We start from the raw sequence: 239,955 nt of genomic DNA, 5'->3' as shown, positions 1-239,955 counted from the left end.
GGGGTGTCAGGCTTTGGACTGCAGCTGGAGCATCTTCTCATCTTGCATTTGGGCGTGGTGGGGTCCTCCAGTGTGGGATCCATGTCCGTGGGGTTCCCTCTGCCCCGACCCCGAAAGCCCAGTCAGTTTCTCTTCAGGCTCTGCCCCCCGGGTGGCTCAGCCCAGCTCCTGCCTAGGAAAGCCTTAGTGTTGGGAGGGACCCTGATGACTGAGGAGCCTGGTAGCTCCAGGTCGCCCACACTTGCAGGTCTCTTGCACCAGAAGGTGGCAGGATCCATTGGGAGGAAACAGGTCACCTTGGAAGGCGTCCCTGGGCCCCCATCCCTAGGGGTAGGGGCCGTAGGGGGCCCGCTCTGCTGCCTTGACCAGACTCCTGGGCTTTGAAGGCTCCTGGGCCCAGTAAGAAGGAGATGGGTGCCAAGGTTGAGGAGGAAGCATCCGAGTATGTGTAGGAGGAGGACAGGGTGGGACCATAGACTTTGCCAAAAGCTGCAGGTGGATCGGGGGACCCTGGGGGCTCAGGATCCAGCAAGGGGCGGCAGGAGTAAAGGAGGAAGGAATGACAGGTGCAAATACCTTCCCACCAAAGCCCTTGTTGCCCTCTGGCTCCTCCCCAGAGTTGTCCCCACTCTCAGTCGGTCACCCACTCCTTGAACTTGAGATCGGTGTCAGTGGTGCTAAAGCCATCATCAGCAATGACATCATCACCCCCTCCTCCTCATGGATGACCGTGTGCTCCTCGTCACTCGCTATGTCCTCACTGGCCATGTGCTGGGAATGAGCAGCTCAGGTGGGCAGCAGCAGGGCTGCCCACTGGTCACCTCCCTCACCAGGGGCTGCGAAGTGGCCTGGAGCTCCATACTGAGTAGAAGGCTTTGGGCCAGAGTATGATGCAGTGCCAGACACCACCTGTGTCAGTTCCCATAGTGCCTGACGGTCTATTTCCATGCCGTCCAGGCTGTGTACCCCGCTGTGGGAGAAGGCTTGGGCCAGGCTGAGCCAGGTTCCCTGACTGTGTGCAGCCGTTCTGCCCCACAGAAGCTGCTCCTTGGTATCCGAGCTCTGGAGTGTTTGGGTTGCAACTGACAGGAGTTCAGAGGACACCCCAGGGGCAGTGGCAGTGCCCGTCTCTGATATGCTCTGCTCCCACGAGCCCTTGTTACACTCCTGCTAGCCCCTGGCTTGTGGGCTTGGCCTCTGAGCTGGACTTCTTTCGGTCCTTGTTGCAAGTGGGCCACCTTCACCTGGAAGGCCAGGTCGTGGTATTTCTGCGTCTCATTGGGCCCCAGGGTGTACCACCGCTCGCTCAGCATCTGGCTGATGGTCCGGTTATCCTGGTTGGGGTGACCCTGGTGTGTATACATATATTTTCAAGATGGAATCTCACTCTGTTGCCCAGGCTGGAGTGGAACAGCGTGATCTTGGCTCACTGCAACCTCCACCTCCTGGTTCAAGAGATTTTCCTGCTTCAGCCTCCCGAGTAGCTGGCATTACAGGTGTGCACCACCACGCCCGGCTGATTTTTGTAGTTTTAGTAGAGATGGGGTTTCACCATGTTGGCCAGGCTGGTCTCGAACTCCTGACCTCAGGTGATCCACCCACCTTGGCCTCCCAAAGTGCTGGGATTACAGGCATGAACCACCATGCCCGGCCACTTTGTTTATCTTGAACTTCAGAGTAATTGTGAAGTCAAGTAAGTAACTAAAATAAGAAAGGATGAAAAACAGAGTGGTGATTACAAAAAGAAAATGACTATGTAGCAACGGAAAATCCTATTAAGGAAAACAGACTTCTACTGTAATCTTGTAGAAGTTGAAATTAAATAAAGGTGGTAAGCAGATACATTCCATAGCTCAGCTGAGGGCCCGTGTGTGGACACATGCTGGACACAGCCAAAAACATTTTGCGAGGATTTGGATGCTAACCTAAGTACCTAATGCAAGGTCTGACATGCTGAGGTCAGACAATGTCAACTTCCCATCTGCACAAGGGTCGTTTAACAGAAGCATGCACTGTGCAGCCTGGCTACCGCTGAGAGGATGGACTTGGAGAGATGACGCTAAACCTTTCTGTCACCAGCAAACTTGTTTATGTACTTATTTTTCAAATGAAGACAATTGAAATGATTTACAAGATTCTTAGAGTTAACTTGAGAAACCCGAAGTTTGGGATCCGTTATTTAGAATCCTGGGATTTAACCGCTGTGATGAGCAAGTGGTAAGATACCAACTCCTTTGCCTCCAACTGTGAATGCCTGGCTTGGTGTGGGTGGGCTGGGGAGGGCCAGGGCTGAGGGAGCACCCTTGGACTGGAGGAGCTGCCACGTTCCATCAGGGAGAACCAGCTGCTCACCAGCTGTCCTTGCATCATTTCCTTGGCCTCCACCTTCCTGGCAACTCTGGACTGGGCCTATGAGTATGTTCTCTATGTATACCTATGTATGCCTCTTTCTTCTGTGCTCAGGCTCACCCCACCCTGGAGCCACCCCAAGGGAAGCAGGAGGCCCCCACAGCTGCTCAGTCTCCCAAACACAAGGGCTTCTTATTGAGACCACCCCCTTCCCTGCTCTGGGGCCTAGCCCTGGAGCAGCTGCCTAGGCCTCTGTAGGGCTTCCCAAGACCCCTCACCACGTACTAGTAAGGTACCTCTGAGCCGCCAGGCCCCAGCTCAGGGAGGGCTTAGTTCCCGCTCACCTGGCTGACTCCTCACCCACTCCCTGCCGCCCACCCCCCGAGGTTGGGCACACTGTTCCTGAACACTCCCTGGTGCCCAGAGCCTGCTTTACCTGCACTGAACTCAGCTGATGTGCACCTGCCACACCCTCCACCCATTGAGTGTCACCTGCTCCCTCGTCTCAGGCCTCATGGTGTTTGCTGGCTGATGACCGAGGTGGCCCCGACACTAGGCCTTCACAGCCCTGATAAACCTGGGGCTGATCTCGTGCCAGGTCTCAACTCCCTCCTCCTTCCGCCAGCTTGGTGTCACCTGAATCATGACCCTTAGGTGACCTGCTCACACTGCGGCTGCTCTCGGTCCCAGCCTCCACTTCTAGGAAGTTCTGTTAGCGAGGTTTGTGGAAGTCTCCTGTTACGCTGCCTCTACATGTCCACCCGCGTCCTGCCCTTCCTGGTGCGCCCTAAACAATAACCCAGGGCCAGCTTCTGTGCACAGACCTGCTTTCAGAAGTTCATCAAGTTGGCCGGGCACAATGGCTCATGCTTGTAATCCCAGCACTTTGGGAGGCTGAGGCAGGTGGGTCACTTAAGGTCAGGAGTTCGAGACCAGCCTGGCCAATGTGGTGAAACCCTGTCTCTACTAAAAATACAAAAATTAGCTGGGTGTGGTGGTGTGCTCCTATAGTCTCAGCTACTCAGGAGGCTGAGGCAGGAGAATAGCTTGAACCCGGGAGGCGGAGGTCACAATGAGCTGAGATGGCCCCACTGCACTCCAGCCTGGGTGACATAGCAAGAATCCGTCTCAAAAAAAGAAAAAAAAATTCATCAAGTCACAAGGTAAATTATAATCCTTAGCATCATGGAATACTGAAACTGGAAGTGACCCCCCAATATCTACTTTAATTCCTGGTTCCAGGACATCCATGTGACTCACTCAAGGTCACACAGCTAGTTGGTAGATACAGAGCTGGCACTAGCATCCAAGTGCCTCGTTCCTGTCCCTAAAGAACTAATGACTCCCTGTGGGTATGCATTAATAATCTTACTGAAGTTGTTCAAAATCTGGAATTCAAAATGAACTGTGTCCCATAGAATGAGTTTGGAAAACTTTGAGGTTTGACTTCTGCTCGTGCCTAATTCACTGAGAGGCTTTGGAAGGGTCCTTTATTCTCCCTTTCCCCACACATCAAACACGGACACAATGATGGCACACAAACGTCGGGACACCACGTGGGAATGCGGGTGAAGACTGCGAGCTGCTGGCAGGATGGCATCCTGTCATTTTCTAAAGTCTTCTGGTAAACAGACGGGACAGCTTGAATGGCTAAAATCCACAGTCAGCCTCCAGAGATCACTCCTGCAATTATGTGTCAAAGGTGTCTCCAAATACATGCCAGACCCAGGGCCAGACCTGGCGGTTGTCCCTGGGGAAGGAGGTGGAAACACTTGGGTCTTCTGACCTTTGTAACGAGAGAAAACTAACTGGGAAGAGGAGGAGTACGAAAGAGAAGAGGGGGACTAGACCTGGAGCTGGAAGATGAGGCTCAGGCCCCGTGACCACTGCCTACCCACTGAGCAACTTGGGGCCAGGCATGGGATCTCCGCCTCAGCGTGCTCATCCACAAATTAGAAATGACAACAACATTCATCTCACAGAGTTATTATGAGAATAGAAGAGGTCATGCATTTGAATGCACTCTGCTCACTAGAAAGAGGAGCAAATGTAACTTCTTATCAACTAATGGCCAAAGACCAACAGCTGGAGGTACAGTAATGAGAGAGAGGGCTCCCGGCTGGTTACTCCTTACCAAATAATTAATAAACTCTATTTAAATAGTAATATAATGAATTTGGGTTCCAAGTGTTTAATTTACATTGACCCCTGGGGGCTTTTGAACATTCGTATCTTGTTCAAGTCATCCTTTGCCTTGTGTAAATTTGCAGAAGCCCTAAGGCATCTAATGGGGATGACTGGGGGAAATCAAATGGATCAAAATGACAAAATGACAATTTTTCTCTAGGCTAATAACTCAATGAGCAGAAAGGAAAGTCCTTCCTTTTAAATGTATATGAATGTATATGTAGTTCACATTTACACTCTGACACAGATCTCATTGTGTCCAATGATGTGTGTGTGTGTGTGTGTGTGTCTCCAAGACTGAGACACATGTACTAAAGAGTGATACTGGCCACATCTACTCTGGGCTTGGAGGGTAACTTCAGCAAGTGCTGGATGCTGGAAGCGACCAGTGCTGGAATGAAAAGCTTCATGGAATGTGAGGATCAGGCAGTAGTTTGGGGAAGGCGGGCTGGGAAGGCATGGTGACACACTGTGCCACGCTCATCTGCAAACTTAACGCTACCTGCTGGAGACCTGCGGCTGGAAGCCCAGCTCTGGAAACCTGCATAGAGTATTTAAAGCCAGGGTATCAGCACGTTTATAAAGTGGGTTTATGATAATATAAAAAATTCAGTTAATAAGCCTGAGTCCCAAAAGATGAACCCATGGGGTAACAAGAGTGTGAGACTGTGAGAGGCAGAGAAGGGCAGCTGACGTGTTCCCACTTGAGCAAGGGTTTGTTATTCTGTTCAGATCAAAACTGGCACCAATGGCACGTGTAATTCCATGCAGCCTTAAAGGGGACCGGAGGGGGCTGCACACTTGTCTGAGGTCACCCTTCAAAGAGACAGGCTTCCATTTATGGGCTCAAGCACTGACACACACACATCCACAGCAGCTCAGGGCTGCTGACTGAGTTATTTTTAGAGCCCTGCCGAGGACTAGGCAATACCAGGATCTTCATGATCCATTATATCATGATTCTCACACGCTTTAGCCTGAATCCATTTGGTGCACAAAAAATGCCTCATTTCTTTATAGGAGAATTTTTTTTTTTTTTTTTGAGATGGAGTCTTGCTTTGTCGCCCAGGCTGGAGTGCAGCGGCACGATCCTGGTTGACTGCAACCTCCGACTCTTGGGTTCAAGTGATTCTCCTGCCTCAGCCTCCTGAGTAGCCAGGATTACAGGCGCCCACCTCCATGCCCAGCTAATTTTTGTATTTTTTGTAATTTTTTTGTAATTTCTTTTGTAATTTTTGTATCCAGCACTCGCTGAAGTTACCCTCCCAGCCCAGAGTAGATGTGGCCAGTATCACTCTTTAGTACATGTGTCTCAGTCTTGGAGACACACACACACACACACACATCATTGGACACAATAAGATCTGTGTCAGAGTGTAAGTGTGAACTACATACACATTCATATACATTTAAAAGGGAGGATTTTCTTTTCTGCTCATTGAGTTATTAGCCTAGAGAAAAACTGTCATTTTGTCATTTTGATGACATTTAGTAGAGACAGGGTTTCACCATGTTAGCCAGGCTGGTCTCGAACTCTTGACCTCAAGTGATCTGCCCGCCTCGGTTTCCTGAAGTGTTGGGATTACAGGCATGAGCCACCGTGCCCAGCCTATAGACAAGAAAGCCAGGCTCTGCACATCACATGTGACTGAGAAGAGTCTACATTTGAAATAAGCTAAATTCCACAGAACTATAGTGAACCTTGAAAATCACTGACCTCTCCTCTTCTTTCTCAGTTTTACTTGTTTCTTCCTCAAATGTTGCCTCATTTTTGTTGAGCAAAGATCTCCAAATGGGTGACAGCCTTTCCTATTCTTGGGCAATACGCTTCTAAAGGGTGGGGTCTGATAGTGAACTTGCATTGTTTGGGATTTGTATGAGTCTAATTTCTTTAATTTGGCTATTTTAATTATAGCTGAATAAAAGTAAATGACATTTTCCAAACCCTTTTTTGGGCTTTCCCAAAATAGCTTCCTTTAAAGAATCATGAAATGAACCCTGACTGGCATCTCAGAGTGTGAGCCGTCTTCCAAGAAGGATGTCTACTGAGATTGTAAGAAGTGATCTTTGAGGCTAACCAAAAACCCACTCTAAAGTTTCCCTGTTCCTTAAATACAGAGATGTGAAAAAAATATATAAACAGAAAAAGAAGGGAAATAAACTTCAAGAGCTCTTTGGGAACAGTATCTATCTACTTTTCATATTCTTAAAATGTCACCTTTATGACACTTCGAGTTTGATTAAAACGGCGCACTTGCTTTATCTGGATGGGCCATGAATCCTGGTTAATTATGGTGTTCTATAAATAAACATACCCCACAACCCAACTCAGACTTGACATCTCTTAGCTGACATCTGAAAACTTACCCTTTGCGTGTTTTCAAAGTGTCAGCTTGATAAACCTAAACTTTGTAGGGTTTCTGTGGATGGAGACTTTTATGGAATAAATAGATTAACAGATCAGTGCAGAAAACAAGGACACAAGGGAGGAGGTACTGTAGCTGCTGTTCACTCCCGATTTCAGGTGACTGCTTTCTGGACTGAGGTGTCACACTGACCGAGGTTTGAACGTATACTTTGCAGCTTACAGGCTGTGAAGCCTCGGGGACATAACTTCACCTTTCTGAGCTTCCGTTCCCTCAGGTGGGAAATGAGGACAAAAATGCCCAACTCTGTAGTTGTCAACAGGATCAAACAAAAAAACACACATAATGCAGACTACAGAGCTTTGGAACAGTTGGTGTGAAAAAGGAAAACTGGATCAAGAGAATGGTTAATAAACCAAAATAAAAGCACTTTTGGAAAATATAAACACTCCAAAAAGAAAAACTCAGGTAAGCATCTGTCCATTTAAGCAGAAACAAGTTCAGCGGTGGAACATGAAACTGCAGGTGGCGTGAGGTCAATGTCATGAGTTAGTGGCCAAGGCCGCCGTGCTGAGTCCGGCTTCTCCTCCGGGTGAGCCGGCTTCTCCTCCGGGTGAGCCCGCTTCCTGTCCCCGCTCCTCAGCATGGCACTGCCCACGAGCAACTGGCACTGAGAAGCTCCGGCTGCAAATACCCAAACTTCAAACATTTTCCTTTGTGAAAAGGAACAAGCCAGATACTATTCTTAGGAAGAAAAAAACCACAAGCCTTTTTCCTGCAAGTAAGCTCAGCAAGTTTGACCGTCCCCCACTCCCCGCATCCACACAAGGGTTTTCATTATTCACAGTGTCAGAATACAGAGCAGCGTTCTGTGCCTCCAAACCCAGGCCGCGCTGGCCCGTTCAGAGGGCCCGAGGCTCAAGGATGGCAGGGAAGCTCTATGGGTTAAGGCGCTTGGCATTTCCAGTGAGCTTTCTGCTCCTTATTTATTTATTTATTTATTTGAGACAGAGTCTCACTCTGTCACCTAGGCTGGAGTGCAGTGGCACGATCTTGGCTCACTGCAACCTCCGCCTCCTGGGTTCAAGCGATTCTCCTGCCTCAGCCTCCTGAGTAGCTGGGATTACAGGTGCCTGCCACCATGCCTGGCTAATTTTTGTATTTTTAGTACAGACAGGGTTTCAATATGTTGGCCAGACTGGCCTTGAACTCCTGACTTTGTGATCCACCCGCCTCAGCCTCCCAAAGTGCTGGGATTACAGGCATTAGCCACCATGCCCGGCCTCCTTATTTAGTTATATGACTGAATACAGCAGCATCTCCAGTCACTGGGTTTTCATTTACCAATAACTGGTAAATGAGGAACGTCCATGAGCATTTAAAAATAGTTTTAAAAAATCTCAAAATCTGCAAAGGCTATGACATGAGCCACCAACTTTGGTTATAAAATAATGTGGGGTGTCACACACCTTGAATATTGTTCAGTTATACCTGCTGGAGAAAGGAAACACCACAAACCAAGGGATCACCGAGTGGAAAAACAGCCTTCCTGCTACCAAGCATTAGGCCCAGGACAAGGGCGAGGGCAAAATCATTTCAGGAGAGCTGCACGTAAGTGGATTTACAAACTAGTTAGCACATCTGCCTTGCAGAACTGGAGCAAAAATGGCTTGTAGTTCTGGAAAGGAAGCCACTTGGACCAGGAAGAACGGATAAAGAAGGATGACTCACACAAGCACCACACCACTCAGGCTCAGGTTAGCTGAGCCATATGGGAGGAATGCGTGCACACGCACTGGGACACACGTGACAGAGAGGGACACAGGACATCGAGGTCCTGTGTGAGGGGCAGCAGCAGCCAGGAAGGTGTTTGTTTTCACCCAGGCAAGAGGCTGCCCAGTGAGCACACTGGCACGAGGACAGGCTGCTAATGAGCAGCAAGAAGGAGGAAGAATTGTCCCCATCTTGGCTGTCCCCATCAGGGAAGCCCTCCCTGCCTCCTGGCCAGGCACGTAGTCACCCTTCCCAGGGCACTCATGGCAGCATCCACACCATGACTGGCACATAGCCAATCACCTAGGGAGCTTTACACACACACACACACACACACACGCACGCATGTTTACACACATGCATATGCACACATGGCCATGAGTGCACGCACACCCCTATATCCGAGGCTCTGGGGCAGGGCCTGGGAATGTATGTTGCTTCTGATGATCAGCCAGGTTTGAACTTCACTAGGACTAGATAAAACTCTAAAGGCACTTCCAGCATTAGAGGACAATGATTTTATGAGACATGCACATATTTTTTGAAGAGCCATTTTTTTCTCTGTATTTTCTCTTGGAGGAGGGATATGCTTTTCTCTCTTTGGAGACATGAATTGACTCTGTCACTTGAGGGATGTCAGCAGGTCACCTCTCACTGCCCCACTGGGCACACGCTCCTGGGGCTGCTGAAAGGCTCAGCTATGAGGCAGGCGAGCCAGGAGCCCAGGCATGCAGGCTAACAGCCCGCAGCCCAGAATGAGGATGCGGGGGTGACCCAGAACCAGCACACTCCAAGACTAAGACTGAGCCATACTTCTTCCCAGGGCTCCCCTGGATCCAGGTGGTAACACTGGCCTTTGGTGCATGGGGACTAGCAGTGGCCTCTCAGCATCCTGTCGGTCTCACCAATGCCACCTCTCTCAGGTTTGGCTGGTTATATTCCTATCGTCCTGACATCCTAACAGCTACCATGTAGTGAGTGCACTGATCGATCCCCCTCCCTGTGCACCAGACACTATGCCAAGTGCTCTGTCACACTGACCAACTGTCACCCCAAGTTCTTGTGAAGTGCTCTTATTAGCTCCATGGTACAGATTGGAGAACAGGGTTAGTCATCTGCCCAGGAGTGCAGAGCCAGGAGCTAGGGTGTCAGCAGGGCCACCTGACCTCGAGGCTGTATTCTTAACCTAGCACATGTTCATTCCTTAAGCCTTCTGGAACGAAGCCTCCTCCCACCCATCTTGCCTCTGGAGAGGAGACAGCACGGACATGGATCCCACACTGGAGGACCCCACCACACCCAAATGCAAGATGAGAAGATGCTCCAGCTGCAGTCCAAAGCCCGACACCCCCAACTGTGCCATGTGTGATGGGGACAGCTTCCCCTTTGCCTGTGCAAGGCATCTCCAGCCTATTCTGACCACCACCACAAATCATGCAGCTGCGTAAACACTCTTCAGCCCAAGGTCAAGGCTCTCAGGCCTTTCCCCAGGGGGGGCAGATTCCCACGAAAAGCAAACAAGAGGAGGCCAAGCCCACAAAGTTGACTTTTAATCTCAGTCTGACTAGTTGTAGAAGCAGAGTCTCAATCCAGCCCAGCTAGTGCTGAGATGTCACCTGCCTGACCCCCATGCTAGGGGTCGTCTCCCCTCTTCTTTTAGATTTTGAAAACTTTCAAACATACATAAACATCTGTAAGTCATATAATGAATGCTGATGTACCTACCACATAATTTTAACAAATGTTGACACTTTGCTTTGTTTGCTATTTCAGATATGTTTTAAAACCAAGTATCGTTTCTTTAGATAACAAAATACCATACAGTGGTGAGAAGGAACTAGATCTTCACTTGTCAACACAGGTAAATCTCCAGAAAAGAACAAGAGTAAAAACTTAGTTTCAAAAGGACATGTACAGCATGATAACATTCACGTAAAATGTTAAAATACAAAATACTCAACCATCTGTGGATACAGACTATAGCACAAATACAAAAATGTCAGCATCGATTGTGAGACCCTGGTTGGCTGTGGGGGTGGAGAAGGTGTGGATCTAAGGCAGAGGAAAAAGCATCTGAGGTGAATAATCTATTAGGTGAAAATAAAGAGGGTCTGCGGACTAAGGTTTCCATGCATTTGAAGAACAGGTGTTAGAGGAATAGCTGAACAAGCAAACTGGATTCAGGTCCATTTTTCATAAAGAAAACAAGACGCTTGGTAACGTTGAAGCCCCCTGTGCACCCCTCCCTGAGCCCTTCCCCCCACTAGGAGGCCGCTGTCCTGAGTGTGGTGTTTATGCCGCCACACGCGTGGATACTTCCAGTTCATGCTTTTCATTTCTCTGTTCTGTCTCACTGCGGCACTCCCTGACTCCTTGGGGATAAGGAAGACAAAGGCAGTTCTCGGAATGTGGGCCAGTGTTTATTTTCATTGCTGTCAGCAGCCAGTTTAGGTCAGAGGAATATCAAAGACCTACTGACAGGGTCACACATAGTCAAGGTTTCACTCTGAGTTCTGTCCCTGAAAGGCCAGAACAAACTGCCTCCTAGGGTAACACTAAGTGCTACTGTCATTTGAGACAGACGTGTGCACAGACAGCCCTAGCCCACAGGATTGTAGGTCCTCAGTGGATGAATGAACTGGCTGTTTGCTGGGTGCCGGGAAGATGCTTTGGAGCCACTCATAGATGGACCTGCATGGGGACTTGCTTTTCCAGGAGAGATGATTGATTCACCATGCTGACATGACCACTCTCCCACGTGGTCTTCCTAGTGATCAGATGGGGTATCTGAAGGTTCAGAAACAGATCAAAGAAAATGCTGTGCACATGGAGTGAATGTGAGTTGCTTTTGCTGAATACCCTTCCTGTTGGGTCGGGAGGTATCCTTTATGGGTTGTGGAGGCTGAAGGTGTGGCAGAGAGTCCCTCGCCCCATTCCTTAGCAAGCTGGGGCATAAGCATGTGATCTAGAGTTAGACATTCACTTCCTTCCACCAGAGAGGAGTGCTGAACCTTGGGGAAATGACACGAAGACACAGTGAAAATAAGAATTTACTCATGGTGGTGGCGGCTTCCTAACTCTTTTCTAAGCCTAGTTCTCCAACTTTCCCATTAATCCTGTGAAAAATTCTCCAAAACATTTTCTTTTCTGCTTAAATTAGTTAGAATCAGCTTCTTTGGTTTGCTATTGAAAGTGATGATAAGGCTGGGCACGGTGGCTAATGCCTGTAATTCCAGCACTCTGGGAGGCAGAGGCGGGAGGATTGTTTAAGGCTAGGAGTTTGAAACCACCTGGCAATATGGTGAGACCCTGTTTCTACAAAAAATAAAAACAAATTAACTGGGTGGTGTATGCATGTGGGCTCAGCTACTGGGGAGGCTGAGGCAGGAAGATCACTTGAGGCCAGGAGTTTGAGGCAGTGAGCCATGGACACACCACTATACTCCAGCCTGGGTGAGAGAGTGAGACCCTGTCACAAAAACAAAACAAAACAAAACAAACAAAACCACAATTGGTAAACAATCCTCCCCTCACCCCCATTTAAGATTTCGGAGTACCTCTTACTGTCAGTTCCGAAAGAAACCTGCCACCCAAACTGAAACACAGCTGCTGCCACTAGCTGCGCTCGCGCCAACCCTGCCGTGCTTGTGCCAACCCAGCCGTGCAGATGCAGGCTGTCTTCCTCCCAGGGCCGCCTGGGTTGAATGGTTACCTTTGATTGCAACACTTGTGTTTAAACTTTAACTTAAATTTGAGTTCCTAACAGTTAATTTAAGTATCTTTAAAAAAGATGCCATTTCAATGCTATAGTGAAATCAAAAGTTATTAGGAACAGAGCTGCCAGATTTAAGTTTATTATAAGTGACGCCAATACTCATGTCTGGAGGAACAGGTACATATCCATATTTTCTTGTGTTAAAGTAACAATGAGAGCTTCATACAGTTCGAGAAGTACAGGTAGGCAGAGCTGTGTTTGTTCTGTCCCTGAGCAGGTGTAAGAGGACGGTCTGTCACACATCAGGCAACACAATCAAAGGAGTAGAAATCACCGTGTCCAAAAGAGAGCAAGGAATGATCAAAGCTGGGAGAGGTTGGTCTGCTTACCACCTCCCCCTACAAAGTTAGGATTATTTTGCTACTTTAAGCATTTTAAGTGTACTGCACAGTGGCATTAAATAAGTCACATTGTTGTACAACCACCACCACCATCCAACTGAAACTCTGAACCCATTAAGCACTAATTCTCCCCTCCTCTCTCTAGCCCCTGGCGACCACCATTCTACTTTTTGTCTCTATGAATTTGACTACTCTAGGTACTTCAGAGAAGTGTCCTTTTGTGCCCGGCTTCTTTCACTCAGCACAACGTCCTCAAGGTCCATCTGTGGTGTAGCATGTGTCAGAGTCTCTCCCTCCTCCTAAGGCTGAATAGGTCGGCTTGATTCTTGTGTCATGAAGGACTCAGGTGGCAAATACCTAGCTACCCAAAAATCCCAGCGGATCTAACTCCCAACATGTCATTTAGTCTGCCTGCTAAAGGAAAACGGTGATTCAGAAGGACCTAGAGACCACTGATCCTCAAAGCCTGTTCCTGTGTTGGAATGAAATAAGGGGCTTGCTAAAGTTTAGACTCCTAGGCCCCTCCCCAGAGTCACTGAATCAGAATCCCTGGGGGTGAGCCTGGTGATCTGCACTTGGAAGCTCCCCAGGTGATTGCAATGCATGGTGCAGTTTGAGGATCACTGTCTAGACTGAATACCAGAGTGGGGAAATTGTACAGACAGGTTTATGTTCCTGTTGGTTAGCAAGCAACAAAGCAAATCAAATACATTTAAAGTAGTATTAGTTCCTTTTATTCCAAAAAGTTACCAATAGATGTTTAGGTGGTGCATCACAGGTCGAGGAAACAGAACTGAAACATGCTTATCTGAAGACAGATTTTAAAACTCACCCAAGCTCCCTGCTTTTGCCCATGCTGGGCTATGGCCCTGGTGAACCCTTCCTCTATGGTCTAGACTGAGCCTAGAAAGCCAGCCCAAACCCTAGTCATTCTTCAAAATATCTGGGCCAACTTTGATTAAGTTAGACATTACTTAACTTTAAGCTCCAGTTTTTTTCACCTGTAAGATCGGGTTGTTGAGTGATTACCTGAGAAAATGCTTTTATCCATAAGGCATTGAGACTTTGTTAACTTTCAGCAAATTTGAGCTGTGGTTACTCTGGTTTCCTCAACTGCTCCCCATCCTGAGTTCCCTTGCCTGTGCTGCCTATGGCACCACTTCACACAGGGTATTAAAATCAGAGGGATGGGCTGGTCTCTTTCATTAGATTATATATTCTCTAACCACAGGAACCGTGTCTTCATCATGGTCACACAAGATAGTGGCGTACAATGTGGGCCTTGGACCCAGACTGCCTGGGACCTTCCTGGCTCCATCACTTACTAGTTCTGCGACCTTCGGTAAATTACTTCACCTCTCTGTGCCTCGTTTCCTCATCTGTAATAACGGTGTCTTGGGGCTACCCTAGGGCTGATAATAGTATCCACAGGCCTCAGGAGCTGCAGAGTTAATATACGTGAAGCATTTAGAATCACCTTGGCACCTAGAAAGCTGTCCAAAATGCTATCTACTGGTTATTTAAAAAATCTTTGTATCCAGTGCCTGGCATACAGGGGGGATGCAAGAAATATTTGTGGGAGAAGCACGGTCTGCAGTTATAGAAGGAAATAAAATTATTTAGGGTGAAGGCAACAGTGCACTGATGCTTGAGCCAAGTGAGAGAATCAGTGCTCAGAAGTAGATAACAGAAGACACCAAGGGAACAAAAACGCTGCTCATATGCGATCAACAGAGCAGCAGACTCACAGAAGCCCGGTGGCCTTCCTTTTCTACCAGCAGGTCTTAAAGATTCCAGCTTGCTCCTAAATTGAATCTATGATTTTAATCACAGACACTCCCCAGCTCAGGAAAGTCCTATACATACCCATGCTGGCTGGGATAACGCAGGGCACACATTTGTACCCAGAAGGATGAGAATAATGCATTTTTCCAAAGGTTCTATTAGAGGGTGGTTAGGTTCCCAGGAACACTAGAGGTTAGCTACACTGTGCTAAGTAGGCCTGTGAAAGAAGCGATCACTTAGAACAAGGTTGAAAACCAGTGGGCCTCAGACTGAATGTGGTGCTCAGCTGCTGTTTTGTTTGGTCTGCATAGCAGTTTGTTTGTTTGTTTTAAGACAGGGTCTCACTCTGTCATGTGGGCTGGAGTGCAGTGGGGTGATTATGGCTCACTGCAGCCTTGACCCCCCTGGCTTAAGCAATTCTCCTGCCTCAGCCTCCCCAGTAGCTGGGACTACAGGTGCCCGCCACCACGCCTGGCTAATTTTTGTATTTTTAGTAGAGATGGGGTTTCACCATGTTGGCCAGGATGGTCTCGATCTCCTGACCTTGTGATCTGCCAGCCTCAGCCTCCCAAAGTGCTGGGATTACAGGCGTGAGCCACCACTCCTGGCTCTGTTATAATTTTCATTTGCCTGCTCAAGAGCGATGGGGTGCAGAGTTTCCAGAGCCATCTTGCTTTTGTCATACTGTTTTTTTTTTTGAGACAGAGTCTAGTTCTTGTCGCCCAGGCTGGAGTGCAATGGCATGATCTCAACTCATTGCAACCTTCACCTCCTGGGTTCAAGCAATTCTCCTGCCTCAGCCTCCCAAGTAGCTGGGATTACAGGTACCCACCACCACACCTGGCTTATTTTTGTATTTTTAGTAGAGATGGGGTTTTACCATGTTGGCCAGCCTGATCTCGAACTCCTGACCTCAGGTGATCTGCCTGTCTCAGCCTCCCAAAGTGCTGGGATCATAGGCATGAGCCACTGTGCCCGGCCTGTCATACTTTTTAAAACCCTCCTGACTGTGACATTCTAGAAGGGGAAGCAGGAGACTAGAAGGTGGTATAAAAAGAGAAAGGAGTTCAAGACCAGCCTGGGCGACATGGCAAAACCCCATCTCTACAAAAAATACAAAAATTAACTGGGTATGGTGGCAAGTGCCTGTAATCCCAGCTACTTGGGAGGCTGAGGTGGGAGGATTGCTTGAGCCCAGGAGGTCAAGGCTGCAGGGAGCTGTGATGGTGCCATGGTGCCACTGCAGTCCAGCCTGGGTGACAGAGCGAGACCCTGCCTCAAAAAAAAAAAAAAAAAAAATGAAGGAAGGGCTGAGCCAGGGTGGCATGAGCCTGTAATCCCAGCTACTTGGGAGGATGAGGCAGGAGGATTACTTGAGCCCAGGAGTTCAAGACCAGCTTGGGCAACATAGTGAGACCTTGTCTCAAAAAAACAGAGAAAGGAAACAGGAACAAGGAAAGAGTAGGAAATGGAGAAAGAAGGAGGAAATAAAAAACAGGAAGAGTTGAGGGGTTAGAGGAGAAAATGATGTGACTCAGGAATTCCACAGCTGTTGGTCAGCCTGGCAGTTCTGGGCATATCTAGTCACATCGGAGGTCCCAGTGTCCCCAAATTTGCATATCGAAGTGGTTTATTGAGCCCAAGATGCTTAGCCCTCACTAGCAACTTGCACCTACCTCCCTTCAAGTTTCCAGCCAGTAGTGGCGTTCAGATATGGGGGCTGCAGTGGGGTCCCACTAGGGAAAATTAGGTCTGGGGGAAGTAGCTGTCTCCTCTTTCTCTCCTCCCTGCCTTTCCTATTCGCAGTCTCCAGGCTTGCTCTTGTCTGCAATTTCCAGTGCTAATGAAGAGTTGAGGCAGAAGGGGCAACGGGCCAGGGCCTGCTGACAGGCAGGAAGCCTAAAGAGAAGCTGCCTGGCTATTGGCCTTTGGCTTCTTGCCCCCGATTCCTACTACCCAGCTTCTGTCTCCGGAGCTGCCTCTGGAAAGGCAGGACCTGATTCCATCCAGCAGCCTTGCTGCCTGGCGGGAGAGGTTGCCCCCACCTTCTCTGTGAGGCAGGCAGAATCCCTGATTCTGCTTCTGGCAGTTGGGGGGCTCTTCTCAGGTTTCTTGGGGCCAGAGATTCTCAGGGTGGGGCTTGGGACCTCTGTGGCACTGTAAGGCTTTCCCAGGCCTTCTCAGGCTATCTCTATCCCCCACCCCATCTTACTGAGCCTCTCTGCTGTGTGGCCCCTGCCTCGCCTCCCACTTCCTTCCTTATTCAACACATGGAGGGTGTGGGGGGCCAGCTCTTGCCAAGTACACACGTGGGTGCACACGTGAGAGGCCTTACATCTTAAGGCACACATGCCTGATACACGTGTGGCCCCAAGCCTGTGAACGGGCTGTGCACCCGAGGCCTGCTTTGCCCAAATCACATTTCTTCTTCCCTCCTGCACCCCTTCCTGGTGTATGCACAAGGGCTGCGGGATGGCCTGTGTCCCTGCTGCCCTTTGTGGGTATGGCCAGAGATAGAGCTGGTATTTAGGGGCCTGGCTGGGGGGACAGGCTTCCAGGGAACCCTTTCACCCTCATGGGGCTACAGAGATAGTTCCTCTTGGGTGGGGAAAAGGAGCAAGAACAGGTTGCCAGGAGAAAGCAGTGGAGGCTGGGCACGGTGGCTTATGCCTGTAATCCCAGCACTTTGGGAGGCCGAGGCAGGTGGATCACGAGGTCAGGTGATCGAGATCAGCCTGGCCAACATGGTGAAACCCTGTCTCTACTAAAAATAAAAAAAATTAGCTGGGCGTGGTGGTGGGCGCCTGTAATCCCAGCTACTCGGGAGGTTTAGGCAGGAGAATCGCTTGAACCCTGGAGGTGGAGGTGGAGGTTGCAGTGAGCCGAGATCGCGCCATTGCACTCCAACCTAGGTGACAAAGCTACACGCCATCTCAAAAAAAAAAAAAAAAAAGAAAGAAAAAGGGTTACAAAAGGTTCCCAGCTCCGGGGCATCAGCCTGAGTGCGCTTGAGCTGCTCCAAACCTGGCCCTTCCCCACTGCTCTAGCATCGCCACCCGCATGGCCCTGGAACTTCTGCGGCGGCGGGGGCGGGCCCGTGCCTGCTGTGCCCCGACTTCCCACACCAGCCGCGCCCACCGCCGGTGGGACTCAGGTTCGCCCTCTGGGCCAGGTCCTTCACGAGGAGGGAGCTACCCTTCGCCAGAAGTTTGTGAGAATGTGGCCGCCCTTTTCCTGCCCTCTGCCCCATGTGGGTGGGGGGCCTCGTGGCCCGGCCGGCGCCCCGTCCCCTTCTGCATGTCTGAGGCCACCGGCAACCGCCGCCCCACTCCAGATTTGCCCCCGCCCTGTTTTGAAAGCCCCTTATTTATAACTTTTATACTTTGTGCAGGTCGCGGCCCTTCCCGCCTCATCCTCGGCTGCATGGGGCGGGGGGGCTGTTTTTAACGTGCCCGTTTGTACTGATGTATGAACTTGTCAATAAACACAATTGTTTGTTAACCCTGGGATGCCGGCCAGTGGGGCAGGCCGAAGCGGGCGCTGCCAGTCGCTCCACCGCTTCGGTGGCAGAACCCGGTGTGTGTCCAGGGGCAGGACGGGGCGGGGTGCTGGGGGTGTGGCCTGCGCGGGTGCCTCTGGAAGGGCGGGGCGAGGGTCTGGGGGTGTGGCCTGCGGCGGGGACTCCGGGGAGGGCGGGGCGAATGCCGGGGGTGTGGCCTGCGGCGGGTGCCTCTGGAAGGGCGGGGCGAGGGTCTGGGGGTGTGGCCTGCGGCGGGGACTCCGGGGAGGGCGGGGCGAGTGCTGGGGGTGTGGCCTGCGGCGGGTGCCTCTGGAAGGGCGGGGCGAGGGTCTGGGGGTGTGGCCTGCGGCGGGGACTCCGGGGAGGGCGGGGCGAGTGCTGGGGGTGTGGCCTGCGGCGGGTGCCTCTGGAAGGGCGGGGCGAGGGTCTGGGGGGTGTGGCCTGCGGCGGGGACTCCGGGGAGGGCGGGGCGAGTGCTGGGGGTGTGGCCTGCGGCGGGTGCCTCTGGAAGGGCGGGGCGAGGGTCTGGGGGTGTGGCCTGCGGCGGGGACTCCGGGGAGGGCGGGGCGAATGCTGGGGGTGTGGCCTGCGGCGGGTGCCTCTGGAAGGGCGGGGCGAGGGTCTGGGGGTGTGGCCTGCGGCGGGGACTCCGGGGAGGGCGGGGCGAGTGCTGGGGGTGTGGCCTGCGGCGGGTGCCTCTGGAAGGGCGGGGCGAGGGTCTGGGGGTGTGGCCTGCGGCGGGGAGGGCGGGGCGAGTGCTGGGGGTGTGGCCTGCGGCGGGGCGTCGGGGAAAGGCGGGGTCTCGGCCGGCGCTGACGCAGCCATGGCGGAGGCGGCTTTGGAAGCCGCGCGGAGCGAGTTACGAGAATTCCCGGCCGCTTCAAGGGGTGAGTGGCTCTCCCACAGGCTGCGGCGATTTCCGAACACGGGAGGGGCCCTGGGATGCCGCTGACACCGGGGGCTCGGAACCTCGTGTGTGCGACTGCCCCGAGGCCCCGCTCGGGTTGCTCTTCTGTGGCAACCTGCTTCCCTTCTCCCGTGTTCGCGCGCTCCCGCGGCTTCCTGGGTGATTCTGTTCACGTTATTCCCAAGGCCCGGTGCCGTCTTGACCGTGGTCGCGGCGAAGCCCTGTGTTTCCTACAGTCTTGAGCAGCTTGCTGTTGCCCTTGTTGAAAGCTCATCGAAGGCACACAGGTGGTGGTCGGATTCCTCCCCCACGTGCCCCGCCTCCGACCTCAACTCCCGTGTCGCACTTTGGGAGGATTGCAGGCTGACCAAATGGTCCCTGGCTCTTCCCCTGCTTGGTTTTTATTCCTTTTCTTTCTTTCTTTCTTTCTTCCCTCCTTCCTTCTTTTTTCTATTTTTAAATGATTTCTTACCACTGAACAGCAACACAGACTCATGTGTATGTGATGTAATATACAATGGTGCGCAATGTAAATGAAGCAAGGTTCCCTCCCAGCCCCAGTTTGCATTCTTACAGAAAGATTGTTTATATCCGTGCACACACGACTTTTTACCCTTTTTTTGTACAAATAGTAGCCTGCTAAACACACTCTTCTGCACCGTGTATCTTGGAGATCATTTCACATTCCTCTACCTCAGTCTTTTTCACGTCTGTGTGCTAGTGCTGTATTCACTTAGTCACTTAGGTCATGTCCAATCCGTTGTTTTCAATAATGCTCCAACGAATACTTTGAGGATTGATTTAACAAATACTTATTCAGCATCTCTGTGTGCCAGGCTCTGTTCAGTGTGTTTGAGATACATCACTGAACAAAACAAATCTGTCTTTTACAGTCTATGTCCTGTTACATTCTAAGTGAGAAGGTGGACAATTAACCACAGGTGTACTGAATGAGTACATTGTAGAGTAGAAGAAGTAGGTTAGAAGGTAAGTGCAGGCAAAGCCCTCTGTGGGAGTGTGCCTGATGTGTTTAGGAAGCAGTGAAGAAGCCAGTCTGCAGGAGCAGCGTCTTCTGCACATGTGTATGTTTGTTGGTTAAATTCTTTATATTTTTTGAGACAGGGTCTTACTGTGTCACACAGGCTGGAGTGCAGTGGCACGATCATAGCTCGCTGCACCTCGACCTCCCAGGTTCAAGAGATCCTCCTGCTTCAGCACCTGGGAGTAGCTGAGACTACAGGCATGCGCCACCACGCCTGGCTAATTTTTTTGAAATTTAGTAGAGACAAGGCTGGTCTCAGATTCCTCAAACAATCCTTCCACCTCAGCATTCCAAAGTTTTGGAACGCCGTGGAACACATAAGCCACTGCTCCCGGCCTTGTTAAATTCTTAGCAGAGTTATGGGGTCAAAGCAATTGTTTGGATCCCTTTTGAAATTTTCTCACTTGGAAGCCCCAGGAGAGGAAAGCAGCCATTCTCTGAAGGAAATGGTGAGCAAGTAAAACAAATCCCTAATTGCAGAAGTCCAAAGGGTGAAAAAATGGCAGTTTCCATGTATTTTCAGAATCCCAGGCTGTGTGCAGTACTCACGCCTGTAATCCTAGCACTTCAGGAGACCAAGGTGGGAGGCATCTCTTGAGGCCAGGAGTTCAAGACCAGCGTGGGCAACATAGTGAGACACCATCGTGTGGTGGCATGTGCCTGTAGTCCCACCTCCTGAGGCAAGAGGATTGTTTGAGTCCAGTAGTTTTGATGACAGTGGTGGGCAGTTTGAAGCAGATGCTGTCATCATGCTGGCTGCAGTGGGGAGGCACAAGTCGGGCAGCAGAAGCGGCTCTGGGAGCAGCAGTGGTGGTAGTCAGTCCCCTGTTCCCTGCATCCCCGAGGCAGCCGACTGCACCACCCCCACCCTCACATGGCTGGGCAGGACCTGCTCCTAAGCCCAGACCCTCTGCTGCAGCCTGAACCTCGCTCCCTGCCACATCCCAGAAGCCTGCGAGCACCCTGCCAAAGGTGCAACTGGGACTTATAGGGACTTGTACTTGTGAGTACAAAAATACTCACACATGTGCACAAAGACCCTGCTCCTGCAAACTGGCTTCTTCACTGTTTCTGGAACACAGGACTACTAGGCTCATTTGTTTGGGGTGGTCAGAGCTGCCATGCCATATGCACCTTGCCCGCCGCCGCTGTGGGGAAAATGCGAAGAGGAGAGGCAGCTGGGGCCACATGTTCCACAGAGCTGGCGGGAACTGGGGACAAGTGGGAGCCCCACCCCTTCCAAGTTGGTGGAGTGGGAGCTCCCTAGGCGCAATTACAGCCACCCAAGCCAGGACTGCAACTCAGGCACCCCTGTGCTCTTGGGAGCCAGGAGCAGGCAGGAGCCCCACCCTCCTAGATGCAGCTGCAGCCTCCCAAGCTGCAGCTGTGGACCCAGGCATGTCTGCAGTTTTGGGGACTCAGGAAGGCCCCTTCCTGCTGCCGCAGGCTTGGAAGTGCCTGATCCTGCTGTCTGGCTTCTCCCCACTGTCAGCACTTGATCAGATCATGGAGCAAAGTTGAGGCCAAGCCTGGGTGCTATTGCAGTGCTGACACACCAGCCCCCTGCCTCCTTGGCCCCCTCTGGCCTTTTGGTGCCAACGAGCATGGGAGGGAGGCCAAGAGGGGCTGAGGGCAGCTCAGTGCTGGCCTGCAGGCACCCCTTGGCACAAACAGCTTGGGTGCCGTGAATGGTGGCAAGAGGCAGACAGGTTCCTGGGTGGAAGGTGGCGGGTCCCGGTGAAGCCCGACCTTCAAGCCAGCGAAGGCCTGAAGCCTGGGGGCTGGGCTGCCGGTTCCATGGACCGGAATGGGAACTTTTGGTGCTTTTTCCGGCCCACCCGTGGCTGCCCATGGACCAATAGGCATGTACGTCCTCCCCTGTGAGACCCATAAAAAGCCCCTGACTCAGCCAGACCAGAAGAGACGATGGGACGACCAGCTGCGGGGAGGAGCTGCCCTCTCTGCTGAGAGCTGGAGAGATGACAGGACAACCTGCCCACAGAGAGGAGCTACTCTAGCCAGGGAAGCAAGCAGGCATGCCAGCTCTTTCTTTTCCAGTATTCCTGGGCCCAGTGGGGTCTTCTCACTCAGTTACAATATTTGATCTAAGAACATTCACTTTCCAACTGATCAGAAAGTAAAGGTGACTGGCATGGTGTGGCCGTGAGAGATGCAGCGTAACCTCAGAGGTGAACATCAGTGCCGGGACCATTTGGAGCAGCATGTGGTAACCACCAAACGGAAACCACGGCCTTTTGGCTCGACCTAGAGCGTGAATGTAGCAAAGCGAAGCCCTGTACACTTTATAACAACCAGCAGAAAGACACTCCAGTCTGAGTGAGCAGCTGGAACAAAGGTACCACCTGAATAGAGGGTGTGTGGCAAGGGCAGGCACGAGACAGGAAATCAGGCTGGAAGAGTAGGTTGGGCCTGGACGTGCGTGCCAAGGCAGGTGGCATTCTCTAAGGAGCAGTGGTAAGCCATCGAGGCATTTGTTACTAGGGGTATGACAATATGAGATTGTATTTTCAGAAGATGACTGGGGCTATGATGATGAATGCTTTGGGAGGGAGTGGAATTAAGCCAGAGAAACCAGCTAGTTCACTACTGCAGCCATCCAGCCAGGATACTGGAGACTTTTATTCAACATTAGGCAAATACTTGCTGAGCACATGCTGTGTGCTAGGTACTGTTCTAGGTCCCATGGGTGCATCAGTGAACAGACAAGTGTCTCTGCCCTTGTGGAGTTCACATTCTAGCAAGGGTGAAAGAATGATAAACAGTTTATGTAGGTGAAATATATATATATATATTTTTTTTTTTTTTTTTTTTTGAGATAAAGTCTTGCTCTGTCACCCAGGCTGGAGTGCAGTGGCACGATGATAGCTCATTGCAGCCTCTACCTCTTGGACTCAAGTGATCCTCTGGCTTCAGCCTCTAGCGTAGCTAGGAGTATAGGTGCATGCCACCATGTCCAGTTAATTTTTAATTTTTTTGTAGAGATGGGGTCTCCCTACGTTGCCAAGGCTGGTCTTGACCTCCCGGCCTCAGCAATCCTCCTGCCTCTGCCTCCCAAAGTGCTGGGATTACAGACTTCAGCCACCACGTCTAGCCCTAAAATATATAGCATGTCAGATGGTGATGAATGCTAACGAGAAAAAATACGGAAAGGGATATAAAGATTCGCGGCAGGGGGACAGATTATAAATTTAGAAAGTATAGTCGGAGAAGGAAGTCTTATCAATGTGATATTTGAGTGAGGACCCAAAGGAGGTAGCTGGAATGTGGATGCCAGCGGAGGAGAGGAGACGGTGGGTTTGAGAGACATAGGAGACAGAATCAACAGGACTCAGAGCCAACCAGTAGGATGACGGGAGTGAAGGAGAAAGCTGAGTCAAAAAGATTTTGATTAGAGGTGACACAGGGCCACTGTAGACCCCTGCGCAGGCGGCACACCACGCAGCCTGCCCAAGTGTACGTGGTGGCCCTCGGTGTCTGGAGATGGTGATGCTGTTCAGCAGGACCCAAACCATAGCCGAGCCCTTCCTTTTCCTCCATTGGTGTCATCTGGTAGTTTGTCTTCCCGGGTAAGAAGGTTGTAAATTTCTTAAGATGATGATTGTGTCATCCCTGATAGCCCCAGATTAGCCAAGCCAAGTGCTGAGCACATTCCTGGTGCTCAGTAAATGTCACTGTTAAAGGGGGCTTCCCAGAGCCACACAACACCCAGAATAGCCCGTGGCCATGGGGCCTCAGCCTTACTCATTCTGGAGCTCCCAATGCCACTTCCATGGTGGCCTTTCCTGGTAGATGCTAGGAGGCTGGCCTCTCCAGGGTGGGAAGACATAGGGTCCACTGTGCAGACACAGCCCCACAGGGGATTTGGCTTATGGGCTGGGTAGCAGCCTCTGGCCCCGTGGACGGTCAGGGCCCATGGTGGTGTGTGTGCGTGATGCTTTCTGCTTTCATTTTTCCATCCTCATCTTTCTATTACTGGTTGTCCAGGGTCCTTTGGTCACCAACGAGCATTTCCCAGTGACACAGCGTGGCCTTTCCAGGGAGGGCATCTCTTGGGCAGGGACTGGGTGCTGCAGACATCAGCCCTTCCATCCCCTGTCTTCTTCTTTCTCTCAGAGCTCTGCGTGCCTCTTGCTGTGCCCTACCTGGACAAACCCCCAACTCCGCTCCACTTCTACCGGGACTGGGTCTGCCCCAACAGGCCGTGCATCATCCGCAACGCTCTGCAGCACTGGCTGGCCCTCCAGAAGTGGTCCCTCCCCTATTTCAGGTGGGAGCTGCCCTGGGGTCAGGTGTGAGCAGTGATTACTGGCATCTGGGCATGGGCTGAGTGTCCATTCCTCTAGAGCCACAGTGGGCTCCACAGAGGTGAGTGTGGCCGTGACCCCAGATGGTTACGCGGATGCCGTGAGAGGGGATCGCTTCATGATGCCAGCTGAGCGCCGCCTGCCCCTGAGCTTCGTGCTGGATGTGCTGGAGGGCCGGGCCCAGCACCCTGGAGTCCTCTATGTGCAGAAGCAGTGCTCCAACCTGCCCACCGAGCTGCCCCAGCTGCTGCCTGATCTGGAATCCCATGTGCCCTGGGCCTCCGAAGCCCTGGGTGAGTGGAGGTGGGGTGGTCCTGGCCCTGGACAGGGAAGATATGGGAAGGAGGGGGGTCAGCCTGTTTGCCCTTAGGTGATGACCTGGCCTATGGGCTTGGTCCTGTCAGCATCTGGTGCAGCTCACTAAATACATTCCCAGGCCTTGACTTAATCATAGATGAACTGCCAAAGATTGTTGTCCTTCCTTCTGCCCCAGGGAGGGAGGACCCCTTCCCCAAGATTTCCCAACCTCTGCCTCTTCTCCCTGACCCCTTTCTTGGGATTCTTCTGTGCTCACCCAGGTTTTGGCTCTGGCATCACTGGATGGCAGCTTTCCCCAGCCTGGCCTTCCTAACTTGCTCTCTGCCTTCTGCCCTGCAGGAAAGATGCCCGATGCTGTGAACTTCTGGCTGGGGGAGGCGGCTGTGGTGACTTCTCGTAGGTGTAAGGGGAATACAAAGGTGGGGAAGGAGCAGGTTGGGGCAGAGGGAGGGAAGACGAGGCCAGGAGTGGAGGGATGGCCCTGGGTGGAGGTTGGGCTGTTCTCTAAGATTTCTTTTGGCTTCTAGGACTCGGGCACCACAGAGGGTTTCCCCTGACAGCTGAGGTCGGGGAATGGACCCATGGTATTGGGGGCGGGTGCATTGTTTCTTCTAGACCCAAAGAAACCTCCCTGAAGGCCCGCTGGGCCAGGGGGTAAGTGTAGGAGAACTTCCCCTCTTGTTGAAGAGGAGTCCAGGGCCTGGTGAGCATCAGGTCCCTGGTAGGCAGAGTTCCAGAATGCCCATCAGAGCCCCTGGCATCTCCAGCCCACTGGCTCTGTGCGTGCTTCTCTTTTGTCGTAGGCTGTCTTGGGGTGCAGGGCTCTCAGCATGATGGTTTGCCTCCTCCCGTGCCCCTGCCCTCCATACCCTGCCCCCAGGCCTTCTTTCTGTTGGCAGTGCACAAGGACCACTATGAGAACCTCTACTGCGTGGTCTCAGGAGAGAAGCATTTCCTGTTCCATCCTCCCAGCGACCGGCCCTTCATCCCCTATGGTAGGGGATGTGGCCTGCAGGGAGGGGCTGGGGAACAGCTGGCCCAAGGGGGAGGGAGGCAGCAAGAGCCTGGGAGGCCAGTTCCCAGGCCTGAGGTGTGGCTGTGGCATCCCCAGTGCACCAGGGCCCCTGATCCCCTTGCCCCTGCCCAGGGCTGGCTGGGGTGGAGGAGGGTCTGGCAAGTTCCAGGCTGTTTGCAATTCCCCCACACCCTTCTCCCTTGGGCTCCAGAGCTGTACACGCCGGCAACCTACCAGCTAACTGAAGAGGGCGCCTTTAAGGTGGTGGATGAAGAGGCCATGGAGAAGGTGTCTGTCCTGTTCTTGGGCTCTAGGGAGGGAGAAGGGCAGAAGCCTGGCTCTGAAGAGCAGGCACAAAAGATCTGGGGAGGTGGCACCTTGCTCTGAAAAGTCCCTAAGTCTGAGGCCTTTCAGTGCTGAGCCAAGCAGGGCCTGTGGTGTTGACCTTTGGAAGGGACAGAGCCTGAAGTCCTGGGGGGTCTGGGGGGCTGCTCCCTGGCATCTGATGTGTTCCCAGGTGCCCTGGATCCCACTGGACCCCTTGGCGCCAGACCTAGCACGGTACCCTAGTTACAGTCAGGCCCAGGCCCTTCGCTGCACGGTGCGGGCCGGTGAGATGCTCTGTCTGCCGGCTCTGTGGTTCCACCACGTCCAGCAGTCCCAGGGCTGCATCGCAGGTGAGGAGTTGCCCAGGCCGCCTGGGGACAGGCCCTGCCAAGGTCCAGCAGGGCCTCTGGGGGGAGGCTTGGGAGGCTCTAGGTCAGAAGAGGGATCTTCATGCTCAGATCCCCGTTCTTCCCACAGTGAATTTCTGGTATGACATGGAATACGACCTCAAGTATAGTTACTTCCAGCTGCTCGACTCCCTCACCAAGGCTTCAGGCCTTGACTGATGGAGCACTGGTGAACACGACCAAGCACGCCTCGGGGGACGGGGCCAGCCCCTCCCTGGCCGGGTCAATTCTCGAGAGAGCCTGGAGTGTGCATGCTGGCTGCTGGCCCCGGGTCCAGCATGGCTTGAGATCAGCTTTGGAGGATCTTGGAATGTGGTCATAAGGACTCAAGGTGCCAGGCAGGTCTGGGTGAGGGTTCTCAGGAAGTTGCCACACAGGTGAGCAGAGTGGGAATCAGGTGCAGCGGCACCTCTCCCCAGCGCTGTGATGTTGGGCGAGTCACTGCGTCTCGGGCATTGGTGTCCTGTCAGTAAAGAGAAAATAATGGCTGTACCTCGCGGGGCTGTTGTGGGCTTGGAGATGATGTCTATGAGGACCAGCATGGAGCTGGCACACAGGACATGTTGAATAAAAGGTAGCTGTGAGTCGTATGTCCTTTTTTTTTTTTTTTTTTTTTAAGATGGGGTCTCGCTCTGTCACCCAGGCTGGAGTGCAGTGGTGTGATGTCAGCTCACTGCAAGCTCCGCCTCCCAGGTTCACACTATTCTGCCTCAGCCTCCCAAGTAGCTGGGACTACAGGTGCGTGCCACCATGCCCGGCTAATTTTTTTGTATTTTTAGTAGAGACGGGGTTTCACCGTGTTAGCCAGTATGGTCTTGATCTCCTGACCTCGTGATCCACCTGCCTCGGCCTCCCAAAAGTGCTGGGATTACAGGTGTGAGCCGCTGCGCCTGGCTTATGAGTCGTATGTTCTGATCCTCCCTCTTGAAGTTGCCTTCTGTGGTCTAAGGAGGGCCTGAAGGTTCAGGTAAAAACTTCAGGGTGACCTTCACTGGGGGTGAGGGCTGGATCTCAGCCTGGGCCCAAAGAGCCGTCAGCTGCCCAAGTCCCACTGTCCATGAGAGCCACCGCAGCCCCTCCCTGGGACAAGCAAGCAGACCTGAGTCTTGTAGCTCTCTGGTCCGGACCTCTTTGGCCCAGGACCCTGAGAGCTATTCCTAGCTCTCCTATGGTTACTGTCCTCCCCCAGTTCAGGGGCAGCAGGTGGGACCTGGTGCCCTGGGGATAACCCCTGTTTCTCCCATAACAGGCACAGGCAGGAAGGGACGGAAGCCCCCGCCTCTCCTGGGGCTGTCCCTCTGAGGAAAGAGTTGGTCTCCACACGCTGACCCCCCCACAAACCATGCCCTGGAGGCAGAAGAACCCCCTGCCCCTGAGTGCCAACCCACAGACCTCATCCCTGGCCACTCAGCCCCTAGCTTTGAAGGGCTGTTTTATGTGACAGCCACTCCCCTGCCTGTCGTGAGGGGGCCCGGGTGTTCATCTCAGATTGATGGAGCCCTGCCATCAAGACTGGGCATTCCTGTCCAACAGGTGCCAGAGTTGCGAAAGGCCTGTGACAGGGAACTCCACTCTTCCCTTGGCTGCTGTTCTGGGACTCACCCCTGCTTTCCTTCTGCTCAGCCCCTGGCAGCAAGCTCTCCAGGCTGGGATTGCAGGGCTGGGTGGGGCAGGCCCAGCTGGTAAAGGCTGGTGAGTGCCACAGAGGTATCAGGAGCTCTAGTATAGGCTTAGGGTGCCTCATTTCCTGGACAGGTGGCTGGTTCAGGAGTGGGTGTGGAGCTTAGGTGGAGCAGAGGCGGCGGGTAGGAGGGACTTGGGACCAATTGGGACATCACATCCCTGGCTCTGGGTTAGAAAGCTGACAGTCCTTGATCCTGTGGCCACTGCCCCATCATTCCTGCTCCTGAGGACTCAGTCTCATGGATGTGGTAAGGCCTGGCAGGGCCCTGGGTCCCTACTGGGACCCCTGGTCTCTACCTGGGGCCTAGTTAATATGTTTCTTATGGGAGCTGTGGTCTTCTCCAGGGGTAGGGAGGGGAGTTTATTGACCACAAGACCAGGGTAGTGGGCAGAAGCCAGGGGAGAAGGAGGCTTGGGGATGAGGGATCCGTCCTGAGTGTTTTCTGTCCTGGGAACGGGCTCCTGGCAGAGCTACCTGGCACCATAGATTTGGGCCCTGGAGACTCAGAGGCTCCCAGCTGCTGCCCTGAGGCCCTGGAAGCAAGTGGCTCCTCCATGCTCCTCTGACTCAGTGCCTGGAGTGTGAGGGCCCTGGGCTGACCCTGGTGGATGTGGCCCTCCAGCACTGCCCTGGACCTGGTTGCTCCCTGGACTTGACCTGTTAGGGTCCTTGCGGAGGCAGGTGGAAGGCCGAAAGGAAGCAGTTGGCACAGGCTTCCCTGGTCCCGGTGCGCCTGCCAGGCTGCATTCCCAGAACCAGGGGCATGGGTTTGGAGGGAGCTACCGGGGGACCATCTTCAGCCTGACCTGGCAGGACCTGGAGGACATGACAGCCTGTGAGGGGTCTGAGCTAGGAGCCGCCTCCCCTGCCCAGGAGAGAGCCCATTTCCAGGATGCTCTTCTGACCGGGGTGGAGGGAGGGTACGAGAGCAGCTCAGCCTGGGGCCCAAGGCCCTGATGTGCTACTTCCCCTCCCTCGATAGCTTATGTCCCCTGCCACCCAAGACCAGCCGGAAAGCTGCTTAGCTGGGGTGTGGGCTGGGGATGTGGGGTGGAGAGCCTAAAGGATACTAGCCCGAGAAGGTGGAAGCAGGTCTGTGTGAGGCATAAATCTGGAGCCAGCCTGCCCGGGCTCCAACCCCATTTGTGGACCTCAGGCAAGTGACTGCTTCTCTGTGCCTCAGTTTCCTTGTGGAGTGGGCCATCGTAAATAGTATCTGTGCATAAGGTGGTTGTGCGATAAATGAGTTAATGTATGCAAAGCCCTTGGCCCAGAGCCGGCGCAGAGCATTGTGTAAGTGCTGGCAGGCGTCGTGATGGAGATATCATGTCTCCTCTTGTGGATTCAGGATTCTGATGAGATGGAGGATGGGCCTGGGGTTCAGGATTAGGCCTTGAGGCACTGCTCCAGCCTCCTTTGTGGCCCCTGTCACCCTTGGCTTCATCAGCCCGTAGCAGGTCTCCCCTCTCCCACCTCTGCAGGCAGAGGTGTCCAGGACCTGCCTGCTCACGGTTCATGTCCTGCAGGCCCATCGCCTACCCGCTAAGGACCTAGGTGAGTGCGCACCGCCCTGGCCCCTGTGCTGGGCTGAGGGAGGAGGAGGGTGCTGAGGAGGAGGGTGCTGTGGCTGGATTTGGTGGAGGCGGGTGGGCCGGTGGGCAGGGCCTACAGGAGGGAGCTGAGAGGAGCTTCTGGGTGGAAGGTGGCAGCTGGGGCTCTGCCTCTGGCCCCCACTTCCCCCCACTTCCCCTCCCCCTCAGTCTTAACCCACATGGGGCTCTAGGTGATGGAAGTGGGTCTGGGCGGCTGGGAAGGGCTCTTGTCCACCGCTGGGCACTTGTTCCTTCCCGCAGTGACCCCCTCTGACTGCTACGTGACTCTCTGGCTGCCCACGGCCTGCAGCCACAGGCTCCAGACACGCACGGTCAAGAACAGCAGTAGCCCTGTCTGGAACCAGAGCTTTCACTTCAGGATCCACAGGCAGCTCAAGGTGGGCCAGGCATCAGCGCTGACTCTACCCACATCCTCGCCAGCCACTGCTGCTGCCCTGCTCACCTTTCTGTCCCCTCCCTCCTGCAGCCCTGTCACTCTTTTCCCCTCCAGAATGTCATGGAACTGAAAGTCTTTGACCGGGACCTGGTGACCGGAGATGACCCTGTGTTGTCAGTACTGTTTGATGAGGGGACTCTGCGGGCTGGGGAGTTCCGGCGCGAGAGCTTCTCACTGAGCCCTCAGGCAAGGCGGTGTTTCCACGGCAGCCCTAGCTGGTGTCTGGGTTGAAATCTCCACGCGCACACATGCACACACACGCATGTCTCTCATACTCACTGACATATGTGCACTCCTTCTGACCCTTTCTAACTTACTTCTGGCTCTCTTCCCAGGGTGAGGGGTGCCTGGAAGTTGAATTTTGCCTGCAGAGTCTGTGAGTCAGGGGCCTGGGGCAGTTTGGGTGGGAGTGCCTTGTGGGAAGGACAGCACTAGTGCCTGGGGGATGCCCAGGTCTCTGTGGGGTGGGAACCTGGACTCCTGCTAAGGGGGCTCTGGGGGCTCTTTCCAGGGCTGACCGTGGAGAGTGGCTCGTCAGCAATGGCGTTCTGGTGGTGAGTGTGCCAGTGCTCTGGGAGGCGGTCTGGGGTCCCCGGGACTCCCTCATGCCAGCGACTTGAGGTACAGGCCCACCGCTGCCTCAGCCTGGGGACCCTGGGATTTCAGTTTGTTAAGGGAATACAATCTCAAGGGCCCAGGTAATGAAGTGCAGACCAGCAGCAGCCAGGGTGCTGCCAGGGTGGGGTCCCTGAATGGGGGGTGGGGTTAGTGTCTGAGGGGCTGTCTTCATGACTCAGGCCCGGGAGCTCTCCTGCTTGCACGTTCAACTGGAGGAGACAGGAGACCAGAAGTGTGAGTCCCCAACCCACTGGGACAGCCCCTGGCTCTCAGCTCTTGTCTTCCCCCTTTAAGCATTGGACAATTCTCCCTGGGGCCTGAGCTTTCCCCTTAGGCCTTCTCGGGGGACCGTGGTGGGGGATCCATCTCCACCAGACCATTTCAGCGGGGAGAGGGAGGTGCCCTCCAGGCCACGCAGCAAGATGGGTTCTGTGGGCAGAGATACCGTCCCCAGCCTCTCTGCTCTGGTTCCTGTTTCCAGCCTCAGAGCACAGAGTTCAGCTTGTGGTTCCTGGGTCCTGTGAGGGTCCACAGGAGGCCTCTGTGGGCACTGGCACCTTCCGCTTCCACTGCCCAGCCTGCTGGGAGCAGGAGCTGAGTATTCACCTGCAGGTAGTGTGCCTCGCTCCCTCGAGGTGGGGCCCCCAGAACTTCCTCCCTCCCTCTGCACCTCCTCCCAGTCTGACCTCTGCTCCACCTGGCAGAGTGGGCACCCTGGCAGCATGTGTGGGCCCATGCTGGCCTCCCCTTCCCGTCCCTCCCATACCTCTATGGCGGCCGGCGGGAGTTTGGTGAGGTCTTTGCTAGGAGTGGAAGCGTAAAGATTCTTAGGTCTCCATTCTTTGTCCCCTGCAGGATGCCCCCGAGGAGCAACTAAAGGTGCCCCTGAGTGCCCTGCCCTCTGGTCAAGTGGTGAGGCTTGTCTTCCCCACGTCCCAGGTACTGGCCTCCCAGGGAAGGAAGCAAGGCGCCTGGATGGGGCTGGGACCCAGGCCACAAAGGGAGGGGCCTGCTTCCTGCTTCTCCGTGGGTCACACCCTGAGCAGGTGCTGGGGCCAGGCTCTTTGGGGAGTGTCCTCTGAGCATCCCTGCTTCAGGCCTGGCGCCTGTGGAGACAGTGGCGGGGCGGGGGTGGTGCGCCAGGGATCAGGGTAAGAGGACCAGAGCTGGGTGGAGGTGGCCGACCTTTTGTGACTGGGGCCTTCACGGTTTTCAGGAGCCCCTGATGAGAGTGGAGCTGAAAAAAGAAGCAGGGTGAGAGGCCTGGCTGGGGACTGGGCAAGGCCCTGGAAAACAACCAGGGCGCGGGGCTGGAGGAGGCCTGGAGGAGTGAGGGGGAGAAACAGCCGCCCCTCATCCTCATGCTCTCTGAAGGGGCTCAGGCTTGCGCTCGGCGGGGCACGAAGTACCGGGAGGAGTACTGCGAGGAGTCTTAGCACCTATGGTCAGAGGGGTGAGTGACCGGCCCAGTGCCAGGCACCCGGGGAGCACTTGATAAATGTTTGGCTGGAAAACGCAGGGAGGCGAGGATGGAAAATGGTAACATGGTTTGGGGCGCAGAGAGGGCAGGAAAACCAAGGGAGAGAAGAGGGGAAATTGCGCCCTTTTGGGTGGAAGCTGTTACGGCTGGACCTTAAATGATCTTCGTAGAGTTGTCGCCCACCCTGGCCCTCTGTCTTGAGAGAGTGGCTTCTCACCTCACAGATACAGGATTATTGGTCCTTTTCTGCCCTGCCCCCTGCCCTTTTTTTTTTTTTTTTTTTTTCTTGAGATGGAGTCTCTCTCTGTCGCCCAGGCTGGAGTGCAATGGCGCGATCTTGGCTCACTGCAACCTCCGCTTCTGGGGTTCAAGCGATTCTCCTGCCTCAGCCTCCCGAGTAGCTGGGATTACGGGTGCCCACCACCACACCCAACTAATTTTTTGTATTTTTAGTGGAGACGGGGTTTCCCCACATTGGCCAGGCTGGTCCTGGCCTCAAGTTATATGCCTGCCTCAGCCTCCCAAAGTGCTTTGAACTCCGTGGGTAAGGGACAGAACACGAGACTTGGAGGGGGGGATCTATGGTATGGGGCCTGCCTGGGGGCCTGTCTGCACCTGGGACCCCAAGCAGCCTCTTTCGGCCACGGCATTCTGGGTCCTGCCAGTCTGCTTTGCTGCATTCCCAAGCATGTCCACATGGACACACTCTCCCCAGGTGTCAAACTTCAGTCTTGTGACACAGGAGTGGCATTGAGGGTTGGGGAGAAGAGGGAGGGCAGTAGGTATTACAGGTGAGGCAGACCCAGCTTTCCATTCTCTGGGGAGGGTTGAGAGCTGTCTCACAGTCTCTTCCTTCCCCGGCCAGACTGAGGGAGCTGGCCGTGCGACTGGGCTTCGGGCCCTGTGCAGAGGAGCAGGCCTTCCTGAGCAGGAGGAAGCAGGTGGTGGCCGCGGCCTTGAGGCAGGCCCTGCAGCTGGACGGAGACCTGCAGGAGGATGAGGTTTGGGGGCTGGGCTGGACGGGGTGTCCCCGGGCTTGCTTGGGCCTAGCTCCTGGTGCTGAACACTGGAGCTGCTTGTCCCTGATCTAGACCAGAGCTCGTAGCTGCCTGTCCCCACCCTGCTTCCTCTCACCTGGTGTTAGCAGGGACTTGGTACAGGCAGAGTGTTGCTTGAGGCACCTGGAGCCCACATGGGAGCTACCTCATAGGGCTGGCTTTCCTACTCTGTTTCTTGGTTCTCAGCCTAGCCTGTCTGAGGAGGGAGACAGATATCTGGTATGAGGCCTGTTGGCCCAGGGTGCTTCAGGAGGTTCATATTAGCCTGGGCCATCTCCTGGGGGAGTGATGGCAATTTGGGAAAATTTTGAGGCGGGCCCTGGGGCTTCCAGAAAGTGAGCATCAGGCTCGGGGGCTGAGGGCAAGGAGATGAGGCTCAGAACTTGCCTGGGCCATTTTTTCCTGGAGCCCTTAGGACTGGAGGAGCTGGGCACTCAAAAGGCTGTTTCTGGCCCCCAGGGCTGACTCAGAACTGGTCCCAAGACCTGTGATCAGGCCTTAGCTGTGGGCTGGGTGGCCACTTGACCTGCTATCTCTTCTTCCTGTGACTTGGCCTTCCCCATCCCTAGGGCCTCTACAGGCCTGGCTCTCTTCTTTTCCAGATCCCAGTGGTAGCTATTATGGCCACTGGTGGTGGGATCCGGGCAATGACTTCCCTGTGTATGGGCAGCTGGCTGGCCTGAAGGAGCTGGGCCTCTTGGATTGTGTCTCCTACATCACCGGGGCCTCGGGCTCCACCTGGTGAGCTGGGGGCAGGCTGATGCTGGACCCTGTGTGGCAGGGGGTGCTGGTGCCAGGGTTCTCCTAGGCCTCTGAGAAAACTAGAAGGGCTGGGAGAATGAATGTGCCAGGGAGAAACGTGCTCAAGGGGACCCTGGGAAGGTCCCTGCCAGGCCATTGTCCTAGAAAGCCCGGGGCACGTGGGGTCTAGACGGGGTCCTTCAATGACAGCCCTCTGGCTTTGGCTTTTCCCAGGGCCTTGGCCAACCTTTCTGAGGACCCAGAGTGGTCTCAGAAGGACCTGGCAGGGCCCACTGAGTTGCTGAAGACCCAGGTGACCAAGAACAAGCTGGGTGTGCTGGCCCCCAGCCAGCTGCAGTGGTACCAGCAGGAGCTGGCCGAGCGTGCCTGCTTGGGCTACCCAAGCTGCTTCACCAACCTGTGGGCCTTCATCAATGAGGCGCTGCTGCATGATGAGGTGCGGGGGCTGCGGCCTGGGGGCAGAGCTGGGGCTCGGTGCTGGATAGCAGGGTGGGAAAGGCCCTGGGCACCCAGGCCACTGTGGGTTTAGGTTCTACGCATCTTTCCCCAGCCCCATGATCACAAGCTCTCAGATCAACGGGAGGCCCTGAGTCATGGCCAGAACCCTCTGCCCATCTACTGTGCCCTCAACACCAAAGGGCAGAGCCTGACCACTTTTGAATTTGGGGGTGAGTGGCCCAAGAGCTGAGACCTGTGCCCTTGCAGTTGGTGGAATAAGGGGAGACGGGGCCTGTGTGCAGATTGCAGATGTCACACCCACCTCTCCTGAGCCAGGTCCTGTGCTTTCTGGAGACCGGCACCCTACCGGGGTCCCTCAGCCCTTTGGGAAGGAGGCAGGGGCCTTAGGTCCTATGCACAAAGCCCAGGCCACAAGGCCTCCTGGTCCTCAGCTGCCCTAAAGCAAAACCCTGGGTCGGGGTGGGGTGTGGGTGCCTAAGGGCTCTGCACCACGAGGCTGAGGGGTGGGCTCCTCACAGAGTGGTGCGAGTTCTCTCCCTACGAGGTCGGCTTCCCCAAGTACGGGGCCTTCATCCCCTCTGAGCTCTTTGGCTCCGAGTTCTTTATGGGGCAGCTGATGAAGAGGCTTCCTGAGTCCCGCATCTGCTTCTTAGAAGGTGAGGGGCACTGGCAGGCCGGGGAAGCTGGGCCGAGCAGGGAAAATGGGTCCTGGGTGAGAGGGCAGCCTCGGTCAGAAGAGTTTCCTGGGCCAGGACTGGCCATGGGGAAGGGTAGGGTTGGGACAAGAGTCGGGGGCCCTCCTCCCTCACGGCCGCTCTTTCAGGTATCTGGAGCAACCTGTATGCAGCCAACCTCCAGGACAGCTTATACTGGGCCTCGGAGCCCAGCCAGTTCTGGGACCGCTGGGTCAGGAACCAGGCCAACCTGGGTAAGTGCTCCGGCCCCTTCATAAGGGTGCCAAGGGGCAGCCAGCTGGGGCTGCACCAGGGGGTGGGGGGTTCACACCTCTTCCCCCTCCAGGGTCACCACCAAGGTGGGGATAAAGGTGCAGGAGTCCCCATTTCCCCACCTTGCCTGTGTAGACAAGGAGCAGGTCCCCCTTCTGAAGATAGAAGTACCACCCTCAACAGCCGGCAGGATAGCTGAGTTTTTCACCGATCTTCTGACGTGGCGTCCACTGGCCCAGGCCACACATAATTTCCTGCGTGGCCTCCATTTCCACAAAGACTACTTTCAGCATCCTCACTTCTCTACATGGAAAGGTACCTGCTTCTCTCCAAAGTCCTCCTGTGGCCACCTGAGCCTTGAGTCCCCAGTCCAGATACCCCTCATGGTCCACTCCCATTCTCCTGCTTTGAGCTTGATTGCCTGGACTACTTGGAACAGGGGTCTTTTTCTCCTTGTCTTGGGGACCCAGGACCCACCTGCAGGGCTGTGGGGGTGTTGGTTCAGCAGGGACCAGAGGCCAGAGTCTCTCCTTCCAGCAGGAATCTGGTACCCTTGGTGTCTGTGACAATTGCTGCTCTCCCCAACCTTCCAGCTACCACTCTGGATGGGCTCCCCAACCAGCTGACACCCTCGGAGCCCCACCTGTGCCTGCTGGATGTTGGCTACCTCCTCAATACCAGCTGCCTGCCCCTCCTGCAGCCCACTCGGGACGTGGACCTCATCCTGTCGTTGGACTACAACCTCCACGGAGCCTTCCAGGTTGGGAAGGGTGGGCAGCCCCCCAGGGAGGCGGTGGGTGGTCCCTGTCCCCTGAAGAGAGGGGCTTTGGAGTCCAGTGTCTGGTTCAGCTTCCTTTAGGAGCTGTGACTGGGACACTGGAATCTTAATTTGCCACCAGAGGAGCTCATTCTTTTCCAGAAGTTGGGAAGCTGGCGAGGTTCTCCTGGTATCTGGTATCTGGGTCCCCTTTACTGACCTGCGAGGTGTGGTCCTGGGCCTCTGGGCCCACCTGCTGAGTCTGCTTTGGCTCCCAGTGTCAGAACTGGAATGCTGGGAGTAACCCGGCTCCGTCTAGCCCCAGAGGAGCTGCCACCGAGGCCTGTCAGGTGTGGAGAGTTTTTTCCAACGACTGGCTTCATAGGCCCCACTGGAGACCGTTTTGGCATTTGAGCCCCAGGTCCTGTGCATCTTACGTCAGCCCCAGTGTTGAGGATGCCAGGGGCCCTGTCCCTCTGAAGCCCCTTCTGCCTGCCCTGCAGCAGTTGCAGCTCCTGGGCCGGTTCTGCCAGGAGCAGGGGATCCCGTTCCCACCCATCTCGCCCAGCCCCGAAGAGCAGCTCCAGCCTCGGGAGTGCCACACCTTCTCCAACCCCACCTGCCCCGGAGCCCCCGCGGTGCTGCACTTTCCTCTGGTCAGCGACTCCTTCCGGGAGTACTTGGCCCCTGGTGAGCTGCTGTTCACCTCCCCATCCTGCTGCCCCGGTCCCCCACACCTCCTCCGTCCCCTGTGCCTCTCCAAACCCGTCTTCCCCACAACGTGTTCCCCATGCCAGGCTGCACTCTCTCCCCAGGGGTCCGGCGGCCACCCGAGGAGGCGGCAGCTGGGGAGGTGAACCTGTCTTCATCGGACTCTCCCTACCACTACACGAAGGTGACCTACAGCCAGGAGGACGTGGACAAGCTGCTGCACCTGACACATTACAATGTCTGCAACAACCAGGAGCAGCTGCTGGAGGCTCTGCGCCAGGCAGTGCAGCGGAGGCGGCAGCGCAGGCCCCACTGATGGCCGGGGCCCCTGCCACCCCTAACTAACTCTCATTCATTCCCTGGCTGCTGAGTTGCAGGTGGGAACTGTCATCACGCAGTGCTTCAGAGCCTCGGGCTCAGGTGGCACTGTCCCAGGGTCCAGGCTGAGGGCTGGGAGCTCCCTTGCGCCTCAGCAGTTTGCAGTGGGGTAAGGAGGCCAAGCCCATTTGTGTAATCACCCAAAACCCCCCCGGCCTGTGCCTGTTTTCCCTTCTGCGCTACCTTGAGTAGTTGGAGCACTTGATACATTACAGACTCATACAAATGTGAGGCACTGAGAAGGGCCATGTCATTCTAGGCTCTTGGCTGTACATGGCAAGGGCTGGTACAGAGCTCGCTCATCAGTGTTCTTCCTCCGAAGAGCACATTCTCTGCACACATCTGCGTCTACCTGTGCTGAGTCACCCCTTCCAGGCAAGGAGGAGGCCACATGGGCCTGGGGTAGCCCTGGCCTTGCCCACCTGCTCTGCCATAACACGTCTCCTCTTCATCCAGACAGCAATGCAGGGGGAGGCCAGGCAATGGCTGTTTCCTGCCACATGGTAGGACCCATCTAACCAGAAGGAACTGTCTATTCCAGAAGCTGGGCCTGGGGAACTGGGTTGAAGCAGCCACGGGAAGGAGCCCTTTTGCCTGTAGCTGAGTCTCATTCTGGTCCCTTAGATGTGTCCTCGCTTGTGCCCCTGAAGTTTGGTGTTGCACTGGGGTTCACCTCAGGGATCAGACCTGTTGGGAAAACGGAATGAATTTAGTAGGGTATGGCCACCCCAGAATCTTCTCCAAACAAACAAACACTGGTGCCCCTGCCCTCCCCTGGACCAGCCAGCCTCCTAGAATAAGCGTGGGAGTGGATTCCAGAGCTGACAGGTGCTGCGGCAGCGACCACAGTGACGGGTGAGTGGGTGGGAATTGCCTCGACTTTCATAACCCAACTCGACGTCTGTCAGCTGGCCCAGCGGCCCCAGCCCTGGGTTAGAGACAGCAGAAAAAATGGCTGTCCTGGTAGCCTCAGGAGCCACTGTGTCCAGGACAAGGCCTGTCCCGTCAGCAACACATCATCTAAATCATATATTGGGCTCTGCAGGACTGGGAGCAGATGGTTACACTGGAGACCACAGCCGTGGCTGCCACCCCTCATGGTATGAGCCCTCCAGGCACACGGCTGTATATGCGTGTGCACGTCTAGGCACATCCTGGCATGGGGCCCATGCACGGAGGATTTGCCTGTCTCCAGTCCCTCCTCCACTTTCACCTAACCTCAGGTGTCCCCTCCCCCTGGAGAGCCTGAAGCCCTCTGGTTTGGAAGGGAAGGACATGTGGGTGAGGGGGGTTGAGCATCGAAATGATGCTGGGATCTACAAGGAGGGACTGAGGAGCCAGGTAAGAGCCTCCTGCCCCCGCACATCCACCTTCACATCTCCTCCCTGGCCTGCAGGCCGGGACGTGCTGGCCCTCTCCATTGCCATGGAGTGGGGATTGGGGAAAGCAGGGGAGGACCAGGTAGAGAACGGGTTGGAACAAGGGTGGGGCAGGGTCTGGCCGTCCTGCCACTGTGCTGTGCCTTGGAGAGGGGAGAGGAGGGAGGAAAGTGAGGAGTGCACGGGAAACAAACCCAGGCAGCTCTCAGCACTGGGCAGAGGGAAACCTGGCTGCTCCTCCCACAAGCAGCCGAGCAGGAAGGGCACAGGGAGCCTGGGCAGCTTCGTCTACAGGGTCCCCACACCAGAGCATGGAGTGAGCCCTGGGAGGGGACCACTGTCGAGTCTGTGGAAATCTGGGCTTTGTGGCCTGGATTCCTCTCAGCTGAGAGTGGGCAGGGGCAGCTGAGGGTTCCAATAGCATTTCCCTACAGCTCGACAGAGTAAGTCTGAGGCCCAGAACCTCAGGCTTCAGAGGACAGCGCCTGCCAGCCACTGAAGCCCAGGGCTCCCCGCCCTGCTTCCCCCACCCAGGTGTCCCACCTGAGTAGACATCCAGGCCGGGCATCCTTGGTCGTGCACTCATTCAGAGAGCTGACAGGTTTGGCTTTGAGTTCTGGGCTCAGACTCCGGGCTGCAGAGCAAGGGAATAACCACTGTTAGCCCGGCCCAGACCATCTGCAGGCGCCAGGTCTGGCTGCTCCTTCCTCCAGCTTCTGGAGGCTCAGCACAGCCTTAGGCAGCCTGGCCATGCCAGGCCCTTCCCACGTGGGGGTGTGGGGCGGGCTGAGCACTTGTGGGCAGGTTTTTCCCCCATGCGTCCTGCCTCTTAGGAAACTCCTCACAGGTGAGTTAAGAAAGGCTGAGCCTTTCTTAGGAGGTGGGGGATTCTGGAATGTCGAACAACTCAAGATCCCTTTGGGCTTCTGGGAAGACAGACTCCTGGGAGGAGAGTCCAGGGGAACCAGCGACAGAGCTAGGATCCTAGACACATTCCCTGAACACACTGTCCACACGGAGCCTCAGCAGAGCACGCTGACCACGGAAGAAAGTCCAAAGGGTTGTCTCTATATATTCCTCCAAGTAGAACCTGGCTTGCTTACTGTCTGCAAAACAACTCGAGGGTGGTGACATTCAAAGTTGTCTGAGGACTAGAAGGTTAGAGAAGCACCCAGATCAGACAGAACAGAGCCTGGAAAGCCCTTGGAGGAACACAGTCCATGAGGATTGTGGCAGGAAGGGCTTGGGGCAGTCTGAGTGGCAGACTCCAAAAGGGGCAGAACAGGACCAGGACACAGCTGGGGGTTCAAAACTGGCCCCATCTCTGCTAATTAGCTGTGTGATCTTGGGCAAGTTGGGTAACCTCTCCAGGACCTAAATTCTTTGAGAAAAAACAGTAAGTCCTACTTCTTGGAGGTTAGAGATGCTAACTGTGAAACCTCCCTAGGATGCGTAAAACACTAGGGGCCCAGGAGCTTGGGGCCCAGGGAGTCGGCCGCCCTCCCCGCATCCTTCCCCTGAAGCCCACCTGCAGTGCTGCCCAGGGCTCGCCACCAGCTCTCAGCCTGCTCTTCGGACGATGCTGCAAACAGGATCTCTGCCCCACTGGTCAGCCTGGCACCCACACAGTCACAGGTCAAACTCCACTGTCCCTTTGGGGACCCCCACGCCTCCAGCCCCCGCTGAGCCAGGTGGCTGCTGGGGGCGATGCCGGAGTCCATGTCTCTCCGCTCACCTTAAGGAGAATGTGTGTTTCCTGCCATGGCGGCCCCGCAGCCTCTCACACCGGGCTCCCGTGAGGTCAAGGAGGGCTATGGAAGCTACTTTCTGAGGAGAGATGAGAGGCAGGGGTCACTGCGGCCATCTCAGCTTTTCCCTGTGGGGTCCCTCTGTCCTGGGGCCCCTCTGCCTTGTTTCCCAGCACCCTGATGTCTGCATCTCCCCTACCCCGCCTGCTACCTCCGCTGCCATCCTCTCATCCAGGAACAGGCTCAGAGAGCTGCCCTGCAAGGTCCCGCGGCAGCTGTCCCAGGAGCTCGAGCTAGGCTGTGGAGAGGAGGCGGGAAGGTCGCATGAGCCACACGCAGGAAGCCAGAGCTAGGGCCTGTCCACGCCTCACCATGTGTGTGGAGCTTCCCAGGAAAAGCGGTGGATTGGACCAAAGTCCCAATGGGGAAAGGGAAGCCACAGAGGGGCTCTGACGGGAAACCAAGCAGAAGGGGAAGAGCAGGTGGGGAGGAGGAATCCCAGCACCTCCTGGGGGGGTGGGTAGGTGGGGGCGGTGGCAGAAGCTGGGAAGGGTCCCAAGGAGCCAAACTGCCTGGACAGCATGGTGGGGGGTGGCATCTGCCCAAGTTCACAGTGCAAGGGTGCCAGGCCCAGGTGGCTCTTCGAGCCACTCAAGTGCTGCTGCAAGTGGGGAGCTGCCTGGAGAAGGAATCTCCAGGCACTCACCTGCCTCCCGCCAGGCAGCAGGTGCTGCTTGAACTCCAAAGACCCCTCCATGGTGGGGGTACCCTTTGCATCCTGAAAATGCAAGATGGGGCCCAGAAATGTCAGGACCAGCACCCTCAGGAAGGTGGGCAAGGCACCCACTGCCCCCGGCTCTCTCTATTCCTCCCATCCAAGTACTAACCAGGCCTGACCCTGCTTAGCTTCTAAGATCAGATGAGATCGGGCATGTTCAGGGTGGTATGGCTGTAGACAGCCATCTTTATTCCTAATGACCTTCAGCTCCTGTGCCCGGGCTCCCAGCACTGGCTCCAGGGTGTGGGCCCTCACCCCCACAGCCCCAGCCCCACTGCATGCTCCAGGGAGACCACGGCGGGGGTGCCTGCAGCCCCATGGGGACACCTGCCTGGGGGTCCCTCATCTCAGCCAGCTGTGCTCCTAGCCCCTGGTGTCCAGAGGGCCTCCACTGAAAGGATGTCAGCGAGCTGCCAGCTCTCCCGGGCTTCAGCTCCTGTGGCTGCAGCAGGAGCTCCTGTTCCATCTTGGGGAGTGGGCAAGGTGAGCCAGGTCAGGGAGACCAGCCACACCTCGGGTTCCCGTCTACCTCCCCTCCCCCAGCCCTCCCGGTCAGAGGGGGCCTGCCTCCCCATCACTAGCTCTTTCAGCTTTGGCTCTGGAGGCTCACACCCAGTCCACAATGGTGCCTCTCCCACCACCGCAGCTGGCCAGGGAAAGGAGCAGGTAAGGCAGGGCCGGGTGAGGGCTCAGTGCCCTGGGAGACACTGATTTGCAGGCTGAGAGGGACTGTTCCCCCACCAGCCCTCAGCCCCTAGCCGAGGCAGTCATCACCTCTGTCTTCTGCATTTGGGCAAACTTCTCTTCCTGGGCTGCCAGCAGCTTTTCTAAGTCCTGGTGTCTGTGCAGCAGCAACTCCACATCTGACACTGAGTGCTGGGGAGAAGCATGTTCAGGTGAGGCCCAGCTTAGGGGGGGCCCAGAGCCTGGTAGCCAGCTAAGGGGCAGGACCCCCACTCACCCCATAGTCGGGTTTCAGCAGGAGGCCCTCCCGGCAGGCCAGCCAGGCCTCAGCCTGCTCCAGCCTCTGCCGAAGCTTCTGCAGGCCCCAGCTCTCGGCACAGCGTTGCCAGCGCAGGGCCCAAGCCTCCTCCAGCTCCTGCAGCTGCCCTTCCAGCTCCTGCAGGCACTCTGTCACCTGGTGGGGAGGGGCTGCTATGGGTGACAGCTTGGGTAGGGCTCCCACCATGGGCAGGGCAGGGCTGGAGAGCCAAGTGTTAATGGAAGTGCAGAGGGAAGGCTGTGAGACCCGCACCTGCCCCTTCCCAGCCTCTCTCCCTGCCTGCGCCCAGCCTTCCTTTCCCGCTGGTTTCCATGCCTGTGAGGGGCCCTGAGGCCCTGGGCAATCAGGCTGTATCCCCAGCCCAACCCCAGGCACACCCTCTGAGTTCACACCTCCGCAGACATGAAGTGGCTGTTGTCCACCAGCTGCTGTCCTTCCTGCCGCAGGTCCTGGGCTTGAAGGCGGCACTCCCTGATTTCTTGCCCCAGCTCTTCATGCTGCCCAAGGAGCTGCTCAGCCCCCGCCAAGTCCTCAGCCAGCTCCTCGGAGGACGCCAGCTCCTGCCTCTCCTGTGCTCATGCTCTGTGGGGCAGGGAAGGGAGCTGTTGTCAGGGCTGGCTGGGGAGCAGGGGAGGGAGGGTCCAGCTCCCCCAAGAGCCAGGATACCCCCACCCCACAGGGTAGAGCTGAGCCGGCAGCTGAGGTAGGACACCTACAGCAGTTCCTGGCAGCGCCTGAGGAAGGCATGGCCCTGTGCAGCCTGCGCCAGCCACTGGCCTCGCTCCTGGGCCTTCGCCTGCAGGGTGGCCCAGGCCTCCTGCACCTTGGCCAGGCCCCCCGGAGCTGCAGGATGTAGCTGGCCCAGTCGGCAGGCCTCCGTCTGTACCCGTGCCACCTCCTTCTCCATAGCTTCCAGCTCTCTCTGCAACCAGAGCATGAGATCAGGCCTCAGTCCGCCAACTGAGCCGATGCGTGCTCTGCATTCAGGAGCACCAGGCCTCTCTGAGGAACCACCTCCACTCTGCTGCACAAGCTGGGCCAAGTCCTAGGGCCCCTCGGGGAAGGATCTGGGTTTCTGGAGAAGAGGCTGAAGCAGGCTGGGGTGGGAGGGCTGAGACAGATCCCCTCAGCCACCGCCTTCGGGCAGGGGCTCAGACAGGCAGGCTGCAGGGCGTGGGCCTCACCTCCAGGCGCCTGTGCTGTTGCTGCAGGGTCCGCACAGATGACAGGCTGTGGCCTCCGTCCTCTCCCTTCATCAGGGCCGTCTTCTCCTGCATCCTTCCCTGGAGCTCAGCCGCTGCCTGCTGAAAGCTGTGGACCTCATGGGCTGCAGCCAAGTTCTGGGAGAGGAGAAAGGACCTGCTCAGGGCTGTTCTCTGCTCCCAGGATTCCTTTCTCCCTGGAGACACGGCCTTCTGGGCCACCTCCTTTTGAACAAGGAGGACCATGGGGCTTGATGTGTCCCCAGGTACAGAAACCATCCTCCATGCTGCAGCCCTCAGTGAACGTGATGATATGAGTCTGCGGCAGGCCAGGGGGTGGGGAGGGCGGGGAGAGGAGAGGGCCTCGTGCATCTCAGGGAAAGGCAGACGCGAGGTGTTGGGTCCACGTGAGGGAGCAGGCCGGTTCTCGGGGATCTGGCTGGCCCTGGCAGTACCACCTGCAGTGCCTCTCATGGGGCTGGGGGACCAGGTCAGCTCAGGAGGCAGCCCCAGCCCAGGACCTACAGAGATGGAATGTCCTGGGCTGCAGCCAATTCCTGGAAGAAAGCTGAGCAGGTGAGGGAGAAGGCACATTCACTTGAGGCCAGCAGGGTGTGTGTCTTGTTGGAACCAAAGCCTGTGGTAAGGAGGGCTTAGAGGGATTTTTTGAAGACTCTGACACCCCTTAGCTTGGCCCGGCCTGTGATCACCTACCTCTGTGGGGGCTTTTATTGCTTGGTCCAACCTCTCCCAAGCGGCCTCAATGCGGCTCCTCTGGGCTTGGATGTGGGGATAGCGCCTGGGTGCACCCCGCTCCAGGGTGCCTGCCAACTTCCTCAGGGCATACACCTTGGCCTGGCCCAGGCTCTGCACTTCCTTTCTGAAAGCATCAAACTTCTCTTCCAGCACCTGCAAAGGTATGAGGCCCAGCAGGGTCACTCAAGATGGTATCATGAGCTCTCAAAGCTCATGAAGAGCTCAGCAGACTGATGGCTCTGAAATCCCTCAGCCCAGGTTCTGGAACCATCGGGATCCTCCCTAGGACACCCTCTCCAGGCTCCTTTCTGCTGACTCCCCAGCAACCCTTTCATCCCAAGGCAGGCCTTCCTCAGCCTCTGCCCACTCCCCGTGAGGTTTGCTCAGGAGTAACTCACCTTGACACCCTCCAGGTCCTGCCCGTAGTCCTGGGACTCGGCGGTGGCCGCCTTGGTGGTCAGTCAGGCGTCGAGGAGCAGGGTCTCTCGCTCCAGCTGGTGTAGCTGCAGCTGCTCCTGCAGCCCGTGCCCCCTGGCCTCCGCCCTCCGCAGCAGCTCTGCGTGGGCCTCCTGAACTGCCTGCAGCTGGGCTAGCACCTTGGGGCTGTGGGAAGAGAGCGACAGTCTGGACTGCAGCCCTTCCTTTCCAGGCTGGAGCAGTCTCCTGCCATCTCTGTAGGGGGCTTCTCTCTGCTCCTTCCCAGATGGTGTGGCTTCCGCCCACCTTTCTGGGTTCTTCCTGCTCTCCAGGAGTGCTGCTGTCTGCTGCAGCCGCTCGATGCGTGGGCTGAACGCTTCCAGGTCTCTCTTGGTGGCCTCCAGCCGCTGCAGAAGGGCCTGTGTGGCTTCAGCACTGTGGCCCATGTCCTCGCTGTCCAGGACATGGCCCCGCTCAGCCAGCCAGGATCCCGCCTCCAGGAGCTGGGGGTGACAGAGTGGAGATCCGTTTTCCCGGGGCACCCTCCAGGGCTCAGGATTTACAGCCACGATTCTCAGCCTGGCTGCACAGGGGAATCACCTGGGAGCTGTCATGCTCCCTCGGCCTGGCCCCACTCCTAAGCAGCCTCATCTGGTCCGGAACACAGCCAGAGCGGCAGTGTTTTGTAAAGGGTCCAGGTGATTGTTTTTTTCCATGCAAAATAGACATTTTATTCTTGGTTCATAGGCATAGATTTTGTCACTTAAAACCAAGTTTTAGCAAATATTCCTTGCAGTGTTTCTCCCTTTCATTTTTTAGCCTATTTACTTCAGTTTTTCTTCCTTTACAATTGTATTCACCATTGTGAAGTAATTGAGGTATAATTGTCTGAGTGAAGGTTCCAGGTGATTCTCATGTAAAGCCCTGGTTGAGAACCACTGATCTAGAGGGAAAAAAGACAAAAGCCAACCCAGCCAGCAGCTGTGTTCTGGGAAACATGTGGAAGGAAGCCCTTGGGGGCAGGAGACCACTGAGTGGAGGAGACGAAAGGTGCCCAGGCCAGGAGCCCCGGAGTGACCTCCCGGCCGCACTCGCCCTGTGTTCCAGGCCTGCCTGCTGTGCCCTGCCCATCACTCCCCTCACCTCAGTCAGAAACTGCTGGGCCTCCTGAGCCTGCTGCAGCAGAAGCCGCCTCCGCGCTGCCTCTGCCCGCAGGTGGGCCATGGCCTTCTCCAGCTGCTGCACCCGGGCGGCCACCTCGTGGGCGGCAAAGTGCCCAGCACCACCCGGGTCAGAGCCTCGTGGCTGCTCATCTCACTCTCCAGGTTCTGTGGGGGAGGAGGCAGGAGGATGCGGATGTTGCTGACCCTTGGGGGACTCCCACAGTTGTGCTTGAAGTTTCACGGGACCCCACTAACTTGTCCCCAAGGAGTTCCCTGTCCCCATGACTCCCAAAGAATCCAGGGCATCCCCAAAGCCCCCAGAGGCAGAGAGTTCCTGGCTGGGCCACAGAGAGTGCCATTTCCTTGGCTGAGAAGCCCTGCTCACGTGCGAGGCCGGCCCTCCCCGGGTGGGCCCACACCTGGTGCTGCTCCTGCAGGTGCCGCACCGCACTCAGGCTCTGGCCATAGTCCTGGGCAGCGGCCAGAGGCAGCTTCTCCTGCACCCAGGCACCTGGTGCTGCTCCTGCAGGTGCCGCACCGCACTCAGGCTCTGGCCATAGTCCTGGGCAGCGGCCAGAGGCAGCTTCTCCTGCACCCAGGCCATTTCCTCGTCGGCGTCCCTGAAGAACTTCAAGAGGAGGCTCCGGGCCTCCAGGGCCGTCCTGCGCTCCCGCAGGGGCTCCCTCAGGCTCTTGAACCTGCAGCGGTGGAGGGTGGGACCAAGGGAGGCAGGGACCAGGGTGTCAGTATTAGGGATACCTGGTGACACAGATCACCCAGCTGTGGCCTTCACCATGGGCAAGGGGAGAAAGTGAGAAGACATCAGTTAAGAGGGCAGGGGTGGGGGTCCCTCCAGGAAGGCAGGGAAGAGAAGCTGAGGGCACGGGTGGATCTACCTCTGAAGCAGCCGCCGGGCCTGCTCTTCCACATCTTGGGCAAGGCAGTGGCCTTCCCTCACAAAGGCCTGGGCCTGGCCCAGCAGTGCCTCAGCCTGCCTGGCCTTCTTGTCCACTGCTGCCTCCAGCTCCCTCTGTGTGCCCAGGAGTTCGCCCACCCCAGGCAGGGCCTGGCCCACAGTGGGGGCTCTCAGCTCAACCTCGATGGGCTCCAGCCAGTTCTCCAGTTCCTCCATGCTCCGCCGCAGACGCAGGGCCTAGGGTGGAAAGTGAGGTAGGCAGGAGGGGAGTGGCCTGGAGCCTGGCCAGCCACCCCTCGGCCTGCACAACCTCACCTCACAGGCCTTCTGGAGCTTGGCCACCTTCTTCTGGGAGTTGTCTTGCAGCTCACCCCAGAGTGCTCCCAGCTCCTCCAGTCGCTCCTGGATGGCCTCCGAGGCTGGGTGGCCCCCCTGCAGCAGCCTCTGTCCCTCCTGCAGCCACAACATGAAACACACCTTGTGGACTCAGGACTGCCAGTACCAGGGCACTTGTGTTGACTCTGACCACCAGCACTAGAGCTTCAGAGTCCCTGTGGTCCAGCTGCATGATCTTGAGCAACTTTCTTTACCTAAGCCTCATTTTCCTCATCCGTATCATAGAGAAAATAATGGTTATTTTGTTTCAATGAGATAAGTCATATAAAATACTTAGCAGGGTGATTTATATCAGAGGGAGCCAGCCTGGGGTCAGGACCTGCCTTTGCAGGTGGAAAAGAGAATGTTTTAAAAAGTGCTATGCTGGGCACAGTGGCTCATTCCTGTAATCCCAGCACTTTGGGAGGCTGAGGCAGGTGGATCGCCTGAGCTCAGGAGTTTGACACCAGCCTGGACAACATGGCAAAACCCCATCTCTACCAAAAATACAAAAAAGTAGCTGGATGTAGTGGTGTGGGCCTGTGATCCCAGCTACTTGGGAGGCTGAGCTGGGAAGATCACTTGAGCCTGGGAGGCGGAGGTTGCAGTGAGCTGAGATCTTGCCACTGCACTCCAGCTGGGTGACAGAGCAAGACCCTGTCTCAAAGTGGCTATGTTTTGACTCCTTCGCTCACAGGACTGGTGGCTATGTCCTGTTCACATCAAAATGTTATCTTTAAAATTACTGAAAAGGTGCCATTTTTGGAGAGGGTGCCCGCCCCCCCCCCTGCCGGAAAGCAACTTCTTCTCACTACACTTCTGCCTAAACAACCGCTTAGCCAGGTGCCTGCACACAGAAAGTACTGGATAACGCTGGCCACCGTTACTGTGGTTCAGCACCAGCTCTGGGGCACTGTCCTGTGTTCTGCCTGGAGAGCTGTCCCACCACCCTCCTGCCTGCAGGGCCTCACCCGCTGCAGCTCCTGCTGTTGGTGCATGCTCACGTCCAGCTCCGCCTGGAAATTCTGCTGCTTCTGTAACTGTGCTGGCAGCATGGCTGTGTCCAGCAAACCCTCCTCCAGGGCCACCAGGTTCTTCTCCCTCAGCCACGCAGCTACCTGGGCACGTGGGGAGGACAGGCCTGCTGTCCAGGGCTTTCCCCTTCCCCTGACCTCTGGGATACCCCAGAGGAAGGGTGGCCTTTCCCTGGGTCGACTCCTTCCCCCCCATGACCGCCTCCCTCTCCAAGCGAGGCGAACCTCCTGGGAGTCCTGCAGGAAGGCCTGCAGCTGCCGGAGCTCCTCCAGGCGATGGCGGCGGGTCCCGGCTTGCCTGAAGAGCGCCTCCTTCCTGCCAGGAGGAGAGGCTCATGGGCCTGGAGCCACCCCCGGGGCCAGGTGGGGTGCCCGTCCAGCCTAGGCTTTCTCGGGTATGAATATACTCCGAGTCTGGAGTTTCCTTTGGAATAAAGGTACATTGCACTCCCCCTCTGTATTTGTGTCTGTTATGCGCCGGATTTTGTACCCCCAAGTTTGTTTTTGTTTTTGAGACAGAGTCTCACTCTGTCACCCAGGCTGGAGTGCAGTGGCACAATCTCGGCTCACTGCAACCTCCACCTCCCGGGTTGAAGCAATTCTTCTGCCTCAGCCTCCCGAGTAGGTAGGACTATAGGCTCACACCTCCAGGCCCAGCTAAATTTTGTATTTTTAGTAGAGGCAGGGTTTCCCCATGTTGGCCAGGCTGGTCTTGAACTCCTGACCTCAAATGATCCACCTACCTCGGCCTCCCAAAGTGCTGGGTTTACAGGCGTGAACTACTGCACCCAGCCTGTACCCCTGAGTTCTTATGTTGAAGGCCTAACTCCAGAAGTGTTTTTGGAGACAGCGTCTTTAAAAGAGGTAATTAAGTGAAAATGAGGTCATATGGGTGGGTCCTAATCCAGTGTGACCTTATGAGAGGATGCAACTGGGGCAGACACAAGCACAGGGGGATGATCTGCCTCCTGCAGGAGTGCAGAAGCCAGGGGCTAGAAGTCAGGGTGGCACTGTGCTGGGGGAAGCTGAGCCTGCCAGGAACCACCTAAGGTGACTGGGGGAGGGGGTGGTGACAGAGACCAGCAAAGCAAAGTTTGCATTCTGTTAATTCAAAGACCTCCACAGGTACCCAGGTGTGGTCCACCTGCAAGAATGGAGAGGGGGTGGCCCCGACCACTGCCAGGACACCAGCACAAGGAGCCATGGCATTTGTGGGTGCTGGTTGGCTCTCTGATCGGCTCTCTGAGAAGGACAAAAGCCCCCACCAGTCTGGGATCTGGCTTTTGACCGTACCTGCCTTGATCTAAAAGTCTGAGGAGCTGCATGAAGCAGCCAAACCTGATGAGCTTTTACAGGGAAAAAAAACTGCAGAGCTGGGGTCTCATGGGCCATGCAGGTCACATGCATCTGTGTCTGAACTTCAGTTAGATGAGTTCAGATTCTGCTAGCCTGCCTGTGGGGCCAGCACAGTGCTTTCGTCCTCATCACAGCCGTTAAAGCCCAGGATGTGAGGCTCAGCTGCCGTGAGGAGGAACTTGTCTGAGTCCTGCCATTAGTGGGCAGCACAGGGACTCAGGGCTGTGACCCTGGAAGGCCGATGCTTGACCTCTGTGCCCTGCGACCTTCCGTTTCGTGAGATGATTTCCTCTTGGTCTCCTAGCATAAGCCTCTCTTTAAACTCCCTTTGATCTCAACTGAATGAAGAAGGAAGTGGGATTTTCCACGTGGTGTTTGATGTCCATAACAGGCAGACACATTGCAGGGCCAGGGGTGGTGGGGACCCCCGGCATCTGACCTCAGTCCTTGGACAAGGCTGGTGAGCCTGGGCCAAGTAGTGGAAGGGTGGGAAGGGAAGAACCAGGATGCCAGATGCCTGTGCCAGCCTGCCTACAGCACCCCTCACCCCAGAGCCACCACTACCTCAGAAGCATGGCCTGCCACCTGTCCAGGGCACTCTGGGCCTTGGGGTGCCCACCCTGGTGCAGGCCGCGGGCCGTGGCCTCCAGAGCACTGATCTTTCCCGCCTGCACCTCCAGGTCCCACTCCAGCATCTTGTGCTTCCACAGAAGGGGCTCCATGGGGGCCAAGGGGTCCTGGTGGGAGTGGGGAACCCAATACTGTCCATGAGCCTCCCCCTCCCATCCCAGGCTACCTGCCTTCCCACCTAGAACCATCCTACCAAATGCTCATCCACAGAGCGGCTGCTCCGCCCAAACACATCCCTCACATCCCTCAAGGCTGTTTCCAGCTTTAGGACAGTGATTCCCAGCCAGGGGAGGCATTTGGATTAGGGATCAAGAGCCAGAATCTCTGAGGCAAGCAGAGCTTTTTCATGTAAGGTGAAAGCTCCCTCCTCTGCACTCCCTGGAGGACCATGTTAGTCCCCAGTTATCCTCTGAGGTCTCCTATAAGTTACACTCGTCTGCTTCAGGGTTGGGGCAGTGGCGGGAAAAGCCAACCTCTAGGCATTTGGGAAGCGAGGAGGGCAGGGGTGAGGTGGCAAGAATGGGTCAGGCCCACACAGGCACTCTAGAAGCTCCTTGGTGTTCGCGGTGGGGCCTGCCCACAGCTGCATGGGAACTGCTCTAGATGACGGGTAAGTAACTGCCCAGTGACGGATGTGGCCCAGGGTGGGGAGATGGCCCAGAAGGGGAGGATCCCTGGCCTAGGGAGCTCAGGCAGCACTGGCTGGTTTGACCCCTAATGCTGCTCTTGTAATTCCCCCCTCCTGCCCATTCCTGCTGGGCACCTACCCATAGACCCTCACTGGCTAGGGAGTCTTCCTTGCTGCAAAGCCAACGTTCCATCTTCTCCACTGAGCTCAGAAACAGCTGAGAACAAAGGAAAAGGCAAGAGACAGTTGGTGGAGGGTCCAGCCACTGCAGTTGGAGTGACTGTTCCAGTGGCACAGGTTAGGGAACCAGGGTCCTGGAAGGCAAGAGTGCTGAGTGGTGGGGAAGTCCCTGGCACAGCAGCCCCTCCAGTCTTAGCCTTGACCAGAGGCTGTGGGGTCAGCGCAGGCCCTGTTCGGGGGGCAAGATGCAGGCTGGGGATGGGACTGTGCCTGCCTGTAGCTCCAGGGCCTGCTGCAGCTGTAGCTGATGCTCCTGCCAGGCCCCTTCCAGGCTGCTCAGCTCCTGTTCTAAGCCAGCCAGCACCTGGCAAATGTCAGAGCTGAAGGGGTGCCCCGCTGTGAGCAGTCGCTGCCCAGTGCTTCGGGCCAGGCTGATGCTGTCTGTCCAGGAGTCCAGCTCGGCCTGGAACAGGACTGGGCTCAGATCACTGGGGGCTGGAAGCAGCCCAGCAGGCAGGAGAGAGGTGGGGAAGCAGCTGAGGAGTGGGAGGCTGGAGGAGATAGGCAGGGCGGGACACTCAGGAGGCCCAAGAGCAAGGAGATGAGAGGAAGGGGAGGGCAGGGCGGAGCTGAGAGCCTGGGAAAGGCTTGGGCCAGCTGCCCATTCACCTTGCACTCCTGATGCTCTTCTAACATACGCCGGGCTTCCACAGGGCTGCGAGGAGCGGGGCTCGTGTCCATCTGAGCCCGCAGCCTCTGGGCGCTGACCAGCAATTCCTGCAGCGTTGCCTGGAGTTTCTGAGCTTGGTGCAAGGCATCCAGCGCCTCCCTCCTGCCCACAGCGCTCATCAGCTAGTCATCAGGCCTTCAAACCCCTCTCCCCCATGCCCACTGGTGTCTTCTGTCCCTCAATCCCCTCAACCACAGGAGGGCCCACGGGCTGGGAGTTACTGGGAGGACAGTACAGTTATTTGAAGGGTGGAGAAGGAATCCTAGGGGAACACAGGGGCTGAGGGGAGCTGTGGGGACTGAGATGCTGGAGGATGGGTCGGCGAGGGCAAGGCCTGCGGGTTCATACCGCTTCTGGGCCCTGCTCCGGAGCTGCCACCAGCTCTCAGCCACCTCCTGCTGCCTGTGCCTGAGGCCGTGGGCTGCCTCAGGGCTTCTTTGGCAGAGGCGGCCCACTTCACACTCTAGGGACTGTGGGGGAAGCCGGGCTCAGAGGCTGGGGCAGGGGAGCTCTGGGCCACCCTGGCATCCCAAAGCCCCTCCTCCCCACTTGTGCCCAGGGTCCTACTGAGGAGATGCCCTGGGCCCAGCTCTACAGCCAGCTACGCACCTCCACCTGGGCCGGGATGGGGTGCACTTCCCGCTCCAGCTCCTCGTGTTTCCGCAGCAGCCTCGGCACGCTCTCCAGATCCTTCCCACAGTCCAGGGCCTGGATCAGGGCTTCCTGGAGGAGGGGCACGGCCAGTTACCTGCTGGGCCTTTGCTTCGGCTCCTCCTTCCTGGCAAAGGGCCCAACCAGTGGCTTCTGTGTGCACAGCAAGTCCCCAGCGTGATTTCCTGGCCCCGACTTTGAGGGCCAGAGATCTCTTCCTTATGTGAGGGGGACGATTCTGAGGAGCAACTCTGGATTTGGAGTCTCCTCTGAGGGAAGAACCTCACGTGTATGCTGCTTCCCTGTACAGTCTCACTCAACTCTCATCCCTTGAGGAGCGAGAAAGAAAATAGAGCAAGGATGGACAGGCAGGCCTGTGCCGTCATTTGAGGGCAGAAGCCAGCGGAGGAAACAGCCAGGCATGCCCAGCACAGGCAGCAGCACCTGTTTCACACAAGGGCTTCCTAGATCGGGTTCTAACTCTGCCAGATTCCAGCCCGGGGCTCTGTGGTTATGTACACAGTTCCAGGGCAAACCTCCCGAGGGTTTGGGCTTCCTCAGGGATGGGAGGAAACAGAGTGTGTGTTTTCTGGCCTCTGGACCTGCCATGTATCTGGGGACCAGATCTGGGGGAGAAAGGAGACAGGGAATCCCCCACTGAGCTTGCAATGGGTGCTTCTATGGTCCTGAGTTGATCCCGAGGGCCAGCCCATCAGACGTCCCTGGTGCAGACTGCTGGGACCCACCTCCAAGTACCCAGCTGAACAGGAGAGGCCAGTGAGGGGGGAGACGCATGGGAGACTCTAGGCAGCGCCCCCTCCCCTGACTGCATTTGCTCACAGCCCCCACCGGGACCTCTTTCCACCACGTACCTTCTCCTGAATCCTCTTGGTGACATTGTCCAGCTCTCGGGACAACACGTGTATCTCCAAGGCCCCTTCGAGCTGCTGCTGGTACCAGAGCAGGTTGCCATGGAAACTCGCCCACCTGGCCAAGGGGTGGTGGTGTCATGTGGAGCCTGAGGTGGCCTTCCACCCTTCTTCCCGGCCCTTTGGTTCTCCCCAGCCTGGGACTGGCCTGTTGTTGAGCTGGCTTCGCCGCTGGCAGATGATCTTGACTTCCTCAGGGTCCCGGTTCTTGAGCTGCAGTGACAAGTCACTGATGCTCCTGATGCAGGCATCACCCACTGTGTCCTGCAGGGGAGGTATGGGTGAGGGCATTGGCACCCCCCACGCAGAGCCCCTTCTTCCCACCTCAGCAGGCACTGGAAGCATGCCTGGGCCCCGGAGCACGAGGAACTGCATATTTGGGCAGTGGGAAGAACTGCCTCCTGCCTCCTCTACTGCGGCAGGTCCCTGAGGTCACCCCGTCCAGGTGAAGTGAGCAAGATCAGCTTGGAGCCTGCAGCCCCAGAGTCATCTCTAAGGCCAGAAAATAGGATCCCTGCACTGGGTACCATGTAGGAGGGGGAGAGTGGGCACATGCTCACTAACAGAGACTCTTGAGACGGAGTCTCCCTCTGTTGCCTAGTCTCCCTCTGTTGCACTGTTGTTATAGTGGCACAATCTCAGCTCACTGCAACCTCCACCTCCCTGGTTCAAGCGATTCTCCTACCTCAGCCTCCCGAGTAGCTGGCACTACAGGTGCCTGCCACCAAGCCTGGCTAAGTTTTGTATTTTTCGTAGAGACGGGGTTTCACCATGTTGGCCAGGCTTGTCTCAAACTCCTGACCTCAAGTGATCTTCCCGCCTTGGCCTCCCAAACTGCTGGGATTACAAACATGAGCCACTGTGCCCAGCCACAGAAACTTTTAAAATGAAAATTCAGCTTCTTGGTTGAAGAGAAGCAAAGGGAGGTTGTGGAATGGAACAGTGAGCTCTGGCTTCCTGGGGTTTGGGTGTCCCCACCCCAGGACTCGTCTGAGCTGAGGCTGGTGCTGCTTGGACACTGGATGGGGTTTAAAGGTACACAGGGAGGGGGTTCACCGCAGGGTGTGGTTGCAGATCTCCTGCGTCTGGCATCTGTAGAGCTTGTTTAAATTTCCAAAGCACTTTCCTATGAAGTGCCTCATGCAAGGTAGGCAGGGAAGGACATTCCCCTCCTTTTATAGATGCCGGAGCAGAGCTCAGAGGCTAACCTGGCTCCTTTGCGGCAGAGCCAGGATTCAAGCCCAGCTCCTTTAGAGTCTAGCTCTCTTCCTACTGCAGCATCTGGCACAGCGTCTGTGAAATTCCACCATTAACAAGGGATGTCTTAGGTGTAAGCACTGCCGCCTCTTAAAAAGTAATACATACATGTACCGGGGGACAAGGTTAGCACATTTGGTCTTTAACACCTGATTGTCAATACATTTGCCATTTTTTCCCCCTGTATACCACATAAGAGAAATAGATGTTTGGTGTGTGTATGTGTGAGGGGGCGGGTGTTGGGTGAGGAGAAGACGCTGAGACGCCGAAATAGTCACACTGAAGGTGGGCGCTGATTATCTGCCACATCCAGGCATATGTCCTATCTTTTTAAGATTTTTTGAAATAATTATAGATGCCCAGGAAATTGCCAAAGTCCTGCAGAGAGGTCCCTGTGCCCTTCCTCAGCTTCCCTTACAGCAGCATCCTATATAATGATAACATTAAAACCACAAAGCTGACGTTGGTGTAATACTACCAACTAGACCAGACCTCATTCAGATTTTATTAGTTTTTGCAAGTATGCATCTGTGCGGGGCAGTGGGGGATAGGTCTATGCAGTTTTATCACAGCTAGAGACTCACGTACCTGCCACCACACCCGTGCTCTCTTACCTCTGAGGTGGCTGCTACCCCCATTCTAAAGAGGAAGGAGTGAAGGCGGGTGAGAGGAGGGAGCCTGCCCGAGGGCGTAGGAGGAGCAGGCATGGCGCCCACGCCCTGCTCTACAGCCCACACTCTTTCCCTGCTCTCAGTTGGATTTTCAGTGCGGGATGCATGGCCAACCTCTACCCAGCAAGGCCCCCTTACCCCGGCTGAGTTTCCTCGGAACACGCAGAGCTGCTGTCGGAGCTGCAGGCAGTGCTCCAGGTCCTGGCCCAGGTCACCAACATTCATCTTCACCTCCTGTGAAGGCCGAGGGTGGGGAGGGAGCGCTCTGAGCACCAGCCCAGGCTCCTGGCACCTGCTGCTGGGGATCCCTCCTGTCAAGGGAGGGCTCCTCCCCCCATCTCTCAGCCCCCACCCAGCTGGGGCTACACCTTCTCCTGGATCCAGGCCTCTGCAAGGTCCACTCTCTGCAGGAACTCCAGGAAGTTCTGCCTGTCCTCCAGCTCCTGGCCCCTGAGGGCCATTGCCCGCCTCAGGTCCTCCCAGTGCTTCCGCAGGCCCTGCAGCCGCTGGGAGACCTCTCCGGCTCGAGGGTGACTCTGTGCCAGGAGAGCCTCTCCCTTCTGGAGGGAGAGAGGGGACACAGGACATCTTGCCTGCTGCACTTCCTCCTAAGACTGACATGGACCCTGGGCCACACTTTGGGGCAGGCATGGGGCTGAGGGCCCGGTTGTTACCTTGGCAACAGAGGTCATGACCTCCTCATGGGCCTGGACTTCAGCCTCAAAGGCCTGGTGTTTCAGCAGGGGCTTCAGCTTATCTCTCAGGTCCCCAGGAGGGATCGGCTCCTTCAGCTGCTGGGCCCACGCCTGGATCCAGTCCTCAGCCTGGTGGGGGTGGGACATGAATGCTGCAATGTTCTGCAGCCTCAGGCCCCAGACGCCACAGGCCTAGCCCCCAGCCATTCCCAGGAGGCTGGCCTCAGGGGTGGGGCGGGCAGCACCTGGTAAATGAGCCCTGAAGGTTCCAGCTCCGGAAGGTTGCTGCAGGAGGCAGCTGGGCAGGGCCTTGGGTGGGCTCTCGTTTTGGAGGTGTGGCCCCTACTCCTGGGGCCCTGGGCTGCTCTGCTCCCTTCCCCACCTCTCTTGCCCTGGCGCTGCTAGAGCTCGGGACACTGGTGGGGTCTCCATGCAAAGGGGCTTAGATCCCATGTTCTGGGCTCCAGCACAGCCTCTGGGAAAGCCATCCACCCCCGAACCTGTTTCCGCCTCACAGTGTTGCGGTGTGAAGGCGGCTGAAAACTGTCGAGTGTGGTTCCAGTGGAAGGCCCTGGGCTGGGGGTGCCCTCTGACCTGGGTTGCGGCCTGGGTGAAGCTGGCCATCAGCAGGGAGGCATGCAGGGCGTGTCCCCGGCTCTCCGCCAGCTCCTTCACTCTCACCCGGCGCTGCAGCAGGATGGGAAGCCGGTCCCGCACCCGGGGGCGCCGGAGCGTCTTCAGCCGCTCACGCAGGGCTGCCTCCTGTGGGGCAGGGGCACAGCTGCTGCTCTCCCACCCTGGGCTGGGGCAGGGCCTGGCTTGCAGGGCTCACAGTCCTTTCTTTGAGGGCCCCGGAGCCCTTACCTCAGCCCCATATGGCTGAGGGGTGTCTGATCCTCCCAGCCACAAGCCAGACCAGTCTGCTCCCCAAGGACCACACGGTGTGGACAGAGCCGAATGCCCCGTGTGGGTCTCTGCAGTGTGGCCCATCTCCCCCTGGGCCCTCTTCTTGAGCCACACGTACAACTTGCTCAGTCAACCCCAACCAGGCCCCCAGCCTCGCAGGCTCATCAGCACTGCCTCCAGGAACGCACCAAGCGCCCCGTGACCCCCTTCAGGACTCTCTCCCGACCACCACATTCTGACCACGCCCAGGCCTCCTGACTCCATTACCTTCTTGTCCTGGGCAGTCAGAACCTTCAGGAAGACCTCGTGCTTGCCAATCAACTGCTCTACCTCTTCCACCGAGCTCCCCAAGGCACTGGTTTTCAGGGAGACCTGGATCCACAGAAAAGTCAAAGAGGCCACCAAGCCTTCCAGCCAGCCAGCCCCTCCAGTTGCAGTCTGTGCCCATGGGCACTCTGGGTATGGCAGGGCCTTAGGAGTGCCCACTGAGCTTGGCATGGAGCTGTGAGGAGTGGGAGTCCAGGTTGGGAGGCTGCGACACCTCAACCTCTGCACCATGTGGGGAGCATGACCAGCCTCTGGCCAACTTCCTCGGGGCTCAGTCTGGGATAGGGGCTGGGGATGTCAGTGGACGCTCAGGGGCCTCAGCACTTCACCATGGCCACCTGGAAGGACTTGTGCACAGCTGCCTCATATTAGAGAAAAAGCCAGAGAGGCGGGAGGAAAGGGACTGAGCAGAGAGGGGAATGGAAAGGAGGAGCAGGAGGCTGAGCGGAGTGTGAGGGCGGGAGGGGACCTGCCTCCTGGGGCACGAGGATCTCCTCCAGGCGGCCGCACTCTCTGAGGAAGAGCTGCTCCTGCTGCTCGGCCTGCAGCCTCTCTTGCTTCCGTGCCCAGGCCTGATACACCTGGTCCCGCTGGTCCTGCAGGGCTCGAAGCTCTTCCTGGACCTGGGGATGGACACATGAGGAGCCTCAGCTGGGGAGGGTGGTGTGGGTGAGGTGAGGACCGGATCCTGAGGGAAGCTCCTGAGGAGAGGCCAGCATGGCACAGTAGGACGGGGCACCAGGTGGCCAGGCACAAGCTTGGTCAGCTAGGGTATGTGGGGGCACCAGGGGAGCGGGCCCACCTCCTTGGTGGGTGTCCCTGCAGCAAGAAGTGCCTGCTGGCCCAGCTGGGTGGCCTGCTGCCACAGCTTCTCCCGGGCCTCCAGCTCCGCCCGGAGCCACTGGTGGGCACTGAGCTTCAGCGGGCCGCTGCTAGGCTCTTGCGAACTCTCCTCCACCTGCAGGTCCTGGCGCATGCGGGCTGCCCAGGAGGCGTAGTCACGCACCTGATCCCGGGGACACGGAGGGAGAGCCGGGTGAGGGCTGGGCTGGGCAGCAGGAAACCAGGTGCTGAGGCAACTGCAGCCCACCTGAGTCCACTCACACAGCCCAAGCCAACCTGGGTCAGGGCCTCGGGTGAGGCACGTGTGGCCCTTTGTCACTTGGTTTCTCCGTTCTCATCCAACCCGATCCTCCCAGAACCACGAACCCCCTACATGAGCCAGACCCTCACCACGACACATCTCTGCCCTTTGTTCCTCCTGCCTTCCCGTCTCTACAGAGCTCACCTGGATGAGGCCATGAGAGGACTGGCGGCTAGCAAGATCAGCCCCATCAAGACTGCTTGATGGGGAAAGAAAGCTCACCTGCTCTTCAAAGGCCCCTTGGCCGCCTTTGCCTGGCAAAGCCTTCCCTGGTATTTGACATTGCACTGCTCTCCTTGTTCTCTGAATTACTAATTTAACCCTTACAGTCTTCTGCTGATTTGGGTACAACTATACAAGATTGGTGCTGGAGGGACTTCAGGCCCTTGTCCAAATATCTCATTGCATGGAGGAAGGAAGGGTAAATGGCACAAAGAGTCTTGTAAACTCTAAGTGCATGACAAACCCAGGGTTAAGTGCCTTGCTCAAGCTCACACTGCTAGCAAATCAGCAGAGTTAGGTCCCTAAACTCAAGCCTTTTTGCAGTGTCAGTTTGGGCTTCCTGGTCTGCCAGGTCCCAGGACAGTGGGATGCCGGGGACATCCCGTGGCCAGGACCTACTGTCCCAGTCTGATTCTCTGGGTTTCGGGCTCATCTCCCCAGGAAGCAGGGCTCCATGAGGGCAGCAGTTCCACTGTCCATAGCTTCTATATTGCCCTCCTCTCTCCACCCGTGGCTTCAGCAGGGAGCTGAAGACAGACATTAAATAGATACTGACTGATCCAGAGGTCACTGTCTAACATCTGGGTCTCCAGTTATGAGCTTTCCTGGGCAGTTCTTACTCCCAGCCCTGGCTGGGATGCTGCATGACTGCCCTGCCACTCACCTTGCTGGCACTGACCCAGACCCTAAGGTGTCACTGCTACGCCCATGTGCTCAGCCCCTGACCAGCCAGACTGACATCCCGTGTGCTTGTGCTCTCCCACCCGAGTCCATGCTTCTTCTCCCTCCGGAGCTGGAGGGCCTCATGCGTGCATGCCCATGCATGGTGCAGCACACACACATGCACACACACGCCACCCAAGGGGCAGGAGCCCTCACCGCTGTGCGGAAGCGGGCCAGGAGGCGTGCCCGCTCCAGCGAGGCCCTGCGCTGCTCCATGCGTCGCTGCAGCACTGCCCACGCCTGCGTCACAGCTTGCTGCCTCTGCTGCACTGCATGGGCCTGAGGCCCCAGACACAGCTTCTGCACCCTGCCTGCAGTCTCCAGCAGTTCCTGCAGCTGCGGGAGGGGCAGGGAACAGGGAGGCAAGGGTCATGTCCTCCTGATTATCTCGCAGATGTATCCCTCACCTGGGAACTCTGGCCCCCTTGGGCCACGTCCTGCCATGCACAGTAGGCCCATGGGAGGCTCTGAGGGAGAGTGGAAAATCTAGAGGAACAGGCGGGCCAGCCTGAGGGGACTGCAGGGGCCTGGGTCGGAGAGGCAGCCAGCTGGGCTCACCTGCCGCTCGGTGCCCACGAGTTCTCGCTCCAGCCCCTGGTGGCTTCTCAGCTGGGCCTCCAGCCCACGCAGGTCCCGTGCCACATTGTTGGGGAGGCTCGTGGCTTTCTCCTGAGGAAGGGAGAATGCCGAGGAGATGAGGGATGGAGGGTGGGCACTGAGCCTGGAGTGTATCCACTTCTAGCCACCCCTCCGGCTCACACCTGGACCTGGGTGAGGACTTCCAAGAGATCTCTGTGAACTCTGAGGGTGGTCTCGGCGTCTCGGAGCGCGTGGCCTCGGGCCTGGGTCAGCTCCCACAGCTCCGACCAGGCGGCCCTGCCCACGGCGTGTGGAAGACCAGCCGGGGATCAGCTGCCGGGCCGTCTCATTCCTCCCTCCCGCTAGGTCTGGTCAGCCCGCTCCTCTCTGAGTTGTATCGGGACTTGCCCAAAGCTCCTCCTTCTTAAAACCTCTCCCGCCTGTGGCCCTGCCTACGCACCTTCTTCCTGGGAGCCTGTCTTCTAGCTTTACCATGAATTCAGTGCTTTGCTGCTGTAATGCTCAGCACTGCATGGTATCTGTGCTGTGATACTCCTTACATCCTGTGCTTTGACTCATAGTGCGTCACCCAGGTTATGATCACAGACGCTTTGTGGGCAGAGGCCACATCTCTCCATTCCTCGCTAACTCTGCAACTGGCTGAGCTCCTAAGGCTTCTGCCAGGCCAGGCTCTGGGCTAGGGGTTATGAGCAAGTCATGACCTTGCCTCAAAGCTCACAGGCTGGGAGTGGATCCAAATCAGCCAAGTGGACAGCTAGGAACCACACGAGGCATGGGCTGTCCCGAGTGAGCACAGGAGCTGGGGTAGCTCAGGGGAAGGCCCTGATGTCTGGCCCCACCATCTTCCCACAGCTCCTGCTCTCAATCCTGGGAGCAGGACTCTGACCTGCACACCCAGCCTCACCTCCCTTCACAGACCAGAGCCTGTGGCGAGCTCAGCTTCTCTGCAGCTAGGCCCCCTGCAGAGCCCTGTGGGCAGCCAGGGCCAGCGTGGCCCTCACAGCATTCCATCCCCTCTTACCACTCTGGGCCCTGCCTGCCCAGCTCCTTCCCCCAAACCCCATGCTGGCCTGGCCCGCTGGGCACTCACTGCAGATCCTGCTGCCTCTGATGGACCATGGGGCCAGAACTGTGCCCACGCTCTAGCAGGCTCTCTGCCAGCAGCCGGCAAGCGGCCACCCGCTGGCTGCCCAACTCCACTTGGTGCTGAAACTTTGCAAACTTGGTGCAGAGGTGCTGAGAAGAGGGGAGTGGGTGACAGGGTAGCCCCCGGCTGGTTAGGCGTCAAGCAGCCTGGGAATTGAGGCACCTCAGTGCCCAACTGGGTGATGTGGGCTTGGACAGCCACGGCGTCTGCCCGCTCCACTCAGGAGGCCCCACCTCAGCCAGGGCTCACCGCTCTGCTGCCACCTTCTTCCGCTGCCCCGCCAGAGCCAGCTTCCCCACCCCATAGGCTCTTCCCCAGGGCACCCTCCTTGACCCTGGCCCTCTTCTCACCAGGGCGTGCTCGGGGTCCTCCCCCAGGCTCTCCCCTCCTTTGGCTGCCTGCTTCTGGCTTGCCAGCCAGCCCTGCAGGTCCTCGGCCTCCCTCAGGAACTCGTGCAGCCTCAGGGTCCCCTCCAGTTCCCGGTCCCTGTGGTGACAGTCCGTGGTTCCCCAGAAGTGAGTTGCCCACCCCCCTGGGGGCCAGTCGGGCCAGCCAGAGGGGCCAGTCTGAAAACTGGGGTTACTCATGGTCTCTGTCCAAGCCTGCGGCTCACGATTCAGGGAGTAGTAGACACAGCAGTGCAGGTGTAGGGGCAGAGGAGGGTGTGGACGTGGGGAGATGGACTGCAGGGAGTTGTGGGGCCTCACTGAAGAATTTATGGAAAGAGGTGAGCAACACACACCCTTCTCCCAATGCATCTCTACAGCCTGGGGTCATGGGTTCTGATTGACTTTGGGCCATGGCATGGGAACAGTCAGCTGTGGCTAGGCCTCCTGTACCCACTGATGAGAGGGGTTATGGTGTCCTCACCGTGTGGCCGCCAACTCCTGCAGTGCCCGCAGCTGCTCCCGGAGCCTCTCCCACACCACACGCAGCTGCTCAGGGACTTCGGGGCCAGTGAGGGTTTGGGCTGTCTGGTCAAGCTCCTCCATGGAGCTCCAGTAAATGGCTAGTTCCTCCTGTAGAGCCTATGATGCATGAGGACCCATGCCAGGCTCAGCCTGGGTGACTCATCCACCCACCTGTCCGTCCCCCACCCATCCAGTCACCAATCCCCATCCATTCACCCACCACTCACACGCCCATCCATCTACCTCAACTCATTCATCCACCCACCCAGCATCCATCTACCCATTACTGATGGAGTAAGTACTTATTGTTCCATAAAGTGAACACCTGGTCTGTGCCCACTGAGGGCTCATTATTTAGCAGGGAAAGGTGAATGCTGGCTAATCTGGGGCAAGGAAGGGAGGGCACAGGAGGCATTAGACTGGACCCCAACATCCATGTGTAAGAGAGAGGCAGAGTTAAACAAGCTGTCCAGTATAGCCGGGAGATGGGTGCTCCGTGAGGCCAAGGCTACAGGCCTTTAGAAAGACCGTCTTGAAGGTCCTGTCGCAGAACACACTGGAACTGGGGCTGTGCAGGAAACATGCCCAGAAAGGAGGACAGTTCAGTGACAGCAGGAACCGGGACTGCCGTGGGCTCCAGGCTTTGAAGCTTGTGTGGTTCTGGGAGTCCGAATTCAGGAGTGAGGAAGGGGACTTCGAGACCTCCCTCCCTTCAGCCAGGGGATGTTTGTGGGAGGAGGTCGGCTTCATGAAGGGCATTTGGTTAACTCAGAGGATGACGGGTAAAGCCTGGGAGGAAGACACCTGTGGGAGATGTGGAGCGGGCTGGGCAGGTGACCTTGACAGAGGAGAAAAGTGCCAGGGGTGGGGTAGAGAGGAAGCAAGAGGAGGCGGAGAAACCCCAGGGCCACAGGGAGAGGCGAGACTCATAAGAAGATGAAGGGAGAAAGCGTGTACATCACAGTGCCCAGGTTGCCTTGGAAGAAGGGGCACTGTGGGATCTGGGTGGGCAGTGGGGATGGGGCTGTCTGCGTCTCCAGGAAGCAAGAGCAGGGCTCTGTGCCTCTGAGAGAGGGAGGGTGACAGCCCTCTCCCCGTGGTCCATCATCACCCAGACCACACTGCAGGGGAGGCTCAGGACGTGGTACCTGGTGCTTGTTAATGAGCCTGAGGGTGGCTGCCTCGTCTCTGCCATAGTCCCGACTGCTCACCAGCGGCCGCTTCTCCTCCACCCAGCCCTCCAGCTCTGACACATCCAGAAAGTACTGCCAAGAGTGGGGCCAACTCACCTGGAGGATCTCAGACAGGACCCTCCGTCAGCCCTGGAGACATCTGCCCCTGCTCTCCAGCATCAAAGGGGCTTCTGTGCCCATAGGGGCACCCATCAGCTCCCAGCCCAGAGCCCCCACCACTGATCTGCCTCCCTGAGAGTCCCACAGGTGGCCCCTCAAGGAGCCCTGACTTCTGCCTCTTCCCCCAACCCCACCTCTCTGCATCCTACCTGCTGGAAAGTGACAGCCTGCTGCAGACACTGGGCCCGCGCTTCACATGCCCTCTCCAGCTCTGCCCAGTGGCCTTCCAGCTCCTGGCACTGCTCCACGATGTGTTGGGCTTGGGGGTGCCCTGAGGCTGCTAGGCTCTGCCCAGAACTCAGCACCCGTTGCATCTGCCCCTGGTGAGCTTTTACCTCCACCTGGAGCTCCTGCCACAGAGTGGCTTGAGAGGCTGCTGCTCTTAACCCAGGGGCGTCCGGAGCAGAGCCATGGATGTGGCTCCAGGCCCCAATCATGGCAAGACCCCCAGGGTCAAAATAGCTGGGGCAGAGATTTGGAAATTGGGATACCCAGGGGTGAGGGCTTAGAGGCCAGGACACCTGAGTAGGGGCAGAGGGTTTCTAAGGTCTGGGAAGCGGATGTCGGTAATCCTGTAGGAAGAAGAGGGCTATTACCTTGTGCTTGCGGTGAAGGCTCTGGGCACCATTCAGGCACTCGGTATAGCTGATAGGGCTGCCATGGGGCATGTGCTCGGCTACCCAAGAGAGCTCCATGTTGCTCAGGTGGCAGAACTGGTGCAGCTCCACTGAGGCCTGCAGCTGCAGGCCCCGGACGGCCAGATGCCCCTGCAGAAGCTCCAGCCTAGGAGGAGGAGGAAGAGATTGGAGAGGGTGGGAACAGAGTGAGCACAAGGCTCCTGGTTCTCTCCTTGGCCAAGCCAGGGCCCGTGAAGAACAAGACCAGGGAATAGAGCAAAGCCCCATCTGACAAAGGGAGGCAGTGGAAGGGCGCCAGGGCCCCACCTCATGGCCTAGATGACTCGCCTGACCGCACTGTGGGGGTCCTGCTAAGGAAGCATAATGGGGTCTCCGACCCTCCCATCCCAGAATGACTCTACTCATAAGGGAGGAGGTCTGGACACCCCGGTCCTGTGGGTGCCATCTTGTGGGACCTTAAATTCACATGGAGGAGTGACACACAGGTGGGTGGGAGGACAGACCCCACCTCTGGAGGTGCTTCTGGGTCTCTTCCAGGATGGCCGAGGAGGCGGCCACACCATGGGCCTTGGAGGCGAGGGCAGCCATCTTGGCAGCCAGGGTCCAGCTCTCACTCTCCAGCTGTTGGTGCCGTTTCTGCAGCCTCTGGCTGGAGCGCAGGTCCTGCGCTCAGGGGGAAGTGGGCGAGACACGTGAGCATCCACCCATCATCCACTCTGAGCACTGATCACCCTGTCCCTCCTCTTTCCCTACACCTCATACCCCTCCTGGCCCCCGGCCGAGGCCCAGGCCTCGTGGCATCAGCCCTAACACTCCCTTCTTGCCAGCAGGAGTTCTGTTACGAGATCAAGCATGGGGACCTGGCCAAGAAGTCCCTGGAGGTCACCGTTTGGGATTACGACATTGGAAAATCCAACGATTTCATTGGTAAGGGGGCATAGTGGGAACACCGTCTCACTGTGTGCCTGTCCTGGATCAGGCCACAGCCCCTCTTTCCTGGTCCATGGGGAAAGCTGGAGCCACGGACCACCTGCCCCTAGGTCAGACCTTCTCCAGCCTGACCCTTGTGCCCCAGGAAGAGACAGGCCCAGAGACGGAAGGAGTTCTGGGAGGGTGACACAGCACTCTGTGGTGGAGCACAGACAAGACACAATGATGGGCAGTGCCTCGGGCTGGACTCTGAGCCCTAGAGGCCCCAAATTCCCAGTGGGCCTGGTGGCTGCGCATAGTGGGGCTGCCCGGCCCTTTCTCCCCTCTTCAGGCCCCCATTCCTTGACCCCTGATGCTGCCTCTGCACCCTGCCCCTATCCCTGCCCTGGTGGAAGAGAGACAGGATGGCTGGGCCCTGACGGGGCCAGAGTGTGGCATGGAGGTCAGGTCCTGTTCATGCTCAGAACCCAGTGGGCAGTGGGAGAGGCTGGCCTTCCAGCACAGAACCTGGGAGGGGGCATGGGCCCCACGCCTGGGAGTTGGGGGTCCCTGTGCCCCAGCTGCCCCTCCTGTCCTCCTGCAGGTGGTGTGGTTCTGGGCATCCACGCCAAGGGGGAGCGCCTGAAGCACTGGTTGGACTGCCTGAAGAACAAGGACAAGCGCATCGAGCGCTGGCACACGCTCACCAGCGAGCTCCCAGGGGCTGTGCTCAGCGACTGACGCCCACCCGCCACTGCTACCCCTGCCGCCACCTGCGCCCGGCACGGCCAGCCCCGGGCTTCCCCAGCAGCCAACAAGGCCTGTGGTCCCCACACTGGGGGAGATCCAGAACCCCTGCTTGGACACAGAGCCACTGCAGTCCCCGCTCGGAGGACGTGGAGGGCTCAGCCACTCTGGGACGGGGAGGGCAAGGAGCTGGGGTGGGGGGCTCTCAGCCCTCTGGGGCCCAAGAAGCCGGTGGTGGAAAGAGACCTCAGCACCTGCCCAGGGGAAGGGGACACGCCCATCTGGGAGCAAAGACCCTTCTAGAGGCCAGCCCTGGCTGAGAGGACAGGAGTGTGGGGGCGCCTTGGCGGACAGTGGGAACAGAGGAGGGAGGTGGTGAGCAGACAGACAGGTGGAGGATGGGACCTTGAAGACTGGCTGCTCCAGCCCAAGAAAGCCTGACTGCATCCCTCATCTCCTTCGCTGCTGGGCAGATGGAAGAAGTGGGCTTGCCGGCCGAAAGTCTGCCAGAGTTCCCGGAGGCTCCTGATGACGGGTAAATTGGCACATGCTTCACTCAATGATTCCACAAGCCCTGGGGGTGAATGAGACACAGGGCCTGCCCTCAGGGAGTTCCCATCTAGTCAGGAAGCCGGAACAAACCATTCCAACTGGGGTGAGAAATACCAAGACCAGCTTGACCAGTCTGCAAGTACCGTGGGCTCTGCTGACTCTGCCGGGAGGTCAGGGAAGGCTTCCTGGAGGAGGCGGTGCTTCCGTAAGGCCTTGGAGGGTGAGTGGGGGCTTCTAAAAGCAGTCCAGGCAGTGGGAGTGGTCTAAAACGGCCTGGAGAGAGAAAGCCAATGGGGCTGGGGTGCTGTGGACCCGGGGTCTCCTCTCCAGGGGAGGGTTTGTTAGGAAGGTGTGAGGCTCGAGGCAGGAGGTGGGGGACGTGATGGAAACACCATGGAGAAACTGGTGTAGGCTCAAGTTCAGACCTCAGACCCAAGTCTCCCACTCTGATCTCTTTCTACTCCTGAGGGACCTCAAGGACGGAGCCCGCCCCTCCTCCTTCCCGGCATAAGCATCAGGTCAGCTGCGGTGGAGAAAAGGGTCCCTTGTGCTTGGAAAAAAAGCAAGCATTCCTACACGTCCTGACTCTGCCCTTTCCCCTCCCCTCCACTCCCTGGCTCACACTGGGGGCCTCCGGGTGCTTGCTCGTGGCATCTTGGTCCCACCACCGCCACAGATGTCCCTTTTGGGAGTAATCAGTGGCAGTCCAGGGCCGTGTCTCTGGGGAGGCCTGTGGGGCCAGCTCCACCCTCCAGGAGCTGAGCAAGAATCACCCTGGCTGGTGGGCCTGTCTGCTCCCCTGAGTCAGACTCCCCAGGAGGCTTGAGAGTATCTGAATCTTGGGGCCCATGCCTGAAGCCCACAAACTTTCTCTGCCTACCAAGGGCCCCTCAGGAACGCTGGGTGAACAGATGCAGAGCCAAGGAGTTGCACAGCCAGAGTCCCAGTGTGCTCAGCCCATCAGTGTGTGATGGAAACAGAGGCCCAGAGAGGTCAGGTGACCTGCCCAGGGCCTTCCAGCCCCACACATCAGGCCTTTCCCAGGTTGCAGGGAAAACAGGACCCCAGCCCCTACACAGTCCCTGGCTACCTGCTGCTCATGGAGACTTGTCTCCCCATCTTTAGGAAGGGTTTTTATGTGAAGGTTTTTGCATGCACTGGTCTGAACGCATGTTCACAGCCCTGCAAGGTGGGTTTGATTCTCATCCCCATCTTGCAGGTGAAACAGGTTCCCAGAGTCTGAGTAGTTTGCCAAGGCCACACAGCCAGGAAGGGGTGAACCAGGACTCAAACCCAGGTCCTCTGACTGCCACTTTCTCTCTCTGGGGATCGGTACCCCCAGTCCCTTCCCTCCTGGTCTGTCAGAGACTCAGCAGAGACACCAGGTGAAGGCTCAGTAAGCTCAGGTGCATGATGGAGACCTGGGGTCTTGTCACTGTCCTGCCACCTCATCCGCTGGCTTTGAAACCATCCGTGCTACTTCAGGCTTCCCCAGAGGTGTCTAACCTGGCCCCCAAACTCAGCCACCCCACCCTAGCCTCTGGGGGCAGAGGCAAGGGCTCCTCTTTTCTCCACACAGAATGGGCACCCTCTGGGGGCCTAAGGTAAGAGGTGGTCTATTTCTAAAAGGCCTGGTGTCTAGTTAAGCTTTGGGTATCTTCTTAGCTTTGCTTTTTTGGGGGTCTCATTCAGAGAGGAGATTTGACAGCCTCTCTGAAGACACAGAAGTGAATGGCAAAGCGAGAAGAGGCTGTACCCCCCACCTACCATGACTTCCTTATTAGGCACATGGGGAATAAGGGGCCTGAAGGGGCACAGCTGGGACAAGAACCCAGAACTCCAGCCCCCCAGTCCAGGGCTCTCTACTGCCCAGGCTGTGCAAATGGGGCTGGGACCGAAAGATGGGGACAGTCAGGCTGGGAGGCAGGCTTACTGGCCAGCCAGCCCAGGGGCAGCACGGGCACTCGGGCAGGAACTCCCCAGGAAGTTTGGAAACCTTCCTTTCCTAGGATCTCAGCACCCTTCTAGATCCCGTGCAGATTGTCTTTCTGTTAAAGCATTTTGAGGCCGGGCACGATGGCTCACGCCTGTAATCCCAGCACTTTGGGAGGCCGAGGCTGGCGGATCACCTGAGGTCGGGAGTTCGAAACCCGCCTGGCCAACAGGACGAAACCCCGTCTCTACTAAAAATACAAACATTAGCCGGGCGTGGTGGCGCACGCCTGTAGTCCCAGCTACTCGGGGAGGCTGAGGCACGAGAATCGCTTGAACCCGGGAGGTGAAGGCTGCAGTGAGCCAAGATCACGCCACTGCACTCCAGCCTGGGCGACAGAGCAAGACTCCATCTCAGAAAAAAAAAAACAAAAAACGCTTTGAGAAGCTGCAGAAGCGGCTCTGCCTTTGACCCCGAATGGGCATCTTTACTCGGGTCCATCATCCCCACAAAGACAGGAAATCTGATGCCAAAAAAAAAAAAAAAAAAAAAAAAGTCATTCCAGGTGTCAGTAACCAGGCGCTGCCTCCAGCCCCGCCCCGCCCGCCGCCCCGCCCGCCGCCCCGCCCGCCGCCCCGCCCGCCGCCTGCGCCAATCCCCGACGGGCCCGTCTTCCAGCCCGGAAGCGGTCACCTCCTGACCTCTAGTGGCGAGCGCGGGGAACTGCGCCCCGGCCCGTCCGCCCGCCGAGCCCGGGCCGTGCATGCCGTGCCCGTTGTTCCTTCGCAAACCGAGTGAACCTCCCGATGCATGGACTCTGGCTGTCGTCGACGCAGACTCTCGTGCACTGCTTAACCCCGTTTTGCTGCCATGTGACGGCTGCAGACACTGTCCTCAAACTGCAGTCCCACAGACAAGTTTTGTATTTTGGTCTGACCTACCCGAAGGTGTCCTTTTTAAGTCTTATTTGTTAATATTTATAATGACATATAATCCAAAGTAAATGGAAACGTCATATTGCGATCTCATTGCCTTGGCGAGACTCTCACCTTTTAATAGATTTGAAGGGGGTGGGGGCGGTGGCTCACGCCTGTAAGTCCTAGCACTTTTGGAGGTCGAGGTGGGAGAATTGCTTGAGGCCTGGAGTTCGAGACCAGCCTGGTCAACATGGATAAACCACGCCTCTAAACACACACAATGACAATTAGCCTAGCGTGGTGGCACACACCTGTAGCCCCAGGTATTCAGGAGGCTGAGGTAGGAGGAGGAGGATCGCTTGAGCCTGGAAAGTGGGGATTGCAGTGAGCTGAGATCACGCCACTGCACTCCAGCCTGGGCAACAGAGGGAGACCCTGTCAAAAAAAAAAAAAAAAGATTTGGAAGGGTAGGAGGGGAGGGTGGAAAGACGGAGGAAAAGGCAACTGAAACCTACTCCGGATATAGTCTTGTTACTCTTCACCAGGAACCCATTTGAGGTAGGCCCTCAAGTTACAGATGGGGAAACTAAGGCCCAGAGAGGTTAAAATACTTTTACAGAATCACACGGCTGGTCGACGGCAGAAGCAGGATTCAAACTGAGGCAGCCGAAGACTTTTTGCACCAGGACCTCTCGGCCATGCTGTTGTCCACTCATCCAACAAACAGCCGTGGAGTATTGACTATCGCCAGCCCGTCTGAGGCTCCAAGAGTCGTACATTTTAGAAGGTAATTTAAGACATGTACTGCTTAGGTTTGGAGGGAAAAAAATAAACCTTCCTAACCACAGATTAGTGTATTAGGACTAGTAGCAATCCCCACACTTTATACTTTCATTCCACCTTGTTAGAAAATGTTGATCAATGGTTGAATACAGTTTATTGTACATCATTCTTTAGGTCAGAAATTTCTCGAGATAAAAGCCTTTGCTTTCTAACATCGACTAACGAAGAAAATGTTTGTCACTGAATGTGCAAACCTCTCAATCTCTTTCCTCTATGTCCCCCTTCAGGGTCAGGGTCAGGGTCCAGGTCTGGGTCAGCGTTTCGCATTTAGTCAGGGTTTGGTGTTCGGTTTTGGCCGGGTTAGGGTGGGTTAGGACTCGGGTCATAGTTTTGGGTTGGTGCGGTTGGCATCCGTGCTGGAATTTCCTTTCTGGCTGTCACCGTGACCGTAACCCGAATTCTGGTTCCACTGCTCAAGATCAGGGCTCTTTTCACCGCTGGCTCCATTCATTGCTTGCTCCTCCTGCTTATCTCTCCTGTCCAATCTGCAGAGCTCGCCACCTTCTTGTTCCGCCCTCTTCTCCCTAACATCCAATAGCAGCCTTCTCCGCAGTCCTTGCTCCGACCACTCCTGTCTCTTGCCCAATCAGCAGGCTCTACCAATGCTTACTCCGCCCACTTCTCTCGTCCAATTGGCAGGGTCTCCTCAGTGCTCGCCCCACCTACTTCATGCCCGTCCAATTGCAGGATCTCAGTGCTAGCCCCGCCCGCTTCTCGCTCCTATCCAACCAGTAGAGACTCTACCAGTGCCCACCCTGCCCACTTCTCTTTCTTATCCAATGACAGGATCTCCTAGTGCTCACTCCGCCCACTTCTCTCCCCCATCCAATCAGCGAGCTCTGCCAGTGCTCGCGCGTTCCTGTCCTTGGGGGAGGGAGCCCGGGGTCTCTCGGGGAAACGGAAACGCAGGCTCAGATGTGCGGGTCCAGTTTCGAGGCGACGCGGCCGAAGCGCTCTTCCGCCACACAGTGGTTTTGTGGGGCAAAGGCCGCGCGATTCCGCAGGCCCTGACCCTGCAGGGACTCAGGATGGCCCTGGGCGCTTTGTCCGGGTGGAGCAAGGGCCAGCCCGGCGGGACGTGTGCGGGCGGCTGCGCAAATGGCCCCGCCGGCACCGCGCGGGCCTGGGGATGGGGGCAGCCTGGGGAGGCAGTGCCTGCGGGTGCCTCCCACGCCGAGCGCTCTCTGCCTCCCCGAGCACTGGCTCCGGACTCCAGGGCACCGTGCACCGAGTGCCATCCCCGCTGTCCGCACAGGGGCTCGGCTGGGCTCTCGCTCCCTCTCTCGGTGGAATGAGCTTTTGCAGAATGAGGGGACAGACTTCGAAGGAAACACATGCAGGCCTGACACCTAAAGAGAAAGCCAGCTGTCCCTGTGGTTTATTTCTAGTATTTTGTCTGATTGCTTTTCAGTGAGTCAGTGGTAGCCAACATCTTTAGTTCCTAGTACGTACCAGTGCTGTTTGAACACTCTCCCTGCGCTCTGTGCTCTTCCCATGATGAAGTGAAAACTTCATGTAAGGACAGGGAAAGTGTATCCTGGCCAGCTGTGGGGCTGGATCCACGTGGGGTCAGCCCATGGCATGTTTGGCCATCACACCGTGCTCACTGCTGCTCCTTCTTTTCCTTATACTGTTATGACATCAGCGTCTCTCCTGACACCACCTGTGCCTGCTCATATTTAGGCCTGATACTGCCCAGGTGTGTGACCCTAGGCATGTTCTCAAACCTCTCACCTGTAAAATGGGGATGGTGCTAGGACCTGCCATGGGGTGGTTGCAAAGGTTAAGCGGGGGTGGTTAGCCAAAGCCTAGGAGCATCAAGGAGCACCATTGAGACACAGTGAGTATTTGTGGAATATTAATTCTTAATTCTTTAATAATTCTCTAATGAATTATTTACTTAATTCCTTTAGGATCAATCATCATTTATTCACTCAACTGTTAGGCTCATCATTTTCAGTTAGGTTAGGGATAGCATAGGGTTATGACTGTTAGGGTTAGGGTGGGGATTAGAATTCTATATGAGATTTGGGTGGGGAAACAGAGCCAAACGATATCATCAGTCCAATATTTTATATTAAGAGTTACAGAGATGTCGAACTCCTTACCAACTGATAACTATAGTGCCCACATTTTGCTCATGGGGAAACAGAATTAGAAAAATAAAATATCTTGCCTAGACTCCCAGCTAGCAAGTGACCTATGCCAGGCTTGAGTCTACCGACAGATCTGAGGTCTTGGACTTTTAATTACTATTCCTATTCAAGTCTATCATTTTGGATGTATTTCCTGGGTGACAGGGTGAGACCCTCTCTCAAACAAACAAAGAAACCCAAAAAGTTTGTTTGTGAAGAAGAAGGAAAACTAGTTTTATGTGGTGTCATCAAGAAGTGAGAAAAGAAAATGTCTTGATCATAGAGCATGATCTGATACTTTAAAAGTTGCCGAGAGGTCAGATAATGAAGGCAGATGGGACCTTTTGAGCTTACTGGTGACCTTCATATGAGCAATTTCACTGTTGGAGATGAAGCCATGTTGGTGTTCAGTTACTCAACATTATTCAACATCCCTTCATGCTAAAAACTCTCCATAAACTAGGTATTGATGGAACGTATCTCAAAATAATAAGAGCTATTTATGACAAATCCACAGCCAATATCATACTGTATTTGGACCAAAGCTGGAAGCATTCCCTTTGAAAACTGGCACAAGACGAGGATGCCTTCTCTCACCACTCCTATTTAACATAGTACTGGAAGTTCTGGCAAGGGCAATCAGAGAAAGAAATAAAGCATATTCAAAGAGGAAGAGAGGAAGTCAAATTATCTCTGTTTGCAGATGACATGATTGTATATTTAGAAAACCCCATCGTCTCAGCCCAAAAACTCCTTAAGCTGATAAGCAACTTCAGCAAAGTCTCAGGATACAAAATCAATGTGCAAAAATCACAAGCATTCATATACACCAACAATAGACGAGAGCCAAGTCATGAGTGAACTCCCATTCACAACTGCTACAAAGAGAATAAAATACCTACGAATACAACTTACAAGGGATGTGAAGGACCTCTTCAAGGAGAGCTACAAACCACTGTTCAAGGAAATAAGAGAGGACACAAAACAATGGAAAACCATTTCATACTCATGGATAGGAAGAATCAATATATTGAAAATGGCCATACTGCGCAAACTAATTTATAGATTAAATGCTATTCCCATCAAACTTCCAGTGACTGTCTTCAAAGAATTAGAAAAAACTACTTTAAATTTCATATAGAACCAAAAAAAGAGCCCGTATAGCCAAGACTACCCGAGGCCAAAAGAACAAAGCTGGAGGCATCACACTACTTCAAACTATACTACAAGGCTACAGTAACCAAAACAGCATGGTACTGGTACCAAAACAGAAATATATAACAATGGAACAGAACAGAGGCCTCAGGAATAATACCACACATCTACAACCATCTGATCTTTGACAAACCTGACAAAAACAAGCAATGGGGAAAGGATTCCCTATTTAATAAATGGTGCTGGGAAAACTGGCTAGCCATATGCAGAAAACAGAAACTAGACCTCTTTCTCACACCTTATGCAAAAATTATGTCAAGATGGGTTAAAGACTTAAATGTAAAACCCCAAACCATAAAAACCCTAGAAGAAAACCAAGGCAATCGGGTTAGGGTTAGGGTCAGGGTCAGGGTTAGGGTCAGGGTTAGGGTCAGGGTCAGGGTCAGAGTTAGGGTCAGGGTTAGGGTTAGGTTAGGGTCAGGGTGAGGGTTAGGGTCAGGGTTAGGTTAGGGTGAGGGTCAGGGTCAGGGTTAGGGTCAGGGTCAGGGTAGGGTCAGGGTTTGGGTTTGGGTTCGGGTTAGGGGTTAGGGTTAGGGTGAGGGTTAGGATGAGGGTGAGGGTTTGGGTCCGGGTCAGGGTCAGGGTAGGGTCAGGGTTCGGGTTCGGGTTAGGGGTTAGGGTTAGGGTAGGGTTAGGGTTAGGGTTAGGGTAGGGTTAGGGTTAGGGTCAGGGGTAGGGGTAGGGTCAGGGTTAGGGGTAGGGTCAGGGTCAGGGTCAGGGTTAGGGGTTAGAGGTTAGGGTTAGGGTTGGGTTAGGGTTAGGGTCAGGGTCAGGGTCAGGGTTAGGGTCAGGGTTAGGGTCGGGGTTGGGGTCGGGATCAGAGTCAGGGTTAGGGTTAGGGTTAGTGTTAGGGTTAGGGTTTTAGGGTTAGGGTTGGGTTAGGGTTAGGGGTTAGGGGTTAGGGTTAGCGTTGGGGTTAAGGGTTAGGGTTAGTGTTAATGGTTAGGGTTAGGGTTAGGGTTTGGTTTTGGGGTTCAGGTTGGGGTTGGGGTTGGGGTTTGCGATTACGGTTGGGGTTGGTGTTGGGGTTAGGGTTAGGGTTAGGGTTTGGGGTTAGGGTTAGGGGTTAGGGTTAGGGGTTAGGGGTAGGGTTCGGGTTCGGTTTGTTGTTGGGGTTTGGGGTTAGGGTTAGGGTTTGGGGTTTGGGTTAGGGGTTAGGGATTAGGGGTTAGGGTAGGGGTTAGGAGTTAGGGGTTAGGGTAGGGGTTAGGAGTTAGGGGTTAGTGTTAGGGGTTAGGGTTGGGGTTAGGGTTAGTGTAGGGTTAGGGTTAGGGTTAAGGGGTTAGGGTTAGGGTTAGATTACAATTTCTAACCTGTTTTGTTCTGTTTTTTTTTCTGAGACAGGGTGTCCCTCTGTTGTCCAAGGCTGGAGTGTAGTAGCGCTATCGCAGCTGACTGCAGCCTCAACCTTCCAGGCTGAAGCGATCCTCCCACCTCAACCTCCCACGTGGCTGAGACTACAGGTGCTTGCCACTATGCCCAACTAATATTTGGAATTTTCGTATACATGGATTCCAGAGGGGTGACAGCGAAACGTGAGTAAGCATGGATTTTGGTATATGCAGAGATGGGGGGCTGGAACTAATTCTGTATACTGAGGGATGATGACTGTATATGTTTTTACAATTACGCTGTAGGATACATACTGTTGCATAGCCTTGAAAATAATAATTTTTAATTGAGTGGAATAATAATAATATTGATAAAAGTAGCAGCTGGCCAGGTGTGGTGTCTCACACTGGTAATCGCAACACTTTGGGAGGCTGAGGCAGGAGGATGGCTTGAGGCCCAGAGTTTGCGATAGGCCTTGGAAAGAAAGGGGGAGTCACCATCCCTACAGAAAAACACATGAATTAGCCTAGTGTGGTGGCATGTTCCTGTAGTCCCAGCTACTTGGGAGGCTGAGGTGGGAGGATCACTTGAGCCCAGGGAGGCTGAGACTGCAGTGAGTCATGATCAGGCCTCTGCACTCCAGCCTGGGTGACAGAGTGAGACCCTGTCTCAAAACAACAAAAAAGTAGCAGCTAACATCAACTGACCTTTTATACCAGGTGCCTATTGATACCATAGTTTAATTTCTTATAACTGTTTCTTATTTCACTTACCAACTCTGTCTTCAGTTACTCCCAGATTTTTACTGTGTGTGTACAGATGACCTTTTGTTTAGATTGAATTGTCTCCCCAGAAGTAAGATTACTGTGAGTCATGGTGAATGGACATTCTCATTACCCTTGATGTAAATCGACAGGGTTTTGGGTGCCTCCCAGCTATAATCTTAGCACTTTGGGAGGCTAAGAGAGGAGGATTGCTTGAGGCCAAGAGTTGGAGGAGGCAGTATGGCAGTATGGTGAGACCCTGTCTCCATTATTTTAAAAAATTGACAGGCTTTACCCTGGAAGGCTTATACACAATTTAAACACCCCTCATAGTGTAAGAAAGTTCCCATTTCACTGCACCTTTGCCAGCACAGGGTATTATAATTTAGTAAGTCATTTTTTGTTTGATTATTTTACATAGACAAAAGACCTCATATTACTTTACTTGTCACATTTCAACATCTTTCCTCAGCTTATTTAGCTCTATTTCTTTTCTGTCTGTAAATGGTTGTTGTTGTTTTGTTCTTTGAGACAGGGTCTTGCTCTGTCACCAGGCTGGACTGTAGTGGCATAATCATGCCTCACTGCAGCCTTGACCTCCCAGGCTCAAACTTCCGCATTCCGAGTAGCTGGGACTACAAGTGTGCACCACCACTCCCAGCTAACTTTTTTCTTCTTTTGGATAGAGACAGGGTCTCACTGTGTTGTCCAGACCGGTCTCTAGCTCCTGGCCTTAAGCAATCCTCCTGCATTAGCTTCTCAAATTGCTGGAATTTCAGGCATGAGCCACCATGCCTGGCCTGGGCTAGTCCCACATTCTCTAGAGTTCTCTTTACTTTGTGCTAGCCAATCTCTCATTATGCTGTTCACCTGTTATAATGAATAATTCTCTGTATTAAATTTTACCACTTTAAACTTTTGAGTGGTTTATGCTTACTGATTGGACTCTGACTAATATGTTAGGAAGGGTCCCAGGAGGTAAACCCACACAGATGGGATTTGGGCATAGGTTTGGTTTCCCAGGGGGCAGTGCTGAGCTCTTTGCCAGTGGGAAATGGGATGCTGGTGATTTCCAGTAGGTGACCTCACAGTGACTCAAGCTACCACTTACTGTTGATTGTGATGAAATGCCAGCTGAGGCACATGCCTTGGGAGCTAAGTGGTTGCTGCCCTTGACCACTGTGAAGACTGGTGTGGGAAGGGTCGCTTTGGATGCACTTGAGCAGGGGTCCCCAACCCCTGAGCCATGGAGCCACAAGGAGCCACACAGCAGGAGGTGAGTGGTGTCGAGTGAGGGAGTGAGGGAAGCTTCGTCTGTATTTACAGCCACTCCCCTTTGCTCACATTCCCGCCTGAGCTCCACCTTCTCAGATGAGCAGCAGCATTAGATTCTCAGAGGAGAACGCACCCTGTTGTGAACCGTGCATGTGAGGGATCTAGGTTGCGCTGTCCTTATGAGAATCTAATACCTATTGATCTGTCACTTTCTCCCATCACGCTCAGGTGGGAACATCCAGTTGCAGGAAAACAAGCTTAACACGCCCACTGATTCTACATTATGGTGAGTTCTGTAATTATTTTATTATATATTACAGTGTAATAATGGAAATAAAGTGCCTAATAAATGCAAATGTGCTTACATCTTTTGGCCCAGCTCCTACCTCCTGGCAGCCTCTCCAGGCCCAGCACTTTCTCCAGTCAGCCTCTACAGACCAAGCTCATGACTCACCATGGCCTATTTAGGCCCATACCCTACCTCACGGCAGTCTCCGCAGATGAGGCTACTGCCTCACAACAGCCTCCACAGGCACAGCTCCATCGTTACAATGGCCTCTTTAGACCCAGCTCCTGCCTCCCAGCCTTCTCTCCAGGCCCTGAACTTTCTCAAGTCGACCTCACCAGGCCCAGCTCATGCTTCTTTGCAGCCTCTCCAGGCCCAGCTCCTGCATCTTGGTGGCCCCTCCAGGCCCAGCCTCTGCCTCCCGTCGGCCTCTACATTCCCAACATCTGCCTCACAGCAGATTCTTCATGCCCAGCATCTACCTCACTGTGGACCCCCCAAGCCAAGCTCCCAACCTTTCAGCAGCTTCTACACACCCAGCTCCTGCCACCCAGTGGCCTCTTTAGGCCAAGCTCATGCTTCACAAGGGCCTTTCCAGGCCCAACTTTTGTCTCATGGCAACCTTCCCTGGCCAGATTCCTGCCTGTCTCCCAGCAGCCTAGACAGGCCCAGGTCTTGCCTCACACTGGCCTCTCTACATCCAGCTTATGCCTCATGGTGGCCTCTCCAGGCCCAACTCCTGTCCCAGGACGTCATCTCCGGGCCCAAAACTTACTCAAGTCAGACTCTCTAGTCCCAACTGCTGCCTCCTGGTGGCCTATGAAGGCCCCAAATCTCCTCAAGTTGACCTCTCCAGGCCCAGCTCCTGCCTCCTGTTAGTGTCTACAGGCCCAACCTCTGCCTCATGGGGGCTTCTCCAGGCCCACCTCTTCCTCTTGGCTGGGTCTACAGGCACAACTGCTGCCTCACAACAGCCTTTTTTGGCCCAGTTCCTGTCCCGCTCATGGTGGCCAATGTAGGCCCAAAACTTCCTCAAGTGAAACTCTCCAGGCCCACCTTCTGCTTCCCGGTGGCATCAACAGGCCCAGCTTTGACTTGAGAACAGCCTCTGCAGGCCCTGCTCTTGCCTCCCAGGGGCTTTTTCCAGGCCCAGCTCTTGCCTCGTGGCAGGTGCCCCAGGCCAAATTTCTGCCTGCCTGCCAGCAGCCTCAACAGGCACAGCTCCTCCCTCACAGTGGCCCATTTAGGCCCAACTCATGACTGTCGGGCCATTTCCAGGCCTAGTGCCTGCCTCGTGGCTGACTCTTGAAGCCCAAAACTTCCTCAAATCAGCCTTTTGCCCAACTTTTGTCTACTGTTGGACTCTACAGGCCAGCCTCTGCCTCACAGTGGACCCTCCAGACCCAGATGGTGTCTCACTGTGGCATCCTCAGGCGAAGCTCCTGCCTTTCGGCAGCCTCTCCAGGCCCAGCTCCTCCTGCCTCCCAGTGGCCTCTTTCGGCCCAGCCCAGCTCATGCCTCCCGGCGGCCTTCCCAAGCCCCGCTTTTGACTTTCGGTGGCCTCTGCAGGCCTCGACAAGGCCCAGCCTCCTGCCTCCCGAAGGCCTGCACAGGCCCAGCCTCTGCCTCACAGCGGACTCTCCACGCCCAGCTAGCTGTCGCCTCACTGCGGCCTCCCAAGTCCAAAGCTCCTGCCTCTCGGCCGCTTCGGCAGGCCTAGCTCCCGCCTGCCAGTGGCCTCTTCAGGCCCATGGGGCTCATTCCTCACAACGGCCTTTCCAGGCCCAGTTTTTCCCTTCCGGCGGCCTCTCCGGACCCAGAACCTCCTCAAGTCGGCCGCTCCAGACCCACTTGCACCCTCCGGGCGTCCTCTCCGGGCCCAGCTCTTCTTCCTGGTTGCGTCTCCAGGCCCGACTCCTGCCTCTCAACAACCTCTTTGGACTCAGTGCCTACCCATCTCCTGGCGGCCTTGGTCGGCCCACAGCTTCCTCAAGCCAAGCTCCCCAGGCCCAGGTCAGGCCTCACGGTGGCCTCTCCATGATGAGCTCCTGCCCTCCGATGGCATCTCCAGACCCCAAATGGTCTCCGGTCGGTGGGCTCCTCCACGCCAAGCTTGGGCCTCCCGGCGACCGCCGCAGGCCCAAGATGTCCTGAAGTCAACCTCTCCCGGCCCTGCCTCCCAGCAAGTAAGCAAGCTCTTTTGGCTCAACTCCTGCCCAGCTCCCAACCGCCTTTGTAGGCCCCGAACTTTCTCCAGCCAAGCTCTGAGGGCCCACTTCCTGCCTCCTGGTTGCCTGTACGGGCCCAGCACTGGTTGGAGAACAGCGTCTGCAGGCCCCGCCCTTGCCTCCCAGGGGCCTCTCCAGGCCCAGCTCTTGCCGCCACGGCGGCCTCCCGGGGCCAAGTCCCTGCCTGCCTCCCAGCAGCCCGCGTGCGGCCCAGCTCCTCCCTCACGGTGGCCTGTTGATGCCCAACTCATGCCTCTGGCACCCTGCCCAGAGGCGTGAGCCCCTGCCTCACACCGGCCCCTCCCACGCTCACAGAGGTCTGCCTGAGCCCCTTGCCTCACACCGGCCCGTCCCACGCTCACAGGTCCGCGGGAGCCCCTTGCCGCACACCGGCCCCTCCCACGCTGAGAGAGGTCAGCGGGAGCCCCTGCCTCAACAGGCCACCGTGAGGGAGGAGCAGGGTCGCACGCGGGCTGCTGGGAGGTAGGCAGGGACTTGGGCCCGGGAGGTCGCGGTGGGGCGAGAGCTGGGCCTGGAGACTCCCCTGGGAGGCAACAGCGGGGTCTGCAGACGCCCTTCTCCCGCCAGAGCTGGGACTGTTCAGTCACTGGGAGAAGGGATGTGGGTCTGAAGAGCTTGGTTGCAGAAACTTCGGGGTCTACAAACGCAGGCGGGAGCTGAGCCAAAAGAGCTTGTTTGCTGGGAGGCGGGAGATGCAGCCAGGAGGAACAGCTGGGCCATGCGGGAGGCGGAGGCCAGGCCTCCTCAAGTTGGCCTCTCAGACCCACTTGCAGCCTCCCGGCGTCCTCTCCGGGCCCAGCTCTTCCTCCCGGCTGCATCTCCGGGCCGGACTCTGGGCCGACTCCAGGTCCCAACAACGTCTTTGGACTCAGCTCCTGCCCAGCTCCCAGCGGCCCTGGTAGGCCCACAACTTCCCTAAGCCAAGCTCCCCAGGCCCAGCTCAGGCCTCACGGTGGCCTCTCCAGGCTCAGCTCCTGCCCTCCGATGGCATCTGCAGGCCCCAAACGGCCTCCGGTTGGTGGGCTCTTCTAGGCCCAGCTTGGGCCTCCCGGCGGCCTCTGCAGGCCCAAGTCGTCCTCAAGTCGGCCTGGAAGTGGGCCTGGAAGAGCAGCAAGTCGGCCTCCCCGGGCCCAGCTCCGTCCTCTCGGCGGCCTCTCCAGGTGCAAAACTTCCTCGAGTCAGCCTCTCCAGGCCCAGCTCCTCCTGCCTCCCAGTGGCCTCTTTCGGCCCAGCCCAGCTCATGGCTCTCGGCGGCCTTCCCAGGCCCCGCTTTTGACTTTTGGCAGCCTCTTCAGGCGCAGAACTTGATCTCTAGTCGGCCTTTGCAGGCCCAGCCTCCTGCCTCTCGAAGGCCTGCATGGGCCCGGCCTCGGCCTCGGCCTCGGCCTCGGCCTCACAGCGGACTCTCCACGCCCAGCTAGCTCTCGCCTCACTGCGGCCTCCCCATTCCAAAGCTCCTGCCTTTCGGCTACTTCGGCAGGTCCAGCTACTGCCTGCCAGTGGCCTCCTTAGGCCCAGCTCATTCCTCACAACGGCCTTTCCAGGCCCCGTTTTTCCCTTCCGGCAGCCTCTTGGCCTCTAATTTGTTTATCTTTTGTGTATAAATCCCAAAATATTGAATTTTGGAATATTTCCGCCATTACATATTTTGGTAGGTAATTTATTTGGAGTGAGTTTCTGCACCATGCCTGAATTTTTTATTTTATTTTCCTTATTATTTGTTGTTAAACAGGTTTAATGACGGTCATGGCAACTTTTTGGCACAATGAAAAATATCGCCCATGATCAACGTGTTCTGTTCTGGGGAAGGGGGCAAAGGCAGGGTGAACCACTTTCTTAAAAAGTATAGCTCAAGTTGGGAGTGCAGAGGGAATGGGGAGAAAACCCTCCCGCTGCCTGTGTCGAAGTGCAGGAGCCCCCACCCCCATACTCACCTGAGTCCAGCCCCTCTGGGGAAAGAAGGGGTGCATTAACTCCCCCTAGTCCACAGGCGCCTCCCTGTGGCCCAAGGCCCTCTTCACACTCCATCTTGTAGCCCAGCAGGAGCTATTTTCTGAAAAGTGAAAAGCTCTGAAGGTCCCACAATTCATGGTATGTACAGGGGCTCGGAGGAGGGAAACTGCCCAGCTTTCCCCCGGCACAGCTGCAGGGGTAGGGGGTATAGATAAGAGGAGCAGGCCTTGGCCAGGCGTGGTGGCTCACACCTGTAATCCCAGCACTTTGGGAGGGGGAGGCAGGCAGATCACGATGTCAGGAGATCGAAATCAGCCTGGCCAAGATGATGAAGCCCCGTCTGTACTAAAAATACAAAAATTAGCCGGACGTGGTAGCGTGCACCTGTAATCCTAGCTACCCGGAAGGCTGAGGCAGGAGAATGGCGTGAACCCGGCGGGACGAGGTTGCAGTGAGCCAAGATCGCACCACTGCACTCCAGCCTGGGTGACAGAGCAAGACTCGGTCTCAAAAAAAAAAAAAAAAAAAAAAAAAAAAGAGGCAGGCCTTACTCCATCCCAAACTGAAAGGATTAAATGGCTTTACCTGGGAGAAGATAACCATCCTGCCCTCCATTGCTGCCCCCACATACTGTCCATATTCTCAGGGGGTACTGTGAGTCCTGGGATCTTTGGGGTTGCCCACCTGCCTGTGGTAGTTATGGAGACCCCCAGGTGTTGAGGCAGGGCTGGGGTGTCCCCTTCCAACCAGGCTGTCAAGGCCCCAACTCTGGGGCAGAGGCAGTGGCAGGGCAGCCAGGGTTGCGCCAGAGCCTGAGCAGGTTGAGGTGGGGTCAGGCAGGGCTGGGAGTCAGGGCAGGGGCAGCAGCAGTGGACCCGCTATGCACACATCTTCTTCTCCAAGGTTTGTGTGCAGAACATCCTGCCCATGCTGCCCCAGCAGCTTCAGTTGGCACCTGCCCCAGTCCAGCCTCTGGGAACCATGCAGCAGCTCCCAGCGGCCCTGCACCCACCACCAGCATCCGTTTCACCTGCAGTTGAAGATCCGTGACGTGCCCAGAAGATCATGCAGTCATCAGTCCCACGGAGCAGCCCGTGAGGCTGAGGCTCCTCCCACTGGACCGCCCCCCAACTGGCACCACTGCTGCCCCTGCCCCTACTCTCAGCCTCACGTGACTCTCGGGCAGAGGCAGTGGTGGGGCAGCCAGGGCAGCGTCAAGAGTCTGAGCCAGGTGAGGTGCGGTCAGGACCCCCACAGGGCTGGGAGTCAGGGCAGGGGCAGAACAAACCTTGGAGGGGAAGATGTGTGCATAGTGGGCCTGGAGGGCGGCTATGGCCTAGTGGACAGGAAGAAGCAGTGGGCCTGGAAGAGCTGCATGATCAGGGCCGGCACTGGTCTAGGGCACGTGCAGTGAAGAGGACAGCGCCTTCTCGGTCTCCGGTTCCCTGCGCCTGTCCTTGGCTTCTGCACCTGTACAGGCAAAGGGGAAGCTGTCCCCATCACACATGGGACACTTGGGGGTGTTGGGCTTTGGACTGCAGCTGGAGCATCTTCTCATCTTGCATTTGGGCGTGGTGGGGTCCTCCAGTGTGGGATCCATGTCCGTGGGGTTCCCTCTGCCCCGACCCCGAAAGCCCAGTCAGTTTCTCTTCAGGCTCTGCCCCCCGGGTGGCTCAGCCCAGCTCCTGCCTAGGAAAGCCTTAGTGTTGGGAGGGACCCTGATGACTGAGGAGCCTGGTAGCTCCAGGTTGCCCACACTTTCAGGTCTCTTGCACCAGAAGGTGGCGGGATCCATTGGGAGGAAACAGGTCACCTTGGAAGGCGTCCCTGGCCCCCCCTCCCCAGGGGTAGGGGCCGTAGGGGGCCCGCTCTGCTGCCTTGACCAGACTCCTGGGCTTTGAAGGCTCCTGGGCCCAGTAAGAAGGAGGTGGGTGCCAAGGTTGAGGAGGAAGCATCCGAGTATGTGTAGGAGGAGGACAGGGTGGGACCATAGACTTTGCCAAAAGCTGCAGGTGGATCGGGGGACCCTGGGGGCTCAGGATCCAGCAAGGGGCGGCAGGAGTAAAGGAGGAAGGAATGACAGGTGCAAATACCTTCCCACCAAAGCCCTTGTTGCCCTCTGGCTCCTCCCCAGAGTTGTCCCCACTCTCAGTCAGTCACCCACTCCTTGAACTTGAGATTGGTGTCAGTGGTGCTAAAGCCATCATCAGCAATGACATCATCACCCCTTCCTCCTCATGGATGACCGTGTTCTCCTCGTCACTCACTATGTCCTCACTGGCCATGTGCTGGGAATGAGCAGCTCAGGTGGGCAGCAGCAGGGCTGCCCACTGGTCACCTCCCTCACCAGGGGCTGCAAAGTGGCCTGGAGCTCCATACTGAGTAGAAGGCTTTGGGCCAGAGTATGATGCAGTGCCAGACACCACCTGTGTCAGTTCCCATAGTGCCTGACGGTCTATTTCCATGCCGTCCAGGCTGTATACCCCGCTGTGGGAGAAGGCTTGGGCCAGGCTGAGCCAGGTTCCCTGACTGTGTGCAGCCGTTCTGCCCCACAGAAGCTGCTCCTTGGTATCCGAGCTCTGGAGTGTTTGGGCTGCAACTGACAAGAGTTCAGAGGACACCCCAGGGGCAGTGGCAGTGCCCGTCTCTGATATGCTCTGCTCCCATGAGCCCTTGTTACACTCCTGCTAGCCCCTGGCTTGTGGGCTTGGCCTCTGAGCTGGACTTCTTTCGGTCCTTGTTGCAAGTGGGCCACCTTCACCTGGAAGGCCAGGTCGTGGTATTTCTGCGTCTCATTGGGCCCCAGGGTGTACCACCGCTCGCTCAGCATCTGGCTGATGGTCCAGTTATCCTGGTTGGGGTGACCCTGGTGAGCCCCGCCAGGGCCTGGTGCCGCTTGCTGAAGATCATGACCGCCACTCATGGGCCACCGGATGTGGTCCTTGTCCCATTTGTTGGGGCTGCTTCCATCCTTCTCAGAAGATGAGTCCTGTTCCTTGCGCAGGGCACTGAGGGACTGGGCCTGACATCATCTGAGTGGTAGAGGCAACTGGGTGTCAGGAGACATGATGGAGAGGAAAGCATCATCATGGTCATTCTCTGTCTCACTGTCCAGCAGGGACTCCCCTGAGGGGCCCAGGGCTCCTCCTCCATGGTGGGAGGTGAGCTTTTACCAGGTTCCACCACCCCCAAAGTGTGTGGGGTTGCGGGCCCTGGGCTTTCAGGGCAGGTGGCTCCAGGGGGCCGCCCAGGGTCAACACTCCCTGTCCCACCTGGTGGATGCTCATGAGCAACAGCTGCCAACTTGGCAGGTTGTTTTCTCTGGTTGGAGGCCACTGAGTGACTGGCAGGTTGCTGGCCTTGTGTGGCTGTAGGGAGGGGTCAGGAAGGGGATGGAGTACCAGGGGAACACGGCCGCAGAGTGACCTTCCACATTCCTCCACACGAACATGCTGATGCCACGGGAGGCCTCACTGAACGCAGGCCTGGGGGCCGAGTACTTGGTCCGGGCAGGGGGTTCCTGGCAGGGGCTCACACCTCCTCACCCTCTCCTCAGCCAAGGTGGCTTGGGCCCAGAGAAGGGGGGTTGGAGAGGAGCAGAAGGCCAGGCCTCAAGTTTTGTTTTTTTTGTTTGTTTTGTTTTTTGTTTTTGAAATGTAGTTTGACTCTTGTCACCCAGGCTGGAGTGCAGTGGCACGATCTCAGTGGCCTTCATACCTGGCTAATTTTTTGTATTTTTACTGGAGGTGGGGTTTTGCCATGTTGGCCAGGCTGGTCTTGACCTCCCGACCTCAGGTGATCCACCCACTTCAGCCTCCAAAAATGGGATTACAGGCATGAGCCACCGCTCCCAACTTCATTCATTTTTACTTGAAAAACTCCGTTAAGCATTTTTTTAAGGTAGACCTAGTAGTCCTGAATGCCCTCAGCTTTGTTTGTCGAGCAAACACGTTATTTCTTTTTTCTTTCTGAAGGACAGCTTTGTCAGACATAATATTAGTTGCTGGCAGTTTTTTTCTTTCAGAACTTTGAATGTAGTATTCGATTCTGTCCTGACCTGCAAAGTTTCTTTAACTTTTGACTATTTGATTATATTGTGACTTGGTGAGTATCTATTTGGTTTGAACCTCTTTAGGAATCTTTAAGCTTCATGGATTTAGATGTCTAAATCTTTCCCATGATTTAGGCAGTTTTCAGCCATTCTTTAAATAAGCTTTCTTCTCCTTTCTCTACTTTCCTTCTCAAACTCCCATAACCTGACAATGGTTTGCCTAATGGTGTCTTGTTGGCTTTCTTTTCTCTGTCTCGTTTTTTTCTTTTTTTTTTTTTTGAGACAGAGTCATGCTCTGTCACCCAGGCTGGAGTGCAATGTGTGGTCTCAGCTCACATTGCACTCCAACCTCCGCCTCCTGGGTTCAAGCGATTCTCCTGCCTCAGCCTCCCAAGTAGCTGGGACTACAGGTGTGTGCCACCACACCCGGCTAATTTTTGTATTTTTAGTAGAGATGGGGTTTTGTCATGTTGGCCAGGCTGGTCTTGAACTCCTGACCTCTTAATCTGCCTGCCTCGGCCTCCCAAAGTGTTGGGATTACAGGCTTGAGCCACCACGCCCAGCCTTCTTTTCTCTTTTTTATTCCTTTTTTCTTTGTCCTCTGACTGGATAATTTCAGAAGATCTATATTCAAGTTTACAGATTCTCTCTCCTGTTGAAGTTTACTATTGTGTTATATCACCCAGTCTGGTCTTGAACTCCTGGGCTGAAGCAGTCCTCCCACCTTGGCCTCCCAAAGTGCTGAGTTTACAAGCATGAGCCACTGCATCCAGTCAGTCCCAGCACTTTGGGAAGCTGAGGTGGGAGGATCACTTAAGCTCAGGAGTTTGAGACCAGCCTGGGCAACATACTGAGAACTTGTCTCTATATTAAAAAAAAAAAAGTCTTTGGGAGGCCAAAGTGGGAGGATCACCTGAGGTCAGGAGTTCGAGACCAGCCTGGCAAACATGGCAAAACCCCATCTCTACTAAAAATACAAAAATTAGCCAGGTGTGGTGGCACACGCCTGTAGTGGTGGTGCATGCCTGTAGTCCCAGCTACTCAAGAGGCTGAGGCAGGAGAATCACTTGAACTGGGAGATGGAGGTTGCAGTGAGCTGAGATCGCACCAGTGCACTCCAGCCTGGGCAACAGAGTGAGACTCCGTCTTATAAAAGGAAGAGAGAAAGAAAAGAAAAATTCCATATGTGAGTGTTTACTCCTGAGTTTTTGAGATTGTTATTAAGATCGTGCTCTACTGTGATGATTTGGGTTTGTTTGATAATCAGAAAAAAGCATATTCTTTTAGGTGTTCAGCCACACTGCTTTGGTGTCACAACTGCACATTGGTTTCACAGCTGCAGGACAAGTTCGAGCATCTTAAAATTATTCAACAGGAGGAGATAAGGAAGTTCGAGGAAGAGAAAAAACAACTGGAAGGAGAAATCATAGATTTTTATAAAATGAAAGCTGCCTCTGAAGCACTGCAGACTCAGCTGAGCACCGATACAAAGAAAGACAAACATCGTAAGAAGCAATAGTTTCTCTTACTATTCTGAGAGCCTTATCATTCTACATCCCATCTTCCTGTGAGTTTGTCTTTGTAGCATTTAACTCTAATTGCAGTTCTCTTTTTAAAAACTGGCTTGCTTATTGTATATTTTCCCCAATTAAAGCATGAACTCCTAGCAGGGCGTGGTGGCTCATGCCTGTAATCTCAGCACTGTGGGAGGCCGAGGTGGGTCGACTACCTGAGGTTAGGAGTTCAAGACTAGCCTGAGCAACATGATGAAACGCTGTCTCTACTAAAAATACAAAAATTAGCTAGGCGTGGTGGCTGGGACCTGTAATCCCAGCTACTTGGGAGGCTGAGGCAGGAGAATCACTTGAACCCTGGAGGTGGAGGTTGCAGTGAGCCGAGATCTCACCATTACACTCCAGCCTGGGCGACAAGAGCAAAACTCCATCTCAAAAAAAAAAAAAAAAAAAAAGAAAGGGTGAACTTGAAGGCAGGTCCTGTGTCCATCTTTTCAGATTCTGTATCCCAGCACTTAGGACATAGACAAACACGAAGATGACAATCGATAATTGCCAAAATGAAAAAAACAAAAGAAACATGTAACATCATGTAAAAGATGCTGGTTAGCTGGAGAAATTTCTTTACCATAGTCTTGCTTGTGGATCCAGTAGTGACTTTTACATTTTATATCTAAATAGAAGCTGGAGGCTTTGTTGGGTACTCATAGGCTAAAATATTATGTTATTTATTATAGAGTTAAATGCTACAAAGACAAATCTAATTAATAGGCCTATTTTCCTTTTTAAGTTCTACTCATAATTTCTTCATAGTTTTTACGATAAAAGGTTGGATTTTGATTAGAACTCCCATGCTTTTGTGTCAGAATTAAAACTGGTATTAGAATAAATAATTCAAAAGCTAGAGAAAGAGTACAATGAGAAGCCATGAGTTGCATTTGAATTATAATATTATGTCTTACAGATTTGGGGTATATGCTAAAGTTACCAAAGTTGTAGAAAATAAGGCCGGGCATTGTGGCTCACATCTGTAATTCCAGCACTTTGGGAGGCCGAGGTAGATGGATCATTTGAGGTCAGGAGTTCGAGACCAGCCTGGCCAACATGGTGAAACTCCATCTGTACTAATAGTACAAAAATTAGCCAGGCGTGGTGGTGTGCACCTGTAGTCCTTGCTACTCAGAAAGCTGGGGCAGGAGAATCGCTTGTACCCAGGAGGCAGAGGTTGCAGTGAGCCGAGATTGTGCCACTGCACTCCAGCCTGGGTGACAGAGTGCTATGAGTCACCACACCTGGTATGAGCCACCGTGCCTGGCCCACAATGACTTTTACACATGTTGTTAAATCATCTTACAGATTTTATAATTTGGGGGAAGAAAAGTTTTACTAAATGGCCTTTTAATGGAAACTCTACAAGAACCAGAATCTTTGCTTTGTTCACTTATGTATCCATTCCTAGGCCTAGAAAAATGTCTGACACATAGCGGCAATTATTCATTGAATAAATGGACCCAGCGATAGTACATTAGCTATGCTATATGCATACATTAAAGATGTAGATTATTGACTTTCAAAAGATAATTAATGTAACTTCTTACTGCTTCTGAACATGTTTGTGAGTTATATTGCTGAGGGACCTTTATCTTCTCATTCTTTCATCTTAACCCAGTGTTATAAAATGGAAATCACCAATATTATTCCATATCTAAAATTAATATCTACCTTGTAAAAAATATCACTCTGCTGCATTTGACAATAGACTTTTTAGGTAATAATGATGCAATCCATAGGGTTTTTTGGGGGCACAGAGGGATTCATGCTAACAGAACATTTTATTTTCTATTTTCCCAGAGCTGTAAAACATGAAATTGGGGTAGTATAAGGCATATTTTTACTCTTTTTAGAATTTTTTCTAAAAAAAATTAGTGTTTGTTCCCTATATAACTTTTAACTTTATAGGTAAATATTTGTCTCTTTCAGCTCCAGTTTTTTGTGAAATAGAGTTTTCAGATTTATGTAGCATGGAAAGTTTTAATACGTCAGAGTTACTGATTTTTGCCATTTTCTCAATTATTTCTTTTTTATCTTTAGTTGATTTTTTTGTAGTGACACATTTTGTTTCTAGTCTCATTTCCTTTTGTTTATATTCTATGTATATTTCGTTTTTGGTTACTATGAGAATTACATATAACATCCTAGAGTTATAACATTTTAATTTGAATTTATTTCAACTTAAGTTCAATCACATACCAAAATTCTACTGCTATACATATAGCTCTACTCTTTTTATGTTATTGATGTAACAAATTATATCTTTATTCATTGTATACCAGCTAACAGATTTACAATTACATTTTATGCATTTGCCTTTTAAATTATGTAGAAAATAAAAAGCAGAGTTACAAACCAAAATTACAATAGGACTGTTTTTATGTTTGTTTATGTATTTACCTTTACCAGAGAGCTTTGTATATTCATACAGCTTGCTTATTTACTTATATAGTTATTGCCTAGAGTTCATTTATTTCAACCTGAAGGACTTAACACTTCTTGAATGGCAAATTCAGGGATAAATGGATTTTTTTTCAGTTTAAAAAAAAATCCGGAAATGTCTTAATTTCTCCCTCATTTTTGAAGGATAAGTTTTCCAGCTATAGATTTCTCAATTGACAGGTTTCTTCATTATTTTAAATATATAATCCACTGCCTACTGGCCTTCAAGGTTTCTGCCAAGAAATCAGCTGCTAATGTTATCTGGATCCCTATCTGTGAGAGTTGCTCTTCTCTCTGAGTTTTCAACATTCTCCCATTATCTTTTGTTTGTTTGTTTTTGAGACAAATAATTGTACATATTCATGGGATACAGAGTGATATTTTGATACATGTATACAATGTCCAATGATCAAATAAGGATAATTAGCATATCCATCACCTCAAATATTTGTCATTTATTTGTATTGTGAACAGTCAACATTCTTTCTTCTAGTTTTTTAAATTTATAAACATTTAAATTTTATTACAGAAATTTAAATTTTTTGATTCTGAAAAAGTCATATATGTATGCAACATCGTTTTATCATTTATTTATATATTTATGCATCTTTCCTTTTAGTTTTGACAGAGATTTTCTATTTTATCATTATTTCAAAAGAACTCTTACCTGTATTTATTTATCAATTATATTTCCCTTGTTTTTTCCTAGTATATTAATTTATTTACTTATCTTCTAAAAGTCCTCCATATAATCTGTTTATTTTGTTTCCTTTCTATAATTTCTTCAATGATTAGTTCTGTTCTATTTTCCATTAAAATATTTCAATCTCGTATGAATTTTTGTCAGATTAGAAATTTAGGGCATTTCTTAATTTCTCTATATTCTAGCTTTTGACTTTTTTTTTTCTGACCTAAGAGGTATTTAGAGCACATTTTAGATTTTTTATTTTGACTAATCATTTAAAATGTATACTAATCTTCAATTTAAATAAAAAACTGGTCTATAGTGACAAAAATTACAAATGAGCCTAACTAATAAATTATCAGCTGTGTTTATATGTATAAGCATGCACAGATTTTGGTAAATATGTACATAGTATATTGGTGAGCTTATTTTTATCATTCTTAACTCATTGTGTAGTCTAAACGTTGGGGAAAAAATAAAATACAATAATCAGATGGTGTGAATAAGAAAATTGTTCTAATGTTTGTAAACCAAGCAACTGTTTTAACTGCTCCCCTCTTCCTGATTGACTTCTAAAAGGGATTAATCCATATTGGGTCCTATCATATATGTCACGGTATAACATCTCCAGCTATAAAATGGAAATTTGAGAATAACTTTGCTGCTACTCAGATACATTTTATTTCAAAAACATACACTAAGGTGTTGCTGTTTTATCTTTCCAAAAACATATTCACACAGAACTTTCAATCACACTGAGCCATATTTGAACAATCTTTCAAGGTCAGCTCTGGCATAAGCTAACATTATACCATTTAACTCAGAAATTTCTTTAGTATTTGATTAATGGGTTTATGTTTGATATGTAATGTAATTTTCTAATGCTAAATCAAGTGGTAATTTTGTTAGTCAAGTTGATTTAGTGGCTTGGGAAGAAAGCTTTTAATGTTTCCCTAATTTTTCTTACCTTTGACATGATCCTTCACATGTCTTATTTTGCTTAGTGATTTTTCTTTTTTTTTTTTTTTTGAGACAGGGTCTTACTCTACCACCCAGGCTTGAGTGCAGTGGTGCGATCACAGCTCATTTCAGCCTTGACCTCCCAGACTCAAGCTATTCTTCCACCTCAGCCTCCCAAGTAGCTGGTACTACAGGCACATGCCACCAAACTTGGCTAATTTTTGTATTTTTTGTAGAGACAGAGTTTTGCCAAATTCTCAGGCTGGTCTGGAATTTCTGGGCTCAAGTAATCCTGCCTTGGCCTCCCAACATGCTGATATTACAGACATAAGCCACTGTACCTGGCCAGTTTTCTTTTTTAAAAAATCTATTGGTTATTAATTTGAAGCCTTCCTTTTCATAGCTGTGCTCCTTAATTGGGAGCAAATATGAATGGACCACAACTTAGCCAATTTTCTATATACGATTTTGCATCCTAATTTAAAGGAATATTAATTCTTTCTTTTCCTCTTTCATTCCACAAACCTGTATTGACTACATCTAAGTTCTAAATGGTGCACTGGATGTTGAAAAAGTTGATGATGAGCAAGAACAAAATTCCTCCTTTCAGGAGACTTACAGTTCAATATGGGAAATATAATTTGTTAAAATATAAAAGTGCAATTGTGTTACATGCTGTACGAAGTACATGTTGACGTGTGAGTATATAATAAATGGGCTGGAGGCCAGAGGATTGCCAAAGAGAATGGGCCTCCTGCTGAGATGAAAAGTTGAGCAGGGATTAGTTGGCGAAAGTGGAGGGACGATCCTTTCTAGGCAGGAGGAAGAACATGTACAGAATCTCTGAGGTGTGATGCAACAAAGTCTATATAAAAAACTGAAGAAAGGTCTAATGTGGCTTAAATACAGAAGTTAGTAGGAGAGGAGTTGAAAAGAGGCTGGAGAAGTAGAAAGTGTCTGCATTCTGCAGGAACTTATATTGTATAAAAAGAATTTCTCTTTATTCTAAGTGCAATGTGAAGCCAATGAAGTGCTTTAAACAGGTGATGTGATTTGATTGAATTTATTACTTCACTTAACACATATTCATTACATGCCCACTGTTTGTCAGATATTGCTGTAGCCCCTGGTGATACAGTAGGGAATAAAACAGGCAAAAATCCCTGTCCTCTTGCAGCTTATAATGGACTGCAATATTTAATATGTCAGAGGAGGTCCACGGAGGAGTGACTTGTAAGCAAGAATTTGAAAAAAATGAGGATATCTAAGGAGGGAACAAATGGTTCAAAAGCCCTATAATTGCAAGCAGGCATGATGAAGCAATTGTAGTTGTCCTGACTCTCAACACCGTGGAACTCAAAGGAGATGGAAAGATTCTTTCTCTCCCTCATATATTTTCTCTCTTTCTGTCTATATATATAGAATATGAGACATTTCCCTAATCATTATGTGTAATTACAATTACATATATATGTATGTAATATATAAACATATATATATGTAATTGTAATTACACATAATGAATAGGGAAATGTCTCATATTCTACTCAGAAATAAGCAATATAGCAATTACTATTTTTTACCTTTTACAGTTACAGTTTCAGAGAAAGTTTGATATTTATCTAAAATTTTTCAAAGTATGAACTTTTTCATTTGGCAAACCATAATTGTGCATATTCTTGGGATACAGAGTGATATTTCTTTACATGTATAGAATGTGTAGTGATCAAATCAGGGTAATTTCCACTAATTTAAAATGCCACCTTTATGTTATTGTAATTTATATATATACTATATATATATACACACACATATATATAAACATGTCCACATACAGTGTGTGTGTGCACATGTACACACATGCATATGTGTATATGATGCCCAGTATAAGCAATGTGCACAAATAAAATTAGCTAACAGAGATAGTATAGAGTGAGAGGAGAGGCAGATTAATCTTTGAGGAAAAGCACAATTTTATGGCTGAATGGAGAAAGCTGAGGTGGTTTCTAAGATGGAGAATAAGACGAAAAATGTAAGTACGTTGTTTGACTGAATTCAAGAAAGAAGGGTAAAAGAGAAGAAAGTAGTGGTCTTATCATTAAATGCCACAGAGAGGTAAAGATAAAAGCAACATATTGTTTTGGGTTTGGTAATTTAAGGGTTACCAAATTCCGTTTTGGAGGAGGAACAGATTCCATGTCCACTAGAATGGAACGAACAAGAAATGGAGGAGGAAAATAGGTAGTTTTTCAAAAGTTTTCAAAAATATGAAAAGAAGAAATGAAATGGTACTTGGAAGAGATTGTTGAAATGGGAGAGACTATGGTGGCTTGTTTAGAAGCAGCTGAGATAGATCCAATTGAGATAGAGATATTGACTATATAAACAAAAGAATGACAAATTAATAGTGTAATGGATAACTTGACTTTGGCAAATATTGTGAATTTTTGTGAAAGTACAACTAAAAGGCAATGTCACTCCAATAATCACCAGAGTAATCAATTTGCTTATTGCTGTCCCTTTAAATATAGTTCTCTGGTACCAACTAACATGTTTTTAACTAATGATGCTTCTTAAAGAAAAGGGAAAAGACCTTTTTCTTTCTTTCAGTCTTCAATGATTCACTGCTTCATCTCGCTCCACCAAAGATAAATGAAATCTACATCTCTTATACATTAACAATGCATGACAATTTATAAATAGCTAAATTTTTGGAGCTAACTTTAAGTACCTGAATGGAATTTAATCAACCCACTAATCTCCTTCTCACTTCTCAGTTATTTATCAAGTTTATGTCAAGGGACAAGGAAAAATTATCCAAACATTGTTTAAAACAATCATCATTAATTAGTAACACTTATCCAGGGGGGGTTTTAACCTTTCCCCCACTCAAGGATTATTCTAATGTCAGAGTAGAATAAAAAATAAGTGCAGCGATGCTGACTCTTCCAAGCTTAACATTTCTCACAAGTCAATTAGCTTTGTACTGGGAGGAGGGCGTGAAGGGCTGCTTGCGGTAGTTGTGTGGCAGCAGCACAATGGCCGCAGACAAGGAAAACAGTTTCTAGGAATTCCTCGTATATAATTTTATATTTTTGACAAGATTAATGACCCATACTCCCTTCCTCTCCATTTCTTTTTTTGGAATTCTGTTGGTATGTAGTTACTATATTTTATTAAAGGAAATTAGCCTTATCTCTTATTATATTTTATTAAAGAAAATTATTATATTATTCCTTTATATTTTTATTAAAGGATTTTATTATTATTAAAGGAAATTAGCCTTATCTCTTATTATATTTTTTATGACCTTCAAAGTAGTGTCTCTGCTTAAAAGTGTACCCTGGCCGGGCGTGGTGGCTCACACCTGTAATTCCAGCACTTTGGGAGGCCGAGGCGGGTGGATCACGAGGTCAGGAGATCGAGACCATCCTGGCTAACACGGTGAAACCGCATCTGTACTAAAAATACAAAAAATTAGCAGGGCATAGTGGCGGGCGCCTGTAGTCCCAGCTACTCAGGAGGCTCAGGCAGGAGAATGGCGTGAACCCGGCAGACGGAGCTTGCGGTGAGCTGAGATCGCACCGCTGCACTCCAGCCTGGGCGACAGAGCAAGACTCCGTCTCAAAAAAAAAAAAAGTGTACCCTGAAGCACCCATCAAGCGACATGTAGAGTTCATAAATTCTGGCCAAATGGTCATACCTCAAACCTCATCAGCACTAAGGCTCTTTACTTGCACTGACAAATATGAACGCTGGGGAATTTGGAAATGATATATAATATATAATATATATAATAGATATAATATATAATATATAATAGATATATTATATAATATATGTAATAGATATGCAATATATAATATTACATATAGTAGATATATAATATATAATAGATATATAATATTATATATAATAGATATATAATATTATAGATATATATTATATATAATAGATATATATAATATTATAGATATATATTATATATAATAGATATATATAATAGATATATAATATTATAGATCTATAATATTATATATAATAGATATATAATATTATAGATCTATAATATTATATATAATAGATATATAACTTTCCATGTGATTTTCCTCTTAATTTTTTTCTAGCTGATCCGTATGAATTCCTCTTATTAAGAAAAATAAAGCATCCAGGATTCAATGAAGAACTGACTATCACCTTGTTAATCATTCAGAAACATGTTGCAGACTTAAGCCATTTTTGATATAGATACTGAAACAATTACTTGCTAAGAGCAAACTTGAAGGTATGGATAAGGCCCTGAGTCATCTTCCTGAGCTGAATGATAGTTAAGCTGAATGTACGTATAAAATATGATTTTCTAACCACTTGCTCGCCAACAAGGAAAACTTTTAAGTAGAGCAGAACCTGAATAGACAAGACATTTCTTTCTTTTGGTAGAAAATGATTTACCATCACTGTCTAGTTAATTGTAGACTAGGTAATTTTAACTTTGTGATTTATTGCCAGAGACATTTTCTTCTGTACTGTAAAGTGTGTGTCAAAAAAAAATAGCGATTTTGGAGGATTAGGGGAGTTTGATAAATTGCCTGCAATTCTGGCAGTATGAACTGCATATTAATTTCTCTCTTTCAAGAACATTTTTATTTATTAATTCCTTACAAAAACTCCCTAAACTTTGGAACAGCTCTCAATTGCCTGTATTCTTTTTTTTCTTATTATGGTACTCTTCTAGAGATTTGGCTTGCATCTATGAATAAGCCAGGACATCTTCAGAAATTGTCTGATTAAAAACACCACCAATGGAGTTTCATTAAATTTGTATTGCTCTGACTAGTGAAACACACACATCTATGTTGCTGAGGATATTTTACTGCAGTTTGAGTTGTAATAATAGCTCTGTTTAAGATCCGTCAGTCACTTGAATCTTCTCTAAGGCTTTGTATGTTAGAAGTTAATTTGCTTTCTTACAAGGCCACATTCTATCTTGTAACTAAACAACTGTATTTTATGTCTTAGCATAGATGGTTTATTACTTTCTGGTTTTTCTTTAGTAAGAATCCTATAAAAACACTAGTATTTTTCTCTGAGTTTAAAATGCAACACATGCCTACTGATATGGTTAGGCTTTGTATCCCCACCTGAATCTCATCTTGAATTGTAATCCCCATAGCCCCCATAATCCCCACAGGTCAAGGGAGAGACCAGGTGGAGGTAATTGAATCATGGGGGCAGTTTCCCCTGTGCTGTTCTTGTGATAGTGAGTTCTCACGAGATTTGATGGTTTTATAAGGGATTCTTTCCCCTTTGCTCGGCACTTCTTCATGCTGCCTTGCGAAGAAGCTGGCTTGCTTCCTCTTTGTCTTCCGTCATGATTGTAGATTTCCTGAGGCCTCCCAAGCTGTGCTGAACTGTGAGCCAATTAAACTTCTTTCCTTTATAAATTACCCAGTCTTGGGCAGTTCTTTATAGCAGTATGAAAACAGACAAATACACCTACTATGTAAAACTTAAAATACAAAAAAAAAACACATTATCTCACTAACATAGGAGCTAATATTTTGGTGTACTTTGTTTAGTATTTTATATTAAAAATATGTACATATATTTATATATAATTAAGAACATGTATGTACAATCGTGCATACATCATGTACATACATCTACTTAAGAAAGTAGCTATGTAATATACCATTACACAACGAGATTATAATTTTTTCTCCATTTCTTTATTGTAATTTATCATTTTCTACTTTTTTGTTTTCTCATTTTTATTGCATAATATTTAATTATGCAAAAAATACATTAAATACATTGAAAATATGTAGTGTAGCTATAAGAATAAAGAACGATGGTAAAACAAATGCTAATACCCACTACCTAACTTAAAGAATATGATACTATTTTTTCCAATTGAAATCCCCTCAACTACTCAGAATTACTGCTATCCCTTTTATCCTTTCATTAATTTTCTTCTAGTTTTCTCACATGTGAATCTATTTCTAAATACATTTCTTTATTTTGCAAGTTTTTGGACTTCATATAAATGTAACCATATTGTATATATTCTTCTTCAGCTTCTTACTTTTTCACTAAACAATATGTTTTGCTGATACTTACATTCATATGTACAGTAATAGTTGATTTATTTTAATGGCTATATATTATTCCATTGTTAGAATACACCAGGATTTATTTTTACTTATTTTTTTGCTGGAAAATTGGGTGTCTTTTTTATATTTTGATATAACAAACAATGTTGTAATCGTTTTGTATTTACTTCCTAGTCCACTCCTGTAAGTTTCTCTTGAGTACATACTAGCAATGAAGATGCTGAGTCACTGCATATACATACTCACAACTGTATTCTATAATGTAATATTCTGTAAAGTAGCTGTATCAGTTTATACTTTAACCAGTAATGGACAAGATTTTCTGTTACTTCCCATCTTTGTTAATTATTACTTTTAGACTCTAACTTTTATCAGGCTCATGGATGTAAAAAGCATCTCAGGGTGGTTTTAATTTGCATTTATCTGCTCATCTATGAAGATGAGCTTCTTTTTATATAATTATGAGTCATTATTTTTGTTTTGCCTTCTTTTGTTTATGCATTTTGCTTGTTCTATGTCTTATTTTTCCTGTTGATTTTTGGGAGTTCATATATATTCTAAATGTATATTTATTCACTCATATATATGTTGCAAATATTACAGTTTATGATTTGTCACCTTATGATATCATCCAAATAGAGAAGCTTTATATTTTGATGTAGTCATATGTTCATTTTTCCTCCTTAATGTTTGTTTTTCTTGGTTCTATGACCTACCAAAAGTAACAAAAATTCTCATTTATTTTTAATCTAAATGTTTTAAGTATTTTCCTGGAATTCACCTTGAATTGATTTCTATTGGAGATAGGTATCCAATCTAATTTGCCTCATATGGATAACCACTTGTTCTATTACTGCTGTAACAAATTTCTACAAACTAAGTGACCTAAAATAACACAAACTTACGCCTGTAATCCCAGCACTTTGGGAGGCCGAGGCGGGCGGATCACGAGGTCAGGAGATCGAGACCATCCTGGCTAACACGGTGAAACCCCGTCTCTACTAAAAATACAAAAAATTAGCCGGGCGTGGTAGCGGGCGCCTGTAGTCCCAGCTACTCGGGAGGCTGAGGCAGGAGAATGGCGTGAACCCGGGAGGCGGAGCTTGCAGTGAGCCGAGATCGCGCCACTGCACTCCAGCCTGGGCGACAGGGCGAGACTCCGTCTCAAAAAAAAAAAAAAACAAAACAAACAAACAAACAAAAAACAAAAAAACACACAAACTTATCATCTTACAGTGTACACAAGTCAGAAATCAGGCATGAATTTTCGTGAACTAAAATCAAGTTGTCGACAGACATGTTTCTTTATGGCGGCTAGGGTAGAATCCATATCCTGGCCTTTTCTATCTTCTAGAGAACATCAGCATTCCTTTTCTCATTGCCTCTCCTCTCTCTTTTTAAAGCTGGCAATGTCACATTTCTCTGACCATTCTTTCATTGTCACATCTCTCTCTGGACTCAGCTAAGAAAGTTTCTCCATTTTTAAGAACTCATGTGATTAGACTGGGCCCATCTGGATAACCCAGGAAGATCTCTCCATCTCGGTTTGCATCCTTAATCACATCTGATAAGCCTTTATTGCATTCAGTGTAACATATTCACAGGTTCCAGGGTTAGGCATGGGCATCTTTGAGGGCCATTATTCTCCCTACCACATTATTTGCCTAGCATCTTTCATTACATTGTCCATCTATTTACTTACTGATTTCTAATGACATCCAAATCAGTTACAACATTTTATGTAAGCATTGTTTTTATTTTTATGTTATTCCACTAGTCTATTTTTCTACTCATGAATTATGGTACATGAGTTTATTTTTGCAACTTTAAGCTCAATAACATGTTTTAAGATTTCCTCAACTTTCTTTTTCCACTTCTTCAGAAGTTGACTCTTTTGGCCCTTTGGTCTTCTATACACATTTTAGAAATGCTTCGTTGAGGACTAAGAGGAATGCTAAGATTTTGATAGGAATTTCATTGAATTTTGAGTATATTGGCATGCTACAATGGTTAGTGTTTTATACATGAAAATAATATATCCCTTCCTCTTTTCCTAGTATCATGAGATGTTTGTTAGGCAGACATGAATATTGAGTTGTATCAAATGTGTTTTTCTGCATTATTGTGGTGGTGATGTGATTTAGCTCCTTTAATTAGTTAATGTAATGAATTACATTTGTAGATTGCTCTAACTATTGAAACAAGCTTGAATTTCTGGAATAAGCCCAATGTGATATTTATTCAACAAATATTCATTGAGTATACCTAGTATGTAACATGCTTTAAGAATACACCAGTGAACCAAACAGAAATATCTGACATTACAGAACTTAGCATTCCAGTATTTGGAGACAGACAATAAAAAAGTGAACATGTATATTTACAGTTTGTCAAGGAATGATAAATGAAGACTCTTAAAGTAGATGGGGAATTGGGAGTGAAGTCTGTAATTTAAATAGGGTGGGCAGGAAAGCTTCACAGAGAATGGGACATTTAAGAATAGACTTGAAGGACAGGCAAGAGCAATCTCTATGTTTATATGGGAGAAAAGGTTCCAGGCAGATGCAGTAACAATGGCAAATATCCTGAAGTAGGATCATGCTGGAGTTTTTGTGGAGCAGCAAGGAGGCTAGTGTGACTGCCACAGAATCACCCAAGGGAAGATGAGAAGATCAGACCAGACCAGCACTTGGGCATCTAATGGGAAAAGTTTCTCAAGCCATCATAAAAATTTCACTTTTACTATAAATACTATGAGAAACCATGGGATGTTTTACAGTAAGAAAGGTGGCATAATATGTTACATGTTTTAAACAAACTCTATAGCTTCTGAGTTGAAATAGATTGTAGGGGCTCATGGCAGAAGCAGAGGGAGCATTTAGGAGACTACTGTAAAGAATATCATGAAAAGAACAAACAACGCTATGTAACATGCTTAAATGGACTGAAGAAGATGTATAAAATCAAAATGATGTTACCTTCACACCTTGAATCAGCATGATAAACCCCCCTCCCCAATCACAAAAGAAAAACTAAACACAAAAACCAGGCTTTGGTTGCTCAGACAATTTTACAGGTGAGTTCTAGCAAACATGCAAAGAACGTTTAATTGCACTGTTACAGAAATTCTTCTGGAGACAAGAAAATAAGACACATCACCCAACCAATTTCATGATAACAATGTCAATGTATAATAACAGAAAAAGTGGATCTCCAAAGAAATAAATTTATTTGGAAATAAACAAGGATTATAATCTGAGATATTTGTGCTATGATCAATCATAGGTGCATCCCAAGAGGTTGAGGTAAGGAAAATATTTAAAGACAAAAAGAAGTCTATACAAGCTGTTTTGAAACAAACATCATTGGTCACAGGGCCTGATGCAGGAGCTGGTGTTAACTTACTGGCAGAAACAGCCATTGCTAGGCAAGTGTTCTTGTGAGGGTGGCTTATCTGAAATGCTGCAGTCTTGAGGAATTTTTTATGATAGGTCCTATTATAGAGACAGCTACAGGATGAGCTGGACAAACAGAGTGTGCTGGGTGGGCAAAAATTTCTTGTGAGTTTATAGAAAGTCCTTGTGATAGTGCTTATCGTGGACACACACACAAGATCCCCTTTTTCATGACCCGGCTCCACTTTGCTTTGGGTCTGATGTAAGTGACTTTGCCTTGTCATTGGCAACTTTCACTGTAGTATAATCTGCACATTAAAGTTACCTAACAATAGTACAAAGAAAGAAAATTAAAGGTATATCTCTTTCAAAAATATAAACCCCAAAATTGTTAGGAAATTGTAGTGAGTATAAAAGATAATTCATTATAATAGACATCTCAAGCTTCACAGAATTCTGACCTTTGCTACACTCTCATCCACAATCTTTTCTCCTAGTAAATGGCAGCTCCTTCTGTTAAGTTGCTGAGGCTTCTTATTGCTTTTTTCTTCAAATAACAGTCAGAACTGAACAACTGTAATCATCCTAGTCCATACAATTGTTATATTTTCAGTTAAAGAAGATCAATGTGTGATTTTTAAAAATATATTTCTGGACAATTCTTTATATTTTAATAGTAGTCAGAATTTGATCAGGAAAACAGAAGACATCCTAAGTATTATAATGATATAAGTTTAATATTAATTAGGGCCTTATGCTATTATTGGAAGGGCTTGGTGAATAGATATTAGAAAAGCAGCTAGACAAAATCAGAAGAGGTCTGTTTTATATCAGAGATCTTAGCCTGACAGTCTAGAGTGTGGGCACAGAACCCAAGCTTATAGGAATTTCTGAAAGGTCTGTAAATCTTATCCAGATGGACAGTGGCAGCTCATAAAGAATTCTGCAAGCCATCACATCTGTCACACCTGCTATGTCGAATCCTTAAGCCTGCTTTATGTGAAGACCTCCTTCACTCCTCACTTCCAGCTCTCATGAGTTTCTTTCATAGGCAAACCCAAACCTGGAACAACGTGCCTGAAGACTTCGGGTGACACAGTACCCAGACTTAAATAGGAGGGGAGCCATGGTGGAAGTGGCCATCCAGCACAATTTTCTTGGTCTTTACTCATAGTTTTGATTCCTTAAAAAAATTAACCACATTAAAATATGTGTTTCATAATCTACATCTAATAATACAAATATTTAAAGTCTTTTCAAGTTTGAATACGCTACCCATGTTGCTGCTACCCCCATTTTGTGTGTGCGATTTTTTTGTGTGTGTTAGAAGCTCATGACCTTTGAAACCTGCTCTTATGAGCTTACTTCGATGATTTATTTGTCCAGAGAGGATTTTTTTTCCTACCTAGCATTTTGGACTCCTATCAACCTGAGACCATTTTGAATTAAATTCTCAGCTTTCAAATTTGGAAGCCACACAGATTGTGTGAGTTCAGGCTGAAACCTGTTTGAGGGCTGGATTCTGGCTATAAACTCCACAGGGAACATTTTCTCTCTCCACTCAGATCTGAGACCATAGGGAAATTTATTTGCTAGCTCTCTTTGAAGGTTTATTTTATTTTTTTAATTTCTAGTACACGTGCTCACTGAAGGTGTAATACTTATGTGAGAATCTCAAAATCAGTTCTGTTCTTTGTATGACCCTGGTTTTGTTTCCTCCTGCTCTCTTACTTTCAGTGTGTCTCAGTATGTCTGCTCAATATGCCATCTTAAATTTCAACTGAGGGTGGATCTTCTTCCCAGCTCACTCACATGGTTCTTAGCTAGATTCAGTTTCTCTCCATTTGTAGGACTGAGGACCTCAGTTCTTCACTTAGGGTTGGCTACAGGTAATCATCAATTTCTTGTAACAGGACTTACACTGGGCCACTGACAGCATGCCAGTTGGCTTCATTCAAATGAGAGGGCAAGAGAAAGAGAGAGAGGGAGAGGGCACAAGATGAAATTCACAGTATCTTATAATCTAATCTCAGAAGTGGCATCTCATTACTTCTGTTCTATTCTATTCAATAGAAACAAGTACCTGGGACCAGCTTATACTATAGGAAAGAGATTATATAAGGGTATAAATACCGAGAGGTAGAGATCATCAAGAGCCATTCTGGTGGCAGCCACAATATCTTATCCAGAATATTTCTTATTCAGGCCTTCAAATGTGCTGTCTTTTCTGGTCTAATGGAAATGAACCTTCCTTCCATACAATTTCTTCTCCTAAATTGTACTCTGGCTCTCTTATCACATACAAACGTCTATGTTAGGTATTTGTGTCTGTCTTGATTCTTGGTAGGCTTTTAAACTCTGTGAATGTTGGACTGTGATGTAGACATCATTTCACCGCACACTCTGTAACCAACAAACCTTAGCAGCTTATTCAGTAAGCACATACTTGGCTCTTAATGAGTATTGCTTAAATTGATGAATTGAATTAGTATTTTACCTTCTCTGTTGCTTAGCTAAGCAGAAGAATTTGTCATTTTTTAAATTTAGTGACTGGTTCTATTAAAAGTTACCTTTGTCTATATCATTTTGTTATACTAAAGCACAAATGTATAAGGTCAAAAAACATTCTCAAGATTTCGTTTAAACCACAGCCCTCAGTTGTGTATATTTATCTCTTGTTTTCATATGCAAGATTTCTCCTGAAATGGGCAACAATTACAAGAGTTTTTTTCCTCTTCTGAACTAAGAAAATAAATATTTAATTCACAAGTTTAGAAAAGTGAACCTGAAAAATCACAGGGCTAGGTGGGTTATGAGGCCCACTGGTACATGATAGTGTTGAATGTGAATTAGAATGAACTCCGTGGATTAGAATCTCAGACCATAGGCAAACATTTACTTGTTTTAGAATGAGCACATTTGAGTCTGCAATAAGTATTACTATTTTTAAGTTGAAAATGTAATTGGTTTCTAATAATAACCATATTGGCTAGCATTATTTCAATCGTGTTTAATGTTTTCCAATGTCATTTCATGTCAGATATCTCTTTTGATTCTTAGTAACAATTTGGACAAGACAGCAAATGCTATTGTCCAAGTTTTCTAAAGAAGAATCTGAAGTGAAATGACATCAAGAGACCTATCAAGACCTGTATCCAGGAAAAGGTAAATCTGAGCTGAAATTGTAGCCCTTGTAAATTACCTACGTGACATACCAGATAGTGTTCATGATCCATTTAGTACTCTGTTCTAAAAATGAGACAATATCCATTTATTCACTTGTTTATTTATTTAGTGTTTGTTCAGCCCTTACTACATATTCCAGGCACTATTCTGACTGTGGCAGGAGTAAACAAACAGGCATGGTTCTTACTTGCATGTAATTACAGTCTTATAGTGAAAACAAGTGTTAAACAACAAAATCTCCCAATTATTTTAAAATTATAAACTTGATTCGATACTATGTGGCCATATAATTGTTCCTAATTTGGTTAGAGAAGGGAGGCAGTTAGGGAAGCCTTCCCTGAGTTAGTGCCATTTAACCTGATTTATGATAGATGATAAGTCATTTGTCAGGGGAAAAATACTCCAGGAATAAAGAACAGGTACAAAGGTCAGGTTCTGGGAAGAGCTTGTCTTGGTCCAGGAACTAAAAAATGTTAGAGTGGCTGGATCTGGGAAAGAGACAAAGAGTTATTAAATGAGGCAGCAGGCTTCAGCAGGTGCCACATTGCTCAGGGCCTTGTAGGCCATGCTAAGGATTTGGGATGTTAATGTCAGTACAAACAATTGAGTCATAAGCAGAAAGTAAAAGCATGATTGCATCAAATGTTATTCTCTAAACAGTAATTTTATAAATACAGGTTAAATGTGTGTGGTCCCAGCTACTCAGGAGGTCCCAGCTACTCAGTATTCCTTTTCAACAAATATTAGGTGCCTACTATTAGCCAGGTACAGCCCTTAGCTACTTTGAATGAAGCATATATTACAAACTGGCAGAATTTCTTAAACAAAGAATCTAAAGTTGTTTATACACCATAATCTCGGTATTTTATAAATTTCTTGAAATTATTTTTATTTACACTGCTTTGCAGAATTTTAACTGGCTTTGAAATAAACAATGACAATAGTCCTCCATGTTACTAGTTTCAAATTTTCCCAATACCTACTAAGACATTACTTAATCCACAGATTTACTGTCAATAGTTTGTATCAAATTGTGATAACATATTTGAAATTAATATTTCAAATTAAAGCAAAATCACAAATTTATGCTTTATATTATGAATGAGATTCACAAAAGGAGCATGATAATATATTCTGTTGTCATTGCATATAAAATAATAACATATAGAGTATGAATCAATAATTTTTCAAATACAAAGCTATTACAATTAGGAATACAAAGAAATCATAATTAGGAATACTTCTACAATATTAACACACAATAGTGGTAACACTTGCAAAATGATGGTGGTGTTTTTTTTTTTTTCTTTTCCCGACAGAGTCTTGCTCTTGTTGCCCAGGCTGGAGTGCAATGGCGTGATTTTGGCTCACTGTAAACTCCACTTCCTGGGTTCAAGCGATTCTCCTGCCTCAGCCTCCCTAGTGGCTGGTATTACAGGTGCCTGCCACCACACCCAGCTAATTTTTGTATTTTTAGAAGAGATGGGGGTTTCACCATGTTGGCCAGCCTGGTCCCGAACTCCTGACCTTAGGTGATCCACCAGCATCGGTCTCCCAAAGTGCTGGGATTACAGGTGTGAGCCACTGCGTCCAGCCAGTGGTGGGTCTCATATCTCAATGTGGACTTTTACTAACTCCCGATGCCTCAGTTTCCTCATCAGTTGAAAGGAATGAATGAAAGATATGTGTTTTTCATATTACCAGGTAGATGATAAGGAGATTTTAATTTTCTTTTTTTTTTAACTTTTATTTTAAGTTTAGGGGCATTTGTTACATACGTAAACTGGTGTCACAGGGGGTTATTGTACAGATTATTTCATCACCCAGGTATTAAACCTAGTACCCAATAGTTATCTTTTCTGCTTCTCTTCCTTTTCTCACCCTCCACCCTCAAGTAGACCCCAGTGTCTGTTTTATTCTTTGTGTTCATTAGTTCTCATCATTTAGCTCCCACTTATAACTGAGAGTATGCTGTATTTGGTTTTCTGTTCCTGCATTAGTTTGCTAAGGATAATAGAAGGTCCATCATATTCCAGCAAAAGACATGATATCATTTTTTAATGGTGGCATAGTATTCCATGGTGTATATGTACCACATTTTCTTTATCCAATCTGTCATTGATGGGCATTTAGGTTGATCCTATACTTTTGCTATTGTGAACAGTGCTGCAATGAACATTTGTATGCATGTGTCTTTATGGTAGAATGGTTTATATTCATCTGGGTATATACCCAGTAGTGGGATTACTGGGTCGAATGGTAGCTCTGCTTTTAGCTCTTTGAGGAATCACTATTCTTTGCACAATGATTGAACTGATTTGCACACCCACCAACAGTGTATAAGCATTCCCTTTTCTCCATAGACTCACTAGCATCTGTTATTTTTTGACTTTTTAATGATAGCTATTCTGACTGGTGTGAGATGGTATCTCATTATGGTTTTGATTTGCATTTCTCTAATGATCAGTGATGTTGAACTTTTTTTTGTATGTTTGTTGGCTGCATGCATGTATTCTTTTGAAAAGTGTCTGTTCATTCCCTTTGCCCAATTTTAATGGGGTTGATTGTTTTTCTTTTGTAAATTTCTTTACATGCGAAATGTTTTTATTATTAAGTTGAGCTGCCTCATTCTTAGTATGGTTTTTCACTTTAAAAAGCATAAAGGTGGACATGGTGGCATATGCTAGTAATCCCAACTACTGGGGAGACTAATACAGGAGGGTTGCTTGAGCCCAGGAGTTCAAGGTTATAATGTGCTATGATCATGACTGAACAACCACTGTACTGCAGCCTGGGCAGAGTGACATAGTGAAACCATATCTCTAAAAAAATAGAAAATGTAATTTAAATCTTTAAATACATATGTATATGTGTGTATATATGTATATATATTGCATATATCAAAAATGGTTTGTAGTTTCCATTCACAGCACATAGTAAAATGTCTTAACCTCCTCCCTCCTCCCTATGTGTGTTTTTCTAAGTGTGTGTCTTTTTTACCTTAATTTTTCTCTTAGTGTCTCATAGTCTTCTTAGGTCTCCCTCTTTCTTCTGTCTTTCACACACACACACACACACACACGCACGCATACACACATGTACCTTGAAAAATAGCTTTTCTTTTTCTTAAAACTTCCCAAAGCTTTCATAAAATTAGCCCTCAGGCACTCTTACGTATCTCATCCACTCTTCTTCCTCTCTCCCCTTCCTGAAGCCATTTGTAACTTACTCTATTACACTAGGAAGGGGAAGCAAATATTCATATTATTTTCTTGTTATATCCTTAGCATTACTAGACCTTTGTGGTTTCTATGGATGAGGGACATGATATTTATTAATTTATTCTAAACTTCAGTCACTCATAATATACCCTTTTATTCCTCCTTCTTCTGTGATATTGGGAGTGTATAGTTGTCATTGTGACAAACCCTTTGCTGTCAGTATCTATAGTGGATGGGGAGAAAAGGAGGGCTTTGCCAATCATCATCTCCAGTGCATTTCCCACTGTCAGCGTCATTGTCTAATGCTGTTGGCATCCACACAGCCTAAGGGAACCGTTTAAGTGAGTGACTCCCTCCCTTCACTTCAGCCCATCACTTGAGCATTTCTCTCCCTTGAAAAAAGACAGGTTGTGCTTCTAAGACTTGAGTAATTCTGAATATAATTGAGGACTAGATGTTCCTGTTTTATATCCTACAGGGCTGGCATCTCTAATGCTGAAAGTACAACAAAGTGCAGTGGTAGTCACTGAGTGTTCAGCCATGCTGGGTCATCAAAATAAAAGGAGATCGTCTTCCCATTCCTATCAATGGCCTCATCTCTACCAGATATATAACTGGAAAAACAATGCATTTGCTTAAACATCCACAGTGAGCCACACTTGTTCGGTGTTGTGGGGAAATGATACAGAAGCATCCTTGTTTATTAAGGATCCAATTTTGATAGGCTGAGGCATATTTTCCCTCCCAAGTCTGCACATGGTCATGCATTAAATATTAATGAGCATCTTCTGTCTATCAGGCTTTGGGGGATATGTTCACCTCTTGGGAGGTGAACATGATAAATAAGATCCTTTCTCTCATGTAGCATTCTCTCCATTCTTTTTTTTTTTTTTTTTTTTTTGATAGGGACTAGCTCTGTCACCTAGGCTAGAGTGCAGTGGTGCAAACATGACTCACTGCAGCCTTGACCTCATGGACTCAAGTGATCCTCAAGTGATCCTCTTGCCTCCACAACATCCAGCTAACTTTTAAAAAATTTTTTGAAGAGAAGGTTTTGCCATGTTGCCTCAGCCTCCTGAAGTGGTGGGATTACAGGTGTGAGCCACTGCATCTGGCCATGTTTTCTTTCCATTCTTATGGAAGGCAGTAGTCAGCAAAACAGTTAATCAATTGAGAATATATTAGGTTGTTATAGGAACCATGAAAAAATAAAATAGAGTGTGTAAAGAAGGCTTGATGGCCAGGAAGCTTTTACAGGGAAGTGACATTTGAACTGAGACCAAATACTTAAAGAAGCCAGTTCTTTGAAGAGTTGATGGGAAAGTATTCCAAGAAGTGGGAATGGCAAGGGGAAAGGACTTAAGATGTAACCTCAGAATGATTAAGGAGGAGCATGGTACAAGAGGATGTCAGAAACATAGCCAGGAAAGAGAGCTATGCTTAAGTATTAGGATTTTATTCTTTGCAAAGGAAAAGCCCATTGAAGCTTTAAAGCAAGGACCTAAGAGTTAACATAATTTTTTTAAGGTACCTTAAAAATTTTGCCGAATGAAGAATTCATTGAAGTGAGTCAGGAATGTATGATTTTGGACAACCGACACAATGCCTGAGGCATAGTTTCTTCATATGGAAATTGGAGACAATGATCATATCTACCTTAGCAGATTATATAATGGATTATTTTCCTAGGGCTCCTGTAATAGAGTACCACAAACTGGGTAACTTAAGCAACAGAGATTTATTGCCTCACAATTCTAGAGGTGAGAAGTCCAGATCAAGAAGCTGGCAGGGCTAGGCTGCCTGAAAAGGTGCTAAGGAAGGAACTGTTCCAGTCTTCTTTCTCTCCTTCCAGTAGTTCCTTGGCTTGTGACAGCACAGTGTCAATTCTCATATGGCATCCTCCCCGTGTGCCTCTCTCTATGTCCAAATCTCCCTTTTATTTAAGGACAGAGTCACAGTGGATTAGAACATCCCCATAACATGAAGATTGCATGAAATTATATACATAAATAATTCAACAACATAACTTCCAAATAGAAAACACTCAGCCTTTGTCATCTCATCATTATTTGTTTACACCTTTGTATTATTGGTATAGCTCTAGTCTTTTGAAAGGTGCAGTTACTCATCTTTGTGTTTTCCACTCCTTTATAGCTAAGTGTAAGGTGCTTTTGCAAAATCCAGTACTGCATATTTGAGAAATGCTTTTTATTCCTACACATACTGCATATACTGTTACACAATTCGATTTTGTAGGTCTAATGAAGTTGGTCTTTCTATGAGTTCCTATGGCTAAAAATAGTCACAATTGTGTACTCCAGTAAATTGTTAGAATGAAGGAAAATAGTTTGAGTGAAATTATCAATCTGGTTTTTCTGACTTCAGCTGGGTGTCATGTTTGGTTAGTCAAGAGAAACATCTAATGTGAGGCCCGTGGAGGACAGCTGATAAGTAAGCATACCAAGTAGAATGGCTACTGGAAAAAGTGTGCCAGCTAGAGAGAGAGAGAAAAGAGAGAGTTAATTTACCATTTGCTCAAGTAAGGAATGATCCACAAATTCAACAAAATCTAAGTAGTCTTAAAGGACATGTCATTGACAGATTTATCTTCTAGTCTCCCACTTTGTCTAATACTGCTTCAAAACAAAGCAATTTACTGAACCCAGTGGTCTCATTATTCTGGAGGTTTATAAGGTTAAAAATACCTGGAGTTTTGGGAGCAGCAATAGCACTGAAGTGGGATATTAGTAATGATGTGTGTGTTTACAGCACCTGTGAACACACAGAGACTGAAGCTTGAAGGCTGATGACCCTGAGTTAGGGGAAAAGATAAAACTTTTTATTAGATTTTTTTAATGTCGAGAAGAAAATTATTTATCTCCACATTTCTTGAATATTATCCTCTTACAATTACGTCAATGATTCTCACCCCAGTTATATATTAAAATTATCTGGAGATATATAAAAACTATCAATGTTCTACTCTTCTACAGATTAAATCATCATCACTGAGGGTGGCCCTCCAGCAACCAGGTTTGAGAACCACTTTAGACCAGAATTTTTCTCTGTGCCATTCAGTAATGGCAATGATAACTGTAGGATATGCAAATTGCAGAAAGACAACGACAAATGGTTTAACTTATCCCCAAACAGCTGAACTATCTTAAGCCTCATGGCTACTTTAGAGTGACCAAATCCATGTAGACGCCAGAAGTTGTGTCATACACCTATTTCAAGGGACACATAGAATTTACCTATATATACCTACCTCAAGGGTCATGTCAGTTTACCATTCCCCTAAACAACAGCTTAATAGTATAAACTGCTGAACTGCTGTCTGCCTAATATTTATTGTGGCTATACTTCTTCTTTTCTGTATTAACGGCCACTGCTTTTCCCAGCTTGCTCTTTGTTCTCCATCATCTGTTGTGGGTCACTTGTGCTTTCTGTTTTTAACACCCGTGTTGCTGAAGTCATTTCTCCAGTTCGTGATCCGTGTAACTACTTCAGCAGTGAAAATGGCACCCCTCAGGTTCAAGTCAACATTTTTATATTTCCCTCTAGGTCAAGATCCAAGCTATGGAAGAAATCAGGATATGTCAATTTTCTAGAGCAGCCAAGTTTTCTAAAAGTCTACCTAGCCATGTAGTTATGTAGCCTCACTCTCACTTAAACAAAGAAAATTAAAAAGCACACCAGAAAAGACTTTTCTTGTTAAAAACACATGTTTATTGTAGAAAATATAGTAAGGAAAAAGAAGAAAATATAAGGCAACTAGAATTTCTCTAGTTAGAGATAACTATTATTTATTTGAGTGTGTGTATATATCTATCTATATATATTGACATTCAGCTCTTATGTACTAGATACACACATCTACTGTTTCATAAGCTTTTTTCACAGAATAGATTATAATCAGTTATGTTTGTTATCACCACAACATTTTCTTCTTGAAGACCTTCTGGAATGAGGCATTTGCTGTTCTATCTAGAGACCCTATCTTTTCAAAAGGTCATTTATCTGTGGAAAGAGCTATTCTGGCCACAGTTACTGCCAAGAAACAAGGTGTAAGAAAAGGCCTAAAGTTAAGTGCAGAACTGCTGTGTTTTGATGAATATTCCGTTGTTTTGAGAGGAGGTAGAAGCATTCTCAGCTTCAGGATATTTGCTCACTACTCATTAGTCTCTCTGAGAAGTAGCAAACTTCAAAGGTTAAATATGAAGAGATGAATTGTGTAATGCCTAGATGTCAGTAGCGGAGAAGGTATCTGAGCAAATTCAGAATTTTATCCCTGTCTCCATGGGCCTAGTGTGAAGAACAGTCATTTGTGTAAGTGGGTCTTTGTGTATATGGTACTGAATCAGGTCACTGAGTCAGAAACTTAGAGCTGTAAGGAAAGTGAGGTGCTCTCCAGTCCAGTGTTCTGGAATTTCTTCTGCAGTGGCCCCCAACAGCAGGTGGCAGCCTTGTCCATGATTGTATTCTTAAGTTACATGGTATTACTCTTTCTATTTGCAATCCATTTCACTGATGGATAGTTCTAGAGATCTGAAATATTGAGATTTAGCTCAGTGTTGTTTATATGAAGATAAATTCCGCTTTCCAACAACTCTCTTGTATGTGTCTAACGTCTGCCGCATGGAATGTCGCAGATTATGCTTCATACTTGTCTTCCTGAGTCTTCTTTATCCCGAACACCCTGAATTTTTGAATGGTTGACATGCCAGCTGGCTTTCTGCAGATGTACTTCTCGTGTGTAAATTTCCTTCTCTGTGAGGTATTCATATTGAACATGACCTCCAAGTGTGTTTGGGTCTGTGCAGAAGACAATAGGACTGTGATTTCTGATGATTAAAACCTGGATTGTATGTTACTGTGATCAGACCCTGAGACTGCATTAGCAAGTTTTATAGCATCTGAGTCGCTCTGTTGGAGGAAAGTGCATGTGATGGGCATTTGCTTGCTTCCCCACCAGATTCTCTACCTTCACCCTTCCTGCAAGATTCCCTAGGAAGCTGACTTCTGCTGAATGCAACACTCAGGTTCTCTGCTTCCTAGATTCTAGTTGAGTTTGGTCCATGGGAGGCCTTGGCAGAAATTTTGAGAGTAAGAGCAAATAATTACTTAACCATTAGAAAAAAATAACATGAATGTGTCCTTCTATCCATGGCCTCAGTTCCTGTTGGGGAGCCTCGGTGCCAATCCCTCGGTGCATCACCATTTCTAATTAGTTCCTGTTTTAGTCTGCTTTTGCATGTGTGTGTGTGTGTGTGTGTGTGTTGTTATAAAGGAATACCAGAGGCTGAATAATTTTAAAGAAGAGAGGTTTATTTGGTTCACAGTTCTGAAGGTGTGCAAGAAGCATGGTGCCACCATTTGCTTCTGGTGAGGGCTTTAGGCTGTTTCCACTCATGGCAGAAGGGGAAGGGAAGCTGGCATGTGCAGAGATCACGTGGTGAGAGAGAGAGAGATTTGTGCCAGGCTCTTGTTAACAACCAGCTCTTGTGGGAATTAAGAGAGCTAGAACTAGGTAGGCACGGTGGCTCACGCCTGTAATCCCAGCACTTTGGGAGGCCGAGGCAGGTGGATCACCTGAGGTCAGGAGTTTGAGACCAGCCTGGCCAACATGGTGAAACCCCATCTCTACTAAAAATACCAAAAATTAGCTGGGCATAGTGGTGGGCACCTGTAATCCTAGCTACTCTGGAGGCTGACACAGGAGAATGGGTTGAACCCGTGAGGTGGATGTTGCAGTGAGCCAAGATCGCACCACTACATTCCAACCTGGGCAGCAAGAGTGAAACTACATCTCAAAAAGAAAAAAAAGAGCGAGCAAGAACTCACTTGGATGGCACCAAGACATTCGTGAGAGGTCCACACTCAGGACCAAAACACCTCCCATTAGGCCCCACCTCCAACAATGGGGATCACATTTCAACATGAGTTTGGAGTGGTCAAATATCCAAACCCTAGCAGTTCCCTTAACCCTGGAAAGAGACCCTTCATTAAACTCCTGCTGAGGCTGGAGTGCAGTGATATGATCATGGCTTGCTGAAGCCCTGAACTCCTGAGGTTGGGTGATTCTCCCACCTTAGCCTCCCAAGTAGATGGGATTACAAGAAGTACCACTATACCTGGCTATTTAAAATTTTTTTTTGGCGTGTGTGGAGATGGAGTCTCCCTATGTTGTCCAGGCTGGTTGCGAACTCCTGGTCTCAAGTGATCCTGCCACCTTGGCATCTCAAAATGCTGGGATTACACATGTGTAATATTTTTATTGTCACTATTTTCCACATATTCTGGAAATTTTATTTGGATTTCTTTTTTTTTTTTTTTTGACAGAGTCTTGCTGTGTCACGTAGGCTGGAGTGCAGTGGTGCAATCTCAGCTCACTGCAACCTCCACCTTCTGGGTTCAAGGAATTCTCCTGCCTCAGCCTCCTAAGTAGCTGGGATTACAGGCATGCGCCACTAGGCACAGCTAATTTTTGTATTTTTAGTAGAGACAGGGTGTCGCCATGTTGATGAGGCTGGTCTTGAACTCCTGACCTCAAGTGACCTGCCCACCTTGGCCTCCCAAAGTACTGGAATTACAGGCATGAGCCACTGTACCCGGCCTGGATTTCTTTTTGACATAGAATTATTTAAGAGAAAGCTTTTAAATTTCCATGCTGTAATTTCTAGTTTTGTTGTGTCATAATCAGAGAATATAATCTGTAGCATTTCTACATTCTCTACCTTGCTTAGATGTTTTTAGGGTGGGGTGTGTAATATGTACTGAATTTTGTAAACATTTTATGGACACACAAATTTCAATGTATACTTTTTCAGGCTATAGGCTTTTCTACATAATTTTTGTGTATTTTGTGGTCCTCATATAGATTTTTTAATTATCTTTTTGCTGTGATAGAGATTAGAAGGGTAAATTAATGTCTCATTTACCATCATTTTTCTTTCTGTATCTCTTTTCATTTCCTGATGCTTTGGCTTTATGAAATCTTTATGTATAAAAATTGTGCACACATATCTTTATGCACAGTGTTTTGGATTTTACCCTTCATAATGAGCTTTTTTCTCTCCTTTGAATTTGACCTGGCCTGGTGTTAACAGCCCAGGTGTAAAATTCCAGTGAGAAAGAAGTCTGATGAGGAGTCAGTAGGATCTTTGTGTTGCTGAGAACTGCTCAGTAACACGGACAGCTCCCTGCACTCCAGGAAACATCCTGATTCAGTGTCTTGAGTATTGTGAAGCACAGTTAGAGCAGAAACATGGAGAATCACCTTAAAATGGCAAATTGGCTTCTGGTCTTGCATAAGACTTCATTGAGGCCTAATGGGCTATGCAGGTCTACTGTCCAAAGTACAGAGGTTATTCCTAGTGTCTTTAATATTACTGTCCCTTTAGGCAAGATTATCCTTATGATAAGGGGGACTGAATTAAGCTATTTTGGCTGAGGCATATTTTTATAAATTCATCCAATTAGCTTCCCTTGTTGTAGTTTTGGCTCACCAAACATTGTTCTGATTATAATTTAGCATCCCATATAATTTCATCCATAGGGAGAGTCTGTACTAGGCATGGCGATGCTTACATGTCAGCCCGTGTGACTGCAAGAGTCTCAGTATAATTTGATAACATGGCACTCAGATTCTAGACATTATTCTCTGTGTGCTTAGTGAGTGTGATGACATAACCTTCAGAAAGATTCATCCTTTCTCACATATTGATAAATCAACTTTTACATCTACAAAGTTGAGAGCCAGAAATTAAAACCTTATTAATTCACTAAGGCATCCCTATGATGGCAGTCTTCCAACTAGCTCCATTCTGGGGCACTCTGACATCATTATACACTTTCCAATGAAAGCAGGGAGTGTATGTGATTAAAGGGAGAGCCCTGTGTCCCTCCTGAAAAATCTCCCCTCCCAGTTCACATTGACTTATTAACCAACACTCATGATCATGTGAAACTCTAGAACTGGATCTGGGTGCCTGGCAGGATGACATGGTGTGAGGCTCAAGCAGCACTGTGGGAATTCAAGCATCTGTTTATTTCTGAGAGAAAAAGTGTAAAGCAAAATAATATCTTTTAACAAACGTTTGTATTTGAATAAAAAGGAAGCAAGCACTTAATTTATGAATTTGCTAATTGCTCTTCTGAGCTGAGAATATCTGTGTTGAATATTAGTCATTATCCATATTTGGCACAGAATAATCCCGAGGGTTAAATGACATTGTTCCTACAGTGGGCACCTGAAGACTGGCTATAAAAGCAATCCTGGCCAGGGGCGGTGGCTCACGCCTGTAATCCCAGCACTTTGGGAGGCCAAGGTGGGTGGATCACGAGGTCAGGAGTTTGAGACCAGCCTGCCAACATAGTGAAACCTCATCTCTACTAAAAATACAAAAAAATTAGCTAGGCATGGTGGCAGACACCTGTAATCCCAGCTACTTGGGCAGCTGAGGCAGGAGAATCACTTGAACCTGGGAGGCAGAGGTTGCAGTGAGTCAAGATTGCACCAATGCACTCCAGCCCAGGCGACAGTGTGAGACTCTGTCCAAAAAAAAAAAAAAAAAAAAAAAAAAAAAAAAAAAAAAAAGAAAGAAAAGAAAAAAAAAGAAGAAAAAAAGAGAAAGAAAAAAAAAAAAGGAAAAATAAATAAATAAATAAATAAATAAATAAATAAATAAATAAAAGCAACCCTAACACTACTGAGGCTGTTGACAGTGGCACTTTGCTCTTCTGTTAGAACCTTGGGAAAATTTTTTCCCCCTGAATACAGTATAATAAACGTGGTTCTTATTTCTCTTTCTCTCCCCCTCCTTTTTTCTTCCCTCCCCACTACCACATGCACACACACAAATAGACAGATTTGTTTATATTTGACTTTCTAAAAACCTGTTACTAGAAAGGCACATTAATACATTTCTCCTGTGCTGATAGTAATCAGGCAACTCTGGTTTCTATCGGAGGCAATTTCTTACGTATTAAATGCCAGAAAAAGGGCATCCCTCCGTTTTTGTAGAGAGCCTTTCTTTATGAAGACTAATGACCACATTAGTTAGTCAGTCAGTCAATAATACTTACCAAATGTCAGTAGAGCAGAAGTGAACACCAACAGAAAATCACATTTTACGGATGCAATTTACTTGGTATCCTAACATGCCATGTCATAATAATTATTGAGGCTTTTCTTCTCTGCTGCATTGGTCTAATGAATGTGGCTAGAAAAATATGGGTGCCCATGTAGCCTCCTGGAAGCACCTGTATGACTTTTCTAGAAGCGAGGTTCATGGATAAAGATGAATTTTTAAAAGCTGGAATGAATGAGCAGCAATAGCAGAAGGAGAAAAGTGAGTGAGAGCTCTCCAAGAAGCCATCTGGCAGGCTAAGGGTTCCGAGGGAAGCTCTGGTTTCAGAAGCAACTCAGGAATTACTTCTGTCATATTAGGATGGGATGGTAGGAGATTGGGAACTCTAGGGACTAGAAATCATTTAATTTCCTGTCTACAATCCTTAGAAGAGGTTTTGAGACTTGCAACCTAGGACCTTAACTAATCATCTTCCCTCAGCATTGATAGACTTCTTTATTATACATGTTAATATCAGATTAGTCAGGATGGGCTGGATTATGCTGTGTTAACAGACATTCTGTAAATCTCTGTGGCTCAACAGGGAGCTCTGCCTGTCATGGTCACTTGGGACCCAGGCTTTGGGTATAAGGCTACAGCACATGGAAAACGTATGAATGTCTCTCAGATTCTTAAAGCTTCTGCTGGAAGTGACATGTCATTCTGCTCACAGTTCATTGGCTAAATGAGTCACGTGGCTCTCTCTAACTTCAAGGATGGTATGAAATTGCAATCCTACCATGTTTCTAGAAGGAGAACCAGCCCTAATCACAATGCTGCATGTTTATAGCTTGCCTCATAGAGTTTACTGTATTCTCCTGGTATAATTTTCTTACATGCTCAACTGGAGAGGAAGCTCTTAAATAGAAAAAAATCACAGTAAATTTCCTTTAAAAGATCTATTTTACAACTCTGGCATGATGGAGCACAATGGAGTCCTTAGTAATGGACTCCATCTCTTCCATCAGATAAAATCTTGAGAACTGAAGTTAAAATTTGAATAATGAAACCAAAGGAAAAAAAATTAAATGAATTTTAAGACAATTGAGATAAGAACAACTGTGGCGTCAGCATAATTCAATTTAATAATGTATTAAATATTTTGCAGAAAAGTGAAAAGAAATGGATAGCCAAATCAATGCAGCATTAAGCCACCATTTGGTCTAATTTCTTGCTGAATTGACAAAACAAAACACTAGTTTAGTTATATAAACATGGCTGATGTTTATACAAACAACAGAATTTGTCGGTAGCATTATCACTGGAAAATAAGATGTGTACTTAATTCTTGTATGTTCTGAGCCCATCTAGGAAGAACATAAAAGACGAAGAACAAAGCAATCATAGGATGTTATCATTAAAATATCACCTTTGGCTGGAGTAAAGTTTTGGCTAAATGTGGCACTAGTATTTATTACAGCTCACCTTTTTATAATGAAGGGCTATGGACTGAACATTCTTATTATTTCCCATTTTCTTACCACTCTATCCCAACACACATGCACATGCATGCACACACGCACACACACTGGCACCCACACCCATGCATGTGGGACACACAGAGCAGCCCAGGCAATTTCAATTGTTGGCAGCTTTGCTTTTATTAGGTATTAGTCTACCGACTTGCTTTCTCTTTAGAGAGACTAAGTGAAACCAAACTCATTTCCACCCAGTTAGCCTGCTGGAACCTGTAACAGTTACTGTAATGTTAAAAGCAGTAAAACAAAATAAAAACCAGTCAGTTCACTTACTCCCGAAGTCCGCAGTTTGGTGTTCAGCTTTAAAACATATGCTCTGGGTGTCCTGTGGTGGCTACCAGAGGCTTTGGTGAGTCATTGTCAACCCAGTGGCTAGAGAAGTGCTGGAATGCCCCTCTTAAATACAGAGCCACGTTTGTCCTTCAGAATGGCTGCTTGAACGAATTTATTGCTCAACTCAAAAGGCCATTTTTTATAATCCACTGCAGTTGTGCTTCATGTGTTTCTCCACCTATCCTGTAAAGTGTATTGTGAAATTAATTTTGTAGATTTCCTCACACTGCAGTGACTAGGGAAATCACCCATTCGTTATTATCTAATGAGGAGAAAGTGGAAACATCTAGAAGCACTGCTCCCATCCTCCTCCCCAGCCCACACAGACACCTACCTCAGGCCCTCCCTGTCCCAGGTGAGCAGAGGGCCCCACCTTCGGAGGTTGCCTCCCTTCCACCTTCACCAATCCTATGACCAGATTATCCCCAAGGAAATGTCAATTTCCAGGCAGCAAGGGAATCATATAAAGATGAGATCATTGAGAGATTTTTTTCCTTCGTGATTGGCAGTTTATATTTTCTTGGGTCTACAAATCTGACAGCATTTATTAAATTTTCTAGTTTGATACTGACCTCTGTCTGATGCTGGGCTGTCACCATGCCCAAGACTGAGGGGACCCACAGTCTAGCTAGAAGGCATGGATCAATTCCAACTGTCCCACCCCTAGCCTGTGGGCAGGAGAAAGCTCTCAGGCTCTGGCAGAGGAGTCCCAGGGGCAGGATGCATGATCTTCCACTGTGCCTCCCAGCCATGCTGAGCAGCAAAGCAGACCATGAGCAGGTCTCCCTTAAATTCATTTGCTTGATTTGTCCTTGAGTGTCCTTGGATGGCTTTGTTCCCTCCTTGTCCAGTATGTCTTGGTCATCCTGATTCCTGGGCTTGGCTCCCAGGTTGATTCTTTCCCTGACACAAAACAGGCACTATGGGCAAAGACACCTGCAGCCTTGGAGGGACCAGTGATGTTGGATGTTTCCTGTTAGCACTCAGGAAAGCTCAGAGCCTTTGATGAGCATCTTTTGATCCATTAGTTAAAACCACGCTGGGTTCTTTATAGTGGTTAGTTAGCTCTGGGCTATGGGATTGTGGAAGACATTTATTTCTTCTTTGGATTCACCTGGATTTTCTGCAATGGACATGTATCGATAAAATACATGGTGCTTTTCAGAAATTGCCCCATCATCATGTTGCTGTTGTTGTTATTGATATTGTTGTTTCTGATGGATAGAGATCTAGGCCTGACACTCCAAGCAGTGTGAACAGCATTTACCTTGATAAGCATTCTTACATCTTAACTCTCGGGAATTTTAAATAGAAGTGTTCCATGTGATTAAATTAACAGGTTTAGAGATGGGTGTCCTGGTTATTTCCTTTGTTCTCCTCCTGGTAGCTGCCTGCACTCACAGCATGTTGGGAATGGTGATTATAAATGTAACCATGCTCTCTTCTTGTAAGTGGAGAGCCCAGGTACCTCTTATCCAGCATGTGACCCTCTTTCTACCTCAGGATAGTCATACTCTTAGGCTTCCTGGATTTATTCAGGGCCAAAGGAGTGGTCAAGGTCCTTTTTGTTTTGCCCTATTCCCTTTGGAAAACATTTAGTTTATGCCCATGTTACAGATTGCAAAATACAGGCACATACTCTCACTAATGTGGTCTGCATGTCCCTTTGCAAGGACATGCAATGTGACTTCACCACTCCTTTCATCAAGAAAAGGAGTCTCTTGGTCGGGCACGGTGGCTCACGCCTGTAATCCCAGCACTTTGGGAGGCCAAGGCAGGTGGATCACGAGGTCAGGAGATGGAGACCATCCTGGCTAACACAGTGAAACACAGTCTCTACTAAAAAATACAAAAAAAAAAAAAATTAGCCGGGCGTGGTGGTAGGTGCCTGTAGTCTCAGCTACTTGGGAGCCTGAGGTAGGAGAATGGCATGAACCCAGGAGGCAGAGCTTGCAGTGAGCCTAGATCACGCCACTGCACTCCAGCCTGGGCAACAGAGCGAGATTCTGACTAAAAAAAAAAAAAAAAAAAAAAAAAGAAAAGAAAAGGAGCCTCTTTGCCTCTTTACCCTAATCTGGGCAAGCCTTGCAACCTGATTTGCCAAAAAAATATGAAGGAAGCAACGTGATGTGATTTTCCAGGCTAGAATGTAAGAAGCCTTGGAGCTTCTGCTTTTACTGTCTTCAGATGCTGCCTGAAACCACTGTAAGAAGCTCTAACATACTGGAGGATAAGGGGTGAGCCCAAGAGCAAGCCCAAGAGCAAGCCCACTTCTTTCTGTCCCTCCACCCCACCAGCTCTGATACAGACACACAGGATATTAGTAAAGGATAGTATTTGTTCAGAGTCTTTTGCGTGTCAGGCGCTGCTTCTAAACGTATAATACCATCTCATTCAATCTTCAAATCAATGCTATACAGTAGGTACTCTTCTTCTTTTTTTTTTTTTTTAATTTTACAGCTGAGGGACTGATGTATGGAGAGGTTAGGTAACTTGTTCAAGGACACCAAGCCAGTCAGGGTGCCACTGGACCTAAGACAAGGTAACCTGGCTCTGAGACCAACCCCACAGAGAATTATGTGGATGCTGACAACACTGTAGGAAGTTACAAGGAGCAAAAGAATAGCAGCCTCAGCCCTGAATTCCACTGTAAGCTTCCCTCTAATCTTCCCTGCCTCACTCTCAATCAAATAAAGAGCTGATCAGGAAGCAACTATGCACGGTCTCCACAGTCTCTTATCTTAACCCAGACTCTCCTTTCTATTGATAGCAGGTCTGTAGATAATAATTCTTTCAACCAATTGACAATCAGAAAATCTTTGAATCTATCTATGACCTGTAAGCCCCATTACTTTGAATTTTCCTCCTTCCAGACCAAACCAATGCAGACCAAACCAATGCAGAACTCCTATGTGCTGATGGTGGTCTTACGTTTCCCTAAGTTTCTGCCGACTAAACTGTGCACACGTTCTCAGGACCTCCTGAAGCTGCGTCACAGGCACTAATCAAAGAACACAACCAAGGTGAGTCTCAGTCATTTCAAGAAATCTATTTGCAAGGTTAAGGACACACCTGAGAAAAGAACAGAGAACCACAGGAAAAACTGTGGTCCGTGCTTTTCCCAAAGATTGTCTGGGGACCTCAGTAAGTAAAGGGGAAAAGTGTGGGTATTGGGGAAAGGGGAAGAAGTGGAAAAAATGGGTGTGGGTAAATCAGAGGCAAATGGTTGCATTCTTCAGCCTTTGGTCAGCGTTCACTGAATACACATTTTACATGCGATGGAGGTAGAGGCAGGGATGTAGCTTTTTTGTCTTTGTGTAATAGCTATCTTATTTAGGAACCAGATGGGAAGCAGGTTTGCATAAGCAAGTTCCCAGCTTGGCTTTTCCCTTTGGCTTAGTGAGTCTGGGGTCCCCGGATTTATTTTCCATTCTCACAGGTTGTGGTCCTCACATTTGGCTCAAAATATTCAAATTTTTTCCAGAGTTTGGCCTTTTCTTCAGCACTGGGAATTGTGATCCAAAGCTTTCCCGGATGAAGCACAAAGTTGGAGAAACAAAACGCAAACTAAACAACAACAATGAAACAGAACAGAGTTAATCTGCTGTAGCTCAAGAGAGGACGTACCTGCCCCCACCCCGCATCCCTGGGCTCGGGTTTGCCTTGCTGACCTCTGCTGCCACCTGGTGCCACACAGAGAAACTGAGGAGAAACCACACCAGTCTCCTTCAGCCTCAGCTTCACATCTGTGGGTCAAGTAACCCTTTCAGAAGCTGTATAATGTGGGAAAGCTTTCCTTTCAGGAAAATGCACACATCCAACTTTGAGAAGATGCCCTTGGGGGCGCTTCAAGGATCCTAGATAAAGAACCCCCTTTCCCGAACATCCAAGAACCTAAGTTTTTTTTTTTTTTTTGAGAAAGTCTCGCCCTCTCTCCCAGTCTGGAGTGCAGTGGCGTGATCTTGGCTCCCTGCAAGCTCCACCTCCCAGGTTCACGCCATTCTCCTGCCTCAGCCTCCCGAGTAGCTGGGGCTACAGGCACCTGCCACCACACCCAGCTAATTTTTTTGTATTTTTAGTAGAGACGGGGTTTCACCGTGTTAGCCAGGATCTTCTTGATCTCCTGACCTTGTGATCCACCCGCCTCGGCCTCCCAAAGTGCTGGGATTACAGGTGTGAGCCACCGCACCTGGTCCAAGAACCCAAGTTTTAGATCTAGAGTGATGTCAGCATGACATTGATTTCCTGAGGCCCAGGGGTGAAGGAGCTGAGGACAGCAGAGGGGTGAAGGAACTCAGCTACAGACAGCAGCAGCTGATGCACAGGCCTCCCAGCGCCTGAAGTCACCCGGAATTGGGAAGTGCTCAGAAGCTTACAAAGCTGCCTCGAGGTGGGAACACGACATAAATCCAAGAGCAGATCCTTGATCCTATAAAAATGTACTAGATGCAGTGGGGTCATTTTAAATGAGCAGAGAAGGACAGACAGATAAACAGAAGGACAAACAGTATTGGGATTGGGATAAATGCTCAGCTTTTGGCCAAATCTTAGTGACTTAAGCATCACTTATTTGCTCACGATTCTGTGGCTGGACCATTTGGTTTGGCTCACAGGGCAGGGACTGTGCTGGTCTTACCTGAGCAGACCTGCATGTCTGCGGTCAACTGGGTTGGCAGAGACAGAGTGACTGTCCTCCTCCAGGAAGCAGCAGGTTAACTGGTTGGCAGAGACAGAGGGACTGAGGGACTGTCCTCCTCCAGGAAGCAGCAGGTTAACTGTTTGGCAGAGACAGAGGGACAGAGGGACTGTCCTCCTCCAGGAAGCAGCAGGTTAACTGTTTGGCAGAGACAGAGGGACAGAGGGACTGTCCTCCTCCAGGAAGCAGCAGGTTAACTGGTTGGCAGAGACAGAGGGACTGAGGGACTGTCTTCCTCCAGGAAGCAGCAGGTTAACTGGTTGGCAGAGACAGAGGGACTGAGGGACTGTCCTCCTCCAGGAAGCAGCAGGTTAACTGGTTGGCAGAGACAGAGGGACAGAGGGACTGTCTTCCTCCAGGAAGCAGCAGGTTAACTGGTTGGCAGAGACAGAGGGACTGAGGGACTGTCCTCCTCCAGGAAGCAGCAGGTTGGCTCTGTTTCCTTCGTGGGGTAGCTGGTCTCCAGGGCAGCAAGAGAGACCAAGCCCCAGTGCACGTTCTACAGCCTCTGTGCACATCAGACTTGTTAATATCCCATTGGCCAGTGTAAGTCACATGGCCAAGCCCAGATTAAGGAGTGGAAAGATGGAGACTATCTCCTCCTGGGAGAGGAGGCAAAGGAGGTGGGAGCATTATGTGGCCATTTATGTTTGCAATCTACCATACTTAGCACTTTGAGAAAAGAATTAACTGAGAAACTTGCTTCAAATAGGGCATTCAGTAAAATGAAGCCCCAATTGAAGTAAAAGGCATATATAAAAAATGAAACTGTGACCGATTTTAAGGACAGTATTGGCAAATATTTCTGTGCTCTTGGAGGAGAAGACCCTTATTTGCATGACATGTCAGGAACCACAATGAAAGAATTATTTTAACTTGCATTCATAAAAATTAAAATTATTCATTAAAAACATCGTGAATGAAATTAAAAGTCAAAATGTAAGCCAGAAAATTATTCACAATGTACGTGTCAGGAAAAGACAATACCCTTTAAACTTTGAGAGTTTACATCAGACAGAAAACAGCAAATGACATGATCCAAACTTGATAAAGGACATGAAAAAGAGCCAGCAGTTAGTATGTTTTCTGAATGAATAAGTAGCCAACAGCACATGAAAATGTGTGTATTCCATTTGTAAGCAGAGAAATGCAAACTAAAACAGTAAAGTGTCATTTTCACATCCTGGATTGGCAGAGGGTTTTATGTATTTTACTGTAGTGCTCAATATTAGCAGTAAACAACAAATGGTGAGTTAATATGAGCTTCGGAAGCTCAGGGAAATGATCTCCTTATTTCAACCTGTAGTTCCTTCCTACACCCAGTGTCTACTGAGCACCTACTATGTGGCAGGCACAGCCTAAGTCCTGAAGGTGTAGTCTCCACTGAGAAGGTGATATTTGCACAAAGACCTGAAAGACAGGAGTGAACTGTGTGGATAACTGTGGGTACCCCTCCAAGCAGAGGAGTAGCAATGTGGGTCCCAAGGTGGGACCACATCAGACATGTTCGAGGACTAGCTGAGAGAGAGAGGTGGGAGGTCAGAGGAGATGGGGGCCAGCTCTGCTGGCCATCACGAGCACTCTGGGTGCAGAGGGTGAGAGGTGGGGAGGAGGTCGGAGGAGATGGGGGCCGGCTCTGCTGGCCATCACGAGCACTCTGGGTGCAGAGGGTGAGAGGTTAGGATTAGGGTCAGGGTCAGGGTCAGGGTTAGGGGTTGGGTCAGGGTCAGGGTCAGGGTAGGGTCGGGGTCGGGGTCAGGGTCAGGGTTAGGGGTTAGGGGTTAGGGTTAGGGTTAGGGGTAGTGTTAGGGTGTAGATATTTCCATGTTTATAGAGATAGAGGTGTAAATATTTCCATGTTTATAGAGATAGCGGTGTAAATATTTCCATGTTTATACAGATAGCGGTGTAAATATTTTCATGTTTATAGAGATAGCGGTGTAGATATTTCCATGTTTACAGAGATAGCGATGTAAATATTTCCATCTTTATACAGATAGCCGTGTAAATGTTTACACGTTTATAGAGATAGCGGTGTAGATATTTCCACGTTTATACAGATAGCGGTGTAGATATTTCCATGTTTATAGAGAGAGCGGTGTAGATATTTCCATGTTTACACAGATAGCGGTGTAGATATATCCTTGTTTATAGAGACAGCGGTGTAGATATTTCCATGTTTACACAGACAGCGGTGTAGATATTTCCACGTTTATAGAGATAGCTGTGTAGATATTTCCATGTTTATACAGATAGCGGTGTAGATATTTCCACGTTTATAGAGATAGCGGTGTAGATATTTCCGTGTTTATACAGACAGCGGTGTAGATATTTCCACGTTTATAGAGATAGCGGTGTAGATATTTCCGTGTTTATACAGACAGCGGTGTAGATATTTCCACGTTTATAGAGATAGCGGTGTAGATATTTCCGTGTTTATACAGCTAGCGGTGTAGAAATCTCCATGTTTACAGAGATAGCGGTGTAGATATTTCCACGTTTATAGAGATAACGGTGTAGACATTTCCACGTTTATAGAGATAGCGGTGTAGATATTTCCACGTTTATAGAGATAGCGGTGTAGATATTTCCACGTTTATACAGATAGCGGTGTAGATATTTCCACGTTGATACAGATAGCGGTGTAGATATTTCCACGTTTGTACAGACAGCGGTGTAGATATTTCCACGTTTATAGAGATAGCGGTGTAGATATTTCCACGTTTATAGAGATAACGGTGTAGACATTTCCACGTTTATAGAGATAGCGGTGTAGATATTTCCACGTTTATAGAGATAGCGGTGTAGATATTTCCACGTTTATACAGATAGCGGTGTAGATATTTCCACGTTTATACAGATAGCGGTGTAGATATTTCCATGTTTGTACAGACAGCGGTGTAGATATTTCCACGTTAATAGAGATAGCGGTGTAGATGTTTCCACGTTTATAGAGACAGCGGTGTAGATATTTCCACGTTTATACAGACAGCGGTGTAGATATTTCCACGTTTATACAGACAGCGATGTAGATATTTCCACGTTTATACAGATAGCGGTGTAGCTATTTCCACGTTTATACAGATAGCGGTGTAGCTATTTCCATGTTTATAGAGATAGCGGTGTAGATATTTCCCCGTTTATACAGATAATGGTGTAGATATTTCCACATTTATAGAGACAGCGGTGTAGATATTTCCATGTTTATAGAGATAGCGGTGTAGATATTTCCACGTTTATAGAGACTATGGTGTAGATATTTCCACGTTTTTACAGATAGCGGTGTGGATATTTCCACTTTTCTAGGGACATCGGTGTAGATATTTCCACGTTAATAGAGATAGCGGTGTAGATATTTCCACGTTTATAGAGACAGCGTTGTAGATATTTCCACGTTTATACAGATAGCGGTGTAGATATTTCCACGTTTATACAGACAGCGGTGTAGATATTTCCACGTTTATACAGATAGCGGTGTAGATATTTCCACGTTTGTACAGACAGCGGTGTAGATATTTCCACGTTTATACAGATAGCGGTGTAGATATTTCCACGTTTATAGAGACAGTGGTGTAGATATTTCCACGTTCATAGAGATAGCGGTGTAGATATTTCCACGTTTAGAGACAGCGGTGTAGATATTTCCACCTTTATAGAGATAGCGGTGTAGATATTTCCACGTTTATAGAGAGAGCGGTGTAGGCATTTCCACGTTTATACAGATAGCGGTGTAGATATTTCCACATTTATAGAGACAGCGGTGTAGGTATTTCCACGTTTATACAGACAGCGGTGTAGGTATTTCCACGTTTATAGAGATAGCGGTGTAGATATTACCACGTTTATACAGACAGCGGTGTAGATATTTCCACGTTTATAGAGACAGCGGTGTAGATATTTCCACGTTTATACAGACAGCGGTGTAGATGTTTCCATGTTTATAGAGATAGTGGTGTAGATATTTCCACATTTATAGAGATAGCGGGGTAGATATTTCCATGTTTATAGAGATAGCGGTGTATATATTTCCACGTTTATAGAGATAGCGGTTTAGATATTTCCATGTTTATACAGATAGCGGTGTAAATATTTCCATGTGTATACAGAGAGCAGTGTAAATGTTTACACATTTATAGAGATAGCGGTGTAGATATTTCCACGTTTATATAGATAGCGGTGTAGATATTTCCACGTTTATAGAGATAGCGGTGTAGATATTTCCATGTTGACACAGATAGTGGTGTAGATATTTCCACGTTTATAGAGATAGCGGTGTAGATGTTTCCACGTTTATTCAGATAGTCGTGTAGATATTTCCACGTTTATAGAGATAGCAGTGTAGATATTTCGACGTTTATAGAGATAGCCGTGTAGATATTTCCACGTTTATACAGATAGTCGTGTAGATATTTCCACGTTTATAGAGATAGCGGTGTAGATATTTCCACGTTTATAGAGATAGCCGTGTAGATATTTCCACGTTTATAGAGATAGCGGTGTAGATATTTCCACGTTTATAGAGATAACGGTGTAGATATTTCCACATTTATTGAGATAGCGGTCTGGATATTTCCACTTTTATAGGGACAGCGGTGTAGATATTTCCACGTTAATAGAGATAGCGGTGTAGATATTTCCACGTTTATAGAGACAGCGGTGTAGATATTTCCACGTTTATAGAGACAGCGGTGTAGATATTTCCACGTTTATACAGACAGCGGTGTAGATATTTCCACGTTTATACAGACAGCGGTGTAGATATTTCCACGTTTATACAGACAGCGGTGTAGATATTTCCACGTTTATACAGATAGCGCTGTAGATATTTCCACGTTTATAGAGACAGCGGTGTAGATATTTCCACGTTCATAGAGATAGCGGTGTAGATATTTCCACGTTTATAGAGACAGCGGTGTAGATATTTCCACGTTTATAGAGATAGCGGTGTAGATATTTCCACGTTTATAGAGAGAGCGGTGTAGGCATTTCCACGTTTATACATATAGCGGTGTAGATATTTCCACGTTTATAGAGGCAGCGGTGTAGGTATTTCCACGTTTATACAGACAGCGGTGTAGATATTTCCACATTTATAGAGATAGCGGTGTAGATATTACCACGTTTATACAGACAGCGGTGTAGATATTTCCACGTTTTTACAGACAGCGGTGTAGATATTTCCACGTTAATAGAGATAGTGGTGTAGATGTTTCCACGTTCATAGAGACAGCGGTGTAGATATTTCCACGTTTATACAGACAGCGGTGTAGATATTTCCACGTTTGTACAGACAGCGATGTAGATATTTCCACGTTTATACAGATAGCGGTGTAGCTATTTCCACGTTTATACAGATAGCGGTGTAGCTATTTCCATGTTTATAGAGATAGCGGTGTAGATATTTCCCCGTTTATACAGATAATGGTGTAGATATTTCCACATTTATAGAGACAGCGGTGTAGATATTTCCATGTTTATACAGATAGCGGTGTAGATATTTCCACGTTTATAGAGACTATGGTGTAGATATTTCCACGTTTTTACAGATAGCGGTGTGGATATTTCCACGTTTATAGAGATAGCGGTGTAGATATTTCCACGTTTATAGAGAGAGCAGTGTAGGCATTTCCACGTTTATACAGATAGCGGTGTAGATATTTCCACATTTATAGAGACAGCGGTGTAGGTATTTCCACGTTTATACAGACAGCGGTGTAGATATTTCCACGTTTATAGAGATAGCAGTGTAGATATTACCACGTTTATACAGACAGCGGTGTAGATATTTCCACGTTTATAGAGACAGCGGTGTAGATATTTCCACGTTTATACAGACAGCGGTGTAGATGTTTCCATGTTTATAGAGATAGTGGTGTAGATATTTCCACATTTATAGAGATAGCGGGGTAGATATTTCCATGTTTATAGAGATAGCGGTGTAGATGTTTCCATGTTTATACAGATAGCGGTGTATATACTTCCACGTTTATAGAGATAGCGGTTTAGATATTTCCATGTTTATACAGATAGCGGTGTAAATATTTCCATGTGTATACAGAGAGCGGTGTAAATGTTTACACATTTATAGAGATAGCGGTGTAGATATTTCCACGTTTATATAGATAGCGGTGTAGATATTTCCACATTTATAGAGATAGCGGTGTAGATATTTCCATGTTGACACAGATAGTGGTGTAGATATTTCCACGTTTATAGAGATAGCGGTGTAGATGTTTCCACGTTTATTCAGATAGTCGTGTAGATATTTCCACGTTTATAGAGATAGCAGTGTAGATATTTCGACGTTTATAGAGATAGCCGTGTAGATATTTCCACGTTTATACAGATAGTCGTGTAGATATTTCCACGTTTATAGAGATAGCGGTGTAGATATTTCCACGTTTATAGAGATAGCCGTGTAGATATTTCCACGTTTATAGAGATAGCGGTGTAGATATTTCCACGTTTATAGAGATAACGGTGTAGATATTTCCACATTTATTGAGATAGCGGTCTGGATATTTCCACTTTTATAGGGACAGCGGTGTAGATATTTCCACGTTAATAGAGATAGCGGTGTAGATATTTCCACGTTTATAGAGACAGCGGTGTAGATATTTCCACGTTTATAGAGACAGCGGTGTAGATATTTCCACGTTTATACAGACAGCGGTGTAGATATTTCCACGTTTATACAGACAGCGGTGTAGATATTTCCACGTTTATACAGACAGCGGTGTAGATATTTCCACGTTTATACAGATAGCGCTGTAGATATTTCCACGTTTATAGAGACAGCGGTGTAGATATTTCCACGTTCATAGAGATAGCGGTGTAGATATTTCCACGTTTATAGAGACAGCGGTGTAGATATTTCCACGTTTATAGAGATAGCGGTGTAGATATTTCCACGTTTATACATATAGCGGTGTAGATATTTCCACGTTTATAGAGGCAGCGGTGTAGGTATTTCCACGTTTATACAGACAGCGGTGTAGATATTTCCACATTTATAGAGATAGCGGTGTAGATATTACCACGTTTATACAGACAGCGGTGTAGATATTTCCACGTTTTTACAGACAGCGGTGTAGATATTTCCACGTTAATAGAGATAGTGGTGTAGATGTTTCCACGTTTATAGAGACAGCGGTGTAGATATTTCCACGTTTATACAGACAGCGGTGTAGATATTTCCACGTTTGTACAGACAGCGATGTAGATATTTCCACGTTTATACAGATAGCGGTGTAGCTATTTCCACGTTTATACAGATAGCGGTGTAGCTATTTCCATGTTTATAGAGATAGCGGTGTAGATATTTCCCCGTTTATACAGATAATGGTGTAGATATTTCCACATTTATAGAGACAGCGGTGTAGATGTTTCCATGTTTATACAGATAGCGGTGTAGATATTTCCACGTTTATAGAGACTATGGTGTAGATATTTCCACGTTTTTACAGATAGCGGTGTGGATATTTCCACTTTTCTAGGGACATCGGTGTAGATATTTCCACGTTAATAGAGATAGCGGTGTAGATATTTCCACGTTTATAGAGACAGCGTTGTAGATATTTCCACGTTTATACAGATAGCGGTGTAGATATTTCGACGTTGATAGAGATAGCCGTGTAGATATTTCCACGTTTATACAGATAGTCGTGTAGATATTTCCACGTTTATAGAGATAGCGGTGTAGATATTTCCACGTTTATAGAGATAGCCGTGTAGATATTTCCACGTTTATAGAGATAGCGGTGTAGATATTTCCACGTTTATAGAGATAACGGTGTAGATATTTCCACATTTATTGAGATAGCGGTCTGGATATTTCCACTTTTATAGGGACAGCGGTGTAGATATTTCCACGTTAATAGAGATAGCGGTGTAGATATTTCCACGTTTATATTGACAGCGGTGTAGATATTTCCACGTTTATAGAGACAGCGGTGTAGATATTTCCACGTTTATAGAGACAGCGGTGTAGATATTTCCACGTTTATACAGACAGCGGTGTAGATATTTCCACGTTTATACAGACAGCGGTGTAGATATTTCCACGTTTATACAGATAGCGCTGTAGATATTTCCACGTTTATAGAGACAGCGGTGTAGATATTTCCACGTTCATAGAGATAGCGGTGTAGATATTTCCACGTTTATAGAGACAGCGGTGTAGATATTTCCACGTTTATAGAGATAGCGGTGTAGATATTTCCACGTTTATAGAGAGAGCGGTGTAGGCATTTCCACGTTTATACATATAGCGGTGTAGATATTTCCACGTTTATAGAGGCAGCGGTGTAGGTATTTCCACGTTTATACAGACAGCGGTGTAGATATTTCCACATTTATAGAGATAGCGGTGTAGATATTACCACGTTTATACAGACAGCAGTGTAGATATTTCCACGTTTTTACAGACAGCGGTGTAGATATTTCCACGTTAATAGAGATAGTGGTGTAGATGTTTCCACGTTTATAGAGACAGCGGTGTAGATATTTCCACGTTTATACAGACAGCGGTGTAGATATTTCCACGTTTGTACAGACAGCGATGTAGATATTTCCACGTTTATACAGATAGCGGTGTAGCTATTTCCACGTTTATACAGATAGCGGTGTAGCTATTTCCATGTTTATAGAGATAGCGGTGTAGATATTTCCCCGTTTATACAGATAATGGTGTAGATATTTCCACATTTATAGAGACAGCGGTGTAGATATTTCCATGTTTATACAGATAGCGGTGTAGATATTTCCACGTTTATAGAGACTATGGTGTAGATATTTCCACGTTTTTACAGATAGCGGTGTGGATATTTCCACTTTTCTAGGGACATCGGTGTAGATATTTCCACGTTAATAGAGATAGCGGTGTAGATATTTCCACGTTTATAGAGACAGCGTTGTAGATATTTCCACGTTTATACAGATAGCGGTGTAGATATTTCCACGTTTATACAGACAGCGGTGTAGATATTTCCACGTTTATACAGACAGCGGTGTAGACATTTCCACGTTTATACAGACAGCGATGTAGATATTTCCACGTTTATACAGATAGCGGTGTAGATATTTCCACGTTTGTACAGACAGCGGTGTAGATATTTCCACGTTTATACAGACAGCGGTGTAGATATTTCCACGTTTATAGAGACAGCGGTGTAGATATTTCCACGTTCATAGAGATAGCGGTGTAGATATTTCCACGTTTATAGAGACAGCGGTGTAGATACTTCCACGTTTATAGAGATAGTGGTGTAGATATTTCCACGTTTATAGAGAGAGCGGTGTAGGCATTTCCACGTTTATACAGATAGCGGTGTAGATATTTCCACGTTTATAGAGACAGCGGTGTAGGTATTTCCCCGTTTATACAGACAGCGGTGTAGATATTTCCACGTTTATAGAGATAGCCGTGTAGATATTACCACGTTTATACAGACAGCGGTGTAGATATTTCCACGTTTATACAGACAGCAGTGTAGAGATTTCCACGTTTATACAGACAGCGGTGTAGATATTTCCACGTTTTTACGGACAGCGGTGTAGATATTTCCACGTTTATACAGACAGCGGTGTAGATGTTTCCACGTTTATACAGACAGCGGTGTAGATGTTTCCACGTTTATACAGACAGCGGTGTAGTTGTTTCCACGTTTATACAGACAGCGGTGTAGATAGTTCCACGTTTATGCAGACAGCGGTGTAAATATTTCCACGTTTATACAGACAGCGGTGTACATATTTCCACGTTTATGCAGATAGCGGTGTAGATATTTCCACGTTTATTTTGGGCAGGAAGAAGGTCGAAATAAGAAGCGGCAATGTTTTTGGCCATATCATTGGCTTGACTATTTTATCTGGGTAACTTTATTTGCTAGGCAGGCTAACAAAACTGAATATTTAACTTTTAGCCTTTGGAATAGAGGTAAGTAAGGAGAACAGATTGATGAGTGGAATAAACAAATATATTTGCTACAGAAACTGGAAATCAACAATGTTTAGAAGTAACCTCCAACTTTCTTTCAAAATCTGTTCCCTCTCGTTCATTCCCCGTTTTAGTCATTGGCAGTTGTTTTTCCTCACTCAAAAAGTTAAGAGTAATTTTTACATATTCTTCTCTTTTTTTCACCTTTATATCAATTTGGCTAAAAAATATTATGGAGGGAATGTCCTAGCTTATTTCTTAAATTTTCTCCGCTTATTTATTACTACTATTTATCCAACCCTGACTTTGTTCCAGCCCACATTTTTTTCCCCCTATGGGGTATTTTTTTTCTTCCAAATTTAATGTATTCTACTCAACAATCTACTTCCAACAGATTATACTTTATAACAGACACCTATGGCCAGGTCTCCACTTCTCATAGATCCATCAATAAGTCTTACTGCCTCCAGGAGAGAATTCAAATATTTTATCATGATATTAGCTCCTCACGATACTGCTCTTTTTCAGTAGTCCAATGTCCTCCTTCACAATTCCCCCAAGAATCCCATACCCTGGTCAAAACAAATTACTTGTGAGTTCAGCAACACAGTGTCCTCTAATTCTTGGGTATTATGCAAACCTCTTTTCCTCTGCCCGAAAGCCTCATTCCATGACTTTTCTTTTTCTTCTTCTTCTCATTTTTCCTCTCCTTCATCCTCTCCCTATCCTCCCCACCTTCTCTTCCCTCTTTTCTCCCCATTCCTCTCCCCTCTGTCCTCCTCCTACATTTCTCCTCCCTCCTTCCTCCACCTCCCTTGCCTTCTTCCTCTCCTTTCCTTTTTCTTCCTTCTTCTCCCTTCTGCCTTCTTTGTTCCTTCCTTTTCTTTCTTTCTTTCTTTCTTTCTTTCTTTTCTTTGTTTTTGATATGTCCTTCCACCATTTATGCTCAGGTTTCTGAGCAAAAGTTTCTTGTGAGTTGAGGTTTCTTGTGCAGGGAATTTTCCCTTATAGACTATCCCTCCACATTGCCACTACTACCCCCTACACACACACACAGACACAGACACACGTGTATTGATTTATCTCCATGACTAAATTCTAAGTGCCTTGAGGCATAGTTCCTACCCTGTCTAATTCATTTGTGGACCCTAGAACAGAACAAGCACTTAATAAATATAGATTGACCAAATGATTGAACAAAGAACATGTGCAGTTATTCAAATGCCAAATATTTGAGATTTTGGATTATTTCTTCTTCCTTGTGAGATACATATGCTCTATTCCATAAAAAAGCAGATTTAAATAAAATATCAAGGGAAGATGTTTTTAACAGTACTTACATTTGTGCTAAGAATATTATATTATTTCTAGGTTTTTGTTTTAGTATGAAAAATGAAGCTCAGTCCTCAAACTATATAATGAGGCTTTATTGAAGATGAATTAATCTGGGCCAAGCATTTCCCATATTTTAATAGACATACAGGTACTTTTGCCATATTATAGCAGAAATATTGTATTTAGAAATGAGTGGACTTAAAGAAAATGAGTGGACTTAAGTTGTAACATAGCCGTCTTGTGGTAAGTCTTTTTGGTTTATAGAAATGATTGTTTAGGAGGCTGAGGTGGACAGATCACTTGAGGTCAGGAGTTCAAGACCAGCCTGGCCAACATGGTGAAACCCCATCTCTACTAAAAATACAAAAATTAGCTGGGCATGATGGCGTGCCGCTGTAATCCCAGCTACTCCAGAGGGTTGAACCTGGGAGGTGGAGGTTGCAGTGAGCTGAGATGGCACCACTGCACTCCAGCCTGGGTGACAAAAAAAGACTCTGTCCTGGAAAAAAAATGATATTTAGATTTCCTTAAAAGACTTCTTTTCACATACGTGGGCCATAATGCACCTGCCCTACACACACCAGGGCTAGTATATTAGTCTATTATGGCTGCCATAACAAAGTACCTCAGACTGTGTTACTCAAACAATAGAAATTTATTTTTTCTTGATTATTGAGGCCAGACATCCAAGTTCAAAATGTCAGCAGGATTGATTGAGTTTTGTGTCCTTTCTTCTTGGCTTATAGATGGCTGTTTTCTCCCTGTGTCTTCACATGGTCATTCTATACCTGACTATGACCTAAACTCTAGTTTAAGTACACCAGCCATATTGGATTAGGGCCACCCTGGTTACCTCATTTTACCTTAGTTAGCTCTATAAAGGCTGTATTTCCAATACAGTCACTTTCAGTAGTACTTTGTGTTAACACTTCAACATAGGAATTTTGGGAGGCATGATTTAGCCCATAATAACCAAGTTCCAGACAACTAGAAACAGCTTCTATGTTCTAGGGCCTGCTGACATCATTAAAACTAGCCAGTCCTAGGCTTGCTTACCCTGCCTCACCTGCTTCTTCTCCTAGAAACCAGAAGAAAGTTTCTTACCCACATTTCACTCCTCTTCCTCTGCCTCCTGACTGACGCTGGGACTTTCCCACGTGCTCCCTCTTCTTGGAGAGGAGATGTCTAGAGACACCCAAGAGGAGGTCTATACTCTGGGTGACCAAATAATCTGTATAACAGACCCCCAGGACATGAATTTACCTATATAACAAACCCACATATGTACCCCGAAGTTAAAATAAAAGCTTTTTTTTTTAAAGTAAAAAACGACTCATAGAGCTGAATACTGGAAAATAGGAACTTTACCATATGTAAATTTATAAATAAATTTGAAAATGAAATGACCAACTTTACAGTTGAAAAATTCTGAGATGAGGAAGTTTATAATATATGGCTTATTTATTATTCCGTTATTTATGAAAATGAAACTATTATTTTACCATATATATTTCTCTTTACTCTAAAAATATATCATGAAGTCAGGAGTTCGAGACCAACCCGGGCAACATGGTGAAACCCTGTATCTACTAAAAATATAAAAATTAGCCAGATGTGGTGGCACATACCTGTAATCCCAGCTACTGGGGAGGCTGAGATGGGAGAATCGCTTGAACCCAGGAGGCAGAGGTTGCAGTGAGCTGAGATCACGGCACTGCACTCCAGCCTGGGTGACAGGGTGAGATCCCATCTCAAACAAAAGAAAACAGAAAAAAATACATATTAGTTATTTTATTTATAAAACTGCTTAGTATTAGGTATGTTCACAGTTTCTGAACACTTTGCAAATTGGACAATAAAACTAATTTCTAATATGAAAGAAATTGTTTAGCCTATTTCCAGATTTTCAAACAATACCGTTCTAACCTCTGCCCCTTCCAAGATATGAAATTTTATTGTACATTTATTGAAAAGAGGATCACTTTAGATTTTACCAAAGTAGCTAGTATGAAAAAAAAAATCAAGCGTTGCTATTGTGATTAAATAAGAAAATGCTTAATCACTGATTCTTGAATAACACTGATTCTTAAAGAAACAGCTGATTATAATTTTGTACAACGATTTCATGCTTTGGCTCACAATCAGAATATTTTGAATATTCTGTGAATATTTTTAGATCGGTTTTTCAGGACTTTGCCTAAGTCTCATTTGTAAAGCCCTCAAATATACCAATCATCCCTTTATTAGAATCTGAATGATGCATATATATTATCCAGTTAAATAACTAAGGACCTTTTTTATTTTAGTAGCTTCCAGTTCTCTTTTAAGAGACAGTAACTGTTCCTTCCTTGAAATCCACTACAAATAAGGATAACTGACACATTGTCTAAAACCTCTGGAGTAAAAACTGGATGTCAATTATAACTTTTACCACAATGGCCTTGAGACTTGGACTTCATTTTCTACCCTCTGAGAGAGTCTGGACAATTTCATTTAATCTGTTTGTGCAAGATAAGATTGGAAGGATGGCAGGCCCTAGACATGTGACTTTAGTGGTACAGACACCTTGAAATGGTTGGCAAAGCCGTATTCCACTAATCATGTATCATTGATGGAGGATTTGAAAACCCCTAAAATAATATTGTACTGCCAGATTGTGGTACAATGTAAGAATAAGAGAAAGAGAGTTGGGCACAGTGGCTCACACCTGTAATCTCAGCACTTTGGGAGGCTGAGGTGGGCAGATCACCTGAGGTCAGGAGTTCGAGACCAGCCTCAACCTGGCCAACATGACAAAACCCTATCTCTACTAAAAATACAAAAATTAGCCAGGCGTGGTCTTGGGCCCCTGTAGTCCCAGCTACTGGGGAGGCTGAGGCAGGAGAATCGCTTGAACCTGAGAGGCAGAGGTTGCAGTGAGCCGAGATTGTGCCACTGCACTCCAGCCTGGGCAACAGAGTGAGACTCTGTCTCAAAAAAAAAAAGAAAGAAAGAAAGAAAGAAAGAGTGAGAGGAGAGAGGGAAGAAGGGAGAATTAATATGAGTATAAATAACTGACATCTTTAAATAGCTTTGAGCTCTGGGATTGAATGCACTAAAATAAAAATAGCTGTCCAGATTTATTAATTGACAATTTATGCATACCAGGCCAAAATACTTACTCATATACCACTGGTTTTATGGTTGTAAATTCCAGTTTTCAGGCCAAAAGTAGTTAAAGTGGTAGACACTGGTGAAAGAAATGTAATACATTTGACAAAAGCTACGTTTTTAATTCCATGCAATTTGTACTCAACTGTTTTGCTATTTTTGTTTATAGTGCTTCTGGGTTTTTTTTTTGTCTTGTGTAAATAGTGATGAATTAGAGATAATATGCAACATTTAACTGAACTATGGCCAATATTTAGTTATGTAGCTCTAGGGACAGAAGATTTGTAGCTATTATATGAATCTACAAAAATTACAGTTTTAATTGTTTCATGGTAATCGTTATTGTGCAATCTTAGCTTCATTTATTGCCAACATTCCCTTAATTGCATATGCAGCTTTGTTTTCAGTGCATCTTACATTCAAGAGGATTTGCATATTCATCATTTGTAAACTCCCATTATGAGGAACCAGATTGTGGATGCATTCATAAATCATTTCCATAACGAATTGCTTCAGTTTTATCACAAATAAAAGTGAACATGATGTATATTGAGTCTACAATGTTTTAAAATTTTTCATCAGGTTGTTCTTAGGCCATTTATTCATTTATCAAACAAGTATACATTGAGCTCCTATTATGCCAATAAGTTTTTTAGATAGTCATGTGATAGCAGTGAAAAAGCAAATAGTAATCATTGCGTTCACCAAGCTTACAATTTAGTCAGGGAGAAAAATGATAGTAAGCAAATAAATAAAAAATATACTTTATGTCAAGTGGTGATATTTGCTATGGAGAACAGTAAAACAAAAAACGGTGATAAGAAGTTCTAGAAATGAGGATGAGATGGTGATGTTTAAATAGTCAGTATGGTCACATTAAAACATATAATCTGAGAAAAATAGCCAAACAATAGAGGAAATAAGCCATGTGAATATTACATATGTTGACCAAAAGACTCAAGCTCTGTAAAATATTAAAAGAGATTTATTCTGAGCCAAACATGAGTGATCAATGGCTCATGACACAGTCCTCAGGAGATCCTGAGAACAGGTGCCCAAGGTAGTTGGGCTACAAGTTGGTTTTACACAATTTGAGGAGACATAAAATATCAATCAATGAATGCAAGATGTACATTGGTTGAGTTTAGAAAGGCAGAACAACTGGAAGAGGGGGCTTCCAGGTCATAGGTAGATTCATAGATTTTCTGGTTGACCATTGGTTGAGTTATTATCTGAAGACCTGGAATCAATAGAAAGTAATGTCTAGGTTACAATAAGAGCTCGTAGAGACCAAGGTTTTACCATGTAGATGAAGCCTCCAGATAGCAAGCTTCAGAGAAAATAGACTGTAGATGTTTCTTATCATACTTAGTTTGTTCTACCAGTAATTGCAAAAGGGAGGAGGGTATAATGAGGCATGTCTGGCTTCACTTTGCCATCATGGCCTGAACTAGTTTTACAGGTTAACTTCGGAATGTCTGTAGATGAGAGGAGGAGTCCATTCAGATGGTTGGGGGCTTAGGATTTAATTTTTTTATTTATATATCCAGCTATAAATGCAGAGGCCTTGAGGAAAGAGGCTTTGGTTTATATGAGGAAGGTCATAGTAAGGCATTGATGTTTACTTCATGTAGGATGAAAACCCATGGAAGGGCTTTAAGCAGAGGAGACATGATCTGACCCTCAAGATTATAGTGGAGCAGGAACAAGGACAGAAAGACAAATTAAGAAGTTACTAAGATGATCAGGAAAGAGATGATGTTTCCTGAGCCAGAGTTGGTAGTAGTAGTGGAGGTCGTAAGATGTAGTTGGATTCTGGATGTGTTTTATTGATAAAGCAGAAATTTGCTGATGGAATGCATGTTTGGTGAGAGAGAGAGAAAGAGATGAGTCTTGGAAGACCCCAAATTTCTCGCCTTAACTAGAAGGATGGAGTTTCATTAACTGGGATAAGAAAGGCTGTGGGAAGAGAAAGTTTACATTGAGAAAAATCAGAAGTTTATTGAGATAGTAACCGCCCAAGGGGTTCACCTTGCCAGCTGCCTGGGCAGAGCCAATTCATCAAGATGGGAATTGCAATAGAGAAAGAGTAATTCATGCAGAGCCGGCTATGTGGGAGACTGGAGTTATATTATCACGCAAATCAGTCTCGCTGAGCATTCAGGGATCAGAGTTTTTAAGGATAACTTGGTGGGTGGGGGGAAGCCAGTGAGCCAGGAGTGCTGACTGGTCAGAGATGAAATCATAGGAAGTCGGAGCTGTCTTCTTGTGCTCAGTCGGTTCCTGGGTTGAGGCCACAAGATCAGATGAGCCAATTTATTGACCTGGATGGTGCCAGTTGATCCATCAAGTGCAGGTTCTGTGAAATATGTCAAGCACTGATCTTAGAAGCAGTTTAGGGAGGGTCAGAATCTTGTAGCCTCCAGCTGCATGACTCCTAAACTATAATTTCTATTCTTGTGGCTAATGTTAGTCCTACAAAGGCAATCTAGTCCCCAGAGAAGAAAGAGGTCTGCTTTGGGAAAGGGCTGTTACCATCCTTGTTTAAACTATAAACTAAGTTCCTCCCAAAGTTAGTCCAGTCTCCACCCAGGAATGAGCAAGGACAGCTTGGAAGTTAGAAGCAAGGTGGAGTCGATTATATTAGATCTCTTTCGCTGTCTCAGTCATACTTTTGCAAAGGTGGTTTCAAGATTTAGACCTATTTCTGTGACCCGAGGGAAGAGGCTTAAGTCAGTATCAGGATACTGCTGGAGTGTAGAGTTGGAGTCCACAAAAATTTTGGGCCTGAGGTATAATTTTATAAGTCCCCAGCATTTAGGAAAGGGTTTAATAGCATGTTACTAGGTGATATTAACAAGGTTGTGGGTGTGTAGAGAGGAGAAGAGATGGAGGGACTGAGCTTCCAGGCAGTCTCATGTTGAGCAGATGAGGGAAAACCACAAGAGAGACTGAAAAAAAAATAGGTGGCAACACAATCAGAAAACCAGAAAAGAGTTTTATGCAAAAGCCTGGTGAAGAAAATATTTCAAGAAAAAGGGAGGGATCAGCTCTGTCCAGTATTACTGATATGTCAAATATGTTGATGAAAAAAATTAAATATGAGATTTAGCAATATAGAGGTCAATCTTGATATATGCAGTTTCAGGGGAGTGGTAAAGGTGATGAAAAAACAAACAAATAAGGAATAAAATACTGATCCATGCTACAACATGGATGAACCTCAAAAACATTTTGCTGAGTGAAAGGAAGCAAGCACAAAGGCTACAGCCTGCATGATTCCATTTATGTGAAATAGCAGAGTCGGCAAATCCATAGAGATAGAAAGCAGATGTAGTGGCTGCCAGGGTAGGGGGGAGAAGAGAGAATGGTGAAGTGACTGATGGGTACAAGTGATGAAAATGTCTTGGAATTAGGTAGTTTGATGATTGCACAACATTTCAAATTTAATAAAAGCCACTGACTTGTACACTTTTTTGTTGTAGTTGTTGAAGCAGAGTTTCGCTCTTGTTGCCCAAGCTGGAGTGCAGTGGCACGATCTCAGTTCACTGCAGCCCTGCCTCCCGGGTTCAATTGATTCTCCTGTCTCAGCCTCCTGAGTAGATGGGACTACAGGCATGCAACACCACACCTGGCTAATTTTTGTATTTTTAGTAGAGACGGAGTTTTGCCATGTTGGCCAGGCTGATCTTGAACTCCTGACCTCAGGTGATCCATCTGCCTCAGCCTCCCAAAATGCTGGGATTACAGGCATGAACCACTGTGCCCGGCCTTTTTTTTTTTTTTTTTGAGTTGGACTCTCACTCTGTTGCCCAGGCTAAAGTGCAGTGGTGCGATCTCGGCTCACTGCAACCTCCGCCTCCTGGGTTCAAGCAATTCTCCTGCCTCAGATTTCCTAGCTGGGATTACACGCGTGTGCCACCATGCCTTGCTAATTTTTGTATTTTTAGTAGAGATGGGGTTTCACCATGTTGGCCAGGCTGGTCTCGAACTCCTGAACTCAAGTGATCCACCTGCCTCGGCCTCCCAAGTGCTGGGATTACAGTTGTGAGCCACTGTGCCCAGCCTACTTGTACACTTTAAAATAGATAAAATGGAAATGGTTAATGATATGTTTTGTGAAGTTTATCTCAATTAAAAAAACTGTTATTGACATAGATTCAAGAGAGAATAGGAGGGGAAAGAACTGGTGTTTGAGTCAGTGTGAGAATAGGCAGAACTTTGAGAAGTTAGTTGGAGAAGGTTGTCGGATCAGGAGAATGTTTTCCTAAGATGGATGAAGTTTTGGCCATTTAGGTCCTGAAGGAAATGATCTTGTAGAGAAAGAGAACACATCGTTGTAAATGAGAGGAGAGGAAATTGGCAGCATGATTCCTTAAATAGCCGAGCAGAGATGAAATTTCTGTCTAAATGGAAGACGTCATCCAGAGAAGGGCATGGAGAGTTGGCCCGCTCCTACAGGGGGCAAAGCGTGTGGACAGCTGGCCAGTGAGATTGATGATGCGACTTGTAAAGTTTTCTTCTGATTTCTCTCATTTTCCCAATGAAATGTGAAGCAAGGTGGTGAGCTGAGAATGACAATAGGGAAGGAAGAGCTGGAAGTTAAAAGAGGGAATAGAAAGCTTTGAATAGTTGTCTAGGAATGCGGAAAAGGAAAGAATGAGGGTCACCCTGATGCCAATGGAGTGAGTAGTCATGAATACGAAGTCATTTCAGTCTGCATGATTGTGGACAAAGTGAAATCTGCATGATTTCTTCACTCATTCAGCTGCACAGATACAGGCTAGAGTAAGTGAAGGGATTTATTTTCTAGAGTTTTTGCCATGAGAGTATGGAGAAGTATGAGCATGGCCAGGGAGTGATTGCTTGTCTGACATCTCTAATAAAGGAAATGAAGACAAGATAGGTGAGGGAAATAACTGAAAATAATTTAGGATCCTGGGCTTGTAGAAGCTGGCGCAGCTGAAATATTGTTAGAGTAGAGATATGAAAAGAAGTGAGCTGGACAGATAGGGATGATGGTTGGTGAGTGGACCACTTGAAATGAAGACAAGGAAACGTTATCATCATTAGTAATGGTAATACTTCTTTTGAAGAGTGGTGGCAAAGGTTGTTTTTCATCAAAGTTCTCCTTCAAAGTCATCAATAAGAAGAGATCAAGAAACTGAGAAGCAAATAAAAGTGAATATTTACATGACAGAGAATGACAGTGAGCTCAGAGCTAGAATCTTCAGGGGTTGAGGGGCAGGGCATCCTCAGGGCTCACCTACAGTGTCTGTGATTGTAACAAGCTGGAACAGTGAGGGGTGCCATTTGACATGAGAGTCAAAGCTTGGGTATTTAGGAAGGTCAGAGGGAGAATTGTCTGCAAGTGGTATGGGCAGAAAGGACTCCTAGTCTACCTTCAAGTCTTATATTGGGGGGCTTGGGGAAAAGAAAACAAAAACACAGGCACAATTTTTTTTTTTTTTGAGATGGAGTCTCGCTCTGTCACCCAGGGTGGAGTGAAGTGGTGTGACCTTTGCTCACTGCAACCTCCACCTCCTGGGTTCAAGCAATTCTCCTGCCTCAGCCTCCCTAGTAGCTGGGATTATGGATGCATGCCACCACGCCCAGATAATTTTTGTATTTTTAATAGAGACGGGGTTTCACCATGTTGGCCAGGCTCATCTTGAACTCCTGACCTCAGGTGATCCACCCTCCTTGGCCTCCCAAAGGCCAGCCCATGCCTGGGATTACAGGTGTGAGCCACCATGGCCGGCCAACAGGCACAATTTGGGAAGGCTCCAGAGAAAGCAGTTCCAGGGAAGATCCACCTTCCACGTTTAAGGGGCACCATATCTTGTATTGGACACATGTACAACTGTCCTTCAAATAGTAGACTCTGAGTTCCAACATTAGGGCAATTTTTTTACTCCTATGAAGGATTGGCTTTGGGGCTTGCCTGTCATTATGGAGATATGATTAAAATTCTGAAACATTGGCATAGTTGTTTTGTTCTGTTTTTCTCTGTCTCTATTTGAGTGGTGTGTGTGTGTGTGTGTGTGTGTGTGTGTGTGTGTGTGTGTGTGAGAGAGAGAGAGAGAGAGAGAGAGAGAGAGAGAGATAGGGTTACCTAAAGGGTGATGATACCATAAAGAGAAATTGGTTACAGAGTGCTTTGTAGAATGAATATTAACATTAAAGCAAAATACTTGAGTCTTTCCAGTTGCACCTGCATTTCACTTCTTGCCAATCTTTAAATTTAACAGATGGAATTTTACTGTGTCAAGAAGCATTGAATGCTGAGCGGGAGCTATGTCATCCAGATACAGATCTCTGCAGATTTGATGCTACAGATGAAGAGTTGAGATGTAAGTGTTAAATTGAGATATTCACTTTTCTGGTACATATGCAATATGTGAGACTCAGAGACCACTCACAGGAAAGTGCACATGCCAACCTTTGTTGACATTAATGTCCTAGTTTTAGCTGGAGTGTTATTGGGAGGCTGTGGTGGTTTATACTAAATACATCAATTTAAGGCGATGTCATTTTGTGAAACAAGCTAAAGCCATTGTGGAATGATATGCAATGTTTCTTCTATAAAATTTCAGTGTGATTATGAATAGTAAATAATTTAAACTAACTAATCTAATCCCATAAAGTAGGTAAGGTAAAATATAAAGCCATTTAAAAAATTGTTGACTGGGTGTATGGTGGCTCATGCCTGTAATCCCAGCACTTTGGGAGGCCGGGATGAGAGGATTGCTTGAGGCCAAGAGCTCAAAATTAGCCTGGGCAATATAGCAAGATGTCATCTCTACCAAAAAAAAAAAAAAAAAAAAAAGAATTACCTGAGCATGGTGGCATGCACCTGTGGTCCTAGCTACTTGGGAGGCTGAGGCTGGAAGATTGCTTGAGCCCAGGAGTTTGAGGCTACAGTGGGCTATGATTGCAACACTGCATTTGGCCTGGGTGGCAGAACAAGACCCTGTCTCTTAAAAAAATTAAAACATATTGTGACTGAAGTGGTGACACATACAACAAAAACTAGGAATCTCCTTTTTTTATGGCAATGGGTCACATTTGAGAGGATATTGTACATGTGGATCAACTGAGAAATTTTTGCAAAATGGAGTTGCTGGTACACTCTAAGGCTTATTGAATCCCAACTTCCAGATATAAATTAGTGTGTGCTGATGTGTATGTGTGTATATAAGCCTTTTGGTTGATTACAACACATAACTTGGTTAAGCAGCCACTCTAGCAGACTAATAGTCCACCAAGATCTTTTTCTCCCGTTTAGTGTGTCAGGCCTGTGGGTTTGAATTTGACATGTGTGAGTGGACGTCAGAAGCATCTGCTGGCCAAATTTCCTGGATGCGCACAAAAGCGAGAGAGATCCCTGCATTCGAATCCACACCTCAGCAGGATCAAGGAGGTGATGATGAAGGTAGAAAAAAAAATAATACCTTTTATGTATTACTTTCAGAATTCTGCTTTATGGTGACTAGTTATAAGACATTACATAAGAGGCCTTGGTGAATATACTGAGTATATTTTATTGAAAATACATTCTGCCATAGGAGCTGAAGGTGAAAATAACAATTATGCTTCCAACAGTGTAAAACAAGAATTATACTAGGTTAACAATATTTTTTAAGTTTTATTATTTCCTTCAGGATTTATTATCGTGTGAACAAAAAGTATTAAAAGGCTTTTTTTTTTCTTTTTTGAGACAGAGTCTCACTCTGTCACCCAGGCTGGAATGCAGTGGTGAGATCTCGGCTCACTGCAACCCCCGCCTCCTGGGTTCAAGTGATTCTCCTGTCTCAGCCTCCCAAGTAGCTGGGACTACAGGCACGTGCTACCATGCCTGGCTAATTTTTGAATTTTTAGTAGAGACAGGAATTCACCATGTTGGCCAGGCTGGTATCAAACTCCTGACCTCAAGTGATCCACCCACCTTAGCCTCCTGAAGTGCTGAGATTACAGGTGTGAGCCATCATGCCCAGCCAAGTCAGCCAGCTCTTTCTTTCTCTCTCTCTTTCTTTCTTTTTCTTTCTTTCTTTTTCTTTCTTTCTTTCCTTCCTTCCTTCCTTCCTTCTTTCCATCCATGCTTCCTTCCCTCCTTCTTTCTTTCTCTCTTTCTTTCAACACTGCTCTGTTGTCAATGAGTTTCTTCCTCTTGCTAACATATTAATTTGTATTTTCTGTTTACTTTTATTCTTTTTGCTTTTTTTTCTTTCTTCCTTTTCTTGGAGGGGTGAGTATTGTTACATTTTTATTTTTATTTTTTTTCACTGATCTGGAAGCTTTAATTTGTATATCTTATTGTTATGACTATTCTTAATTTTTAGGGTATATTCTTTATATGAAATTTCTTTAACAAAACCTAAAGTGCTCTAGTATTTCTGCCTTCTTGAACATGAGAAAGACCAAACTATCATTTAATTATTTTTTGGTCCTGAGTTACAGTTGAACATTTTAAAGAGTTTTAAAGTCAATATCTTGTTATGATACTTGTAATTAGTAAGTTTATATATTTCATTATTTTTCTTACTCACCATTGTTTTTTAGATTTTATGCTTTCCTTCTTGGTTCCCTTATCCCCTTGCAAAGGTTGACTCTTTAATCAATTTTTCTTTTATTTAGAAAAGATCTGTGGTGATGAGCTCCCATAGTACCTGTAAACTTAAAATGTTTTAAAATTGTTCTCACTTCAAAATAATAATTTATCTGGTCATACAATTTTAGAATTTTTTTTTTAATTTCTAAGTACAGGGTGATTTTCCCTCTTTAGCTCCTGATATGTGCTGTAGTGACGGAGAAGTCTGAGTGCATGTAATGGTTTTTAGTTTAATGCAGATTTTAAAAATGTTTCTTTATCTTTGTTATTTGAAAATTTCAGTATGATGAGTGCAGGAATGAGTATATGTTTAATTTTTAATGCTCAGAATGCACATATATCATCACTTGCAGAAATTATGTTATTCTATTCAAGTAATTCTCTCTTACTCCCTCTAATCTTTTCATCTTGAGTTTCTACGAAACACAACTAATGTTCACACTCCATAACCTGACTCCTCCTTTTTATTTTCGATATAATTTACTCTATTTTGAGTTACATTTCAGGGCTTCTGGTACATGAATTTTCTCTTTGACACTATGGCCAGTCTAGGTTATATTCTGCCTATTGGGCATTTAATTTAAAGTCTTAATTTATTTTTGTTTTAAGTATATACTTGCTAATATTTTCTTATTTATTTCCTAGTGTATCTTAATATGTTTTTAATAGAATGTATTAGAATTGCATGAAATTTAATTTCTTTTTTGTACAATTTATAAATGTAATTCGTTTTTGCTGTCTTTAGCATTATATTTATATATTTTACTGTGCAGATTATTATTTTTTATTTTTTTATTTTTTGGGGGTAGCAGTAATATTATTATTATGGTTATTTATTTTATTTAAGTTCCAGGCTATGTGTGCAGGATGTGCAGGTTTGTTACATAAGTAAACATGTGCTGTGGTGGTTGGCTGTACCTGTCAACCCATTACCTAGGTATTAAGACCAGCCTGCATTAGCTATTTATCCCAATGATATCCCTCCCCTCACCCCTCAACAGGCCCCAGTGTGTGTTGTTCTCCTTCCCTGTGTCTGTGTTCAAGTTGTTCAGCTCCCACATATAAGTGAGAACATGTGGTGCTTGGCTTTCTGTTCCAGCATTGGTTTGCCCAGGATAATGGCTTCCAGCCCCATCCATGCTCCTGCAAAGGACATGATCTCATTCCTTTTTATGGTTGCATAGTATTCCATGGTGTATATGTACCACATTTCCTTTATCCAGTCTATCATTGATGGGCATTTGGGTTGATTCCATGTCTTTGCTATTGTGAATAGTGTACAGACTATTTTTAATAAGATTAATAGACTTTACTTTTTAGAATTACTCTTTTCAAACTGCTTTTTGCCTTGCAGGTGCCTTGTAATTTTTTGTTGAAAGTCAGACATGATTTACTGTGCAAAAGACATTAATGTAAATAGTGTAAGTTTTACATTACGTTTATCCAGTTAAGGATCATATTATGCTTAGTATTTGCTGTAGCTGTAAATATGTGAGGCTAAAATTTGGTCTCATGTTCTTGTTTTTGTCTTTCTTGTTGTATTTGGGTTTCCTTAGAGACTTCTTTTTAAATAAATGTCAGAGACGTGCAGCAGTTTCAGTAGCATGAAGAAGCATTTCAGACTTTATTTTTGAAAATGAAGTTGTAAAATTATAGAAATCTCTTTATAAATCTGTGTTGTCATTGTTATTAAGTTCAAGAACAGCTCCAACTGGTTTTAAATATCAGATGGGAAAAATTTATATACAATATCTTTATATAAAACAAAATCCATAGGTGACGTTTAAAAGGACTGTAGATATCTCATACCTCTATGTGGCTTGGTAAGAAAGAAGACATTTTAAGTTGTATTTCCTAAAACTATAAAGGATTTTCTACAAAAAGTAAATCAAAAAATCATCCAGAGGGGCAAGAATTCTGGGAAGGATGAAGAGAAATTCTTGATTAAAAAAGGATTGAATTGTGATATTTAAAAGAAAATGACAATAATTTGGTGGTATAGCAATTTGTATATGTAGGTTTCTTTTACAGGAAACTTGAATTTTTACAAAAGGGTGTTATCAAATTTTGATTATAGAAATTAGGAGATTTCTCTACATATTGGAAATGATATATAAAAATGAAAACCTGTTATTTGTAGTTGATGTAATCATTTGAAAACACTCTATCCTTTTAAGTAAAATATTTGTGTTTTAAGTCTGGTTTTGAAAACTTCAGAAATGTGATAGTTTTAGTCAGACAGAAAGAAGCTAATGTTTTCCTAAATTGCTTCTTTTTTCTTTTATCTTTCAGCTTATTATGTATGGGTAGGCGCTAAGCATGCTTTCACTCTTAACCATTTAGACAGCAGGGCTTACCTAAATAGCTCTGTGTGTGTTATTGCCTGGGCAAGAGCTGTCATCTTCAATTCTATTATGCAATGGAAAGCAGTGTCCTGAGAGTAAGACTGTATAATAATAAGGTAAGGAGAAAGTTGCATTTATTTCAAATTCATTGAATCGATGAAGTTTCTAACTCTTGGCAACTTGTGTTTCGATTTCTCAGTTGCGCATAGGCTTTTATTCTTTAACTTGACTTTATTTGGTATACTTTTAAAAAGAATGATTAAGAAACTAGGATAGGGGACACTCTCATGTACAAAAGTTAATGTGATAACTTGCCCAGTATTATTTCATAAAGTTTTCAAAATTCATGGAAGTATATTAAAGAAACTATAGATCTAATAAAAATGGGATAGCTGAGATTCTGTATTGTGAGCTCTGTATTGAAGCTCTGATGTGATCTGTTTTGGACATTACATCTATATATCATTAGAACTATAAATATAATGGTTAAAACTTACTTGTTTGGGTAGCAGTAGACATAATTTTTAAGACTGGTAATTATTGATTAAATATTGAACAATGGCACACTGGGTAGAGTGAGTCCATTCTTCTTCTCTCTCCTTGTCTAATATGCTCAATGAGTTCTAAAGTGTAAAGCTGGGTGAGTACTCCAATTAGTATAACAGATAAAAACAAACTGACAGCTGATTCCGTAGTATAGGAAAACACCCTGCTTTTTCTACTCTTACGCACTCAGCACTCCCAATATCTCACTTCTGACACCAGATGCATGTTTTTTTTCCAACACAGCAATTCAGTTCTCTAGTGGACACCAACTGAGTGTCCTTTGATTTGCCTCAATTCTGACACTGCTACGTGAAGATAGTACAGATTCCACAGGTTGAGGTCTCAGGCCCACAAGACTACCCCTACTTCAGATGTCAATCACAAGCTTCCTATTGTGCCTCTTACCTACCAGCTATAAATTGGAGTTCCCATGACCCCCTTCTTAGGTTTGATAATTTGCTAGGATGGCTCACAGAATTCAGGAAAACACTTTACTCATGTTACCCATTTATTATTAAAAATGTAGATGAACAACCATATGGAAGAGATGAATAGGGCAAAGTATGTGGGAAGAGGGGTGGTGCTTCTCTTCCATGCATTCCCGGGTGTGCACCCTCTAGGAACCAAAATGCGTTCAGCAATCTAGAAGCTCTCTGAAACCTGTACTTCAGGAATTTGTATAGAGGATTTGTCACATAGGTATGATCATTTATTAGCTCAGTCTCCAGCCCCTCTCTTCTTCCCCAAAGAGGTGGGGCTGAAAGTTCCAAGCTTCTAATCATAGCTTGATCTTTCTGGTGATGAGTCCCATAAGATTCTATTAACATCCCTACTGATTAGGAAATTAGCAGGTTTTTGGGAACTATCTGCCAGAAACTGGAGATGAATAAATATATTCATAATAAATAATATATAATGTATAATTATATGTAATATAATATATAACAAATAATATATTTATTATTTTATGTATCCAGATTTATATGATTCACATAATTACATCTATATGTATGTGAGATATCTATAGATATATATCTCTACACATCAATATAGATATAAATATATAGATAGATAAATATGGATGTCATATATATATCACATATCTGTAGATATGTGGATGTGATTATATATATATATATATCTCCCTACACATCCATATACACACATATAGATATATAAAGTAATATACATATGTATATAAATTCTTTTTTAATTGAATGAGATATAATTTTCCTGGCATTCTGGAACTTGTTATGTTTTTGTGTTTTTTGCAATAGTACTTTGTAGTCACTGCCCTGCAATCTATTTAATATATTTCACTCCATTTGGTAAGGTGTGGGTGGAGGAAGAAAAGGGGACAACATCTCCCTATCCTTCCTGCAGCATTACAAACTGTCCAGATACGTGGGATCAATTTTACCAAAAAGGAAGAGAGAAAAAATTTAACTGTATCCATGTATGTTCCACCATTCATGCCTCAATATTTCAGTTGCTGTCACCTGTGCTGTTTGAACCAATCCCAGCAAGCCTCCATGCAATCTACAACATTCTATAATTTCCAACTCCTTCTTCAATAAAGGCATAGTAGAGAAATTCTTGAATAATTTCGATGAGTTTAAATTATAGTTAAAATGGTTAAATTATATATGTGGGCCTATGGTAATGCTTTTCAGATGACAGATAATTAATTATTTCATGAAAATTGAATGAATTTTTAGCCTAAATTTAAGTGGAAATTTGTATTATAATATGGTCTAATCCTGAGGATTATTTTAATCTGCTCTGAAAATGAGTGATGTATTTTAAAAGTTTCAATGCATGTAGAATGGAATTGTGTATTTAATTATGAATGTGAGTATGTACTGTGTATGTAATTATGAATGTGTATATGTATTATGTAATTATGAATGTGTGTATTTAGTATGTATGTAATTATGAATGTATATAGATTGGAATTACTGAAAATGAGCCATGCCATTCTTCTGGTGGCTTTAGAACCATACAAGAAAAGAGTGAAAACAAATTGGCTTCAAGTGTTACATCATATAAAAATGACGTTAGATACCACACATCATTAACTCTATTAATCAGTAATACAGTTATCAAGATTCTGTCTCTCATATTATAAGAAAAGAAGTTAATCATAGGGAAATGATCTAGTGTATTAACCAGAACCAAATGAATGTACATCTTAGAGATTGTTGACTGATGTTTGATTTGTTAGTATCCTGTGAGGTGTCCTGTCTTTTCTGACACTATTTGCTATCCTCTATACATATGTTACTCACTGATGCAAAATCTGCATCAAAGTACATTTAAGTCCCAAGACAATGTTTTATCACACACTTAAAATGACTCCAAACAAACCTATCATTTAAAAAAGTAGCTCTTGATGAAAATGATGATTTACATCTTTTCATGAACAGAATGCTGTTGTATGTTGCGAACATCTATTACTCTATAAATGTGAGGAGGTAAGCCAAGAAATATCTAGCAAGAATGCTGAAGGTTGTTTTCTTTATTTCCAGAGGACATTAGAACTTGAGAAGTGAAAAACTCAGGTGAAGGCAAGTTGTTAAATAAAGAGTTCACTCTTTAGAATCAGCTCAAGTGTGTAGCAATTCTAGTTTGTACCATCTAACCATTCTTGGGTTAGATCTGCATCCATGATCTATAAAATAATACTCATAGCAACAGACTACTTTTGTTCTGTGTAGGGTTTCCATGTAATTATTTACCAAGAAATTTACATGTAATTTTTCTTTACGACCAAATTTACTTGTAATTCTTTACCAAATTACATGGTCTTATTCCTAGATGCGATCAAAAGTAGTGAAACTCAACAACATTGACTTTGGTACCCTTGATTTCTTCACTGGAAGAGAAAAGCATAGACTGGCATCTCTAAGAGATAGAGTGTTAATAAATATGTTAAATATTTTTCTTGAAAGGTAGATCGGCATTATTGATCCTGGACCGGCGGAGCAAAGATATATTTTTAAAAAAATTATTTACTGATTTTAAGATAAAAGTAGAACATCACTTGAAAAGCTTTGCTGAGTTGGAGATTTCTTTTTTACATTAACACCTGTGAAAAGTAACTAGAAAGTGGAAGAGTAAGAACAGAAATAAAATGAAACCTGATTTCACTAAGAATAAATTCTTTTTACAAAACATTGCTAGTGCCATCAGACTGGAAAATGTATAGAAAAATATAGATCTCATTCACTGTGTACTATGAACTTGGTTTATGAAAAACTATTTAAGTTTGGAAAGAACACTGCTCACTTTTCAAAAATGTAAGTGCACCCATCTTCAGGGGGAGCAGAGGGGAATCAATTAGTCACTGTGAAAGAAGAGCACAATAGCTCTAAATTATTTTCATAAAATGAAAACGGGGGAAAGTGGTGAATGCAATTTGCCAAGAGGTGTCACTAAAAGCATCTGTGTAGGGTGTAAGTGTTTTGATGCTAAATAACTGAAGTTGTGTAAGAAATAAGCAGAAGAAAAATTAGTTGCTTGTCTCAACTTTTTATAACTCCAGTTCATCCCGATCCGCCATGAAAGCTATCAGCCGAAAATATGTCCACCCCATGTGCTTCATTGTCTTGTGGAAATCTTCACAGTTGATATGAATAAGTAATGAAGCAAATTGTAATGGATTTAGACTATCTTCTGAAATATTTAGGTCTTGGAAATTTGGAGTAGGCATCTGAGGGTGCAGGACTAAGTTGAAAGTAGATTCATTTTTAGAAAATCTTGGGCATGCATAAAATATGTGAGGCTGAGTGAGGACACAAATATTGATATCACTTATCATTTGGATTAAAACAAGATGTTGCCTTTCAGGGCCGTTTTCTATCTCATGCTAGAAAGTGGGACAGAGCCAGGCTCAGAGCTCAACCTGAGACATAATTATGTCAATCTTCACATTTTTACCATATTGTTACCTAAAAATTCATGCATTCTATATGTAAACATTATGAACAATTTGGTCTATTTTTGGGAAGAAATGTGAATTTGAATGTCTAATAAAATGTAAATAAAAATAAGATTTCAGAGCATAAAAGCATCAACATAAATCATAAAGACCAATGCCATACATGCCGTAGACAAAATTTTGAGTACCTTATAGACTTTTTTATTTTATTTAGTTTTTTTGAGACGGATTCATGCTCTGTCGCCCAGGCTGGAATGTAGTGGTGGCATCTTGGCTCACTGCAACCTGCGCCTCCCAGGTTCAAGTTATTCTCCTGCCTCAGCCTCCTGAGTAGCTGGGATTACAGGCACCCACCACCACGCCTGGCTAATTTTTGTATTTTTAGTAGAGATGGAGTTTCACCATAGACTTTTATTGAGCTTCTTACATTCAATACATGTTTTGAATGCAGTAAAGGCTTGTTACTACACTCATAGCATGTAGTAACAATTTTACATAGATTTTGCAATCTGAAAAATGATCATTGTACAGGTACATAACATAGATTTCTCTAAAAGATGTAAATAGGCCTTTGATAGAATGACCAAATTAAGAATATAATTTTCAGAATGTAACTGTATTGTTTGGAACTTGGACCAAATGTTTCCACAGGAAAAAATATTTAGTATAAATTGAAATTGTGCAGAAAATGCATCTGACAACATTTTTAACCTTTATATTGTTTGCCTGTAATCTTTTTCTTTTCTAGTATCATGGCAATATTACAAAATGTAATAATGTTATTGTGATCAACATTTAAATTGCTGATCTTATTAACTGTTATTTAGAATTTTATTTTTGAAACGCAGTACTGTTTTTTTAAAAGATTTCATCCAAATTTTTGTTCCATCCTAATACTGTTTATCTACAAAAAGCAGCTTTACTACATAAACATGCTTCATTTTCTTATTTTTTAATGATATTCAGCTTTTTCAATTTGACTACCAAGACTTTAGATTTCCTAGTACTTTATATCATACAGGTAAGGTAATACCTACTACAATGTAATTAAAAGAGCATGTATGTAAATGTGAAGATTAGAATATGGGTAATGAGTGATGTCTTTCTCTTCAAATCAAAGGAAGAAGAAATATTTTGGACATACAACATATCAACTCACAGCCAATGGGTGAAAGCAGATGTGTTAATACCAGAAGATCTGAAGACATTTAAGGTATGAAAGAAAAAAAAAAGTATTTTTTTATCATGGTTTAAGTTTTAGCTTTGCAGCAATAAATTGATCATGCACTGCTAAAGTTAAATTAGCATTTAAGTTAGGGATGCGTGCTTGTATATTTGGGGAGAGTGATTGCTTACTTTTTAAATTGTACCTTTTCCTTCTGAGACCAAATTTCCCATGGCGGGGGAAATAGAGTGTATCCACTCTTGTTCACAGCTTCCTCATTCTCCACAGCCTTCCTTTCTTGCTCCCCAGCACCATGCTTTGCCCCAGGGAAACAAATTGCATTATGAAGTAGGTAAATAGTAAACTGGTATTGAAACTTAGTAGAGTATAGGCAAATGTTTTGAATGCAAAAATTCATATCTTTATAACACATGGAAAGCTCTATGTACACCAAGAAACATATGAAACATACATAGGCTCAATAGGAATGCTGTCTCTTAAAAAATTAAATTGATATTTTGTGTTGTATTAGGTTGGTGCAAATGTAATTGCAGCTTTTGCCATTGTGGCTTTTGCCATTGCTTTTAATGGCCAAAACCTCAATTATTTTTGCACCAACATGATATACGGAATGCGTAAGTTTATTTATGCTGGAGTGTGAGTATAAAATGATGATACTGATTATATGTGTGGGTTATGAAGCCAATTTCATTTCTTTATAGTGATATTCCATTTATACATCCTATCACAGCCTATTGAGTTAACATTTTGACACTATTTAATTTTCATAGGCTGATATCTGTTTTTATAACTTCTCAGGTACTAAACAAGTTTCTTTTTTATAAACTGAAGATTAAATTTTGTTTTAACTCAAAGATAAAACAAAGTAAAATGTAAAGAAAATGAATTTGAGAGTTATTCCAGGTTCTCAAGTGGATATGTAATGTAATTAGCTGTTCAATAATTATAGGCCTTTGAGATCTAAGTTTAAAACCATCAATTTTTGAACCTCAAATTGATATCATTTCTGCATTTCTGATCTCTTGCTGCTATGAAAATATACAGCTATACATTAATAATTTTTACATGTATGATATTCATTATGGGAAAAGTATGTAGCAGCATACAAAGTTTTCTTATTGTTGGATATGATTTAAATTTAATATTATTTTCTAAACCAAATTATTAGACATATTTGCAAACTGAAAATCTGACCTTAAGTAATTATTAATGAACAAACAAGTATATATCCCTCGTATTTTGTTTGTTTGAAATGGAGTTTTGCTCTGTCACCCAGGCTGGAGTGCAGTGATGGGATTTTGTCTCACTGCAGCTTCCACCTCCTGGGCTCAAGCAATTCTCTCGCGTTAGCCTCCCAAGCAGCTGGGACTACAGGCATGTGCCACCATGCCCAGCTAATTTTTTGTATTTTTAGTAGAGATGGGTTTTATCATATTGGCCAGGCTGGTCTCGAATTCCTGACCTCAAGTGATCCACCTCCTTGGCCTCACAAAGTGCTGGGATTACAGGTGTGAGTCACCGCACCTGACCTATCCCTCGTGTTTTGAAAAGAAAATCTATTCAGAAACTTTAAGCTGGATGAAACTGAAGGAAGTCAATTTTAATTCTTAGTATCTGGCTGGAATTTTAACCACATTTAGTGCTGTTTAATAGAACTTTCTGCCTAATGGAAATGCTTTATATCTGATGTCCAGTATGGTAGCCACTCATCACATGAGGCTATTGAACAATTGAAATTTGGCTACCATGACTGAGGGAACTAAATTTTATTTTATTTTCATTAATTTGAATTGAAATAGTCCTCTGTAGCTCATGGCTAATGTTCTGGACAGCAAATAATTAGTTATCTGTGATACAGTCAGCTATTTATACTTCTGCACTTTTGGTGTTAAGTAATAATTGCTCTTGGTAGAAACTCAAGGAATGCTAATACTTTGACATTATCTTACACTTGACCAGCAATGTGTGGTTGTTTCATTCGCTAATATTGCTTATCTCCAGAAAAGCTAGCAATTCAATTGGTGACAACAAAATTTATTTACTTTAATTGACACTTCTTTTCTCATTAAAGAAGTTACTCTTTTATGTAAGTTGAATAGAGTTTTATGTTTATTCCCTTACATTTTTTTATTCCTATATTGTGTCTGTTTCCGTTTGCCTGATATTTTTCTTCATGTATTCAAATACTAATTTCACTAGTTAAAAAATAAGTCAGATGCAGTTACAGCTCTTGTTCTATAAGTAATGAGAATACTTCTTATTTTCCTTGAAAATGAAAGAAAGAGAGCTGTAAAGATGATGACCAAGTAACAAGTTTGCAGTCAGGGACATTTTTGATAGTTAAGTGGGATGCTTGTGTTTTGCCTGATCCTGGGAGGTTTCTCTGAGCCTTTAGTGGAGCAAATGTTTCCATCAGTTTTTTTTTTAATACTTTAAGTTTTAGGGCACATGTGCACAACGTGCAGGTTTGTTACATCCGTCGTATGAGCATGGGTTGAGCTTATCAAACAGGAACTTCGTTATATATTGCCTTGGTTGCTTTAAACACTTTTTCTCAATAACTACTTTGTCTTTATCAACCTTCTTTAGTTTTTTATCTTATTAAGGAGATTGCAAACTCATAAATTAATCTTTTTCTTCCTAAAGATTATTTTTGAAGGGACTCTTTAGAGCCAGAGAAGTTTTATTGCCCTTGATCACCTCTGGGTCTATGCCTGTGGACAGACCCAATCCAGAAAGCTTTGCTCTGCAGACGAATTCCCTTGCACTAGTGGCCAGTGCATCGCCAAAGAATCTGTCTGTGACTCTCGGCAGGACTGCTCCGATGAGAGTGATGAAGACCCAGCAACTTGCTGTAAGTGAGTGAATGGCTTACTAGTTTACATGCTCTAATTCAAGACTGTTAGTTGGATTTAAAACAGTCTTTGTTTCTATCAAGGCAAAGGTAAGTCATATGTATGAAATGTGATAAATATGCATTATTGCTCTGAAACTATTAGTACTATGCCTTCAGGGATCTCTATTTTAACTTAATGTTTTGGTGCTTGTTGCAAAGTCTGCAACATCTCTCAATTTATTCTACAAATGAATAGTTGTGATTATTGTTGGCTGGGTGTGCGAATGTGTGTGCTTTGATTAAAGAGAAGATGGGTGGTAGAAGGAAACTTTTTGTACCTTTGCCTTGGAGGCATATAGTATGGGTTGCTAACTTTTATTGTGTATGCTTTTTTCCTCTCTAGTCAATGATCCTGGAAGCTGTAGCTGGGAGGGATGAGTAGGAGGAGGGTGGCCCTTCCTCCAGGGCAGCTACCATGATTGTAGAAATCACTTCAGCCATCATGGCTGCCCTGGAGGAAGGGCCGCTCTACTCTTACTTGCCTAGAAAACACTTCAGCCAACCGGGTGCAATGGCTCACACCTGTAATCGCAGCACTCTGGGAGGCCGAGGCAGGCAGATCACGAGGTCAGGAGTTCAAGACCAGCCTGGCCAACATAGCGAAACCCCCGTCTCTACTAAAAATACAAAAAATTAGCCAGGCGTGGTGGTGGGCACCTGTAATCACAGCTACTTGGGAGGCTGAGGTAGGAGAACTGCCTGAACAGGGGAGGTGGAGGTTGCCGTGAGCTGAGATCACGCCATTGCACTCCAGCCCAGGCGACAGTGTGAGACTCCTTCTGGAAAAAAAAAAAAAAAAAAAAAAAAAAAAAGAAATCACTTCAGCCATGACTGGCGTTTGGGAGGGCCAAAGTGCCCCAACACCTTTCTTTCAGGCCTTTTCTGAAGAGTCTTTGATAGAAGTGATGACAAGAGATCCCATTGCTATTCAAGCATAGTCATAGTTCAACAAAAATATAATTTAATTTACAATCCACAGGATGATTCTCATATGAGGTAACTTAGCAACTGAGATCCCTGTGTCTCTTTAGAAAACATGAATTCCAAGGATATGAATCCAATTTCTGTATCACAAACAGGTGGTTTTTAAAAGATATTAAAAATTTGACGTTTATTTTACTGCAGTGTCTTATTTTAGTGAGATGTTTTGTTGAGCAGAGGTGAAAATATTGTAATAAGATAAATGCCACCTTTTAAGTGAAAAGCTCTGTATAATTGGTTTCTCTTGGGGAGCTTGGATTTTATTAAGAGCAATGCGGAGGGACACAGGAGAGAGGAGATGAGAAAGTAAGGCTAAAATCCCCTTCTGCCATGTTCATCAACAGCAATCCAGTTAATACTTCAGACTCCTAGCTTTAAACCAAGTAATCGGCTAACCAGTGTGAGCTCAACGGAGCTTTTGGGCTGCTCTCTTCTTTTGTTCAAAACAAGCGATGTAAGAGCAATTTATTTACTCCAATGTATGTGAAGTTTCTTTCTATGTTTTATTTAAAGTTTTTACAGACAATTTGCTTCATTTCTGTTGGGGAAATATTTCTTTCTAACAGTTTCTATAATTCTTAATGTCAATAACTGAAGGAAAATATATTTCCTTTCTTTCCACGTATATAATTTTTTTTTTTTTTTTTTGAGACAGAGTCTTGCTCTGTCACCCAGGCTGGAGTGCAAAGGCATGATCTCGGCTCACTACAACCTCCACTTCCCAGGTTCAAGTGATTCTCCTGTCTTGGCCTCCAGAGTAGCTGGGATTACAAGCATGTGCCACCACACCCAGATAATTTTTGTATTTTTAGTAGTGACAGGTTTCATCATGTTGGCCAGGCTGGTCTTGAACTCCTGATCTCAGGTGATCCACTGGCCTCAGCCTCCCAAAGTGCTGGGATTACAGGCATGAGCCACTGCACCTGGGCACTTGTATATTTGGAAGCTTAGCTTTTTCTCCTCCATTATTTTCCCCGTAGTAAATCATACTTTATGTTCACCTTTAAAAAATTGTCTAGCATTTGATTTTTGACATATTTTCTCATTTATTGAAGTTTCATTGATTATGTATATGACATTTTTCCAGTTCAGTAGCTCTTGATGTCATATTCTGCTATTTTCTTTGGGTGAATGCAGGAATGGGTAATTGTGTTTCTCAACAAAAACAGTGTTACTTATTAGTCTTTTAAGTTTTTAAATAGTGTAACCTCATTTGTCCAAAGAAAACCTGTCATGTTTGCATGATTGAGATTGACTTGATATAGGGAATATGTCATAAAAATGTAGCCATATTGCATACAGTATATATGTGTATTCATGTATTTTGATACCAAAATGAGTGTTTCATGTAAATATATACACAATTATTTATGCTGTGAAATTATATAGATTTGGATTATTAGAATTGATATAAATTTACACTATTTGCTGCACTAAAGTATTTAATATATTTTTGCATATAGACACGTGCATATGTATATTCTTACAAAATAAAAGAGGCTTTCCTTTGAAATTTAAAACCATATTGAAACATTTTACACATACGAAAACATTTGTGTTTTACAAATTTGAATTTGTAATATCAAGTTTTTTTCATAAACGATTCTTCCATGTTCATGAAGCACAAGAAAAATATCTTTATATATTTTTTTTATTGCACTTTAGAATGAATCTCTAGGAGGGTATATCTTGTGCAGGCAGTTTGAATAGCACCAGGAATACTTACCAAATTCTGGAGAATGAGTAAATATGAACTCGTGAGGATTGTCAGTTGGTATTCCACAGCCAGTGTGCTTTTCCCCAAAGGCAGACTCACTCAGGTCTTCTCTCATTATCAAGTTGCTCTTACTTTTAGGTATTATTTTAATATATGGCATAACATAGCCTCCAGACTGGTGGCTTTTCAAAATCAGTTAATAAAAATGGCCTGTGGGTTTTGCTGCAACAGCAGACTCCATGGACCAGAGCATCAGCATTACCTGGGAACTTAGGGGAAATGCAGAACCTCAGGCCCTGGCCCAGCCTTACGGAACCAAAAGCTACATGGAACAAGGTCCCAGGTGATTTGTCTGCATATGAAACTTTGAGAACCACTATACCAAAGAGGCTTCAGGAAGGAAGACAGCTAGGGGAAGAAACAGATGGCATCTAAAAAAATTGAGAAAAACTAAAGGCAAACAAGTCAGAGTTCTCTCAGGGTAGAAGCAAAAACTCTCTTTACTTTGCTAGTCCTTAAGAGCATCAATATTAATAAAATATTTATAATGTGTATTTGTAATGTATATTAACACAATATTTATAATATAATCCTGTTAGAATCTAATATATTCTCATTAAATGAAATATTCCCCATTCATTTCCCATACATAGCTTTCTTTCTTATTTCACAGAGAGCTGATTAACTTCTGGAGGATTCATAAAATATTTTACTTTTCATGATCCAGAATTTTTCCCAGCTGCACAATGAAATTCTTTCTTGTCTGCTCATATGCTGTAGTGGTTAAATATGCAAGAGAAAGCTTTGTCATCATCTTAAAATATTACTTTAACTGATGAACTCTGAGTAAAATTTCTCTAAAACCAAACAATAGATTTTTGATGTTTATTAACATAATCCTGTATTAAATGAGGGCAGTTAAGATTAAAATATATCTGCACCCTCATGTTCATTGCAGCATTATTCAAAATATCCAGCCAAAACAACTGAAGTCTCTGAGAATGGATCAAACAAGTGGGGTGTGTGTGTGTGTGTATGTGTGTGTGTGTGTGTGTGTGTGTGTGTGTATAAAATGTATATGTGTTCACAATGAAATATTATTCAGCAATAATGAAGAAAAAACTTGCTATTTGTGACAATGATGAGCCTGGAGGGGATTATGCAAAATGAAATAACCCAGACAGAGAAAGATAAATACAGCACGATCTCACTTATACATGGAACCTAAAAAAGTTGAATTTGTAGAAACAGAGAGTAGAATGGCAGTTGTCCAGGGCTGAGGCCTGGCCGAAATGGGGAGGTGTTGGTCAAAAGATACAAATTTTCACTTACAAGATAAATAAGTTCTGGGAGTCTAGTGTACAGCCTGGTGACTATAGTTAATAACACTGTATTGTATACTTGAAATTTGCTGAGAGTAGATCTGAAATGTTCTGATCACACACACAAAAGGTAACTATATGATGAAATGATGCTAATTAGCTTTACTGTGGTAATCCTTTCTCTATGTATATGTATATCAAAACATTACATTGCCTACCTCAGTTACAATTTTGTTTGTCACTTATACATCAATAAAGCTTAAAAAATTAATACATATATATGCAATATGTTTTAAAAATCTCTATCAAAATAATTAAAATACAACATGCCAAACATGTCCAAAGATACACATTGGATCCCTGAACAGTTTATACATGAAATAGATCTAATTTTCAGACACACGCTACAACATGGATGAACCTTGAAATAAGCCAGAGACAAAAGGACACGTATTGTTTGGTCCCAGTTATATGAAGTACCTAAAGTAGGCAAACTCATAGAGACAGATAGTAAAATGGTGGTTGCCAGGGTTTGAGGGGAGGGGATATGGAAATTATTGCTTAATGGGGGTGGAGATTCAGTTTGGGAATGAAAAAGTTCTGGAGATGGATGGTGGTAATGGTTGTACAACAATGGGAATGTACCTAATACCATAGAAGCTTACATTAAAAATTGTTAAAATGTTACATTTATGTCATGTATATTTTACCACAATAAAATACACATTTGTATTTATATATAAAATTTCAATAACTCATATAGGAAAAAAAATATATATATAGAATCTACTTCACTGTGTTCCAAAAAAGTTGGCATGATAGATATATCTTCAAATCAAAATAGTTCAGGAAATTCCATGAAAAAGGGGTTTTTTTAAATTATAGGACTTTAAAAACAATTTTAAATGCTAATATGAATTGTGTACCTTCACAGGGGACGTTGGTATAATAGTCAAATGAAAGAAATTTAAACCAAGGATCTTGTATGATGCATTAATTTTTACTGTGATATTGTCTCCAGATGTCTTTCATGTAAAAAAAAATGTTGGGCCGGGTGCGGTGGCTCACGCCTGTAATCCCAGCATTTTGGGAGGCTGAGGCGGGTGGATCACGAGGTCAGGAGATCGAGACCATCCTTGCTAACACAGTGAAACCCCATCTCTACTAAAAATATAAAAAATTAGCCGGGCGTTGTGGTGGGCGCCTGTAGTCCCAGCTACTCAGGAGGCTGAGGCAGGAGAATGGCGTGAACCCGGGAGGTGGAGCTTGCAGTGAGCCAAGATTGCACCACTGCACTCCAGCCTGGGCCTCAGAGCGAGACTCTGCCTTAAAAAAAAAAAAAAAAAAAGACAAAAGATAACACCAGCTCAGTTCCGAATATCTAATTTACCTGCAATTCCAAAATGGCTAGGTATTTTTTTTTTTGAGAAAGTGTTAGGATAGAATAATAAAATGCATACTGAGATGCTGACCTCAAGTTATTTGTGTGTCCAGAATTAATTTAAACTTCCCCCTTCCCAGTGGATTTTTTTCATTTAAACTACCATCTCAGCAGGTTTATACTGGGCAAGCAAATTAGTTACTCCCTGAACAGCTTTGGAGTTCCACCTTGCATCATTAAATAAAATGGAGATGGCCAACCAGAATGAAATGTACCAGACTTACAGATGGAAGCTTGTGGAAGGGTCATGCCTCACACAGCACCTGAGATATTGTGTGTGACTAGATAAAGGAAAGCGATTCCGATCATTAGAGAATATTCACTACCAAGCAGAATAATTTTGCAGGCCTCCTAAGATGATTAGCTAGCGTAGAGCAGTGTTTGCCTGCATGCTCTTCATTTCTCCTCACCTGTTTTCTCTTCTACGTGTAACAGCAAAGCATCTCACCTGTGACTTTGAGTCGGGTTTCTGCGGTTGGGAGCCATTTCTCACAGAAGATTCACACTGGAAGCTGATGAAAGGATTGAATAATGGAGAGCACCACTTTCCTGCAGCTGATCACACAGCAAACATAAATCATGGTAGGACATTTTCCTCTTTAAAAAAAAAAGTTTTCTTTCTTGCATGTTGTGGAATGATGATACTGTGTATTTTCATTTCTATTCTGTAGACTGTATACATGGAACTCTGGTTTGTCTTGCTTTAAAACCTCCTGACCAAGTTAATAATTGGCGGGTAATTGAGTTCCCTGAAAGGAGCATTGTTTTAATCACCAACATGTTTGTTGTTGCAATTTTTATAAGTTGGGTTAAAGGCATAAAGAGGTGGAAAAGTTTTCTGATCATTTTCTCAAGTTGCCCAGAATCAAGTACAGTAGGCTTGCCTTCTTTTTAGAGCAATCCATTTTTTTCAAAACAGGAAGAAAAATAGTCTAATCTTGTTTCTGGGAACTGAGAACAGAGATTTAGCACTATCTGTGAAATAAATTTACAAATACTTGAATGCAATTTAATCAGTCTTCGGGCTTCTTTATAATAAACAGTCTTATTCTTCCACATATATATTTTTAACCACCATTCCAGTGTTTACATATCATCTTAAAATAGAGGAACCATAACTACCTGTGGTATTCCAATAAGTGTCTGTGAAACTCCAATAAAACAGAAAGGGTTTGTTCTCTTTTCTCTTTTGTTTTGTTCACATTTATCATCGGATGTCATTCCCCATATACGTTAGCATCGTGTTAACTTTACTTTTTAAATGTATATGTTTTAAGTAAAGAGTGTCTCGCCATGTTGCCCAGGTTGATCTCAAACTCCTGGCCTCAAGCAATCCTCTCACCTCAGCCTCCCAAAAGTGCTGGGATTACAAGAGGGAGCCACCACACCTGGCAAACCTTACAATAGCACAACTGTACTTGTACTATAGATCATCTTTCAACCTCATTGAACATTATCCTATTTGTTTCTTCTTTCAGACTTCCAAAGAATTATACCAAAAATAAGTATTGATCATATTTTTAATTACAGCCATTGGAAATTGGGGTTGGTGGTAGTGGGTGAGGGTGCTAGGGGATGGGGTGGGAAAATTCAACCATCCATCTGTTGGCTACAGCCATAAACCTAGTTAATTGTTTAACAGTGTGGTAAGTTCTTAATTTTTGCTTTTGTGCCATGACTCATTTCTTTAACATTTTGTAGCAGACAAAGTTAAGTTTAAAGTTTAAAATAGAAAGGGGACTATAAATCATTGGAACTATGTATTAACAACACATTTTCTCTAAACTCATATAATATTTTACTTCTTTTTCTCTGTTCAAGCCAATTATTAAATACATAGCATAGACGATACCTGGATGCACAAAGATGGATGCCACGATCCCTGCCTTTGAGGTGGTCTCAGTCTGGTAGCTTAAGTAGATAAGCAAGGAATTGCAATCGGTTATGAAGGATGCTTTAAGAGGGATGGAAGGTGATTCAGATGGATTCGAGATGCCTTGTTGAAGGAGATGACTCCTGAACTGAGCACTGAAGGGAAATGAAAAGTAGTCAGGAAGCCAGAAGTAAGGAATTACTGAGAGAAGACGGAACCAAAGAGAGGTGGGAGGGATCATGTCCTAATTGGAGGGAAGAATCCCCAAAGAGGGCAGAAAGATGGGAGTGGTTAGGGATGAAAGACATGTGTGATTGGACAGGGAGAAGAGAACTGATGAAACAGGAGAGGAAGGAAGGGGACTCTAGAGAGTGCTGAGGAATTGGAAATGTGTCTGCAGGATGATGGTGACCCAGGTAGTCATGTTAAAGCATGTGACCAATCAAATTTGCTCTAAAGGGCTGTTCTGTCTGAGATGAGGAGAATGGAGAGGGTGAAAGGCTGGAGTCAAAAAAACATGGATGTGCTGAAGAAATATCAGTGAGAGATGATGAAGTCCTAAGCCAAGGCAGTGATTCTCAAAGGGAAGCTGTGCGGGCAGTGTGTCATGGTGGTCTGATGTGAGCATACCATAACCAGTTAGGGAAGAGCACGGGCTGCCCAGTGTTCCGACACGATGTTGACACTGCACCCATGTCTAAATATTAGGGTGCTTCAGTTTTATTAGATAGAAAATAGAGAAAAGAAAAGTAGCTTCCCTGTGGAGTTGTCATGAGGATTAAATGAAATAACACCTGTGAAGGTTTTTCCATGTAGTAAGAGCTCCATAAACATTAATAGATATTTGTTGTCCATTCTAATAAGAAGACTAGGAAAAACACCAGATAAGACAATTAGAAAATATGTTTGTAATTCACCTTTAGTCTTTTGCCATCTTATAATTACTACATAACTATGATTTGCATTAAAAAGATTCTAATAGAGCCCCTGTGTTAGATGTTGAAAGACCCATTCTTTTCCGGTGAGTTGAAGAATAGTGAAAGATAACAATATGACTGATAAAACTAGGGGCAGCTGGTCTCACCCAGAGTGTGAGGGACAAAAACGCAGTCTTTCTCATTTTAGAAAGGGCCAACTAAAAAAAAAAAAAAAAAAAAAAAAAAAATATATATATATATATATATATATATATATATATATATATATATCTGGATCACGGAGTCAACATCTCTTTACCCATGATTACCATGATCAAACCTTAAAGAGAATCAGTAGTGGTTTTAAATTGCAAGTGAGGAGGAGAATTAAAAAAAATGAAAAAGGACCAGGAAGGGAAAGGAAAGTGAAATGGAAATTTCTGGTAGAGTCAGAGGCAGCCTAATAGTTCCGATATCTAAGAAAGTGGAGTTCTAGTTCATTTTGTTCTTACAGCCTTAAACATATAGATTGCAGCTTTTAAATCTATCTATCTGTCTATCTATCTATCTATCTATCTATCTATCTATCTATCTATCTAACTAGCTGAGACAGAGTCTCACTTAGTTGCTCAGGCTGGAGTGCAGTGGTGTGATCCATGCTCACTGCAAACTCCACCTCCCAGGTTCAAGCAATTCTCCTGCCTTTTCCTCCCAAGTAGCTGGGACTACAGGTGCACACCACCACGCCCAGCTGGTTTTTTGTTTTTGTATTTTTAGTAGAGCCAGAGGTTTCACCGTGTTGACCAGGCTGGATATGTTGATATTATGTAGTTTTTGTGTGTATGTGTGTAATTAAGCCTCGAATTTCCTTCCTGCCTTTTTTGCTTCGTTTCTACCTTCCTATTCCTACTCTGTTAAATTTCCATCGAAATAGGCAACTCATGTTAATTATGTTCCACTTTTATCTATGTTCATATAGTCACACACAGATATATATATAGTAGATACATACATATTCAAAATTATATGTGTTTCTGTGATTGTTTGTTTTTTAAGAAATATATTATCTTGTAACTATTGTCCCTATCTTCTTACTAAAGATAGCTTATGGCAGTTGCTCCAAGTCATCAAATACTATCTATTTTTTTTCATTTTTTATGATAAAGTATTGGTTAAATGTAAAATTCAACCATTTTAGTGTACAGTTCACTGAGTTCTGACATACATACACAATTGTGTAACCATCACAAAAATGAAGATATAAAACAATTCTATTCCTGCCCAACACTTTGTTCTGTGCCATTATGTACTCAATAATTCTCCCACCTCCCACCACTGACACCAATGATCTGATTTCTAGCCCTAGTGTATGCCTGTTCCAGAATGTCTTGAAAATGGAATCATATCATATGTAGCATTTTGATTCTGCCTTCTTTCAATTAGCATAAAGGACTTGAGACTCATCCATGTCGCTGGCTTCAGCCACAATTCCTTCCTTTTTCACTGCTGAATAGTTGGGTCCATTGTGTGGATGAGCCACACTTCACTTATCCACTAACCAGCTGAAGGACACTTAGATTGTTTCCAAATATTGTCAAATATGAGTAAAAACACCATTAAATTTGCATACGTGTTTTTGTCTGGACATAAGTGTTTATTTGGTTTGAGTTCTCTATCCAATGCCTATGTCTGTTTTTGTTTTTGTTTTTGTTTTTGTTTGCACTCTGGTTGGTGAGAGAACTCTACCATTCCTGACTTTCTGTGACCTTCAGGAAATGTTCCAGCTATTCATTTCAGGTGTTTTTACCCCCAGACTCAGGTAGTTTTCTCCAATCCATGCACACGATCGGTCCTTACATGGCAATTTAGGGGGGACTGTCTGCAGATCTCGGGAGCTTGCTGTCTTTTCAAAGCTCCAGTACCTGAAAGGGGCAGCTGGCACTCTGTCTTATGAATTCTACCCATGTGGGTCTCCCCAAAGCACCGACTCTGTCTGTTTCAACTTGAGGAGACTACCACACTCCTGTGTTTCCCCTCTGCACAGGCACCTGGAAACTCTGTCTAGGCAGTAAGCTGTGGGAATTACAGGACTTAACTCATTTGTTTCCCCTCTCTCAGAGATCACTATCCTGTGATCTATCACTATCTTACATTCCCATTGTCCTATATTTGACAGTCCATGCTAAATATGCTTTTTTTCTAATATTTTTCTTTTGCTCGTTTAACACAGAAGATAAAATCCAGTCTGTGATACTGGATTCATGTTTGTTAATTTAGCTAAATTTATTTGATTTGGATATACCATAATGTATCTAGCTATTCCCCTATCCAGTGACATCAATATCATGACGATGTTTCAAATTTATTCTTGTACACATTTCCTCCTGTAGGATACTTTCGATTTTATGCAATAGATAATAACTAGGAGTGAGACTTCTATATTTTTAAAGCAAGATATGTATTTATATTTTCAATAAACATTTATAGATTCATTAACCCTAAAACTTTAGTACTTCAATTTTTAGTGACAAAATGGGACTACTTTTCCCTATTTTCCTACCAGCAAGAGGCATTATAATTCTCTATAAAAATTTCCAATTAATGGGTGTACAATGATTTCTCATATGTAATATTTATTTGCATTTCACTGAAAAATATTTTTTTCAAATGTTTCCAATGTCTCAATTTATTTGGGTTCTTTAATTTTACTAAGTAATATTTTACAGCTTTCGGGGTAGAGATTTTGAAAATCTTTTGCTAGTATTTTCCTAGGTTTTTGTGTTACTTTTAAAGAACTTCTGATTTTGATTATTGCTGACATATAGAAATGCATTTTTATAGAAAATATTGACCTTGTATCCAGTGGCCTTGCTAATTTTATTTATCATAGCTAGGAACTTATACATATATATTTTATTTTCTAGGATCACAATTATTTTGTCTGCAAATAATGGCAATTTTACTTCCTTTTTTCTAAATATTAACAGTTCTATCTTCCTTTTGTTGTTTTATGTACTGGACAGAATTTCTAGAATGTGTTGAATAGAACTGGTGGTAGCTGCTAGACTTGTCTTATTTCTCTCTCAGAGGAAAAGCTGTCAATAGTTGAACCTTAAGTGCCATGCTTACTGAAAAATTGTATTCTTTATCAGATGAAAATGTTCCCTTCTATTCAAGAGTGTGCTTTTTTAAAAAATTAAGAAATTGAATGTATGTTAAAAGTTTTCAGTATTTTTCAGCATCTATTATGATATGATTGTCAGATTATCTTTTTTGTCTATAAGGTAAATTGATTTTTTAAATATTAAACCCCTCTTGCACTCCCGAACCAAACCTAGCTGGAGTAATTTTATTTATTATTCATTTCTTTATTCTATATGGTAATGCTTGTTTATAACTTTTGCATTTGTGAAAGTTATAGAGACTGGCCTCTAACGTTCTTAAGACATGTAAGGTGTTACTTCTAGGCCAGTGCATTAACAAGGTACCTGTTTTGCAGAAGGTGAGGTCGAGCCAGATGTGAACACTTTAACCCAGGGAGACTATTCACTCTGTCCTTTAATTTTTATATTGTGCTGGTCACATAGCCACTCTGGGGTATGTGGGTGTGTAAGAGTTTTACAATAAACAATTCTGATTATGAGAAGTAAACTCCTTGCCATGACCAGGAATAAAACTGGTAAATTCCACATTTCTCTAACTTGGCTCATTGTTTAGAGCAGGCTGATAGAATGATAAATCAAGGCACGTGTTCCTAGAAGTCCCTGGGCCTGTGGTCAGAGTTTAGATTCTCTATACCCCTTACCTGCACATGTTAATTTTAATGCAATATTGTCAACTTTCTAAATATTTGGTTAAAATTATCATAGGATAGCATTTAGCTTCCAAATCAATGGTCAGTAACTTCATGTTTTAGTTCTATTATCTTTCATCTAGAAACATGTTATCTCTTTTCATCTAACCAGAGAGTTTGCAGTCTTTCACAAAGTTTATAATGTTCTTCATATAAATCGTGTCCCTTTTCTGTTAAATTTCTTCCTACATTAAAAAAATTAATTTTGCTATCAGGAGTTGGACATTTCTTGCTGTTTATGTATCTGGAAACTTACTGCTAAGATAAGATAAGTAATTGTGTAATATATCTGTTTCCATTTAGCTTACCAAATTTTCTAAATGATACTATAATTATAAAAAATGGAATACTTTAGCTTTCTATTTTTACAATTATATTATTGATAAAACATGGGAAATTTACTTCTCTTTTTCTATAATGTCTACTAGATATTTTATTTCCTTGACTTCTACACTCACCAGACCTTTAAGATAATATTAGTCTAAGATTATAAATATTGCCTAATATTATCTCTATTTGATAGTTGTGACAGAAATATGTCATTTCCCATTTTAATTAATATTGTTTTATCATTTGCCATTTAGAATGCTATTTATTTTGAGGTTGTTCACTAGTCTTTATTTAATTATTTCCTTTTATTTTATTAAGATTTGTGACTTGAAATTGTTCACTGGTTTTTCATAGTCTTTTCAACATTTAGATAGGATTCTATGACTTGACACTTTCATTTGTTGTTGTAACTGAATATGGAGACCGAGCTCCTAAATTAAACCAAACCTACATTCTTGGAAGGCTCAGATTAATCAAGACACACTATTTTTGGATAACAATTTCAAATTTATTCGACATCATTTTAATTAGAATATTTGTTCCTATGCTCACAAGTGAGATTGCTCTCTAGAGTTTTAAATTTTGTCCTATTTTCATCAATTTTATTAAAAATTAAAGATATTCTGGCAACCTAATATGAATCAGGGAGCTCTCCATATTTTTCTAAGATCTGAGGTTTCTCGAATAATGTTGCAAATATTTGTTTTTTAAAAATTAAATAGGGAGCCAGATGCAGTGGCTCATGCCTGAAATCCCAGCACTTTGAAGGCCCAAGGCAGGAGGATTGCTTGAGGCCAGGAGTTTGAGACTCTGCCCCTACAAAAAAATTTAAAATGTATGTGGTAGTGTGCTCCTGTACACCCAGTGGGAGGCTGAAGCTGGAGGATTGTTTGAACCCAGGAGTTCCAGGCAGCAGTGAGCCACAATCATGCTACTGCACTCTAGCCTAGGTGACAGAGCCAGACCCTGTCTCAGGAAAAAAAAAAAAAAAGAAAAGAAAATTAAATTTAACTCAGATGTGGGACCATACATTTCTCCCTAGATTTTCTTTTCATTACTTTTTCAGTTACATTTGTTGTCTAAACGATTTATTCAGGCCTTTTGCTTCATTTAGATTTTGGCGTCTTAATGTGTACATGTTCTCACCTTCATTAACCAGCTTGTTTGAAATTGTGTATATTCTTTTGAATGACTGGAGGAGTAAGGTCTTTGAATATCGGTTCATTTGTTTTTAGAATTTTGATCATCTTTTTAAAAATATTCATTTGAATTTTACCTAAACCTGAGCATTTTTAGGTGGAAGAATTTTTCAAAATCAACTTTTCCCATTCTTTTCCTTTTTAGGTGAAGCATAGAGAATTTAATGAACTTGCTCGCATGCACTGTTTCCATTACCTGTAATTTGGAATTTGGGGACAGTAAACTTTATCTTTCCAAGTAGGTTTTGAGATTTAAAAACAATATAAACTGGGATCTATTTTTCCCACTCAAAGATGACACTGCTGACTCACATCCTTGGTTGTTTGGTTAAACATGTGATGGAGTCTATAAAATAATACATTCTAATTCTAAATCCTTTCCTTTGTGTGCAGTCGGCATTGACTTGTATCTAGGAAAATCACTCTCTGAATACGGTATTTTCCAATGAAAATAGTTGGTTTTCCAAATTGCCTATCACTGTGATTATCAAAGGGCAGTATCAGACCTTGACATTGTTGGGTATAGCCTTCCTTGTAAGTCTTCAATATTCAATGAAACTACCCCAGACAGCAGCTCTGAACCTGTGATCTTTTAAGCTGCTGAGAGATGTTATCCCCTGCACATTTGCCATGAGCACATCCGTCGTAGTTAAAATCTAAAAGTGGTGATTTTGTTAACGTTCAGATTAGATCTTTAATTAAGCTTTAATCCCCTCTAGCACAGACAACAATGTCAAACACGTAAGACCCGGGAGAAACTAAAATTCATTCCATAAGCTCATATCCTTCGGTACTTTGTGAAGAAACTAAAAAATAAAGCTCTTGTGGGTATTTCATAAGGGCGTGTTGAATATCTAATTGTCAGCTTAGAAGCTTCATTTAATTTGATGTCAAACACTATGACACAAATGAAGCCAACAGAAATGTTTGTTTAGGTGATTTGGATCAAGAGTTGTTTTAATTGATTAAATGTTATTTTAGGTATTTAATGTTATACCGGTATAAATGCTATTTGTTATCTACAAACCATAATAGTAAATATGTAAAAAATGTACTTTTCTTTATCTAATTGATAGTTTAGCATGTGCAAGGATAAGACTGTGGAGCAAAGAACAGCTAAGTGTGTAAGAGAACTTGCATCCGTGTGACTTTCCCTTTGTTTTTGCAGGATCGTTTATTTATTTGGAGGCACAGCGCCCCCCCGGGGTGGCCAAGCTTGGAAGTCCTGTTCTTACAAAATTGCTCACTGCCTCTACCCCATGTCAGGTAATCAACTGTTCTGAATTTCCACTGGCCATTCTGTGGTTGTAAATCGCTGAGCTTGGGTTACTCTGCTAGTAAATGCCCGCCATGTTTTACTAGCACTTTAATAATGAATTAAGAGTTTTACATGCGCTATTTCAACACAAAATGCTATGTCCTTCTAGAAGACCATTTGTAACACATAACTGGCACCATTCTTTTGAGGGCTATTAAAGCTTTCTGTTATTTTATATTCTTTTCACACAGTCATTTCAATAATCTAAAGCTGTGGATACGTGTTGCCAAAATTTTTGGCCAACAATGTACATTGAGAAAAATAAAGTCAGTTAAATAAGTGTTTGTTGAAAGAAAGAGAAATGGAAATGATTATATTTACTGAAATTTGAGTTTTTTAAATGAGTCCTCTGGTGCCAGGCAAACACAAACTAAGGAGTGAAATATCCATTTTATTTCAGCAGCATATTAGAGAGGATGGACTAGTTAGATTTGGTTCAAGTCTCTTTTGCCACTTTCTAACTGTGGCTCAGACAAATTGTATATTCCTTTTGAGACTCAGTGTCTACACCAGAAACATACATGATTGTATGGATTAAATGTCAGCGTTTACATTGGAAGCATACACGATTATATGGAATAATGTCAAGGATTAAAATGTGATTAAATAAAGCACCTGGCAAAATATTTGGTACATAGTAGGTAAACAATGTTTGTACCAAACATTGGTATATATGTACCAAATATAATGTTAATTCAGTAAACATAATTCCTTTGCTTTCCATAAAAGTAACACCTAAATCAGAGGTCTGTATTCAGCTTGTCTTATTTTCAGTCCTTTTGAGAGCTCCAACATGCCTCTCGGCCCTTAGGATTTCAGCTAATTTTTTCGTCTTTACTTATCAGAAAATAATGAAGAGATCAATAGTGCCACACAGTAAATTCATTGCCTGTAAGTATAGTGTTAGAGCAGTTTACTTGGGCATTCCTGGTGATAAATGACATATTATTCCGAGGTATAAACCTAATTATACTTTCAGTTTGGTATAAGTCTAAGTGGGAGTGCCCTGAGTTCTTAGTAGTGGTGTCCATAGATACATTCTTTTAAAGTCCTAAAGATACTTTCTTTTCCTTTCTTTTGTTTTTTTTTCTTCCCATTTCTTTGTGAGAATAAGAATTAAAGCAAATGCCTGGTCTCCATTTCCATTTTATCCAAATGCCTTTTACCCATTCCCACCTCTTTATTTTAATTAAATCCTATAAGATAGACAGAAAAAGAGAAAGATAGATATAGAGTGTTTTTTTATTTTTTGAGGGGAAACTCCAGAAGCACTTCTTCTTTGAAAGTACAAGCTAACTTAGATTTAATTCAAGGTCATACATTAAAGTGATGAGATCACAAATGTTAGATATATAGAAAAAATTGAATGTAAAGGAATATGATGTGTTAATTCTGCCTGCTTTACAGAAATTTGAAGATATTAAGAGTGTATTAGAAATTCCTATGACTCACCTAGAGTCACTGAGAAATCATATGCATGTATATGATTTTAAAATGTAATCTACCTTTCCCATCATTGTATGCTTCCCGATAGCCATTGATTTGTGGTCACTGGGATTGAGTTTCAGTTTATCATTGTTTCCACTTGAGGACACTTAATTTTTGCTTAAATTGGTAACTTAGTTGGGGTTGGGGTGTTATTTAGGTGGGGTCTCAGTGAAAATGCTGTCATGGACATTTTGGGTGCTTGGTAGTTTATATCAAAACCAAGGCTTCGATCTCTAAAGGCTATGGATACTGACTTAATGGTTTGCCTTGGTTTTTGAAAAACTGAGACTGTTTCAAGGCGCCACTGCAGACTGCCAGAATAGATATTTGTTTTTCACGCTTTTCTCTATGTGCTTGAATTTTAGGAGTCTTTGAGTTAGCAGGAAGGATATTTGAGTTACCTTGTAATGCTTTCCAGTTTAGGAAGTAGGAGTAGACTGTAGGAGAATGTTATTGATAGTCTGAGATACACATAGCTAAGGTTCTCAGGATTTTTCTAAGACTATAATATGAATTTTTTAAATAAGTTTGTGGCAATATGTGATATTTTCTTTTTCTTTCTTTCTTCTTTTTTTTTTTTTTCCTGAGACAGAGTCTCACTCTGTCGCCCAGGCTGGAGTGCATTGGCACAATCTGGGCTCACTGCAAGCTCCTGCCGCAGCCTCCTGAGTAGCTGGGACTACAGGTGCCCACCACCACTCCTGGCTAATTTTTTGTATTTTTAGTAGAGTCGGGGTTTCACCATGTTAGCCAGGATGGTCTCGATCTCCTGACCTCGTGATTCACCCGCCTTGGCCTCCCAAAGTGCTGGGATTACAGGCGTGAGCCACCGCACCTGGTCGATATTTTCTTACATAAAAGTTACAGAATAAGGAAACAAAACAAATTCTTACCTTCTTGGGTAACTGGAAAATCTAGCCAATCCTCTGCATTGGAACGTATTAATAATAGTGCTTTCATGGAACCAATGTTCTTCATTATAAGGTAGTAGAGTCAAGCAGTGAGATAACCAGTGTGGGGTACTTTGATATGATTAAAGCCTTCATTTTCTGAAATTATATGGTTTTTTTTTCCTACATAATCCTAGCAGACTAATACAGTTAAGAATTTTTTCCTTTTTTGAAAGGAATTTAAAGCAACTTGAGCTTTCTCGTGAGTTGCCATTTCTAACAGCACGATTTTAGGGCCATTTTGCATGGATTACCTTGTACTTTATATGTGGCCAACACATGCCATCAGCATGGACAATTGTTCTTGCAGCCAATCATTGTTCAAGATGCGGACTTTAATTTATGCTTCAAAAGTCCTTTCAGCCACTAGTGGAAAACTGGCATTTTTCTTTGAAATACAAGATAGGACAAACAGAACACGAGGGAGCCCAAAGCTATTCTATCTTACTGCTGTTGAAATGCTGTTACTGTTTACAATTAACTAGGAAATGTAAAGTATGAAGGGGATTAATGTGGGTACTAATTTTTCTGAGTTTTCATATTTGAGTTACTGTGTAAGTAACATAATCTCTTACTTTTAGGACTTCACAATTAAATACAGGAAGATGGATAATATGAAGCTTTTGCTTTCAAAGTTAGTTTGTATGTTCATCTATTGATCTTTCTTTTGTTTTTAATTCTCCAACTTGTTTTGCAAGTACATTAATATTCCTTCAGTAAAAGATAATTCATAGATTGTTTTACAAATATGAATGAGAAAGTCAGGACAAAGGTAGTTGAAACCAGAGATAGGTTGGATCCCAAAGTAAAGTTTATGAGGGCCAGCCTACACATTTGAGTCTGCCAATGCAGAGAGGGCCACATGTGGTTCAGATTCAAGGAAGTAAAGAGAAATAAACAAAACTGAAAATAGTTCTTCTGAGACTTCTCCCGAGTGCTTGCTATATTACCAAAGTAAACATTATACCTACGATTCAACACATATATATTGCTTATCTACTGTGTGTTGATCACAGTCCTCGATGCAGGGAATATAATGACAACAACCTAAACACATGCTTGCTCTAACAAAATGTTGTTTAGTGGGGGATACTGACAGCAATTCAGTGTAAAATGCTGCAAACTACAAGAGGGTGAGTCCAGTATAATAATAACACTCTACAAATCTCTCTCAAAGAGTTTCAAAAGGCCATGTCTTACAATGTCCCCAAAGTAGGACAATGAACTGGAGTCAAAGAACAATTTAGAAAAAAAGTAATTTTGGATCATGTCCTGCAATGGTGCAGTTGTGCTCTATTCCCTGGTCATTGTGTTTAATCCAAAGATCAATGTTAGAATAGCTGATGGATTCTAGAGGAAGCAACAGTCTACAGAGGAAAGGGCAAGCAGGTGCTCTCTCCAATCTGTATATCAAAGCACATAAAGATTAATCATTTAAACGGGAAAAACAGATTCTGTTTTATTGAAGATTCTAAACCTCAACATAAGCTTGTTCAGGAAAAGAATGCCCAGGAAAAAGCATAACTGACTAGGAGCCATAAAAATCACTATGGTAATGGTGAGGGATGTGTGTGTGTGTCTGTGTGTTTATGTATGTGATGAATGATCCCCTCTTTCAATATATACTTATTCCCAGCTGAATTTTGAGGAGCTATAGATATCTTAGCTTGTTTTTTTTTCTTTTCTCCCATTTATTTATTTTGCTTTTTTGGCTATTCTTGTCCTTCTGTATCTTCGTATTCTAGATCTTATAAAGGTGCAGCAAGTGTGGCAATAAGCAGACTGAGGAAGGCATAAAGGGTCTGATGTGAAGCAGAGAAGGCAGAGGTGGCTGAGGGTTTGGAGTAAAATCGGGAATGGCCATGAAGATCTGACCAAGGAGCTCTGAGATTGAGAAGGAATTAGAACAAAGTCCATAGGGAAGTTGAGAAAATTGGCAGAAAATTTGAAGAGGAGGGTTTCAACAGGAGATGATCAAAATTAAAGAAAAAGAAAGAAAGAAAACAGAAAAATAAGGGAGAATTCATTTTGAACCTCTGAATCATGATCTTGGGTGTCCCAGACTGAAGTATCAGAGAGCCCAAGGTCCCAGAGGCACTGTACAGACACGAGAGCCAATGGAACTAAGACTATCACCCCCTCTCCAGCTTAGGTACTCATCCATATGCAGTAACTGGTGTAAATCACCAGATGTTCTTTCCTTTGGTAGTAAAATATATGATGTAATGTATACATATATATTTTTTAAAAATAGAAATAATTTAAAATCATAAGGATACAATTAAAAATGAAATAATTGGAGCTTCCATTTTTATCTTCAATATTCAGAAAGAACTGTTTGTTGGAAACTTTTTTAACCACATGAAATTCTCTTGAATGCAGTGATTCAAAGTCTTGAATAGTCATACTATATATAAAATCTGCCTTAGTGGAGACCCAATAAAAATAAAAGCAAGCCCTTTTTATTAACATTTTACTTAACTTGTTTTGAATGAAGCAGGCATGCATCAAGAAAATTTCCTTTAAAAATGATCAAGTAGTAAATAAAATTTGAATGTTTGGTGTAATTTTCACGTACATGCTTTGCAGACCTGTTTCATGCAACATTCTGGGATGATGGACAATGTTCCCTATGTTAAGTATAGTAGCTACTAGCTACATAGAGCTATTGAGCATTTAAAACAACTGAGAGGCCGGGCGCAGTGGCTCTGGCCTGTAATCCCAGCGCTTTGGGAGGCTGAGGCAGGCGGATCACAAGGTCAGGAGATCGAGATCATCCTGGCCAACATGGTAAAACCCCATCGCTACTAAAAATACAAAAATTAGCTGGGTGTGGTGGCACGTGCCTGTAGTCCCAGCTACTCTGGAGGCTGAGGCAGGAGAATCACTTGAACCCAGGAAGTGGAGGCTGCAGTGAGCCGTGATCACGCCACTGCATTCCAGCCTGGGCAACAGAGTGAAACTCTGTCTCAAGAACAACAACAACAACAACAACAAAAACAAAACCATAACTGAGAAAATGAATTTTTCACTTTGTTTAATTTTAATTAATTTAAATTTAACAGCCACACTATTTTCACAATTTTGTAGTTATGCTCATTATAATTAAATGTTCATTTTCTTTTGCCACTTTTCCTCCAAAAGACTCAAAGGTCCCTAAGGACCTGTAATGCCTTATACATTTTTTTGACATAGAATAGATTATCTTTCTTCCTCTCTTTCCTCTCTCTCTCTCTCTGTTACTTTCTCTATATATATTTCTGAATGTTTATAAGCATTTACTGACAGTCTTCTCATTTCTTTCTTCTTTTTTTAATGCAATTAACTGAATACTTAGAAAATACAAATTACTATAATAAGTTCTGTGAGGAATTTATGACACGTTTCATGATTTGGAGTTTAAGGTTTAGTGTTCTGCTACTGGCATGTACCAGGTTGAGAGGCACAGAGTTTCCATACTTGAGTACTACTTATGTGAACTCACAGCTTGTATCAATAACTTAAAATTGATCATTAGAGAAATTCAAATCAAAACCACAATGAGATATCATCTCACACCAGTCAGAATGGCCATTATTAAAATGTCAAAAAATAACATGCCGGCAAGGTTGTGGAGAAAAAAGTATGCTTATACACTGTTGATAGGAGTGTAGATTAGTTCAACCATTGCAGAAAGCAGTATGGCAACTCCGCAAAGAGCTAAGAGCAGAGCTACTATTCCACCCAGCAATCCCATTACTGGTTACATATACCTACAGTACTAGAAATTTTTCTACTGTAGGTCAGGTGCAGTGGCTCATGCCTGTAATCCCAGTACTTTGGGCAGCTGAGGTGGGTGGAGTGCTTGAGTCCAGGAGTTTAAGACCAGTCTGGGTAACATGGTGAAACCCTCATCTCTACTAAAAATTAAAAAAAAAAAATTAGCTGGGTGTGGTGGTGCAAGCCTGTAGTCCCAATTACTGAGAAGGCTGAGGTGGGAGAATTACCTGAGCTCAGGAGTTTGAGGCTGCAGTGAGCCGTGATCATGCCACTGCACTCCAGCCTGAACAACTGGAGTGAAACCCTGTCTAAAAAAAAAAAAAAAGAAAAAAAAAAAAGACATCATTCTATCATAAAGATACATTCACATGTATGTGAATGGTCATTGCAGCGCTATTTACAATAGCAAGGATATGGAATCAACCTAGATGCCCATCAATGACAGATTGGATAAAGAAAGAGTGGTACATATGTACTGCGGAATATGCAGCCATAAAAAAAGAACAAGATCATGTCTTTTGTGGGAACATGGATGGAGCTGGAGGCCATTATCCTTAGCAAACTAACACAGGAAAAGGAAACCAAATACCGCATGTTCTCACTTACAAGTTGGGAGCTAAATAATAAAAACAATGAACACAAAGAAGGAAACAACAGACACGGGGGTCTACTTTAGGGGGGAGGGTGGAGGAGGTAGAGGAGCAGAAAAGATAGCTATTGGGTACAATGCTTAGTACCTGGGTGATGAAATAATCTGTACAAGTCCCCGTGACACGTGTTTGCCTATGTAACAAATCTTCACATGTACCCCGAACCTAAAATAAAAGTAAAAAGGAAAAACAATGAATTAAAAAAATTTGTGGGCTGTATCAATAACTTTTGTTCAGTGATTTCACCCTCAAAAATTCAAAAGATAATGGAACATTCCTTGGTATTTAATAACTTAAGAATTTAAGTCTGCATAATGCAAATTCTATAAAAAAAGTAAATTAAATATAAGTTCTGAGCTCTTATCCCATTGACTATGGATCCCGTTGGCATTTATACTTAATACACTATTAAAATAACTTCACACTGGTGATGTACTGAGTGACAGTTTGACAGCTCAAAATTCTGATGGGACATGCACATCTCTTGTACAACTAGGTTTAAAGCTCTGTTTTGCATATTTACAAGCTTGGGACATAGTGAAACTTACAGCAGGGATCTAAAATGTAATCGCAGTTGAGAAACATGAATCCTCTCTTTCCATGGAATTTAATTAAACATTTCCATTATTTTTGTTTCTAACTCACCTGTCAAGGTGTGAATTAAGGTAAGCACAGTAATAAAATCTGAAATGAAATAAACAATCAGAATTTTTAAATCAGGTGGTCACAATTAAGTAGACATTGATAAAGATGTGTACCAAATAGATGCTTGGTGTTTTAAAATGAACAATTTTTTTAAAAAAGCATTTAAAACATTTTTTTTGGTCAACATTCATCATTGGAATTGGGTCCCAACAGTGAAATACATGGCTTGCCTATATATACACTAGTATCTGTCCATGTATCAGTATAAAAGCACAATGGTGAATGGGAAAACATTTTTAAAAAAGAATTTAAAATATAATGAACCTGAAAAAATGTCACTGAATCTAAAGAGAAGTATTCCACTTTTGTGGGACCTCATCTTTAAATGTTGGGTTTTTCTTTAAAACATACAGCCTTAGGACCTGTTATATGATAATGAGAAGAAGCAAAAAAATTTGACTGCAGCGTACCTGAACTTGTTTTAATGGAGGTTTTGTGGACATATTTTACAGAATGAATCATCCAGACAACATTGAGGGAATTAATGTTTGCCTCACACAGCTCCAGGTACTTAGAAAGTGGTCAGTAAATATTGGTTGAATCAATAACAGTACGCAATTTCATGTTAGGCCTACTGCTATCAGCACCTGGCATAATCCTCTCTATTCTCTTCACTATGTAGTTAAGCCATCAAACCTTTAGATTGTGTCATTATTGATGGTGAATAGGAAGTGAAATGATTAAGCCTCCCTACCCTCAAAGAACGTTGTCTTACTTGGCTCAATTATTGATGAACAGTATCCTGTGAGCTTCCCCGTTATTTGTTAATGCTACCACAGAGACTAAATTGATATAAAGTATTAATTACAGTTTTTAAAATTAACCTAAGAAAATAATTTTTAAGGAAAGTTTTTCTTGTTTGAAACAACAAGTTTGTATAGTAATACTTGATTTTGTAACGTTGAGTCTCAACGTGTACCTCTCATATTTGTAAGAAGCCAGAGAGAAGGATTCTGGAAACTTCCATGGAAACAGTGGTACTGTCCATGACGGGGTTACACATCTGGGGGAAAGGAGAATTGAGAAGATTATATTTAACACAGAAGTTGTTTGGAATATATATATATATATATTTTTTTTTTGTTGTTGTTGTTGTTGTTATTTGTTGTTGTTGTTTTGTTTTGTTTTGTTTTTTGAGATGGAGTCTCACTCTTGTTGCCCAGGCTGGAGTGCAATGGCGTGATCTCAGCTCACTGCAACCTCCCCGCCTTCTGGGTTCAAGCGATTCTTCTACCTCAGCCTTCCGAATAGCTGGGATTACACGCATGCACTACCACACCCGGCTAATTTTTTTGTATTATTAGTAGAGATGGTGTTTCATGCCTGTAATCCCAGCACTTTGGGAGGCCGAGGCAGGCAGATCACCTGAGGTCAGGAATATTTCAAATTATAGGAAAAACTACCAGAGACAGGTCAATGGAATATTTATATCATTGAAAACATGTTTTCAACAGGTGCAGTTTTGGTATCATTTGTCTCAACATTCAAATCTCTCAGTTTTTACAAGAACGTCTCTAGATGGAAACTTGCAAAAGCAAGGCAAAATAATCAGATTCTCCGAATCTCAGTGGAGCCACGCAAAAATTGATCTCATTGCAGAAGCGGGAGAATCTACTCTACCTTTTCAGGTAAGCACATACGAAATTAATACAACTCAACAGAAGACACTTATTTAATGCTAATCCTTTCAGATAACAAAATAACACACGCAGCTCATGAATTTATTCAACATTAATGAAGTAAACACATTCAGAGATCAAACACATGATCTGTGATGAGTAGAGAGGTTGTTTTGACTATGCACTTAAGACATGTGTAGAATAGTAGCAAAAATGGAGATAAGAAATGAATAAGATGGCAGAGAGAAGAGTAACTTAAAATCATTTCTAAGTGAAGACATTGGATTATATGATGTAGTGAAAAAAGTCTGACGTGGGCTGTAATATTTTAATCCTATTGCCTCACTTTCTGCTGCCTGGTAACATTGAGAATGTTATCCACCTTTGGGAACTGGAGGACATTATACAAAGTGAAATAAGCCAGGCACAGAAGGACAAATATGGCAGGTTCTCACTCATGTGTGGGAACTAAAAAGTTGATCTCATGGAGGTAGAGAGGAGAATGGTGGTTACTAGAGGCTGAGAAAGGTGGGGAGGAGGAGGTTAGGAAGGGAGGTTTGTTAATGGTTAAAAAATGTAGTTAGATAGAAGAAATAAGCTGTAGTGTTTGATAGCACAGTAGGGCAATTATAACAAGTTATTGTGTATTTCAAAATATTTAGGGGATAAGATTTGGAGCGTTCCCAACACAAAGAAATGAGAAGTGTGTGAGGAGATGGTATCCCAATTACCTTTATTTGATAGTGACACATTATATGCATGTATCAAAATATCACATTTACCCCATAAATGTGTACAACTACTATGTATTAATAAAATATAATAATAAAAGAAGGCAATTGCATCTTGTCAAATGGGTGTTCTAATTTCTACCTTCCTGTATGTAAGTCTTCTGGATGACATTTGAAAAGAGCTATTTTGGAATCTAGATTGGATGGAGTGGAATATGGTGGAAAGCACACTGTTTTGGAGTCAGTGGTCTGAGTTTTAGTCTCTGCTCTGCTCATTGGTTGCTAAGTGACTGTGTAAATATTGTCTTTGTGCATCAAATTTCCTAATGTGTGAAAACCAGTGATGATAAAAGCAATACTCCAGGGGAGTCTGAATATTAAAGATAATATAGCTAAAATGGCAGCCATGAACATGGGCTCTGGAAACTTGGGTTCAAGTTAAAGGGTTGGGGGTGGTGGCTCATGCCTGTAATCCCAGCGCTTTGGGAGGCTGAGGCGGGTGGATCACGAGATCAGGACATCGAGACCATCCTGAGTAACACGGTGAAACCCCACCTCTACAAAAAATACAAAAAATTAGCCGGGCATGGTGGCACGTGCTTGTAGTCCCAGCTACCCTGGAGGCTGAGGCAGGAGAAGCACTTGAACCTGGGAGGTGGAAGTTGCAGTGAGCCGACATGGCTTCACTGCACTGCAGCCTGGGCAACAGAGTGAGTCTCCATCTTAAAAAAACAAAAACAAAAAAGTGTATGATTATAGGGAAGTTACCGAAGCCCTCTATGCCTCTTTCATTAGTGGGGTGTGGGGATAATAGTTGGGGATTTAAGGTCATCTCATCCTCATTTCTGAACAAATTGAGATAAATATAGAGGTTAAACAGGTAGAGAATACATATTTTGGAGCAGATGGCTTTAGAATGTAGAGTCACTTATTTAAAATAATGCTTGATCTTAGAATAAATAGAATTACCCAGAGGACAATTGACTGTGCTGGAGAAATATAGAGCTCATACTCTAGGTGAAGTCTCTTACCTTTAGCCAGAGATAATATCAGTGTGCATGCCTCCTGAGGACAGGCTGGCTCCCAATAGTGGGTGTTGAATGGGAGAAGAGGATGACTCGAGCTCCCCCAGGTTACTCTTCTAACTTCACAGTCAGGTAAATCTTCCTCCTCCCACGGAGTGAGGGGTAAGTAACAGCAATGTTACTACAGTGAACCACCTCCCCATGAAAGCAGGAAGACTAGGGCATAAGCATCAACTGTAATCAATTACTGTTCTCTACTTTATACAGTTATTGTGAGGATTATATGGTGTATACTTGTAAAGCACATGGAAGCAAATCTGGCACAAACACAGAATTCAGCTGTTTTTATTGCTGTAGTTATTCCTTGGATATTGTCTGGAAATAGTAGACACTCAATAAATCTTAGTGTTCTCTGTTTTATAAAGGGAATTCCCGCTTGATCAGAACTCTAGGCTTGATCATTAAAGGCTTATTTACTCAGTGAAGGTCCCCAACGTCCCTTCTCAAAGATCAATTTATTCTATTCTCATATTTAATGGACAAAGACATCATGAATACTAGCAGCTCTTAATTGGGAAGCATTTGACACAAAGGCTGGTCATGGAATCATTTTGGTGTCAATCTCCATTGCAAGGAGCAGGGCAATGAAATCAGAACAATTTGATCTTTTGCCTCCTGCATTTATATTCTATAGAAAAATGTTTTCATTCGGTTTGCTTTTAGTTAGAATGAAACTCACCAAGAAGATCGTTCAGAGTTTGTCATTAATTGACATATTGAGAAGAAAATAGAATGTTCTTTCTAGCAGTAAGTAATTTAGAAATATGAGTTGAAACACATGCCATTTCTGTCTTCAGCTGGAAGCTCTCATGGACCCATCAGCATTACTGAAGAGTTTCAGTGAATGCAATTTTTGTTTTCTCTTTAATGTTCTCCTTTTTGGATATAGTAATGGTTTTGCTTTGCAGTGCAAATGGAGACTATCCCTTATTATCTGGGGGCATATTAACTAGTTTGTAGATGGGCAGTGGTTTGGTTAGATTCTGTGATTTGGCTGCAATGGATGTGTGAGAGTTTCTAACCCAGCCCTGCTCCTTCCTCTCCCTTCATCTCCCTGCTGGTGGCTCAGCACCTTGTGTTGCTTTTTCTCTCCAATCAGCCTCAATGCTGAGTTCTTTCGAGGCCTCGGTCACATTGAATTCACCCCAGAGAAGCTAAGACTTTTCCTCTGTGCATCCCCACTTAATCTGCCTATGAGTTGGCTACAGCACACATTTATTTTGGAAACTACAGATGAGTAAAAGAAAAATAAGAAAAAAACATCCCCTCACATTTCACTCTCAAGAAGCCCATGACAGCCCTATAATATCCAATCAGCAATTTAGAAAATTAAGTTTGGAAAGCAATAAGCTTTTTAAAAATGAGTTTAGAGGCAAAACCCAAGCTGCCCTGAACCACTGTGAGGCCTTTAGGCAGCTGATTTCATGATAGGTTTGATTAAACAGTGCTGCCCCCAATCTCCCAGAGGGTGTCATGTAATAAACACTCTCCGTGTTATGTTACCATTCTCAGCTCTGAGCTGTTCACATTTCAAAACTCATCTGGCCCCAAAGACTTTAGATAAGGAACTGTGGACTTGCATTGATGTTCTGCTGTGAATCAGTCTGGATTTTATACATACACAATATATAAAAATAGATACACTTGCACAGATACATACATGGTAATATTTAATCCATGAGTATTGCATATATTTACTATTAAATATTTCTAACTAGTAGTTAAAACAGAGAGAAACAAATACCTAAATACAGCTCAGGATTAACTAATGTTAACATTTTGTTTGCTTATAATGTTAAAGTTTGTTTGCTTATGAAGATGCAACTTTTGTCTTCCTTGTATCTCTCTCCATCCCATTTCTTATCCTCTGCAGAAAAAAAAAAGATGCTAATATTATGCTGGCTTTAACCTGATTTCTCTGAGTGTATTTTTAAAGATATGAAAATATACATGAGGATTCTAGCTAGGTACAGTTCTACTTTGTTCTTTTATTGACAACAAATGAAAAAGTATTTCTACCTACAAATAGTTAATCTAGCTTTTTAAATATTCAAATATTTAAAGTTTGTCTTCTTGGATATAGGCTAGGATTTAAGATTAGTAGCCTGAATCATTTAAGTGTGACCTTAGTCATTGTCTAGCTTTCAGTTCCACGTGACTAAGCTCTGAACATATTTATACAGTACAGTGTAATCCAGTCCAAATATTGGAAAGAAGAAAGACATCAAATCACGTGACCTCTGTGTTCCCTTTTAGCCATGAAATTCTGATTCAGTGTGGTTCTTTTGATGTCAATTGTAGACAGTATAACAGAATACAGATTGCTTTGGGTTTCATAGCAAATAAGCACCCCTAGTTAGGTAGGGCATTTGCTCTTCCTGCTGGCAAAGAATTAGGTTTACTGTTTTCTCTGTAAGAACAGCAAATTAATGACATTTCAATATTCCCTCTATTTCTTGTGAGAGTTTATTGGACAAATTTAGGTCAAAGAGTTAATAGTATTTTTCAAATCTGTTTTAACTTGGCCTGCTCACTTGCTATGTTCAGCTTTTCACACAAATAGATTCTTTTAATATTTCTTTTCCACCCAACTGTTGTGCTGTTTTAGTATCTCAAGGTGGCACTTTTTCTGAGTAGTCCATTGATTTCAAGTTGCTCTACTTTCTTCGAGCTTCCCATTAAAATGTAATTGTATCATATTTTAGATTTCATTTTGAAATGAACCTTTTGTGAAATTTCACACAATGATGGATACCATGTTCTCTCTTTATCGGAGTCAATGATATAAATCAATAACAATTTCCTGACATTATTTGACGATTCAGTGAAGGGTAAGATTCATAACACAAAAGTAAAAGGTGATCGGGTCTCCGTAAAGTTGCTGTGTCCTTGGCCTGCTTAATCTAGAGCTGCATGAAATCTTGTTTCTCCAGACAGCCCTATTCTGCAGCATCCACTAAAGCCCAGTTATCTCTTTATTTCATTAGAGAGATGCAGGATAGTATAATCATTAATGGCTCAGCTTACATATTTTTCTTACTTGACATGTGACATTCAACCAATTACTTCTATTCTCTAATCTTCTGTTTCTTTCACCTTAAAATAAGACGAAAATAGCATCATCTTCACAGGATTAAAACAAGTGAATGTGACTGGCATATAGTAAGTGCTAAATAAAAGGTGGCTGCTGGTCTTATTATTGATACCATCATCATTCTTCAAAAATTAATATATTCCTACTACTCTCTACTCCTTCTTACTATATCTCTATTTTCTCTTGGATTCATATTCATTTTTTGCTCCTGTTATTTTTTTTGAAAACAAGATTTCTATGTTAATTGCGTATTTGTCTGGAAAAGCACCTGAGTTTTGCACTTGTAAAAAGTAATCACTTGATTATGAACATTTATGAATTTTTGTGGTTCCTAAAAGCAAGAAATTATTTTGTTCATAGAAGGAATAATATAATTGAATAAAACAAAAATCAACAAGATCCCAAAAAATAGTTTTAGAAGAGTGAGTCATCTAATTCAATTTAAAATGTAAATTATTCAATTACCTTGAGAATCTTATCAAATGAGGTTTTCACTCTTCCTCCATCTGTGGTTGAAACAGCTCTTCTGAGTGACCTCTTTCTCACTTACTGATTACCAATTGATGCTGACTGTAGTTCCGAAAGGGAATTGGTCACAACATTTTATATATATATATATACATACATATATATATATATGTATATATATACACACACAAACACACATATATATACACACACACATATATATGTGGCTATGTGTGTATATAAATACACACACATATATGTGTGTATATATATACACACATATATATGTGTGTATGTGTGTATATATACATATATACACGTATATACGTATATATACGTATATATACGTATATATATCATATATATGATATATATACACATATATGTGATATATATATCATATATACATATATGCATATGTATATATCAGTTTGGTTATATATATACATATATACACATATATACACATATATACATATATACACGTATATACGTATATATATGATATATATCATAATATATGATATATACATATATGTGATATATATATCATATAATATATGTATATTTACACATATATGTGATATATATATCATATATACATATATGTGTATATATATCAGTTTGGTTATGTATATACATATATACATATATACACATATATACATATATATGTATATGTATATGTATACATATACATATACATATATATATGTATATGTATACATATACATATACATATATATATGTATATGTATATGTATATATCAGTTTGGTTAAAACCAGCAATAAAAAATAGGAACAGCCAAGGTGATTTTGAAACCATGAGATGGTCATTATTTACAGGTGTAACAGACATTTTTTGAAGGAAGTAATTGCTTGTATTTTAAAATTCGTATGATTTTAATTAATGGTAGAATTACAATTTCTAATTGTATAATTATGAATTTAACTATGTAGAAGTAAGCAAGCAAAATATAGATGACCTAATATTATTTTTATTTGGCTTTTGAAGTTGGATTTATCCTTCCATTTTAATATGAATATCTAAAGGAACCTGGTGGGTCCCTTCAGGTAAAATAATGTAACCACATTTTAAAGACTACCTCAGGATTTTACTTCACCTCATCCCAGGGCCCACCCATTCCATTCAAATAATGTGAGCGTGTACCTCTTTAGGAGCATAGAGAAGTGCCTCAAACTGTCGTTTTTTTTTTTTCTCCAGTTTTCTCTGAGTAGCACAGACCTTCAAATATGATGGTCAACAAATGCTTGTCTAATGAGTCTGAAGAATTAAACATCTATTTTAATTGACATCAATGCAAGATGTATTATAATAATGAATATAGAAAAACTCTTTCAAAAGTTAAGCTGTCCAAAAAAATCACAGTCACTTAATGGTATTAAACACAATATATTTCTAAAGTACAATACTTGTGTATATTTTACCAAGATCCTTCTTCAAAACCTATGTTATTTTCTGCCTCTGGAATGAAGGCTAAATTTCTTAGTTTAACATTCTACAGAAATCATCTCTAATCAGAATCTTAAAAAAATATTATGTACATCACATTAAATATCAAAAATTGCAAATAAAGCAACAGTCCCTGCTGACCACCCTCATCACCCACCATAGATTTTATCTTGAGTATCTTTAGATACCAGTTTATTTTTACTTCCAGTCCATTTTCTATTTACTTAATATGTATAAATGTACCACATATACTTGGAAATCTAAACCATTGTATGTTTTCAGCCTAAGTAATATTATACTATAATATTTTTCTGTAACTTAATTTTTTTACTCCAAAACACATGTTGAATTTCTTTCCATAATGACACATGGCGATAGATATTATTTTTAACTGGTATAGTATTTCTCACTATTGATTGATTCATTCACATGTAAGTTCTTTCCTGTCATTTGTCATCAAAACCAGCACTGAAATAAACATTCCTGCACAAGCCTTCATGTGTATACCTTTGAGTGTCTCACTAGGATAAATGCCAAGAAATTAACTCAATTTTTATAGTCTATGCAATTTTTCTTTTTAACAAATGCTATCTAGTTTCTCTCCAATTGAGCTGTACCAACTCATGGAATTTTCCTCTCCATCTATTATCTGATTAATTTGTTGTTCTCTTAAAATCTTATACTCCGTTAACACCCATCAACATTTTCTAAACACACCATACACTTTCTCATCTCTGTGTTTTTGCTGCGATTGCTGCCTCAGTTTCTCGAGGTAAAATGTTTTGCCCAACAAAATTTGGTATCATGGAGGCTTACTATTACTTCTTCTCCACCAAATCTTTTCCCAAACTCTCATTATTGGCAGAAATAATGAAGTGTCTTCTTTGAGCCTCCTAGGATCTTATACTTATTTCTTATACAGCATTTATGATGTAGGGTAGTGAATGTATCATACGAAGTGTAGGAGAGGAAAAGTAATACCGTTTCCTCACTCATCACAAGGGACATGGCTGGAACCCCTATAACAAAAGAGAGGTTAAAAAGAAAAAAATAACAAATTTATTAACATTTTATGTGACATAGGGGCCTTCAAAAACAAAGGCCTGAAGACCAGGGAAAACTCTCTATGTTTATGCTTAAGTTCAACAATGAATGGACAATCATGAAGAAATACAAATGGACAGAAAGAATATGATCTCATTGTAAAAACTTGGAGAGAACTCAGCAAAGATCTTTATGGGCCTCTCTGTGTAGTGTTTTTTTCATCCAGGTATAGATAGGGTAGGACACCAGTTAAATGAGGTTCTTATGACCTATTTTGAGGAGAAGTAAGCCAGATAATTCTTTTATGGCTGGCTCTCACAAAGGAAAGAGAGGGGAAGGCAGAGAGGGACTCCAAGGTGCTATATTTTGGGACAGCATGTTCTGAATCCAAGGTGTTGTATTTTGAGATAGCATGTTCTGAGCCCTGGCACAAGTAAATTTAATGATCCTTGAGATTGGAGACCCTCCTTGATAGGATAGAAATGTACCTTCTGTCTGTGTCCTGGACTGGTGGTCCACTATGCAGGTTCATAAGATTCCTGGCATAAATTACTTCTTCCTTTCCCTCCTTTCTCTCTCTCTCTCTCTTTTTTTCTTCTTGGAATAACAACATAATATGAGTAATTAACAAGAAAGAAAACAAATTATATCAGTCATTATTCAGCGTTAGAATAAACTAAAATTAAATAGATGTCTCTGAGTGCTTCAGCATATGAATATTATCAACCACTGTATGTGGTTATTGATGTGTGCTTTACTACAGTGAGTATGTTTCTGTGTATGTATATAATATATATTATGTTTGTATGAATGTATATAATATTTAAATATTTTAATATGGAAATAAATCATTGCCTTCAGCACACTGATTACAAATCAATTCATATCTCAATTAAATTGAGTTGTAAGTCACACAGTTGATTACCCCAAAGAGCTCATTATAAATGCATATGACTCTTAATGGCTCCAATGAGAAGAGAGCCCTTCACTCGTGATGAATGTTACCACTTTAATTGAAACAAGGTTACCTTTGGCATTAAGGTACATAAGACGCTGTCAAAGCAGTTATGGTTTTATAAATTTAAATTAGGATGTTCTGGTCAGAACAGTTTTCTAAAATTAGATTGGAGAATGGGACAGATGTAAATAGGGTTCCTCTACACAAAGAAATATGATTGTAAGACATTACTTTTGTGATGTGTTTTTAACAGTTTTATCTTTCTGTAATTATAGTTAATTTTGGAAGCTACTGTTTTGTCATCAAATGCTACCGTTGCTCTAGATGACATCAGTGTGTCCCAGGAATGTGAAATTTCCTATAAATCACTACCAAGGACCAGTACACAAAGCAAGTGTAAGTTTTCCCTTGTCGTTGTTGCTGTTTTAAACATTGAATTAAGCTCTTCTCAGTATCAAAATATAAAATGTATTAGAGTCACGAATACCTAATACAGGGTGTGGATTATATCACCTGTTCTTGAAACCTAAAATATATATATATATATATATATATATATACATATATATATTTTAAAAGGTAAACAACTGGTCTAGTCCTTAGGCCTCTCTTGCAGTAATATGGAAAATATTCTATGCTTGCAGCTGAAATTATTGCATCCAAATATTTTAATTATAAATATTATGAAAAAATTATAATTATTTTGCATATTTTAAATATACTTTTATAAATATTCACTTCTCCATTAATTTTATTCAGAACTTCAAATGAGCATGTAATAATATTCATATTTCAGGATCACCCAGGAGTTCAAAAAAAGCAAAAAGGTTGTGTTTGGGAAAATGATGTAAGGCCAACCAAAATTTAAAACTGTACCTTAAAATTCTGTGTTTCTATTCAAAATTCAATATTTTCAAATCACAGATGGAGTTTGTCTAATTCTTTGACTAAATTTTTTGGAGAGAATATCAATTACAGGCCAGAAATGTTGCCATAAAAATGGATCTCATATAGTCAACTATGTATTTTAAAACCTAATCATTATTTAGATTCTGGGATCATGTACACATAGAAAGAATTTACACTATACCTTCAGTTACTTTGTCTTTCTAGTACTAATTGATGTTTCTCTCTGACCACTCCTACCCTCAGATCTCAATGAATCTGACAATATTAAAAATGTTTTCTGAAAAGTGTCACACTTTATTTTTCTTAATCTGTATCTATGGAAAAGATTTGCATATGAAAATCAGACATACTGTATATTCCTAAGTTATATTTACTTAAACAACATATTTAGTGAGTGCAACAGTTGTATTCTTACAGGAGCTGAATGGACTAATCAAGAAAAATTTGGGTCACATGATTCTGGATTGAGACGATTAAAGAACTTTTAATTAAAGGTCCTTTATTAAAGATATTTTTCATTCGAGAGAGTGTATATTTCTGGGTGCTAACTTATATTGGGTTAACGTGTATTTACTTTGTTCAGAATGTGTATCCTGCATGCATAATAGACCATTCTAAGCTCTGCACATGTGTTCATGCAAGTGTGTGTGTGTGTGCATGTGTGCGCGTGTCTGCCTGTGTGTCTGCATATGTGTGTGTGCATGCCTGTGTGTCCGTGTGTGTGCGTGCATGTGTGTGTGCGTGTGCATGTGTGTGTGCATGCTTGTCTGTGCACATGTGTGTATGATTCTGATAGACACCGAGGAGTGCAGAGCAGCAGATTTAATGATTCTTTTAAAGATTCATGAGTTTGGCCAGGCGCGGTGGCTCACACCTGCAATCCTAGCACTTTGGGAGGCTCAGCCGGGCGGATCACTTGAGGTCAGGAGTTGAAGACCTGCCTGGCCAACATGGTGAAACCCTGTCTCTACTAAAAATACAAAAAAATTAGCCAGGGCATGGTGGCGGGCACCTGTAGTCCCAGCTACTCAGGAGGCTGAGGCAGGAGAATGGCGTGAACCCAGGAGGCGGAGCTTGCAGTGAGCCGAGATCGCGCCACTGTACTCAAGCCTGGGTGACAGAGCAAGATTCCTCTCAAAAAAAAAAAAAAAAAGATTCACGAGTTTTTAAGGGTTAAACAGGATTACCTTATTTTTGTTGTTTAATTAAAGATTTTCTTTCTCCTAATTAAATACCACATCACCAGAATCATAATAGCTGAAAAGCATTAAAGTTGACATTGAAGAGCATTCTCTTGTAATGTAGTATTTGGAGGTATAGGGGCAGAAAGGTGTGACAAAAACCTTTCCTCACCCATCATAAGGGTCACAGCTGACACTCCGAGAATGAAAGACAGTTTAATGAGAGAAAAGCATAACAAATTTGTTTATCAAAGTTTTACTTGACACAGGAGCCTTCAGAAATGAAGATGCAAAGACCCAGAGAAAAGCATGTGCTTTATTTTATTTTTTCGTTTTTATTTGTTTTTCAGCCCCTTTTCCTATTTAGAAAACTGTGTATTTTTCTGCTTAGTTTTGGTGAAGAACAAACAGCCATTTTGAAATGTGATCGGACAAAAGGGTATGATCCAATGGTAACAGACTGAGCAGGGAAACTTAGCAAAGCCTCTGTGTTCAGAGTCTCCTTGACTCCTTTGTGTAGAATTTCTTCACCCCTGGGAACAGGAAAGGACCCCTCTAGAATGAGGATCTTGTGACCTAATTTCAGGCAAGATAAGCCAGATAATTTCTTTATGACCAGCGCTCACAAAGAAAGGTCAGGGAAGATCAGAGTGACCTTGCTCCTGGGGTACCTCCCAATCTCCTTCAGTTCAAAGTACTTTGGGGCAGCCTTTCCTGAGCTCTTACCGAGGCAAAAGTGTGGTTAAAGGTTTTAAATCATTACTAAAGTTAACCTTAGCAAAAGTTTTTGAGACACTTGATCTTGCTTACGGAGAATTCTTTTCTTAAATTCACTCAGGATTCATGGATATGTGCATCCATCTGAACACCAGATCAGTTGGATAGATAATATATCTAATTAGGACAAATTACATGAATGATTCCTGAAAGATTAATGGATGTACACGAAGGAAAAAAAGGCGTTTCTTATTGTTTTTGCAAATATGTCCGGTAGACAATTATAGGATCTCATTTGTGGAGTTCAGTATTAGTAATGGGCAGAAGTTTATGGAGAGAAACTGAAAGGAATATTTAAAAATGTGCCATGCTCCATTGACAGTAAATTGTTATATGTATGGAGCAGAATGGCCAAAGGTTTACCCAGACTACCCAGACCCTGTACAGGACTTGAAGTTTTGAAATCTTTAATAGGCATACAAATGGCTGCACCACTTCAAAGCAATCTTAGAGCTGTAGTTTTCTGCTCACAGTCCGCGTGATGAAAATCGCAAGTGCTACTTTGATTTGGCCTTTAATCAAGCTTCTTGTACTTCAGAATATTTAAAAGCTACTGTTGTTGATGAAATAATTTTACATTCTGTTTATTTGTTAAAGGGAGAGAGCCTGTTTTATGCTCTTAATCTCAATTTTGAAGCCAGATTTGTGCCTGGTGAGGATGCAGGTTGTATTTCATCCAGGAAGATACGCGATTTTCCAACTGAGTGCCCAAAGGGAGCACATGAAACTAATTGCTGTGAGTGCATTACTGACTCCTTCAGCAGATATTTATATGTACATATTTACTCTCTGAACGTAAAGTGCACACTACTCAAGTGAGCATTGTATGATGAAGACAGTCAGAACAGAGACCTCTGCATGATGGAAATGACTTGCCGGTGAGAACAAACCAGATTCTCTTTAAACTAGTGGCGATGAATGAAAACGCCCTGCTAACTTTCAGTTTTGCCCTGTTGGAGAATAACGTTTGAAATATATGCAGGATAGCGCTCAAAACACAAGAGCAAGGATGTATCTAGCCAGTCGTAGAAAAATAAGTAACACATGACACCACTTATATGAGGTATCCATGTAGTCATATTTGTAGAATCAGAGTAAAATTGTGGTAACCAGGTTCTGGGAGGAGAGGAAGTGGAAAATTACTAATCAACAGGCATACATTTTCAGTCAAACAAGATGAATAAGCTCTAGACATCTGCTGTATAACATGGTATCTAAAGTCAATGACAATGTATTGTACACTTAAAAATGTGTTGTGGGGGTAGATCTGGCTGGATGCAGTGGCTCAAGCCTGTAATCCCAGCACTTTGGGAGGCTGAGGCAGGTGGATCACTTGAGGCCAGGAGTTCAAGACCAGCCTGGCCAACATCACAAAACCCCATCTCTACTAAAAATATAAAAATGATCAGGGCATGATGGCACACACCTGTAATCCCAGCTACTCAGGAGGTGCAGGTTGCAGTGAGCTGAGATCACACCACTGCATTACAGCCTGGGTGACAGAGAGAGACCCTGTCTGCCACCCCCCCATAAAAAAGAGGGTAGATCTTATATTTTCTTATCACAATATATGTATTATAAACATTTATTTATTAAATCATTTTTAACATCATAGTATTCTTATTATCGTAAGCAGTTGCTATTTCAGTACAACTAGCAGTAGAAGACTTTATACTGCTTACAAATGTGATTTCAAATGATAGTGTATCAATAAATAGTTCTATGGTCATAGAACTATAGATCCTGCCTAGTTCTATATATTTTTCCACCTTTAAGAGTCTCCTTTCAGTTTGTCCTTTTCCAGGGCAATGCCTCCATTCTTTCTGCATTCTACTTAAATGATTCTAAAACTATCCTAGCATCCCTGAAAAAGTAATACAGAAGAAGAAAAAAAAAGAAGGTTGTCTGTTGGTGGATAAGCTTTTCCAAAAGTATTTTAATAACTGTGCTATTGAACACAATAAAAAAAGGCAAGAGGAAAGGCAAGAGAAGCATCCCATTTTATTGATTACCCATACCCGAGGTGAAAACCAAGGTGGTTTTGAGTCAAGACAGTGGAGGAACACAGACATTTTCCAGAAGTGTGGTGGCGCAAAGAGTTGGAGAGACTCTTTCCTCTGCATTCAAAACATACATGAGAATGACGAGAAAAATCAGGGCCATTGCTGATTGCTAATACATTGGCAAGCAGCCATGCTGCGACCCACAAAAAACCTTATGAGCATCTTTTCTATACCAAGAGATTTGGTAAGAAGAAATTGTGATCATTTCCCTCGAGAAACATAATCTATTACAGAGAGCTCAGAAATAAATCTAAACATAAAAGACCAAATACGTTTTGAGAAAGGCACCAAGAGGACACAGTAGGGAAAAAATAGTCTCGTCAATAAATGGTGCCAGAAAATCTGGTCGTTCTCATGCGAAAGAATGAAATTGGACCTTTGTCTTACACCGTACACTTAAATAAATTCACAATGTAAGAAAGTCCTAAATTTAAGACCTGAAATCATTAAACTCCTAGAAGAGAACTTAGGGGAAAAACTCCTTGACATTAGAGTTGGCAATGGTTTTTTAATATCACACCAAATGCTCTGGCTACAAAAGCAGAAATAAATAATGGGATTACCTCAAACTAAAAAGCTTCTGCACAGTAAAGGAAACACTCAGCAAAATAAAATAGCAACCTGCATATCGGGAAAAATATTTGCAAACCATATGTCTGATAAGGGGTTAATATTCAAAATTTATGAAGATTTTATACAACTCAGAAATAGATAAATAGATAAAAAATGGGCAAAGGCCCTGAATAGACATTTCTCCACCGAAGACATAAAAATAATCAACTGGTATATGAACAGATATTCCACATTTCATTGGCATTAATCATCAGGGAAATACAAATCCAAAACTCTTTTAGATACCTCCTCATATCAATTAGGATAGCTATAATAAAAAAAAGCGTAACACATTTTAGTAAGAGCGTGGAGAAAAGAGTACTCATACTGTTGGTGCAAATGTGAATTGTGCAGCCATTATGGAATATGGTATGGAGGTTTCTAAAAAAAATTAGCAATAAAAGTACCCTATGATTTAGTAATCTCTCTTTTGGGTATATACCCAGAAAAAATGAAATTACCACTTCATAAAGCTGTCTGCACTCCCATGTTCGCTGCAGGATTATTCTTGATAGCCAAGATATGAAAACAACCTAAGTGTCTGTTGATGTACAGATAGATAAACTGTGGTATCTAAAAAACAGTGGAATATTATTCAGCCTTAAAAAAAGAGATTCTGCCATTTTTCACATCCTAGGTGAATCTGGAGGAAATTATGCTATGTGAAATAAGCCAAACACAAGAAGGAAAATATTGCATGATCTCAATTATGTGTGGCATCTAAAAATTATATACAGATATAGAGAATGAAACAGTGGTTACCAGAGGCAGGGGCCAAGGGAAGGAAATGGAGATATGTAGCTCAGAGGATATGATGTAACAGATATGGAGGAGAAATGTGTCTAGAGATGTAATGTACAACGTGAGGACTACAGTTAATAACACTTGAGGACTACAGTTAATAACAGATTTGAGATTTGAGATTTGATAAATGAGTAAGTTTTAGCTACTCTTGCCACAAAAAAAGAAAAAAAAGGGCAATTATGTGAGATAATGGATAATTTGCCTCACTGTAATAACCATTTTACTATCTGTATGTATCACATAACCTTATGTTGTATATCTTTAATATACATAATAAAATTTGTTTTAAAAATTAAGAAAAGAAGCTTAGTCTATTAGGTAAGAAATGTATCGATTTAATAGTGTTGTAATGATAACTGGAATAGAGATGTAAACAAGTAGCTATTTTAACTCTAGGAAGTTGGAGAATATATTCAATAGAAAGTAGGTAAGTCCTCAGCAGCAATTTTATTTTATTTTATTATTATTATACTTTAGGAATTTCTTAAGATGTTTTCTAGTTTTCTTGCTGTGTAAGAAGAGTGTCTATTGCAAGTTCTGCCAGGGATTAACAGTTCTAGGGCTGTCTCTGATATACATTAAGACTGTTACCAAATGTACATGGTTTAAGAACCTTACCTATATAGTCTTTTAATCAGCAAAATAAATATAAGAGGTACTATTTTCCTCACTTTACGAACTTTCTTGTCATTTATTTTCTTATCAGTTAGAATTCCATTTTAAACACAGTCTGCCTCCAAAACCTACATTTTTTTTTTTTTGAGACGGAGTCTGTTGCCCAGGCTGGAGTGCAGTGGTGTGATCTGGGCTCACTGCCAGCTCTGCCTCCCGGGTTCACGCCATTCTCCTGCCTCAGTCTCCCGAGTAGCTGGGACAGCAGGCGCCCGCCATCACGCCTGGCTAATTTTTTTTTTTGTATTTTTTTAGTAGAGACAGGGTTTCACCGTGTTAGCCAGGATGGTCTCTATCTCCTGACCTCGTAATCCGTCCACCTCAGCCTCCCAAAGTGCTGGGATTACAGGTGTGAGCCACCGCACCTGGCCCAAAACCTGCGTTCTTAACTACAAATCGTATAGCTTTTCTATCCTTTTAAGGTCATCATTACATTGAGAATGATGTTTTTAGAAAATGTGAAAAGTTCCCTACATGAGCAGTTTAAGCAATGGGAAGTTTGAAGCCAATGATCAAAACTTCACTTTTGGAGGAGAAACGATGCCCTTAGTCTCTAATATGTCAAATGGTCACTTAGTAAATGCTGTCGAGAAGTTTAAGGAATGAATGTCTTTAAAAAATAATACTTAATACTTTCTCCTTAGTAATTATTTCTTTAATCACAGTACCTTTTATAATCTGAAATGTATTAAATTGCTTTTAATTCTTATAGTGCTTTTCGGGGACCTAAAAGATAATTTTTTAGACATAAAAGGAAAATAAAAGATCACTATTTGGATAAGGGACCCACCCTCATAGGGAATTGAATTAGAAAATTAGCAAACGACCTCCAGTTCTCTAAAGTCTTATTTTGAGGGGTTTTTTTTTTGCCTGCTTTTTTGAAAAAACTAATTTTTATACTGTGAATCTGTTTATTCATAGAAGTGCTAATTCTTCATCCCATTTTTGTGAATCCTTTCATTAAAGATTCTGGCAATGAGTGGAGGTGAGGTAAAGACACAGTGAAGAATACAGAGAAGTAGGAGTCTTTTTTTTTCTTGTCTTCTTTGCAGCAAAAAGGTTTGAAGGAAGCATGCAAAATTTAGGCTGCGATTCTAATGTTGAACAAATGAGCATATCACTTCTCTTACAGAGACCTTAACTGCTTGAAAAAACAGGGGTTTCTTATAAGGAGGAAAAGGCAATGCCACCCTCAGGATTTCTATTTATGAACTTAAATCCTCCTAAAAAGGACCATTGCTATTCTTGAATTTCAAACATTTAATATTTTAATGCTATTTATTTTAATTTTTCTCACTTTCACAACCATCTTTAACACAATTTACTTTCTTTTTTACATGAGACTGATTATGACCTACTTCAAACGGGTTATTAAGTTTGCTAAAAATTTAGGTCTTCAGTGCCTTGAAATATTTTCAGATTTTGTAGAAAAAAATAGCAAACATAAATTGCAACCAATTTTGGTAAATGAGAGAACAAGTTATTGGATTTGTTCAAGAACTGTTTGGGATACATAGAGGTTAGGAAGTTTTGCAGAATTTTGATAGCCTTGGATAATTTAATTGAATGTTTCCATACTTATTTATATTATGATATAAAAGTGCAGTTACTTAAAATGTAACCCAGGTGTACAGGTTTTCAAGGAGTCTCTCTCTCTCTGCCAGTTAAAACACCACACACTGACTATGATGTTAAATTATCTCTGATTTTCATTTATGATAACTGAAGGGCTGAAAAACCTACATAGCATGACAAATACAACATATCTCAACAAAACTTCTCTGGACCTTCAGAAACTCTAAGGGACAGGCTGCAGGGTGAATCACTGTTGGATGTAATTTTTGCCTGGACGTAGCGAAATTACAGTGTATCAGAAAAGTTCAATGCCAGAGTGGATTTTAGACCTGGGATCATGTTGCCATTTATGAGGAACTAGACAAATACTCTGTATGTTTTCATTTAAGGGAATGTTTAACATGATCTGCACATCTTAGCTCTCAAGTCAAACTTGGCATCAGGACAAACCCTAAAAGAAGGCAGATGAGGAGTGAGCTCCAGAGAGCAGAGCCAGTACCTAGGTGTCTTCCCATAGTTCCAGTGTTCTGAAAAGTCCATTTCTCCTGGACGGGTTATTTGATGTTGAGGCCAATCAAAATGCTACCTCATCATTTTTGAAAGCTTATCTTTATTTTTTTTTAGATCAAAATTGTTACTCTGAATTGTTTCTTTAGGATAGATCATAAAAAGGGAAATTTGGGGTTTGAGTTTTTTGTAGTTGTTGTTTTGTTTTGTTTTTGAAACAGGGTCTTGCTCTGTTGCCCAGGCTGGGGTGCAGTGGTGCGATCTTGGCTCACTGCAACCTCTGCTTCCCGGATTCAAGTGATTCTCCTGCCTCAGCCTCCCTAGTGGCTAGACTACAGGTGAGAACCACCGTGCCCAGCTAATTTTTGTATTTTTAGTGGAGATGGGGTTTTGCCATGTTGGCCAGGCTGGTCTCGAACTCCTGACCTCAGGTGATCCACTCGCCTTGGCCTCCCGAAGTGCTGAGATTACAGGCATGAGCTGCCATGCCTGGCCTAAATTGTCATTTAATGACATTCAACACATTTTGCCAAATGTTTCCCCAAAACATTATGCTAATAAACAATCATATCAACAAAGTAAAACTGTGGCAGTGTCCCTGTGTTTGAAGTCCATTTTGAAATTTACTTTCACTTTTCATGATTACGCAAATACTATTTATAAGTTCCTATTTTTGTGAACAAATACTTTGTTTCATCAAGACTAAAATAAATAATGCTACTTTATGTAGTGCTTTCTTTCGTTCCAAGAGATAATGTGTATACTGGAAAATGAAGATATTATGTGTCAAATAGTATGAATGGTACATTTTCTCACACCTACATTGTATTAACAGGACATATATAAACTATTTTGTTCTGGCTGTGCTATGTAATGCAGGCAAGAAAGCCAAAATTTACTTAAGCAGCTCTGTAAGTTGTAAAGACATTTTAATATTTCCAAACAACATTTAGTGAGCACTATAATTTATTTCTGTCTAAAACCTATTTAGTCCAAAGTGCATGTACTAATTTTATGAAAAAATTCTAAACAATTTCCTATATTCTACTTTTCTGTCTACTCATGAGAAAAAAAAAACATGTAAGTCTCTACTGAGTAGTTGAATTCAATGAAACCTTAGCCAAGGTTGAATAGTACAAGGAAAAGGAGTGATTTATTATTTATTTATTTATTCAATCTTAGATGCTGATTATATATTTTCCTCAAACTAGTATATCTGCTAAATACAGAAATATGTGCATTAGACACTGGCATTTCCACAGCAGAGATGCATAATAGAGACAAAGTCCTTTTATGTGTGTTGATACTTTGCAAGCCATGTATCTTATGTACTCAGTATTGACCAAGAATAATTGCATTACTCTGCACTGAGACTTATGTTTTCTTTTATTACATAAATGCATTAAGAGAAGGCTTGAATTTCCTATAGCAACTCTCTGCTCTATATGTTTTGAGATGTGTGTGTGTGTGTGTGTGCGCGTGTCAGTCTTTGAATTAGGACTACTTTTTTCAGTGTATTTTCTGAAAAATGTTTCTGAGTAGGCCTTTTTGGCTAGATTGGAGATACTTCATCTTAATTATAATATTAAAGGATTTCTATGATGTGTCTCTCTGTATAATTACAAATTACTTTTAATTTTGTAAGGTCTAGAAAAATGAGCTGCTGTTTTCTATGTTCTATCTTATATTCTTTTTCCATAGCCCTGAATACAAGGAAAAAAAGTCTGAAAATATACCTACACTTGCTAATTATTGAGTATCTTCCCCTTTTATTAGATGCATATTGGCAAATAAGTCTCTGTAGGGAAAAAAAGGCTATCTAGTTATTTTTCCTTAGTAAACTGGATTTCCATTCTCTTCTCATTGTCCTCAAGTTTAAAATCTAGACAACTATTTTCTATTCAGACAAACCCCTCTAGACAGATGTCATTGTGAAAGACCCTAATGGGAGGTTGTTTCTGGTGAAGGCTCATCATTTCTGTGGCATGAAATCAAGAAGTGGAGAAAACGTCCATTCACCCTCATTTATGGAAGTCACTGATCTCCGATAAAGAAAAGTGAAAACTATTTCTATAGTCAGGTAAAATCTGATAAATAACCCATGCTATTTTGATCAATCTTTGCTGCAGATAATCATGTTGTTAAATTAGGAGAATTCAGGATAGTAGTGAAAATAAGTGATTCTTCTTCCGCCATTGAAAATTCTATTGAGAATAAAAGTCAGGCATTTAACAAGAAAGCCTTTTTCTGTAATTATTTAAGATTAAGTTTCAATACATTAGATTATTAATGGTGACTGTGGAGAGAGTGGATTTTTTTTTCCATGTCATACTTTGAGCTCGGCTGGGATATTATTTTTTTTGACAAGATCATTGTTCTTCTTCACTCTTAAAATTGTGTTAGAAGTATTACTGCCTTTCCTTTTCTTTTTGTTGCTTATCTGCTGAAACTATTCAGTTCTTCTCTTTTCTCACATGCCACTACTCTTGTTCGTTTTGTTTCCATTTTCAGGTTAGCAATGTGTGTGATAGGTAAAAAGGGGGTGGAAAGAGCCTTCCCCACCTAACACTAAGTGTTTCAAGCATCCAAGCAATCGACGTCTCCCTGCCTTGCAGAAACACACCACTGTAGGGAGTGAAATGTACACTGCTTCTGATGTGATATAATTATCTCTTTGGGTTATACGTTGAAAGACACCTAAAAGACCACATAATAATTTAGTTAATTTATGTAGTATAAATACTCACATGCTTACTTTTAAGCACTTACTTTATAGCTGACAGTGTTTGAAGTAAATTTGCATGCACAAACTAATTTATAGCTCTGTAAAATAAGGCATAAAGAGGATTAATATTAGGGCCCTGCTTCCTAGCTTGGGAGAGACTGACCCTTACAATGAGTGAATAAATTATGTACTATTTTTAGAAGGGATGTATGCTGTAGAAAAAAAAATGAGGCAAGGAAAGGGCAATGGGGGAAGGCAAGGGAACTTTGCAATTTCCAAGAGAGTGGTCATAGTACATCTCAGTTACAAGGTGGCATTGTAACAAAGACTTGAGAAGGTGAGGAAACAAGCTTTGAGATATCTCAAAAGAAAAGAAAGAGTGTTCTAAGCAGAAAGAAGGAACTAAGGGATTGGGACAGGAATACATCTGGTGAATTTGAACAATAATAGCAAGGGGACCAATGTGGCTGGACGAGGTTGATTATAGAGAACAATTATAGGATAATAAGGCTGAGGAAGAGCAGCCCACCTAGAGCAATGGTTCCCAACATTGGCTGTGTGTGAGAGACACTCAGAGTTCTTTGCAGCAACATGGATTGAGTTGGAGGCCGGAATCCTAAGCAAATTAACAGAAACGGAAACCAAATACCACATGTTCTCACTCGTAAGTGGGAACTAAAACATTGAGTTCACATGGACATAAATATGGACACAATAGACAATGGACTACTGGAGGGTGGAGAGGTGGGTGGGTTTCAAAACTACCTATTGGGTACTGTGCTCACTACCTGGGTTATGGGATCTGTACTCCAAACCTCAGCATCGTGCAACATTGCCATGTAACAAATTTGCACATGTATTCACTATATCTAAAATAAAAGTCGAAATAAAAAGTCTTGAGGCAGGGCTAATTAAATCACAATCTCTAGGGTAGAATCCTGGCATTCACAGTTTTTAAATTATGTGCAGCCAAGGTTGAGGACCATTTCAGCCGAGGCCTTATGGGTGATTGTAAGGACACTAGCTTTTAAATGAGACTGGGAGCATTTTGAGCAGAAGACTTGCAAGATCTGACTTGCCACAATCACTGTGTTTGCTACATTGAGAAGAGATAGAAGGGGGTTATTGATGCCCATCGTCAATGACCACCTGTAACAAGATTGGGTTTATTGTTGCTAAGCAAGGAAAATAGCCTACTAGGAGAAACTGGGACGTGGCTTAACAAGAGGAACTTGTTCTAGGATTTGGACTTGTGTTGGGTCATTTAGAGAAGGGCTCAAGGAAGCAAGAATTTTCTTTTGATGGAATGTTTTCAAGAAATAGGATAATTCTGTAATTGTATATCTGAACAAATTTTATTTAGGAGGTGAGAGAAATTGAACTAAAGTTATAATTGGTTAAAATACAATACTCATGTCAGTCAGGAAAGGGGAATGAATATTTGAGGAGTTTCGAGTTTACACTGTGATCTTTTTTTGTCTGTGTTCAGAAATGAATAGAGTGGCCTTCTTTTTGTGTGGTTTTATTTCTCAGTCTATGGAGTGACCTTGTTTAATGTTGTTGATATGTGCAAATCTTTATGTTCAACGGAAGATCACTACAGCTCAGCTGTTATTGTAAGTTCAGGTACTAGCAACACCAAAGTCTAGACGACATCACCAGCAAACTGCCAACTGTTGGCCAGTGTCAGAAATGGAAGCAGAAAGAGCAGTTGGGGAGTATTCCAAGGACTGAATAAGGAAATGATGGTGACTTGAGCTAGGTAGGGAGAGAGCAGTAGAGATGGTCAGAAGTGGGAAGATTCTGGATCTATTCTGAAGGCAGGTAGAAGTGAAAAGCTTTGATAGAAATGAATAAATAATATAAAGATAATAAAGCAAATCAAAGAAATCAAACATTGATTCTTCAAAAAGATTGGTAAAATTGACAAACCTTTAACGAAATGGACCTAGGGAGAGAGAGAAAGGGAGAGAGACAGAGAGAGGGATAGGCAAAGAGAGAGACAGAAGATTCAAATTACTATAATCAGAAATAAAAGTGGGGACATTACTTTCAATTCTACATAAATAAAAAAGATTATAAGATTAGAGTACCATATACAAGTACATGCCACAAAATTGCATAACTTAAGTATAATAAACAGATTCCTAGAAATGTAAAACCTACCAAGATTAAAGCACAAAGCAATAGAAAATCTGAATGGACCTACAACTAGCAAAGAGATTTGATGAGTAATAAAAGATCTGCCAACAAAGTAAAGCCCTGGAACTGTCCCATTAGTGTCAGTGGTGAAGTTTGCCAAGTATGTAAAAAAGAACTAACAACAATCCTCTCAAATTTTTCCAAAAAATTGAAGACAAGGAATATTTTCTAACTTATTCAATGAGGCCAGCATTACCCTGAGACTCAAGCCAGACAAAGAGACTGCAAAAAAAACTATGAACCTATATCCTTTGTGATCATTTATGCAAAATCCTCAACAAAATATTAGCAAACTTATTTCAGAAGCATATTAAAAAGATTATACAACATGACCAAGTGGGATTTTTTTCCTGGAATGCAGGAATGGTTCAACCTAGGAATATCTGTCTATGTAATGCACCACATTAACAGAACAAAGGAAAGAAAAAAACACGTGGTCACCTCAATTGATGCAGAAAAAAACATTTGATACAATTCAATATTTAATTCAGGATAAAAATACTCAACAAACCAGGAATAAAAGGAAACCACCTCAACATAATAAAAGCCATGTATGAAAAACTCACAGCTACATTATACTCATTGGTGAAAGACTAAAAGCTTTTCTTCTAAGATCAGGAATAAGGAAAGGATGTCCATTCATATCCATGTTTGCCACTTCTATTCGTAGTACTAGCAAAAGCAATTAGTTTAAAACATAACAAAAAAGAAAATAATAGGAATAAAGAAAATGAAATAAAAGTCATACAAATTGGAAACAAAGAATTTTTTATATGTAAATATCCCTGTAAGTTCTACAAAAAACCCTGTTAGAACTAAAAAATGAATTCAACAAAATGTAAAGTTAAAATACAAAAATTGGTTGCATTTCTTTACATTAGCTATGAACCATCCAAAAAGGAAATTAAAAAACCAATTCTCTTGCAATAACATAAAAAACAATAAAAGTCTTTAGGAATTAAGATGGTGAAAGAGTTGTACAATAAAAAATAAAAAACATTTCTGAAATAAATTTTTAAAAATATAGGTAGTGAAAAGATATTCCATGTTCATAGATCAGAAGACGTAATATTCTTAAGATGTCAGTATCACTCAAAGTGATCTACAGATTCAATATAATCCCTGTTAAAATACCAGTCACATTTTTTAGCTGAAATAGAAAGTAAGTTCATATTGAATCTCAAAGAACCCCAAATAGACAAAATAATTCTGAAAAAGAGGAACAAAGTTGGAGGACACGCACACCCTGATTTCAAAACTTATTACAAAACTACAGTAAACAAAACAGTATGGTACTGCCAAAAAGACCAATGTATAGATCAGTGGAATAGATTACAGAGTCCAGAAATAAATCCTCACATATATGAAAAAGTGATTTTTTTTTTTTTTTGGCAAAGGTACCAACACCATTCAATTGGTAAAATCCAGTATTTTCAATACATGCTGCTGGGACAACTAGATATCAACTTGCAAAAGTATGAAGTTGGACCTTTACCTAACTTCATATTCAAAAACTAACTCAAAATCAATCCATAAACTAAATATAAGACCTAAAACTATAAAACTCTCAGAAGAAAATATAGGACAGAAACCTTATGATGCTGTGTCTGTCAATGATTTAATGGATGACACCAAAGACACAGGCAACAAAATAAAAAATAGACAAATTGGACTTTATGAGAGCTTTAAAATTTTTTGCATCCTAAAACACTATCAACAGAGTAAAAAGGCAACCCCAAGAAGGGGAGAAACTTCTTGCAAACTATATATCTGATAAGGGATTGATATCCACAATATAGGAGAGAATTTCTAAAACTCAATAATAGACCAACAGCTCAATTCAAAAATAGACAAAATATTTTAATGGACATTTCTCCAAAGAAGACAAAATATTTTAATGGGCATTTCTCCAATAAGCATGTGAAAAGATGTCCAACATCACCAACATTAGGAAAATGCAAATCAAAACAATGAGATACCACCTTGCATCCATTAGATTACTACCCAAAAATAATAAAAACCCAAAACAAAACCAAACAAAAAACCAATCCAGAAGTGAACAAGTGTTGGTGAGGATGTGGAAATCAGAACTCTTGTGCACTGTTAAGGAATGTAAAATGGCATAGCTACTGTGGAAGAGGAAAGCAATTCTTCAAAAAAATTAAAAATATAATTACCATATGATTCGGCAATTCCAGTTTTGGGTATATACTCAAAATAATTAAAAGCAAGATCTCAAAGAGATATTTGCACACTCGTGTTCATAGAAACATTATTCACAATAGCTAAAACCTGAAAGTAACCCAATTATTCATTGACTGATGAGTGGATCAGAAAAATGTGGTGAATGCATACAATGAAATGTTATTTAGTCATAACAAGGAAAGAAATTCTGACATGCACTACAAAGTGAATAAAACTTGAGGACATGGCCAGGTGCAGTTACTCACACCTGTAATCCTAGCACTTTGGGAGGCTGAGGTAGGTGGATCACCTGAGGTCAGGAGTTTGAGACCAACATGGCCAACATGGTGAAATCCCATCTCTACTAAAAAGACAAAAATTAGCTGGGAGTGGTGGTGTGCATCTGTAATCCCAGCTACTCAGGAGGCTGAGGCAGGAGAATTGCTTGAACCTGGGAAGAGGAGGTTGTAGTGACCTGAAATCGCTCGTGCCACTGCACTCCAGCCTGGGCAATAGAGCAAAACTCTGTCCAAAGAGATAAGTAAATAAATGAAAATAAATAAAATAAAAAAAACACTTGAGGACATACTGCTCAGTGAAATAAGCCAGTCACAAAAAGAAGTAATGATATGATTAGACTTATCTGAGGTATAGTGAATAGCCTAAATCTTAGAGACAGAAAGTAGAATGGTAGATTCCTGGGCCTGAGGGAAGAAAGGAGTGGATAATTCTTGTGTAATAGGTACAGATGTCAGTTTTGTGAGATGAAAAGAGTTTTGGACATGGATGTTGGTGATGGTTGTGCAACAATATGAAAGCACTTAATACTCCTAAGTTGTGCACTTAAAATGGTTTAGATAATAATACATTTTATGTTATGTGTATTTTATCACAATAAAGAAAAAGTAGGGGAAAAAGCAAATAAGAAGAGGGCTTGATATACCACTGCTGGTTTAAAGATGTAAGGAGCCACATGAAAAGATATGACAGGTGGGCTTAAGGAGATGAAAGAAATCCTCAGCAGACAGGCAGCAATAAAACAAGGATCTCAGTCTTGTAGCCACAAGAAACTGAATTCTGCCAACCATCTAAATGAGAATAAGCCAGGAAGTAGATTCCCCCCACCCAGCCTCCAGATAGAGCCATCGTACCTTGTACTTTTTTACTACCTTTTGAGACCCTAAGCAGACAGCCATGCCATGCCATCCTAGACCTCCGACCTACAGAAACTAAGAGATAATAAATGAGTGTTGCAAGTCTCTAGGTTTGTGGCTGTTTGTTACATAGCAATAGAAAACTAATAGAAACTAAAATAAAACAAATGCCCTGGGTATCAATAGAAAACAAATGCACTGGCAGTTACTTTCTTTCAACACTCTAAAGATAACATTCCCTTTCCTTCTGGTTTCCATTGCATCTATTAAAGAGGTCTAATAATTATTCTTTGAAGGTGATTTATGCTTTTTTTTCCAGCTGCTTTTAACATTTTTCTCTCTGGCACAGATTTTTGGCAGTTTGGCTAGGGTGTGCCTATGTGGGTTTTCTTTGTATTTGTTCTTTTGTGCTCACAGGGATCCTTGAAATATGGCTTTATATTCTTTTCAGTTTTGAAATTTATTAGACAGATTTTTCAAATATTTCTTCAGTTCCTGGAAATACTGTATGCCCCACAATGAGTTCTGAAAGGAGGCCAACATTATTTCAACAAACGATCAACAATATAATTGTTAAGAGGGAATGGGAAGTAGTGATAAAATAACTTACAACATCAGGCATACATAGTCATGAAATAAGATGGAACTATCAAGCCAGGCTCAGTGGCTCACACCTGTAATCTCAGCACTTTGAGAGGCTGAGGCAGGAGGATCGCTTAAGCCCAGGAGTTCCAGACCAGTCTGGGCAACATGGCAAAATCTCATCTCTACAAAAAATACAAAAATTAGCTGGGCATGGTGGCACATGCCTGTAGTCCCAGCTACTCAGAGGCTGAGATGAAAGGATCTCTTGAGCCCGGGAGGTTGAGGCTGTAGTGAGCCGTGATCATGCCACTGCATCCAGCCTGGGCAACACAGCGAGACCCCATCTCAAAAAAACAAAGAAAAGAAAAATGGAATTATTAAATTGTGCTACAAGACATGGGAATATTAATGCAGTTGCACTTGATTTGGGTTGTAAAAATGGGTAGCGCTAATATAAATAATTCCTTATATCCTGGAGAGCAGGTTATCTTTGGTAATAAGAGATCCCTGTGAATTTTAAGCAAACAACTTGAGTTTTAGCTTAAAATATTCATATTTTGGCTCTTTAGGTAATTGAGCTTTTGTCAAGAAGTATGAAACATTTGAGATCATTAGCCTAGTCTGGGGAAAAAAATATATATATACACACACATATATATAATGCAAAGACAATATAAATAAACATTTAACATGACAGAAAAAAATCACGTTATTTTAAAAATACATCACTGATTTCTGCCTACCCCCAGAGAAAAAATAGTAGGGTCTTTTACGAATCATACATTTTGTTCATCTATATTACTATAGTATACTGTTAATGTGATTATCTAAAAAAAATTATACTATTTGTCTAATAACAACCCACCTCATATCACCATAGCACTAACAATCTTCTCATAAATGTAAGCATAGTAGTGGGTACTGTTATTAACATGAGCTGACTAATACAATTTCACATTTCAAACACAATTGTGGGTGCTGTGCTACTGCATATTATATTAGTCATTATTGTTCTCTAAAGGTTCTTAAAAGCAAATAAACAAATGCAAGGCAAAACATATAAAATGCAAGGCAAAACATACGAAATGCAAGGCAAATGCATTAAAAACTTTTGAGTGTTAATATATAGATTTTATTTTATCTTTTTAATTTCTTTTGCTTAACCAAATAGATTATGTAGTTTTGATTAACTGGCCATGAAATAGCTCTGCCTACATAGAATTTCCCATGAATAATTGGTTGTGGAGACTTTTGTGTGTGACCCAAATCCTCCCTCAAAACTGAAGTTTGCCCAGCTATTGGGAGTGTTGGCAAATCATGCCTCTCAGCTGATTCTCTCTAGAATTTATTCTCAGGAGATCTAATTAACAACTTGTCAAGCTGATGTCCATCCTTGGGGACAACTCGTATCTGAAGAATGGCCAGTGAAAGGTATTAAAACTCCATACTCCTGCCTCAATTTAGGGCAACTCTGAAGGGTCACCCCAGCTTCTCAGCTCCCCCTTGAGATTAGCTGAGGTATTTGTTGTGACTGCCTCACATCTCAACTCCCTTTATCCAATTCAGCTTTTTCGCCACAGTTGTTAGTTCCTAGGATTTTACCCAGTTAAATGTTCTCTACACAAATCTCTATCTCAAATCTGCTTTACAGGGAATGTGGCCTCAGACAGGTTTTCATTAGGTTCTGGACATAACTCTCATTAGTCATTGATATGATTCGGCTGTGTCTCCGCCCGAATCTCACCTTGATTGTAATTATCCCCACATGTCAAGGATGGAGTCAGGTGGAGATAATTGAATCATAGGGGCGGTTTCCCCCTACTGTTCTCGTGGTAGCGAATAAGTCTCACGAGATCTGATGGTTTTAAAATGGGAGTTTCCCTACACAAGCTTTCTTCTCTGCTACCATTTAAGATGTGCCTTTGCTTCTTTTTTGCCTTCTGCCATGACTGTGAGGCCTCCCCAGCCATGTGGAATTGTGAGTTCATTAAACCTCTTTCCTTTATAAATTACCCGGTCTTGGGTATGACTTTATTAGCAGCATGAGAACAAACTAGTACAGTCTGTTCTATAAGCCCAAGTCGGATCACAGAGTCCCGCTTTCTGTTTTTTTTTTCCTAGCCCATATTTCTACTAAAACTTGACTCATATAGACTTAAAACAAAATAATTAAGCATGGCTAATATTTATTTAATATTTTATACGTGTCAGGTACTGTATTTTGTAACTTATCTTTTAATAATCTTTCCAAATCTCTAAAAGGAGAATTCTGCTCTTTTATAGAGAAAATAAGGATGGCTCTGAAAATGTTAGTATTAGGGGAAGTAGGGTGAGGGACATAGGGGGCACTTTGTGTTATTTGTGCATTTTACTATCAGTCTAAAATCAGGTCAAAATAAAAATTAAAAAAAATGAGTAGTAGAAGCAGGTTGTTAAGATTTTCAGTGTGACTCTGGAATTTTTTTGTTTGTTGTTTGTTTTGGAGTGTAGTGGTAAGATTTCTGCTCACTGCAACCTCCACTTCCCAGGCTCAAGCAATTCTCCTGCCTCAGTCTCCCAAGTAGCTGGGATTATAGGTGCCCGCCACCACACCCAGCTAATTTTTGTATTTTTTTTTTTTTTTTTTTAGTAGAGATGGGGTTTCAGCATGTTGGCCAGGCCAGTCTCCAACTCCTGACTTCAAGTCATCCGCCCGCCTCAGCCTCCCGAAGTGCTGGGATTATAGGCATGAGCCACCACTCCTGGCCCAAAGTTCATATTTTAACTACTAACCTAAATTATTTTAAAAACAAAAGTCTCCTTGGACTCAAACCAGGTCAGAGTGACATGATCATGTGCCTGTTTTGTGCAGGATGAAGTGAGATTATTATCTAGGAAATAGCTGAAATGTCCTGAGGGTGACAAAGAGGAGCTGTGTTTTCAGCCAAATATCAGAACCAGGGCCACTGCCTGCCGCCGAACCCCAGCGGGCACCCCTACTTTGTGTTTATCTGTGGTGGCTACGCTTGCCCACATGGGTGGGAACCCCGAGAATGACTCCAGACTTTTCCAGGGACTGCATGCCAGGGTATTTTTACAATTTATGTGTAGACTTTGTTCGGGTGGAAAAGTTATTTTATGAAGACGAAACAAGCAATTGGGGTACCTACCTTATGGCATTTTTTACATTGAGAGTGTTAAAAATACCCCTCCCCTAACCAAAACCCTGACAAATAGAGCCAGGGAAGGCCATGCAAAAAAGGATTCTTGGGCTTGTATGCCTGATAACAAAAACTTATCACAGAGGACTGCAAAAAACACAACCTTGCACAAAGCCCATTGCAACTTTGCACACAACAATGCTTCTGAAGGATATTTGCCCAACAACTGCCTGTCCAACCTGGGCCTGGCATCACCTTTGTTATTGATCTTTGTAGCCAAGGATAATCATTTCCAAATGATCATATAATCTTCCTCATTTTTTCTTTTGTCTTCCTTTACCTCCGTGAATATGCATATAGTTTACTCTGGCTTGCCTATTTCTATTGCAAGGCTCTGTTTCCAAACGAATAACTTTTTCTTGTGGAGAGCCTCTCTCTGTTTGTTATTTAGGTTGATAAGAGAAATGTGAACATTTGAGAGCTCAGGTAAAAGGCCTTAGTCTACAGTGAAACTTTTTTGCACCCTTAGATGCTTACTTCCACTACAACTTGCAGGTGGGCCTTGAAAAGTTCTTGGAATAAGTTTGAGCTTTGGTCTTCTCCGATTCATTTAGCATAGATTCTCAAAATGTGGTCCCTGGACCCACAGCATCAGCATCACCTGGAGATTGTTAGAAATGCAAATCATCGGGCCTCATTCCAGACCCTCAGCTGGAAACTAGGGGCATGGCCAGACCCTCTGTAGCTGAACAAGCCATCCAGGTGGTTTTGATGCAGGTAAAGTTCTGGAACAACTAATGTAGCCCCATTTGGAAAACTTGGCTGTACAGGCCTCCCTAGCTGGTAAGCTGCTAGCATTTTTTGTTTGTTTGTTTGTTTTGATACAGGGTCTTGCTCTGTTGACCAGACCGTGACCTCCCGGGTTCAAGCGAGGACTCAGCCTCCTGAGTAGCCGGGAGTACAGGTATGTGCCACCACCATGCCCAACTACTTTTTGTATTTTTTTTTTTTTGTAGGGATGGGGTTTTAGCCCAGGCTAGTCTCAAACTCCTGGACTCAAGCAATCTGCCCACTTTGGCCTTACGAAGTGCTGGGATTATAGGCATGAGCCACTGTGCCCGGCCCTGCCAGCTTTGTATAAGCTGAGGACTTTTTAAAAATACCTAGACTCAGGCCAAACCCCAGACACTTAAGTCAGATTCTCTGGGAGGTGAAGCCCAGGCACTGGTATTTTTAAAGTCTCTACAGATGGTTCTAATGTGCTGCTAAGTTAGAGAACCGCTGATCTAGACCAGGCCTTTTCAAACTTAATGTGCACGTGAATTACCTGGACCTTGTTAAAATGCAGATTCAGTCTGCATAGGCCTGGGGTGGAGCCTGAGCTTCTGCATTTTTAACAAGTCTCTAGAGGCTGCTGCTGCATCTGGGCTGCTAACTACACTTGGAGATAGGAGGTTCTGGAGAGCAGAGGAAAGAGCATGAACCATAACCTAGGGGCTGGTAGTCCTGACTTCCGAGCCAAGGTTTGCCTTTATGTGGCTGGCAACTTGCTTGGACTCCTACCTCAATTCTTTGGGCCCAAGGTTTGTCCTGCCTCAGAAGGATGTCAAGAAAATTGAGTGAGTAATGCAGAATTGTTTCTTAAAGTGTGTGCAGATGCTCCATGAATTTAGAGAGTATGTGGATGCACATTAGTAAATTTTAATAGTTGTGAACATGTTGTTGTGAGTACTTAGAACAAGTAATAATGGCTTTTGATGTATAGTAGTAAGAAAGCTTCCTTTTAAAAGGCATGTATTTAAGTTTCAAAAGTGGGGCTATTTAAAAATATATGAAATAAATAATAGTAGAGGTAATTGACAGAGCAAAATTAGGAAGGCAGGATGAGAATGACTCAAGTTTGGGAAATGCTGAGAAAGCAGATGCCCAAGGGCTATGAAAACTTAAAAAAATAGGTAGCACTTGATTTTGATTGGCTGAATGAGATGATGTGTTTGATTATTTATGGGGTTGGCATTTGGCAACATGCACTGGGTGGCTGGGATCACTGTTTATTAAAAAATATTTGAGTCTCTACTCTGCACTAGATACTCTTTTAGTCTCTTGGAAAAGGGATTGGGGGGCAGGCAGGATAAAAACAAATCATTTATGCCCACAAGAAAATTGCAGGAAGATAAAAGTCATGAAATAAACTCTATGCTTCTAATTTAATATTTTTTTATAGATTATGAGAAAAAAGTTTTGCTCACTATCAGCTAGGAAAGCTGTCTTAGCACAACCATTCATTCTTGCACAAATCAAAATCAAGACGAGCCAGATTTAATTTAATATTTTTTCACAGATTATGAGAAAAAAGTTCTAATTTAATTTTTATAGATTATGAGAAAAAAGTTTCGCTCTCTATCAGCTAGGAAAGCTGTCTTAGCACAACCATTCATTCTTGCACAAATCAAAATCAAGATGAGCCAGAAGGCTCCATTCTGACAGCTTCTAATGGAGAAGCTACATTTACTGGACATGGGGAAAGTTGCTGGGCTCTAAGGACTGTGCTCATTTCTTGAACTAGATAAATGGTCTTGGTGTAGCATAATACCAAAACTTCTTGTCGCAGCCCATAAGGACAGAACTCAATCAGCCTGAAAAGGAAGTCAGTGACTCCGACTCAACACAGGAATGTTCTGTGATTCCTAAAGAAGGATGTAGGAGTGTGGCACAATTCAACCACAGTCTGTGGCCCTGTGCCTCTGCCTTGACATGAGTGGGATTTCCCAGCTGGTCATTTTCTTCTTATCTAAGACATTGGGAACAAATTACTTGACCTCCTCTGGGCTTCAGTACTCCCACTCATCAAATTAGAGGACTGGGCAGTCGCTAGGCTCTCTTTAGGCATCATATTTTAGTTTCTGTGATTTTAAATTTGAGAAGGGGTGTCTAAGGGAGAATACATAGGGGAGGGGGAAAGGCTTATTAAAAGTGTAGTTAGACACTGAATTTTTAAGAATTGCATTTTGTAATAATACCTTTACCTAATCAGGACTGACAATCTTACCTGATGACAGCACCTGGAGGAATGGCTGCATTCAAAAATAAAAATGAAAGAAAACAAGACCTTATTTGAACTTAGCAATAATGCTGATTCCTCTTTTTGATTTGAGGAGGTTATAGCTGTTGTAAATGCTTGAATTGGGTCTGCCCAGGCAAAACGGAGTCAAGAGTCCATGTCGGATGAATTTTAACAATGTAGACAATAGAAAGGGTTGCTTAAACTTCCCCTCTTTTACCAAAACACATTTACAAATGAAAGAACAACACTTCCATTTTTTAAAAACATTTTTTGAGATGAAGTCTTCCTTTGTCACCCAGAGTGGAGTGCAGTGGTGCGATCTTGGCTCACTGCAAACTTTGCCTCCCGGGTTCAAGTGATTCTCCTGCCTCATCCTCCCGAGTAGCTGGGACTACAGGCGCCCACCACCATTCCTAGCTAATTTTTGTATTTTTAGTAGAGACAGGGTTTCACCATGTTGGCCAGGCTGGTCTCGAACTCCTGACCCCAGGTGATCCGCCGACCTCGGCCTCTGAAAGTGCTGGGATTACAGGCGTGAGCCAACACGCGTGGCCAAAAAATTTCCATTTTTAATTGCAGGGTCTGGGGAATTAAAATGCATCCGTAATTTCTTGCATCTCTCCGCTCGGGCTTGCATGAATGCAGAGGGATGGGGAGGACTTCTTGAGGCAAGCATCCCCCTCTTGTCGCCTGCCATCTGGAGAGAGAGGGCTGTGATTTATCTCACTTTAATCAGGAAGGACCCGATGGGTGGATGGAGCGGTCTGACGGCTTTGTTGCTCCATGTGGGAAAGAAACGGACAGAGTGAATTTGTGTATGATCCCTAAGGAGAAAGCGTCTTTGTGCTCTATTTCTTTTTGACCTGGAGCCCCTGAAAGCAAGCTAGTTACAAGTTGAAATAGGCCGTTTCTAAAGTGTGATTTTGTTTGTGTATGAGCCTTGATTACAAAGGGGAAAAAAACCCGCTTAATTTGCATACACCACATGTAGTGCAGGATCCCCTGGGCTGTCTTTTCAGGTATCAGGAAACTTTGATGAAAGTCGCTTGTCTCATCTAGGAGTCATTTCATATTGTTTAGCAGAGCCTGGTATTAACATTTCCTTCCAACTGTTTACTGGAATCTGTGTGTTCCCTTCAAGTGATGCATACTAGGTGCACAGGCTTCCTGCCACTGTCATCCTAATCTTTCCGTGCAGACAGGAGCAGAGGGGAGAGCGCTGAGCCAGGCCCCAGCTTGCTTTTCTTTCCTGACACAGCCCGGCTCCGCTGCACTTCTCAGCTCTTGCTCTAGGTGGTGCTGTTTGACCATTTTCTTCATGTGACCCTCCACTCGGTAATATAAATTCATTCGGAGGATGACCTGATATCAAAAAAAATTCCTTTTGATTAGTAGAATCAACTTGTTTCTTCACACGATACTCTTCCCACTGAGACACATGGAGACAATTCTGACTCCAGGTTTGCAACCTTGAGATTTTTCTCAGATGCAATAAAAAAAACAAAAAAGCATTTTGAGTGGCACAGTGATGCCTAGTGCATGATCATGTTTGTCTGCTCAAACATTAAAGGGAAACTGGTGGGTTTGAGGATGCCCAGCAGCACGACAGCTGCCAATGTAAATGAGCCGTATAGAGAGAGAGGGGGCGGGAGGGGACTACAAACTTCAGAATATGAGCTGATCGTTTATAAGTTAAAAAAAAAAAAAACAAGTCAAAAGGGAGCCCAGGATGGTGCAAGAAAGAGGAGAAAGGAAGATTTTCCTTGCAGCTAATCAGGAGAGTTCATAAGGGCTGATTACATGAGTGGAAGCCTTAAGTTCTTTTTTTTAAAAAACGTGAAAGTTTGTATGTATGTATGTATGTATGTATGTATAGCTTCGTGTATTACCATTATTATTGCAATCAGCAAGTGGATTTACTTCCTTTATCTCATGGGCTCCTTCCCACTCACTTCTGGCAGCACATTTTCCTTTCTCCTTCATCCCAGAACACCAAAGAACAGATGCGCTTCCTAACCCTGGCTCCAGGGGACATTATACAATGTAAACAGTGCACCTCTAACGTGGTTCACCGCTTAGAGAACGTGCGTCCCATTTTAAAACTGTGACTCCTTTATATTTTGCAGTGCTTATTTTAATAAGAGACATTGGACTTGTGACTTATTTTTCATGGAGGAGTGAGCTTAATGGTTGAAAGTAATCGATAAACTTGTTTTTCCTCTGATGCCATCAGCCAAGATCCTATGGCAATAGTGAGAGGATGACACTGGGCTGGCACCCCCTCCATAACATATTTGGACCATGTTTTTCCCCCAGAATGCACATGCAATAGCTTTGGTTTGGTAAGAGAGAGATGGTGTACTTGGTTTCCTTCTGTCACACTTTTGGTGAAATGAATTAGACTTTTAAATCAGGAAATTCAGCGAGATGAGTTAGATTTTTACACAAGAGCAGTGGAGGACTTCCAGCTGGTTGGGGGAATGATACGGAAATATCTTGCTAAATCAGGGTCTGGTGGAATGCTGCTCCCCTTGCAGGCTCCTCTTCACAGGGAGCAATCTGTGGGTTGCTTATAGAACAGAGCGAGCAGGAGGCATAGCATGGTCTTGCTCATGGGAAGACCCGGTGTTCAGATGTTTGTCATTAGGAACTGGGTGTGGGCTTTTTCAAGTTAAACTGAAGCAGCAGTTCTATTAGGAAGAGCCTCCCAGATCAGCATCTTCTGTTTCTGGATACTCTCCCTTTGAAAAGCCAGATTTCAGCAAAAAGCTTTGCTAATGGTGAAATTGCACAACTGAAACCCTATGGGAGCAATGGGAAAGATGGAGAAAGAGGTGGTTATATCATGTACTTCAACAGTTTATTTAGAGGCTGTTGACGTTAGAATAACAAGCCAAGACAAACAAAAATACTCATTTTGGATGAAAATATTGTCTTTTCATGTTATTATAGATAGCTGAGTCCTAAGACTTCTACAGAAACACATTTTCCTAATGAGTGGCTGATTTTTCTGGTTGTGCAAGTAATATGCAAATTATTGTACAAATTTTTGGCTCAGGAGCAAACATTGTATTGCATATTGAGCTAATCACTTGCCCTTTCTAAGGTAAGCCCTTACCTCTGCTTTCCCTTCATCTTGTCATTTCTGTTTGTTGGGTACAGGTTTCCTGTTGGTTCTTTCTGTTGGCTCTGATGTAACATGAATGAAGTTCTTAACATCCTTTCAGACATAAACACAACTTAGCTCATTGTTTCTGAGTTCATATAGAGGTTTTCTTGCCCCTGAGACTTTCGTGTCAGACAGCTGGATGTTGCTGTGTTCAAGGCTCTATATGTTGATTTTGTATCCTACAACTTTACTGATTTCACCTATCAGTTCAGTTCTAACAGTTTTCAAATTTTATTTATTTGTTTTTGTTTTTTAAATATTGTATGTTTCATTTTAGAGTCAGGAGGGTAGATGTACAGGTTTCTTAAACAGGTATATTGCATGCTGCTGAGGTTTGGGCTTCTAATGATCCCACCACCCAAGCAGTGAGCATACTAATCGATAGGTAGTTTTTCAACCCTTGCTCCCACCATCCTTCCCTCCCACCTTTGGAGTCCCCCAGTGTCTATTGTTCCCTTCTTTGTGTTGAGTTCTAACCTTTTTTTAGTGAAGTTTGTAGGGTTTTCTATATATAACAAGATCATGCCGTCAGTAGAGACAGTTTCACTTCTTCCTTTCCTATTAGGATGCCTTTTATTTCTTTCTTTTGCCTAATTACACTGAGAAGTGGTGTCTGTGGGCATCCTTGTCTTGTTCCTGATGGTAGAGGAAAAGTTTCAACTTTTCACCATTGATTATGGTGTTAGCTATGGGTTTGTCATATATGGCCTTTATTTTGTTGGGATACAGTCCCTCAATACGTGATCTGTTGGGTGTTTTTTTTTTTTCACCATGAAAGGGTTTCGAATTTTGTCAAAAGCTTTTTCTATATCTATTGTGATGGCCATATAGTTTCTATCCTTTATTTTTCTAATATGGTATATTATATGTATTGATTTGCTTATGTTGAACCATGACATGATCATGGTGAATGATTCTTTCAATGTGCTATTGAATTTGGTTTGCTAGGATTTTGTTGAGGATTTTTGCATCTATGTAGATCAAGGATATTGGCCTGTCATTTTCCTTTCTTGTAGTGTTCTTGTCTGGCTTTGGAATCAGGGTAATGCTGGCCCTGTAAGATGAGTTTGGAAGTATTCCCTCCACTTCAGCTTTTTGGAAGAGTTTGAGAAGGACTGGTATTAGTTCTTCTTAAAATATTTGGTAGAATTAATCTGGGAAGCCATCTGGTTTTGGGTTTTTCATTGATAGGAGACATTTTCTTACTGATTCAACCTCCTTGCTTGCTATTAGTCTGTTCAGATTTTTAAATTTCTTCATGAGTCAATCTTGGTAGGTTTTATGTGTCTGGGAATTTATCCATTTCTTCTAGATGATCCAATTAGTTAGTGTGTAATTATACCTAGCAGTTTCTTAGGATCCTTTGTATTTCTGTGATATTGGCTATGATGTTTCATCTTTCATTTCTGATTTTATGCTCTATTGAAAACATGAGGCATAGCAGGTAGGGGGCACTGGTCAGGACTTGGGGTATAAACTGGCAGATGTTAAGGTGGGTGATTCTGGTTAACTCAGAAACTCCGAAGTCCCGTGTGGAAGAATTAACTGCCTGTACTCACCTAGTAATGTATATCCTTGGTCAAAAAAGATCCAGCTGAGAATGTTGGATGAAGGGACCAAATCAATATTCATCATTATATTGAAAACAAGTCAGATTGGCTGTGGTCTTTTGACAGCAGGTCAGTGGCTAAGTCTATTTGAACAAAGTTAGGGCAGGTTCAAGGGAGAATCCTGAGATCGGTATTCTTTGTTCCATACAAACTTGCCTTTCAGTTTCTTCTCCCCATGCCTCCAGGATGTCCCTGCACGGCCCGTAGGGCCCCCTCCTTCAGTACCTGGCCTTACGAAGGGGAGAAAATGAGTTTTCCAATGTTAGCATATATTTAGCCTTCCAAAATTTTCTATTTCTATTTTAGGGGAGCTCTAGGAAAACAGCAGATTACTCTAAATCCCCAGGTAAAAATCTGAAATGGTGGAATTTCATATGACCAGGAGACATATTTTGGGGCAAGTGGGCTTTTCACAATCACTTGGACATGAAGGCATCTGCTTCTTCTATGCCTAAAATAGTCCTTCAATGTAGTAGTTTAATTCCTCTTCCTCTTTTTCAAATTTCAAGACAATACATGTAGTGACTGAACAATTTGGATCCAAGTTTCACTATTTAACTGCCAGTGTGACCTTGGGCGAGTCACTTAATCTTTTCAAGGCTCAATTTCATCATGTAAAGTAGAAGTACAAACAATCCCTGACTTAGAATATTTTGACTTACGATTTTTCAACTTTAAGATAGTTTGAAAGCAATACACATTCAGCAGAAGCTGTACTTTGAGTACTCATACAACCATTCTGTTTTCCACTTTCAGTACAGTATTCATTATATTACATGAGATATTCAAAGCCCACTTTATTATAAAATGGGCTTTCTGTTAGATGATTTTGCCTAACTGTAGGTTACTGTGAGTGTTTAAGGTAGGCCGAGCTAAGCTATGATGTTTAGTAGGTTAAGTGTATTAAATGCATTTTCAGCTTACAATATTTTCATAAGTTTATTGGAATATAACCCCATTGTAAATTGAGGGGTATTTGTAATAATGATATCTCTTCAAGGAGACTTTGTGAGCCTCTCATAGGAAAATGCATACACAGATGCATATAAATATATAAACTTTCTTTTCCATACATATGATATTCTTAAAGGATATTCAAAAATCTGGAAACAGTTGCCTCCAGGGAGATAAATGGTAGTGGGTTGGGAAACTTTTAACTGTATACGCTTTTGTACCTTTTGCATTTTGAATCAGATGAATGTATAATCTACATAAAATGTTAAGATTAAAACATCACCGAATAACTTATCAGGAGTTTGGTGAACATAAGGGAAGGCCACCTATGGTGGCTGTATTTTATTCAGTGTTGGTCACTGTTGGGCACTTCATAGAGCTTATTTCATTTCATCCTCACAAGCGCCATAGGAGGAAGGGGCCCCAGAGGGATTCATGGTTGGAATAGCAGAGTAGGAGCATTTGGCAGCTATATTCTGTGTAGGTGATAACTTTAAAGATATTTTTGTTATAAAATGTTTCAAACATACAAAAAATATAGAGAAGCAGTTTTCTATAGTTATTAAATACTCTTAATGGGTAGTCACAGAAATTATCATCCAAAGTGGGATATTCTAGAGAGAAAAAGGAGGTTCTATTTATAATTATGGTGGGATAACAAAATTAAGATGAACAGCTCTGGACAAACTGGGTTGTAGGGTCCCTGGAAAACAAGGATTACTGTAAATGTGAGTCCCGCCTTGTGCTTCTCTCTGTCCCACCAAGAAAATATGATCTTGATACAGATGTTCATTGTGTCAAGGCAACCATGGCAACCATGATCTAGGTACACTGTTCAAGTTTTATGCTGATCCTACCTATATATGTCTCAGGAACTTTCCAGAGTTTCCTTTAAGTGCTTCTAAATTTTGCATAAATGGTATGTTGTCCCTTGTCTCTTTTTAAAACCAGTAAGCCATTTTCCCCTCTTTTCCTGGAAAATTAAAGGAACAAAGACCAGGAAATAACAATGTATTAGCTAAGGTTCTGTTGATTGAAAGCAACAGAACCTAATTCTGGCTAGCTTAAACCATGCTAGGATTTAATGAAGAATACTGCAGAATCTTAGATATCTTATGACTGGGAAAGAGGAGGTTCAGGCAGTTCCTGGGATGTCAGTAACAGGTAGCTGTCAATTAACTGCCCCCACACCACCCACTGCTGCCGTCATCAATATAGCACACCACGATGGCTCCCAGCCTCTGTACGTCTGGGTTCCGGTGTTCAAATTCTAGAGACAGCAAGAGAAATCCCATTGAGTCAGGGATCCTTCCCTGGGTCACACTCCCTGCATATGGTCAGAAATGCAGGATTATGTACTAAAGACACAGCTAAAGAGGACCCACTTCACTGTTTTGGGACCATTTGCAGGGGAGGCAAAATTGTGAGCTACTCACTTAAAGAGGTGATAACCATAAGTTTGCAGGAAAAAAAAAATTGGAGAAGAGAAGGATAACACTATCCTACGGTTTCTTCTGAAAATGGACGAAGGGAACAGCATTTCCATTTGGAAATTCTCTCCTGGCATTTCAATATTTATGGATTCTGAATTCTGAGAAAAATCAGTTGAGAAATTAGGAAAATGGGAAGGAACATTCTAATTTTCCTGTGAAAATTACAGCTTAATAGTCAGTATAGAGAACTTACTGGCTTGAAGAAATGCACTGACTTCAAGTCAAGCAAGATGAGGAAGCACTGACATGTGGAGATGAAAGTTAAGGTGAACAGGTCAGGAGCAGTAAAGGAGCCTCAGTCAGACTTTCTTGTATCTGCTGCTGTGTTACAAGTGTGTGTTCATGGCCTTGTCCACTGCTAACAGTGAACCATTTCTGCAAATAAATATTAATGTGTTCCTAGGCATAGTATATGTTTTACAAATCCTATGAGAGGTTTTCTAAGAAATGCCAAGTTTTAGAAACAAAATATGCCCTTAAATCGGCAATTTTGACAGTTGCTTCTTTCTAGTGCTATTCATCTTGCCAGGAGATCAGAATGTTATGCTATTTAAATGGTATTGGAGGGGATGATTGATGCCTTGTTTAACAATGTCATGTAAACAATGATTAAAGCATTAAGTATTTGTGGTGCTACCTTTCAATCTTTAAAGGACTTTTCTTTAGCATTTATTTTGTGATAGTATTCATTTCTTTTTAGTGTTTTCTCTATTAATGCTATTGGATTTTATAATCTTGTTACAATATGTTGGCTCATAATAATAATAAATCATCATTTGTTATCATATCTTTTTAAAACAGAAGACTACTAAAACTTTTCATATAATCCTGTTACAGAAAAAAACGACTATTTGCTTGTTATTATAGTCACTTATTATTTTTCAAAAACTTGTAAGTGAAGTGTTATGAAAATCATATGAATTTGGGAATTCCCAAGCATTCTCAGAAATTCGATTTCCTTGTTCCCAAATCCCAATGATTAATATCTGCCAGGAGTCGGAAAACAGTGAAAGGAAGTAACATCCTATGTTGGATACCTGGTAGGGTTAGTGAAGAAACGTTATTGCTGAGCTCTGTGTTACGCTCACGAATGATGCCATTGAGGAAGTCACGCTTGTTGAAAGGAACGCAGATACACAAAGAGTTTTGCTGCTGTCTGTTGGATAAGAACCCCCTGGTCGATTTCAGCTCCTACTGCAAGTTACAAAAATCAATCCAATGATAAATGAAAAGTGCCCAGTGTGCTGGGAAATAACTTATTTTTTGGCTTCAGAGGAAATTTTAGAAACAGTGCCAAGTGAAACGTAAAAACAAACTACAAAGACGTTCATGAATTTCCCTCTGAAGCTGACAGCCGTATTTTAGCAGATGGAACTCCTACTATTAGCCCAACTCTTGGGTTGAAACAGTGTGTCCAGGAAACCCTATGTTAAAATGCAATGTGTTGGGGATATTGTTCCTCTATTTGCTTGAGTTAATTTTCAAATGAGTGTACTCTTGCTTAGCTGTGCTCTGAGGGAATGAACAAAAGGTTGGTAAACTCTGATGGAGAACACTGGTCAGGCAGGGCACATAGAATCCCTGGGGATGGTGGTTCCTGACAAATGGGGGAGGAGGACCTGAGCCAGGCTTGGGCTGGGCTGGAGGAACATGAAGATGGGATCTACTCACAACCCCCAAAACTGAGGGGTCCTGGTAACACATTATTTCACCCTCAGCCATGCAAATTTATCATTTTTATGGATAAAATAGCTTTAAAAAACTAATTTACATTGAAATGTTAAAATATTTATATAGAGATTAGAAATATTTATATAGAGATTATTGGGAATCCCCTCCTGAAGCCCAAACATAAAAATTACCAAAAACAAAAATTCCGTGTAGGCTAAGATTGCAAATGACTGATGGAATGTAATTTAAATTAAACATGGAAAATACATTTCCTCTTTAATAAAGATCTAAATTCTATTCTTTTTAGGAGCCTTCAGAAATGAAATTCAACTATTAAAAAAAGTATAGAGAAGCCTTTAGAAAAGAAACTTTTCTTTTGCTGTATTATATATTAAAGAACTTTGATGAGAATAGTTCTAAAGTGTTTAATAATCGATTCCACTGATGTTTCTAGGTATTGTGGGGAACACCTAGAAATTAAATCTTCATCTTTGGCAGATCAGAGGCCTATTATTTTTAGGTAAAACAATTAAAATCTGCTTTTAATAAATCACAAATTTTGCAAGTTAGCCATTAATAGTAAGTGCTTTTCAAAGTTTGGCCCAATACATGAAAAAGCCAGAAAAACATACCTGCATTAGTTTTGCCCATCACCTTCTTATGCTGGCCTCAGGAGATTTATTAACAGCATTCAATATTTTAGGTAGGCTGGATGTGGTGGCTCATGCATGTAATCCCAGCACTTTGGGAGGCTGAGGTGGGAGGATGGCTTGAGACCAGGAGTTCAAGACCAGCCTGGTCAACCTAGTGAGCCCCTCGGTCTCTCTGAAAAGAAAAAAAATTTAGGTATCCTGTGGCTACCTCCAAAAACAAACTCCAGAGGAACTGAATTTTTTTTTTATTTCATGTGTTGGGATAATGGCTTCTTTTGCAGTTACTTACGAAGAATTTAAGGGTCAGTAAAAATATTTTTTCATCCTTAATAACATGAATTCTCTAATTTGTGTGTGATATAATGTTAGATATTGTGCCAAAAGTGTTACATAGACATAATCCATGCCCATTTTCAAAGATAATACTAATATAGAGAATAAGAATCATTATTATTATAGTAATTATTATTTTAGTAATAGTAATAGTCAAAAGAATTACATCAAACACTTATTAAACCCTTATTATGTGATAGGTACTGTGTAAGCAATTTCCACATATTAGCTCCTTAATGTGATCACTAACCCCATGAGGTAGGTAGCATTATGTCCATTTTATAGATGCAGAAACTGAGCTTTGAAGAGGGAAAGCAACTTGCCCAAGGCCATGCAGGGAGTCATTGATAAGGGTGGGGAGCGAGAAGTTGAAGTCTGAGATGTAAGTTCACAGACACGAGTACGCAAACACGTACAAGATACTCGTATGACATGTGGGGTTGCTTGAAATATGTAATTGACTTTCCCCAGCACAAGAAAGTGTTTGGACAGATTTCAAAGGGATCTAACACTTCCTTAGAGGACTGCCCTACGACATTTTTCCATGTGCTTTTCTGCCTCTTGTCCTATACTTTTGGCATTTCTTCTGCTCTTAGAGGCAATGAGTCAACAGCATATTTTTAGCACCTCCTGTGTGCATAGAAGTGGCCCCTGACTCAATGGGAGTGTATAACTACCATGGGCCAAATCAGTGTGCTTTCCTGTTAGCCAGGGGATTATAGAAGAACACGCTCCCCTGATTCCAACAGAACTTGCTGCCACTCTGATGTCTTCATTGTAAGGCCTCTAAATGAATGCTCAAGAAATTCATGTTAAAGGCACGTGTCATATGTGTAACTTGTAAACATTTGTGTACTTGTCTCTGTGTCCTTACACCTCAGGCTTCAACTCTTGTTTTTACCTTTATCAATGACTACCTGTGTGCTGTGTGGCTTTGGACCAATTGCTCACCCCCTCTAAAGCTCAGTTTCTGCATCTGTAAAATGGATATAATGCCATATATACATAGATATAGATATACATACACCAATATATATACACACATATATACGTGTGTATATACATATATATATAATATACAAACTGAAATATATAGTTATATAAATATTTCAGTTCAAGTTTCAAAAATCACTGGGGGGTATTTTTATAATACCTTCAGCAATTTTACCTGCTGCCTTTGCACATTCTGGTGAATTTCTAAATGGAAGCCAAATAGAGATTAATCTTTAATGCATCATAAATAAAAAAGAAAACCACAGAATGATGTAGCTGGAGAGGACCCTGGGGATCTAGTGTTTCATGAAAGATTAATGTCCTTGATCTGTTTGTAAGTGTTTTGGAAAAATCTTCCATGGTCAAATAAAACTTGGCAATGTTGGATTAAAGTTAAATAGTTTTTTTTTCCTGCAGAACTTCATAGTCTTTAATATGCTAATATGTTTTGTGAATCTACAAGGAATGAAGTGTTTCAATACTTATTTTACCCAGATTCTCATTTTGGGACAGGCTGGTCAAGCTGAGTCAGCTAGTATATTCTCTAGATGGAGATGATGGCTGATGCCTTTTTGAGAGCAAGAGAGTCCCCAGGGGAAGCAAGGGTATATCAGTTGCTCCATTTCATGCCAAGGATCCTCAGTCTTTAGAGGCTCAGAGAAGGCTGAAAGGCTACTCTAGGCTATCAGGGCTACCATTCATTGTGACCCATGCTACAGAGAAGCTTTGAGCTCAGTGCAAAGGAGTGACCAGCCCTTGAGAATCAGGAAAATTTATTTATTCCTGACCTAGTCCACTGAGGACATACAAGGAATGGGGCAGGGGAGTGTCACCAGCCATGGTTACAAGCTAGTCTGATTCTCTTTCATTAAGAAAACTGGTCCCTGTGAGTTTAGATTGGGAAGCACCAGGTTAAAAAATTTTTAGGCCAGGAGTGGTGGCCACTGTGCTCCAGCCTGGGTGACAGAGTGAGAATCTGTCTTAAAAAAAAAAAAAGTTAAGTGATGTCTTCTGTTGAGGACCTCTCAGAACTTTTAATATGAAAGTGTGCATTGTGAAGAATGGGAGTAGAGTGTACAGGAGTTTTAAAAGCTACTTGGTCATGAAACTCTTGCTTTGTGCAGGATTAGAGGGGCACTAACATTCTGAGGAAAATATTTTGGGAAACATTGATCTAATCCAAACTTCTCATTTTACCAGCAAACAACTGTGGGGCCCTCTAAGTTTCCTTTCTCCATCATTGTGACAAATTCATTGGAATTAATTCAATTAAACCTGGGGTCAGCTTTGAAGAGATTTATTTAGCAGGTAAATCTGTTTTGTACATTTTGAGGGAGTTCTGAGTTTCCATAGTCAAAAACCACAGATCAATTTAACCAACCTTAATGGAATATCACCTATGGCCCAAAGACCCTTTAGCTACAGTGATGGTCTACAAAAATATAAACTGTAATTCTTGCAATACAGGAGATTAGTAATAATGGTAAATATAATGATGATGACACCATGAATAGCTAACATTTATTGAATGCCTTTCTATTAGTCAGGCACTTTACTAAGTATTTTAATCCTCCCAACAATTTATGAGGTAGGGATTATAATAATTCCCATCTTATAGTGAGGACACTGAGGTTAGGAAATTATCCTAGCCTAAATGTTAAGTATAAGCATGAATAGAAAGGTGTTATCAGCCTATAAGACATTCCTTTATGAGTGATACAAAGTCCTATACAATTTCAGAGAAAAGAAAAGTGGTTTTAGAAATCCTTGATCAGTGAGTGTGAAGCATGTGGTGGCCCGGTTACTGTTTGGTTGCCCATCTGTCCTCCCTCTGGGGATCAGCACCCCCTTACTTTGGAAGAATTGTTTTCCTTTTCACTGTAAGGTTCTTTCTGGCTATGCGATGGGGCACATTGCCTCCAACTAGCCCTGTTCCAGTCTTTGAGAACCTTGAAATTGGAACCAAGGGAAGAGGATTGCCTCTTGAATGGTAATTCTCTAAAATCTAGTCTGAGGTGCTGGTGCCTAATCCCTGGGTCTGTGGAAGGAGCTGGGCTGTGAGAGGGGAGAATGATGTTGATGTCAAGAGAGAGGCAGGTGCTAGGAGCAGAGAGATGGAGGCCTGGAGGGTTTCTGGGCTTCTCTGAGGCTTAGGGTTTGGATCATTGTCTTCGTTACTGGAACAAAGGATTTACCATACCTGCTCTTCTGGGAATGAAACTGTCCTGCTTTGCAAAATAAAGTGTCATTAGAAAGAGATCTTAAAAACCCCACACCATAGACAGGTGCACAGATCCGTAGAAGTGTTAAAGTTCTGTCTGTTGGATGCTAAGCCAAGACTCTTAAGTATGTTCCAAAGAGAAACTGGTGTGTGTAGGCTGTGCACTCCCAGGGAGATAAAAAGTTAGGAACTTTATGGGTTGGGCTTGGTGGCTCCCACCTGTAATCCCAGCACTGTGGGAGGCTAAAGTGGGCAGATTGATTGAGCTGAGGAGTTCGAGACCAGCCTAGGCAACATGGTGAAACCCCATGTCTACAAAAACTACAAAAATTAGCTGGGCGTGGTGGCATGTACCTGTAGGCGGGAGGATCGCTTGAGCCCAAGAGGGAGAGGGTGCAGTGAGCCATGATTGTGCCACTGCACTCCACCTGGGTGACAGGAACTTTATGGGGAATGGGATCTTGGAGACTGAGTAGAGACTAGAGGAAAAAAAAAAAAAAACTACCTTCCCAACTGGCCACACTACTCTTTTAAAAAAATGTTAATTGACAAATTAAAATTGTATGTATTTACGGAGGTATAATGTGATGTTATGATATATGTTTACATTGTGGAATAATTAAATCCAGAGAATTAATAGATTCATCACCTCAAAACCTACCTTTTTTGTGATGAGAACATTTGAAATTTATTGTCTTGGCAATTTTGAAATACACAATACTTCATTGTTAACTACAGTCACCATGCTGTGCTGTAGATCTCAACAAAATGTATTCTTCCTGTCTCAGCTAAAACATTGTACTCTTTGACAACATTTCCCCATTCCTCTCACCCCCTCCAAAAACACCCATTCTTTATGTTGAAGAGAATGGCTAAAAAGTCCCAGCAGGTTTCAACTGACGGCTTCAGTGGTTGTCCCATCACACTTCAATGTTATTAATAGAAAGGGGAGGGGCAATACATAATTCGGACAGGCGGAAAGTACCATTGTAACCACTTTCCTGACTTCACAGAAAAAGTCCTCTTGTTTTCATCTGTAAAATGGGAACTGCGTGAATACCATTCTTCTTTTCTTCAGCCTCCAAAGAAAAAAACAGATGCAAAGCCTTTTATCAATTGCAAAACAGTATACAATGTGTGTTATTACTCACAGTTGTCTTACTGTGACCAAACACTTTATAAGCCTGTGGCAAGTCAGCCTTACTCTCAGGAAGTGGACAATATTTGGGGAAGGAGAAGCAGCAGGATCTTTCAGGACAGTAGCCTTGGTGGGTCCAAAAATTCCTTGAGTGAAATGGGAGACAAAACTTTCTTCCTGCTTTGGGGTTTATCCTGTTAGTCTTTTCTCTCTTCACTCCTATTTTCTGTGGAGAATTTCCTGGTTTTGGAGTTTGGGTGCGTTTTCTGGAGAGGAGGCAGAACATCTTTAGCTCCAGCAGAATGAAAGGATACATGCAAAGGAACCTAGCACAGTATGTGGTACCCAGTTCCCCTTTAACTTGGCTTTATTCATTCACTCCTGGTAGGGCATTAATAAGGGATTTAGCTCCCTCCTATTGAAAACGATTAATTCAGGGAAGAGTTCAGGCAGTGTGGACAGATACAGTGTAGGCCAAGCCTGTTTCTAAGGCAGGAGCTGGGTAGGGAGGGTGAGAAGGGCTAGAAGAATAGGGAAATATGTGTCGTCTGTGTTGCTGCTGTTGCAACCACCACAACACACAAAGAAGTGAAAAAAAAAAAAGAGAATTGTCCATACCGGAAAGTGTGCTGTTTTGGAGGAGGCTGGGGAAAGTGTGGATGGCTCGAGTGGGTCCTGTTGGATTGAAGTCTGACAGTGGTGATTCCCTTCAACAAATGGTCGGGGTGGGAGGGTACACACACACACACACACACACACACACACACACACACCCCACATGCAGCGCCCAGCCTCCGATTTCAGCGCTGGCAGGAGATAACCATTCTTAGCTCGCCTTTCCAGGGTTATTTTTGGCTGAGGCTGTTCGCTGATGGCAAAAGGTTTCAGCCCCCTCCCAAATCCCTCCCCGTGCTTGTTCTAAAGAGAAACTGGTGCGAGTAGGCTGCACACTCCCAGGGAGACAGGGAGACGGGCCTGGCGCCGGAGAGGAACCCGGACTCTGCCCAAAGTCTCGCCACCCGCCGGCTGTTTTCTGGCGGAGGGTGTGCCCCAGAGGGCGGCGATCGCGCGTGAAGGCTGGGGCCAGGCGCGGGTGCAGGCGTCACCGGGGTCTGGCTAGCAGGCCCTGGAATCAGGCTTTTGGGACACCCCGAAAGTGAGTCCAACTTGGGGAGAAACTGAGGGCACCTCAGACGGTCTGGCAGCAGAGAAGGTGGGAGGGAGAAAACTTTACAGGAAGGCAGAAGCAATCTCCGCTGAGGGAGTCAGCGAGCGGCCGCGCGGAGAGGAGGGGCGGGTGGTCCCCAGGCGGGCGGGCGCAGGGCGCCGACCTGCCAGAGAGGGGGCCCGGGCGTGAGGCGGAGTCCTGGCGCGCGGCCAGGCTGGCGGAGGCCCCCGGCAGGCTGCAGATTCCCTCCGGCCCCGGGACCCGCAGCAGGACCGGCCAGGAGGCGCCACGGAGGGGAGCCCCATCCCGGTGCTGACAGTGCCCACCGCGCCCTACGAGGACCGGCGGCCGGCCGGCGGCGGGGGTCTGCGGCGACCTACCGGCCTCTTCGAGGGCCAGCGCAACTACCTGCCCAACTTCATCCAGAGCGTGCTGTCGTCCATCGACCTGCGCGACCGTCGGGGCTGCACCAAGGTGGTGGGCAGCGACGGCAGGTACTTTAGCAGGACGGCCATCGAGATCGTGGTGCAGATGGCCGCGGCCAATGGGGTGAGTGTCCGGATGCCCTTCGCTTCCCGCCGCAACGCCGCCATGCCCTCTCCTAGCCCTTGTCCCCCTGCTGCCTCCGGGCCCAGCTGGGAGGACCCTGCCCGGCCCCGGCTTTGCTTCCTCACTCCCGCGTCCTCACCCTCCAGCGCCCCACTCCCGCCGTGCTCGCAGCCTCCCCGGCGCACCCCGGACACTGGGTTCTATTAGTACCCACCGCCCCCAAAAGCCTTGAGGGGTGTCCGTCGTTCCTGGAGCCACTCCGGGCGCCCTGGACTCTTCTCCGACTCTGCACACATCCCGCACCTGCTCATTTTTCTTTCGGACATTCTCTTACCCGGCCCTGTAGATTCCAAGGCAGCTCCCAGTTTTCCATATTCCCAACGCGTTCACTGCCCACAGTCCCCACACAAACTTCTTTCCCAGGCTCACAACATAGTCCCTCTGCCCCGTGCCCTTTTTGCAATAATCTGCCAGTCCCCTAAGTCTTAGCTCTGCCTATTTAATAGTAGTGGTGTCTCAGAACACACACACACACACACACACACACACACACACGATCCCTGACATATTTGGCAAGAGTAGGCCCTGAAGGTTTTTAATATTTTGGTTCTTTAACCCAGTGGAATTACTGAATGATTTATTTAATTAGGGTAGGGATGGAGTGGATCCATTTGTTTGATGCTAAACAGCCTGAGCTCGCAGTTCCCAGGGGGCATATCTCTAAATGGTCTGAAACGAGATTTGCAGTGGTTTTCTTAATGCAATTCCCAACTTCTCTCCAAATGCCTTTTGACATTTGACAATATTTCATGCCTCTTCCCCTTTCGCTTTTCATCCTTGTTTTCTCTCCCTTCTCCTACGACCACGGTAGTCTTCTGCAATCCAGATTCTCAGACTTCGGGTTTTTCTCCCTCTGCCCCTTTCCTCTCTGTCCTATAACTAGAAGCACCTTTTGGCATAGACCCGTATCCCAGTTTCCTCTTTCCCAGGTCCAGCAGCATCTCAAGGACATCTACAAGAGGGATACCTAACTTCAGGGGTCTCTGAATGATATGTGGGAAACATCGTCTAAAAAAGTAATTTTATCCTTATTCATGCAACCAGACCCACACTCATAGAACTTTTCTTTAAGGGGAGTGTCTTGCAGATGTATAAATGAGTGTTAACATCTTTAAAAGCGAAACTGCACAATTCCCTGGCATTTGAATTCCCTCCTTCCTTCCCAACCCTCTCCTTTTCATTTTCTCATTTATTATTAAAAACATTTTTAAAGGATCTCCATGCTTCATATTTATCTACAATAATTCCTCCTTCTCGGTGTTGCAGGGATGGGGAAAGAGGATTTTTTAAAAAACACAATAAAAAGCAATTGGGAGAAACAGGGCCAGTGGTGTTGGGGTGGGTAGTGGAGTTGTGATTTTTAACTCCAGTAGAAAACGATGCTGGATATATGGGGTTTGATTTCTCTCTGGCTCCTCACTTGAGATTGATGAAGTTTGGCTAGAATCAGGGAGTTGAAGAGAGGTTGACAAATGGTCTTTCACTCTTCTCTGACAGGCTGTTCCTGTGGAGTGATGGAGAATAATGAGCCTTGGGAGAGCTATGGGAGCTCTCATACTCCTTCCCGAGCCAATTTTTTAGGGAGTGAGAGAAACATGGCCTGTCCAATACTTGTTGTGGGTCAGGATATTTTTGAAGCTACGGTTGTTGATTTGCATGGGAAAATCATTATGTCTTATTATTTCTTGTCCCACTTTACCATAAGGGCTCCTCAGCTTCTTACTTCAATGGGTCTTCCATGACAAACACACTTTATTAACTCTAAGAGTGGAATTTATTTTAACAGATAATTAGCATAGGTCAATATATGCTTAAAATAGAGTCAAATTAAACCTACTAGCTGTTATAAAGGACAGCTGACAAAATCCACATGAAGCATCGACTCTTAAATAATCTGAAAGTACTACTTCTAAGAGGGGCGGGCATGGGTGAAGGGAATGGTGGACATGTTTCAGAATTTCAAACGCCAACTTTAACCAATCGTTTCCTCATTTTGTTCACCTTCTTGGGGGCTTATGCTAAAGTGAAGTGAATAGCCATAAGGCTGGCTTCAGGAGAAAGGTGGTCTAAAAGAACTGGATAATTATAAGCAAAATTGGTCTCGAATGATTGAAAATTGATGAGAATGTGCTTGTCTCCTGATTTGGCATCCTGAGTTAGACTCAGGAATACTGAACATGGATCCCAAAGGCTTTGGTCTTTTTTGATATTCTATTGGATAATCATAAGCAGGCTAGAAAAATAGGAAACTAGAATTTATTCTCTTTGAACTGACAAATCTGACCAGTGGGCTGCATTCTCTATATCTGAAAAATCTTGGTTTTGATTGAAAAAGTTAATTTTACAAAGCAATTTTCTTTTTTTCAATTAAATTTCATTTTTTTTTGAGACAGGGTCTCACTTTGTTGCCCAGGCTGGAGTGCAATGGTACAGTCTTGGCTCACTGTAGCCTTGACCTCCCCAGATTCAGGTGATCTTCCCACCTCAGCCTCCTGAGTAGCTGGGGCTATAGGTGCACGCCACTACGCACAGCTGATTTTTGTGTTTTTACTACTCATAGGGTTTCTCTGTGTTGCCCAGTCTTGTCTCAAACTCCTGATCTCAAGAGATCTGTCTGCCTTGGCCTCCTAAAGTGTCATGAACCACCATGCCCAGCCTACAAAGCAATGTTCTAGGAAAAACTACAGTTACTCTTTGATTATGTAATTGCTGGAGAAGAAAAGCATGGCATTTCTAAAATGATGAACTATATTACTTATATTTTAATATCTCATAAAGTTTGAAGTAGACATTTCAAACATAAACATGTATAAAAATTTTTATAAATTAAAAATATAAAATCAAAAACATTTTACAATTATTTTATTATAAAATTATTATAGAATCAAAAACATTATAAATTTAAACAACTTTTTAAAAAATTTATTTTGGGATTTCCCATGGAGTGATGGAGAATAATGAGCCTTGGGAGAGCTATGGCAGCTCTCATACTCCTTCCTGGGCCAACTTTTTTAGGAAATGGGAGAAATATACCCTGTTCAATGTTTATTGTGGGTCAGGATATTTTTGAAGCTATAGTTGTTGATTTGCTTCAAACTTTAAAAAAATTATTATAAAATTATGGGATGTAAAAAAATTTATTATAAAACTTTGAAATTTTCAAACTTTCAGAAAAGCAGAGAGATGAGATTAATGGCACTCACAGGCAAGCATAGAACATAGATTGTAAACATTTTGCTATATTTGTGTCATGACTATTTTTTGCTTGTGTTTGAAAGTATATTAAAGAAAATGATATTTTACCCCTAAATTCTTTAGTACAGATTTCTAAAAAAATAAGAACATTTTCCTGTATAGTTACAAAATCATCTTTTCAAACAAAATAAAAAATGGCTTTTTTATATCATTTATTACCCAGTCCACATTCAGATTTCCTCAATTATTATGAAATGTCCTTTTATTTTTTGAGACAAAGTCTTGCTCTTTCACACAGCCTGAAGTGCAGTGGAACAATCATAGCTCATTGCAGCCTCAAACTCCTGGGCTCAAGTGATCTTCCTGCCTCAGCTTCCTGAGTAGCTAGGACTATAGGTGCACACCACCATGCCCAGCTAATTTATTGTTTTTGTAGAGATGGAGGTCTTACTACGTTGCCCAGGCTGGTCTCAAACTCCTGGCCTCAAGTGATCCTTCCAGCTTGGTCTCCCTGAAATATCTTTTGTGGCTGGTTTGTTCAAATTAGTTTCTTCTAATCAAGGGACACACATTGCATTTGATTATTTAGCTCAAGACTTTTTTAACCTGGAAAATACCCATACTCTTTGTTTATGTATTTATTTAGTGAAATTGACTTGTTGAAAAACTAGTCAGTTGTCCTGTAGAATATTTCCCCTTCTGGAATTTTCTGGTTGCTTTTTATGGTGTCATTTAACTTTTCACTCTGTTTTTTCCTGGTTAACTGGAAGTTAGTTCTAAAGGCTTTTAGGCCTGCTATAACAAAATACCAAAAACTGGATGACTTATAAAGAACAGAAATTTATTTCTCACAGTCCTAGAGGCTAGCAAGTTTAAAATCAAGGAGCATGCGGTTTTGATATCTGGTTAGGACCAACTTTCTGGTTCATAGATTGGCCTTCTTGCTGGGCCCTCACATAGTGGGAGAGACTAGCTAGCTCTCTGGGGCCTCTTTTATAAGGGCACTAATTCCAATCATGAAGCCTCTGTCCTTATGATCTAATGACCCCCTAAAGACCCCACCTTTTAATACCAGCACCTTTGGGGTTAGGATGTCAACATATTAATTTTGGGAAGACATACACGTTCAGCCCATTGCAAGGTTTAGTTAGATTCAGGTTCAACTTCTTTTTTAAAGACTATTTCATAGGCAATAATGTGTATTCACATCCCATCATTAGTGATGGTGAGATGATCCCAAGGTTAGGGTGATCACTGCCTATCTCCTCTGCTATATTCCCCCTTGGGTCAAGCCAGTAGTCTGTGACGTGAACTTTGTACCATGTGTATATTCAGTTATATTCTGTATCAATAGTTACTTGATTGTTTTAGCATTTATTAATGATCCTTGCTTGAGTTGATTATTTCATTAGGGGTTTCAAAATGGTGAATTTCTAATTCTCTAATTCTATCGACATGTTTTAGCTGGCATTTTTCTATAAGCAGACCATTTTCTTCACAACTGGGTTATTTGGCTACCCTGAAACATAGTTCCTTCCGGGAAGGCAGAACATATGTTTATTTCTGTCTTTTAAAAATTACTGGTGTTTGGAGTGAAGATTAGGTGAGTTAACTACCTCCACAGGTGACAAATGAATTTTGTTTTGTCTCACTTTTGCTTTTTTGAATATCACTGTGGCTGCTTGGATTTTTATATTTAATTTGAATGGATTAGGGAATAAATGAGAAGATAGGTTTTATCTGTTTCTGTAGTTTTTATGTGGCTGTGTGAACTTACTTTTAAAAATTCCCAGAAATATTTTAATTCCCCTTTAAAGATATAAACTATGTCATACTATAAAGCAAAAGAAAAACCAATCACGTGAAGAGTAAATAGTATTGTTTAAACGAATTGTGGTTAAGCTTAGTTTGTAACTAATTAGTTTTTTATTTTCTTTCTACTTTTATCTGCTTCAGAGCCTCTTCAGTGGTTTAGATCTTCTATGTGTCAAATTATTCTAATCTCTTAAAATGTTTAAGAGCTAAAATACAACACAATGACTACAAGAATGCCTTTGTCCTTTTCTGGGTAGGTACACCTAAGGCAACTTCTTTTTCTCTTCTTTGTTCTCTTCTTCTTTCTTATCCTTAAATCATCTTCAATATTGGACAGATGACAGCACTATGCCTGCCTCAAGATGCTTCTGACTTTTTCTTTTTCTTTTCTTTTTTTTTTTTTTGAGATGGAGTCTTGCTCTGTCACCCAGGCTAGAGTGCAGTGGCACAATCTTGGCTCACTACAACTTCTGCTTCCTGGGTTCCAGTGATTCTCCCAACTCAGCCTCCTGAGTAGCTGGGGTTACAGGCATGCACCACCACGCCTAGCTAATTTTTTGTATTTTTACTAGAGACGGGGTTTCACCATGTCAGCCAGGCTGGTCTTGAACTCCTGACCTCAAGGGATCTGCCTGCCTTGGCCTCCCAAAGTGCTGGGATTACACGTGTGAGCCACTGCGCCCGGCCGTTTCTGACTTTTTCTAAAGTCTTCTTTCTCTGGAGATGACATTATATAATAGCACTGTTCAATAGAAGTTTCTTTGATGATGGAACTGTTCTATAATCTGCATTGTCCCAGCCACTAGCCATATGTGACTACTGTAACACTTGAAATGTGGCTAGAGCAACTGAAGAACTGAATTTTGCATTTTACTTAATTTTAATTAATTAAAATAGAAATGCAAATAACCATAAGTGGTTAGTAGCTACCATACTGGACAGCAAAGATCTATAATTCAGCATTTAAAATCGATTTTGTTTTGTTTTCAAAAATGGAGTCAGACTGTTACAACCCAAAAGAACTGTAGGTTAAATTAAGGTAAATCACCAAATACTACATACACATTTGGGAAATCCAAACCAGAGTTTTTCATGTGATAACCACACCCTCTTTTGACTTTAGCCTTGGAGGTAATGGAGTATGGCAGAGAAAAACCCTGTATCAGCAGCTGGAAGACTCACCTTCTTTTCCTAGCTCTGCCATATGTTGACCAAAAGAGTCAAAGTCCATTCAGATGGTTGAGGGGCCTTGGAATTTTGTTTTTGGTTTTCACATACAAGTTGGAGGGCAGATGCGTTAGCCTCTTGAAATACCCAGAAACCACTTGTTTCCTCATCTAAAAATCAGGTATGACAGGATCATTTAATTATCCTGGAAATCAGATGAAGCACTGCATATGAAAGCACTTTGTAACATCGATAGCACTGGGAAATGTAAAGACATTTTACTGAAATATAAAGGTGTATGGTCAACTGAATATATCTCAGATAGTTATGATTTGACTGTATATATTGAATATAACCTGTAGTGGGCCCCTTGGTAAACAGCTTACAGTTTTGTTGCAAGTTTTAGCCAAGAGAAAATTTATTTGTTGACTAGTCATGCCCTTTATTGGCCACATGATGAGCAGCCAAGATATTAAGACACAGTGCACCTTGCAGAATTCAAGAATGTCTCAGTGTCTTGTGAACTAGGAAGCTGAAATGCAGTGGTATGCAGAAGGCTGGCTCAGTAGGAGCCTTGGGAGTGTCCTCCAGATAGATGTTTGTGCAGGTTGTATTTGATTCCAGTTGGCCATGAAAAGCTGGTTGCTCTAAAGAATGAGAATATACTTGGTTTTGCATTTACTAGAACTATCTGGGGAACAAATCTTGGGGTGGAAGAAAGAAGGGAGGGAGGGAAAGCTGTGCTTCAATACCTAGGGCTTCTTTCCTGGAATGGATCTGAGAATCTGGGATTGGGTGGCTAATATCTCATCTCTGGAAGGGAGAAAGAACTGGGTGGTGATGGCTTTGTATTTTCTATTGGAGTTCACTAGAGAATAGGTGAATGGAATGGGCTGCTATGATCCAGACATTAGGGAGGACAGGTTTGTGATACATTAGAAAACTTGAATGAGCCCTTCTATGATTCTCTCTTCCCTCTTTCTGCTTCCCGTTCTTAATCACCATCCGCAGGTTGTGGAATTAGCAAATCTATTATGTGAGCAATAGCAAACTTACAGGAGCCCTTGGCTCCATCTATCTCCCTGTTTGTGTCAGTTCCTTCTGGATGCTTTTAGTCTGTGGTCTTCATTCACTCTTTTTATGGGGAAGTAAAAGGAGTGGGACAGATTATGAGAACAGCTGGGTCCTCCCAGTTGCTGGGGTGGTTATTTTAAGCTTTGTTTAATGTGTCCAGAGACCCAGATGGCATTTTTAACTAAGCTGCTTTATTAAATCTTGTGATAAAGCATAGTGATGTTTATTGAAAAGGCAGACACGCATCAGCAACATTATGCGTGAAACTTGCTCTAAGAATTTTCTATAAAACATCTGTTCTCTTTGAGCCTTTTGTGAACTCTGGAAGTTTGCTAGTTTCTATACAGACTTGAGGACAAGAAGTTGGAACCCACTTTTGGAGATGTCCAAGCATAGGTATTGGAATCATTAATCCTAACCCTCTCAGTTTTAAGGCCCCGGATACCCTTCTGTTAGACAACAGTAACATGAGCAAGCACTGTAATAACCTTTAAACAAGATTATTTGGAAATAATGGACAAGAAAAATTAGTATACATTGTTTGGGGATTTTAAAATTAAAGATAAAAAGCTAGGGCTTCAATGACCTGTGCCAGCCTATAGCCTTAAGAGTCAATTTGCAAACACTCAAGATTTGGCCAATATGCCTCTACTACTTCTACTTAACACAGTCAAAGGGAAATTTTTAGATTCCTTCATCTGATTTGACTCTCTTAGTTACGAATAAGAGGATATCTAGAATATATATGTGACTTGTTAAAATGAAAATCCACCTTCTCTGAGTCTTCAAATATCTTTCATATCTTACATTTTTAGTCACATCAACTTTTGAAGTCATGTCCGTAGTTGTATGAAAAGAAAAATTTCAGGAACATTCAACCTCAAAAGTTCTTTTTCTTAGTCTGAAGTCGTAGAAGCATTTGACTTTTACTTTCTCTTTTTAAGTTTGTACTAGTAGGTATTTTGTATAAATATAATATTTAATTATTGCCTTTGTATTCTTTTTCCCTAGTAAACATCCTGGTTTTTAGCTATCAATATGTAGTTTTACATTTAGGGATTTCTAATGGAAAGAGAAAGGAATCTGAAATCAGAGGACGAGAGTATATTCTACTTGACCAAACACATACACAATACTGGAAGGAGAGTTTTACAACAAATATTTAATATCTATGACATGTAAAACGTTTTTTGAAATCAAGAAAATTCAAACAATTCAATACAAATATCATCAATAATAACACATGAACAGGTGGCCAACCTTATTAATAACCAGAGAAATATAAATTAAAACAATCCATCAACTTGTAAAAAAGATGAAATTACCCAGAGTTGGTGTAGGTGATGGAAAATTGTCATGTTTGTATACTGTTCATAGAAGTTAAATTGACATAACTTTTTGGTCAGGCAATTTGGAAGTATATATCTAAATTAATAGAGTAGTTTTCTAATAACCTGGGAATCTCTTAATCTAAGAATCTTTGCTGTAGATTTTTCTAGAACAAATGTACAAACATCTGTGTACAAGGGTACTCACTGCAGCATTTTGCTAAGGAAAAACTCAGAAAAAATCTATATGTTCAACAGAGAACAGGTACATAATTTATGACACAACTGCACAATATACACCACTAAAATAAAGGATATAAATTTATATGTAGTATGAAAAAGGTGTGAATGATAGCTTGTTGGTGAAAAACAGCAATGACTGGAATATTGTGTGTAACGTAATCCTGCTTTTCTGTATATAATGTAGGCATAGAAAATAGGATTGAAAGGACATACTCTAGTCAACAGTGTATATAGCTTGGGTGGAGGGGGTGTATAATGGGGAAGGAGAGTCCCTTTTCCTATCTATTCCATATACATCTCTGGATTTAAAAGATCATACATGCATATGCATTACCTTCAAAATTAAAATGATAAAGACAAAAGGAGAAGCTTTGGATTTGAATCATGATACTACTGTTTGCATCTTCTATGACCGTGGGGAAGTCGCCTAGCCTCCTGGGGTTTATTTCCTCATTTATAAAAATAGGGAAAGTAATAATACTTGTCTACATATCTCCTAGGGTTGTTGGGAGGATTCAATGTGATAATGGGTTACAGCATTATGAATTATTTATTCATATAACACAATTATTATAAAAATATTTTGCTCTGATTAAAATAAAAGAAGGACGAGATCGTGTGTGTTTTTCAGTCCCAGTAGCTTTACTAACCAGAAAGCGCCTGCTGATTTGTTGATCACAGTTGCTTTGGTGCAGCTTCCTGTTGACTTTTGGCATTTCTCCATGCTTCTAGCTAAGGCTGAGGTGGCGACTGTGGAAGGTGTGATCTCCTCCCCCTCCCAGCACACATTTGTGTGCATACTCACACTCACGCCCACACAAACACACACATGCACACTCTATCACAGTACATGAGGTGGCAGCAGCTGCTCCGGCATAGACTTTCACACAACATAAAGGGCTTTTTTGGTGTGGTCTGTGCATTATTTCCTGTTAAGCATGAGCTGAGTCAGTGCCATGATTTTCCATCTGAAACCTTTCTGAGGCTCAGGATGTGTTAAGAGAAAACCCTCTCCCCTCCATGCCCACCCCATGGCCCTCTACTGAAGCCAGATCATAATCTGCTCATTTCATGAGGATTTTCAAACCGAATGGACTGGGCCATGTGAGAGATCACTGAAAGGAACAGACCAAGCAGAGGCTAAGAGACTCCACGCTAATCTGCTGAGTCATCTGAAAATGCACAGCTGTGGGAGCTCACGGTGCTTTAAAGTACTTTGGCAGGATGTTTGTTCAGGGGGCCTGTTCCTGCAGCCCTGCTGAATGTTTGGTTAGGAGGCATAATCATTTTTTGGACAGGATCTCCGAAATGTAAAGTGATAGATGCTAATGTGGAATATAATACAGAAGATCCAGCTTGGATGTCATAAATAACAATAAAGTGTTTAATCTTGCTGAGTTGTAAATCTATGATTGCCAGAGGTCTTTAGTTCACTGGAACATAGTATGGGGGCAGGGGTACTTAGCAAATAGGCAGTTATTATTTTCCAACCAGACAGAAACTGGTCTGATGGAATTTATCTAAAAAGGCATACACATGTATTTTAATTAATTGTGACAATTACTCAGAGAAAACACATGGCCCTAAAGAGGCTGAGGGGTTTTATTGTTCTACCTATAAATGTATATGTATATTCACCTATATTCTACCTATGTATAAGTAAGAGAATGAGTTTTTGTTTTGGGGATATATATTTATACGTATCTATACAGATAGATATACACATACTTAATTTCTGTCTACCTATTAAGGTGCGGTGCCAGATGGAAAGTATTTTTAAACATTTAGATAGCTTATTCTATAGCATATGTGTGCATATAGCCCCCCCATAAAGCTTTGTCTCTTTTCTGGATATATTTAACAAGAGGCTA

General features: G+C 44.2%; 4 protein-coding genes, 2 long non-coding RNA genes and 2 pseudogenes across 8 annotated transcripts; 7 read left to right on the top strand and 1 right to left on the bottom strand.

Moving 5' to 3' along the window:
- The first annotated feature begins 18,868 nt into the window (after positions 1-18,868).
- Positions 18,869-27,021, top strand: LOC107972857 (bifunctional peptidase and (3S)-lysyl hydroxylase JMJD7). Of its 3 annotated transcripts, none has more exons than XM_054687295.2 (8): positions 18,869-18,983; positions 24,180-24,333; positions 24,410-24,663; positions 25,028-25,084; positions 25,588-25,683; positions 25,915-25,991; positions 26,221-26,380; positions 26,508-27,021. In XM_054687295.2, exons 1-8 carry the CDS (start codon positions 18,920-18,922, stop codon positions 26,594-26,596), a joined length of 951 nt encoding a protein of 316 aa, XP_054543270.1. In that variant the 5' UTR covers positions 18,869-18,919; the 3' UTR covers positions 26,597-27,021. The 3 variants fall into 3 exon arrangements, with proteins under 3 accessions (XP_054543270.1, XP_054543269.1, XP_063671197.1); XM_054687294.2 differs by having other exon boundaries at positions 18,876-18,983; positions 25,028-25,090; XM_063815127.1 differs by having other exon boundaries at positions 18,876-18,983; positions 25,028-25,107; positions 25,569-25,683.
- LOC107973060 (cytosolic phospholipase A2 beta-like) lies at positions 26,998-37,571 on the top strand (annotated as a pseudogene).
- A 1,610-nt stretch (positions 37,572-39,181) lies between these two features.
- LOC129135556 (spectrin beta chain, non-erythrocytic 5-like) lies at positions 39,182-64,396 on the bottom strand. The gene is given in 46 exon segments (XM_063815121.1): positions 39,182-39,353; positions 40,248-40,333; positions 40,455-40,546; positions 40,679-40,765; positions 41,174-41,245; positions 41,577-41,711; positions 42,020-42,121; positions 42,207-42,383; positions 42,641-42,830; positions 42,965-43,170; positions 43,433-43,588; positions 44,165-44,359; positions 44,605-44,809; positions 44,930-45,126; positions 45,767-45,906; positions 45,909-45,951; positions 46,298-46,484; positions 46,683-46,939; positions 47,018-47,155; positions 48,049-48,195; positions 48,337-48,427; positions 50,032-50,204; positions 50,865-50,942; positions 51,180-51,368; positions 51,575-51,737; positions 51,984-52,105; positions 52,245-52,358; positions 53,159-53,273; positions 53,364-53,479; positions 55,282-55,377; positions 55,512-55,703; positions 55,818-55,967; positions 56,433-56,600; positions 57,012-57,116; positions 57,545-57,694; positions 57,874-58,077; positions 59,317-59,496; positions 59,719-59,829; positions 59,922-60,036; positions 60,851-60,996; positions 61,258-61,393; positions 61,778-61,935; positions 62,967-63,083; positions 63,320-63,691; positions 63,767-63,953; positions 64,317-64,396. Coding segments are annotated over 46 exon segments (6,810 nt in total). The 3' UTR covers positions 39,182-39,183.
- Positions 64,397-74,404: 10,008 nt separating this feature from the next.
- Positions 74,405-78,027, top strand: LOC134810512 (putative uncharacterized protein FLJ44672). Its single transcript, XM_063815128.1, has 3 exons — positions 74,405-74,594; positions 76,659-76,716; positions 76,810-78,027. The coding sequence occupies exon 3, from the start codon at positions 76,886-76,888 to the stop codon at positions 77,507-77,509; it is 624 nt and encodes a 207-aa protein (XP_063671198.1). The 5' UTR covers positions 74,405-74,594; positions 76,659-76,716; positions 76,810-76,885; the 3' UTR covers positions 77,510-78,027.
- On the top strand, positions 78,026-79,519 carry LOC129144195 (proline-rich protein 36-like; annotated as a pseudogene).
- Positions 79,520-85,923: 6,404 nt separating this feature from the next.
- LOC134810510 (uncharacterized) lies at positions 85,924-121,416 on the top strand. Its single transcript, XR_010158742.1, has 3 exons — positions 85,924-86,474; positions 120,352-120,501; positions 120,963-121,416. It is a non-coding gene; the product is annotated as an uncharacterized LOC134810510 (long non-coding RNA).
- Positions 121,417-121,541: 125 nt separating this feature from the next.
- Positions 121,542-144,027, top strand: LOC134810509 (uncharacterized). Its single transcript, XR_010158741.1, has 3 exons — positions 121,542-121,868; positions 142,848-142,949; positions 143,885-144,027. It is a non-coding gene; the product is annotated as an uncharacterized LOC134810509 (long non-coding RNA).
- Positions 144,028-147,532: 3,505 nt separating this feature from the next.
- LOC134810508 (MAM and LDL-receptor class A domain-containing protein 1-like) lies at positions 147,533-189,617 on the top strand. Its single transcript, XM_063815126.1, has 7 exons — positions 147,533-147,668; positions 153,159-153,251; positions 155,871-156,078; positions 162,017-162,163; positions 170,922-171,019; positions 180,078-180,251; positions 189,372-189,617. Exons 4-7 carry the CDS (start codon positions 162,097-162,099, stop codon positions 189,585-189,587), a joined length of 555 nt encoding a protein of 184 aa, XP_063671196.1. The 5' UTR covers positions 147,533-147,668; positions 153,159-153,251; positions 155,871-156,078; positions 162,017-162,096; the 3' UTR covers positions 189,588-189,617.
- Positions 189,618-239,955: the final 50,338 nt, after the last annotated feature.

The sequence above is a fragment of the Pan troglodytes genome, chromosome 6, assembly GCF_028858775.2.
Source record: "Pan troglodytes isolate AG18354 chromosome 6, NHGRI_mPanTro3-v2.0_pri, whole genome shotgun sequence".
Classification (NCBI taxonomy): Eukaryota; Metazoa; Chordata; class Mammalia; order Primates; family Hominidae; genus Pan; species Pan troglodytes.
The sequence above is the reverse complement of the archived record's forward strand: the minus strand, read 5'-3'. Positions and strand labels throughout refer to the sequence as shown.

Bases quoted from the DNA above. Each gene is read 5' to 3' on its own strand.
- LOC107972857 (XM_063815127.1), top strand. From the start codon at position 18,920: ATGGCGGAGGCGGCTTTGGAAGCCGCGCGGAGCGAGTTACGAGAATTC. The intron at 25,108-25,568 runs GTGGGGAAGGAG...CCCTGCCCCCAG, and splicing joins GGTGTAAGGGGAATACAAAG to GCCTTCTTTCTGTTGGCAGT. The intron at 25,684-25,914 runs GTAGGGGATGTG...CTTGGGCTCCAG, and splicing joins CCGGCCCTTCATCCCCTATG to AGCTGTACACGCCGGCAACC.
- LOC134810508 (XM_063815126.1), top strand. From the start codon at position 162,097: ATGAAAGGATTGAATAATGGAGAGCACCACTTTCCTGCAGCTGATCAC. The intron at 162,164-170,921 runs GTAGGACATTTT...TTGTTTTTGCAG, and splicing joins CACAGCAAACATAAATCATG to GATCGTTTATTTATTTGGAG. The intron at 180,252-189,371 runs GTAAGCACATAC...CTGTAATTATAG, and splicing joins AATCTACTCTACCTTTTCAG to TTAATTTTGGAAGCTACTGT.
- LOC134810512 (XM_063815128.1), top strand. From the start codon at position 76,886: ATGGCCTATTTAGGCCCATACCCTACCTCACGGCAGTCTCCGCAGATG.